This window comes from Bombina bombina, chromosome 2 (genome assembly GCF_027579735.1).
Source record: "Bombina bombina isolate aBomBom1 chromosome 2, aBomBom1.pri, whole genome shotgun sequence".
Lineage (NCBI taxonomy): Eukaryota > Metazoa > Chordata > Amphibia > Anura > Bombinatoridae > Bombina > Bombina bombina.
The window spans coordinates 477,623,168-477,830,306 of record NC_069500.1 but is presented as its reverse complement, the minus strand read 5'-3'; the positions used below and the strand labels follow the sequence as shown (position 1 = coordinate 477,830,306).

Below are 207,139 nucleotides of genomic sequence, written 5' to 3'. Positions count from 1 at the left end.
AATGTGTTCAGCTAGTACCCCAGTAGTGCATTGCTGCTCATTCAACAACATACAGAAAGTGAAACTCTCTACCAGGAACAAACAACAACTTTTATTTAAAGTAGAAAACCCAAGGTTTTCATACAGGCCCATTTTGTGCCACCAGTTTGCCCATAAGATGTATGCCAAATGCAATCATATTAAAAAAAAAAAAAAAATCATGAACATTTTCACAAACTTTGGTTTCTCATTTAAATTACAGGTGGCCCTCGTTTTACATCGGTTCAATTTACACCGTTTCAGAATAACAACCTTTTTTCCAGTCATGTGACTGCTATTGAAAAGCATTGAGAAGCAGTGCATTTATTAAAATAGCCAGTAGGTGGAGCTGTCCGCTTGTGTTGCAGCAAAGCCAAGCAAGCTGAAAATTAATCAGTTTACCAAACCTGAGCTATCAAGCAGATTTCAAAGGAACAAGATCTTCCTGTCTATAAATCAGTCCAGATTGGAATGCCATAGAAAGAACTGTTTGCGGAAAAATGCAAGTGAAGTCTGTGTTGTGTGATTATTTTATTAGGTTTATAATGCTGTTTATCAAATGTTTTTTTTTTCATTTAACTTAGTTTAATTATATATTCTGTGTTGTGTGATTATTTCATTAGGTTTATAATGTTTAGCATATTTAAAATCTTCATTTCAAAGCTTTAAAAATAATGTATTAGGTGTTACGTATGACAATTTTGAGAGGGGGCCTGGAACCTATCTCCCTCACTTCCCATTGACTTACATTATAAACTGGGATTTCAATTTACGATTTTGATTTATCAACCATTCCTTCTGGAACCTAACCACGGCGTAAACTATTAGAAAGCTGCTAAGTGCAGTTGCGCATCACAGTTCTGAAAGTGTTTTTTTTTTTTTTTTACATCATAAACTAATGTTGAAACACTTGAAAGTGATGCAGCATAGCTGTAAAAGGCTGACTATAAAATATCACCTGGACATCTCTATGTAAAAAATATATTTCTTTCTAATGACATGCTGTGTCCACGGATCATCATCCATTACGGTTGGGAATATCACTCCTGGCCAGCAGGAGGAGGCAAAGAGCACCACAGGAAACTGTTAAAAGGACAGTCTAGTCAAAATTAACCTTTCATGATTCAGACAGGGCATGTAATTTTAAACAACTTTCCAATTTACTTCTATTATCTAATTTGCTCAGTTCTTTAGATATCCTTTGTTGAAGAAATAGCAATGCACATGTGTGAGCCAATCACACAAGGCCTCTGTGCAGCAACCAATCAGCCGCTACTGAGCATATCTAGATATGCTTTTCAGCAAGTGATATCAAGAGAATGAAGCAAATTAGATAATAGAAGTAAATTAGAAAGTTGTTTAAAATGACATGCTCTTTCTAAATCACAAAAGAAAAATTTGGGGTTTCAATGTCCTTTTAAGTATCACTTCCCTTCCCCAAACCCCCAGTCATTCTTCTTGCCTCTAGTGCAAGGAGGAGATGAAGTAATTAGGTGTCTGATAAAGATTCTTCTATCAAGATTTTTTTTTTTTTTTTTTGAAGTCAGAGTAGGCCTTGCTCTGATCTTCCATCACAATCTGGGTCTAGCCGTACCCCACGTTAGTCTCTTCAGCAGGGCAGTGGTGGCTTTAAAGAAGTTCGGAACTTGTAAAGTGGGCTGTACTGCGTTTTTCTAACATGTTGCTGCCCTGGTATAGAAAGCCTGAGTAGGTTTACTCTCTTTCTTTTTCCACAGGTCTCTGTGAGGAGTGGCCTCCTCTCATACTTTGTGAGTCGTCTGACTGCCGGACGACTAGAATGCAGGTAAGTGCCCTTTTGTCTTCTGGGGAAACTAGAAGGCTGGCACTGAAGGGGTTAAGAAAAAACCCTCTGCTTTTTTATTTTGGACAAATCCTTTATGGGTGGTTGAGGCAGTGGGCAGGCACTTTAATGAATGAGACTTGGAGACTTAGGGGCAACCTTCTTCACAGAGAGGAAGGGGTTAACTTTCTATGGGGCTCAAATAAAAAGGTTCTGGAGAAGGGTTGGTCAGCAAGTATCCTGAAGTTTTGCTGCATTGTCTATTTTGCCACATAGCGTCTGGTGGTCATTCCAGTTGGGCAATCTTTTAATCAGGATCTGGTCAGTATCAGGCTTGTGTTTAAGTCGGTTACTCCTTCTTGGAGTCTTAACCTGGTTCTTAGTTTTGCAGCAGGCTCCGTTTGAACCAATGCATTCTATAGATTTCTTGGAAGGTTTGTTTCTTGTTGCTATCTCTTCTGCTCGGAGAGTATCAGAACTCTCAGCTCTGCAGTGTGATTCCCCTTATCTTTCATGATGATAAGGTGGGGTTTCGTACTAAGTAAGGTTTCCTTCCTAAAAGATGTTTCGGACAGGAATTTTAATCAGGAAATTGTTGTTCCTGCTCTAAGTCCTAATCCTTCTTCTCATAAGGATCGTTTGTTACACATCCTGGATGTTGTGCATGCTTTGAAATTCTTCTTACAGGCGACTAAGGTTTTTCACCGGTATTCTGCCTTGTTTGTTTGTTTCTCTGGGAAACACAAGGGTCAAAAAGCTACAGATTCTTCTCTTTTTCTCTGGTTGAGAAGTATAATTTGTTTGACTTATGAGACTGCTGGACAGCGGCTTCCTGAGAGAATTACAGCTCATTCTACGAGGGCTGTTTCCTCTTCCTGGGCTTTCACAAATGAAGCTTCTGTGGCACAGTTTTGCAGGCTGCAACTTGGTCCTTCTCTGCATACTTTTTCCAAATGTAATACTTTTGCCTCAGCTAAGGTTTCTTTGGGAGAAAGGTTCTGCAAGCAGTGGTGCCTTTTGTTTAGGTTACCTATCTGTGTCCTCTAGCTTGGGCATTGATTCCCAACAGTAATGGATGATGATCCGTGGACTCGCCGAGTCATTCGAAAGAAAACAAAATGTATGCTTACCTGACAAATGTATTTCTTTCTTGACACGGTGAGTCCACGGCCCTCCCTGTTTTTCAGACAGTTTGTTTATTTAAACCTCAGGCACCTCTGTACCTTGTGTTGTTTCCTTTCTCTCCTTTTCCTTCGGTGAAATGACTGGGAGTTGTGGGAAGGGGAAGTGATACTTAAAGGGACACTAAACCCAAATTTTTTCTTTCGTGATTCAGACAGGAGCATGCAATTTTAAGCAACTTTCTAATTTACTCCTATTATCAAATTTTCTTCCTTCTCTTGGTATCTTTATTTGAAATAAGTTTAGATGCCAGCCCATTTTTGGTGAATAACCTGGGTTATTCTTGCTGATTGTTGGATAAATTCATCCACCAATAAAAAAAGTGCTGTCCACGGGCCTGAACCAGAAACGAAGCTTAGATGCCTTCTTTTTCAAATAAAGATAGCAAGTGAACAAAGAAAAATTGATAATAGGAGTAAATTAGAAAGTTGCTTAAAATTGCATGCTTTATCAGAATCGCGAAAGAAAAAAATTGGGTTCAGTGTCCCTTTAACAGTTTCCAGTGGTGCTCTTTGCCGCTTACTGCTGGCCAGGAGTGATATTCCCAACAGTAATCGATGATGATCCGTGGACTCACCGTGTCAAGAAATAAATTTATCAGGTAAGCATAATTTTCTTTTTTTTTTTTACCCTCAAAATGTCCTAAGTATTCACACCCCATTGTAAAGGACTTTAAGCAGCAAATCAGTATGCCTGTCCCAGGACTTGCAAGGGGATTGTGCCTCATGCACACTCATGTTTATTTCCCTTTTCAGTTTAAGGGAAGTGTGAAATCTCATAACTGTATAACTGTTTACACAGCATTTACTCTGGTGAATGAGATAAAATATCTTCCCTTTTTACATAGAGATGTTCAGGTGATATTTTCCTGTCAGCTTTTTACAGTTATGCACTTTCAAGTGATTTAGCATATAAGTACTATGTCCCTTTAAGCGATGGTTCATGGCTTATTTGGAATGGCATAACTGCCTAAATTAACTATAGATATAAATTTTGAGGAACAAGCAAAATTACTCAAAAGTAGATTTTTAGAGAAACCGTATCAAAGTTAACTTATACAAGAGCGTTATTTAAGAGCGAAAAATAAGAACAGAACTTATTTTTTAATAATAACAAATTATCAGTTTTAGCAGATAAGTCAACAGGATTCAAATGACCAATTGAATAGGGATACAAAAAATAATGTAAGGTTCCATCACTCAATTTAACAATAACCATAATGAGATTAGAAAAATACTTATATATTGGTTTATACTACAGGGGGACCCTTTATTATAAGACACTATAGGTCAATCCCCTATGTATACCTTTTTGAAGAGCGCCAACGTTGAAAAAACAAATTAGCACCCAGCAAAGTTGTAATTAAATCATACAATTCAAAATCAAAAGGGTAACTATAAGAAAAGTCTGCCATTAGGGAAACCAGGTTTTTTATAAATGCAATAGACACAATTCTTGGCTTTGTGCGTATACTATAGGAAATAGGATTTTATCTCAAATTTCTCTTTAGCTGCAAATAATTAAAAACTTGTCCTATTTTACCTGCGATTCTTCCTTTGTAGTGTACATGCTTGAGTGCAAATGCAGGATTCAGTACATAGGAAGAACCTCAAGACCCCTCAAAAAGAGGTAGGGGAAACACAATAGAAATCTTAAGAATGCTATTACAAACCATAGTGTACCTAGGCATGGAATTTATTGTCATCCTGGCCAAACCGATATTTGTAGGATTTTTCCTTTAGAACTTATTACCCCTACTATTCTGGATCTGGAAACTGAAGTCCTTAAACCCATTTGGCTTAAATGAGCATATAGATATGGCGACTTTTAATTGACAATCTACATGCTGTCCTAGTTATCTAGGTCTTTATAGTATTTCATGTTGGATGTGGCAGTTATTTTTAGATAATGGGTTATGTTCTGATGTCCATGCAACAATATTGCAATTATTGGCATATAGAAACTAGGTATATATAATAATAGTAATAATAATATTATATATATTTTTCCCATTAAACAATCCATATTGTAGTTACTAGAGTGATCATAGTCAGTTTTAGAAATATAGCTTTAATAAACAGATATCTATATATCTATATGTATGATTGATGCGGATCTATGTATAATGGGGTTTTTTTATTATTATTTTAGTTTAGATATCACCTAGTACATTTATATGCAGTGCCTTTGATTTATTGTCAATATTTGCATTCTGTGCAATTTTTGTATACCCAACATCTCTCACTATATTACTGAAATTGAGAAGTATTGCATAATAAGGCACACTTGCATAGTCACTCAGTAAGGAATTTTGTATGAGTATCGCTTTATACCAATACCATCATCACCGTTTGCTATAGGAGCAGTTTTTATTTTACATGTGGTTGATGAACCAGTGTTATATTGTTTTTAGAGCATGTTTTTATATGTTTTTATGTTTGGTACAACTGACTGTTTAGTTATAAAATATATGGGCTAAGTTTGTTCGCCCTATATAAGTATTACTACAAGCATTTTCATATGATTGTGTGAGATATATTTTTAGAATGTTTTTATTAATGATAATTGTATGATTAGTATATATTGCCATAGGCGAAGGTTTCCGTTCTATTAGATTTGACAATCATAATGGTCCGTGACAGATATAGTAGAGAACATTACACGCGACCTGGTTAGATACGATCTGTGACGTTTACATTACTATCACATGATCACTTCAGTTTGGGAGGTAGGGTTGTTATACCCACAAGCCGATTGGAGCATTGGTGACCAATCAGATACGATCTGTGACGTTTACATTACTATCACATGATCACGTCAGTTTGGGAGGTAGGGTTGTTATACCCACAGTTGATTTGGACTTTGGAGAACCAATCTGATAGCAGCGCCTATTCAGGATTTTTTAAATTGTAATATGGCAAAACCTTCGCACATGCGCATTTCAATATTGAGAACGCTGAATAGGCTTTAAAAGTCGTGGAAATTGTATAGTGTTCATTTACACCTGAATAAACGGTCCAGTATGACCGAGAAACGTTGTGTACAATAATAACGTCTTTTCATATAGAATTAGACTTTGTTCCACGACTTTTTATTTTTCTAAATACCCCTTGTGGACAATATCCTTGCATTTCTCAGAAACCGTGTATGTGATCTTTTACAGTGGAAGTCTGTTTCCTGCAGCCCCGTCCTACTAGGATTGTACGGAAGGGTTCTTCAACATCAGGGGAAGTTGGGACGACTTTTAAAGAGTCCAGGAGGCCTTTGTAGCACTTCTCAAGTGCCATTCATTTTGTAAGTATTGCAGTATCTGTGCAGATGCGTGATTGAGCTACTGATCGTGCACTATGGTGGCGCCTTCTTTTTTTGATATCCTGTAGATACCTTATTTTATTGTGCTTTGCAGTTATTGCTCTTTTTACAAATTGAAGGTTTGTGCAACCCTGTGTCAAGCAAGGCTTGTTGGCACCATTTTCAACATAGAAACACATATACACATACCATCAGCAAAAAGATTATGACTCACTGAAGGCTCAGATGATAGTTAGCATTTTTTTTTAGCAATAAAGCTTTTTTTTTTTGCTTTTTTTTTTTTTTTACACTACAGTATAGTGTAAATATAACTTTTATGTGTACTGGGAAACAAAAAAAAAATAGTGTAACTCACTTTATTGCTATATTTGCACCCGAACCCGCAATATCTCTGAGGTACACCTGTATAATAGAAGCAGACGACACATGGTATTGAACTAGGCCCATACATTTGCTTTATTTCCACCAGCTAACCTTATGTATGCCAAATATGTTAAGAAAAATCAATAACTTTTTTCACAACCTTTAGGTAACCTCACTGAAATAATTTACATACAACCTGTGCAGTCATAGTACAAATGGTCATAAAAGTTTAACCTTCTTTATGATCCCCTGTGTTTAGGAATACCAGACATGTAGGCCCAGTTATTTGCTTTTCATGCCATCAACTTTGTATGCCAAATGTGATTTTTTTTTTTTTTTTTAATTTTTTTTTTTCTTCACAAACTTTGGTACTCTCACTGTGTTTATTTACAAACAGCATGTGCATTCACGGGGAATTTAAAAAATGTTTTTTTTTTTTTTAAATTGGATTTTGTAATTTAAAACTGTATGATATATTGTAAAACTGTCTACAATTCATAGACCAAGTTTTGATGGGTATATACCATGGTACCGCAAATCTTTTCTCACTCCCTTTTTTAGCAAACTCTGCAGTATTTCTGTGCACCTCACATTATTTGTAGGGGGAACACAGCTAGCACAATGCTTGTCAGACAATCTTACAATATTTTCTGACTCAAAGATGTGTTTTCAAATAATAGACTAGTTATTACCTCTTTTTTTATAGTTAGGTAGCACATATTGTTAGGTGCAGATTCTTTGTAAAGGATGTAATTGAAAACTGTATTTGCATAATAAAACCTGCAATTTACTGGGTCTTTCCACCTCTTGCCTAAACTGTTTTGGTGCCTTCACTGTCAATAGTTGTCAACATTAAGGCAGCTTTTTTGTCAGTAAATTTGACAGCTAGCAGTTCACTACTTAAAGTGAAGGTAAACTTAAGTGTGAGCAAAGATATATCTATCCGACAGCGCTAACTCACAAGACCTAAGCTCCTATAACAATGGGTCTCTAGTTACCCATAAAAATGTAACAAAACAGTGGAAAATGTACGGAGCGCCTAGGATAAAAGGCCAGGCAGAGGAGGATATAAGCTAAAAATATATAATATTTAATAATTAATAACACATATTAATAACATATATTATAAATGCAAAAAAGTACCTGGATCCATTATATCATTATATTATTATATCATTGTTACCGTATTATTGTTTTATTAGTACTATGGATCCAGGTACTTTTTTGCATTTATAATATATGTTATTAATATGTGTTATTAATTATTAAATATTATTATATATTTTTAAGCTTATATCCTCCTCGGCCTGGCCTTTTATCTTAGGTGCTCCTTACATTTTCCACTGTTTTTAAGGTAAACTTAACCCTACTGCCTCGCGGCATTTGATAGACTTTTAAAAAATGAGCCAGAGTTTAATTCATCAAATTTTTTATAATATTTTTTTTTTTCTAATTTTTTTAACCGCTGCGGCGACAAGTGCAGCTCTCCTGCCCACCATATTGTCTAATTGATTTTAAGATGACTATTCTTAAACAACTAATCCATGTTTCCCCCGAGCCGTGACGTTTATGCAAAGGGAATTAACACCCTGGGGGGGGGGGGGGGAACAAGGATTAGTTTTAAGAATCGTCATCTTTAAATCAATTAGACAATATGGCGGGCGGGGAGAGCTGCGCTTATCGTTGGAGCGGTAAAAAAGGTAAAAATTTGAGAAAATAAATAACTATAAAAAATTTGAATTAAAGCCTAGCTCTTTTTAAAAGTTTATCCAATGCCATGAGGCAGTAGGGTTAATGTTTACCTTCACTTTAAAGCTCATTCATTATTCCTTTTTTTTTTTTTTTTTTTTTTTTTTTTTTTTTTTTGCCACTAGCTGCAGTGTGAAACTTTTACATATCTTTCTATTGTTTCACAAGCCAGGGTGTCACAACCGTACAAAATTGTAATCTGTCTTTAAATAGCATCAGGGACTTGCCAACAGGAAATATTTTGAGATGGGGTATAAAGTTCTGTAAATAATGTTAAAATGTTCAGTTAGTGGTCTAATTTTATACAGAAGGTCAAAATCTGGATCATTCAAAGAGTAGGCCCTGTGTATTGTCATTAAAATGGAGAGAACTGTGTAATATTTCTTCATATTTTTTTGTCTGAGCATTACTGATGGGAAGAGAGGAGATGAAAATACAGGGTGGGTAGACCAATATGATTTGATTGTTGGCTTATGCAGAATGCCATAGGGCCTGATATTCAAAACCTTTGCCGCTCAGGTGAGATATTGTAAGATGTCTTGTTGGTACGGCGAAGCCCTTAAAAAGATTTAGAAAGGCAAATTTTAACTCGAGACTTGTTTATGTTGTGTTCTTTATGTGAAACAGAGACTACTGCATGTCGTTTTTTTAATTCTATACTATTTGTTAGGTACATATTTTGGTGATCTTTGGGACAAGCATTGCTATGCGTATAAATTAGTTTGAACAATTTGTTCAAGAAAAATACATTTGGAAAAATCTGGTTTAAAATTAGTGAATTCTTTATTGATAGCAGCAGACTTAGTGAAAATTTTGATTTCTGGACAATATGATTTAGGAGCATTATAAATTAAGCTGTTGTCTAACGTACTTGGGTCGGACTCAGTTCTTGGGGAGGTTGGTTCATTAATCATTTATTATATTTATTTTTTGTGTGTGTGGGAATATGGGGTTCTCCATTTGTGTCACTGCAAGTGTCCTTTCTGTCTGGGTAAGGCTGGTGTTCAGATCCATAGTCCTTAATTATGTCATATGCCTCCTGAACATTTAAAAAATAATCTTTGCCATTTTTAAATTAAAACCTTTAAGTTTATTCAGTAACATACTCTTCTGTGCTCGCTCTCTTTCCCACTATATAATAGTACATACAAATACATGTCTAAATATTTCTATGTATGTGTATATACAGTATACATGTATAATTTGTGTACATACTGTATGTGTGTGTGTATGTATATATATATAATATATATATATATATATATATATATATGTGTGAATATCTAAAAAAAACAAACAAGCGCATAGAGACACCTCTCATAGTGCAGATCAATTTGGTTTAATACAAACATATATGAAATACATAAATACTTTTTAGGGTAATCCCTACTCACAAGTGAAACCTCAATCAAATGAGGTAAGTTGAGGCAGTTGGATTTTCAAAGTGTCCCCACTTTTGACCGGTAAATCGCCAGGCTGTGGTCCCAGTCTCAAGTTTCCAGATCCGTTAGTTATCCTCGGTGAAGTAAGCAGACAGTCCTGTTCTGCTAGTCTGTGTAAAAATGTCACTTCTGAATTGACTAAATATCGTCAAGCCTCTGATGAAACGGTTATTTACCGTGAAACGCGTAAGGCCACAACCCACCTTACGTCAATCTCGACAAACACGCTGAAGAGAGATTCTGTGTACTTCACGGAGATCCACAGCGTTCTTTATAGCTCTAAAATGGAGCGATATTTAGTCAATTCAGAAGTGACATTTTTACACTGACTAGCAGAACAGGACTGTCTGCTTACTTCACCGGGGATAACTAAAGGATCTGGAAACTTGAGACTGGGACCACAGCCTGGCGATTTACCGGTCAAAAGTGGGGACACTTTGAAAATCCAACTGCCTCAACTTACCCTCATTTGATTGAGGTTTCACTTGTGAGTAACGATTACCCTAAAAAGTTTTTATGTATTTTATATATGTTTGTATTAAACCAAATTGATCTGCACTATGAGAGGTGTCTCTATGCGCTTGTTTTTTTTAGATATTCACAGCTGTACCTCATCACCCAATCAGAACCTGAAGTGCTTTTTGACGAGCAGTACTGAATTCATCTCTCTTGAAATTTGTTCCTGAAATATTAACTGAAGGATAAGACTTTTTTGAAATATTTTATTATTATATTTGAAGTTTACTATTGTGTTACACTCATTCTATATTCCAGGTACAGTAGCCTGGATAGTTCTAGTTTTAGTTATATTCAACTCTAGTGACTACATTGCAGTTTTCAGTTGAAAGTTTATTCATTATCAGGATATTATTTACAATTCAATTGTGATACTTGTGATTTATTTTATTTTTTTGTGATTATTTGCTGTATGTGTGCGCAACTCAGTTTGTATTAGTGTGATCCACTAATATATAAGTCTGAGGACGGGGTTAAAATCCTCGAAACGTTACTTTGTGAAATAAAAGCTTTGATTGCTTTATGATATTAAGCCCTGGTGAGTGCTCTTTATTTTCGGGACTCTGGATTAGCACTTTGTGGCATTGGATGCACCCCAGGCAGTTGTTTTATATGGAGTGAGTGCAGAGTTCATCTGGAATATAAATATATATATATATATATATATATATATATATATATGTATTTACAGACATATACACATATAAGTGCATTGGGAGCCCAGAGCAGTCAAGTAAATGAAAACCTGAAAATCATATTTATGCAATATTCATATTTAATAAAATGTTAGTGTGTATTTACTGTAAATATTTCACATTACAATGTTCTGCACATAGCAGAATATGTTCTATTTTTTTAGCAGTTGGAAACTCTAGACTTTATATTCCCTGACCCTGTAAGAAATATCCTGTGTGTTTTAACTTCTGCAATGACAGATTCTCAGGTGTTCATTGCAGGACATAAACAGAGTCTTTCTGAAGGAGCTGCATATTACCTGTTACATTTTATGGAATAAGGGATAATCTCTATTCCTATAGATTGTCACATTTAGCGGAACATGTTAAACCACCTTATCTTTTAAAATTAAAAAGACTTGCAGTACAGAACGCTCACAACTTGTCCAAGAAATTGCTTTTAGATACAGTTGTATGAGTAATTGTTTATACATTTTATTAAATGTGCTGACTCAAATTGGAAAAACTTGTAAATATCAGAATCAATTCCCAATGAAGGATAGGTTAAAGGGACAGTCTAGTCAAAATTAAACTTTCATTATTCCGATAGGACTTGTAATTTTAATCAACTTTCCAATTTTACTTTTATCATCAAATTTGTTTTTTTATCTTGGTATTCTTAGTTGAAGCTAAACCTAGGCAGACTCATATGCTAATTTCTAAGCCCTTGAAGGCTGCCTCTAATCACATGCTTTTAAAATTCCTTTTCAACAAAAAGATTAAAAGTACACGTGGACCATATAGATCAGTGTTTTTCAACCAGTGTGCCGTGGCACACTAGTGTGCCGTGAGAGATCCTCAGGTGTGCCACGGCAGACTGACAACAGTGTGACATATTTTTTAAACTTAGCTTGTTTTTTACTCCCAGTGCAGGGGTAGTTTGTAGGAGGCATGGCATAACAGCACAATACATACAGTATGTATGTGTGTGTATATGTGTGTATATCTATATATATATATATATTATATATATATATATATATATATATATATATATATATATATATATATATTATATATATGCTGTATTAGGCTACAATGTGTGATTTTCTTTAAATTTTGGGATGGTGGTGTGCCACAGGATTTTTTAATGTAAAAAAGTGTGCCACAGCAAAAAAAAGGTTAAAAATCACTGATATAGATAACACTGTGTTCAGGCACAGGGGGTTATTAAAGATTTAGCACATTACAATGCTAAATGCAAGACAATAGATAATAAACAGTCACAGTCATGTGATCAGGGGGCTGGAAGAAGGTTCTTAGATACAAGGTAATCACAGAGTTAAAAAGTGTTGGTTGTGCAAAACTGGAGAATGGGTAATAAAGGGATTATCTATCTTTTAAAACAATAACAATTCTATTGTAGACTGTCCCTTTAAATAGCTTAAAGCGTAAAGCACACTGAGCAAAGGTCTATCAGGTTGTAGTGCCAATTTCTGTTGTTAACAAAACAAAAAAGCTTCAATGAGCTGCACCAAAGAACTTTGTGTACAATAAAGACAATAATTAAAAAGCAACTAGTCTATAGGTCTATAGGGCTAGACAAGCTCAGACACAAGGGAGCCTTAAAATTAAGCCCTTGTGTCCTGCTTTAAAGTCTCCAAGACCCCCATGGGTGTTTCCCCCCCCCCCCCCCCACCACCACCATTTTTATTTACATGAAAATATTACTATTGTTTACTAGTCAGGGATCCCAGAGGCAGAATTTTTTTTTTTTTCTGTAATGACATTTTTTTAGTCAAAAAATGTCGGCAGCTCATTTTGAAATTAAATACAATGTTAATTTAAGTATTAATACTAAAGCACCAGCTCAACTGCAATACGCTGGTTAACTGGAGAATAAAGCATTTTTTATAGTTTAATATATTATATTGAGGCAGGTCATCAATCGATGCACTGCAGCTTTGCAGTGCTACCCCAATTTCTGACTGTTTTCTTCAAACAGTGCTTCACTGTGGCTGCACTGTGTTAAGGAAAATGTACACAATGCATCCAAAGCAAAGTGCTGTTTTAAGAGAACAGCCTGTTGTGGACTGGATCCCATCATTGGTTTAAATTTTAAACTTATTTGTTTACATCGGAACTTTGTTCTGCTGTAGACAAATAAGTACAGGCGGGATGGGGTTAAATAAGCCCACAGCTGTTATGTACTTTATAAGACTGGTATTATTTTCCTTCATTGTCAGAGAGACAAGAAACCACGTTGTAAACGTTTTATACACAACTATTTTTATATAGATTTTTGCCTTCGCAGGAGAAAAGTAAATTTGTGAGGTGCTGATATATCTCTATTGAAAGGCGTGCCCAAACTGTTGTCAGACCAGTTATCCCCCTCAGACGACTGAGAATAATGCAGATGGGTGTAGGGGAGTACTATAGGCAGTGAGAGTAATTAATTATCCTGAGGGAGCTTTTCACTAGGCTGCACAGGTTTCGATGGGACTATTCCTACAGTAAGATTGTGAGTTGGTTCTAGGTAACTAGAATGAGCTCATCTACTGGACCACAGGACATTTGTTGCTGGGTTAGCACAGTAAAATAAATTTATGCTTACCTGATAAATTTCTTTCCAGATAGAGTGAGTCCACGACGTCATCAATTACTAGTGGGAATATCACTCCTGGCCAGTAGAAGGAGGCAAAGAGCACCACAGCAAAGCTGTTAAGTATCACTCCCCTACCCATAATTCCCAGTCATTCGACCAAAGGGAAATGGAAAAAGGAATAACACAAAGGTGTAGAAGTGCCTGAGGTTTAGTCAAAAATAACTGTCTTACAAAAAAATGGGTGGGGTCGTGGACTGACCATATCCGGAAATAAATAAATTTATCAGGTAAGCATAATTTTTATTTTTAATTTTTATAAGAATTACTAGTGGGAACCAATACCCAAGATAGAAAACAACGATGACTAGGGAGGGAGAACAAGACAGGCAGACCTAAACAGAAGGCACCACCGCTTGTGAACCTTTCTCTCAAGAGACCTCAGCCGATGCAAAAGTATAAAATTTGGAAAAAGTGTGCAGAGAGGACCAAGTTGCAGCCTTGCAAATCTGTTCCACAGAAGCTTCATTTTAAAAGCCCAGGAAGAGGAGACAGCCCTCGTGGAATGAGCTGCAATTCTCTCAAGAGGCTGCTGACCAACATAAGCAAAACTAATTCTACTTCTTAACCAGAGAAAAAGAAAAGTAGTAGTCGCTTTCTGACCTGTACTCTATCCAGAGAAAACAAACGGGGCAGAAGACTGGCGAAAGGCCTTAGTCGTCTGTAGATAGAAATTTAGAGCATGGACAACATCCAGGTTGTGCAACAAACGTTCCTTATGAAAATAAGGATTAGGAGGACATAGGGAAGGAACAACAATTTCCTGATTAATATTTCTATCTGAAACCACTTTGGGAAGAAAACCCAACCTAGTACGAAGAACCGCCTTATTAGCATGAAAAATAAGGTAAGGTAAATCACACTGCAATGCAGAGAGTTCCGAAAACTCACAGAGCAGAAGAAACAAAAACCTTCCAAGATAAATTTAATATTAATGGAAGCAATAGCTGTGTATATATATATACACAAAGGATCGTTTGCTGGGGAACTATAACACACCCATTGATGAAGTTAATTTGTGTTTGTTGGATGGACTTTTAACACTGCATTAAAGGATTTGTTTGCTACAAGACCGGTGAGTGCAGCATCTGTTTTTTCTCTATTTTGAGGTAAACTGGATATCCTATTTATTTATATGCAGCACCACGGTAGTTTTATGGAGTGCACCTTATATATATTTAACCTCTGTGATTATCTTGTATCTAAGCCTCTGCAAACTGCCCCCTTATTACAGTTCTTTTGACAGACTTGCAGTCTAGCCAATCAGTGCCTGCTCCCAGATAACTTTACGTGCATGAGCACAGTGTTATCTATAGGAAATATGTGAACTAACACCCTCTAGTGGTGAAAAACTGTTAAAATGCATTCTGAAAAGAGGTGGCCTTCAAGGTCTAAGAAATTAGCATATGAACCTCCTAGTTTAAGCTTTCAACTAAGAATACCAAGAGAACAAAGCAAAATTGGTGATAAAAGTAAATTGGAAAATTGTTTAAAATTACATGCTCTATCTGAATCATGAAAGTTTATTTTGGCCTAGACTGTCCCTTTAATTTCTACATGCACTGGACGTTACGTTATCCATTCCTGACCTGCTGTTGAGCCTTTCAAACTAGCCATTAAAAAAATACCTCTTTCAAACTCTTGCCACCAGTTCTATTCCTGCTATTATCTCCCTGAAGCAGTTTAATTAAATGTAATCTGGCCATTTCACAACCTCCAGAAACCACAAACTTTAACTCCCTGCTAACTTTGTGATCCTAGCAGTGAATTCTTCCTACTACCTGCACCACCATTATCTTAATGATGAAGTTTGCTGCTTGTTTTTGTTTGCATTTTTTACCAATAACAGAGGCTACATTTTCTCCCAGATCAGAACCATATATTGCAAACTTGTTAGAAGCTCTGTCCCTTCTGGCATGTCACCTACTTAGGGCTAGATTTATTAAAGCTGAGGCGTACAGGGGTGCGTATTCCCAGATAGTGTCCAATACTGAGTACTGAAAGTTGCTTGACCAGAACTATACAGAGGCAAACAAGTCTGACCCCATCATCAGCACAAGTAAAAACAAAATTTATTGCTAGTAAGAAAATTAATACACACTGTAAAATTTCAAACTGCAAACACGTTTCTATTTGATAGCAATAACACACTTACTCTTACTTTCTGAGATACAGCTCTGTGAAGCGCTTTGCCAACACTGCTATAAAACTACAACTCCCTTAATGCACTTCTTTCAGCTCCCATTTCTTAGGAGTTTCTGTAGCTCAATCGAGGTAGCAGCGCCCCCGTAGGATGTGTGGTGGTGTTAAGTACTGCACCACACTGTGAAACAAAAAACGGAAAGTCATTTAAAGGGATAGTATAGTCAAAAATAAACTTTTGTGATTCAGATAGAGCATGCAATTTTAAGTAAATTTCTAATTTACTCCTATTATAAATTTTTCTTCATTCTCGTGGTATCTTCATTTAAAAAAGCAGGAATCTAAGCTTAGAAGCTGGCCAATTTTTCGTTCAGCACCTGGGTAGCACTTGCTGATTGGTTGCTAAATGTAGCTATCCAATCAGCAAGCGCTACCCTGGTGCGGAGCCAAAAATGGGCTGGCTCTTAAAATTACTTTCCAGCTTTTTTAAATAAAGGTACCAAGAGAACAAAGAAAAATTGTTAATAGGAGTAAATTAGAAATGTGCTTAAAATTGCCTGCTCTATCTGAATCATAAATGTTTATTTCTGACTAGATTATCCCTTTAAATGCTGTCCGGGTTTCTTCTATAAACTTTACCGGACAGAATTCTAGAATACCGGACTGTCTGGTCTAATACCGGACACCTGGGAACCCTAGGTGTAACTGTGCAGAAGTACTGTATTGAGATATGCTGAATATGAACTTATTTATGAACCTCAATAAAAAAAAAATAAAAAAATATATATATATATATATATATATATATATATATATATATATATATATATATATATATATATATATTGTTTAATTGTTCTAGACAATTATTCAGCTTCCAAGAATGGCTGTAAAGTCTGAATATCAGTTGACATAGTTAAAATTAGGGAATACTATCATACTATAAATATTTTATATCCACTTTGTAGGGAGATGAAATCATTTTGTGGCAATTACCTTACTGTTGTGTGTGTTTGTGTGTATGCATCTGTGTGTATGCGTCAGTGTGTGTGTTTGTGTGTATGAGTCTGTGTGGGTGTGTGTATGCATCAGTGTGTGTGTATGTATAAATATGTTTGTGTATAGAGTGTTTGTTTATTTCAAAATCTTAAGCTCCAGGCCCATTAAGCCCTTATGCTGGCACTGGAAAAAGTAATCCAATAATGGAGCAATTAACAACTGAGCCCACACGAGACATCTATGTAACACGTCTCCAATGTGTGCAAACCGCTGCACAGATCCTGAGTAACTCTTGGTGTACAAAGAGGCTCCACATAAGATACTAAGTACCATAACCAGTGTGCTCAGCTAGGTTGTCGAATTTGCATCAATAAAAACCTTTTAAGATAACAAAAATACCATTTAAAAAACATTTTACTCTTAACCACAGCAGTGTGACACTCCTGGGTGCCTGACGCAGTGCTTGAGAATTCCTTGACTAGAACACTGAACATGGGCAGGCAATAAAGGCTGCCTAACAAAAAGTTAAATAAGATGCAGTCAGACATCTGATCCTGAAGAGTAAGTATGCTTTGGATTTTTGGCACCACCCATATCCTCAGTCCATGCATTGTGTACATTAGGTCTCAATTCTCTTATCTATTTTGAAAACATGCTAAAGTGTTTGCTGAAAGCTGATTTAGCTTGTAGTTTCCCAACCTATGCTGAAAGTTGTGATACTGGATTCTCAGCTATTGAATAGCCTAAGTAAACACAGCCAGCAGAAGAAATTAAACTCACAGCGGGGTGCAGAATAGTTAAGTAATACTTAAGTATTGTTCTCTCTATGTATTGAGCTTTAGTTTTCCAGACAAATATAAGACAAGGAAGCAAGTGTGTGTACACAAAGTGATAACATAATGAGATAAGATACTACCTGAAGCTCAACCCATTGTAATAGGCTATGGTTTCAAAGCACAAACTCAACTATTTCATATACACAAATAAACCTGAAAATGCAATTTCTCATACATTTTATACTCGACAGCTGATATAACAAGTCATTGATAATACATTAATATACAAACAATTTTACAGTGTACTGTCCCTTTAAGCTCATCTAGTGTAACCAAGCATTTCAATGCATATAAATATCCTCACAAGGTTGTCTCTGTTAAAGGGACAGTCTACACCAAAATTTTTATTGTTTTAAAAGATAGATAATCCCTTTATTACCCATTTCCCAGTTTTGCATAACCAACACAGTTATAATAATATACTTTTAACCTCTGTGAATATCTTGTATCTAAGCCTCTGCAAACTGCCCCTTTTTTTAGTTCTTTTGACAGACTTGCAGTCTAGCCAATCAGTGCCTGCTCCCAGATTACTTCACGTGCACGAGCACAGTGTTATCTATATGAAATATGTGAACTAACACCCTCTAGTGGTGAAAAACTGTTAAAATGCAATCTGAAAGAGTCTAAGAAATTAGCATATGAACCTCCTAGGTTAAGCTTTCAACTAAGAATACCAAGAGAACAAAGCAAAATTGGTGATAAAAGTAAATTGAAAAATTGTTTAAAATTACATGCTCTATCTGAATCATGAAAGTTTATTTTGGCCTAGACTGTCCCTTTAAAGTAAGCTACCTACTTGCATTTGTTGATTGCATTAAAGTATTGTTAGGTCTGTCTCCGGGTTGGAGCGGTGTAATATTTTCTAATATATTATTTTCTTCTATAAGGTACGACGAGTCTACGGATTAATCCTTTACTTGTGGGATATTATCCTCCTGCTAACAGGAAGTGGCAAAGAGCACCACAGCAGAGCTGTCTATATAGCTCCTCCTTTAGCTCCACCCCCAGTCATTCTCTTTGCCTACTCTAAATACTAGGAAGGGTAAAGTGAAAGAGGATATAAAATATTAGTTTTTAATTTCTTCAAGCAAGAGTTTTTTTTTTAAATGGTACCGGTGTGTACTATTTACTCTCAGGCAGCAGATGGATGAAGAATTCTGCCTGGAGGATGATGATCTTAGCATTTGTAACTAAGATCCAGTGCAGTTCCCACAGAAGCTGAGGGTTACAAGAAACTTCAGTGTGAGGAACGTTTTCATGCTATATAGCAGTGAGGTATGTTCAGTCATTTTTTCTGGAGAGACTGTGTATTTCAGAAAGGCTGACAGTATCCCCATGAGGGTAAGGGTAAGCAGTAATCCTAAGAGCTATAGAAAGGCATTACTAAGCTTGCATAAGGGGCTAATTAAAAAATGGTTGACACAGAGTTTTTTGAATGTTTGTGGCAAACGTTTTGTGAACTGGGAGTGCTGTTAACGTTTTTTTTGGGCAATAACGTTTTTTTGGCAACTTTTTTGAGGGTACACTTGGCTTATTTTTTGGGTCTCAGAACTCATGGCTAGTTTAAAACCGTTCTGGTGCGGTTCTTTGAGGCTGTAGAGACATCGAGTGAGATGGGCGGGGGCCTATTTTCACGCCTCAGATGCGCAGTTGTTTTCACTCAGCAAGCTTCAACTCCTGAGGGCCCTTGTGGATGTTTTGGGCCAAATCGAAGCTTTAACCCCATATTTACAATCCCTGAGGGCAGGTAGGCGCCACAGCAGGGCTGTGGCAAGGTGCTGGGGGTGTTTTTTCTGGATTTAGGCCTTATTTCAATCCGGTTTGCACATTAAAGGGTTAAATGTTTTATTTTCTTTTGGGGCAAACTTAACTACATAGATTGAGTCTGCTATCAAAAATTTGGAAAGTTTGGTGTATTTTAAAGCAGTTTTGCAGAACATGTATGCTTTTTTTCTCTTAAAGGCGCAGTACCATTTTTTTTAAGATTGTTGTTTTTTTCACTAAATAAAGTGTTTTTCAAGCTTGTTTGTAGTCATTACTAGCCTGTTCAACATGTCTGACATTGAGGAAAGTCATTGTTCAATATGTTTAGAAGCCATTGTGGAACCCCCACTTAGAATGTGTCCCTCATGCACTGAAAGGTCAATAAATTGCAAAGAACATATTTTAGCTACTAAAAGTATGTCGCAGGATGATTCTCAGTCAGAACGGAATCAGGTTATGCCATCTAATTCTCCCCAAGTGTCACAACCATTAACGCCCCGCACAAGCGACGCCAAGTACTTCTAGTGCGTCTAATTCTTTCACCCTGCAAGATATGGCCGCAGTTATGAATACTACCCTCACAGAGGTTTTATCTAAGCTGCCTGGTTTGCAGGGGAAGCACAGTAGGTCTGGTGTGAGAGTAAATGCTGAGCCCTCTGACGCTTTATTAGCCATATCCGATGTACCCTCACAATGTTCTGAGTTGGGGGTGAGGGATTTGCTGTCTGAGGGAGAGGTTTCTGATTCAGGAAAGATGTTCCCTGAGACAGTCTCAGATATGACGGCTTTTAAATTTAAACTAGAACACCTCCGCTTGTTGCTCAAGGAGGTTTTAGCGACTCTGGATGATTGTGACTCTATTGTAGTTCCAGAGAAATTGTGTAAAATGGACAGAGGTTCCTGCCTACACTGATGTTTTTCCGGTCCCTAAGAGGATTTCGGACATTGTTACTAAGGAGTGGGATAGACCAAGTATTCTGTTCGCTCCCCCTTCTACTTTTAAGAAAATGTTTCCCATATCAGACACCATGTGGGACTCGTGGCAGACGGTCCCTAAGGTGGAGGGAGCTATTTCTACTCTGGCTAAGCGTACAACTATACCTATTGAGGACAGTTGTGCTTTCAAAGATCCTATGGATAAAAAATTAGAGGGTCTCCTAAAGAAAATATTTGTTCATCAGGGTTTTCTTCTCCAACCTATGCATTGTTCCTGTAACTACTGCAGCGCCTTTTGGTTCGAGGCTCTGGAGGAGGCTCTTCAGGTTGAGACCCCATTAGATGATATTCTGGATAGAATTAGGGCTCTCAAGCTAGCTAATTCTTTCATTACAGATGCCGCTTTTCAACTGGCTAAATTAGCGGCAAAGAATTCATGTTTTGCCATTTTAGCGAGTAGAGCTTTATGGCTTAAGTCCTGGTCTGCTGATGTGTCATCAAAAGCTTTTAGCCATTCCTTTCAAAGGTAAGACCGTATTCGGGCCTGAACTGAAAGAGATAATTTCAGACATCACTGGTTGGAAAGGCCATGCCCTTCCTCAGGATAAGACAAATAAGATGAGGACCAAACAAAATAATTTCAAAACTTCAAAGGTGGTCCCTCTACCTCTTCCCCTGCTGCTAAACAAGAGGGGAATTTTGCTCAATCCAAGTCAGTCTGGAGACCTAACCAGACTTGGAACAAAGGCAAACAGGCCAAGAAGTCCGCTGCTGCCACCAAGACAGCATGAAGGGGTAGCCCCAGATCCGGGATCGGATCTAGTAGGGGGCAGACTTTCTCTCTTTGCTCAGGCTTGGGCAAGAGAAGTTCAGGACTCCTGGGCTTTAGAAATCGTAACCCAGGGGTATTTTCTGGATTTCAAAGATTCTCCTCCAAGGGGGAGATTCCATCTTTCTCAATTGTCTGCAAACCAGACAAAAAGAGAGGCGTTCTTACGCTGTGTAGAAGACCTATATATCATGGGAGTGATCCGCCCAGTTCCGAAAGCAGAACTGGGGCAGGGGTTTTACTCCAATCTGTTTGTGGTTCCCAAAAAAGAGGGAACCTTCAGACCAATTTTAGATCTCAAGATCCTAAACAAATTCCTCAGAGTCCCATCCTTCAAGATGGAGACCATTCGGACTATTTTACCAATGATCCAGGAGGGTCAATATATGACCACCGTGGGCTTAAAGGATGCGTATCTACACATCCCTATCCACAAAGATCATCACCAGTTCCTCAGGTTCGCCTTTCTGGACAGGCATTACCAGTTTGTGGTTCTTCCCTTCGGGTTGGCCACAGCTCCCAGAATTTTCACAAAGGTGCTAGGGTCCCTTCTGGCGGTTCTAAGGCCGCGGGGCATAGCAGTGGCGCCTTATATGGACGATATCTTAATTCAGGCGTCGACTTACCAACTAGCCAAGTCTCACACGGACATCGTGTTGGCTTTTCTCAGATCTCACGGGTAGGTGAACGTAAAAAAGAGTTCACTTATCCCTCTCACAAGAGTTCCATTCCTGGGAACTCTGATAGATTCGGTGGACATGAAAAATTTTCTGACGGAGGTCAGGAGATCAAAGATTTTAACCACCTGCCGCGCTCTTCATTCCATTCCTCGGCCGTCAGTGGCTCAGTGTATGGAGGTAATCGGACTGATGGTAGCGGCAATGGACATAGTGCCGTTTGCTCGCTTGCATCTCAGACCACTGCAACTATGCATGCTCGAACAGTGGAATGGGGATTATGCAGATTTATCTCCTCAGATAAATCTGGATCAAGAGACCAGAGACTCTCTTCTTTGGTGGTTGTCACAGGATCATCTGTCCCAGGGAATGTGTTTCCGCAGGCCAGCGTGGGTCGCCAGCCTATTGGGGTGGGGTGCAGTCTGGAATTCCCTAAAAGCTCAGGGTTTGTGGACTCAGGAGGAGGCTCTCCTCCCGATAAATATTCTTGAACTGTGAGCGATATTCAACGCGCTTCAGGCGTGGCCTCAGCTGGCTTCGGCCAGATTCATAAGATTCCAGTTGGACAATATCACGACTGTAGCATATATCAATCATCAGGGGGGAACAAAGAGTTCTCTAGCGATGATAGAGGTTACCAAAATAATTCGATGGGCAAAGACTCACTCTTGCCTTCTATCAGCAATCTATATCCCAGGAGTGGAGAACTGGGAAGCGGATTTTCTAAGTCGTCAGACTTTTCATCCGGGGGAGTGGGAGGTGTTTGCACAATTGATTCAGCAATGGGGCACACCAGAATTGGATCTGATGGCGTCTCGTCAGAACCCCAAACTTCTTGTTACGGGTCCAGGTCAAGGCATCCTCAGGCAGTACTGATAGATGCTCTAGCAGTACCCTGGTCGTTCAACCTGGCTTATGTGTTTCCACCATTTCCTCTCCTTCCTCGTTTGATTGCTAGAATTTATCAGGAGAGAGCTTAAGTGATTTTGATAGCACCTGCGTGGCCACGCAGGACTTGGTATGCAGACCTGGTGGACATGTCATCTCTTCCCCCATGGACTCTGCCACTGAGACAGGACCTTCTGATTCAAGGTCCGTTCCAGCATCCAAATCTAGTTTCTCTGCGGCTGACTGCTTGGAGATTGAACGCTTGATTTTATCCAAGCGGGGTTTCTCTGAGTTGGTCATAGATACCTTGATTCAGGCTCGAAAGCCTGTCACTAGGAACATTTATCATATGATATGGCGTAAATATCTTTATTGGTGTGAATCCAAAGGCTACTCATGGAGTAAGATCAGGATTCCTAGGATTTTGTCCTTTCTCCAAGAAGGATTGGAGAAGGGGCTATCAGCTAGTTCCTTAAAGGGACAGATATCTGCTTTATCAATTCTACTGCACAAGCGTCTGGCAGATGTTCCAGACGTTCAGTCATTCTGTCAGGCTTTAGTTAGAATCAAGCCTGTGTTTAAACCTGTTGCTCCGCCATGGAGTTTGAATTTAGTTACAGAGTGGATGTTCCAGGGGGGGTAGACAAAATGAGAAGTGATATACAACAATTGGAGGATTGGACAAACGACTGGGATCTAAAGTTTAACACAGCAAAGTGTAAAATAATGCATTTAGGGAAGAAAAATCCAAATGTTAATTACAGACTCAATGACACTTTACTGACTATTACAGATGAGGAACAGGACTTGGGAATTATTATTTCAGATGATTTAAAACTTAGTAAACAATGTAGTAATGCAGCGAGTAAGGCTAGCAGAATGCTTGGATGTATTGGTAGAGGTATTTGCAGCAGAAATAGTAAGGTTCTTATGCCACTTTATAGATCATTAGTTAGGCCTCATCTTGAGTATTGTGTGCAGTTCTGGAGGCTATATCTTCAGAAGGATATTAACAAACTTGAATCTGTGCAAAGGAGGGCTACCAAAATGGTACATGGTCTAAAAAATAAAACTTACCAGGATAGGCTCAATGACCTAAATATTTATAGCTTAGAGGAGAGAAGGGAAAGAGGTGATATGATAGCAACTTTCAAGTACATTAAAGGGTTTAGTAAAACTGAGGCTGTGGGTATTTTACATAAAATGGAAAATTCAAGAACAAGGGGTCATGAGCTCAAGCTAAAGGGTAGTAGATTCAGGAGTAATTTGAGGAAGCACTTCTTTACAGAAAGAGTGATTGATTTATGGAATAAACTTCCTCAAGAGGTAGTGGCAACAAACACTGTGGGGGACTTTAAAAATACATGGGACAAGCAAAAGCCTATCCTACGACTAGATAAGTTTATACTGTTAGGTAAGGTCGGGCAGACTTGCTGGGCCTATGGCTCTTATTTGCCGTCAATATCTATGTTTCTATGTTTAGTTCTTAAAGTTCTTCAAGGTGTTCTGTTTGAACCTATGCATTCCATAGATATTAAGCTTCTATCTTGGAAAGTTCTGTTTTAGTCTCTATCTCTTCGGCTCGAAGAGTTTCTGAACTATCTGTATTGCAATGCGACTCGCCTTATCTTGTTTTCTATGCTGATAAGGTGGTTTTGCGTACCAAACCTGGATTCCTTCCTAGGGTTGATACTAATAGGAATATCAATCAGGAAATTGTTGTTCCTTCTCTGTGTCCTAATCCTTCCTCTAAGAAGGAGCATCTGTTGCACAACTTGGACGTGGTTCGTGCTTTGAAGTTTTAATTGCAAGCAACCAAAGATTTCCGTCAAACATCTTCTTTTGTTTGTTGTCTGTTCTGGAAAACGCTAGAGGTCAAAAAAGCTATGGCTACCTCTCTTTCTTTTTGGCTGAAAAGCATCATCCGCTGGACAGCAGCCTCCTGAAAGGATTATAGCTCACTCTACTAAAGCGGAGGCCCTACACATGGGCTTTAAAAATTATGCTTCTGTTGAACAGATTTGTAAGGCTGCGACTTGGTCTTCGCTTTATACCTTTTCCAAATTTTCCAAATTTGATACTTTTGCTTCTTCGGAGGCTATTTTTGGGAGAAAGGTTCTTCAAGCAGTGGTGCCTTCTGTTTACCCATCTGTCTTGTCCCTCCCGTTCATCCGTGTCCTGTAGCTTTGGTATTGTATCCCACAAGTAAAGGATGAATCCGTGGACTCGTCGTCGTACCTTATAGAAGAAAAGTAAATTTATGCTTACCTGATAAATGAATTTCTTCTATGGTACGACAAGTCCACGGCCCGCCCTATCATTTTAAGACAGATTATATTTTTTTATTTTAAACTTTAGTCACCTCTGCACCTTTTTAGTTTCTCATTTTTCTTCCTGTACCTTCGGTCGAATGACTGGGGGGTGGAGCTAAGGGAGGAGCTATATAGACAACTGCTGTGGTGCTCATTACCACTTCCTGTTAGAAGGAGGATAATATCCCACAAGTAAAGGATGAATCCATGGACTCGTCGTACCATAGAAGAAATTAATTTATCAGGTAAGCATAAATTTACTTTTCGGCTATCCAAAGCACAAATTAAAGGGACAGTCTACTTCAGACATTTTTTATTGTTTAAAAATATAGATAATCCCTTTATTACCCATTCCCCAGTTTTGCATAACCAGCACAGTTATATTAAATGGTCATTGAACCCAATTTTTTTCTTTCTTGATTCAGATAGAGCATGCAGTTTTAAGCAACTTTCTAATTTACTCCTATTATCAAATTTTCTTCATTCTCTTTGTATCTTTATTTGAAATGCAAGCATGTAAGTTTAGATGCCGGACCATTTTTGGTGAACAACCTGGGTTGTTCTTGCTGATTGGTGGATAAATTCATCCACCAATAAACAAGTGCTGTCCAGGGTCTGAACCAAAAAATAGCTTTGATGCCTTTTTCAAATAAAGATAGCAAGAGATCAAAATAAAAATTATAATAGAAGTAAATTAGAAAGTTGCTTAAAATTGTATGCTCTATCTGAATCACAAAATTAAAAATATGGGTTCAGTGTCCCTTTTAATATACTTTTAACCTCTGTGAAAGTTTAATTTTGACTAGATTGTCCCTTTAATTTCATAATTTAATATAAATGTATTTCATGATAATTTGTCCAATAAAAATGTTAAATTTTTTAAAATAAGCTAATTTGTGCTTTAATATTGGGTAAAATTGTATCCTTTGTTCAGGCTCTTGTTTGGATTAGCCTATTTGTTAAACCAACTTCTCCTCCTTGGAATCTCAATTTAGTTTTGAGAGCTCTGCAGGTTCATCCTTTCGAACTTATACATAATGGACATTCAGGTTTTGTTTCTTTTGGCTATTTCTTCAGCTAGAAGAGTTTTGGAACTTTCAGCATTGTCTTGTAAGGCTCCTTTTCTTGTTTTGCATCAGGACAAGGCAGTTCTAAGGACTCATAATTTCTTACCGGTGGTTTTTTTTTTTTTTTTTATCAGGATATTAAACAAGAGTGTGGTTCCCTCTTTGTGTCCTTCTCCCAAAAGTACTATAAAAAGACTTTTACATTACGTAGATATTGTCAGAGCCTTGAAGTTTTATCTTTATCTACTAAGATAATAAATAGGGAGTTCCTTGTTGACTCTCACCACCATGAAAGCAATGAATTTATCAGCATGCATTTTGTTTTCTTTCATTGGGTGGTGAGAGTCCACACGGCACTCCCTATTTATTTTTTTCTTAGTCGACTGTTCTAGCATGCACTTAATTTACTCTGTTTTGTTCTTCCTGCTTTTCTGTTTTCTATTTTATTCTTGGCAATGTAGTAGACTGAAGGAAATTTGGAAGTGGGAGGGATTATAGTTCTTGGTGTGTTGGGTATTTTTTTTCCTGCCTCCCTGATGGAGTGGAGTCTAATCCCATATGTCAAAGCTTGTGGACTCTCACCACCAAAAAATAAATTTATCAGGTAAGCATATTTTTCTTTCGTATAATGAGGAGAGTCCATGGGTGTCCATAACATGTGGGATATACTTCCTGCCAGCAGGTGGAGGTCAAGAACCCCTATAAGAGCTTTTAATCCTTCCCAACTCTACTCTCTCCAGTTAGTTCTTGGCCTCTGAGGTGAGAGGTTGAGTGAAGTGCTCTGCTATAAAGATTTTGATATGTTATGTTCTATTTGGAGCTCAGACTTGACCCTACCCCCTCTTTTTTTTTAGTTTCACTAGAAGATTGGAAATGGTTACTGAAACAAGGGTTGAGGATTACCTCTTTTATGGCAATGTCAGTACCCTCATGGGGAAATCTCTCAGCCATAACTGCCCTTTGGCATTGTGGGGACCCCATCCCTCCACCAAAGGGCTTACATGTATATCCAATCATATGCTCTGTAGTATTTATACTTGCCTTGGATGAGCTCTATATTGCATCAGCATTTTCTGTGAGGGAGAAAGGCCTCAGCAAGTTGGTAAGATCTGTGGAGGGGTTCTGCAGTCAAGGTAAGTGACTCAGACACCACATATAGCCCATTCACTATCACTGGTATCCTATTCTATAGATACCATATAGTCTGGGGGTTTTCAGCTCATACACTGGGTACTTTACCTATGTGTTTAACACAAAAACATATTTGAGCTCCAAATTTTCCAATATCACTCTCCACACTACCCTTAGCAGTTCTATTATATTTTTTTTTACCACAGAAATTGTATTTTTTAATTGTTTTTGGAAACAACAAAAATTTTCTCTGAGGCACCCTTTAGCCTTTTAACCCTTCCTTATCCAGAAGCTCGTGAGTACTCTCATAAGAGCTACTAAGTGGATGGGAATTGTTCACAAACTTTTGTGTGTTTAAAACATTTTTGGGCCTACTTTTCTACCTTTATAAAGGGTTAATTGGTGTATTTAAGGGCTGTTTCTTGTATTGTCATTGATACAATTGTTTGTTTTTTTTCTGTTTATGTACTGTACATTTAATCTATACTTTAGTATTCACAGTTTTACTTTTATATACCCCCAATAAATATGTCTGACCCATTAGAGGGGACCTCCAGGGAATTTACTACAGCTCGGGATACAAATGCTTTTAATTTTCCCTGTTTTGCAAAACTGTTCCTGTGAACCAGATTAATCAACTATGTTTTCACTGTGTCCTACTTTTCCAGTTTTCAAGCTGTAATTCTGTCAGTTTGCCTGGCAGACCTCTAGTGCCCATGCCTACCTAAATGATTTAAGAGAATAACACTGATTTTTCACCTAAGTTTAAAAATGCTTTACAAAAGACTATGACAGAGCTGTTAGCTGCAATTCCCAGACCAAAGAAGCACAAACGTAAATATGAGAATGTGTCTCATACTACCTGTCACTCTCAGGAAACTGAGCATTTAGCTCTGTTACCACCTACTTTACAGTCCTCTGACTCTGAAGACTCCTTTGCTGACTCCTCTGAGGTTGTAATCTCCTCAATTGACCCTGAACTGGTATTTCAACTCTATGAAAAAGTACAACTATTACCATGGAGGGTAGTTCCTCATTTAAGGATCCAATGGACTGAAAATCAGAGTCTTTACTAAGAAAATTATTTTCTCAATCAGACCAGCAATCACAGTCACTTATGTGGCTATGGCAGCATCCTTTTGGTGTGATTCTTTTTCTATCTCCGATGCTTCCTGAACAGTCATCTGAAGATGTCCGTAACTGCATTAAAGTACTTAAAGGGACACTCAGGTCAAATTTAAATTTTCATGATTCAGATTCCGCACTCCATATAGAAACTTTAATAAAAGCAACACACATAACCTCATTTCCATCCAATGCATCCCACACGCATACACTCCTTTCACCTGTGCACTATGGAACTCTCGCTCTGTCTGCAACAAACTTACAGCCATTCATGACCTGTTTATATCAAATGCTTTCACCCTTTTAGCAATTACAGAAACCTGGCTATCTCCTTCTGACACTGTTTCCATTGCTGCTCTCACACACGGTGGTCTTCACTTTAGCCATACCCCTAGGCCAGGTGAGAAACGTGGCGGCAGTGTTGGCATCCTGCTCTCCCCCTCCTGCACTCATCAATACCTACCTCCAATCCCATCTCTTTCCTTCTCCTCCTTTGAAGTCCACTGTATTCGCCTGTTCTCCCCCCTCTCCCTCAAAGTGGCAGTCATCTATCGCCCACCTGGACCAACCTCCCAATTCTTTGACAACTTCGCTGCCTGGCTTCCTCACTTTCTCTCTTCAAATATATCAACCCTAATTCTTGGGGACTTCAACATTCCCATTGACAACCCATCTGCCCCTGCTGCCTCTAAACTTCTTTCACTCACTTCCTCCTTCGGTCTCTCACAATCCACCCTATTCCCGACTCACCGTGATGGACACTCCATCGACCTGGTATTTTCCTACCTCTGCTCTATATCTGACACCACCTGTCGCCCTTTAACCAATTCAGACCATCACCTGGTAACCTATAATATTAATGCAACAGCTAAACCCACTTCTCCATCCCGCCCCCGCACCTGTAGAAATACACATGCTGTGGATCCGCTCCAATTTTCAAAAATCATTCAAAATGTCCTCCCTCACACCTCCACTATAACCTGCCCTGATCTCGCTACAGCCCACTATAACAAAACTCTCTCCTCTGCATTAGACACACTTGCCCCTCCCCAGCTGCGCAAAACACCACACCGTCAGTTACAGCCCTGGCATGCTCAGCAGACACACTATTTGCAAAAATGCTCCCGTACTGCTGAGCGTGTCTGGAGGAAAACTCACTCTGAACCCGATTTCATACACTATAAGTTTATTCTTCGTTCATACACTTCCGCCCTTCACTTAGCCAAGCAAACTTACTTCTCTTCTCTCATATCTAATCTTTCCTCAAACCCTAAACGGCTCTTCTCCACCTTTAACTCTCTCCTCTACCCACCTGCTCCACCACCCCCACCTGTCTTTAGTTCTCAAGACCTGGCAGACTACTTTTTAAACAAAACACGTACTATACAAAGCAACATCCCAACACCAACCTGCAATATTCCAACAACAGGCCCAATTACTCCCTCTGCCACCCTCTGTATCTTCCATCCAGCCACTGAGAATGAAGTTTCTTCCTTACTATCTTCCTCACGCCTCACTACCTGCCCACTCGACCCTATCCCTTCCCATCTAATACCCTCCCTATCTTCCACCCTCAGTCCTGCTCTTACCCACATCTTCAACCTATCTCTACCGGCTCATTCCCATCTTCTTTCAAACACGCAAAAGTCACTCCCATACTCAAAAAACCCTCCCTCGACCCTAATTCTCCTGAAAGCTACTGCCCCATATCAGTGCTTCCACTAACATCAAAACTCCTTGAAAAACTAGTTTACAATCGCCTAACCCACTTCCTGTCCGCCAACTCCTTGCTTGACCCACTGCAATCCGGATTCCGCCCAAAACACTCAACTGAGACTACCCTTACCAAGGTCACAAACTATCTTCTCTCTGCTAAAAATATTGGCCACTACTTTATACTCGTCTTACTTGACCTCTCAGCTGCCTTCGACACAGTTGACTACCCCCTCCTCCTACAGACCCTTAGCTCTTTTGGCCTCTGTAACACTGCTCTTTCCTGGATTCACTCCTATCTTTCTCACATGTCTTTTTCTGTCATTTGCTGGCGACTCCTCCTCTCCTATGCCTCTGTCTGTTGGAGTACCTCAAGGATCTGTTCTGGGTCCTCTACTCTTCTCCATCTATACTTCTTCGCTGGGTAAACTTATCAACAGTTATGGCTTCAAATATCACCTCTATGCTGATGACACCCAGATCTACCTCTCCAGCCCTGCTCTCTCTCCCTCTGTCCTCTCTCAGGTCAGCAACTGCTTATCTGGTATTTCTTCCTGGATGGCCTCTCACCACCTAAAGATTAACATGTCCAAGACTGAGCTCCTTCTTATCCCCCCCCTCAAGCTCTACGCCGACTTCTGACTTCTCTATCACTGTTGACGGCATCACCATTTCCCCATCGCCCCGAGTCCCTTGCCTCGGAGTCACACTTGACTCAAACCTATCCTTCTTCGTCCCCCATATCCAATCGCTTTCTACATCCTGCCGCAATCATCTACGCAATATTTCCAAAATTCGCCCTTTTCTGAGCGCTGACACCACAAAGCAAATAATCCACTCCCTTGTTATCTCACGACTTGACTACTGCAATAACCTACTCGCTGGCCTTCCTCTTTCCCGCCTCTCCCCCCCTTCAATCCATCCTAAATGCCTCTGCCAGGCTGATCCACCTTTCCCGTCAATCTGTATCTGCTTCACCTCTCTGTGAGTCCCTTCATTGGCTCCCCATTCACAGCAGAATCAAATTAAAAATTCTTACCCTTACATACAAAACTCTCACCAACGCCGTTCCCCTCTACCTATCCTCTCTAATACACAAGTATACTCCAGCCCGTCCACTAAGATCTAAAAATACCCTGCTCCTTGCATCCGCAACTATCACCTCCTCTCATGCTAGACTGCAGGACTTCTGTCGTGCAGCACCTACCCTCTGGAACACTCTCCCTCGTGCTATCAGACTTTGCCCTAATCTTTCTTCCTTTAAATGTTCCCTGAAGACTTTTCTATTCAGGGAAGCCTACCACCCAACTCAATAATAAAGTAATTTCACTTACCTAACATTTTCCTCATCTAACTCTGTATTAACATCTTTCTTAATCTTGCAGTCCTCACTTCCTGTTTCTCAACCTCCTACCCTTCTAGATTGTAAGTTCCCACGGGAATAGGGCCCCTCAATCCCCTCCTGTATGTGTTTGTAAATTTTGTCCTGTATCTTACAAGTCTTGTATTGTTTTATTTAAATGAATTGTATCCATGGACAGCGCTGCGGAATATGTTGGCGCTTAATAAATAAAGTATAATAATAATAATGTAATTTTAAACAGCTTTCCAATTTACTTCTATTAAAAAAAAATTGCACAGTCTTTTATATTTACACTTTTTGAGTCACCAGCTCCTACTGAGCATGTGCAGGAATTCACAGACTATACGTATATGCATTTGTAATTGGCTGATTGCTATCACATGGTACAGGGGGATTGGAAATATACTTAACTTTGGAATGTGTTAGAAAAAAATCTACTACTCATTTGAAATTCCGAGTAAATGCTATTGTATTGTCTTGTTATCTTGCATTTGTTGATTATGCAAATCTACTGTGTTTACTGGTCCTTTAAGATGTCTAATGATTTTATTTGCAATGCAGTTTTTGACATTATTCAAAATATGTCCATTGCTATCCCATTAAAGTGAAAGTAAATTTTGGAGTTCTCACAACATTATGGATTCTGATTCTTGCATAGACTCTAGTCGCTAAGTTTAGTTTTTTCAGCATATGTACCTAGATTTGTATATTTTATATTATATAGTGCTTCATTTTCCATCGCTTCCTCAGCCCCTGCTCGCTTCCTGCTTCGTTGGTCTTGGACGTGAGAGCAGTCCCACCCGCTCTGTGCGTCTCTATCCGTGCTCGCTCTCCAATGATGAACATTTTTTGTGCATCCGTAATGGTACAGTTCTCCCAATCTTCTTGAGATGCGCTGACGTCACTTTGAGCATATTCTTTTGAAGTTGATATGCGCATGCGGCTATTGTGAATGCACATCGGATCAGAGATGAAATTCACGGATAGCCGAATGCGCATAGCAACATGTGGGCGTAAAACTGACATTTTCGGATGCCCATTTGGGACCAATCGGAGTGATCCATTGCTTGTTTGTCACAAGGATGAGAGAAGGGTTTTTTGATGCGGGTGGAGGATTGGAGACTAATTTGGACGGCTTTCAGGTTGATAAACTGTGTGATCTGTGGGGTGACAGTAGAGCGCTGGTACAAAGGAGATACCACACACTTACAGAATGAGAAGATCCTTCGTTCTCCTCAGTAATTTTAAGTGAAAAAGGGGGGAGTGGGGTAAGTGCGCTAAAAAAGCTAAAGGTATCAGAACAAAGTATATTTTTCTTTAAGGGTCATTAGTATTACCTTAATTTTTTATATATGTGATCTCCGAAATATATATTAAAATAATAAATGGAAATTAATTAATAAAACTTCATTTTTTAATGAAATAAAACAAATGTTAATAAAAGTGTTTTTTAGGAGTGGATTTAAACTTTGTGTAAGTGATATAGAAAAGTAACTAAAATTGTTACTAACGAGGTGATGTGAAAAGTAACTAAAATTGTTGCTAATAAGATGATGTGAAAAATTGTGTCATTGACAGTGTTTGGAATTTATTATGTTTGGAAATATCCTATATATAGGATAATACAGTACTTGGAGACTAGGTAGTAGAAAGTGTAGTACCAATAGCAATATTTGAGAATATATATTTATTGGACCAGACTAAAAATTAGCAGGATCCAAGGGACCTAACAGATAGCCCTTATATAGTAAATGCACACAGATGTAAAGAATCTTACAGATTTATTTTCCATTAAAAATATTACAATATAACAATTAGATAGGGGACGTCTCCCCAATTGCACAGCCTAAAATTTCTCTAAAACCATAAAAATCTAAAAAAACTTCTATAAAACAATCTATATGATGAACAACGAATAGTCAAAAACTATATATCATATAAGCACAGTAGAATCTTGTGTGGTTAACTCTCGTAATAACTTTTGGTGTGATAGATTCGTTTATCCAGACTGAGTTATTTTTGTATCGCCATAAATTATATGTGGATAATGCAAAAGTCTCTATGCAAGTTCCGTAATAGATTGTGATAACACACAGAGGTATATTTTCTAGGGGTGATTGTACTCTCCCTTCAGATGTGGTTAAGACAAATTTAAAAGCTTACTTTCTTTAAGTCCTGGAAGAGCTTCTGGAGCCTGTGTCCGCCGGCTATCTCTCAGCCGAGTCAGTGCGCCGCATGGATCTTGGCGTCTGACGTCACCGGTAAATCTTCCGGTTGTCAAAAAGGAAGAAGAAATTCTCTGCTGGAGTGTATATTTTATCCAGATAGGATTTGGGAAATAAAATTTTTTTGTGAGTCAGTTGAAATTACACCCTGCACCTAGTGCCAATGCACGCAGGGATAATTTAGACTCCGGTATTGATGATTCAAGACGTAACAGAATAACCCGGGTTACCTCAGATATTTGTTAGAAGTTAATTTGAGATTCAGATGTCCTTATCTGTAGTAGGCACAGTCACTTAGATCCCTGGAAGAGCTTCTGGAGCCTGTGTCCGCCGGCTATCTCTCAGCCGAGTCAGTGCGCCGCATGGATCTTGGCGTCTGACGTCACCGGTAAATCTTCCGGTTGTCAAAAAGGAAGAAGAAATTCTCTGCTGGAGTGTATATTTTATCCAGATAGGATTTGGGAAATAAATTTTTTTGTGAGTCAGTTGAAATTACACCCTGCACCTAGTGCCAATGCACGCAGGGATAATTTAGACTCCGGTATTGATGATTCAAGACGTAACAGAATAACCCGGGTTACCTCAGATATTTGTTAGAAGTTAATTTGAGATTCAGATGTCCTTATCTGTAGTAGGCACATGCAAAGCCTGCAGTCATAGTAGTAAAGTGGAAAAAATCGAAATTAATAAGGATACAAAACCCCTCATTATTCAGGATATCATAAGATGTACCAATAAAAATATAATCTACATCTTAAAGTGCTCCTGCAACCTTTTCTCCAACATAGGTGTGTCCGGTCCACGGCGTCATCCTTACTTGTGGGATATTCTCTTCCCCAACAGGAAATGGCAAAGAGACCAGCAAAGCTGGTCACATGATCCCTCCTAGGCTCCGCCTACCCCAGTCATTCTCTTTGCCGTTGTACAGGCAACATCTCCACGGAGATGGCTTAGAGTTTTTTTAGTGTTTAACTGTAGTTTTTATTATTCAATCAAGAGTTTGTTATTTTGAAATAGTGCTGGTATGTACTATTTACTCAGAAACAGAAAAGAGATGAAGATTTCTGTTTGTATGAGGAAAATGATTTTAGCAACCGTCACTAAAATCCATGGCTGTTCCACACAGGACTGTTGAGAGCAATTAACTTCAGTTGGGGGAACAGTGAGCAGTCTCTTGCTGCTTGAGGTATGACACATTCTAACAAGACGATGTAATGCTGGAAGCTGTCATTTTCCCTATGGGATCCGGTAAGCCATGTTTATTACGATCTTAAATAAGGGCTTCACAAGGGCTTATTAAGACTGTAGACTTTTTCTGGGCTAAATCGATTCATTATTAACACATATTTAGCCTTGAGGAATCATTTATTCTGGGTATTTTGATATAATAATATCGGCAGGCACTGTTTTAGACACCTTATTCTTTAGGGGCTTTCCCAAATCATAGGCAGAGCCTCATTTTCGCGCCGGTGTTGCGCACTTGTTTTTGAGAGGCATGACATGCAGTCGCATGTGAGAGGAGCTCTGATACATAGAAAAGACTTTCTGAAGGCGTCATTTGGTATCGTATTCCCCTTTGGGCTTGGTTGGGTCTCAGCAAAGCAGATACCAGGGACTGTAAAGGGGTTAAAGTTAAAAAAACGGCTCCGGTTCCGTTATTTTAAGGGTTAAAGCTTCCAAATTTGGTGTGCAATACTTTTAAGGCTTTAAGACACTGTGGTGAAAATTTGGTGAATTTTGAACAATTCCTTCATGTTTTTTCGCAATTGCAGTAATAAAGTGTGTTCAGTTTAAAATTTAAAGCGACAGTAACGGTTTTATTTTAAAACGTTTTTTGTACTTTGTTATCAAGTTTATGCCTGTTTAACATGTCTGAACTACCAGATAGACTGTGTTCTGAATGTGGGGAAGCCAGAATTCCCATTCATTTAAATAAATGTGATTTATGTGACAATGACAATGATGCCCAAGATGATTCCTCAAGTGAGGGGGAGTAAGCATGGTACTGCATCATTCCCTCCTTCGTCTACACGAGTCTTGCCCACTCAGGAGGCCCCTAGTACATCTAGCGCGCCAATACTCCTTACTATGCAACAATTAACGGCTGTAATGGATAATTCTGTCAAAAACATTTTAGCCAAAATGAACACTTATCAGCGTAAGCGCGACTGCTCTGTTTTAGATACTGAAGAGCATGACGACGCTGATAATAATGGTTCTGAAGGGCCCCTAACCCAGTCTGATGGGGCCAGGGAGGTTTTGTCTGAGGGAGAAATTACTGATTCAGGGAACATTTCTCAACAAGCTGAACCTGATGTGATTACGTTTAAATTTAAGTTGGAACATCTCCGCATTCTGCTTAAGGAGGTATTATCCACTCTGGATGATTGTGACAAGTTGGTCATCCCAGAGAAACTATGTAAAATGGACAAGTTCCTAGAGGTCCCGGGGCTCCCAGAAGCTTTTCCTATACCCAAGCGGGTGGCGGACATTGTTAATAAAGAATGGGAAAGGCCCGGTATTCCTTTCGTCCCTCCCCCCCATATTTAAAAAATTGTTTCCTATGGTCGACCCCAGAAAGGACTTATGGCAGACAGTCCCCAAGGTCGAGGGAGCGGTTTCCACTTTAAACAAACGCACCACTATACCCATAGAGGATAGTTGTGCTTTCAAAGATCCTATGGATAAAAAATTAGAAGGTTTACTTAAAAAGATGTTTGTTCAGCAGGGTTACCTTCTACAACCAATTTCATGCATTGTCCCTGTAGCTACAGCCGCATGTTTCTGGTTCGATGAGCTGATAAAGGCGGTCGATAGTGATTCTCCTCCTTATGAGGAGATTATGGACAGAATCAATGCTCTCAAATTGGCTAATTCTTTCACCCTAGACGCCACTTTGCAATTGGCTAGGTTAGCGGCTAAGAATTCTGGGTTTGCTATTGTGGCGCGCAGAGCGCTTTGGTTGAAATCTTGGTCAGCTGATGCGTCTTCCAAGAACAAGCTACTTAACATTCCTTTCAAGGGGAAAACGCTGTTTGGCCCTGACTTGAAAGAGATTATCTCTGATATCACTGGGGGTAAGGGCCACGCCCTTCCTCAGGATCGGCCTTTCAAGGCAAAAAATAAACCTAATTTTCGTCCCTTTCGTAGAAATGGACCAGCCCAAAGTGCTACGTCCTCTAAGCAAGAGGGTAATACTTCTCAAGCCAAGCCAGCTTGGAGACCAATGCAAGGCTGGAACAAGGGAAAGCAGGCCAAGAAACCTGCCACTGCTACCAAGACAGCATGAAATGTTGGCCCCCGATCCGGGACCGGATCTGGTGGGGGGCAGACTCTCTCTCTTCGCTCAGGCTTGGGCAAGAGATGTTCTGGATCCTTGGGCGCTAGAAATAGTCTCCCAAGGTTATCTTCTGGAATTCAAGGGGCTTCCCCCAAGGGGGAGGTTCCACAGGTCTCAGTTGTCTTCAGACCACATAAAAAGACAGGCATTCTTACATTGTGTAGAAGACCTGTTAAAAATGGGAGTGATTCATCCTGTTCCATTAAGAGAACAAGGGATGGGGGTTCTACTCCAATCTGTTCATAGTTCCCAAAAAAGAGGGAACGTTCAGACCAATCTTAGATCTCAAGATCTTAAACAAATTTCTCAAGGTTCCATCGTTCAAGATGGAAACCATTCGAACTATTCTTCCTTCCATCCAGGAAGGTCAATTCATGACCACAGTGGATTTAAAGGATGCGTATCTACATATTCCTATCCACAAGGAACATCATCGGTTCCTAAGGTTCGCATTCCTGGACAAGCATTACCAGTTCGTGGCGCTTCCTTTCGGATTAGCCACTGCTCCAAGGATTTTCACAAAGGTACTAGGGTCCCTTCTAGCTGTGCTAAGATCAAGGGGCATTGCTGTAGTACCTTACTTGGACGACATTCTGATTCAAGCGTCGTCCCTTCCTCAAGCAAAGGCTCACACGGACATTGTCCTGGCCTTTCTCAGATCTCACGGATGGAAAGTGAACGTGGAAAAGAGTTCTCTATCTCCGTCAACAAGGGTTCCCTTCTTGGGAACAATAATAGACTCCTTAGAAATGAGGATTTTTCTGACAGAGGCCAGAAAAACAAAACTTCTAGACTCTTGTCGGATACTTCATTCAGTTCCTCTTCCTTCCATAGCGCAGTGCATGGAAGTGATCGGTTTGATGGTAGCGGCAATGGACATAGTTCCTTTTGCGCGCATTCATCTAAGACCATTACAACTGTGCATGCTCAGTCAGTGGAATGGGGACTATACAGACTTGTCTCCGAAGATACAAGTAAATCAGAGGACCAGAGACTCACTCCGTTGGTGGCTGTCCCTGGACAACCTGTCACAAGGGATGACATTCCGCAGACCGGAGTGGGTCATCGTCACGACCGACGCCAGTCTGATGGGCTGGGGCGCGGTCTGGGGATCCCTGAAAGCTCAGGGTCTTTGGTCTCGGGAAGAATCTCTTCTACCGATAAATATTCTGGAACTGAGAGCGATATTCAATGCTCTCAAGGCTTGGCCTCAGCTAGCGAGGGCCAAGTTCATACGGTTTCAATCAGACAACATGACAACTGTTGCGTACATCAACCATCAGGGGGGAACAAGGAGTTCCCTAGCGATGGAAGAAGTGACCAAAATCATTCTATGGGCGGAGTCTCACTCCTGCCACCTGTCTGCTATCCACATCCCAGGAGTGGAAAATTGGGAAGCGGATTTTCTGAGTCGTCAGACATTGCATCCGGGGGAGTGGGGACTCCATCCGGAAATCTTTGCCCAAGTCACTCAGCTGTGGGGCATTCCAGACATGGATCTGATGGCCTCTCGTCAGAACTTCAAAGTTCCTTGCTACGGGTCCAGATCCAGGGATCCCAAGGCGGCTCTAGTGGATGCACTAGTAGCACCTTGGACCTTCAAACTAGCTTATGTGTTCCCGCCGTTTCCTCTCATCCCCAGGCTGGTAGCCAGGATCAATCAGGAGAGGGCGTCGGTGATCTTGATAGCTCCTGACTTGGTATGCAGATCTGGTGAATATGTCATCGGCTCCACCTTGGAAGCTACCTTTGAGACGAGACCTTCTTGTTCAGGGTCCGTTCGAACATCCGAATCTGGTTTCACTCCAGCTGACTGCTTGGAGATTGAACGCTTGATCTTATCCAAGCGAGGGTTCTCAGATTCTGTTATCGATACTCTGGTTCAGGCCAGAAAGCCTGTAACTAGAAAGATTTACCACAAAATTTGGAAAAAATATATCTGTTGGTGTGAATCTAAAGGATTCCCTTGGGACAAGGTTAAGATTCCTAGGATTCTATCCTTCCTTCAAGAAGGATTGGAAAAAGGATTATCTGCTAGTTCCCTGAAGGGACAGATTTCTGCCTTGTCTGTGTTACTTCACAAAAAGCTGGCAGCTGTGCCAGATGTTCAAGCCTTTGTTCAGGCTCTGGTTAGAATTAAGCCTGTTTACAAACCTTTGACTCCTCCTTGGAGTCTCAACTTAGTTCTTTCAGTTCTTCAGGGGGTTCCGTTTGAACCCTTACATTCCGTTGATATTAAGTTATTATCTTGGAAAGTTTTGTTTTTAGTTGCAATTTCTTCTGCTAGAAGAGTTTCAGAATTATCTGCTCTGCAGTGTTCTCCTCCTTATCTGGTGTTCCATGCAGATAAGGTGGTTTTACGTACTAAACCTGGTTTTCTTCCAAAAGTTGTTTCTAACAAAAACATTAACCAGGAGATTATCGTACCTTCTCTGTGTCCGAAACCAGTTTCAAAGAAGGAACGTTTGTTGCACAATTTGGATGTTGTTCGCGCTCTAAAATTCTATTTAGATGCTACAAAGGATTTTAGACAAACATCTTCCTTGTTTGTTGTTTATTCCGGTAAAAGGAGAGGTCAAAAAGCAACTTCTACCTCTCTCTCTTTTTGGATTAAAAGCATCATCAGATTGGCTTACGAGACTGCCGGACGGCAGCCTCCCGAAAGAATCACGGCTCATTCCACTAGGGCTGTGGCTTCCACATGGGCCTTCAAGAACGAGGCTTCTGTTGATCAGATATGTAGGGCAGCGACTTGGTCTTCACTGCACACTTTTACCAAATTTTACAAGTTTGATACTTTTGCTTCTTCTGAGGCTATTTTTGGGAGAAAGGTTTTGCAAGCCGTGGTGCCTTCCATTTAGGTGACCTGATTTGCTCCCTCCCTTCATCCGTGTCCTAAAGCTTTGGTATTGGTTCCCACAAGTAAGGATGACGCCGTGGACCGGACACACCTATGTTGGAGAAAACAGAATTTATGTTTACCTGATAAATTACTTTCTCCAACGGTGTGTCCGGTCCACGGCCCGCCCTGGTTTTTTTAATCAGGTCTGATAATTTATTTTCTTTAACTACAGTCACCACGGTACCATATGGTTTCTCCTATGCAAATATTCCTCCTTAACGTCGGTCGAATGACTGGGGTAGGCGGAGCCTAGGAGGGATCATGTGACCAGCTTTGCTGGGCTCTTTGCCATTTCCTGTTGGGGAAGAGAATATCCCACAAGTAAGGATGACGCCGTGGACCGGACACACCGTTGGAGAAAGTAATTTATCAGGTAAACATAAATTCTGTTTTTTACTTCGGAGAAACTACAAGAATGGTAAGGGATCGCATAAGAGAACACATTGGTAATATTAAAAATGGTTAGGACGACACCCACCTATACAAACACTTTAAAACAGTTCACAAAGGAAATACTAAACACTTAAAATACTGGGCCATAAAGAAAGTACATAAACATTGGAGAGGTGGCAATTTAGAGAAGAAATTGTTGATAAAGGAAGCCGAAATGATCTATAAATACGATACTCTACACCCTAAAGGCCTGAACTCTTAACTAGATCTCTCACCTTTTCTTTTTGAATTATAATAGTATTAACATAAAATGTGTCAAAATAACTCCAATCCAGTACACAAACCTTAACTTATAACAATAGCAATCTGAGAATATGTAACTATACCTTTTGCAAAGCAGATGTAAATATTACAAGCAAAACATGTTTATAAACAGCTGTTACGTCCTTATAGGAGGGACAATATTAATTACAATGGATTAAAATCTGATTTTGTAATGTATAGTGTAAGTAAATATATGATATAGAACATGTAGTAAGAATGATAACCAATATTTGCTGGCTTGCAAAATATCATTTGATATTTAAAATAATAGGAAACTAAATAAGAAAAATGACTCAAACATCAGAAAAAGAACTACAGAGTTAAAAAAGTTAAAAAGTCTTCTTTGGAGTTTAAATACTTCCACCTTAAGCCTTTGAACATGTACAAGGAATACGATACCCGTATGAAGAAAAAAACCTGTAATTCCACCTTTACAAAAAAGTATCTGTAAGGGACCAATCAGAATTATCCACAGCCTACTTAAGAACACCTTTTGCCAGTCACCTGCATCTTGATAAAGCTCCCTGGTGAGTGAAACGCGTCGATCTAAGTGACTGTGCCTACTACAGATAAGGACATCTGAATCTCAAATTAACTTCTAACAAATATCTGAGGTAACCCGGGTTATTCTGTTACGTCTTGAATCATCAATACCGGAGTCTAAATTATCCCTGCGTGCATTGGCACTAGGTGCAGGGTGTAATTTCAACTGACTCACAAAAAAATTTATTTCCCAAATCCTATCTGGATAAAATATACACTCCAGCAGAGAATTTCTTCTTCCTTTTTGACAACCGGAAGATTTACCGGTGACGTCAGACGCCAAGATCCATGCGGCGCACTGACTCGGCTGAGAGATAGCCGGCGGACACAGGCTCCAGAAGCTCTTCCAGGACTTAAAGAAAGTAAGCTTTTAAATTTGTCTTAACCACATCTGAAGGGAGAGTACAATCACCCCTAGAAAATATACCTCTGTGTGTTATCACAATCTATTACGGAACTTGCATAGAGACTTTTGCATTATCCACATATAATTTATGGCGATACAAAAATAACTCAGTCTGGATAAACGAATCTATCACACCAAAAGTTATTACGAGAGTTAACCACACAAGATTCTACTGTGCTTATATGATATATAGTTTTTGACTATTCGTTGTTCATCATATAGATTGTTTTATAGAAGTTTTTTTTTAGATTTTTATGGTTTTAGAGAAATTTTAGGCTGTGCAATTGGGGAGACGTCCCCTATCTAATTGTTATATTGTAATATTTTTAATCGAAAATAAATCTGTAAGATTCTTTACATCTGTGTGCATTTACTATATAAGGGCTATCTGTTAGGTCCCTTGGATCCTGCTAATTTTTAGTCTGGTCCAATAAATATATATTCTCAAATATTGCTATTGGTACTACACTTTCTACTACCTAGTCTCCAAGTACTGTATTATCCTATATATAGGATATTTCCAAACATAATAAATTCCAAACACTGTCAATGACACAATTTTTCACATCATCTTATTAGCAACAATTTTAGTTACTTTTCACATCACCTCGTTAGTAACAATTTTAGTTACTTTTCTATATCACTTACACAAAGTTTAAATCCACTCCTAAAGAACACTTTTATTAACATTTGTTTTATTTCATTAAAAAATGAAGTTTTATTAATTAATTTCCATTTATTATTTTAATATATATTTCGGAGATCACATATATAAAAAATTAAGGTAATACTAATGACCCTTAAAGAAAAATATACTTTGTTCTGATACCTTTAGCTTTTTTAGCGCACTTACCCCACTCCCCCCTTTTTCAGGTTGATAAACTGGTCAAATATTTTATTTATAGAGGAAATTATGAATAAACATTATATTAATAATAGATATATTTAAATATACAGTTGTGCTCATAAGTTTACATTCCCTGGCAGAATTAATGATTTCTTGGCCATTTTTCAGAGAATACGAATAACACAAAAACTTCATTCACTCATGGTTGGCATTTGGCTGAAGCCATTTATTATCAATCAACTGTGTTTACTCTTTTTAAATCATAATGACAACAGAAACTACCCAAATAACCCTGATCAAAAGTTTACATACCCCAGTTCTTAATAACCTGTATTGCCCCCTTTAACATCAATGACAGCTTTAAATATTTTGTGGTATTTGTGTATGAGGCTCTTTATCTTCTCAGATGGTAAAGCTGTCCATTCTTCCAGGCAAAAAGCCCCCAACTCCTATAAATTCTTGGGCTGTCTTGCATGAACTGCAGGTTTGAGATCCCCCTAGAGTGGCTCAATTATATTGAGGTCAGTAGACTGAGATGGCCACTCCAGAACCTTCACTTTATTCTGCTGTAGCCAATGACAGGTCGACTTGGCCTTGTGTTTAGGATCATTGTCATGTTGGAATATCCAAGTACGTCCCATGCACAGCTTCCGGGCTGATGAATGCAAATTTTCCTCCAGTATTTTTTGATAACATACTGCATTCATCTTGCCATCAATTTTGACCAAATTTCCTGTGCCTTTGTAGCTCACACATCCACAAAACATCAGCGATCCACCTCCCGTGTTTCACAGTAGGAATGGTGTACCTTTCATCATAGGCCTTGTTGACTCCTCTCCAAATGTAGCGTTTATGGTTGTGGCCAAAAAGCTCAATTTTGATCTCATCACTCCAAATGGCTTTGTGCCAAAAGGTTTGAGGCTTGTTCTGTTTGAGGCTTGTTTGGCGTATTGTAAGTGGGATACTTTGTGGCATTTGCGTAGTATTGGCTTTCTTCTGGCATCTCAACCATGCAGCCCATCTTTCTTCAAGTGCCTCCTTATTGTGCATCTTGAAACAGCCACACGACATGTTTTCAGAGAGTCTTGTATTTCACCTGAAGTTATTTGTGGGTTTTTCTTTGCATCCTTAACAATTTTCCTGGCAGTTGTGGCTGAAATCTTAGTTGGTCTACCTGACCGTGGTTTGGATTCAACAGAACCCTTCATTTTCCTAAGAAATCCAGTAAGCTTAACAAATATTTTGAGGTTCCCCTTTTTCTCCATCTCCTATATTTAAAAAGATGTTCCCCATAGCCGACTCTGTCAAGGAGGCTTGGCAAACAGTGTCCAAGGTGGAAGGAGCGGTTTCTACTCTGGCTAAGAGAGCTACTATACCCATAGAGGATAGTTGTGCTTTTAAAGATCCTATAGACAAAAAGCTAGAGGGGTTACTAAAAAAGATGTATGTACACCAGGGTTTACAGTGGCAACCAGCTGTGTGCATTGCTAACGTCACCAGTGCGGCAGCATATTGGTTTGATGCGTTGTCTGATGCTATTAGGACAGAAACTCCCCTGGATGAGATCCAGGATAGGATAAAAGCTCTTAAATTAGCTAATTCCTTTATTACGGATGCTTCCCTTCAAGTTATCAAACTGGGAGCAAAGATTTCAGGTTTCTCTGTTCTAGCTCGCAGAGCCTTATGGTTATAACCTTGGTCTGCAGATGTATCCTCTAAGTCTAAGTTTTTAGCGATTCCTTACAAGGGGAAGACCTTGTTTGGACCGGGCTTGACGGAGATAATTTCTGATATTACGGGAGGTAAGGGTCATCTTCTCCCGCAGGATAAGAGAAGCAACCAAAAAGGGACGTCAGAGTAATTTTCGTTCTTTTTGAAATTTCAAGGGAAATTCTTCCGCTTCCAAGCAGGAACAGTCTAAGCCTGTATGGAGAACCAATCAGTCTTGGAATAAGAAACAATCCAGGAAGCCTGCTATTGAATCAAAGACAGCATGAAGGGCATGCCCCCGATCCGGGACCGGATCTTGTAGGGGGCAGACTTTCCTTCTACGCTCAGGCTTGGGCTCGAGATGTTCCGGATCCCTGGGCAGTAGACATAGTGTCCCAGGGATACAAACTAGAGTTCAGAAGTTTTCCTCCCAGAGGCAGGTTTCTGCTTTCAAGATTATCTGTAGACCAGACAAAAAGAGAGGCGTTCTTACGCTGTGTAAGAGACCTCTCTGACCTGGGAGTGATGGTTCCTGTTCTGATACAGGAACAGGGTCTGGGATTATATTCCAATCTGTTTGTGGTTCCCAAAAAAAGAGGGAACCTTCAGACCAATTTTAGATCTCAAGAGTTTAAACAAATTCCTCAGAGTACCGTCCTTCAAGATGGAAACGATTTGTTCCATTCTCCCTTTGGTCCAAGAGGGTCAATTTATGACAACTGTGGATTTAAAGGACGCATACCTGCATGTTCCCATTCACAAGGATCATCACAAGTTTCTGAGGTTTGCTTTTCTAGACAAACACTTCCAATTTGTGTCTCTTCCCTTCGGTCTTGCCACAGCTCCCAGAATTTTTCAAAGGTTCTGGGTTCGCTATTGGTGGTGATTCATTTACGGGGCATTGCAGTGGCGCCCTATCTGGACGACATCCTGGTCCAGGCGCCATCACTACAACAAGCAATATCACACTCGGAAATTTTGTTGTCCTTCCTGCGATCTCACAGTTGGAAGGTAAATTTGGGAAAGAGCTCCTTAGTTCCAAACACAAGGGTATCTTTCTTAGGAACAATAATAGATTCCATATCAATGAAGATTTTTCTGACAGAAGCCAGGAAATCAAAGATTTTCGATACTTGTCTAGCTCTTCAGTCCACTCCTCAGCCATCAGTGGCTCAGTGCATGGAGGTAATCAGGCTGATGATGGCGGCGGCAATGGACATCATCCCGTTTGCTCAGTTCCACCTCAGACCTCTGCCGTTAAACATGCTCAGGCAGTGGAACGGAGATTAAGCAGATTTGTCTCCTCCAATACTACTGGAGCAAGGGATTCTCTTCAATGGTGGTTGTCTCTGGATCATCTTTCCCAGGGGACCTGCTTTTGCAGACCATCTTAGGTGATCGGTCCAGTTTATGAGGTTCAAGTAGGACAACATAACTTCAGTGGCTTACATCAATCATCAGGGAGGAACAAGGAGTTCCTTAGCAATGACAGAAGTAACCAAAATAATTCAGTGGGTGGTGGCCCATTCTTGCTGTCTGTCAGCGATCCACATCCCAGGGGTGGACAACTGGGAGGCGGACTTCCTGAGCAGGCAGACCTTTCATCCGGGGGAGTGGGGACCTTTCATCCGGAAGTGTTCTCCAGCCTGATTCTCAAGTGGGGTCAGCCGGAATTAGATCTCATGGCATCTCGACAGAATGCCAAGCTCCCGAGGTACGGGTCGAGGTCCAGGGACCCCCAGGCAGAACTGATAGATGCCCTGGTGGTTCCTTGGACCTTCAGTCTAGCATACATATTTCCTCCGTTTGCTCTTCTTCCTCGGGTCATTGCTGAAGTCAAACGGGAGAGAGCCTTGGTGATCCTCATTGCACCGGCTTGGCCTCGCAGGATTTGGTATGCAGATCTGGTGGACATGTCGTCTCTGCCACCTTGGAGATTTCCGTTGAGGAAGGACCTTCTAATTCAAGGACCCTTCCTTCACCCAAATCTAGTTTCTCTGAAGCTAACTGCTTGGAGATTGAACGTTTTATTTTATCCAAGCGGGACTTTTCTGACTCGGTCATAGAGACCATGATTCAGGCTCGTAAACCTGTAACTAGAAAGATTTACCATAAGATATGGCTTAAATATCTATATTGGTGCGAATCCAAGGGCTACTCCTGGAGTAGTCAGAATTCCTAGAATATTGTCTTTTCTCCAAGAGGGTTTGGAGAGAGGATTATCGACAAGATCCCTAAAGCGTCAAATTTCTGCCTTATCTATTTTATTGCACAAGCGTCTGGCAGATGTTCCAGATGTGCAATCCTTTTGTCAGGCCTTGGTCTGGATCAGGCCTGTGTTCAAGCCAGTTACTCCTCCATGGAGTCTTAATTTGGTCCTAAGAGTTCTTCAAGGGGCTCCGTTTGAGCCTATGCATTCCTTAGATATTAAGTTGTTATCTTGGAAAGTTTTATTTCTTGTTGCTATTTCTTCTGCTCGCAGAGTATCAGAGCTTTCAGCATTGCAGTACGAATCCCCTTACCTTATATTTCATTCAGATAAGGTAGTTTTGCGTACTAAATTAGGATTTCTTCCTAAAGTTGTTTCTGATCGGAACATTAATCAGGAGATTGTTGTTCCTTTTTTGTGTCCTAATCCTACTTCTCAGAAGGAACGGCTTCTGCACAATTTGGACGTGGTCCGTGCCTTAAAATTTTACCTGCAGGCGACTAAGGATTTTCGTCAGTCTTCTGCTTTGCTCGGGAAAACATAAGGGACAGAAAGCTATGGCTACTTCTTTCTTTTTGGCTGAAGAGTATCATACGTTTTGCATATGAGACTGCTGGACTGCAGCCTCCAGAGAGAGTTACGGCTCATTCCACAAAGGCTGTTGCTTCCTCATGGGCATAAAAGAATGAGGCTTCTGTGGAACAAAAGAATTTTCAAAATTTTACACTTTTGCCTCGGCTGAGGCCGCTTTTGGGAGAAAGGTTCTTCAAGCATTGGTGCCTTCCGTTTAGGTTCCCTGTCTTGTACCTCCTGTATTATCTGTGTACTCTAGCTTGAGTATTGATTCCCAATAGTAATTAAGATGATCCGTGGACTCGTGTCATTAAAAAGAAAAGAAAATTTATGCTTACCTGATAAATTTATTTCTTTTTTGACACAACGAGTCTACGGCCCGCCATGGTTTTGATAGACAGGTTGTGGGTTATTATAAACTTCAGACACCTCTGCACCTTGTTACTTCCTTTCTCTCCTTTACTTCGGTTGAATGACTGGGTTGGAAGGGAAGGGAGGTGATATTTAACAGCTTTGCTGTGGTGCTCTTTGCCGCCTCCTGCAGGGCAGGAGTGGTATTCCCAATAGTAATTAAGATGATCCGTGGACTCAACGTGTCAAAAAAGAAATACATTTGTCAGGTAAGCATACATTTTCTTTTCTTTTTTCACGTTCCAAAGGAGCCTCAAAAGGCTTCTGCCTTTTGATCAGGATTTGGAGAATTTGGGAGTTAACAACCAGTCCCAGTCCTCAACAAGGGACAGGTTTTTATTACAACCTTTTTATTGTTCCAAAGATGGAGAACTTGTACCGCCCCATACTGGCTCTAGTCCCTGTAATTGATTTGTCAAAGTTCCTTCTTTCAAGATGGAGGCAATCCAAACCATTTTGGCCAGGTACAAAAAGGTAATTTTATGACAAGTATAGATTTGACAGATGCTTATTAACACATCACAATTTACAAAGACCATTAACAGTTTCTAATAAGCCACTGTCCCTTGCATCCTTTCATACCAATAAGGTAATTTCCTTAGTTCAGGAGCATGGATGGAACATCAATATTCCTAAGAGTTCTTTATTCCCAACTAGAAAAGTAGTCTTTCAGGGATTGATAATAAATTCTGTTCAAATGCGTTTTGTTTCGACTCATTCGCCATCTGTAGCTTAGTGTATGAAAGTAGTGGGTCTTATGGTAGTGGCTTTAGATGCAGTACCTTTTTGCTCTTTCTTCTTTATCCCCTTCAGCTATCCATGCTTCATCAGTGGTCAAATGATTACGTTCATCTAGAGCAGAAAATAGAGCTCAGTTCCTCTAGCAAACAGTCACTCTCATGGAGGAGGGACCGTCCTTTTTTACCTCTGGAGTCTCCTTTCTTCTGCCTACTTGGAATGTGGTCGCTACAGATGCAAATCTAACAGGTTGGGGCGCTGTTTTGGAGTCCCGGAGGGTGCAGGGAGTGTGGTCTCCTCAGGAGGCGAGGTTACCCATCAATGTTGTAGAACTTTGTGTGATCCATCAGGCTCTTCACTATTGGTCCCTTCTCAGTCAGAAAAAATTAATTTGTCTTCAGTCAGACAACATCAGGGCTGTAGTTTACATCAATCACCAAGGAGGGACTCTGAGTCCCTTTGCCATTGAAGAAGTCTCTCACATTCTTGGGCTGAGAAAAAACACTACATGCCGTCTGCTGTTCACATTCCAGGAGTGAACAACTGGGAAGCAGATTACTTAAAGGGACAGCCAGTCCAAAAAAAACTTTCATGATTCAAATAGTGAATGTAATTTTTTTTTTTATAATCTCTTTTTTTTATTGGTTTTTGCACAAAGTTTTACAAAAAAAAGAAAAGAAAAGAAAACATGACTAGACACGTATGCTGTCACAACATTTTACAAAAAATTACAATCATTCCTCATATTTGTCAAGAAAAACCAATTGTGTTATTTTGGGAGGATTTTCCACCCATTACCCTCCTTTCCCCCCTCTTACCCCTAATGTTATAACAATACAATAGTCATAGACAGTAATTATCCTTTTGTCCTAAAAAAAAAAAAAAAGGGGGGGGGGAACAACAAACAAGCCTTCTTTCTCCAACATAGGTGTGTCCGGTCCACGGCGTCATCCTTACTTGTGGGATATTCTCTTCCCCAACAGGAAATGGCAAAGAGCCCAGCAAAGCTGGTCACATGATCCCTCCTAGGCTCCGCCTACCCCAGTCATTCTCTTTGCCGTTGTACAGGCAACATCTCCACGGAGATGGCTTAGAGTTTTTTAGTGTTTAACTGTAGTTTTTATTATTCAATCAAGAGTTTGTTATTTTAAAATAGTGCTGGTATGTACTATTTACTCAGAAACAGAAAAGAGATGAAGATTTCTGTTTGTATGAGGAAAATGATTTTAGCAACCGTTACTAAAATCCATGGCTGTTCCACACAGGACTGTTGAGAGGAATTAACTTCAGTTGGGGGAACAGTGAGCAGTCTCTTGCTGCTTGAGGTATGACACATTCTAACAAGACGATGTAATGCTGGAAGCTGTCATTTTCCCTATGGGATCCGGTAAGCCATGTTTATTAAGATAGTAAATAAGGGCTTCCCAAGGGCTTATTAAGACTGTAGACTTTTTCTGGGCTAAATCGATTCATTATTAACACATATTTAGCCTTGAGGAATCATTTAATATGGGTATTTTGATAAGATTATATCGGCAGGCACTGTTTTAGACACCTTATTCTTTAGGGGCTTTCCCAAATCATAGGCAGAGCCTCATTTTCGCGCCGGTGTTGCGCACTTGTTTTTGAGAGGCATGACATGCAGTCGCATGTGTGAGGAGCTCTGATACATAGAAAAGACTTTCTGAAGGCGTCATTTGGTATCGTATTCCCCTTTGGGCTTGGTTGGGTCTCAGCAAAGCAGATACCAGGGACTGTAAAGGGGTTAAAGTTAAAAACGGCTCCGGTTCCGTTATTTTAAGGGTTAAAGCTTCCAAATTTGGTGTGCAATACTTTTAAGGCTTTAAGACACTGTGGTGAAATTTTGGTGAATTTTGAACAATTCCTTCATATTTTTTCGCAATTGCAGTAATAAAGTGTGTTCAGTTTAAAATTTAAAGTGACAGTAACGGTTTTATTTTAAAACGTTTTTTGTACTTTGTTATCAAGTTTATGCCTGTTTAACATGTCTGAACTACCAGATAGACTGTGTTCTGAATGTGGGGAAGCCAGAGTTCCTTCTCATTTAATTAAATGTGATTTATGTGACAATGATGCCCAAGATGATTCCTCAAGTGAGGGGAGTAAGCATGGTACTGCATCATTCCCTCCTTCGTCTACACGAGTCTTGCCCACTCAGGAGGCCCCTAGTACATCTAGCGCGCCAATACTCCTTACTATGCAACAATTAACGGCTGTAATGGATAATTCTGTCAAAAACATTTTAGCCAAAATGCACACTTATCAGCGTAAGCGCGACTGCTCTGTTTTAGATACTGAAGAGCATGACGACGCTGATAATAATGGTTCTGAAGGGCCCCTAAACCAGTCTGATGGGGCCAGGGAGGTTTTGTCTGAGGGAGAAATTACTGATTCAGGGAACATTTCTCAACAAGCTGAACCTGATGTGATTACGTTTAAATTTAAGTTGGAACATCTCCGCATTCTGCTTAAGGAGGTATTATCCACTCTGGATGATTGTGACAAGTTGGTCATCCCAGAGAAACTATGTAAAATGGACAAGTTCCTAGAGGTCCCGGGGCTCCCAGAAGCTTTTCCTATACCCAAGCGGGTGGCGGACATTGTAAATAAAGAATGGGAAAGGCCCGGTATTCCTTTCGTCCCTCCCCCCATATTTAAAAAATTGTTTCCCATGGTCGACCCCAGAAAGGACTTATGGCAGACAGTCCCCAAGGTCGAGGGAGCGGTTTCCACTTTAAACAAACGCACCACTATACCCATAGAAGATAGTTGTGCTTTCAAAGATCCTATGGATAAAAAATTAGAAGGTTTACTTAAAAAGATGTTTGTTCAGCAGGGTTACCTTCTACAACCAATTTCATGCATTGTCCCTGTCGCTACAGCCGCGTGTTTCTGGTTCGATGAGCTGGTAAAGGCGGTCGATAGTGATTCTCCTCCTTATGAGGAGATTATGGACAGAATCAATGCTCTCAAATTGGCTAATTCTTTCACCCTAGACGCCACTTTGCAATTGGCTAGGTTAGCGGCTAAGAATTCTGGGTTTGCTATTGTGGCGCGCAGAGCGCTTTGGTTGAAATCTTGGTCAGCTGATGCGTCTTCCAAGAACAAGCTACTTAACATTCCTTTCAAGGGGTAAACGCTGTTTGGCCCTGACTTGAAAGAGATTATCTCTGATATCACTGGGGGTAAGGGCCACGCCCTTCCTCAGGATCGGCCTTTCAAGGCCAAAAATAAACCTAATTTTCGTCCCTTTCGTAGAAACGGACCAGCCCAAAGTGCTACGTCCTCTAAGCAAGAGGGTAATACTTCTCAAGCCAAGCCAGCTTGGAGACCAATGCAAGGCTGGAACAAGGGAAAGCAGGCCAAAAAACCTGCCACTGCTACCAAGACAGCATGAAATGTTGGCCCCCGATCCGGGACCGGATCTGGTGGGGGGCAGACTCTCTCTCTTCGCTCAGGCTTGGGCAAGAGATGTTCTGGATCCTTGGGCGCTAGAAATAGTCTCCCAAGGTTATCTTCTGGAATTCAAGGGGCTTTCCCCAAGGGGGAGGTTCCACAGGTCTCAGTTGTCTTCAGACCACATAAAAAGACAGGCATTCTTACGTTGTGTAGAAGACCTGTTAAAAATGGGAGTGATTCATCCTGTTCCATTAGGAGAACAAGGGATGGGGTTCTACTCCAATCTGTTCATAGTTCCCAAAAAAGAGGGAACGTTCAGACCAATCTTAGATCTCAAGATCTTAAACAAGTTTCTCAAGGTTCCATCGTTCAAAATGGAAACCATTCGAACAATTCTTCCTTCCATCCAGGAAGGTCAATTCATGACCACGGTGGATTTAAAGGATGCGTATCTACATATTCCTATTCACAAGGAACATCATCGGTTCCTAAGGTTCGCATTCCTGGACAAGCATTACCAGTTCGTGGCGCTTCCTTTCGGATTAGCCACTGCTCCAAGGATTTTCACAAAGGTACTAGGGTCCCTTCTAGCTGTGCTAAGACCAAGGGGCATTGCTGTAGTACCTTACTTGGACGACATTCTGATTCAAGCGTCGTCCCTTCCTCAAGCAAAGGCTCACACGGACATCGTCCTGGCCTTTCTCAGATCTCACGGATGGAAAGTGAACGTGGAAAAGAGTTCTCTATCTCCGTCAACAAGGGTTCCCTTCTTGGGAACAATAATAGACTCTTTAGAAATGAGGATTTTTCTGACAGAGGCCAGAAAAACAAAACTTCTAGACTCTTGTCGGATACTTCATTCCGTTCCTCTTCCTTCCATAGCGCAGTGCATGGAAGTGATAGGCTTGATGGTAGCGGCAATGGACATAGTTCCTTTTGCGCGCATTCATCTAAGACCATTACAACTGTGCATGCTCAGTCAGTGGAATGGGGACTATACGAACTTGTCTCCGAGGATACAAGTAAATCAGAGGACCAGAGACTCACTCCGTTGGTGGCTGTCCCTGGACAACCTGTCACAAGGGATGACCTTCCGCAGACCAGAGTGGGTCATTGTCACGACCGACGCCAGTCTGATGGGCTGGGGCGCGGTCTGGGGATCCCTGAAAGCTCAGGGTCTTTGGTCTCGGGAAGAATCTCTTCTACCGATAAATATTCTGGAACTGAGAGCGATATTCAATGCTCTCAAGGCTTGGCCTCAGCTAGCGAGGGCCAAGTTCATACGGTTTCAATCAGACAACATGACAACTGTTGCGTACATCAACCATCAGGGGGGAACAAGGAGTTCCCTGGCGATGGAAGAAGTGACCAAAATCATTCTATGGGCGGAGTCTCACTCCTGCCACCTGTCTGCTATCCACATCCCAGGAGTGGAAAATTGGGAAGCGGATTTTCTGAGTCGTCAGACATTGCATCCGGGGGAGTGGGAACTCCATCCGGAAATCTTTGCCCAAGTCACTCAACTGTGGGGCATTCCAGACATGGATCTGATGGCCTCTCGTCAGAACTTCAAAGTTCCTTGCTACGGGTCCAGATCCAGGGATCCCAAGGCGGCTCTAGTGGATGCACTAGTAGCACCTTGGACCTTCAAACTAGCTTATGTATTCCCGCCGTTTCCTCTCATCCCCAGGCTGGTAGCCAGGATCAATCAGGAAAGGGCGTCGGTGATCTTGATAGCTCCTGCGTGGCCACGCAGGACTTGGTATGCAGATCTGGTGAATATGTCATCGGCTCCACCATGGAAGCTACCTTTGAGACGAGACCTTCTTGTTCAAGGTCCGTTCGAACATCCGAACCTGGTCTCACTCCAGCTGACTGCCTGGAGATTGAACGCTTGATCTTATCGAAGCGAGGGTTCTCAGATTCTGTTATCGATACTCTTGTTCAGGCCAGAAAGCCTGTAACTAGAAAGATTTACCACAAAATTTGGAAAAAATATATCTGTTGGTGTGAATCTAAAGGATTCCCTTGGGACAAGGTTAAGATTCCTAAGATTCTATCCTTCCTTCAAGAAGGATTGGAAAAAGGATTATCTGCTAGTTCCCTGAAGGGACAGATTTCTGCCTTGTCTGTGTTACTTCACAAAAAGCTGGCAGCTGTGCCAGATGTTCAAGCCTTTGTTCATGCTCTGGTTAGAATCAAGCCTGTTTACAAACCTTTCCCTCCTCCTTGGAGTCTCAACTTAGTTCTTTCAGTTCTTCAGGGGGTTCCGTTTGAACCCTTACATTCCGTTGATATTAAGTTATTATCTTGGAAAGTTTTGTTTTTGGTTGCAATTTCTTCTGCTAGAAGAGTTTCAGAATTATCTGCTCTGCAGTGTTCTCCTCCTTATCTGGTGTTCCATGCAGATAAGGTGGTTTTACGTACTAAACCTGGTTTTCTTCCAAAAGTTGTTTCTAACAAAAACATTAACCAGGAGATTATCGTACCTTCTCTGTGTCCGAAACCAGTTTCGAAGAAGGAACGTTTGTTGCACAATTTGGATGTTGTTCGCGCTCTAAAATTCTATTTAGATGCTACAAAGGATTTTAGACAAACATCTTCCTTGTTTGTTGTTTATTCCGGTAAAAGGAGAGGTCAAAAAGCAACTTCTACCTCTCTCTCTTTTTGGATTAAAAGCATCATCAGATTGGCTTACGAGACTGCCGGACGGCAGCCTCCCGAAAGAATCACAGCTCATTCCACTAGGGCTGTGGCTTCCACATGGGCCTTCAAGAACGAGGCTTCTGTTGATCAGATATGTAGGGCAGCGACTTGGTCTTCACTGCACACTTTTACCAAATTTTACAAGTTTGATACTTTTGCTTCTTCTGAGGCTATTTTTGGGAGAAAGGTTTTGCAAGCCGTGGTGCCTTCCATCTAGGTGACCTGATTTGCTCCCTCCCATCATCCGTGTCCTAAAGCTTTGGTATTGGTTCCCACAAGTAAGGATGACGCCGTGGACCGGACACACCTATGTTGGAGAAAACAGAATTTATGTTTACCTGATAAATTACTTTCTCCAACGGTGTGTCCGGTCCACGGCCCGCCCTGGTTTTTTAATCAGGTCTGATAATTTATTTTCTTTAACTACAGTCACCACGGTATCATATGGTTTCTCCTATGCAAATATTCCTCCTTAACGTCGGTCGAATGACTGGGGTAGGCGGAGCCTAGGAGGGATCATGTGACCAGCTTTGCTGGGCTCTTTGCCATTTCCTGTTGGGGAAGAGAATATCCCACAAGTAAGGATGACGCCGTGGACCGGACACACCGTTGGAGAAAGTAATTTATCAGGTAAACATAAATTCTGTTTTTCCACAACTCCCATCTCCCTCTCTCCCCCAATCCCCATGCCCCCCCCCATTCTCTACCAGATATTGAGCAAAACCATTTCCGTATTTCTAAATGGAAAGATTAAATAATCAATTTCTCTAGTTGAAAAAATTCTAATAAATTTAGACCATTTTTGAAAAAATTTGCATATTTCCTTTTCTGAGTTCAGGTCTGTGGTCATTTGCTCCATTATTAGTTGTTTTTTTAAGTAGTTCTTAACTTCTGTTATTGTTGGGGAGAATTTATTCTTCCAGTTCTTAAATATTTGATATCTAACGGCCAAAATAATTAGATTTATTATTTTAATTTCGTTTAGAGGAAGTTTTTGACTTATTAAGAATATTATATCTTTTGGAGTAAATCTGTGCACGGATATTTTAAGAACATTAAGTATCCAGAATTCTATTCTGTTCCAGATTTGTCTAATTTTGGGGCATGTCCAAATCATGTGGATCAGATTTGCAGCCGGAAAACTACATTTTGGGCATTTATTAAAAATTGTATTCTTCCATTTGGCTCCTTTCTCAGGTGCATAATAAGTTTGATAGATTAATTTTATATGAGACTCTCTCCAGGTCTCTGATGTTGTGGCTTGAAAAAGCAATTGTATTGATCTTATTACATGTCGCTTTGAGTCAATATTATCAAGTATGAGCTCTGACCATTTAAGGGCTATAGCTTCAAGGTTATCTCTTTCAAACTGTGATGTTAAATATAGATAGCAAGTGGAAATAGAACGATGCCCTGCTTTGGCCAAGATAGGCCAATTTTCGATTTTTCCCCATGACCATTTCCCAGGAAATGTGTTTAGAAGCTGTTGTACATAGTGTCTAGCTTGTAAGAATGCGAAAAAATCCCTATTGGAGAGATCAAATTCATGTTTCAGATACTCAAAGGATCGAATAACTCCTGTTATTGGGTCGATAAACTGGGCTACATAGTAGAGACCTTTCCTTTGCCAGATTTTTAATATCATTGATTGTGACCCCTCTTGGTATTCTGGATTTCCTATAAATGTCTGGAGCTTTGGGATCTTTGTATTTACACCTATTTGTACTCCAATCTTATTCCAGGCCTGTAATACTACGTATATTGACTTAAAAGCTTTTAATTGAGTCGGAATTGCTTTGAGATCTATATGTATTAAGCTTATGGGAGAGAATGGATATATTATATTAGCCTCTAGTGTACTATCCGTAAAATAATCTGATTCTGTTATCCAATCAATTACAATTCGTCCAAGAAAAGCTAAGTTATATATACGCAGGTCTGGGAGGGCTAAGCCAAGAGCTTGTTTTGGGAATGATAGTTTACGAAGTGCTATTCTTGGTTTCTTTGTTTGCCAGATAAATTGGCGAGTTGCTGTATTTAATTTCTTTAAGTCATAAGATCTCAGCAAAATAGGAAGATTTTGCAAGACGTATAAAATTTTGGGCAAAAGGACCATTTTAAACAATGCTATTCTTCCAGACAGTGATAGTGGAAGACTTTGCCAGTTTTTCATGTAGTTTGCGATTTGTGCTAGGATAGGAGGGACGTTCAAAGGGTACCATTTTTGAGGATCCGCCGAGATCATAATCCCCAGATATTTAAAAGCCTCTGTGACTACCTTGAAAGGGACATTTACCAAAGAGCTCTTTGTTTTTTTCAGCCACATCAGCTCAGATTTTGAAAAATTAACTTTATAGCCAGAAAATTGACCAAATAGATTAATTATATACATTAACTTAGGTATATTTAGATGAGTGTTAGCCATATATATTAATATGTCATCGGCATATAGTGCCAATTTCATCTCTTTTTTGTGAATCTTTATACCTTCAATGTGTTTTCTGACTTTAATAGCAAAGGGCTCAATTGCCAAGTCAAAAAGTAGCGGCGAAAGAGGACAGCCTTGTCGCGTCCCTCTCTCTATTTTAATTGTTTTCAGCACTGTTCCATTAATTATTAAACTGGTATAGGATTGAGCACATAGTTTTTTAATGAAATTTGGAAAATTATTATTGAATCCAAATCGATAGAGCGTATTCATAATATGATCATGGTTCACTCTATCAAACGCTTTTTCTGCGTCTATGGCTATAACTACTGCATCAAGTTGGTCATCCTTCTGTTGAATGTCACAATTTTTAAAATAATCAATAGTGAGTAGTAATTGTCTTATTTTGGCTGAAGAGTTACGATTATAATAGTGCATGTAATTTTAAACAACTTTCCAATTTACTTTTATCACCAATTTTGCTTTGTTCTTTTGGTATTTTTAGTTGAAAGCTAAACTTAGGAGGTTCATATGCTAATTTCTTAGACTTTGAAGGCCGCCTCTAATCTTAATGCATTTTGATAGTTTTTCACCACTAGAGGGCATTAGTTCATGTGTTTCATATAGATAACATTGAGCTCATGCAAGTGAATTTACCATGGAGTCAGCACTGACTGACTAAAATACAAGTCTGTCAAAAGAACTGAAATAAGGGGGCAGTCTGCTGAGGCTTAGATACAAGGTAATTACAGAGGTAAAACATGTATTATTATAACTGTGTTTGGTTATGCAAAACTGGGGAATTGGTAATTAAGGGATTATCTATCTTTTAAAACAACAAAAATGCTGGTGTTGACTGTCCCTTTAAGCCGTCAGTCTGTACATCCAGGAGAATGGTCTCTTCATAAGGACGTGTTCAATCAGCTAGTCCAAAGATTAGGTCTTCAAAATATAGACCTAATGGCATCCAAGCTGAACCACAAACTTCTGGTTTATTGCTCAAGGTCAAGAGATCCAAGAGCTCAAATAATCAATGCTCTAGTTTGTCCTTGAAACTTTCATATGGCCTATCTATTTCCCCCATTTATTCCTCTGACAGTCATTGTAAGAATCAAACAGGAACTAGCGTCTGTAATCCTCATGGCTCTGGCATGACCACGCAGAACTTGATATGCGGATCTCATCCAGATATCATCCTCCCATCCTTGGACTCTTTCTCTCAGGAAAGACCTGCTTTCCCAGGTCCCTTTTATCATCAGGACCTCCAATCTCTCTATTTGACAGCATGGAGGTTGAACGCCTAATCCTCAAGAGTAGAGGCTTCTCAGATTCTGTAATCTCTACTCTTCTGCAAGACAGAAAACGGATTACTCAGATTTACCATAAAATTTGGAAATCTTATTTTCTTTGGGGATTGTCTTAATGATTTCCAAGAGAAACCTTTCAAATTCCAAGAATTCTTCATTTTCTCCACAATAGTCTGAAGAAAGGTTTATCGGCTAGCTCTTTAAAAGGTCAAATTTCAGCCTTGTCTGTTTTGTTTCATAAAAAGTTGGCTAAGTTGCCCTTATGTTCAAACTTTTTTATTTAGGCCTTTGTGAGAATTCGCCCGTTTTTAGGCTTTTTCTCCATCTTGGAAACTTAATTGGGTTTTATCTGTTTTGCTGGGTCCTCCTATTGAACCTATGCATAATTGTTATCTTTGAAGGTTCAGGAGCATGGATGGAACATCAATATTCCTAGGAAACAAAATTGTATAGCAGAATCAAAGGTAAAGTATTCCTCCTGATGAAAGCTAAAGTGCAGGATTGTACAAGGCAGGAAACAAACTTGTAAACTGTGTAGTAAATTCAAAGATGAAGTCTTCCTCCAAATTGTTTCCGTTTTGTCACAAACCAGAGCCTGTTCCTATAATTCAGTACCTATGTGAAGACAATATGCAGCCTAACAGCCAGCCTTAAATAGGGAGGTTTTGCACAGGATTGGCTTGGAGTATATTAAAAATTAAGAGCACCTGTGTTTTTCACAGGTGAAAATACAATTATACAAATACACATTTGACTGATCTTTTAAGTTGCATGCTTATTGCATTTGAAATTCACAACTGCTAGAACTGGCTGTGACTCAACACACAAGCAAACAGTGTAGTAAGCACAGAGCCACAGGTTCAAATCCCCACACAGCCCCTTCGAGCAGAATGCCTCACAGACCTTTTTCTTTTTAGTCTGGAGGCTTGGTTTGTGACAAGAAACCTGGCATTATGGTCTTGAACAACGGAGCCACCCCAGCAGAAGCGCTGGCAATAGGCCAGAGAGTCACTGACTTCTGCCCTACAACTGTGACATCTCTGGAGTCCCAGGGAGAGGAGGTAGTCATCCTCTCTCCCCAGACCCAGGACCCAGAGATTGTGGATAAAATTGACTTTTCCTCTAAGGAGGGACAGATGGGGGAGCTTTTCAGCCGAAGAGATGGCAAAAGGGCAGAGCACCGCTGGCCTCGGCTCAGCACCCGCAGCAGCCCAGAGAATCAAGGGAGAGGAGGGGCTCTTCCCCCTCTACACACAGCTACAGAAGAAGAGCTCCTATGGTGTAGGCAGCAAATACTGGAATATCTCTGCAAACCTGGTTCTGCACAGGTCGAGATGGGATGGAGGGATGCATCTACCCGGCAGCTGGTCGAGGATTCAAGGGATGGAGAAAACGTCTCATCCCCCAAGGGGCAGAGCCAGTTCCAGGTAGCAGAGACAGCCAGTCTCTCTCCCCAGCAGCAGATCCATCACCAGGGAGCAGAGGTCCCTCCCCAGCAATAGAACGCCTTCCCAGGAGAGGAGACAGCCGGTCTCTCTCCCCAGCGGCAGAGCCATCCCCAGGGAGCTGAAGTAACCGACCTTCCTCCCCAGCGACAGAACCCCTTCCAGGGAGAGGAGACAGTTGGTCTCTCTCCCCAGTGGCAGAGCCAGTTCCTGGGAGAGGAGACAGCCGGTCTCTCTCCCCAGCGGCAGAGCCAGTTTCCAGGAGAGGAGACAACCGGTTTCTCTCGCCAGCGGCAGAGCCATCCCCAAGGAGCAGAGCTAGCCGACCCCCTCCCCAGTGACAGAACCCCTTCCAGGGAGAGGAGACAGCTGGTCTCTCTCCCCAGCGGCAGAGCCATTCCCAGGGAGCGGAGGTAGCCAACCTCCCTCCTCAGCAACAGAACCCCTCCCTGGGAGAGGAGACAGCCGGTCTCCCTCCCCAGCAGCAGATCAGCTTCCAGGGAGAGGAGACAGCAGGTTTATTTCCCCAGCGGAAGAGCCATCCCCAGGAAGGGGAGGTAGCCGACTCCCCCTCCCCAGCGGCAGATCAGTTTCCATGGAGAGGAGGTAGCTGACCTCTCCCCAGCGACAGAACCCCTTCCTGGGAGAGGAGACAGCCGGTCTTTCTCCCCAGCGGCTTGGCGTGATCCAGGAAAAAAGGGTCAGCATCCTCACCCCCCGGCGGCAGTGGCCAACAACCAAAGTGGAAGGGAGTTTGGGGCTGGGCCATCCGGCTAACTCAAAGCCATACCAGTGAGGGAGATGTTACAGAAGCCTCTTATTTTCGGAGAGGAACACAAGCCAGCCTCCTCCCCACCGACTATGGACCCTGGAACTTGAAAGGATTCTGTCTTTTGGGAGGGGGGTGCCCTGGGAATGTGTGGAGGGCTTTTGCCCTGGAGGCTGAGTTGCCCCATTTCCCAGAGTTCCCAGAGACTCCGGGAGGTAGAGGACCCTGGGGCAGAATTAGGGTTCCGGTGGCTGGGGAGTTGACCAAGGATGCCCCTGACATCCCCACAGCAGAAGGGCCAGAGCTGAGCTCTGAGAAAGAGATTGATCACTGCCCTCCACCACCACCACTGGATTATCCTGGAGGAGCGGTGGATACTGCAGGGCCAGAGTTTGTCCCTGTGGTCCTGGAAGAGGCTGAGGTCCCTGTGTTCACCCAGCAGTGGAGCTGGCGACTGGGCAGGTGAGTGCTAATCACTGCACTCTTCTCGTCCAGGAGGATTTTCCAGTGGGGGGAGTGAGACCACAGCCCCCACCTGTGAACCCCAGTAATGCAGGGCTGTCTAGTCTGGTCCCCAACCTTGGGCTGTAGCAGCCCCAGCTACCCTGCCTTCTCTCCAGCAGCCGATGCCTTTCATGGGAAAGTCAAGAGTCCACTCTGTTAGTGATGCTTGTGGGTGGACAACTGTTCTGGGGCACAAGCTGGAACCCTGTTTTGCAGAACTGAGTGACGAGACTAGGGTGCAGGGGATGAATACCAGCAGGGATGCCACGAACCCAGGGAGGCGGTAAAGTACTGTATGTCTATGTGTTGTGGTGTTTTCTGGTGGGAGATATTGTAAGGGGTGGGATGACCTCTCCCGGCAATCTACAATTGGAGGGCCACCACCAGATAGCCCCAAGCCGACCCCTTGGGGTCTAGCTGGGTCTGCCGGACTAGAAGGGGGGTGCACTGTCACGGATACCAGATTGCCACGGCTACTACCCAGCTCACTCCCTTTTATAACAGATTTGGCCTTCTCAGGGCTTACGGGATATCCTAGACTCCAAATATTGCTACTTTATTGTTTGTACTTCCTCACAAAAGAGCTGATCCCTGACCGGGAAAACCCTTCTCGGCTGGCCGGGCTCCTGGAACTTGCTGGTAGACCGTATCACGACGGACACCCGCTAACTTTATCCCAGGTCTCCCCAGCGGCCCTTTGCCCCAGAGCTCCGCTATTTTGGGTATTAGTAGCCCCTAGGGATGACCAGAGTTGGGGTAATTGCCGGAAGGGAGCTTCCTTGGGAACAGGAGGTTTTTGGACACCCCTACCTCCATATCTTTACCAGGCTGTAACTCTGGTCCCCAGTAACGGATCATGCCACTTTTTGGGCTGTGGCGTCTGGGGACTGAGGGCTTTCCGGTGGCCCCCTAGGGGTGCCGCCGCTTCCCTGGGATCACCCCAAAGCCGCGACCTGAGTGCTGTGGGGACTCTATGGGACTGTGGCTCCTATGGGGGCGCCGGAATGTCTGGGGTGGAAGGGAATCTGGGAGTCAGATGAGACCCTTTCTGTGTGTATATAAGCAGAGTGTGTTTCCCAATGGAGTCAGTTCTTGTTTCACTTGAATACTGGTCTTGTCTGGTTATTTGGGTGGGCTCTGGCTATAATCACTTTCCAGCTATTTCCCTGTGGTACACTTTTAGCCCTGTTTATCAAGGGGTCGGATTTCCGTTGGCTGCAGGATCACATAAGCGAGCTAGTACCCGAGATTTAAGAAGCAGTGGTCATCAGGCCGCTGCTTCTTAAACCACTTCTCCACCTGTTATGTGGCATACGTCAATCCGACGGGGGAGATTGATGGCCCTTGCTCGGGCGGCATTGCACACTAACCAAAGGCCTCTAGTTATCAAGCTCCGTAAGGAGCTTGATGGCCTCTGTTTCTGGCGAGTCTTCAGACTCGCCAGAAACAGCAGTTATGAAGCAGCGGTCACAAAGACCGCTGCTCCATAACCTGTCCGCCTGCTCTGAGCAGGCGGACAGTCATCGCCGGAAATCAACCAGATCGAATACGATCGGGTTGATTGACACCCCCCTGCTGGCGGCCTATTGGCCGCGAGTCTGCAGGGGGCGGCGTTGCACCAGCAGCTCTTGTGAGCTGCTGGTGCAATGCTAAATATGGCGAGCGTATTGCTCACCGTATTCAGCGAGGTCTGGCGGACTTGATCCGCAGTGTCGGATCAGGTCCGCCAGACCTTAATAACTAGAGGCCATAGTGTTCATTGGTAAATGCGGGCAGCATATTGCTGCCCACTAGATGCAAACCCGGCGGACTGAGGTGAAGATCTGGTCAACTCCATTCCTCAAATGTCACTAACTGGGCACATTGTAAGGATTTCCCTGTCTGAGCACAGGTCAGTCAGTCACAGTGATTGAACAACTAACCAGCCAAGGCAGGAAAATACAGTCTGGCCTGTTAGGGGTGCTTCAAGAAAGAACTGAGATACATTGTGATACATCGAATGTTTATCTTCGCCGCATCAATGCAAAAAATAATAAAAGGGCAAGTGTTGGAGTACCCTTGCCAATAATTCAGGTACCTCAAAGGGTACATGTACCACAGGGTGAGAAACAAGGATCTACAAAACAACATACAACTTGAAGTAATATAACTCTATGGGGTCGATTTATCAAGCTGCAGCGGACAGGGGCGCACATACGTGCCCCTGTTCGCTGCAGCTCGCCTCTGGCACGCTGAATTCAGCTGCCGGAATTCAACATTGCACACGAGCACTATTTTGTGCTTGCTTGCAATCCCGCCCCCTGCCTGTGCACAGCCAATCACGCACGGCAGGAGCTGTCAATTTCCCTGGTCGTACAAGACTGGGGAGATTGAAATTCGCCACCTAAAAGGTGATGACTGCTGCTTGTTAAATATGGACTGCAGTAAGGGGTGTGAAGCCTGCCGAAGGCTTTGGTAAATAAACCCCTTTGTGTCCCCACTATAATGTGACATTTTGAAATGGACAGAAAGATGCGCAGGCAAGATGCTGCAAACAAGTCTTATCTATTGTCGGCTGTGTGGGGGTTGCTAATCAAAAGCTTGTGGTTATCTTGAGAGTTATCTGTGAAAGAGAGCATTTTTCTGGTATTTCCATTGAGCTTATTGAACATGTTTGTTGTTTAAAACTGAATATTTACCTGCCATTGTTACCTTATGTAGATGCTGCAAGCCTAATGATGCAGAGGTTTAGTTTCATTTGAAAAATGTCTTTCAGTAATTTGGCCGTAGGCATAAGGGGTTGTTATTGTGGTTCTCTGAGCTGGCGCAAAATATAAAAAGATTGTTCGCTAAAACACTGGTTTGGCTAGAAGTATTTTTGCTTACACGTGAATTGTAAAAATGCTTGTAATAAATACCGAAATGCATTAGAGTGCTTTAAGTTGATTAGTTTGTCCCTTTTAAAGGGAGATTCTTAGGAAGTAATAACATGCTTTAATTAATTCATGAATTTAATTGTTACATGAATTCTGGTTAGTAAATATACTATAAATCCCACAAAGGGGGTAAACAAATGGTTACACTTGCGCCCATACACACTCCCATGCCAGTCCTGAGCTGGTGATTGGTAAATTGTATGTATGCTAGTCCTGATTGGCTCACCAGCAGTGTCATTCTCAGGAGTAGTAGTGCACCTTGGCTCCTGAGCATCACTTACTACATGTTTAACCTTTTTTCAAGGGTTGAATGCAGATTTGTGCAATTTTAAAATGTTCATTTCAGAACCAAATTCTCTTGAGGACTTAGGAACTTCTATATTATATTAAAAAAAAACGACATAATAAACCTTTCCTATAGAAAGTAAAACATTCAATGTAACAAAATAAGTAAACAGTGTGATTTTAATAAAAAATACAAACATTATTTTATGCCCCAAATAAACTAAAAGTATATTGCAATCAACAGATTTAGCTTACACAGCCTGAGGAGGGTGGGCTCTGGCTATAATCACTTTCCAGCTATTTCCCTGTGGTACACTTTTAGCACATGGGGGCCTAGTTATCAAGCCGTCAACCTCAAATACGCTGGAATTCCGCATCGTATTTGTGGCGAGGCTGATACGCCTTAGTTATTAAAGGCTCGAGACCGGCAAAAGTAGAATTTTGTGACGTAAGCATCGATCCGCCGGACTCAGTCCGACACAGATCGATTCTTACGTCACTCCAGATGTTCCGCACACAAGTGCGGCACATTCTCACTACTTTTGCTAGTTATCAAAAAACTAGCAGGTACGCTCGGCACTTTTACGGCCCAGCGTACCTGGTTTTCAATCCGCCACCCCTGGAGGCGGCGGATCCCATAGGAATCAATGGGAGTCTGACCATAGCAAAAGTACAAGTTCGCTGCTGACAGACATCCCATTGATTTCTATGGGAGCTGTCTACACCTAACACCCTAACATGTACCCCGAGTCTAAACACCACTAATCTGTCCCCCCTACACCGCCGCAACTAAATAAAGTTATTACCCCCTAAACCGCCGCTCCCGGAGCCCACCGCAAGTTACTCTATACATATTAACCCCTAAACCGCCGCTCCCGGAGCCCACCGCAACTATAATAAATGTATTAACCCCTAAACTGCCGCTCCCTGAACCCGCCGCAACCTATATTAAATGTATTAACCCCTATCCTGCCCCCCCTACACCGTCGCCACCTATAATAAATTTATTAACCCCTAATCTGCCCCCCCTACACCGTCGCCACCTATAATAAATGTATTAACCCCTATCCTGCCCCCCACTACGCCGCCGCCACTGTAATAAAATTATTAACCCCTAAACCTAAGTCTAACCCTAACGCCCCCCTAACTTAAATATTAATTAAATAAATCTAAATAAATTAACTCTTATTAACTAAATGAATCCTATTTAAAACTAAATACTTACCTTTAAAATAAACCCTAATATAGCTACAATATAAATAATAATTATATTCTAGCTATCTTAGGATTTATATTTATTTTACAGGTAACTTTGTATTTATTTTAGCTAGTTAGAATAGTTATTAAATAGTTACTAACTATTTAATAACTACCTAGCTAAAAGAAATACAAAATTACCTGTAAAATAAATCCTAACTTAAGTTACAATTAAACCTAATACTACACTATCATTAAATTAATTAAATAAACTGGAATCAGCCAATCAGATTGAGCTTGCATTCTATTGGCTGTTCCGATCAACCAATAGAATGCAAGCTCAATCTGATTGGATCAGCCAATCGGATTGAACTTGAATCTGATTGGCTGATTCCATCAGCCAATCAGAATTTTCCTACCTTAATTCCGATTGGCTGATAGAATCCTATCAGCCAATCGGAATTGAGGGGACGCCATCTTGGATGACGTCCCTTAAAGGAGCCGTCATTCGGCGTAGTCAGTCGGTGAAGAAGGTGGTTCCGCGTCGGCGGAAGGAAGATTCAAGACCCGGCTTGGAAGATGACTTCGTCCGGATAGAAGACCTCTTCAGCGCCTCTTTGAAGATGACATCGGCCGGATCGAAGACTTTTCTTCAGCGCCGCCTGGATGATGAATTCATCGGATGGAAGATTTCTTCAGCGCCGCTTGGAGGATTAACTTCTTCCGCTCCGGATGCCCTCTTCAGTTCCATCGGTGGCTCGGCTGAGTGAAGACAACTAAAGGTAGGATGATCTTCAGGGGATTAGTGTTAGGTTTTTGTAAGGGGGGTTTGGGTTAGATTAGGGGTATGTGGGTGGTGGGTTTTAATGTTGGGGGGGGGGTTGTATTTTTCTTTTACAGGCAAAAGAGCTGTTTTCTTTGGGGCATGCCCCCACAAATGGCCCTTTTAAGGGCTGGTAAGGTAAAAGAGCTTTGAAATTTATTTAATTTAGAATAGGGTAGGGCATTTTTTTATTTTGGGGGGGTTTGTTATTTTATTAGGGGGCTTAGATTAGGTGTAAGTAGCTTAAAATTGTTGTAATATTTTTAACATGTTTGTAACTTATTTTTTTATTTTTTGTAACTTAGCTTTTTTAATTTTTTGTACTTTAGTTAGTTTATGTAATTGTATTTAATTGTAGTTATTTGTAGGTAGTTTATTTAATTAATTTAATGATAGTGTAGTATTAGGTTTAATTGTAACTTAAGTTAGGATTTATTTTACAGGTAATTTTGTATTTCTTTTAGCTAGGTAGTTATTAAATAGTTAATAACTATTTAATAACTATTCTAACTAGCTAAAATAAATACAAAGTTACCTGTAAAATAAATATAAATCCTAAGATAGCTACAATATAATTATTATTTATATTGTAGCTATATTAGGGTTTATTTTAAAGGTAAGTATTTAGTTTTAAATAGGATTCATTTAGTTAATAAGAGTTAATTTATTTAGATTTATTTAATATTTAAGTTAGGGGGGCGTTAGGGTTAGACTTAGGTTTAGGGGTTAATAATTTTATTACAGTGGCGGCGGTGTAGTGGGGGGCAGATTAGGGGTTAATAAATTTATTATAGGTGGCGACGGTGTAGGGGGGGCAGGATAGGGGTTAATAGGTTTAATATAGGTTGCGGCGGGTTCAGGGAGCGGCGGTTTAGGGGTTAAACTATTTAGTTGCGGAGAGGTGCGGGATCAGCAGGATAGGGGTTAATAATTTTATAATAGAGGGCGACGGTGTAGGGGGGGCAGGATAGGGGTTACTAGGTATACTGTAGGTGGCAGCTGTGTCCGGGAGCGGCGGTTTAGGGGTTAATACATTTATAAGAGTTGCAGCAGGGTCTAGGAGCGGCGGTTTAGGGGTTAATACATTTATAAGAGTTGCGGCAGGGTCTAGGAGCGGCGGTTTAGGGGTTAGTAACTTTATTGAGTTGCGGGAGGCTCCGGGGGCACCGGTATAGGGGGTAGAACAGTGTAGTTTAGTGTGAGTGCTTAGTGACAGGCTAGCAATAAAGCTGGGAAAAAGCCGAAGGGCAGCGAGATCGGATGAGTGATAACTGTCACAGTCCGCTGCTCATCGCCCCGCGGCTTTTTGACAGCTTTATTTGATAACTTAGGCGTATTTTTTCAGGTCCGCGGCGGCGATGTGAGGCGAGCTTAGGCGGGCGTATTGGGCCGGCAAAGCCAGAAAAGTAGACGGCTTGATAACTACCCCCCATGGTGACTGTAGGAAGTGTGACAGCCAAACTCTCAATATATCTGAGAACGCTCCTGTGTCACTCTAAATGAAAACCAGAGAATGATTGAAGTATGTGCAAGATTAGACTAAGTATTTAATTATCAGGGTTTAAACAAACAGTGACAGAAGATAATTTATTAAAACTATGAAACAGAGCTGTACATTTTGGAAACTACTATTTTAAAGTCACTAACAGTCTATCAAGACAAATCATTAAGGTACTTTAATAGATAACAATTTGATTTCTGTACTTTGTTACTTTTGTTTCTCTTTGTGAGATATATTTAATATGTTTTGAAGTATATTTTGTTTCCCATCTAGTTTTTTTGTTTTGGCTGTCTATAAAGAAATTGATTTGTTAAATTGTTTTGAACTCACAAATATTTCACTTCAAATAACTACTTTTGTTTCAAAAGAGTACATTTACTCAGTTGCATATTGCAGGTCCATCGTCTCTCTATTTGTAGCTTTCACAAAGGACATCTGGTACCATGTGAGTCTCCACTTTAGTTTAATCCAACCCCCATTGATTTAGAATTTACCCTGCTGAGTGAATAAATGAAGTTTGGAGTGTTTGCAGACTCCAGCTGTGCTCTGTTTTTTTGTTTTCTAGTATGCCAGAATTGACATACATTATACAGTATATACCAAGGGAACAGCTCAGGTTTCAGGTACTTGTAATCAATTTTGCAGAAATTTTACATATTTGACTTGTGTTTTAATTGCAAAGAAATTACTGTTTAGATGTAATATATGCTGTTGAGACTGCAACAAGTACAACCTGTTTAGACCTTCTTAGATCCAAGCTTTGCTTTAATTGTCCCAGAGATAAGCAACTCAATTCCAGTTCATTGTAAACTAAGGGTGGTGAAACAGATTCCTAACTCCAGGGGATGTGCATTTAAGTGGTCTGCCGTCGTGTATAAGGAAGATGTTGGTGGGTTGATAAACTTTCATTATAGTCACATCTCATGGAGAAGAAGACCTGAAATTGTGCAACTCCTCTCTCCTGAGTTCAGATGAATGAAACCATACTGCGTCATATTTTGTTGTAGCTCATTACGTAAAGTGATGTAACTGTCATCTCATACCTATCTCTGATGGATTCAGCAGTTTGTGCAGTAAGAAAGGTAGGAATTGCATGAATTACTCTTATGATATAACTGCATAAGAATTTAGGAGTTCCAGTGAGAGCACAGACTACAGTGGTTCTCAAACAAGAAGACACATTTGGATTTTTTTCAACTTTTTTTTTTTTTATTAAAGATAAATCTATATTTGTATATAAACAAAAAATAAATTTGGTGCTACAGCAAGATACATGACATTGCTTATAATTTTACAAGTGGTGTTAAATATGGACTTTGTTTGTTCCAGATGAGGAGATTTGTTAGCATAGCACAAAGTCAAATGCAGCGATATATCTGACATAAGCATCTATGAGTGAAAGAGAAACACCTGTATGGTACAGATGTTTGGTTAAATGGGGAGCATCATTATGGGTCACAGGGCCTATGTTTGAACATCACTAATATAAAATATATATTGGAATAGGAGTAACAGACGTAATAGCCGACAAAATTACACATTTTCCCTTAATTAAAGGGACAGTCTACTCCAGATTTTTTTATTTTTTTTTTAAAGATAATCCCTTTATTACCCATTCTTCAGTTATGCATAACCAACATTGTTATATTAATATACTTTTTACCGCTGTTATCTTTTATCTAAGCCTCTGCAGACTGACCCTTATTTCAGTTCTTTTGTCAGACTTGCATTTTAGCCAATCGGTACCGACTCATAAGTTATTTACATAAAACACATGAACTAAAAACCTGTCAAATGCATTCATATGAGGCGGCCTTCAAGGGCTTAGAAATTGGCATATGAGCCTACCTAGGTTTAGTTTTTAACTAGGAATACCAAGAGAACAAAGCACATTTGATGATAAAAGTAAATTGGAAAGTTGTTTAAAATTACATGCCCTATCTGAATCATGAAAGTTTAATTTTGACTAGACTGTCCCTTTTTAAAAAACATTTTGATTTTTAGAGACGTGAAATAGAGTTCTTGGCAAAATGGTACACCAGAATGCTCATCCTGAGAGGACGGAGCTGCAGATTCAGATAATATTGGTGCAATAGTGTTTGTTGTACATATTTCTGTGTATAAATGGATAAGACACTGGCAGCTACTAACAGCCTGGTATCTCTTCTTCTGAGACCATTATAAATTAGCTACTGCAATTACAATATCAATGTGTTTTAATATCGCTTTAAAAGAACCCAGGAGCACTTTTGAAAACTTTAAGGCATCATGTTCAGGCTAGAATTAAACACAAGGAAAGAGGCGCCGTATGTGTGAATCTGTAGCAGCCAGTATCAAAAATAGAACAAGTGCAGGGTACTCACAATGTGGAAAGGCACACAATTGTGCCTGTAGATGCAGGCTGGTATTCACAGCAAGCCAGCTAGCTGTACAAGGCACTCCAGGATATCCCCAAGTAAGACTCTGTAACTATTTCAGCCGAATGTAGGAAATCAGTCCAGCAATGTGGGGGTCTGGAGCTAAGTGCAAAGAAAAGTGCACAAACTGTGTGAATCTGTAAGCACCCAATAATTAGTTTAAAACCAGTACAGGGTACTCACATTCTGTAGCGGCACTCAGACGTGCCAAAAGAGGCAGGCTGGTTATCACAGCAAACCAGCTGGCTGTACAGGGTAAGCAGCAGGATACTCCACAGCAAATAGGGTTGACAGGTAGCTCAGATCAATATAATCAGCAGCAATGAGGATATATGGTTAAAAATAAGTTTAATAAAAATAAAAACAATTTTAAAATACATATATCACTCATGCAATATGAGTGAACAGCATGCAACGCATTTCTCGGTAAAGACAGTTTCATCAGATGAAAGCCTTTTAACCTTTAACTCAACGTCAGTCCCGCACTCGTAAAAATGACGTTTTTTCATAGCGCAGCCATTACGAGTTTTGCGGTGAGGCTAAAAAGCTTGTGTTCTAGCCTATACCGACAAGATCCGTTTCACAATCTAAAAGCAGTAGTTATTAACTAAATTGTTACAAAGTACACTAAACACCCATAAACTACCTATTAACCCCTAAACCGAGGCCCTCCCACATAGCAAACACTATAATAAAGTTATTAACCCCTAATCTGCTGCTCCCGACATCGCTGCCACTAATAAAATGTATTAACCCCCATTCCGCCGCTCTCCCCGACATCGCCGCCACTATACTAAAGTTATTAACCCCTAAACCACCGCCCTCCCGCATTGCAAACACTATTTTAAATAAAGGACCAGTCAACACAGTAGATTTGCATAATCAACAAATGCATGATAACAAGACAATGAAATAGCACTTAGTCTGAACTTCAAATGAGTAGTAGATTTTTTTTTCTGACGATTTTAAAAGTTATGTCTTTTTCCACTCCCTCTTTACCATGTGACAACCATTAGCCAATCACAAATGCATACACGTACCATGTGACAGCCGTCAGCCAATCACAAATGCAAATACGTATATGCTGTGAATTCTTGCAGTAGGAGCTGGTGACTCGAAAAGTTTAAATATAAAAAGACTGCGCATTTTGTTAATGGAAGTAAATTGGAAAGTTGTTTAAAATTACATGCTCTATCTAAATAATTAAAGTTTAATTTTGACTTGAGTGTCCCTTTAATGTATTTTATCGTTTTGGGGTGGGTTTTTATTGTTAGATTAGGACTTGGGCATTTCGTAAACAAGCTAAATGCCCTTTTAAGCACAATGCCCATACAAATACACTTTTCAGGGCAATGGATAGATTAGGTTTACTTTATTTTTATTTTGGGGGGTGGGGGCTTGTATACTGTTAGGGGGTGTTTGTTTTGTTTTGTAGCAAAAGAGCTGTTAACTTTGGGGCAATGCCCTGCAACTAGTCTACCTAGTTAAAATAAATACAAACTTACCTGTGACGTAAAAATAAAACCTAAGCTAGCTATAATATAACTATTAGTTATATTGTAGCTAGCTTAGGTTTTATTTCACAGGTATGTATTTAGTTTTAAAAAAAGGTATTATTTAGTTAATAATTGTAACATTAATTTAGCTCTATTTTAATTATGTTAAAGTTAGGGGGTGTTAGGGTTAGGTTTAGGGGTTAATAGTTTAATTTAGGTTGTTGCGATATGGGGGGTGGCGGTTTAGGGGTTAATAGGTTTATTTAGTTGGAGTGATGTGGGAGGCTAGAGGTTTAGGGATTAATAACTTTATTATAGTGGCGGCGATGTCGGGGAGCGGCGGAATAGGGGTTAATAGATTTATTATAGTGTGGGCGATGTTGGGGTGCAGGGGAATAGGGGTTAATAACTTTAGTATAGTGGCGGTGATATCGGGAGCAGCAGATTAGGGGTTAATAACATTAAAGGGCCACTGTAAGTAAATATTTTCTATGCCTGTTACTAACTAACTACCCCAAATACGCTTTTTATCAATAGCATTTCATTAACATATCTCTACCGTATATCCGAAATCTTGTCTGCAAATTTAATTGTTTTCCAAACCCACTCCGTGGGTATCCTTTGCTCTGTACCAATCCGTTTACAATACCTAGGTTTCAAAATGGCGCTTTAAACACTTACGGCTAGATTTAGAGTTTGGCTACCTATGTACCCCTAAACCGAGGCCCCCCCACATCGCCGGCACTCTAATTAAAAATTTTAACCCATAATTGGCCGACCGCACACCGCCGCAACCTACGTTATCCCTATGAACCCCTAATCTGTTGCCCCTAACACCGCCGACCCCTATATTATATTTATTAACCCCTAATCTGCCGCCACCAACGTCGCTGCTACCTTACCTACAATTATTAACCCCTAATCTGCCGACCGGACCTCACCGCTACTATAATAAAGTTATTAACCCCTAATCCGCCTCACTCCCGCCTCAATAACCCTATAATAAATAGTATTAACCCCTAATCTGCCCTCCCTAACATCCCCGACACCTAACTTCAAGTATTAACCCCTAATCTGCCGACCGGACCTCACCGCTACTCTAATAAATGTATTAACTCCTAAAGCTAAGTCTAACCCTAACCCCAACACCCCCCTAAGTTAAATATAATTATTATCTAATGAAATAAATTAACTCTTTATAAATAAATTATTCCTATTTAAAGCTAAATACTTACCTGTAAAATAAACCCTAATATAGCTACAATATAAATTATAATTATATTGTAGCTATTTTAGGATTTATATTTATTTTACAGGCAACTTTGTATTTATTTTAACCAGGTACAATAGCTATTAAATAGTTAAGAACTATTTAATAGCTACCTAGTTAAAATAATTACAAAATTACCTGTAAAATAAATCCTAACCTAAGTTACAATTAAACCTAACACTACACTATCATTAAATTAATTAAATAAAATACCTACAATTAAATACAATTAAATAAACTAACTAAAGTACAAAAAATAAAAAAGCTGTTACAAAAAATAAAAAAAATTAACTACAAACATAATAAAAATATTACAACAATTTTAAGCTAATTACACCTACTCTAAGCCCCCTAATAAAATAACAAAGCCCCCCAAAATAAAAAAATGCCCTACCCTATTCTAAAATTAAAATAGAAAAGCTCTTATACCTTACCAGCCCTTAAAAGGGCCTTTTGCGGGGCATGCCGCAAAGAATTCAGCTCTTTTGCCTGTAAAGATAAACACAATACCCACCACCCACATACCCCTAATCTAACCCAAACCCCCCTTAAATAAACCTAACACTAAACCCCTGAAGATCTTCCTACCTTATCTTCACCACGCCAGGTATCACCGATCCGTCCAGAGGAGGCTCCGAAATCTTCATCCAAGCCCAAGCGGGGGCTGGAGGTCCATCATTTGGCTGAAGTCTTCTATCAAGCGGCAAGAAGAAGTCCAGAAGAGGCTCCAAAGTATTCATCCTATCCGGGCAGAAGAGGAGATCCGGACCGGCAACCATCTTCATCCAAGCGGCATCTTCTATCTTCATCTGATAACAAGCGGCTCCATCTTGAAGACCTCCAGCGCGGATCCATCCTCTTCTTCCGACGTCCTAAGTCCGAATGAAGGTTCCTTTAAATGACGTCATCCAAGATGGCGTCCCTCGAATTCCGATTGGCTGATAGGATTCTATCAGCCAATCGGAATTAAGGTAGGGAAAATCTGATTGGCTGATTGAATCAGCCAATCAGATTGAGCTCACATTCTATTGGCTGTTCCGATCAGCCAATAGAATGTGAGCTCAATCTGATTGGATCAGCCAATCTGAATCTGATTGGCTGATTCCATCAGCCACTCAGATTTTTCCTACCTTAATTCCGATTGGCTGATAGAATCCTATCAGCCAATTGGAATTCGAGGGACGCCATCTTGGATGACGTCCCTTAAAGGAACCGTCATTAGTCGGGAAGTCGTCGGAAGAAAAAGATGGGTCCGCGGTGGAGGTCTTCAAGATGGAGCCGGTCGTCATCGGATAAAGATAGAAGATGCCGCTTGGATCAAGATGGTTGCCGGTCTGGATCGCCTCTTCTGCCCGGATAGGATGAAGACTTTGGAGCCTCTTCTGGACTTCTTGCCGCTTGATAGAAGACTTCAGCCGGATAATGGATCTCCAGCCCCCGCTTGGGCTTGGATGAAGACTTCGGAGCCTGGACCGATCGGTGATACCCGGTGTGGTGAAGATAAGGTAGGAAGATCTTCAGGGGCTTAGTGTTAGGTTTATTTAAGGGGGGTTTGGGTTAGATTAGGGGTATGTGGGTGGTGGGTTGTAATGTTGGGTGGGGTATTGTATGTTTTTTTTTACAGGCAAAAGAGCTGAATTCTTTGGGGCATGCCCCGCAAAAGGCCCTTTTAAGGGCTGGTAAGGTAAAAGAGCTTTTCTATTTTAATTTTAGAATAGGGTAGGGCATTTTTTTATTTTGGGGGGCTTTGTTATTTTATTAGGGGGCTTAGAGTAGGTGTAATTAGCTTAAAATTTTTGTAATATTTTTATTATGTTTGTAATTAATTTTTTTATTTTTGTAACTTAGCTTTTTTATTTTTTGTACTTTAGTTAGTTTATTTATTTGTAGGTATTTTATTTAATTAATTTATTGATAGTGTAGTGTTAGATTTAAGTGTAACTTAGGTTAGGATTTATTTTACAGGTAATTTTGTAATTATTTTAACTAGGTAACTATTAAATAGTTATTAACTATTTAATAGCTATTGTACCTGGTTAAAATAATTACAAAGTTGCCTGTAAAATAAATATTATTCCTAAAATAGCTACAATATAATTTATATTGTAGCTATATTAGGATTTATTTTACAGGTAAGTATTTAGCTTTAAATAGGAATAATTTATTTAATAAGAGTTAATTTATTTCGTTAGATTTAAATTATATTTCATTTAGGGGTTAATACATTTATTATAGTAGCGGTGAAGTCCGGTCAGCAGATTAGGGGTCAATACTTGAAGTTAGGTGTCAGCGATGTTAGGGAGGGCAGATTAGGGGTTAATACTATTTATTATAGGGTTAGTGAGGCGGATTAGGGGTTAATACATTTATTATAGTAGCAGTGAGGTCCGGTCGGCAGATTAGGGGTTAATAATTGTAGGTAGGTGGCGGTGACGTTGGGGGCGGCAGATTAGGGGTTAATAAATATAATATAGGGGTCGGCGGTGTTAGGGGCAGCAGATTAGGGGTACATAGGTATTATGTAGGTTGCGGCGGTGTACGGAGCGGCAGATTAGGGGTTAAAAATAATATGCAGGGGTCAGCGATAGCGGGGTCGGCAGATTAGGGGTTAATAAGTATAAGGCTAGGGGTGTTTAGACTCGGGGTACATGTTAGGGTGTTAGGTGCAGACTTAGAAACTGTTTCCTCAAAAACTGCTTTTTTGCAGGTGTTAGGGTTTTTTTTCAGCTCAAACTGCCCCATTGTTTTCTATGGGGGAATCGTGCACGAGCACGTTTTTGAAGCTGGCCGCGTCCGTAAGCACCGCTGGTATTGAGAGTTGCAGTGGCGGTAAATATGCTCTACGCTCCTTTTTTGGAGCCTAACGCAGCCCTTCTGTGAACTCTAAATACCAGCGGTATTTTAAAGGTGCGGGGGAAAAAAAGCCAGCGTTAGCTACGCGGGTCGTTACCGACAAAACTCTAAATCTAGCCATTAGTTACATGCAGTGCTGAAAATAGTGGGCAGGATAACGTGACATCATTGGCGAATAAAAGATATAACTTTTAGAACGTTATGAAACTTCGTTTTGGAGAAAATATAGGTCAGTAGGTTTTAATTAATGTTTATTAACTTTAATATGTTAGTTGTTTAGCTTAAAAATTCTAACAGAAAGTAATCCTTTAAGTAGGTGTCGGCAATGTCGGGTGCAGCAGATTAGGGGTGTTTAGACGTGGGGTTTATGTTAGGTTGTTAGATTCATCAGATTGAAGCAGCTGGTGCTGTGCAATTAACCAACTAATCGCTGACCACCTAAGTGATAATGAGATTTTTTGACAACTATTTTTTATGATCAATCTTACCGATTAGTTGATGCAGCCCTAGTTTAAACGTTTGTTGTTTTTTTTTTTTTTTTCCCCATAGACATCAATGGGGCTGCATTATGGAGCTTTTCTTTCTGCGATCGCAGGTGTTAGGTTTTTTTCTGACCCGCTCTCCCTATTGATGTCTATGGGGAAAGCGTGCACGAGCACGTCGAAACAACGCACAAGCCGGCTGTTTGAAAACTTGTAATGGCTGCGCTATAGAGGGTTAAATAAATCAAATTTTGTTGCATTCGTTAATTTCCCTATAGCGTGCATAATTTGTAATCTAGCTGATTGTTCATTTTTCTGATGAAGGTGTTGTAACTTACCCTGAAACGTCAATTAAAGTTTGACTTGTATTGAATGGAAAAATCCTGAGAATGCATTTCTTATTGCTGTGTGTGTGTGTGTGTGTGTGTGTATGTATGTGTATATATATATATATATATATATATATATATGTGTGTGTGTGTGTATGTATATGTGTGTGTGTGTATATATACAGTATATATATATATATATATGTGTCACATTCAATCCGATCATCGCCGTTTACTGCGGCTCACGGATCTCTTCTGTGTCGTCACGTTGCCTAGCAACATGACGCGGTTGTTCTGCACACTCCTCCTGACGTTGACGTCTATCTCTCATTCAAAAGTCCGGCGGGAAATCTTCTCGGGGCCCGTTTGTCTTTCTTAACCAGAGTGCATCCTGTCATCTGTGTGTTCTTCTGCGCGGCGTGTGACGTCACAACATGCCTGCAGTTAGTCTCTCTCAGCTTCTCCCATCTGCCTGATTCATTGGATCTTCTCCGGAGTGTTTGAGCTTCTCTCTCTCAGTAAGGATATAACCAGTTCTCATCAGGACATCTAGATTACGGTACCGTACATCCTCCTTAATGTCTGTTCAATGAGTCTGTGTTACACCTGCTAGAAGGATTACCTCTGTTTGTTTGCTAACCTGCTTAAAGGGACATTTGCTTTATCAAAGGAATTACCTCTGTTTGTTTGCTAACCTGCTTAAAGGGACATTTGCTTTATCCAATTCTACAAAAGGAATACCTATCTGTTTGCTTTTTAACCTGCTTAAAGGGACATTTACTTTTATCATTCCTGTGTGGGTCACGTCCTGGATATTTCTCAGTGTGCTAGCGTGTGTTTCACTTTTCATGCTAGCAGTTGGGTTGAATCCTGGGCTGATCCTTTTCGGCTGATAGTACAAACGGGCCAAAGATGGACCCCACTGAATTATCCATGGCCGTGACCCACCAGGGACAGTTATTGGGATCTCATGCTACCCACTTGCAATCCTTGGACGCAAAGTTGGATCAGATAACTACTTTACTTCAGAATATGGCTGCTCCTATACCTCCTAATCCTATTCCTTTGGATCCCTCTCCTCCTACGAATCCTACCAACCAGTCACAAGTTCAACTCAGTCCGAGGATACCCCTTCCCGACAAATATGATGGGAATCCTGAGGATTGTAGAGGTTTTCTGAATCAGTGTCGCCTTCATTTTCGGAATAGCCCTCTTCTCTTTGCAACCCCCTCTTCTAGAATCACTTTCCTTATATCCTTAATGAAAGGTAGAGCCTTAGCCTGGGTATCACCTTTGCTAGAAAAGAATGATCCAATACTCCAGGATGTGGATACATTTCTCTCTGTCTTTTCAAATGTCTTCGATAAACCGGGGAGGTCCGCTGCTGCTGAAGCTTCCCTCCTAGACTTACGACAAGGGGGTCAATCTGCATCTCAATATGCCATTGAATTTCGCACCCTAGCTTCTGAGACTACTTGGAATTAGGGAGCTCTTAGAGCAGCTTTTCGTAAAGGACTCTCTGAACGTCTCAAAGATGAGTTGGTCTATCGTGAACTTCCAGAGTCTCTAGAAGCTTTGATAAATCTTTGTATTTGCCTTGATTCCAGATACCGCGAACGCCAACAAGAAAGAGAAAGAAGTCAGAGATCTTCTCATCAACCTTTTCGTCTGATTCCTCGCCTCTCTAACCCTGTATCTCCCGCTTCTCCACCTTCCGACCAGGCTGAACCAATGGAAATAGGCACCATTAAATTAACCGAAACTGAACGTCTGAGGAGACGCTCTCTTGGACTGTGTTTGTACTGTGGCCTTAAAGGACATTTATTAAAGGATTGTCCTACCATACCGCTAAAAGCCAGGGCTTAACTTCTGTCCAGGGAGCTGAGTTAAGCCAAATAGGATTTCATTCCCTCAATAATAAACTTTTTGTTCCGGTTTCTCTTCAAATTGGAGGAGACAAGATTCATGCTCAAGCCCTTATTGACTCGGGTGCTGGAGGAGTCTTCATCGATTCCACATTTGCAACTTCTCACTCTATTCCCTTAAGTAGAAAGGAGTATTCTATTCCTGTCTCCACTGTTAGTGGAGATCCTTTGGGTTCCGGACTCATCCAGTTTGCTACTAGACCCATTCTCTTTTCTGTAGGAATACTTCATTCGGAGACTATATGTTTTGATGTTATCTCGACTCCTCAATTTCCTATAATATTGGGTCTTCCCTGGCTCCAGTTACATAATCCTGTCTTCTCTTGGACTTAGGGCGAACTCACTTCCTGGGGTTCTACATGTCAAAATAGTTGTCTTCAAAGACCCACTAAAGTGCCTCTCACTATTGCTCTCACTACTGACTCTTCTGGGTCGTTACCCACACCTTACCAAGATTTTGTTGATGTTTTTTTCTAAGAAAGAAGCAGAACGTCTTTCCCCCTCATCGTCCTTTTGATTGTCCCATTGATCTTCTTCCTGGTGCCACCTACCCTCGTGGCAAGACGTATCCGCTCTCAAGACCTGAGAATGAAGCCTTAGAGGAATATATCCAAGATAGTTTGGCTAGAGGTTTTATTCGACCTTCCTCTTCTCCTCTAGGGGCAGGTTTCTTTTTTTGTGGGAAAAAAGGATGGAGGTTTGCTACCTTGTATTGATTACCGGGGTTTGAATCAAATCACAGTCAAGAATAGTTACCCCTTACCCCTTATTCCTGAACTGTTCACCTATCTTCAAGGAGCTACAATATTTACTAAACTGGATCTTCGTGGTGCATACAATCTTATCCGTATGCGCAAGGGGGATGAATGGAAAACTGCCTTTAACACTCGTTTTGGGCATTATGAGTATCTGGTCATGCCTTTTGGGCTATGTAATGCCCCTGCTGTGTTTCAACACTTTGTGAACGAGATCTTTCTGGATTTTTTGAACACTTTTGTCATCATATATCTTGACGATATTCTAATTTTTTCTCAAAATTATCAAGATCATGTGCACCACGTCAAGAAGGTTTTGCAACGGCTAAGAGACAATCACTTGTTTGCCAAATTGGAGAAATGTTCTTTTCATCAACGATCCATACCCTTCTTGGGTTATGTAATATCTGAATCTGGATTTGAAATGGATCCAACTAAACTCTCTTCTATTTTGGATTGGCCTAGACCTGATTCTCTTAAGTCTCTACAACGTTTCCTTGGCTTCGCCAGTTATTACAGGAAATTTATCAAAGGGTTTGCAACTATTACTACTCCTCTTACTTCACTCACTAAAAAGGGGCAAAACTGTAAAGATTGGCCTCCAGAGGCTATTAAGGCTTTTGAAACTCTCAAAGAAGCCTTTTCTTCTGCGCCCATACTCCGCCACCCAAATCCGGATTTTCAATTTATCTTAGAAGTGGATGCTTCTTCTGTTGCTGCTGGAGCTGTTCTCTCTCAACGAATACCGGACACAGGAAAGATTCATCCTGTAGGTTTCTTTTCCAGGAAATTTACCTCTTCCGAATTAAACTACAACGTAGGCAATAAAGAGTTACTTGCCATCAAGATGGCTCTGGATGAATGGAGACATTGGCTGGAGGGTACTACTTTATCGTTCTCCATACTCACAGATCATAAAAATCTTCTTTATCTCCAAACTGCCAAACGATTGAATTCCAGGCAGGCTCGTTGGTCTCTATTCTTCTCACGTTTTCACTACAATCTTTCTTATATACCTGGTTCTAAGAATATAAAAGCAGATGCTATTTCCAGACAATTTCAATCTATCTCTACTCCTGAATCTGGTACCATCCTTCAACCACATAAAGTCATAGCTCAATTATCAACTTCTTGCTTACTGGATTTACAGACTGCTCAAAAGGACCTTCCTTCCTCTTGCAAACCTCCTGATGGTTTACTGTTTGTCCCTGAACATCTTCGATCCAAAATCCTACATTGGGCCCATGATAGTCCTCTCTCCGGACATCCTGGCATCAGTAACACTGCTCGGAACCTCAAACAGTATGTCTGGTGGCCTACTCTCACTCAAGATGTTAAAGATTATGTATCTGTTTGCACACAATGTGCTACCAATAAGACTCCCCGTCAACTCCCTTCTGGTCTACTTCAGCCTTTGCTCATTCCTCACCAACCTTGGACCCATTTATCTATGGACTTTATTACTGATCTTCCTCTTTCTGCTGGAAACAACACTATTTGGGTGGTTGTCGACAGGTTCACTAAGACAGCTCATTTCATTCCTTTGCGTGGCCTACCCTCTGCCAAAAGACTCTCAGAGCTTTTTCTTTTGCATATTGTGAAATTACATGGGTTTCCTCTGGATATCGTCTCCGATAGAGGAGTACAATTTGTTTCTCGGTTCTGGAAATGGCTCTGTAAACATTTTGGTACTACTGTCTCTTTGTCTACCTCACATCATCCGCAGTCTAATGGCCAGACTGAAAGAGTTAACCAGTGTCTGGAGACTTATCTTAGACATTATGTGGATCATCATCACTCTAATTGGACTCGTTATCTTCCTTTGGCAGAGTTGGCTCATAATGCCCGATACAATTCGTCTCTTCAATCTTCTCCTTTTTATGCAGCTTACGGATTTCAACCCAGAACATTTCCTCTGCATACTACTTCCACTGAAAATCCTGCTTCTGATCAAACTGCTCAGAGATTAACTCGCCATTGGCGGATGATACGTCGTCTTATATCCAAAGCCTCTAGTCGATATAAGCTCTTTGCGGATCGCCGACGGAAGAAAGCTCCTAAGTATCGTCCTGGGGACAAGGTTTGGATTTCTACGCGTTTTCTTCATCTCAAGCAACCTTCTACTAAATTGGGTCCACGATATGTGGGTCCTTTCCGAATACTGGGTCAAGTTTGTTCTACTGCATACCGAGTTGCTCTTCCCAAAACTCTCAAAGCTCACCCTGTCTTCCATGTTTCTCTTTTGAAACCTGTGTTATCTAATAGATATTCTAAGACTCTGCCTAAGCCTCAACCTCTCTTGGTACAGGGACAGCCTGAGTTTGAGGTTGCTCACATTCTGGATTCTAAACTTCGTGGCAAGAAATTATACTATCTCATCCATTGGAAGGGCTATCCAGTCACGGAGCGGACTTGGGACCAGCCCAACAAGTGCACGCCCCTGCATTAATTAAGGCATTCCACAAACTTTATCCTGCTAGGCCTGGTCCTGTCCCCCGGAGGGGTCCTTGAGGGGGGGGTGCTGTCACATTCAATCCGATCATCGCCGTTTCCTGCGGCTCACGGATCTCTTCTGTGTCATCACGTTGCCTAGCAACATGACGCGGCTGTTCTGCACACTCCTCCTGACGTTGACGTCTATCTCTCATTCAAAAGTCCAGCGGGAAATCTTCTCGGGGCCCGTTTGTCTTTCTGAACCAGAGCGCATCCTGTCATCTGTGTGTTCTTCTGCTCGGCGTGTGACGTCACAACATGCCTGCAGTTAGTCTCTCTCAGCTTCTCCCATCTGCCTGATTCATTGGATCTTCTCCGGAGTGTTTCAGCTTCTCTCTCTCAGTAAGGATATAACCAGTTCTCATCAGGACATCTAGATTACGGTACCGTACATCCTCCTTAATGTCTGTTCAATGAGTCTGTGTTACACCTGCTAGAAGGATTACCTCTGTTTGTTTGCTAACCTGCTTAAAGGGACATTTGCTTTTTCAAACCTGCTAAAAGGAATACCTCTCTGTTTGCTAACCTGCTTAAAGGGACATTTGCTTTATCAAAGGAATTACCTCTGTTTGTTTGCTAACCTGCTTAAAGGGACATTTGCTTTATCAAACCTGCTAAAAGGAATATCTCTCTGCTTGTTTGCTAACCTGCTTAAAGGGACATTTGCTTTATCCAATTCTACAAAAGGAATACCTATCTGTTTGCTTTCTAACCTGCTTAAAGGGACATTTACTTTTATCATTCCTGTGTGGGTCACGTCCTGGATATTTCTCAGTGTGCTAGCGTGTGTTTTACTTTTCATGCTAGCAGTTGGGTTGAATCCTGGGCTGATCCTTTTCGGCTGATAATATATATATATATATATATATATATTACATACACACAGTATCTCACAAAAGTGAGTACACTCCTCACATTTTTGTAAATATTTCTCTTGTAAGGTGTATCCAGTCCACAGGTTCATCCATTACTTGTGGGATATTCTCCTTCCCAACAGGAAGTTGCAAGAGAACACCCACAGCAGAGCTGTCTATATAGCTCCTCCCCTAACCCCCAGTCATTCTCTTGCAACTCTCGACAAGATAGGAAACATCAAGAGATATGTGGTGACTTAGTGTAGTTTTACCTTCAATCAAGAGTTTGTTATTTTTAAACGGTACCGGCGTTGTACTGTTTTACTCTCAGGCAGAAATTAGATGAAGACTTCTGCCTGGAGGTTGATGATCTTAGCGGTTTGTAACTAAGGTCCATTGCTGTTCTCACACATAACTGAAAAGTATGGGAAAGACTTCAGTTGGAGGAACGGTCTGCAGATTACCTGCTTTGAGGTATGTTCAGTATATTTGTTTCTAGAGAGATGAAATAAGTTCTAGAAAATGCTGACAGAGCCTTGTGTATTGGAGGTAAGCCTGATGCAGTGATTTAACAGCGACTGGGATCATGCTTACAAAACAGGGTAATACTTATGTTCATACTCATATTACAAAATGTTTGCATGTATACATAAATAGGACGTTTTTTCTCTGAGGGAGATAAGTCTTTATTTGGGGCCTAGTTTCCACATGGCTAGTCAGATACTCCTAGGAGTATTTTCTTAAGGCCCCTCTGACATCCAGTACATGGTGGGAGGGGCCTATTTTTGCGCTCTAGATGCGCAGTTTTAATTCAGACTGAGACATCCAGCTTCCCTAGAGGAGTCCTCTGGCTCTGAGGACCATTATAGAGGGTTTATTTCTCCCCTAAATCGTATTTGAGGGCAGGTAGGAGCCTCAGCAGAGCTGTGGCAAGGTGTTGAACTGTTTTTTACCGGTGGTTAACATTTTTTAAATCCGGTTTGGGGGCTAAGGGGTTAATCATCCATTTGCAAGTGGGTGCAATGTTGCAGTTTAAGTGCTAGTTTTTTCTCTTAAAGGCACAGTAACGTTTTGTTTAATTGCTGTTTTACATTTATTAAAGTGTTTTCCAAGCTTGCTTGTCTCATTACTAGTCTGTTAAACATGTCTGACATTGAGGAAAATCCTTGTTCAATATGTTTAGAAGCCATTGTAGAACCCCCTCTTAGAATGTGTACCAAATGTACTGAAATTTCTATAAACTATAAAGACCATATTATGGCACTTAAAGATTTATCTCCAGAGGAGTCTCTGACTGAAAAGGGGGAGATTATGCCATCTAGCTCTCCCCATGTGTCAGAACCCATAACTCCCGCTCAAGTGACGCCAAGTACATCTAGCGCGTCTAATTCTTTTACCTTATAGGACATGGCGACAGTTATGACTAATACCCTCACAGAGGTATTGTCCAAACTGCCAGGGTTACAAGGAAAGCGAGACAGCTCTGGGGCTAGAACAAATACAGAGCTTTCTGACGCTTTAATACCTGTGTCCGATATACCCTCACAATATTCAGAAGCCGAAGCAGGAGAGCTTCTATCTGTGGGTGACATTTCAGATTCAGGGAAGGCGTTACTTCAGTCTGACTCTGAAATGACAGTGTTTAAATTTAAGCTTGAACACCTCCGCCTGTTGCTCAGGGAGGTTTTAGCGACTCTGGATGACTGTGACCCCATTGTAGTCCCAGAGAAATTGTGTAAAATGGACAAATACTTTGCAGTGCCTGTTTACACTGATGTTTTTCCAGTCCCTAAGAGGTTTTCGGAAATTATTACTAAGGAATGGGATAGACCAGGTGTGCCGTTCTCTCCCCCTCCTGCTTTTAAAAAGATGTTTCCCATAGATGCCGCAATACGGGACTCGGCAGACGGTCCCTAAGGTGGAGGGAGCAGTTTCTACCCTAGCTAAGCGTACAACTATCCCCGTCGAGGACAGTTGTGCTTTCCTAGATCCTATGGATAAAAAATTGGAGGGTCTCTTTAAGAAAATCTTTATGCAGCAAAGTTTTATTCTCCAGCCTCTTGCATGCATTTCCCCAGTCACTGCTGCAGCGGCTTTCTGGTTCGAGTCTCTTGAGAAGGCTCTACAGGTGGAGACCCCGTTGGATGATATTGTAGACAGGATTAAAGCTCTTAAGTTAGCTAATTCCTTTATTTCTGACGCCATTTTCCATTTAACCAAGCTAACGGCTAAGAATTCAGGTTTTGCCATTCTGGCGCGTAGGGTGCTATGGCTTAAGTCCTGGTCAGCAGACGTTACTTCAAAGTCTAAGCTTCTCAACATCCCCTTCAAAGGGCAGACCCTATTCAGGCCTGGACTGAAGGAGATCATTTCTGATATTACTGGAGGAAAAGGTCACGCCCTTCCTCAGGATAGGTCCAATAAATTAAGGACCAAACAGAATAATTTTCGTTCCTTTCGACAGCATGAAGGAGTAGCCCCCGATCCGGGACCGGATCTAGTAGGGGGCAGACTTTCTCTCTTCGCTCAGGCTTGGGCAAGAGACGTCCAGGATCCCTGGGCATTAGAGATTGTTTCCCAGGGATATCTTCTTGAATTCAAAGGTTCATCTCCAAAGGGGAGATTTCATCTCTCACAACTATCTGCAAACCAGATAAAAAGAGAGGCATTCTTACGTTGCGTTCAAGACTTACTGGTTATGGGAGTGATCCACCCAGTTCCAAGGGAGGAACAGGGGCAGGGTTTCTATTCAAACCTGTTTATAGTTGCCAAAAAAGAGGGAACGTTTTATTATTATTATCGGTTATTTGTAGAGCGCCAACAGATTCCGCAGCGCTAGCAGCTGTAGCCAAGACCCATGTTGGTTACCACAGATCTGAAGGTAATACAGGAGACATCTTCAGTGTGGAGACCGTTGCATGCTGTCTGCAGCATTTGAGGTATGTACAGCCTTTTTTATTTTGAAGAGACTTGGTATGTCAGAAGATGGCTGAATATGTATTCCCTTTTAGGGATGGGGTAAGCAGTAGACCTATTTTCATGGGGGGTGTTATTGATACCTGTTTATTTTTATTTCTGCTGACATTATTGGGCAAGTGCCTTGGTCGTTCAGCCTAGCTTATGTGTTTCCACCATTTCCTCTCCTTCCAAGCGTGATTGCTCGAATCAAACCAGAGAGAGCTTCAGTAATCCTGATAGCGCCTGAGTGGCCACTTAGGACTTGGTATGCGGATCTAGTGGACATGTCCTCTCTGCCACCGTGGAAACTTCCTTTGAGACAGGACCTTCTCATTCAAGGTCCTTTCCAACATCCAAATCTAATTTATCTGCAGCTGACTGGGTGGAGATTGAACGCTTGATTTTATCGAAGCGAGGATTCTCTGATTCGGTCATCAATACTTTGATACAGGCTAGAAAGCCTGTCACTAGAAAAATCTATCATAAGATATGGCGTAAATATCTTTATTGGTGTGAATCCAAGGGTTACTCATGGAGTAAAGTTAGGATTCCTAGGATTCTGTCTTTTCTCCAAGAAGGATTGGAGAAAGGGTTATCAGCAAGTTCCTTAAAGGGACAGATTTCTGCTTTGTCAATTCTGTTTCACAAATGTTTGGCAGATGTGCCAGATGTTCAATCTTTCTGTCAGGCTCTATCTAGAATTAAGCCTGTATTTAGACCTATTACTCCTCCCTGGAGTTTGAATTTAGTTCTTTGTGTTCTTCAAGGGGTTCCGTTTGAACCCATGCATTCCACAGATATTAAATTATTATCTTGGAAAGTTCTGTTTTTGGTTGCTATTTCTTCTGCTCGAAGAGTTTCTGAGCTTTCAGCGTTAGTGTGATTCACCTTATCTCATTTTTCATTCTGATAAGGTGGTGTTAAGTACCAAACCTGGATTTCTTCCTAAGGTTGTTTCAAATAAGAATATTAATCAGGAAATTGTTGTTCCTTCCTTATGTCCTAACCCTTCTTATAAGAAGGAGCGTATGTTGCATAATTTGGATGTGGTCCGTGCCTTAAAGTTTTACTTACAGGCAACTAAGGATTTCTGTCAATCATCTTCATTATTCATTGTTTACTCTGGAAAGTGTAGGGGTCAGAAAGCTACGGCTCCCTCTCTTTCTTTTTGGCTGAGAAGTATCATCCGCCTGGCATATGAGACTGCTGGACAGCAGCCTCCTGAAAGAATTACGGCTCATTCTACTAGGGCTGTGGCTTCCACATGGGCCTTTAAAAATGATGCATCTGTTGAACAGATTTGTAAGGCTGCTACTTGGTCATCCCTTCACACTTTTTCCAAATTTTCCAAATTTAATACTTTTGCTTCTTCTGAGGCTGTTTTTGGGAGGAAAGTTCTTCAAGCAGTGGTGCCTTCCGTTTAGGTCTCTGTCTTGTCCCTCCCTTTCATCCGTGTCCTGTTGCTTTGGTATTGTATCCCACAAGTAAGGATGAAATCCGTGGACTCGTTGTATCTTGTAGAAGAAAAGGAAATTTATGCTTACCTGATAAATTGATTTCTTCTACGATACGACGAGTCCACGGCCCTCCCTGTCAATTTAAGACAGATTATATTTTTTATTATTTACAACTTCAGTCACCTCTGCACCTTTTAGTTTTTCCTTTCTCTTCCTATAACCTTCGGTCGAATGACTGGAGGGGAAGGGAGGAGCTATATATACAGCTCTGCTGTGGGGCTCTTTGCCACTTCCACAAGTAAGGATGAAATCCGTGGACTCGTCGTATCGTAGAAGAAATCAATTTATCAGGTAAGCATAGATTTCCTTTTTTTGTTTGTACATCACTTGACACATTTGTCCCACTGCTTTACAGCTTCCTTCTTCATATCACGTTGTTCTCATGTATGTGATAAAAATATTGTGTGTGCATTTTCTTACATTGTACATTTATGACTACGCCTCATATTTTACTGTTACATTTATTTTTTACAAATTGTTTACAGATATACATTAAACCCTTTCTTATAGACTTAAGAATATAAAGTGACACTGTTTAATGTGTATGTTAAAAAAACAAACAAAAAAAAAAACCATTACTGCAAGAAATATTTAAGGTTTCAGGTCTCTAAGTTGCCCAATTTATATGTTTAATAAACCACACTGTTTCCTTGGTTAATAAAAATGTAAAAATAAAGCTCAGATTACTATTTGGAATTATGAAATGTGAACACCGCTAAAAATTGTGTGGGTTAAAGAAACATGAATCACAAATGTTTTCTTTCATGATTGCGATGCAATTTTAAACCGCTTTACAAGACTCGTGGGGGCTTCATCCTCTCCTCCAACACAGTTGTGAGTGCTAGGTCCAATTTTGCTCAATCAGCTTTTTATTACAGGGACAAGAAACCCCTAACGTTTGTTTCATGGTTTGGATAGAACATACAATTTTAAACAACTTTCCAATTTACTAATTTCATCAAATTTGCTTTATTATCTTGTTATTCTTTGTTGAAGGAACAGCATTGCACTACTGGCAGCCAACTAAAGATATCTAATTAGCCAATCACAAGAGACAAATGTGTGAAGGCACCAATCAGCAACTAGCTCCAATTAGTGTAGAATATGTGCGTATTCTTTTTCAACAAGGGATACCAAGTGAACAAAACACATTTGAAAATAGAAGTGAATTTAAAAGGGTCTTAAAACGAAATGCTCTATCTGAATCATGCAAGTTTAATTTTAACTTTACTATCCCTTTTAAATATTTTGCATACAAAAATATAAATTTCTCTTGTAAGGTGTATCCGGTCCACGGATTCATCCTTTACTTGTGGGATATTCTCCTTCCTAACAGGAAGTGGCAAAGAGAGCACACAGCAGAGCTGTCCATATAGCTCCCCCTCTAGCTCCACCCCCCAGTCATTCTCTTTGCCGGCTCTAAGCAATAGGGTCCCTCTCGGGAGGGTAAAGAGATGTGGTGTTAGATTTGTAGTTTTTTTGTTCTACAAGCAAAAGTTTGTTATTTTAAATGGTACCGGTGTGTACTATTTACTCTCCGGCAGAAAAGAGATGAAGATTTCTGCAGAGAGGAAGATGATTTTAGCATGTTGTAACTAAAATCCACTGCTGTTCCCACACAGGACTGAGGAGTACAAGAAAACTTCAGTTGGGGGGAACAGTTTGCAGGTTAGGCTGCAATAAGGTATGTTCAGTCATTTGTTTCTAGACAAGCCTGTGGTAATGCTAGAAAAGGACTAATAAGATCCCCATGAGGGAAGGGTAAGCTTTATTCTGAGACTAAGTATGGAATTACAAGCTTACATAACAGGGCTAATTTATGCTGGTTGACACTTTTTTATGGCAAACGGTTTTTACTTATAAACATTGTTTCTTTCATGTAATTAGCAAGAGTCCATGAGCTAGTGACGTATGGGATATACATTCCTACCAGGAGGGGCAAAGTTTCCCAAACCCCTCACCACGCCCACAATTCAGTTTTACAAACTTTGCCTCCCGTGGAGGTGGTGAAGTAAGTTTGTGCTAGATTCTTCGTTGATATGCGCTTCGCAGCAGGCTGGAACCCGGTTTTCCTCTCAGAGTGCAGTGAATGTCAGAGGGATGTGAAGAGAGTATTGCCCATTTGAATACCATGGTCTCCTTCTACGGGATCTATTTCATAGGTTCTCTGTTATCGGTCGTAGAGATTTCTTCTCCTACCTCCCTTTTCAGATCGACGATATACTCTAATATACCATTACCTCTACTGATTCTCGTTTCAGTACTGGTTTGGCTATCTACTATATGTAGATGAGTGTCTTGGGGTAAGTAATTCTTATTTCTATTTATGACACTCAAAGCTATGGTTGGGCACTTTATATGTAAAGTTCTAAATATATGTCTATAAACTTATATTTGCCTTGATTCAGGATAATCAGTATTCCTTTAAAATTCAGACTGTCAGTTTCATTATTTGGGATAATGCATTTCAAATTATTTTTTCTTTACCTTAAAAATTTTCAATTGACCATTTTTTCCTGCGTGCTGTTAGGCTCGCGGGGGCAGAAAATGTTTCTTTTTATTTTGTAATTTTTGGCGCTGATTTTTTTGGCGCAAAAATTTGTCATTTCCGGCGCCGTAGTTGACGCCGGAAGTTGTATTCTGTTAACGTCATTTTTTTGACGCATGCGTATTCAGACATTTTGTGCGCCAAAAAATGTGGGCGTCGGTTTCGGCGTCAGAGGATGTGGCGTCATATTTGGCGCCAAATATATGGGCGTTGTATTTGGCGCCAATAATGTGGGCGTCGTATTTGCCGCCAAAAAATGTGGGCATCTTTTTTGTTCCACTTTTTTTCTTCACACATTATTTAAACCTCACTTTTTTTATTGCTTCTGGTTTCTAGAAGCTTATTATTTTGCATTCTTTCCCATTCCTGAAACTGTCATTTAAGGAATTTGACAATTTTGCTTTAAATTTTGTTTTTTTTTCTATTACATATTGCAAGATTTCACTGTTCCTGTTTCAAAACATACTAAGGGATTCCGTTGACTGAGTTCAGTCCTACCAAAGCTAAGTTCATTTATTTTCAATGTTATGAATGTTTATATTTAGCTATGGTTTCTTATAAGTTTCATGTTAAACTTTTATATGCAGAATCCATTTGTATTTATGCTTTATATATTGCTATTCTTTTTATATCTTATGTACAAGAAATACTTAGAAGATTTATAACAATATATTTCTGATTCTATTTTAAAGGTTTTGTCTGACTTCGTGCCTTCTAATAAAATTTTTAGGTCTTTTTCAAACTTCTTTTTTAATTATTGAAGTTTCAAATGTCCAACAACATACTAATTTATCCTTCTCTGATGTTTTTTTCTCATTCAGAATTTTCTTCATCAGATATTGACACTAACAAATCTAATTTTTTATTAAAGTACATTTGTTCGTTGTTGAAAAGGTGTTTTTTGCTTTGGATATTAAGGTAACTAGTTCTTTTTCAAGACTAGCTAACATTTTATTTCTGCTTATTTATTCTTCTGTGTTTTCAGAGGTTTTTTTCCAGTTCCTGATAGTAGGGAATGGAATAGGCTGAGAATTTTCTTTTATTCCTTTTTCAAAGGTTTTAAACTATATTCTTTGCCGGCAGTTAAATTCAATTTTGAGGGTTCTCCAATTTATTGGGGCTATCTATACTCCTACTAATTATGCTATTGTTTCTATAGCAAAATAGTATTTATTTTCCTTTAGATGGTTGTATCTTATTTATGGAAAATTATTTCGTTTCAGGACCTGTGATTTTTTTGGATGATGTTGCAATTTCTTCATTTTTTCTGTTTACTTTAAGATCAAGTATCAGATTATGATTTATTTTAGCATTGTTAAAGGGATAAAATTTACTAGACTAGGTGCTGTTGCATTTGTCTTGTTGTTTTGCATTTATTGATTATGCAAGTCCAGTATATTGACTGGTCCTTTAACTGGACTATCATGCTAATAATTTCATTTGTGTCTTCATTTTATTGAATATTTTCGCAAATGAGGTTTTATCTATGTCTTTAGCTGTTTTAGCTAGAAAAATTTTGTGATTTCTAAAAATCCATATTTCTTTTGTTCTAAGATAATCAATTATTTGTTTTATAATTGAATTCAATTCTTAACTGTTACTCTGGGCTTCAAGATTGAGTTCTATGACTAAAATATTAAGCTTATATTAGTTTGGTTGTTCTTATTAAGGAACGAATTCCTGAATTCTTTCCCAAGTAACATGTTTTTAATTGGAAATTTTTCAGTTCAAAATCAGCTCCCTAAAATTGCGATGTACGTGCCGTATTCCAGCTCGGCTGGTAAGGGGCAGGTTAAGCCTTTTTGAAATTTATTTGGTTCTATTCGGTCCAAATTTCTTTGATTTTGGGAACAGAATAAGTTCAGAATAAACCGTCTGTGAGAAGTCTTTTTTCTCTATTATATTCCAGCTATTCCAGTAAGGCTAACACTTTATTTAAGTGTGTTTCGGTCCTATATATATTTTGGGTACTGTTGAAGCATGGCTGATCACCCGTGGGGTTCAAGCGCTGCTCAGACCTGGAATCTTCTGGGGTATTTCTTCCAGTTCCATTTTTAGGAACTGGGTTTTGGAGTTTTATTCAAACTATTCTTTTTTTTTGGTCAGTGATAGCATTATTTGTTTTCATTAGATTCAATAAATGCATATTTTCATTTTTCTGTTTTCATTCAGATTATTTTCTGAGGATGCGGAATCTCATGATTTACTTTGTTCTTCCAAGACATAGTTAGAGGATGTTTTTTTCAAAAGCTCTTGATTCCTCACACAAGGGTCACCTTTTTTAGGTTTCCAGATAGTTTGTGTCACTGTCTTTGTCTCTATCAGACAAGGGACAATTTTATTGGGTTCCGTCTGTCGGTACCTTTTAGTCTCTATTATTTCCTTCAGTTGCTATATCTGCATAGAAGTTTTAGGTCTTATGACCACAGCATTGGATTCAATTCCCTTTGCTCATTTTCAATAGAACCTTTCCAGTTTTTTATGCTGAATTATGGTGCAGGGTTTCTAGGATTTCACATTTTAAATCTTCGAATCCTGATATTTATCTATCTTGATTTGGTGGTTAAGATCACCATCATTTAGTTCTACAGGTCTCTTCGTTTCTTTCAACCTGGACCATGATCTCTACAGATGTGAGTCTTTTTGGTTGGGAGGCTGTCTGAGGATCCTCTGTCAGCACAAGGGGTTTGGAAATCTCAGGAGGCCAGATTACCATTTGATATTTTAGAACTCCGTGCATTCTCAGAGTTTTTCAGTTAGTTTCTTTTTGAAGAAGAGACGTTTATTGTCTTTTCAGACAATATCACAACTATGGTGTATGTCAATCTTCAGGGTGGGACTATCAGTCCTTAGGCTGTGACAGAAGTGTCTCGGATATTAGCTTGGGCTAAATCCAGCTCCTATCTAAATTCTGTGGGTTTTTTCCCAGGTATAGATATTTGGGAAGCGGATTATCTCTGTTAATCAAGCTTTACATCTGGGAGAATGGTCTCTCATACCCAGATATGTTTTTCAATTTTTCAGATGTGAGCATTTCTAGAAATAGATCTGTTGGCATCTCATCTGAATAAAGAACTTCCCAAGGGCCTATTCAGGTCCGGGGATCCTCAGGCGGAAGTAGTGTATGCATTGACATTTCTTTGGAATTATCTTTTTGCCTATTTCTTTCCGCCTCTAGTTCTTCTTCCAAAATGATTTCCAAAATTCTTATGGAGTATTTGTTCTGCTGGTGGCTCCAGCATGGCCTCTCAGGTTTTGGTATGCGGATCTCATTCGGATGGCCAGTTGCCAACCTTGGACACTTCCGTTTAAACCAGACCTTCTTTCTCAAGGCCCATTTCTCTTGTTAAGTGTATCCAGTCCACGGATCATCCATTACTTGTGGGATATTCTCCTTCCCAACAGGAAGTTGCAAGAGGATCACCCACAGCAGAGCTGCTATATAGCTCCTCCCCTCACTGCCATATGCAGTCATTCTCTTGCAACTCTCAACAAAGAAGGAGGTCGTAAGAGGAGAGTGGTGTTTTATACTTAGTTTATTTCTTCAATCAAAAGTTTATTTTTAAATGGTACTGGAGTGTACTGTTTCATCTCAGGCAGCATTAGAAGAATAATCTGCCTGCGTTTTCTATGATCTTAGCAGAAGTAACTAAGATCCACTGCCGTTCTCACATATTCTGAGGAGTGAGGTAACTTCAGAGGGGGAATGGCGTGCAGGTTTTCCTACAATAAGGTATGTGCAGTTAACATTGTTCTAGGGATGGAATTTGCTAGAAAAATGCTGCTGATACCGGATTAATGTAAGTTAAGCCTTAAATGCAGTGATAGCGACTGGTATCAGGCTTATTAACAGAGATACATACTCTTATAAAAGTGTAATTTAAAACGTTTGCTGGCATGTTTAATCATTTTTTATATATGTTTGGTGACAAAACTTATTGGGGCCTAGTTTTTTCCACATGGCTGGCTTGATTTTTGCCTAGAAACAGTTTCCTGAGGCTTTCCACTGTTGTAATATGAGTGGGAGGGGCCTATTTTAGCGCTTTTTTGCGCAGAAAAAATTACAGACACAGACATCCAGCTTCTTCCTGCATGTTCCAGGACATCTCTGGAGGGCTCAAAGGGCTTCAAAGTCGTTTTTGAGGGAGGTAAAAAGCCACAGTAGAGCTGTGGCAGTTGTTGAAACGTTTTTGTCATTTATTATTCTGTTTTTGGTATTAAGGGGTTTATCATCCATTTGCAAGTGGGAGCAATGCTCTAACTTATTACATACACTGTAAAAATTTCGTTAGTGTAACTGCCTTTTTTCACTGTTATTTCAAATTTTGACACAGTAACATTTTTTTATATTGCTTGTAAACTTGTTTTAAAGTGTTTTCCAAGCTTGCTAGTCTCATTGCTAGTCTGTATAAACATGTCTGACACAGAGGAAACTTGTTCATTATGTTTGAAAGCCATGGTGGAGCCCCATAGGAGAATGTGTACTAAATGTATTGATTTCACCTTAAACAGTAAAGATCAGTCTTTATCTATAAAAGAATTGTCACCAGAGGGTTCTATCGAGGGGGAAGTTATGCCGACTAACTCTCCCCACGTGTCAGACCCTTCGCCTCCTGCTCAGGGGACGCACGCTAGTATGGCGCCAATTACATCAGGGACGCCCATAGCGATTACCTTGCAGGACATGGCTGCAATCATGAATAATACCCTGTCAGAGGTATTATCCAGATTGGCTGAATTAAGAGGCAAGCGCAATAGCTCTGGGGTTAGAAGAGATACAGAGCGCGCAGATGCTGTAAGAGCCATGTCTGATACTGCGTTACAATATGCAGAACATGAGGACGGAGAGCTTCAGTCTGTGGGTGACATCTCTGACTCGGGGAAACCTGATTCAGAGATTTCTAATTTTAAATTTAAGCTTGAGAACCTCCGTGTATTGCTTGGGGAGGTATTAGCTGCTCTGAATGACTGTAACACAGTTGCAGTACCAGAGAAATTGTGTAGGCTGGATAAATACTATGCGGTGCCGGTGTGTACTGATGTTTTTCCTATACCTAAAAGGCTTACAGAAATTATTAGCAAGGAGTGGGATAGACCGGGTGTGCCTTTTTCCCCACCTCCTATTTTTAGAAAAATGTTTCCAATAGACGCCACTACACGGGACTTATGGCAGACGGTCCCTAAGGTGGAGGGAGCAGTTTCTACTTTAGCAAAGCGTACCACTATCCCGGTTGAGGATAGTTGTGCTTTTTCAGATCCAATGGATAAAAAATTGGAGGGTTACCTTAAGAAAATGTTTATTCAACAAGGTTTTATTTTACAGCCCCTTGCATGCATTGCGCCTGTCACTGCTGCGGCGGCATTCTGGTTTGAGGCCCTGGAAGAGGCCATCCATACAGCTCCATTGACTGAAATTATTGACAAGCTTAGAACGCTTAAGCTAGGTAACTCATTTGTTTCTGATGCCATTGTTCATTTGACTAAACTAACGGCTAAGAATTCCGGATTCGCCATCTAGGCGCGTAGGGCGTTATGGCTTAAATCCTGGTCAGCTGACGTGACTTCAATGTCTAAATTACTCAACATTCCTTTCAAGGGGCAGACATTATTCGGGCCTGGCTTGAAGGAAATTATTGCTGACATTACTGGAGGTAAGAGTTATACCCTTCCTCAGGACAGGGCCAAATCAAAGGCCAAACAGTCTAATTTTCGTGCCTTTAGAAATTTCAAGGCAGGAGCAGCATCAACTTCCTCCGCTTCAAAACAAGAGGGAACTGTTGCTCATTCCAGACAGGCCTGGAAATCTAACCAGTCCTGGAACAAGGGCAAGGAGGCCAGAAAGCCTGCTGTTGCCCCCAAGACAGCATGAAGGAACGGCCCCCTATCCGGAAACGGATCTAGTGGGGGGCAGACTTTCTCTCTTCGCCCAGGCGTGGGCAAGAGATGTTCAGGATCCCTGGGCGTTGGAGATCATATCTCAGGGATATCTTCTGGACTTCAAAGCTTCTCCTCCACAAGGGAGATTTCATCTTTCAAGGTTATCAGCAAACCAGATAAAGAAAGAGGCATTCCTAAGCTGTGTGCAAGACCTCCTAGTAATGGGAGTGATCCATCCAGTTCCGCGGACGGAACAAGGACAGGGCTTTTATTCAAATCTGTTTGTGGTTCCCAAGAAAGAGGGAACCTTCAGACCAATTTTGGATCTAAAGATCTTAAACAAATTCCTCAGAGTTCCGTCATTCAAAATGGAAACTATTCGGACCATCCTACCCATGATCCAAGAGGGTCAGTACATGACCACAGTGGACTTAAAGGATGCCTACCTTCACATACCGATTCACAAAGATCATCATCGGTTCCTAAGGTTTGCCTTTCTAGACAGGCATTACCAATTTGTAGCTCTTCCCTTCGGGTTGGCTACAGCCCCGAGAATTTTTACAAAGGTTCTGAGCTCACTTCTGGCGGTTCTAAGACCGCGGGGCATAGCGGTGGCTCCTTATCTAGATGACATCCTGATACAGGCATCAAGCTTTCAAATTGCCAAATCTCATACAGAGATAGTTCTGGCATTCCTGAGGTCGCATGGGTGGAAAGTGAACGAAGAAAAGAGTTCTCTATCTCCTCTCACGAGGGTTTCCTTCCTAGGGACTCTAATAGATTCTGTAGAAATGAAAATTTACCTGACGGAGTCCAGGTTATCAAAACTTCTAAATGCTTGCCGTGTCCTTCATTCCATTCCACGCCCGTCAGTGGCTCAGTGCATGGAAGTAATCGGCTTAATGGTAGCGGCAATGGACATAGTGCCATTTGCGCGCCTGCATCTCAGACCGCTGCAATTATGCATGCTAAGTCAGTGGAATGGGGATTACTCAGATTTGTCCCCTCTACTAAATCTGGATCAAGAGATTCTCTTCTCTGGTGGCTATCTCGGGTCCATTTGTCCAAGGGTATGTCTTTTCGCAGGCCAGATTGGACGATTGTAACAACAGATGCCAGCCTTCTAGGTTGGGGTGCAGTCTGGAACTCCCTGAAGGCTCAGGGATCGTGGACTCAGGAGGAGAAACTCCTCCCAATAAATATTCTGGAGTTGAGAGCAATATTCAATGCTCTTCTAGCTTGGCCTCAGTTAGCAACCCTGAGGTTCATCAGATTTCAGTCGGACAACATCACGACTGTGGTTTACATCAACCATCAAGGGGGAACCAGGAGTTCCCTAGCGATGTTAGTCTCAAAGATAATTCGCTGGGCAGAGTCTCACTCTTGCCACCTGTCAGCGATCCACATCCCAGGAGTAGAGAACTGGGAGGCGGATTTTCTAAGTCGTCAGACTTTTCATCCGGGGGAGTGGGAACTCTATCCGGAGGTGTTTACTCAACTGGTCCATCGTTGGGGCAAACGAGAATTGGATCTCATGGCATCTCGCCAGAACGCCAAGCTTCCTTGTTACGGATCCAGGTCCAGGGACCCAGAAGCGACGCTGATAGATGCTCTAACAGCGCCTTGGTTCTTCAACCTGGCTTATGTGTTTCCACCGTTTCCTCTGCTCCCTCGACTGATTGCCAAAATCAAACAGGAGAGAGCATCAGTGATTCTGATAGCGCCTGCGTGGCCACGCAGGACCTGGTATGCAGACCTAGTGGACATGTCATCCTTTCCACCATGGACTCTGCCTCTGAGACAGGACCTTCTAATACAAGGTCCTTTCAATCATCCAAATCTAATTTCTCTGAGACTGACTGCATGGAGATTGAACGCTTGATTCTATCAAAGCGTGGCTTCTCCGAGTCAGTCATTTGATACCTTAATACAGGCACGAAAGCCTGTCACCAGGAAAATCTACCACAAGATATGGCGTAAATATCTTTATTGGTGTAAATCCAAGAATTACTCATGGAGTAAGGTTAGGATTCCTAGGATATTGTCCTTTCTCCAAGAGGGTTTGGACAAAGGATTATCAGCTAGTTCCTTAAAAGGACAGATTTCTGCTCTGTCTATTCTTTTGCACAAGCGTCTGGCAGAGGTTCCAGACGTCCAGGCATTTTGTCAGGCTTTGGTTAGAATTAAGCCTGTGTTTAAACCTGTTGCTCCCCCGTGGAGCTTAAACTTGGTTCTTAAAGTTCTTCAAGGAGTTCCGTTTGAACCCCTTCTTTCCATTGATATTAAACTTTTATCATGGAAAGTTCTGTTTTTGATGGCTATTTCCTCGGCTCGGAGAGTTTTTGAGCTATCTGCCTTACAATGTGATTCTCCTTATCCGATTTTTCATGCAGATAAGGTAGTTCTGCGTACCAAACCTGGGTTTTTACCTAAGGTGGTTTCTAACAAGAATATCAATCAAGAGATTGTTGTTCCATCATTGTGTCCTAATCCTTCTTCAAAGAAGGAACGTTTTACTTACAAGCTACTAAAGATTTTCGTCAAACATCTTCCCTGTTTATCGTTTACTCTGGACAGATGAGAGGTCAAAAAGCTTCGGCAACCTCTCTTTCCTTTTGGCTTCGGAGAATAATATGCCTAGCCTATGAGACTGCTGGACAGCATCCCCCTGAAAGGATTACAGCTCATTCTACTAGAGCTGTGGCTTCCACCTGGGCCTTTAAAAATGAGGCTGCGACTTGGTCTTCGCTTCACACCTTTTCAAAATTTTACAAATTTGATACTTTTGCTTCTTTGGAGGCTGTTTTTGGGAGAAAGGTTCTTCAGGCAGTGGTTCCTTCCATTTAAGCCTGCCTTGTCCCTCCCATCATCCGTGTACTTTAGCTTTGGTATTGGTATCCCACAAGTAATGGATGATCCGTGGACTGGATACACTTAACAAGAGAAAACATAATTTATGCTTACCTGATGAATTTATTTCTCTTGTAGTGTATCCAGTCCACGGCCCGCCCTGTCCTTTTTAGGCAGGTCTAAATTTTATTAAAACTACAGTCACCACTGCACCCTATGGTTTTCTCCTTTCTCGGCTTGTTTCGGTCGAATGACTGGATATGGCAGTGAGGGGAGGAGCTATATAGCAGCTCTGCTGTGGGTGATCCTCTTGCAACTTCCTGTTGGGAAGGAGAATATCCCACAAGTAATGGATGATTCGTGGACTGGATACACTACAAGAGAAATAAATTTATCAGGTAAGCATAAATTATGTTTTTTTCCATCAGGATCTCAAATCATTAAATTTGAAGGGATGAAGATTGAACGCTTGATTTTTAGTCATAGAGGTTTCTCTGACTCATTGATTATTACTATGTTTCAGGCTCGTAAATCTGTCTCTAGAAAGATTTATTATCGAGTCTGGAAGACCTACTTTTCTTGGCATTCTTTTAAAATTCATAGAATTTTATAATTTTTTCAGGTTGGTTTGGATAAGGTTTTGTCTTCAGTTCTTTGATAGGACAAATCTCTACTCTTTCTGTTCTTTTTTCACAGAAAGATTGCTAATCATCATGATATTCATTGTTTTGTACAGGCTTTGGTCCGTATCAAGCCTGTCATTAATTCAATCTCTCCTCTTTGGAGTCTCAATTTGGTGCTGAGGGCTTTACGGGCTCCTCCGTTTGAGCCTATGCATTCTCTGAACATTAAATTACTTTCTTGGAAAAGTATTGTTCCTTTTGGTTTTTTCTTCTGCTAGAAGAGTTTTTGAGTTATCTGCTCTTTTTTGTGAATATCCTTTTCTGATTTTTCATCAGGATAAGGCAGTGTTACTTCCTGATATTCATCATTTTTGTTCAGGTTTTGATTCGTATCAAACCTGTCATTAAGCCAATTTCTCCTCCTTGGAGTCTTAATTTGGTTCTGAAGGCTTTTCAGGCTCTCTATTTGAGCATATGCTTGCTCTGGACATTAATTACTTTCATGGAAAGTATTGTTCTTTTTGGACATCTCTTCAGCTAGAACAGTTTTTGAATTATCTGTTCTTTCTTGTGAATCTCTTTTCTCTTGTTAAGTGTATCCAGTCCACGGATCATCCATTACTTGTGGGATATTCTCCTTCCCAACAGGAAGTTGCAAGAGGATCACCCAAAGCAGAGCTGCTATATAGCTCCTTCCCTCACTGCCATATCCAGTCATTCTCTTGCAACTCTCAACAAAGATGGACGTAGTAAGAGGAGAGTGGTGTATTATAGTTCGTTTTTTAACTTCAATCAAAAGTTTGTTATTTTTGAATGGTACCGGAGTGTACTGTTTCATCTCAGGCAGCATTAGAAGAAGAATCTGCCTGTGATTTCTACGATCTTAGCAGAAGTAACTAAGATCCATTGCTGTTCTCACATATTCTGAGGAGTGAGGTAACTTCAGAGAGGGAATGGCGTGCAGGTTTTCCTGCAATAAGGTATGTGCAGTTAATATTTTTCTAGGGATGGAATTTGCTAGAAAATGCTGCTGATACCGGATTAATGTAAGTAAAGCCTTACATGCAGTGATAGCGACTGGTATCAGGCTTATTAATAGAGATACATACTCTTATAAAAGTTTAATATAAAACGTTTGCTGGCATGTTTAATCGTTTTTATATATGTTTGGTGACAAAACTTATTGGGGCCTAGTTTTTTTCCACATGGCTTGTTTGATTTTTGCCTAGAAACATTTCCTGAGGCTTTCCACTGTTGCAATATGAGTGGAAAGGGCCTATTTTAGTGCTTTTCTGTGCAGATAAATATACTGACAGAGACATTCAGCTTCTTCCTGCATGATCCAGGACATCTCTGAAGGGCTCAAAAGGCTTCAAAGTCGTGTTTGAGGAGGGTAACAATCACAGTAGACTGTGGCAGTTGTTGTGACTGTGTTTAAAAAACGTTTTTGTCATTTATTATTCTGTTTTTGTTATTAAGGGGTTAATCATCCATTTGCAAGTGGGTGCAATGCTCTGCTGACTTGTTACATACACTGTAAAAATTTTGTTAGTGTAACTGCCTTTTTTCACAGTTATTTCAAATTTTGTCAAAATTTGTTTCTCTTAAAGGCATAGTAACGTTTTTTATATTGCTTGTTAACTTGCTTTAAAGTGTTTTCCAAGCTTGCTAGTCTCATTGCTAGTCTGTACAAACCTGTCTGAAACAGAGGATACTTGTTCATTATGTTTAAAAGCCATGGTGGAGCCCCATAGGAGAATGTGTACTAAATGTATTGATTTCACCTTAAACAGTAAAGATCAGTCTTTATCTATAAAAGAATTGTCACCAGAGGGGTCTGTCGAGGGGGAAGCTATGCCGACTAACTCTCCCCACGTGTCGGACCCTTCGCCTCCCGCTCAAGGGACGCACGCTAATATGGCGCCAAGTACATCAGGGACGCCCATAGCGATTACATTGCAGGACATGGCTGCAATCATGAATAATACCCTGTCAGAGGTATTATCCAGATTGCCTGAATTGAGAGGCAAGCGCGATAGCTCTGGGGTTAGACGAGATACAGAGCGCGTAGATGCTGTAAGAGCCATGTCTGATACTGCGTCACAATATGCAGAACCTGAGGACGGAGAGCTTCAGTCTGTGGGTGACGTCTCTGAATCGGGGAGACCTGATTCAGAGATTTCTAATTTAAAATTTAAGCTTGAGAACCTCCGTGTGTTGCTTGGGGAGGTATTAGCTGCTCTGAATGACTGTGACACAATTGCAGTGCCAGAGAAATTGTGTAGGCTGGATAAATACTATGCAGTGCCGGTGAGTACTGATGTTTTTCCAATACCTAAAAGGCTTACAGAAATTATTAGTAAGGAGTGGGATAGGCCCGGTGTGCCCTTTTCCCCACCTCCTATATTTAGAAAAATGTTTCCAATAGATGACACTACACAGGACTTATGGCAGACTGTCCCTAAGGTGGAGGGAGCAGTTTCTACTTTAGCAAAGCGTACCACTATCCCGGTTGAGGACAGTTGTCCTTTTTCAGATCCAATGGATAAAAAAATTAGAGGGTTACCTTAAGAAAATGTTTATTCAACAAGGTTTTATTTTACAGCCCCTTGCATGCATTGCGCGTGTCACTGCTGCGGCGGCATTCTGGTTTGAGGCCCTGGAAGAGGCCATCCATACAGCTCCATTGACTGAAATTGTTGACAAGCTTAGAACTCTTAAGCTAGCTAACTCATTTGTTTCTGATGCCATTGTTCATTTGACTAAACTAACGGCTAAGAATTCCGGATTCGCCATCCAGGCGCGTAGGGCGCTATGGCTCAAATCCTGGTCAGCTAATGTGACTTCAAAGTCTAAATTACTCAACATTCCTTTCAAGGGGCAGACCTTATTCGGGCCTGGTTTGAAAGAAATTATTGCTGACATTACTGGAGGTAAGGGTCATACCCTTCCTCAGGACAGGGCCAAATCAAAGGCCAAACAGACTAATTTTCTTGCCTTTCAAAATTTCAAGGCAGGTGCAGCATCAACTTCCTCTGCTTCAAAACAAGAGGGAACTTTTGCTCAATCCAAGCAGGCCTGGAAACCTAACCAGTCCTGGAACAAGGGCAAGCAGGCCAGAAAGCCTGCTGCTGCCTCTAAGACAGCATGAAGGAGCGGCCCCCTATCCGACAACGGATCTAGTAGGGGGCAGACTCTCTCTCTTCGCCCAGGCGTGGGCAAGAGATGTTCAGGATCCCTGGGCGTTGGAGATCATATCTTAGGGATATCTTCTGGACTTCAAAGCTCCTCCTCCACAAGGGAGATTTCACCTTTCAAGATTATCTGCAAACCAGATAAAGAAAGAGGCATTCCTAAGCTGCGTACAAGATCTCCTTGTAATGGGAGTGATCCATCCAGTTCCGCGGACGGAACAAGGACAGGGGTTTTATTCAAATCTGTTTGTGGTTCCCAAAAAAGAGGGAACCTTCAGACCAATTTTGGATTTAAAGATCCTAAACAAATTCCTCAGAGTTCCGTCATTCAAGATGGAAACTATTCAAACCATTTTACCCATGATCCAAGAGGGTCAGTACATGACCACAGTGGACTTAAAGGATGCCTACCTTCAAATTCCGATTCACAAGAATCATCATCAGTTCCTGAGGTTTGCCTTTCTAGACAGGCATTACCAATTTGTAGCTCTTCCATTCGGGTTGGCTACAGCCCCAAGAATTTTTACAAAGGTTCTGAGCTCACTTCTGGCGGTCCTAAGACCGCAAGGCATAGTGGTGGCTCCTTACCCGGACGATATCCTGATACAGGCGTCAAGCTTTCAAATTGCCAAATCTCATACAGAGATAGTTCTGGCATTCCTGAGGTCGCATGGGTGGAAAGTGAACGAAGAAAAGTGTTCTCTATCTCCTCTCACGAGGGTTTCCTTCCTAGGGACTCTAATAGATTCTGTAGAAATTAAAATTTACCTGACGGAGTCCAGGTTATCAAAACTTCTAAATGCTTGCCGTGTTCTTCACTCCATTCCGCGCCCCACGGTGGCTCAGTGCATGGAAGTAATCGGCTTAATGGTAGCGGCGATGGACATAGTGCCATTTGCGCGCCTGCATCTCAGACCGCTGCAATTATGCATGCTCAGTCAGTGGAATGGGGATTACACAGATTTGTCCCCTCTACTAAATCTGGATCCGGAAACCAGAGATTCTCTTCTCTGGTGGTTATCTCGGGCCCATCTGTCCAAGGGTATGACCTTTCGCAGACCAGATTGGACAATTGTAACAACAGATGCCAGCCTTCTAGGTTGGGGTGCAGTCTGGAACTCCCTGAAGGCTCAGGGTTCATGGACTCAGGAGGAGAAACTCCTCCCAATAAATATTCTGGAGTTAAGAGCATTATTCAATGCTCTTCAGGCTTGGCCTCAGCTAGCAACACTGAGGTTCATCAGATTTCAGTCGGACAACATCACAACTGTGGCTTACATCAACCATCAAGGGGGAACCAGGAGTTCCCTAGCGATGTCAGAAGTCTCCAAGATAATTCGCTGGGCAGAGACTCACTCTTGCCACCTGTCAGTGATCCATATCCCAGGTGTAGAGAACTGGGAAGCGGATTTTCTAAGTCGTCAGACTTTTCATCCGGGGGAATGGGAACTCCATCCGGAGGTGTTTGCTAAATTGGTTCTCCGTTGGGGCAAACCAGAATTGGATCTCATGGCGTCTCGCCAGAACGCCAAGCTTCCTTGTTACGGATCCAGGTCCAGGGACCCAGAAGCGGCACTGATAGATGCTCTAGCAGCGCCTTGGTTCTTCAACCTGGCTTATGTGTTTCCACCGTTTCCTCTGCTCCCTCGTCTGATTGCCAAAATCAAACAGGAAAGAGCATCAGTGATATTGATAGCGCCTGCGTGGCCACGCAGGACCTGGTATGCAGACCTAGTGGACATGTCATCCTTTCCACCATGGACTCTGCCTCTGAGACAAGACCTTCTAATACAAGGTCCTTTCAATCATCCGAATCTACTTTCTCTGAGACTGACTGCATGGAGATTGAACGCTTGATCCTATCAAAGCGTGGCTTCTCCGAGTCAGTAATTGATACCTTAATACAGGCACGAAAGCCTGTCACCAGAAAAATTTACCACAAGATATGGCGTAAATATCTTCATTGGTGTGAATCCAAGAATTACTCATAGAGTAGGGTTAGGATTCCTAGGATATTGTCCTTCCTCCAAGAGGGTTTGGACAAAGGATTATCAGCTAGTTCTTTAAAGGGACAGATTTCTGCTCTGTCTATTCTTTTACACAAGCGTCTGGCAGAAGTTCCAGACGTTCAGGCATTTTGTCAGGCTTTAGTTAGAATTAAGCCTGTGTTTAAACCTGTTGCTCCTCCATGGAGCTTAAACTTGGTTCTTAAAGTTCTTCAAGGGGTTCCGTTTGAACCCCTTCATTCTATTGATATTAAACTTCTTTCATGGAAAGTTCTTTTTCTGATGGCTATTTCCTCGGCTCGAAGAGTCTCGGAGTTATCTGCCTTACATTGTGATTCTCCTTATCTGATCTTTCATTCAGATAAAGTTGTTCTGCGTACAAAACCTGGGTTTTTACCTAAGGTGGTTTCTAACAAGAATATCAATAAAGAGATTGTTGTTCCATCATTATGTCCTAATCCTTATTCAAAGAAGGAACGTCTTTTGCATAATCTAGACGTAGTCCGTGCCTTGAAGTTTTACTTACAGGCTACTAAAGATTTTCGCCAAACATCTAACCTGTTTGTTGTTTACTCTGGACAGAGGAGAGGTCAGAAGGCCTCGGCAACCTCTCTTTCTTTTTGGCTTCGGAGTATAATCCGTTTAGCCTATGAGACTGCTGGACAGGATTACAGCTCATTCTACTAGAGCTGTGGCTTCCACCTGGGCCTTTAAAAATGAGGCCTCTGTTGAACAGATTTGCAAGGCTGCAACTTGGTCTTCTTGGTCTTCCCTTTATACTTTTTCCAAATTTTACAAATTTGATACTTTTGCTTCTTCGGAGGCTGTTTTTGGGAGAAAGGTTCTACAGGCAGTGGTTCCTTCCGTTTAAGTTCCTGCCTTGTCCCTCCCATCATCCGTGTACTTTAGCTTTGGTATTGGTATCCCACAAGTAATGGATGATCCGTGGACTGGATACACTTAACAAGAGAAAACATAATTTATGCTTACCTGATAAATTTATTTCTCTTGTAGTGTATCCAGTCCACGGCCCGCCCTGTCCTTTTCAGGCAAGTCTAAATTTTAATTAAACTACAGTCACCACTGCACCCTATGGTTTCTCCTTTCTCGGCTTGTTTCGGTCGAATGACTGGATATGGCAGTGAGGGGTGGAGCTATATAGCAGCTCTGCTGTGGGTGATCCTCTTGCAACTTCCTGTTGGGAAGGAGAATATCCCACAAGTAATGGATGATCCGTGGACTGGATACACTACAAGAGAAATACATTTATCAGGTAAGCATAAATTATGTTTTTTCTGATTTTTTCATCAGGATAAGGTGGTTTTTGCTGTCCTCATTTAAATTCTTACCTAAAGTTGTACATTCTAACAACATTAGGGAGGAATTATTGTTTTCCTAAAACTTCTTTGGTGAGATTCTTACTTTCTTTGGATATGGTAAGAGTTTTTTGAAATTCTATGTTGTAGCTATTCAGATTTCAGATAGACTTCTAGTCTATTTGTTATCTTTTCTGGTTTTAGGAAGGTCAAAAGGCTTCTGCCATTTATTTGGCATCTTGCTTAAACTTTTGTTTCATCATGCTTATTTGGAGTCGGGTGGATTCCTGCCTCGGAGGATTACGGCTCATTCTACTAGGTAAGTTTCTACTTCCTGGGCTTTTTAAGAATGAAGCTTCTGTTGATCAGATTTGCAAAGCAATGACTTGGTCTTCTTTGCATACTTTTACTATGTTCTACCATTTTGATGTTTTCTCTTATTTAGAAGCAGTTTTGGTAGAATGGTACTTCAGGCAGTTGTTTCAGTTTGATTCTTCTGCTTATAATTTCAGTTTTTTTCATTATAAAAATTGAAACTTTTTTGATTTGGGTAGTGGATTAATTTTTCAGCGGAATTGGCTGTCTTTATTTTATCCCTCCCTCTCTAGTGACTCTTGCGTGGAAGTTCCACATCTTGGGTATTTGCTATCCCATACGTCACTAGCTCATGGACTCTTGCTAATTACATGAAAGAAAACATAATTTATGTAAGAACTTACCTGATAAATTCATTTCTTTCATATTAGCAAGAGTCCATGAGGCCCACCCTTTTTTGTGGTGGTTATGATTTTTTGTATAAAGCACAATTATTCCAATTCCTTATTTTTTTTATGCTTTCGCTCGTTTCTTATCACCCCACTTCTTGGCTATTCGTTAAACTGAATTGTGGGTGTGGTGAGGGGTGTATTTATAGGCATTTTAAGGTTTGGGAAACTTTGCCCCTCCTGGTAGGAATGTATATCCCATACGTCACTAGCTCATGGACTCTTTCTAATATGAAAGAAATGAATTTATCAGGTAAGTTCTTACATAAATTATGTTTTTTGAGTCACTTTGAAGGTCCCTTTCGGGTTTCTTTCAGGGGTTATTACCCACATGGCTAATTTTATAACTCTTAGGAGGGTTTCTTTAAGCCTCATAGCACCGGAGTAAGGTGGGAGGGGCCTAATTTCGCACCTCAGATGCGCAGTTAGATGGACTAGATCTTCAGGCTGTGTTCACATGGAGGCTCCTGCTACAGTTGAGGACCCATAAAAAGCTTTTTCCCCAAAAATCTGACTTCTAAGGGAAGGTAGGGCCACAGCAGAGCTGTGGCAAGGTGCTAAAGTTGTTTTAACCAGTCTGTTAGCTTACTATTGATCCGGTTTGGGCATTAAGGGGTTAATCGACTTTTTTGCTAGTTGTGCAATCTTACCAATGATTTAGATACATACTGTGAAAATTTCAGAAAGTTTGGTGCATTTTTCACTGTTTTGGAAAATTGTGTGCCTTTTTTATTTCTTAAAGGCACAGTAACGTTTTTTTGCAAAGTGTGTTTTTGCTTGATTAAAGTGTTTTCTAAGCCTGTTTGTCTTACTACTAGTCTGTTAAACATGTCTGACACCAGGGAAAATCCTTGTTCAATGTGTTTAGAAGCCATGGTGGAACCCCCTCTCAAAATGTGTCCCACTTGTACTGATATGTCTATACACTTTAAAGACCATATTGTTGCACTTAAAAATGTGGCCCAAAATGATTCTCAGACAGAAGGTAATGAGGTTAGCCTGTTGACCTCTCCCCAAGTGTACCAACCAGTTACGCCCGCTCAAGCGACGCCTAGCACCTCTAGCGCGTCTAACTCTTTTACCTTACAAGATTTGGCGGCAGTTATGGATAATACCCTCTCAGCATTTCTAAGCTGCCCGTGTTACCTGCAAAGCGTGATAGCTCTGTTTTAAGAACAGATTATGAGCATTCTGACGCTTTAGTAGCCGTATCAGATATACACTCACAACGCTCTGAAATGGGGGCGAGGGATGTGCTGTCTGAGGGAGAAATTTCCGATTCAGGAAAGGTTGCTCCTCAGACAGACTCAGATATGTTGGCTTTTAAATTTAAACTAGAACACCTCCGCTTATTACTCAGGGAGGTATTAGTTACTCTGGATGACTGTGACCATTTGGTGGTTCCAGAGAAATTGTGTAAAATGGACAAGTAGCTAGAAGTTCCTGTTTACACTGTGTTCCCGGTCCCTAAGAGGATTGCGGATATAGTAACTAGGGAGTGGGATAGACCAGGTATTCCGTTTGTTCCCCCTCCTGTTTTTAAGAAGATGTTCCCCATATCTGACACCACCTCGTGGCAGACGGTCCCTAAGGTGGAGGGGGCTGTTTCTTCACTTGCTAAACGCACAACCATACCAATTGAGGACAGTTGTTCTTTTAAAGACCCTATGGATATAAAATTAGAGGGTTTACTTAAGAAAATTTTTGTTCATCAAGGTTTTCTTCTCCAACCTATAGCATGCATTGTTCCTGTAACTATTGCAGCTGTTTTCTGGTTCGAGGCGCTGGAAGATGCGCTCCAGACGGAGACCTCATATGAGGACATTATGGACAGAATTAAGGCTCTTAAGCTGGCTAATTCTTTTATCACAGATGCCGCTTTCCAACTGGCTAAGTTAGCGGCAAAGAATTCAGGTTTCGCCATTTTGGCGCGCAGGGCACTGTGGCTAAAGTCCTGGTCGGCCGATGTGTCGTCAAAATCCAAACTATTGAACATCCCTTTCAAAGGAAAGACCCTTTTCGGGCCTGAATTGAAAGAAATTATCTCAGAAATCACTGGGGGAAAAGGCCATGCTCTCCCTCAGGACAAGTCCTTTAAGATAAAGAACAAACAAAATAATTTTCGTTCCTTTCGGAATTTCAGGAGCGGTCTCGCTTCGTCCTCCCCTGCTACAAAGCAAGAGGGTAACACTTCACAACCCAAAACAACCTGGAAACCTTACCAGGGCTGGAAAAAGGGTAAACAGGCCAAGAAGCCTGCAGCTGCTTCCAAGACAGCATGAAGGGGTAGCCCCCGATCCGGGACCGGATCTAGTAGGGGGCAGACTCTCTCTCTTCGCTTAGGCCTGGGCAAGAGACGTACACGATCCTTGGGCCTTAGAGATTGTATCCCAGAGATATCTTCTAGAATTCAAGGACTCCCCTCCAAGGGGAAGGTTCCACATTTCTCGTCTGTCTTCAGACCAGACAAAGAAAGAGGCGTTCTTACGCTGTGTAGAAGACCTACATACAATGGGAGTGATCCACCCAGTTCCAATCGTGGAACAAGGGCTGGGTTTTTACTCAAACCTGTTTGTGGTTCCCAAAAAAGAAGGAACTTTCAGACCAATCCTGGATCTCAAAATTCTAAACAAATTCCTCAGAGTCCCATCATTCAAGATGGAGACCATTCAGACAATCTTACCAATGATCCAGGAGGGTCAATATATGACTACCGTGGATCTAAAGGATGCGTATCTGCACATTCCTATCCACAAAGATCATCACCAGTTTCTCAGGTTCGCCTTTCTGGACAAGCATTATCAGTTTGTGGCTCTTCCTTTCGGGTTGGCCACTGCTCCCAGAATTTTCACATAGGTGCTAGGGTCCCTCCTGGCGGTTCTAAGACCTCGGGGCATAGCAGTGGCGCCTTATCTAGACGACATCTTAATTCAGGCGTCGACTTTCCAAAGGGCCAAGTCTCACACGGAAATTGTAGTGGCCTTTCTGAGGTCTCACGGGTGGAAGGTGAACATCAAAAAGAGTTCTCTCTCCCCCCTCACAAGAGTTCCCTTTCTAGGAACACTAATAGACTCGGTAGAAATGAAAATATTTCTGACGGAGGTCAGAAAGTTAAAACTCTTAACTACTTGCCGAGCTCTTCATTCCATTCCTCAGCCTTCTGTAGCTCAGTGCATGGAGACAATCGGACTAATGGTAGCGGCAATGGACATAGTCCCTTTTGCACGGATACACCTCAGACCACTGCAACTATGCATGCTCAAACAGTGGAATGTGGATTATGCAGATTTGTCTCCTCATATACAGTTGGACCAGGGGACCAGAGATTCTCTTCTCTGGTGGTTGTCTCTGGATCACCTGTCTCAGGGAATGTGTTTCCGCAGACCAGAGTGGATCATCGTAATGACCGACGCCAGTCTGTTGGGCTGGGGTGCAGTCTGGGACTCCCTGAAAGCTCAGGGATTATGGTCTTGGGAAGAAGCTCTTCTCCCGATAAACATTCTGCAACTGAGGGCGATATTCAACGCGCTTCAGGCATGGCCTCAGCTAGCTGCGGCCAAATTCATCAATGACATCACGACTGTAGCTTATGTCAATCATCAAGGGGGAACAAGGAGTTCCTTAGCAATGATGGAAGTAACCAAAATAATCAGGTGGGCGGAGGATCACTCTTGCCACCTCTCAGCAATTCACATCCCAGGAGTAGACAACTGGGAGGCGGATTTTCTAAGTCGTCAGACTTTTCACCCGGGGGAGTGGGAACTCCACCCGAAGGTATTTGCCCAGCTGACTCAGCTATGGGGCACTCCGGAATTGGATCTGATGGCGTCCCGTCAGAACTCCAAGCTTCCTCTTTACGGGTCCAGGTCCCGGGATCCCCAGGCGGTGCTGATAGATGCTCTAGCAGCACCTTGGTCCTTCAATCTGGCCTATGTTTTTCCACCGTTTCCTCTCCTCCCTCGTCTGGTTGCCAGAATCAAGCAGGAGAGGGCTTTGGTGATTCTAATAGTGCCTGCGTGGCCACGCAGGACTTGGTATGCAGACCTAGTGGACATGTCATCTGTACCACCATGGACACTGCCAATGAGGCAGGACCTTCTAATACAGGGTCCTTTCAAACATCCAAATCTAATTTCTCTGCGTCTGACTGCTTGGAGATTGAACGCCTAATCCTATCAAAGCGTGGTTTCTCTGATTCAGGCTAGAAAACCTGTCACCAGGAAAATCTACCATAAGATTTGGCGAAAATATATTTTTTGGTGAGAATCCAAGGGTTACTCATGGAGTAAGGTTAGGATTCCCAGGATTTTGTCATTTCTCCAAGACGGATTGGAGAAAGGATTATCAGCTAGTTCCTTAAAAGGACAGATATCTGCTTTGTCTATTCTTTTACACAAACGTCTGGCAGAGGTACCAGACGTTCAAGCGTTTAGTCAGGCTTTAGTCAGAATCAAGCCTGTTTATAGACCTGTGGCTCCGCCATGGAGTCTGAATTTAGTTCTTTCAGTTCTGCGAGGGGTTCCGTTTGAACCTTTACATTCCATAGATATTAAACTGTTATCTTGGAAAGTTTTGTTTTTGGTAGCTATCTCTTCTGCTCGAAGAGTTTCAGAGTTATCTGCTTTACAGTGTGATTCACCTTACCTGGTGTTCCATGCAGATAAGGTAGTTTTGCGTACCAAACCAGGTTTTCTTCCTAAGGTTGTGTCTAATAAGAATATTAACCAGGAAATTGTTGTACCTTCTCTGTGTCCTAATCCTTCGTCGAAGAAGGAACGTCTGTTAAACAATCTTGATGTGGTTCGTGCTTTAAAGTTTTATTTACAAGCAACTAAGGATTTCAGACAAACAACTTCTTTGTTTGTTATCTATTCTGGTAAGAGGAGAGGTCAGAAGGCGACCGCTACCTCTTTCCTTTTGGCTGAAAAGCATCATCCGTTTGGCCTATGAGACTGCTGGCCAGCAGCCTCCTGAAACAATTACTGCTCATTCTACCAGAGCAGTGGCTTCCACATGGGCTTTTAAAAATGAGGCTTCTGTTGAACAGATTTGTAAGGCGGCTACTTGGTCTTCGCTACATACTTTTTCCAAATTTTACAAATTCGATACTTTTGCTTCTTCGGAGGCTATTTTTGTGAGAAAGGTTTTACAAGCAGTGGTGCCTTCCGTTTAAGGTACCTGTCTTGTTCCCTCCCTTCATCCGTGTCCTAAAGCTTTGGTATTGGTATCTCACAAGTAAAGGATGAATCCGTGGACTGGATACACATTACAAGAGAAAACAGAATTTATGCTTACCTGATAAATTACTTTCTCTTGTGGTGTATCCAGTCCATGGCCCGTCCTGGCTGTCAGTCAGGTAAATTTTTGATTTAAACTACAGTCACCACTGCACCCTGTGGTTTCTCCTAACCTCCGGTCGAATGACTGGGGGGTGGAGCTAGAGGGGGAGCTATATGGACAGCTCTGCGGTGTGCTCTCTTTGCCACTTCCTGTTAGGAAGGAGAATATCCCACAAGTAAAGGATGAATCCGTGGACTGGATACACCACAAGAGAAAGTAATTTATCAGGTAAGCATAAATTCTGTTTTTTCTGACTTACATTTTTCCATTAAACTTTGCACTTCTCTGAAAGCTTGCACTATGCAGATGTAAAATATTTATTATATACTGGTAAATAAACAACTTGATGATGTGATACATAGGTGTGTATGATTTGTATAAGATTTTTGTTAAAGGGACAGTCGACACCAAAATTGTTATTGTTTAAAAATATATACTACCCATTCTCCAGCTTTGCACAACCAACATTTTTATATTAATATACTTTAGAACATTTAAACCTCGAAATTTCTGCCTGTTTCTAAGGTCATATAGCCAGCCTCTTATCACATGCTTTTTTATTAACTAGTTCATGTGGGCCATATATATATATATATATATATATATATATATATATATATATATATATATATATATATATATATATATATATATATATATATATATATATATATATATTACATTGTGCTCTTTCCGGTGGAGTTCTGCATGACACTGCACTAACTGGCTACAATGCAAGTCAATATATAATTATAGTCTTGTGATAAGGGGGCAGTCTACAGAGACTTAGATACAAGGTTATTACAGAGGTTAAAAGTATATTAATATAACCATGTTGGCTGTACAAAACTGGGGAATGGGTAATAAAGGGATTATGTAGAATTTTAAAAGATAACATTTTTGGAGTAGACTGTCTCTTTAACTTTACTTTTTAATGAACTGTAACAAGGATTAAAGGGCCGTTATTGTGATAAAATGAAATGCTCTAATTTGTTAGAGCATGTAATTTTATTACTAGTGATGCAGCAACGCTAGTTAAAGGGGGAGCAGCACTACTCGTGTTGCTGGGTTTTGTGACTAGTGCTGCTGATTGGATTAGCAGCGGTTTCTGCTTGGGTCCAGCAGTGCTTTGCAGATCCCAAGCAGTAATTTTTAAGTGACAGTAAACTTTCCCCTTTGTACAAACAGATCTGGAATGTTAGTGATATTTTAGTGGAGTTTTAATTCATTAGTTGTAATGAAGATGTAGCAATGAAATTCAAATACCCCATGCTTCGCTGCCCACTTCAAAAGTAATTTTTGGTTTTGTGAGCTAATGGTTTGAATTGTTCTCCAATCAGAGCTCTAGCCATACGGCACTCACACAATTTTTTTTATTTTTTTTTTATATAGCTAGAGTGCCAATTGGAGAACAATTACTTTTGAAGTGGGCGGCCAGAGCACGAGTTATTTGAACTTCATCGCTACATTAAAATGTAAGTTAAAGCGTATTTTTATTACAACTGATGAATTAAACTCCATCTAAAATTTCACTAAAATTCCAGATCTGTTTATACAAAGGGTTTACCATCACTTTAACTGTGTTTAACCCCTTTGTGGGGGTTAAATACATAGCTTTACAACATCACAAGTGATACAATTACATGCTTTTAATGAAAAAGAGCATTTTATTTTATCAATATTAATAGCCCTTTAATAACTGAAAATGAGACTGGATGATATTTAAAATGTTTTAATACAACGTTAAATTATATTCTATTTTATTTGTACTTCTAAATACATGGTTTGCATTGCAAAGGCCATAAAAGTGAAATCCAACCACACATATAAAACAGTCTTTTATTGTTTCATAAGTTCCTCCACAGCCCTTAATCATGTCTAAAAGGCATGGACATAAAAGTGCAAAAGAAAAATGCTGCCTACAAATGAGTTAAACACATAGTTAAAGTCGACTCAAGAGCAGCAATGCACTGCTGGGACCTAGCTGCACACATTTGTGAGCCAATTAGATGAGGTATATTTGCATAGCCACCAATCACTAGCTAGCTCCTAGTGGTGCATTACTGTTTCTGAGCCTAACTATGTATGCTTTTCAACAAAGGATACCAAGAAAACAGAGCAGCAATTAGCAGCTGACTGCTAGTAGCAACATTATTAACTCATTAGCTATTACTATAATAATTCAATTTTCTACCCTAAAAATACTGTAATAAGGAAACTTTTCACAAAATATTGAGAAGAATTGCATATCTACGCCCTGTAAACTATAAACCTGTGACTTGTAGTGTCTAGCGTGTGACACTGTAGCTGGGTGTGACAATGTGCACGTGTTTTCCTGACTTGCACAGCATTTACTTCCTCCTTTTTTGTTACAGAATAATTCTCTGCACCAGGGGAGATAACTACACATTAACAACTTGACTACAAAACTAGAGAGCAGGATGCTAAAGAGGAGAAAAAACTAAGAGCCATGGGCAAGGGAAGGAGTGAATGAGAGAGAAAAAGATGAATGGGAAGAAGACGTGGTTCTAAGATTTGATTGGTGTAAAGGAAGCAGTAGATTACCAGGATGCTTCTGAACATAACACAGTGGCTTGTGGCTGCCACATCTCCAAGCCGAGGCACTGATGATTCCAATCTGTTTGTGGCAACACTAATCTCAGAGAGATATGGGAAGCAAACCAGTAGAGAAGCTCATGTGAGTATACATAGGAATGGGAGGATTAGGATGCAGTATGTCTTTTGTTATTTGTAAAGCATCACTGTATTTTCTAACTCAGAGTACATGAAGGGGGTTTACATGTACACAGTGTTACAATCCTGAATAAACTGATAATGTAGGGGATAGAGATTCCTGCTGTGTTCAGTGGTTTAGGGGTGAATAAGACAAAGGTGTAGAGGATACAGTTATTACTCAACAGCTTTCTATAATAAATATGAAAGAGCAGCTGTTAATTGTATTAAAATATTTTTGTGTGTGAAAAAAGTAAAAGCAGTTTAAGGTGAAACTAATAGAAGTGTAGGATTATGTACATTTGAGTCCTGAGACTCATTGGCTGATAAGGACTGACCCCCACATAAAAAAATAACTTTTTATACAGTACAGAAACATTTTAAAACAGTCTCTTGTAGATGCAACAGAAAATAGTTTGAACACCATGCCCCTTTAAAGAGACAATATTATTTGTTTTATTTATGCACCAGAAAAAAATCTGCAGAAATCTGAAATAAGGGTTTTATAAGCCTTTACCGTTTTCATTGGTTTGCAGTCCAGGGATGCACCCTCTTATAATTCTCTTGATTGTTGTTGTTTAACTTAGCTCTTTTATGGTGGCCATTTAGGGACATATACATTTTTTTAGTTCTTGCACATATCAACCAATCACTGCATTCCATTAAATCCACCCCAGATCTTATGGAGTTGTGGAAAAACTAAAATTTTTATGGTTAAATTGCAAGAAAAACTGGCAAAAGATATAGTATATAATAGTTTAACTTTGAGTTTAATATCCCTTTAAATCCCAAATTAATGTTCATAAACCCCTAAACCGAGGCCTTCCCGCATTGCAAACACTATAATAAATTCATTAACCCCTAATCTGCCACTCCCGACATTGCGGCCACTAATAAAATGTATTGACCCCTATTCCGCGGCTTCCCGACATTGTCGCCACTATAATAAACCTATTAACCCCTAAACCGCCGACCTCCCACATCACAAACACTAACACACTTTAAATATTATTAAACCCTAATCTGCCGTCCGCCCACACCGCCGCTATATTAAACCTATTAACCCCTAAACCGCAAGCCTCCCACAACGAAATAAACTAAAATAAACTATTAACCCCTAAACCGAAAGCCCCCACAACGGACTATACTAAAATAAACTATTAATGCCTAAACCTAAGGACCCCCTAACTTTATATTAAAATGACAATTTCCCTATCTTAACCCCTTAATGACCACAGCACTTCCATTTTCTGTCCATTTGGTACCAAGACTATTTTTACATTTTTGCTGTGTTTGTGTTTAGCTGTAATTTTCCTCTTACTTACTGTACCCACACATATTATATACCGTTTTTCTCACCATTATATGGACTTTCTAAATATAGCATTATTTTCATCATATCTTATCATTTACTATAAAAGAAAATTATAAAATATGAGGAAAAAATGGAAAAAAAACACACTTTTTCTAACTTTGACCCCTAAAATCTGTTACACATCTACAACCACCAAAAAGCACCCATGCTAAATAGTTTCTAAATTTTGTCCTGAGTTTAGAAATACCCAATGTTTACATGTTCTTTGCTTTTTTTGAAAATTATAGGGCAATAAATACAAGCAGCACTTTGCTATTTCCAAACCAATTTTTTTTTCAAAATTAGCGCTAGTTAGTTACATTGGGACACTGATATCTTTCAGGAATCCCTGAATATCCCTTGACATGTGTGTATATATATTGTTTTTAGAAGACATCCCAAAGTATTGATCTAGGCCCATTTTGGTATATTTCATACCACCATATTACCGCCAAATGCGATCAAATAATAAAAATTGTTCACTTTTTCACAAATTTTTCACAAACTTTAGGTTTCTCACTGAAATTATTTACAAACAACTTGTGCAATTATGGCACAAATGGTTGTAAATGCTTCTCTGTGATCGCCTTTGTTAAAGAAATAGCCGACATATATGGCTTTGGCGTTGCTTTTTGGTAATTAAAAGGCCGCTAAATGCCACTGCGCACCACACATGTATTATGCCCAGCAGTGAAGGGGTTAATTAGGAAGCATGTAGGGAGCTTGTAGGGCTACTTTTAGCTTTAGTGTAGTGTAGTAGACGACCCAAAGTATTGATCTAGGCCCATTTTGGTATATTTCATACCACCATATTACCGCCAAATGCGATCAAATTAAAAAAAACTTTTCATTTTTCACAATTTTAGGTTTCTCACTGAAATTCTTTACAAACATCTTGTGCAATTATTGCACAAATGGTTATAAATGCTTCTCTGGGATCCCCTTTGTTCAGAAATAGCAGACATATATGGCTTTGGCGTTGCTTTTTGGTAATTTGAAGGCCGCTAAATGCCGCTGCGCATCACACGTTTATTATGTCTAGCAGTGAAGGGGTTATTGGGTAGCTTGTAGGGAGCTTGTAGGGTTAATTTTAGCTTTAGTTTAGAGATAAGACTCCCACCTGACACATCACACACCCTGATCCCCCCCAAACAGCTCTCTAACCCTCCCCCTCTAACTTATTTGGAGCCATCTTGGGTACTGGCAGCTGTCTGCCAGTACCCAGTTAACGAAAAAAAGATTAGGTAAAACGCAAAAGGAATTTTAAAGAAACAGTAAGTAAGGTTTCTGATCCTGAGGTGGCTAATCAAAGTCTTTCCTCTCAGAAGTCTGATTCTTGTGCATCTGAGGGTGAAATTTCAGATTCAGGCAGTATAATTCCTTCTACTGATGCTGAAGTTGTGTCCTTCAGATTTAAGCTGGAACACCTCCGCTTGTTACTTAAGGAGGTTTTGGCTACCTTGGATACTACTATCGTTGTTAACCCTAAGAAGTCTAGTAAGCTGAACAAGTATGTTCCCTCTGCGGTGGAGGTTTTTCCTGTTCCAGACCGTGCTTCTGAGATTATTGTACGGGAGTGGGAGAGACCTAGTATTCCTTTTTCTCCATGTCCTATTTTTAAGAAAATGTTTTCTATAGCTGACTCTATTATGGATTTGTGGCAAATTGTTCCTAGGGTGGAAGGAGCTATTTCCACTTTTGCTAAGAGGACCACTATTCCAATAGAGGATAGTTGGATAAGAAATTGAGTGTGTATTGCTACTGTTACCAGCGCTGCAGCTTACTGGTTTGATGCTTTTGTCTGATTATATTCAGACGGATACTCCTCTTGAGGAGATCCAGGACAGTATTAAGGCTCTTAAGGTTAGCCAATTCCTTTATTTCAGATGCTTCCTTACAGGTCATTAAACTGGGAGCAAAAATGTCTGTTTCTGCGGTTGTAGCTCGCAGAGCCCTTTGGTTAAAATCCTGGTCTGCGGATGTTTCTTCTAAATCTAAGTTTTTAGCTATTCCCTACAAGAGTAAGACCTTGTTTGGGCCTGGTTTGGATGAAATTATTTCAGATATCACAGGAGGAAAGGGATCTTTTCTTCCTCAGGATAAGAAGAATAAACAGAAAGGGTGTTAGAGTAATTTTTGTTCTTTTCGTAACTTTAGAGGTAAACCCTCTGCTTCCTCTTCCAAGCAGGAAACTATCAAAGTCTTCCTGGAAGTCTGGTCAGTCTTAGAACAAGGGGAAACAGTCTAAGAAGTCTGTGGCTGACTCCAAGTCAGCATGAAGAGTCGGCCCCCGATCCAGGAACGGATCTAGTAGGGGGCAGGCTTTCTCAATTTGCTCAGGCTTGGATACGAGATGTCCCAGACCTGCGGGCCGTGGAAATTGGTACTTGATAGAATTCAAGACTTTTCCTCCCAGAGGTAGGTTTCTTCTCTCAAGATTATCTATAGACCAGATAAAGAGAGAGGCGTTCTTAAATTGTATCAAGGATCCTTTTGCCCTGGGAGTTATAGTTCCAGTTCCTCCACAGGAACAGGGTCTGGGATTTTATTCAAATCTGTTTGTGGTTTCCAAGAAAGAGGAGACTTTCAGACCTATTTTAGTGTTTAAACAAGTTCCTCAGTGTACCGTCCTTCAAGATGGAGACTATACGTTCCATTCTTCCTTTTGATTCAAGAGGGTCAGTTTATGACAACCATAGACTTAAAGGATGCGTACCTTCATGCTTCCATTCACCGGGATCATCACAAGTTTCTAAAGTTTGCTTTCTTAGACAATAATTTCCAGTTTGTGGCTCTTCCTTTCGGCCTTGTTCGCTCCCAGAATTTTCTCAAAGGTCCTGGGGGCTTTTTTGACAGTGATCCGGTCTCGGGGCATTGCTGTTGCGCCTTATCTGGACGACATTCTGGTTCAGGCGACGTCTTTTCAATAAGCAAACTCTCATACAGAGATCTTGTTGTCTTTTCTTCGCTCCCACGGTTGGAAGGTAAATCTGGGAAAGAGTTCTCTGATTCCAGCCACAAGAGTAGTGCTTTTAGGGACCATAATAGACTCCCTAGTAATGAAGATATTTCTGACAGAGGTCAGAAAAACAATGATCTTCGACTCTTGTCTTGTCCTTCAGTCCTCTCCTCGGCCGTCAGTGGCTCTATGTATGAATGTAATTGGTCTGATGGTAGCTTCCATAAACATCATTCCGTTTGCTCGGTTTCATCTCAAACCTCTGCAGTTAGCATGTTAAGGCAATGGAACAGGGACTATGCGGATCTGTCTCCGCAAATAGTTCTGGATCAGGCGACAAGAGACTCTTTTCTGTGGTGGTTGTCTCAGGATCACCTCTCCCAGGGAACTTGCTTTCACAGTACTTCCTGAGTGATCATGACCAGGGATGCCAGCCTTCTAGGTTGGGGAGCAATTTGGGGGTCATTGAAGACTCAGGGTCTTTGGACCCGGGAGGAGTCAGTTCTCCCTATAAACATTCTAGAACTGAGAGAGATTTTCAATGCTCTACTGGCCTGGCCTCAGCTAGCTTTAGCCAGGTTTATCAGGTTCCAGTCGGACAACTTAACTTCAGTGGCGTACATCAACCACCAGGGAGGAACTCTGAGTTCCTTGGCCATGTCAGAGGTGGCCCGGTTAATCCGAGGTCAAGGGATCCACAGGCTTTCTTGATAGATGCTCTGGCGGTTCCTTGGAACTTCAGTCTAGCATATATATTTCCCCCGTTCGCTCTCCTGCCAAGAGTCATTGCTCGGATCAAGCAGGAGAGGGTGTCAATGATTCTCATAGCGCCAGCGTGGCCTCGCAGGATCTGGTATGCAGATCTAGTGGAAATGTCATCTCCTGTGGAGACTCCCTCTGAGGAAGGACCACCTACTTCAGGGTCCTTTTCTTCATCCAAATCTCGTTTCTCTGAAGCTGACTGCTTGGAGATTGAACGCTTGATTTTATCTAAGCGTGGGTTTTCAGAGTCAGTCATTGAGACCATAATTCAGGCTTGTAAGCCTGTGTCAAAAAAGATTTACTATAAGATATGGTGTAAATATCTGTATTGGTGTGAATCCAGAGGCTACTCTTGGAGTAAAGTCAGGATTCCTAGGATTTTGTCTTTTTTCTCCTGGAGGGTCTGGAGAAGAGTTTGTCAGCTAGTACTCTGAAAGGTCAGATTTCTGCCTTGTCTATTTTGTTGCATAAGCGTTTGGCGGATGCACCAGACGTGCAATCTTTTTTTGTCAGGCATTGGTTAGGATTAGGCCTGTGTTTAAGCCTGTTACTCCTCCCTGGAGTCTTAACCTTGTTCTTAGAGTTTTACAGCGGGCTCTGTTTGAACCTATGCATTCCTTAAATATCAAGATGTTATCTTGGAAGGTTTTCTTTCTTGTTGCTGTTTCTTTTGCTCGGAGAGTTTCGGAACTCTCGGCTCTGCAGTTTGATTCTCCTTATCTTATTTTTCATTCTGATAAGGGGGTTCTCCGTACTAACTGAGTTTTGCTATTGGCTTGATTTTAAAGCCTGCGGATAAAGGCAGGATTCTGGTTATAATGCATGAGAGCTTGTATGTAAATGAAATAAAACGTCAATTATCTGACAAAAATCAGTATGAAAGACTAGACTCAAATCCCTTAGGCCAGATTCAAGTGTCTCTATTCAAACTTTTGAATGAGGCTAAGTGTATGGGAGTTATTACACAGAAGGAATTTCAATTCTTGTATCCAGAACATCCAATAATGCCCGTATTCAATGTGCTTCCAAAGTTACATAAAAACATGAAGTGTCCCCCGGGCCGACCGATCGTCTCGGGGATTGGAAGCATATCTGAGAATATTGGCAATTATGTGGCTCAGTATCTTCGTCCATTTCTGTTAACGTTACTGTCCTATGTGAAGGACACAGCTGATCTTTTAAGGAAAATCGATGGAATATCCGTAAAAGAGACCACATTGCTAGCATCGCTCGATGTGGAAAGTTTATATTCTTCAATTCCACACGAAGTAGACCTGTTAGCAATTTAGAAAGTTCTTGGAAACAAGGGGTCCCTCATATAAGGAACATACAGACTTTGTAATTTCCTTATTAGAATTCATTTTAAAAAACAATGTATTCTCGTTTGATGGGAAAATTTATCGTCAGATAAGGGGAACAGCGATGGGGGCGGTTTGCTCCCCCACGTATGCGTGTCTCCATTTGGGGGCTTGGGAAATGTTTAACATATTTGAGACCCTTAGTGGCACCTTTGATGAAAGGGTGTCATTGTGGGTTAGATATGTGGACGATGTACTTGTCTTATGGGATGGCACTAAATGTGAGTTTGAAAAGTTTTTAGCTATCCTAAATAATAATGATAAGAACATCTTTCTCATCTCAGAGTTAAGTGAGAGAGAGCTAACATTTTTGGATTTAACCCTCAAAAAAGAAGGTAATGTGATTGTGACAGAAAATTTTAGAAAGACAATGCTACAAACAATATTTTGCATGCTAGGAGTAGTCGTCCGGAAAACTTAAAGAGGGGAATTCCATATGGTCAATTCCTCCGTTTGAGGAGGAATTGTTCTTCATTATTAAAATTTGATTATCACGCTTCTCTTATGAAAGAAAGGTTCAAGAGAAGAGGAGCTATTCTAATAAATGCATAAAGAGAGCATTATGAAATGTACCAAGAGATAGTCTTCTGTATGATCAGAAGAGAAAGAGTGAGAATAATCAAATTAGATTTATCACAAAATACAATGACCAATGGGAAGAGATAAAAAATATAATGAAAAAGAACTGGCAGATTCTTTGTTTGGATGACAGAATTAAAAGGTTGGTAGGAGAGTATCCACAAATGGTTGCTAGGAAGGCTCCGAACCTGAAGGATAGACTAGTCAGAAGTCAATTTGTGAGGGGACCCTCTAATTCAGATTGGCTAAGGAAAGATAGAGGGTTAAAAGGAAGTTTCCCTTGTGGACACTGTGTGTACTGTGTCTACATAGACAGTACTAAGCAGTTTTCAGTCTCGTCCCAAAAAGTTTTTGACATACAATATTTTTTCAATTGCAAATCAGAAGGGGTTGTATATCTTCTACGGTGTTCGTGTCCAGTCTTTTATGTAGGTAAAACGAAGAGGGCAATAAAGGACCAGGTACAGGAACACAGAGATGATATTTTGTATGCTAGAGACACTAATGTATCCAAACATTTTAATTCTGTACACAATGGCGAGGTAGAGTCCCTCAAATTTATTGTCATTGATAAGGGGATCACAAATGGACGTGGAGGTGACAATGATAAAACTCTTCTCCAAAAAGAGACTAAATGGATATACAGATTAGGGACTAGAATCCCAGTAGGTTTAAATGATAAACTAGAATTTGCAAGCTTTTTGTGAGATTTGGGTTTATCATTTGCTTTCTCTAACATACAGATATTCCCCTATCCTTTGTTGAAGGTCATTGCGTAGGGTCTAAAAGAAATTTCTGACAAAAATTGTTTCTCTTAAAGGCACAGTACCGTTTTTATTTTTTGCTTGTTTACATTTATCAAAGTGTTTTCCAAGCTTGCTGGTCTCATTGCTAGTCTGTTTAAACATGTCTGACATAGAGGAAACTCCTTGTTCATTATGTTTAGAAGCCATTGTGGAACCCCCTCTTAGAATGTGTACCAAATGTACTGATTTTACTTTAAGTTATAAAGATCATATTCTGTCTTTAAAAGATTTATCACCAGAGGAAATTGACAAGGGGGAAGTTATGCCAGAGAAATTGTATAGATTGGATAAATACTATGCAGTGCCTGTTTACACTGATGTTTTTCCAATACCTAAAAGAGGATAGACCAGGTGTACCGTTCTCTCCCCCTCCTATTTTTAAGAAAATGTTTCCAATAGATGCCGCTACACGGGACTTATGGCAAACGGTCCCTAAGGTGGAGGGAGCAGTTTCTACCCTAGCTAAGCGTACAACTATTCCCGTCGAGGACCGTTGTGCTTTCCTAGATCCAATGGATAAAAGTTAGAGGGTTACCTTAAGAAAATGTTTATTCAACAAGGTTTTATTCTCCAGCCTCTTGCATGCATTGCCCCGGTCACTGCTGCTGCGGCCTTCTGGTTTGAGTCTCTGGAAGAGGCCTTACAGGTAGAAACTCCATTGGATGATATACTTGACAAGCTTAAAGCGCTTAAGCTAGCCAATTCATTTGTTTCTGACGCCGTTGTTCATTTAACCAAACTAACGGCTAAGAACTCAGGTTTTGCTATACAGGCGCGTAGGGCGCTATGGCTTAAATCCTGGTCAGCTGACGTTACTTTAAAGTCTAAGCTTCTCAACATTCCCTTCAAGGGGCAGACCCTATTCGGGCCTGGACTGAAGGAGATCATTTCTGATATTACTGGAGGAAAAGGTCATGCCCTTCCTCAGGATAGGTATAATAAATTAAGGACCAAACAAACAAATTTTCGTGCCTTTCGAAACTTTAAGACGAGTGTGGCATCAACTCCCTCTAATGCAAAACAAGAGGGAAATTTTGCCCAGTCCAAGCCGATCTGGAGACCTAACCAGGCCAAGAAGCCTGCAGCTGCCTCTAAGACAGCATGAAAGATCAGCCCCCGATCCGGTAACGGATCTAGTAGGGGGCAGACATTTCTCTCTTCACCCAGGCTTGGGCAAGAGATGTCCAGGATCCCTGGGGGTTGGAAATTGTGTCCCAGGGATATCTTATGGACTTCAAAGCTTGTTCCCCAAAAGGAAGATTTCACCTCTCACAATTATCTGCAGACCAGATAAACAGAGAGGCATTCTTACATTGTGTTCAAGACCTCCTAGTTATGGGAGTGATCCACCCAGTTCCAAAGGAGGAACAGGGGCAAGGCTTCTATTCAAATCTCTTTGTGGTTCCCAAGAAAGAGGGAACCTTCAGACCAATCTTAGATCTCAAGATCCTAAACAAATTTCTCAGGGTCCCATCTTTCAAGATGGAGACTATTCGAACCATCCTACCTATGATCCAGGAGGGTCAATACATGACTACCGTGGACTTAAAGGATGCTTATCTTCACATTCCGATACACAAAGGTCATCATCGGTTTCTCAGGTTCGCCTTCCTAGACAGGCATTACCAGTTTGTGGCTCTTCCCTTTGGGTTAGCTACGGCATCAAGAATCTTTACGAAGGTTCTGGGGTCACTTCTGGCGGTCCTAAGGCCGCAGGGCATAGCAGTAGCCCCTTACTTAGACGACATTCTGATACATGTGTCGAATTTCCAAATTGCCAAGTCCCATACGGACATTGTTCTGGCATTCCTGAGGTCTCATGGGTGGAAAGTGAACGAAAAGAAGAGTTCTCTATCCCCTCTCACAAGAGTTTCCTTCCTGGGAACTCTGATAGATTCCGTAGAAATGAGGATTTACCCGACAGAGGACAGGTTGTCAAAACTTCTAAATTCCTGCCGTGTTCTTTATTATACTTCTCGCCCTTCGGTGGCTCAGTGTATGGAAGTAATCGGCTTAATGGTAGTGGCAATGGACATAGTTCCCTTTTGCCCGCCTACATCTCAGACCGCTGCAACTCTGCATGCTCAGTCAGTGGAATGGGGATTACACAGATTTGTCCCCTCTACTAAATCTGGATCAAGAGACCAGGGATTCTCTTCTCTGGTGGCTATCTCGGGTCCATCTGTCCAAAGGTATGACCTTCCGCAGGCCAGATTGGACAATAGTAACAACAGATGCCAGCCTTCTGGGCTGGGGTGCAGTCTGGAACTCTCTGAAGGCTCAGGGGTCGTGGACTCAGGAGGAGGCACTCCTTCCAATAAACATTCTGGAACTAAGAGCGATATTCAATGCTCTTCAAGCTTGGCCTCAGCTAGCGGCAGTGAGGTTCATCAGATTTCAGTTGGACAACATCACGACTGTAGCTTACATCAACCATCAAGGGGGAACAAGGAGTTCCCTAGCGATGTTGGAGGTTTCAAAGATAATTCAATGGGCAGAGATTCACTCTTGCCATCTATCAGCTATCCATATCCCAGGAGTAGAGAACTGGGAGGCAGATTTTCTAAGTCGTCAGACTTTTCATCCGGGGGAGTGGGATCTCCATCCTGAGGTGTTTGCACAGTTGATTCTACGTTGGGGCATACCAGAACTGGATCTCATGGCCTCTCGCCAGAACGCCAAGCTTCCTTGTTGCGGATCCAGGTCCAGGGATCCCAAGGCAGCGCTGATAGATGCTCTAGCAGCGCCTTGGTCCTTCAACCTGGCTTATGTGTTTCCACCGTTTCCTCTGCTCCCTCGTCTGATTGCCAAGATCAAACAGGAGAGAGCATCGGTAATTTTGATAGCACCTGCGTGGCCACGCAGGACTTGGTATGCAGATCTGGTGGACATGTCATCCTTTCCACCATGGACTCTTCCTCTGAGGCAGGACCTTCTACTTCAGGGTCCTTTCAACCATCCAAATCTAATTTCTCTACGGCTGACTGCTTGGAGATTGAACGCTTGATTTTATCAAAGCGTGGTTTCTCTGAGTCGGTCATTGATACCTTAATACAGGCGCGAAAGCCTGTCACCAGGAAAATCTATCATAAGATATGGTGTAAATATCTTCATTGGTGTGAATCCAAGGGTTACTCATGGAGTAAGGTCAGGATTCCTAGGATATTATCTTTTCTCCAAGAAGGATTGGAGAAGGGTTTGTCAGCTAGTTCCTTAAAAGGACAGATTTCTGCTCTGTCTATTTTTTTGCACAAACGTCTGGCTGAGGTTCCAGACGTGCAGGCGTTTTGTCAGGCTTTAGTCAGAATCAAGCCTGTGTTTAAACCTGTTGCTCCGCCTTGGAGTTTAAATTTAGTTCTTAAGGTTCTTCAAGGGTACCAAACCTGTTTTTTTACCTAAGGTGGTATCTAATAAAAATACCAATCAGGAGATTGTTGTACCGTCACTGTGTCCTAATCCTTCTTCAAAGAAGGAACGTCTTTTACACAATCTTGACGTGGTTCGTGCTTTAAAGTTTTATTTACAAGCTACTAAAGATTTTCATCAAACATCTGCATTGTTTGTTGTCTACTCTGGACAGAGGAGAGGCCAAAAGGCTTCGGCAACCTCTCTTTCTTTTTGGCTAAGGAGTTTAATACGCTTAGCTTATGAGACTGCTGGCCAGCAGCCTCCTGAAAGAATTACAGCTCATTCTACTAGAGTGGTAGCTTCCACATGGGCTTTTAAAAATGAGGCTTCTGTTGAACAGATTTGTAAGGCGACGACTTGGTCTTCGCTTCATACTTTTTCAAAGTTCTATAAATTTGATACTTTTGCTTCTTCGGAGGCTATTTTTGGGAGAAAGGTCTTGCAGGCAGTGGTGCCTTCCGTTTAAGCGCCTGCCTTGTCCCTCCCTTCATCCGTGTCCTATAGCTTTGGTATTGGTATCCCACAAGTAATGGATGATCCGTGGACTGGATACACCTTACAAGAGAAAACATAATTTATGCTTACCTGATAAATTTATTTCCCTTGTGGTGTATCCAGTCCACAGCCCGCCCTGTCATTTTAAGGCAGGTGTTTTTTATTTTTAAACTACAGTCACCACTGCACCCTATAGTTTCTCCTTTCTCTTGCTTGTCTTCGGTCGAATGACTGGTAGTGGCATTTAGGGGAGGAGCTATATAGACAGCTCTGCTGTGGGTGATCCTCTTGCAGCTTCCTGTTGGGAAGGAGAATATCCCACAAGTAATGGATGATCCGTGGACTGGATACACCACAAGAGAAATAAATTTATCAGGTAAGCATAAATTATGTTTTTGTTTTAGACTAGATTGTTGAGTGGTCACATAAGAAAGGTTATATGAGTATTTGATGTGAGAGGAGGATATTTCTTTTTTGCTATGTATACAGTTGTTCATTTGAAGCGAGGTATGTGCGGCTGTTATTTTGGATAAGACTGCCAATATCTCCTTGCTTGTATATTTGTTATATGTAACTGGTATAGAGTATGCATATCAGATATTCATGCAGCTTCGTGGTTTTTCTCCAATTTTGCATGTATATATGATAAATTAAGAGCTCTAACTGTTTTGGATTTTTTAGTAATCTGATTCTATTGCAATTTGTGTGACTAGATGATACAGGCCTGTGTCATATTGATATGAGATTAAGTTCTGGTTTTTAATATGTATATAGTTGTGTGGTGCATTTTCCTGCTTTATTTTGGGACGGCGGGACATGGATGGGCTTACTTCTTTTGTAAATCCAATAAATTGTTGAACTTACCTCACATGTGTGCCATTGTTATTCCCTTTCTTTTTTAGAGGATTATTGTGTTCTCTAATACTGTTTCTTTCTTTTTGATAAATATATAATTTCTCTAGAGGGAGGCACCGTGAGGCTAATAAGTGGTATATACTACTCTCTCACTTTTTCTTTAAATTATTTCTACATACTAAATTAGGTTTCCTACGTAAGGTTGTTTCAAACAAGAATATTAATCAGGAGATTGTGGTTCCTTCTTTGTGTCCTAATCCTCCTTCCTAAGGAGCGTTTATTGCACAACCTAGATGTTGTGCGTGCATTAAAGTTCTATCTTCAGGCGACTAAGGACTTTCGTCAGTCTTCTGCTTTGTTTTTCTGGGAAGCACAAGGGTCAGAAAGCTACGGCTACTTTTTTCTCTTTGGCTAAGGAGTATTATTCGTTTGGCCTATGAGACTGCTGGACAGCAACCTCCTGAGAGAATCATTGCTCATTCTACAAGGGCTGTTTCTTCTTCTGGGCATTTAAAAATTAAGCTTCTGTGGAACAGTTTTGCAAGGCTGCAACTTGGTCCTCTTTGCATACTTTTCAAAGTTTTTTAAATTTGATACTTTTGCCTCAGCTGAGGCTTCTTTTGGCAGAAGGGTTCTTCAAGCGGTGGTGCCTTCTGTTTAGGTCTACCTGTCTTGTCCCTCCCTTATCATCTGTGTCCTCTAGCTTGGGTATTGATACCCACTAGTAATTTGATGATTCCGTGGACTCACCATATCTTAGAAAAGAAAACATAATTTATGCTTACCTGATAAATGTATTTCTTTCCGGATATGGTGAGTCCACGGCCCACCCTTTTATTTAAGACGGCTATTTTTTTCTAAAACATCAGGCACCTCTACACTTTTGTGTTATCTTCTTTTTCCATTTTTCCTTCAGCCGAATGACTGGAGTTTATGGGTAAGGGAAGTGAATAGTTAGAATAGGAATAATCTTTATTTTTTTGGATAATTTAGTGTGTTTTTTTGTAATGGTAGGTTTTTTATTTTTTGTAATGTTAGGTTTTATTTCACAGGTAAGTTTGTATTTATTTTAGCTAGGTAGTTAGTAAATAGTTAATAACTATTTGCTAACTAGTCTACCTAGTTAAAATAAATACAAACTTACATGTGAAATAAAAATAAAACCTAAGGTAGCTACAATGTAACTATTAGTTATATTGTAACTAGCTTAGGTTTTATTTCACAGGTAAGTATGCATTTAGTTTTAAATAGGTATTATTTAGTTAATTGTAAATTCAATTTAGATATTTCTCCAACATAGGTGTGTCCGGTCCACGGCGTCATCCTTACTTGTGGGATATTCTCTTCCCCAACAGGAAATGGCAAAGAGCCCAGCAAAGCTGGTCACATGATCCCTCCTAGGCTCCGCCTACCCCAGTCATTCTCTTTGCCGTTGTACAGGCAACATCTCCACGGAGATGGCTTAGAGTTTTTTAGTGTTTAACTGTAGTTTTTATTATTCAATCAAGAGTTTGTTATTTTGAAATAGTGCTGGTATGTACTATTTACTCAGAAACAGAAAAGAGATGAAGATTTCTGTTTGTATGAGGAAAATGATTTTAACAACCGTCACTAAAATCCATGGCTGTTCCACACAGGACTGTTGAGAGCAATTAACTTCAGTTGGGGGAACAGTGAGCAGTCTCTTGCTGCTTGAGGTATGACACATTCTAACAAGACGATGTAATGCTGGAAGCTGTCATTTTCCCTCTGGGATCCGGTAAGCCATGTTTATTACGATTGTAAATAAGGGCTTCAAAAAGGGCTTATTAAGACTGTAGACTTTTTTTGGGCTAAATCGATTGATTATTAACACATATTTAGCCTTGAGGAATCATTTTATCTGGGTATTTTGATATAATAATATCGGCAGGCACTGTTTTAGACACCTTATTCTTTAGGGGCTTTCCCAAAGCATAGGCAGAGCCTCATTTTCGCGCCGGTGTTGCGCACTTGTTTTTGAGAGGCATGGCATGCAGTCGCATGTGAGAGGAGCTCTGATACTTAGAAAAGACTTTCTGAAGGCGTCATTTGGTATCGTATTCCCCTTGGGGCTTGGTTGGGTCTCAGCAAAGCAGATACCAGGGACTGTAAGGGGTTAAAGTTCAAAACGGCTCCGGTTCCGTTATTTTAAGGGTTAAAGCTTCCAAATTTGGTGTGCAATACTTTTAAGGCTTTAAGACACTGTGGTGAAAATTTGGTGAATTTTGAACAATTCCTTCATGTTTTTTCGCATTTGCAGTAATAAAGTGTGTTCAGTTTAAAATTTAAAGTGACAGTAACGGTTTTATTTTAAAACGTTTTTTGTACTTGTTATCAAGTTTATGCCTGTTTAACATGTCTGAACTACCAGATAGACTGTGTTCTGAATGTGGGGAAGCCAGAATTCCTATTCATTTAAATAAATGTGATTTATGTGACAATGACAATGATGCCCAAGATGATTCCTCAAGTGAGGGGAGTAAGCATGGTACTGCATCATTCCCTCCTTCGTCTACACGAGTCTTGCCCACTCAGGAGGCCCCTAGTACTTCTAGCGCGCCAATACTCCTTACTATGCAACAATTAACGGCTGTAATGGATAATTCTGTCTAAAACATTTTAGCCAAAATGAACACTTATCAGCGTAAGCGCGACTGCTCTGTTTTAGATACTGAAGAGCATGACGACGCTGATATTAATATTTCTGAAGGGCCCCTAACTCAGTCTGATGGGGCCAGGGAGGTTTTGTCTGAGGGAGAAATTACTGATTCAGGGAACATTTCTCAACAAGCTGAACCTGATGTGATTCCATTTAAATTTAAGTTGGAACATCTCCGCATTCTGCTTAAGGAGGTATTATCCACTCTGGATGATTGTGACAAGTTGGTCATCCCAGAGAAACTATGTAAAATGGACAAGTTCCTAGAGGTGCCGGGGCTCCCAGAAGCTTTTCCTATACCCAAGCGGGTGGCGGACATTGTTAATAAAGAATGGGAAAGGCCCGGTATTCCTTTCGTCCCTCCCCCCATATTTAAAAAATTGTTTCCTATGGTCGACCCCAGAATGGACTTATGGCAGACAGTCCCCAAGGTCGAGGGAGCGGTTTCCACTTTAAACAAACGCACCACTATACCCATAGAGGATAGTTGTGCTTTCAAAGATCCTATGGATAAAAAATTAGAAGGTTTGCTTAAAAAGATGTTTGTTCAGCAGGGTTACCTTCTACAACCAATTTCATGCATTGTCCCTGTCGCTACAGCCGCATGTTTCTGGTTCGATGAGCTGATAAAGGCGGTCGACAGTGATTCTCCTCCTTATGAGGAGATTATGGACAGAATCAATGCTCTCAAATTGGCTAATTCTTTCACCCTAGACGCCACTTTGCAATTGGCTAGGTTAGCGGCTAAGAATTCTGGGTTTGCTATTGTGGCGCGCAGAGCGCTTTGGTTGAAATCTTGGTCGGCTGATGCGTCTTCCAAGAACAAGTTACTTAACATTCCTTTCAAGGGGAAAACGCTGTTTGGCCCTGACTTGAAAGAGATTATCTCGGATATCACTGGGGGTAAGGGCCACGCCCTTCCTCAGGATCGGCCTTTCAAGGCAAAAAATAAACCTAATTTTCGTCCCTTTCGTAGAAAAGGACCAGCCCAAAGTGCTACGTCCTCTAAGCAAGAGGGTAATACTTCTCAAGCCAAGCCAGCTTGGAGACCAATGCAAGGCTGGAACAAGGGAAAGCAGGCCAAGAAACCTGCCACTGCTACCAAGTCAGCATGAAATGTTGGCCCCCGATCCGGGACCGGATCTGGTGGGGGGCAGACTCTCTCTCTTCGCTCAGGCTTGGGCAAGAGATGTTCTGGATCCTTGGGCGCTAGAAATAGTCTCCCAAGGTTATCTTCTGGAATTCAAGGGACTTCCCCCAAGGGGGAGGTTCCACAGGTCTCAGTTGTCTTCAGACCACATAAAAAGACAGGCATTCTTACATTGTGTAGAAGACCTGTTAAAAATGGGAGTGATTCATCCAGTTCCATTAAGAGAACAAGGGATGGGGTTCTACTCCAATCTGTTTATAGTTCCCAAAAAAGAGGGAACGTTCAGACCAATCTTAGATCTCAAGATCTTAAACAAGTTTCTCAAGGTTCCATCGTTCAAGATGGAAACCATTCGAACTATTCTTCCTTCCATCCAGGAAGGTCAATTCATGACCACGGTGGATTTAAAGGATGCGTATCTACATATTCCTATCCACAAGGAACATCATCGGTTCCTGAGGTTCGCATTCCTGGACAAACATTACCAGTTCGTGGCGCTTCCTTTCGGATTAGCCACTGCTCCAAGGATTTTCACAAAGGTACTAGGGTCCCTTCTAGCTGTGCTAAGACCAAGGGGCATTGCTGTAGTACCTTACTTGGACGACATTCTGATTCAAGCGTCGTCCCTTCCTCAAGCAAAGGCTCACACGGACATTGTCCTGGCCTTTCTCAGATCTCACGGATGGAAAGTGAACGTGGAAAAGAGTTCTCTATCTCCGTCAACAAGGGTTCCCTTCTTGGGAACAATAATAGACTCCTTAGAAATGAGGATTTTTCTGACAGAGGCCAGAAAAACAAAACTTCTAGACTCTTGTCGGATACTTCATTCCGTTCCTCTTCCTTCCATAGCTCAGTGCATGGAAGTGATCGGGTTGATGGTAGCGGCAATGGATATAGTTCCTTTTGCACGCATTCATCTAAGACCATTACAACTGTGCATGCTCAGTCAGTGGAATGGGGACTATACAGACTTGTCTCCGAAGATACAAGTAAATCAGAGGACCAGAGACTCACTCCGTTGGTGGCTGTCCCTGGACAACCTGTCACGAGGGATGACATTCCGCAGACCAGAGTGGGTCATTGTCACGACCGACGCCAGTCTGATGGGCTGGGGCGCGGTCTGGGGATCCCTGAAAGCTCAGGGTCTTTGGTCTCGGGAAGAATCTCTTCTACCGATAAATATTCTGGAACTGAGAGCGATATTCAATGCTCTCAAGGCTTGGCCTCAGCTAGCGAGGGCCAAGTTCATACGGTTTCAATCAGACAACATGACAACTGTTGCGTACATCAACCATCAGGGGGGAACAAGGAGTTCCCTGGCGATGGAAGAAGTGACCAAAATCATTCTATGGGCGGAGTCTCACTCCTGCCACCTGTCTGCTATCCACATCCCAGGAGTGGAAAATTGGGAAGCGGATTTTCTGAGTCGTCAGACATTGCATCCGGGGGAGTGGGAACTCCATCCGGAAATCTTTGCCCAAGTCACTCAGCTGTGGGGCATTCCAGACATGGATCTGATGGCCTCTCGTCAGAACTTCAAAGTTCCTTGCTACGGGTCCAGATCCAGGGATCCCAAGGCGGCTCTAGTGGATGCACTAGTAGCACCTTGGACCTTCAAACTAGCTTATGTGTTCCCGCCGTTTCCTCTCATCCCCAGGCTGGTAGCCAGGATCAATCAGGAGAGGGCGTCGGTGATCTTGATAGCTCCTGCGTGGCCACGCAGGACTTGGTACGCAGATCTGGTGAATATGTCATCGGCTCCTCCTTGGAAGCTACCTTTGAGACGAGACCTTCTTGTTCAGGGTCCGTTCGAACATCCGAATCTGGTTTCACTCCAGCTGACTGCTTGGAGATTGAACGCTTGATCTTATCGAAGCGAGGATTCTCAGATTCTGTTATCGATACTCTTGTTCAGGCCAGAAAGCCTGTAACTAGAAAGATTTACCACAAAATTTGGAAAAAATATATCTGTTGGTGTGAATCTAAAGGATTCCCTTGGGACAAGGTTAAGATTCCTAGGATTCTATCCTTCCTTCAACAAGGATTGGAAAAAGGATTATCTGCAAGTTCCCTGAAGGGACAGATTTCTGCCTTGTCTGTGTTACTTCACAAAAAGCTGGCCGCTGTGCCAGATGTTCAAGCCTTTGTTCAGGCTCTGGTTAGAATTAAGCCTGTTTACAAACCTTTGACTCCTCCTTGGAGTCTCAATTTAGTTCTTTCAGTTCTTCAGGGGGTTCCGTTTGAACCCTTGCATTCCGTTGATATTAAGTTATTATCTTGGAAAGTTTTGTTTTTAGTTGCAATTTCTTCTGCTAGAAGAGTTTCAGAATTATCTGCTCTGCAGTGTTCTCCTCCTTATCTGGTGTTCCATGCAGATAAGGTGGTCTTACGTACTAAACCTGGTTTTCTTCCAAAAGTTGTTTCTAACAAAAACATTAACCAGGAGATTATCGTACCTTCTCTGTGTCCGAAACCAGTTTCAAAGAAGGAACGTTTGTTGCACAATTTGGATGTTGTTCGCGCTCTAAAATTCTATTTAGATGCTACAAAGGATTTTAGACAAACATCTTCCTTGTTTGTTGTTTATTCCGGTAAAAGGAGAGGTCAAAAAGCAACTTCTACCTCTCTCTCTTTTTGGATTAAAAGCATCATCAGATTGGCTTACGAGACTGCCGGACGGCAGCCTCCCGAAAGAATCACAGCTCATTCCACTAGGGCTGTGGCTTCCACATGGGCCTTCAAGAACGAGGCTTCTGTTGATCAGATATGTAGGGCAGCGACTTGGTCTTCACTGCACACTTTTACCAAATTTTACAAGTTTGATACTTTTGCTTCTTCTGAGGCTATTTTTGGGAGAAAGGTTTTGCAAGCCGTGGTGCCTTCCATTTAGGTGACCTGATTTGCTCCCTCCCTTCATCCGTGTCCTAAAGCTTTGGTATTGGTTCCCACAAGTAAGGATGACGCCGTGGACCGGACACACCTATGTTGGAGAAAACAGAATTTATGTTTACCTGATAAATTACTTTCTCCAACGGTGTGTCCGGTCCACGGCCCGCCCTGGTTTTTTTAATCAGGTCTGATAATTTATTTTCTTTAACTACAGTCACCACGGTACCATATGGTTTCTCCTATGCAAATATTCCTCCTTAACGTCGGTCGAATGACTGGGGTAGGCGGAGCCTAGGAGGGATCATGTGACCAGCTTTGCTGGGCTCTTTGCCATTTCCTGTTGGGGAAGAGAATATCCCACAAGTAAGGATGACGCCGTGGACCGGACACACCGTTGGAGAAAGTAATTTATCAGGTAAACATAAATTCTGTTTTTTTTTAATTATTTCAAAGTTAGGGGGTGTTAGGGTTATGTTTAGGGTTAGGGTTAATAATTTAATTTAGGTTGTTGCGATGTGGGGGGTTGGTGCTTTAGGGGTTAATAGGTTTATTTAATTAATAATTGTAAGTTTGATTTAGATCTATTTTAATTATGTTAAAGTTAGGGGGGGTTAGGGTTACATTAGGGTTAGGGGTTAATAGTTTAATTTAGGTTGTTGCGATATGGGGGGCTGGCGGTTTAGGGGTTAATAGGTTTATTTAGTGGTAGTGATGTGAGAGGCCAGAGGTTTAGGGGTTAATAGCTTTATTTAGGTGTTGGCGATGTTGGGGTGCGGCGAAATAGGGGCTAATAACTTAAGTATGGTGGCAGTGATATCAGGAGCGGCACATTAGGGGTTAATAATTTTATTTAGGTGGTGGGGCTATCGGGAGCGGCAGATTAGGGGTTAATAACTCGGCAGGTGTCAGCGATGTCGGGGGCAGCAGATTAGGAGGGTTTTATGTTAGGGTGTTAGGTTTAAACTGTAGTTTCTTTTTCCCTATAGACATCAATGGGGCTGCGTTACGGAGCATTTGTTTCCGCGATCACAGGTGTTAGACTTTTTTTTTTTTTTGTCGCCTCCATTGATGTCTATGGGGAAAGCGTGCACTAGCACGTCAAAACACTGCTGCTTTTGTGTGCGGTATGGAGCACAAAGCAGCCATATCGCCCGCACAAGCCGGGTTTTTTAAACTTGTAATGGCAGCGCTATAGGGAATTAACGCAACTTTTGTGGCGTTCTTTACTTTCCCTATAGCGCTCAAAACTCGTAATCTATGTGATTGTTATCATTTATGCATCACTTGAAAATCCTTCATAGAGTACTTACCTCAGGTGTGGCCAGTTAGGGCTAGATGTAAATTATTTGTTTGCGCTGCTCTAAGAAATCACTTTGTAGTATGTACATGCTTAGGTTACAAATGTACAGAGCATTGAACAAGAACAATTTTCAAGTATTTTAATGCAAAAGTAATCAAAATAAGCAATAAATGTATCACCATGTGAATTTCTAAAAAGGCAGACTTTGTTATGCTCCTTCAAGGGGCATTCCCTCCATTTCTGTATGTGAAAAGAGAAACAAGCCAAGTTCAATAGAGCACTACATGACATGAGAGTTCTGCTGTATTTACACTTTATATTACTTTAGACTTCAGATTACGTTTTATTACATTTTAAATTTTGCACACTCTATTTTGTATTTTATTTTGTAAAATGTAGTGTATTTGGGATTGTGATTTTAGAAATTCTAAATATGCCTTCACAGTTTCTGTGTAACTTTAACAAATTAGGCTTATTCTATTTAAAATAAAACTGAAAAACTGATATCTTACGTCTTCCTTGAGAGACTCTTTGTTTTCTATGGGCCTGATAAGCAAAGATTCTCTAGTTTGGAAAGACATTATAGTGCAGAGTTCACAGGTGCTGAACACAATGAATGTTGAAAGAACAAGAGTGGAACCCTCCAGCACTACGAGGTCTCTCACAAGATTCTAGACAGGCAAATGTTGCTATGTTTGTCTAAGGGGTATTCTCTGCATTTCTGTATGTAAAGGGGAGACAAGCCCAGTGCAACATAGCACTGCATGTTATGAATGTTTTTTCTTCTTAAACGGGGAGAGTCCACAGCTGCATTCATTAATTTTGGGAATTCGGAACCTGGCCACTGGGAGGAGGCAAAGACACCCCAGCCAAAGGCTTGAATACTTCCCTCATCCCCTAGTCATTCTTTGCCTTTCTTCACAGGAGGTTGGCAGTGAAGTGTCGGAAGATTAAGGATAGTCTCTTATGGAGGGTAGTTCTCTTCGGAATGGGACTGGAGATTTAAGTAGTCCTGTCAGCCTCTAAGTGAGAGCATGGGTGAAAGTTAGAGTCCGGAGATGCAGGGATTAGTCTTTCTGTGAAACCATCCCGACTAATATTAACAGCTCCTTAGCAATCAGTGTTGACGAGTTTCGCTGCCTGCGTTGTTCGCTCAAGTCGATGTCAGAAGCGAGGCTACTATCTGTCACACTTGAAGGGCCGTGTTCCTGTTCCACACAGGGTCGGCTCCAGAACGAATGAAATGGGGGGGCATTTTTTTTTTTTTACGAGGGGGCACACATTTACAAAGCATGTATGAGAGTCAAAATAAGAGCAGACCTACATATTCTGCAGGAAAGTGTAGCTTCAGGCTGGCTTATCCCCCACTATTAACATTTAGAGAATATGCGCTAAATCACTATGTAAAATAATGAAGTCTAAATCCTATGCAGTGCACTAAAACAGAACCATTAAACTTGAGACCCCAGTGCAATAGCTCCTTAAAAACAATTCACCCCTTAATCACCATGATCCAAAACCCTTAAACTCTTTCTCAAATCTCAATCATGTCCCCTAAACAGCCATGCACCCCAAACCCCCCAGTGCAATTAACTCCTTTGTTTGCAATAGCAGTGAGGATACTAGGTTTTCAGGTACTGGAAATTTTGTAGATTAGATTTAGCTATACCTTTTTCATAATAACTAACGGATATCAGGCTACTTAATACAACCTATGTACTGTGAACCTATAAGAATATGATTGTATCATATAAATAAAAGTCTATAAATGGCTACCGGCTTCTATCGGTGCCTCAAAAGTGCACTGTACCGGGCCTAAGATCACAGTGCACTTTTAAGGCGTTGATAGAAGCGGTAGCTATTTATAGACATATTTATATCATACAATCATATTCTTATCATGGTCTATTGTTTAAAAAAATTAGTAACTCACAATGTTTAGATAAAATTAATAGGGTTAAGACAAGTCCAAAAAGTCTCTAACTTCCAATTCCAAATAAGAGGTTAAGACACGGAGCTCCTTGCAGATGCAACTTCACAGTTCGGCAGCTAACTCTACCCCCAGCATGCAGCATTACATAACAATTCATTATTTTATGTATTATTTTTAAAGTGTGTGTATATATATATATATGTATGTATATATATATATATATATATATATATATATATATATATATATATATATATATATATATATATATATATATATATATATATATATATATATATATGTATGTATGTATGTATATATATATATATATATATATATATGTATGTATGTGTATATATATATATATATATATATATATATGTATGTATGTATATATATATATATATATATATATATATATATATATATATATATATATATACACATACACACATACAAACAGTACACAGATACACACATGTACACACAGATACAGACACACACAGTACACAGATACACACGTACACACATATAGACACACACAGTACACAGATATAGACACACACAGATACAGACACACACAGTACAAAGATACAGACACACACAGTACAAAGATACAGACACACACAGTACAAAGATACAGACACACACAGTACAAAGATACAGACACACACAGTACAAAGATACAGACACACACAGTACAAAGATACAGACACACACAGTACAAAGATACAGACACACACAGTACAAAGATACAGACACACACAGTGCACAGATACATATACACACAGTACACAGATATACATACACACACAGTACACAGATGTATACACATAAAGTACACAGATATACACACACAGTATACAGATACACACAGATACAGACACACACAGTACACAGATACAGACACACACAGTACACAGATACAGACACACACAGTACACAGATACAGACACACACAGTACACAGATACAGACACACACAGTACACAGATACAGACACACACAGTACACAGATACAGACACACACAGTACACAGATACAGACACACACAGTACACAGATACAGACACACACAGTACACAGATACACGCACACACACAGTGCACAGATACACGCACACACACAGTGCACAGATACATGCGCACACACACAGTGCACAGATACATGCGCACACACACAGTGCACAGATACACGCACACACACAGTGCACAGATACACGCACACACACAGTGCACAGATACACGCACACACACAGTGCACAGATACATGCGCACACACACAGTGCACAGATACATGCGCACACACACAGTGCACAGATACATGCGCACACACACAGTGCACAGATACATGCGCACACACACAGTGCACAGATACATGCGCACACACACAGTGCACAGATACATGCGCACACACACAGTGCACAGATACATGCGCACACACACAGTGCACAGATACATGCGCACACACACAGTGCGCACAGATACATGCGCACACACACAGTGCGCACAGATACATGCGCACACACACAGTGCACACAGATACAGACACACAAAGTAAGCAGATCTTGTGCCAGAGTGCTGTCAGATGTAGCTCACTAGTGTTTATTTATAGGGCAGTGTATGTTCACTTAAAGTAAAATTTTTATTTTAAGCTTTAATGGTGATAGTTTTCTTCTAAATTAAAAAACAAAAATAATGAAATAAAGGGGAATGAGGAAAGAAAAGGAGAGAGATGATAAAAAGTGAAGGGGCAATGGCATAGAGAGACAGGAGGTGAGATAAGAATGGAGAGAGTGAGATAGTGAAAGAGAGATGAGGAGGGAAGAAGAAAAAAGAGGGAGAGTGGAGAAAAAGAATATAAATATTTTCCCCTGTTATTCAGCACATTTATACAGTGCCCTGAACAGAGACAAACACTAAGCAGCCCTTCTGCTCTAGGAGGGGTTAAAAGGCTGTGCCCTGCTGCAGCACTCACACAAAAAATGTATTTATTGCTGACATCTGCCCCTCTCTTACCTCTCATTGCTTTCATGTGGCTGATCACTGTTAGCTGCCTCTAAGCAAAAGACCCGCGCTTGTGTAGGAAGAAGGGGGAGAGAAGGGAGGGGACAGACAGGAAGAGCTGCTATAATTCAGGGAAATAGCTATAGAACTGCACACTGAATGTGCTGCTTATTACAACTTCCCCCAGTCTGTCCAGGGTGCTCTTCCAGTTCCTCAGAGGCTCCCACAATCGCACTGCAGAACAGCACAGCAAATCGGCACAGGCAGTCTGCAGTTAGAGTCTAATAAAAAACAAACTCTTTGAACTGCAGCAGCCCTGATTCTTGTAGTTATTAAGTGTCACCCTGATCTCCTGAAGATGTCTGTCCCCTGGTGCGGTCCACACACCCCCAGTGATGTCACTGGCTGCTCCACCCCCTCAGAAGCCCGTGCGCACTGAACAGTTGCAGCCTGTGCGCACGGGAAACATTTTCAGAATTTTAATGTATTTTTAAAAATGTAAGCTTAGCTACATATGTAACAGTCAGTGTATTATCACTACTTTAAGTAAAAAAAAAAATAATTTAAAAAAATCCTGTGTTTTGAGGGGGCACAGCTTTCCATTTGGGTGGGCATTGCCCCCCAATGCCCCCCCCTTGGAGCCGACCCTGGTTCCACAGTGTAGATTCCGGTAAGATCGTTTCATTTTACTTGCATGTGTGAAATGTAAATAAACTAAGAAGTCAGCGTCTCAGTGGGACTCATTTATCTTATGAAATTGAGGGTTCATATCTCATGAGGGGGGTTATTGAACAGGGGGGACTTTAATCATGTTTGTTATGTGATTCTGTCTGCTAATGTGTAGTAATATTTAGGCCCGCGGTTATATTGGAACATAACAGCCTTTTCTTCTGTTAAGTGTGATCAGTCCACGGGTCATCATTACTTCTGGGATATTACTCCTCCCCAACAGGAAGTGCAAGAGGATTCACCCAGCAGAGCTGCATATAGCTCCTCCCCTCTACGTCACTCCCAGTCATTCTCTTGCACCCAACGACTAGATAGGATGTGTGAGAGGACTATGGTGATTATACTTAGTTTTATATCTTCAATCAAAAGTTTGTTATTTTAAAATAGCACCGGAGTGTGTTATTACCTCTCTGGCAGAGTTTGAAGAAGAATCTACCAGAGTTTTGCTATGATTTTAGCCGGAGTAGTTAAGATCATATTGCTGTTCTCGGCCATCTGAGGAGTGAGGTAAACTTCAGATCAGGGGACAGCGGGCAGATGAATCTGCATAGAGGTATGTAGCAGTTTTTATTTTCTGACAATGGAATTGATGAGAAAATCCTGCCATACCGATATAATGTCATGTATGTATACTTTACACTTCAGTATTCTGGGGAATGGTACTTCACTAGAATTACACTGTAAGAAATACATAAAGCTGTTTAATAACTAGAGATTATGTTTAACGTTTTTGCTGGAATGTAAAATCGTTTTCATTTGCTGAGGTACTGTGTGAATAAATGTTTGGGCACTATTTTTCCACTTGGCAGTTGCTTAATCTGTTTTTCTGACAGTTTCTGTTCTCCCTCACTGCTGTGTGTGAGGGGGAGGGGCCGTTTTTTGGCGCTTTTTCTATGCATCAAATATTTCAGTCAGCAACTCATTGTATTCCCTGCATGATCCGGTTCATCTCTACAGAGCTCAGGGGTCTTCAAAACTTATTTTGAGGGAGGTAATTTCTCTCAGCAGAGCTGTGAGAATTATAGTTTGACTGAGATAAAAAACGTTTATTCTGTAATTTGTTTCCTGCTTTCAGAATTTGTTATCTTTGCTAATGGGATTAAACCTTTGCTAAAGTTGTGTTGTTTACAAGGATTGAGGCTATAACTGTTTCAATTTATTAATTTTCAACTGTCATAGATCTTCTGTGCTTCTTAAAGGCACAGTACATTTTAATATTATTCTAATTGAATTGTATTTCCAAGTTGCAAGTTTATTTGCTAGTGTGTTAAACATGTCTGATTCAGAGGATGATACCTGTGTCATTTGTTGCAATGCCAAAGTGGAGCCCAATAGAAATTTATGTACTAACTGTATTGATGCTACTTTAAATAAAAGTCAATCTGTACAAATTGAACAAATTTCACCAAACAACGAGGGGAGAGTTATGCCGACTAACTCGCCTCACGTGTCAGTACCTACATCTCCCGCTCAGAGGGAGGTGCGCGATATTGTAGCGCCGAGTACATCTGGGCGGCCATTACAAATCACATTACAGGATATGGCTACTGTTATGACTGAGGTTTTGGCTAAATTACCAGAACTAAGAGGTAAGCGTGATCACTCTGGGGTGAGAACAGAGTGCGCTGATAATATTAGGGCCATGTCAGACACTGCGTCACAGGTGGCAGAACATGAGGACGGAGAACTTCATTCTGTGGGTGACGGTTCTGATCCAAACAGACTGGATTCAGATATTTCAAATTTTAAATTTAAACTGGAAAACCTCCGTGTATTACTAGGGGAGGTGTTAGCGGCTCTGAATGATTGTAACACAGTTGCAATACCAGAGAAAATGTGTAGGTTGGATAAATATTTTGCGGTACCGACGAGTACTGAGGTTTTTCCTATACCTAAGAGACTTACTGAAATTGTTACTAAGGAGTGGGATAGACCCGGTGTGCCGTTCTCACCCCCTCCGATATTTAGAAAAATGTTTCCAATAGACGCCACCACAAGGGACTTATGGCAAACGGTCCCTAAGGTGGAGGGAGCAGTTTCTACCTTAGCTATGCGTACCACTATCCCGGTGGAGGATAGCTGTGCTTTTTCAGATCCAATGGATAAAAAGTTAGAGGGTTACCTTAAGAAAATGTTTGTTCAACAAGGTTTTATATTGCAACCCCTTGCATGCATTGCGCCGATCACGACTGCAGCGGCATTCTGGATTGAGTCTCTGGAAGAGAACATTGGTTCAGCTACTCTGGACGACATTACGGACAGGCTTAGAGTCCTTAAACTAGCTAATTCATTCATTTCGGAGGCCGTAGTACATCTTACTAAACTTACGGCGAAGAATTCAGGATTCGCCATTCAGGCACGCAGGGCGCTGTGGCTAAAATCCTGGTCAGCTGATGTTACTTCTAAGTCTAAATTGCTTAATATACCTTTCAAAGGGCAGACCTTATTCAGGCCCGGGTTGAAAGAGATTATCGCTGACATTACAGGAGGTAAAGGCCATGCCCTGCCTCAGGACAAAGCCAAGACTAGACAGTCTAATTTTCGTTCCTTTCGTAATTTCAAAGCAGGAGCAGCATCAACTTCCTCTGCACCAAAACAGGAAGGAGCTGTTGCTCGCTACAGGCAAGGCTGGAAACCTAACCAGTCCTGGAACAAGGGCAAGCAGACTAGGAAACCTGCTGCTGCCCCTAAAACAGCATGAATTGAGGGGCCCCGATCCGGGATTGGATCTAGTGGGGGGCAGACTTTCTCTCTTCGCCCAGGCTTGGGCAAGAGATGTTCAGGATCCCTGGGCGCTAAAGATAATATCTCAGGGATACCTTCTGGACTTCAAATACTCTCCTCCAAGAGAGAGATTTCATCTGTCAAGATTGTCAACAATCCAGACAAAGAAAGAGGCGTTTCTACGCTGCGTACAAGAGCTCTTGTTAATGGGAGTAATCCATCCAGTTCCACGATCGGAACAGGGACAGGGGTTTTACTCAAATCTGTTTGTGGTTCCCAAAAAAGAGGGAACTTTCAGACCAATCCTGGACTTAAAGATCCTAAACAAATTCCTAAGAGTTCCATCGTTCAAGATGGAGACTATTCGGACAATTTTACCTATGATCCAAGAGGGTCAATACATGACCACTGTAGATTTAAAAGATGCTTACCTTCACATACCGATTCACAAAGATCATTATCGGTACCTAAGGTTTGCCTTCCTAGACAGGCATTACCAGTTTGTGGCTCTTCCATTCGGATTGGCTACAGCTCCAAGAATCTTCACAAAGGTTCTGGGTGCTCTTCTGGCGGTACTAAGACCGCGGTGAATCTCGGTAGCTCCATACCTAGACGACATTCTGATACAAGCTTCAAGCTTTCAAACTGCCAAGTCTCATACAGAGTTAGTGCTGGCATTTCTAAGGTCACATGGATGGAAGGTGAACGAAAAGAAAAGTTCACTCGTTCCACTCACAAGAGTTCCCTTCCTGGGGACTCTTATAGATTCTGTAGAAATGAAGATTTACCTGACAGAGGACAGGCTAACAAGACTTCAAAGTGCTTGCCGCACCCTTCATTCCATTCAACACCCGTCAGTGGCTCAATGCATGGAGGTAATCGGCTTAATGGTAGCGGCAATGGACATAGTACCCTTTGCACGCTTACACCTCAGACCACTGCAACTGTGCATGCTAAGTCAGTGGAATGGGGATTACTCAGACTTATCCCCTTCTCTGAATCTGGATCAAGAGACCAGAAATTCTCTTCTATGGTGGCTTTCTCGGCCACATCTGTCCAGGGGGATGTCATTCAGCAGACCAGACTGGACAATTGTAACAACAGACGCCAGCCTTCTAGGTTGGGGTGCCGTCTGGAATTCTCTGAAGGCTCAGGAACAATGGAGTCAGGAGGAGAGTCTCCTGCCAATAAACATTCTGGAATTGAGAGCAGTTCTCAATGCCCTCCTGGCTTGGCCCCAGTTGACAACTCGGGGGTTCATCAGGTTTCAGTCGGACAACATCACGACTGTAGCTTACATCAACCATCAGGGAGGGACAAGAAGCTCCCTAGCTATGATGGAAGTATCAAAGATAATTTGCTGGGCAGAGTCTCACTCTTGCCACCTGTCAGCAATCCACATCCCGGGAGTGGAGAACTGGGAGGCGGATTTCTTAAGTCGTCAGACTTTTCATCCGGGGGAGTGGGAACTTCATCCGGAGGTCTTTGCCCAAATACTTCGACGTTGGGGCAAACCAGAGATAGATCTCATGGCGTCTCGACAGAACGCCAAGCTTCCTCGTTACGGGTCCAGATCCAGGGATCCAGGAGCAGTCCTGATAGATGCTCTGACAGCACCTTGGGACTTCAGGATGGCTTACGTGTTTCCACCCTTCCCGTTGCTTCCTCGATTGATTGCCAGAATCAAACAAGAGAGAGCATCAGTGATTCTAATAGCACCTGCGTGGCCACGCAGGACTTGGTATGCAGACCTGGTGGACATGTCATCCTGTCCACCTTGGTCTCTACCTCTGAAACAGGACCTTCTGATACAGGGTCCCTTCAAACATCAAAATCTAACTTCTCTGAAGCTGACTGCTTGGAAATTGAACGCTTGATTTTATCAAGACGTGGATTTTCTGAGTCAGTTATTGATACCTTAATACAGGCTAGGAAACCTGTTACCAGAAAGATTTACCATAAGATATGGCGTAAATACCTATATTGGTGTGAATCCAAAGGTTACTCTTGGAGTAAGGTTAGGATTCCTAGGATATTGTCTTTTCTACAAGAAGGTTTAGAAAAGGGTTTATCTGCTAGTTCATTAAAGGGACAGATCTCAGCTCTGTCCATTCTGTTACACAAACGTCTGTCAGAAGTTCCTGACGTCCAGGCTTTTTGTCAGGCTTTGGCCAGAATTAAGCCTGTGTTTAAAACTGTTGCTCCACCATGGAGTTTAAACTTTGTTCTTAATGTTTTACAGGGCGTTCCGTTTGAACCCCTTCATTCCATTGATATAAAGTTGTTATCTTGGAAAGTTCTATTTTTAATGGCTATTTCCTCGGCTCGAAGAGTCTCTGAATTATCAGCCTTACATTGTGATTCTCCTTATTTGATTTTTCATTCGGATAAGGTAGTCCTGCGTACTAAACCTGGGTTCTTACCTAAGGTAGTTACTAACAGGAATATCAATCAAGAGATTGTTGTTCCTTCTTTATGCCCAAATCCTTCTTCAAAGAAGGAACGTCTACTGCACAACCTGGATGTAGTCCGTGCTCTAAAATTTTACTTACAGGCAACTAAGGAATTTCGACAAACGTCTTCTCTGTTTGTCATTTACTCTGGGCAGAGGAGAGGTCAAAAAGCTTCCGCTACCTCTCTTTCTTTTTGGCTTCGTAGCATAATTCGTTTAGCTTATGAGACTGCTGGACAGCAGCCTCCTGAAAGAATTACAGCTCATTCTACTAGAGCTGTGGCTTCCACTTGGGCCTTCAAGAATGAGGCCTCTGTTGAACAGATTTGCAAGGCTGCAACTTGGTCTTCGCTTCATACTTTTTCCAAATTTTACAAATTTGACACTTTTGCTTCATCGGAGGCTATTTTTGGGAGAAAGGTTCTTCAGGCAGTGGTTCCTTCTGTATAAAGAGCCTGCCTATCCCTCCCGTCATCCGTGTACTTTTGCTTTGGTATTGGTATCCCAGAAGTAATGATGACCCGTGGACTGATCACACTTAACAGAAGAAAACATAATTTATGCTTACCTGATAAATTCCTTTCTTCTGTAGTGTGATCAGTCCACGGCCCGCCCTGTTTTTAAGGCAGGTAAATATTTTTTAATTTATACTCCAGTCACCACTTCACCCTTGGCTTTTCCTTTCTCGTTGGTCCTTGGTCGAATGACTGGGAGTGACGTAGAGGGGAGGAGCTATATGCAGCTCTGCTGGGTGAATCCTCTTGCACTTCCTGTTGGGGAGGAGTAATATCCCAGAAGTAATGATGACCCGTGGACTGATCACACTACAGAAGAAAGGAATTTATCAGGTAAGCATAAATTATGTTTTTCAGTCAGGCTGCGCAGGCTTTGTAGCTTGGCGCGCTTTTCTTGGGCCTGCACGGTGCACTTTGTGACCAGGCGTGGTCACGTTTTTAGTCTCCATTTCCGTATTCTGGACCGTGTGGTGACGGAGAGAGTCTGTTTCGCTTGTTGTCTGGGTCATAGGAGGTGGTGAGTGCCCCAGCCATTGGAGGTGTAAGGTGCCGTTTTTAAAAAAAATGTATTTTTCTATCCATACTTTCTTCCCTAGTTATGGAGGATTCTGACTTTTTGGAGACAGATGTCTCCAATTCAGATTCTACTTCTTGCGAAGAGTATGAAATGGCCCGGGTAATCCATGCCTATCAGTTATGTTCCACATGCTGCATTAGAGTGATCTTTTCTCCCGACATAGCGAACTTAGAGTCCATCGAGCCATCCGCCCCTGGGGTCCCCATACGCCATGAGGCGAGTGCCTTAGATCCTTTTTTGTCACTATTGCCGTTACCCTTTCTACAGAAGGTGGCTTGTTTCCTCCAGAGGTTACGGCACAGTTCCGCATGGCCATATCTATGGCATTGGCGCATTTACAGCTTCCAGGAAGGGAGATGCTGATGAGATACTGTCTGTGTTCCGTCGGATCAGCCTTCTGGGGAAACGTTTTCCTCTGAGGTTTCAGGGGTTCAATCCTCGGGGTCGGGGGCGTCAGTTCCCCCGGCGGAGGTAAGTCTTGCTTTTCGTTATACACTGGCGCATCTTCGTGTCCTGCTGCGGCATGTGTTGGCAGTGCTGGAGGATCCCAGCCCGGACGGGTTGAGGGGTCCTCGGTCTTCCGTTCCGGACATCAAGTTAGGTTAGACGTGGGGAATGAAGTTAATCTCCTTATTGTCTCCAATTACCTTTTTCTTTGGGGTATCTTATTCCAGTTCTGAGCTTCGGGTGAATGGGCTTTCTGATTGGTTACTGGTGTAACCATTTTTCTTAGGTGTTCACCTGTGAGTGCTGCCCTCTTTTTCGTTGATCTGGTTAGGATGTATTTGTTTTGTTTTTTGGAAACTCATGTTTGTTATTTTCTCTCTGTCGAGAAACATTTCTTCTCTGGAAATCGATACTAGTGATTTTGTGGTCGCTTGGACACTTCTGCTTAAATTGTATGTTAAGAGGTTATTTACATAATCTAGGTTCTTATCGATCCTGTCATATGGTTTTGATTTTTCTGTGACCTGGTTCAGTTCTGGAGTGCCCTCTGTAGCAGGCTGGTCCTGGTCGGGCATTGGTTTCTGTTCCTTAGAGGTCTATACCATCCATGTGGCGCTGGGATATCTGGTTGACCTGGTTGGGTAGTGAGTTTTCAACCAGACGAGAGGTTCATTATGCTTTTGGTTTCTCCAGTATGATTATCTTCCCTGTGAATAGGGTTTGCCAAAGTGAGGAACTCCATGGAAGTTTAATTTATTTCTTTTAAGACTCTGCCCTTGACGGGGCTAAGAGAGGAGGTCTTTTGTCTGACGTCAGACTGGTTCTCGTTCCTTCTTGTTGGGTGGGACGTCAAGGGGTTTGTACAGTCCTCCCGGTCCTGTTCCTGTTCCTATTTGTTGGGTCTGGAAGCGGATCCTGCTAAGAAGCGCTCCGAAGGTTCTTTGACCTCGGAACTAGTTCTCTCCATTTCCATTTGGACTGGAGGTTTAGATGACTCATTAAACTTTTGGAGTATCAGGTTGGGGCGGGTTTTGATCCCTCCTATGGTAGCCTTTTCGACCTACTCTTTTTGAGATTCTTGACCTCGGTACCTGTTCCTAAGGAGCGAGGTGACTTAGACTTTCTTTTTTCCTTTTCTGGGGATAGTTGGTGGGTCATAGGTTCTGGAAGTTCGGCGCTTTCGTTCATCTTTCTTCCTCTTTCTGCTTCTTGTCGGCTCCCAGGTTTGGGGGCTCTAGAGAATGCGTTGGTCTCTTTTGTTCTCCTGAAGCTGCCTTGTCTTATGTCATATCAGTTGATATGTCGTTTCTTGGGATATTGATGTTCGTCATATTTTTGTCCCTTGGTCCAAGGGGGTTACCGAGAGGTGGACCCAGATGGATCGTTTGGAATTTTGCAGACTCTGTTGCAGAGGTGCGCTATTTCTTGGCAGCTTCTTAGCTGTTGGTTTTGAGGGTATTGTCTTGAAGAGTTACATTCTCTGTCTCTGGGATGCTTAGTGAACGTCCAGTGTCCTAGGACCTTTGGATGTGCTGCACTTGCATCTCCTAGGGTTCTCCGTATGAGGTATTCCTATGGTTCCTCAGGGGTTCCTAGTCTGTGGCCGGCTCCGGGTTCCAGGTGCCTGGTTTTTCTTTTTTGGACATGATCTAGGATATCTGTCCGGACCTCCTAGTAGGATCCTGAGTGATTCAGTCCTTAAATTTTAATTTTGAGTTATCCGCTTGCTCCTTCAGTTGTTGTCTTCTATTACTGGAGACGTGAGAAGGGCTTGATGGCTTTTTAGCTGCCTAGCAAGCGGAGACTGATCTCTTATTAAAGCCTTTCCACTTTATAGGTGGGCTCGCTGGCTGTCTGTTTCGCTTCTGGGCCGGCTGTTGTAGCCGGATGGTGCCCTTTCAGTCTGTTCTGTATTTGCCGTCTGTTTGACGTATGCTCCGTACCTGTGGGTGGGTAAGCGGGTGTCTTTTTCTTTTCCCTCCCCTTAAGGGAATAGGGATATACCATAGTATCCGCCTAATGCATGGAGAGGGGTCCCTCGACCTTGTGGTACAGTGTCATGCTGGGGCGGATTCTGGTATTGTGTTCACACTGTTGTTTCAGTGTGGTCTCCCTGTGTCTGGGAGTTTACCTTCTCGTAGGGAAGGGATCTGGGTCTGGGTCTGGAACCCGAGATCGTACTACGTTCTGTTCTGGCTTGGTGGTTTAGTATGCCAAGCTTGTTACATAGGGTCAGGGTTTGCCTACCCTTTTATACTGTTTAGTCCTCTTTTTAGTTCTGGGTGGTATGGGGATCTATTTATTTCCCTACCTTCGGACATGCCAGGTGTTTTGGTGCTGGGCCTTTGTCTCGATCTAGTAGCCCATGTATTCTAATGGTGGGTTTTGGGGCTTTGCAACTTTAGGGTTATTGGTTCGAATCCAGCTGTTGTGGCTGGTTATACCTTTAACAGCCAAAGGCCTATGGATCGGTTGAGCTTGACCGTGTTCTTCTCCAGATCTTGTGATCTCTCCATAGGTGCAGATTAGAGGAGTTTTTTACTCAGCATGGAGCTGTGCTCTGCTGGTCTTTGGATGTTTTTCCTGCTTCCCTCTTTTTGCTTGGGAGGGAGTGGGTTCTTGCACTTCTGGAGGGTTCCCTCTGTGGGGGTTTCCTGATGCAGTTCCTATCTTGATAGGCTAGTGTTCGTGACTGGTGTCTACTCGTCTTGTGTTGTAGAGTGGGAGCCACGAGCTCCATCTGGAGCATAAGTGCTTATGGTGCTAATTATTGGCAGTTCTGGGGAATATCTGTTTATTCCTAGATCACTCTTTCATGTGTGCAGACTGCACTCTGTGTGCGTTCTGCCCCATCTCTCCGGGTTGTCTTTGGGACGATTCTTGGTCCATTGGACTTTCTTCCAGATAGGGGTAGGGTTTTTTTCCTTACCTTATTTCTGGTAGGTTGCTGGAGTTTATCTCTATTAATTTTTTCTTTGTCTTGCTGCAACCTGCGGTTGCGCTCAATTTTGCTGGGGTTCCTTTTTACCCTATTTGCTGAGATTTTAGCTCTCTTGTTGAATATTTCACTTTCCCTTTCCCTTCTGGGAATATGTGGAATATGTATGGGCTGGAGCCTGCGGGACTTGTCTCTTCAGGGGCTTTGTGCTTGTGGAATCTAGCGATTTTGAGCGGTCTCTATCTGGGCCTTGCTGGATTTAACTGTTGGGCTGTTACTTAGTCCTTTCAGCCTTTATTGTTCTGCTCTGTACAGCAGTTTTTTGTTTGGTTTGGGTATTTCAGGTTGTGGTACCTTTCGAATGGGCCACCTTGTCTACCCGCCCTAATTTTGCATTCAGTGTCCTCTATAGCTTGGGTATTGTTTTCCCAAAAGTAATGAATGCAGCTGTGGACTCTCCCCATTTAAGAAGAAAAACTTAAATTATGCTTACCTGAAATTTTCTTTCCTTCTGACGGGGAGAGTCCACAGCTCCCCGCACACGTTTTTTATGGGGGGTGGCCGTATTTAGTTATTCTTCTGGCACCTTTTTTTCACCTATTTCTCCTACTCTTCCTTGTTTCCTCGGCAGAATGACTGGGGGATGAGGGAAGTGGGGGGGAGGTATTTAAGCCTTTGGCTGGGGTGTCTTTGCCTCCTCCTGGTGGCCAGGTTCTGTATTTCCCAAAAGTAATGAATGCAGCTCTCCCCGTCAGAATAAAAGAAAATTATCAGGTAAGCATAATTTGTTTGTTTTTTTTAATTATTATACTTACACTTTGTGCTTTTGTATTTTATATATATAGAATCTTTTTAATATCTGGCCCACAGACAAAAAAAAAGCTGTGATGGAGCCTGGCCTTCTAGGTGGGCTGCCCAGTTTTTTTTAGCTACATATAATTAACAGAACACTAAAGTCAAAATTAAACTTTCATGATTCAGAGAGAGAGCACAATTTTAAACAGCTTTCCAATTTACTTCCATTTTCTAAATGTGCACAATCTTTTTTTATTTGCACACTTTCTGAGGCACCAGCCCCTACTAAGCATGTGCAAGAGTCAACAGAACTTTTACTAGAGCAGGACTCAACAAATTTTTTTAAAATCTAGGAACCAGAAACCTCCATCCAGGGGTAGAAAAATATCACTATAGGGGGGCGTGTCCGGGCAGCTGTCATGGCCGACAGCAAAATTGATGGCTGCGCTTCATAATCTGACCATCTGCCATGCATCAGTCCCATATCTTACCATTTACCATTTACCTGTAGATCCTGACTAAGGACACTCTCCTGTACGATATATATAAAGATTTTTCATCTTTGCCAGCTCTATCAATATGGACCATTGAAGACCTTGGCGGCTACAATTTGAAGGCCTTCAACCCCCCCCCCCCCCCACACACACACACACAGTAACCGGAGTAAGCAGCTCTAAAGTATGAAAGCTGCTTCTTTACTATTTTCCTAGACCATGCTCCCCAGTGCCTAACAAAGCAACTGAAAAGGAATAGAATTAAATCAAGGTTGCTCAATAAGAGAACTTAAGGATCTGAAGATTTTCAGCAGCAGTTCAAGATTGCTATAAGGGAAGCATCCTCTTCGTGGGCATCACCTCTGAAACCTACAATAACTACTTTCTCAGCAAGAACTCCTTCACCCAACTTACCACCAGCTAGCTCTCCTCGTCCGTTCTTGCCTTTTCTAACTGAGCTGTGCAATGGGGATACTATGGATCCATCATCTAAGGAGAGGGCATTGTTTCAATGTTACTCCCCGGATGGTGGGTCCACTATTACATTTATAAAGGTGACTCTACCAACCTCAATACCTACAGCCTCCGCAGACATGAATTCAACTACAGACATAATAGCGCACTCGATTAGCAAGCAAGCTACTGAGCTTGAATTGTTCTTTACACCAGGAAGTCAACCTACTGAACCCAATTTTTTTTCTTTCATGATTCAGATAGAGCATGCAATTTTAAGCAATTTTCTAATTTACTTATATTCTCATTTTTTCTTTGTTCTATTTGTATCTTTATTTGAAAAAGCAGGAATCTTATCTTACGAGCCGGCCCATCTTTGGTTCAGCGCCTGTGTAGTGCTTGCTGATTGGTGGCTAAATGTAGCCACCAATCAGCAAGCGCTATCCAGGGTGCTGAACCAAAAATGGTCCGGCTCGTAAGCTTACATTCCTGCTTCTTCAAATAAAGATACAAAGAGAACCAAGAAAAATTGATAATAGGAGTAAATTAGAAAGTTGCTTATAATTACATGCTCTATCTGAATCATGAAAGAAGAAAAAAATTGGGTTCAGTATTTTTTAAGGTCATTATCCCTCTTACACTGGCAGTAACAGGAGCAATCCCCTGTTCCTCTAGATTTTCATTCCCCTAACTTGGAGTGAACACTTTAAACTTCAGTTATGCATGACCGTCTTTTTTTTTTACTTGCGTCACAATTTCGTCACAGGCAAACTGGTATAGGCTGACATGCCAATATAATAGCAAGGTACTTGTGAAGCTGCTTATCTTGTAATACTTTAGCTCTGTATTCAACCGTAACTCATACTTAACCCTATAACATTTGTATTGTTGTCCTTTATGAAGGCTAAACGGCCTGAAACTTATAGTTGAATTATGATCTGGATACTATAATTTTATTAGATTATCCTATATATTAGTTAATTCTGTTCTGTTTAGTGTATCTGATCATTCTATATGTGATCGCTGTTAAACCTAATTCATTCCTGTTACAATAGTGACTTAAAGGGACGGTCAACTCCAAAAATGTCATTGTTAAAAAAAAAAAAAAAAGATAATCCTTTTATTACCCATTCCCCAGTTTTGCACGGCCAACATGGTTATATTAATACCCTTATAACCTCTGTGATACCTTGTATCTAAGCGTAGATGGTTTCTGAATATTTTCTTTTTGTTGTTTAAAACTGAGGTACATATATGTGCAAAGTCTTTGCCAAATTAAACAGGCCGTGCTTTCAGACTCCCTAAGATCTTTTTTTTAAATCGGCTATTATTTAGCGAGGTGTTTTTTCTTCCAAATGTATTCTATGCCCCTGTAACAACATTGATCTGTATATTTTACTTTGCTTTTCGTTGTGACTTTTGTTTTTATTACTTTTAATAAAAATATATAGATTTTGACCCTACGGGAGTCCAAGTGTTAACACAGTTCACACTGTACATCTCCGCATATTTTATTCACTGTTTCAACATTCACATGTCAACATAATAATAATGACACTGATCAGAATGGTATTTCGCCACAGCATGTAAGGAAACCCCAAAAAGTCTAGATGCAGACACAGGAATGCAGCTGATGCAGTCTAAACAGTCTTCTACATACTACAGTGAGATCAAGTGATTAACAATGTATTTGCTATCCTAATTTATTTGGTTTGTTCATATATCTATCATTTATTGTCATTTTTACACCATCAGAGATTTCATGGCACCTAGGTAATGGTGTTATAAACAAATAACTAATGTTTACAGTCACTAAATCTGCTATATATTGCACATCGGCTAGCTCAATGCAAGAGAATCCTCCAACATTTTTGCTATTATGAATACAGAAGATGGTAATTGCAAATAACCATAGTCGTGTAGTGCAGAATGGATTTTTTGTATGTCTGTCTATCTCGCTCACTCTGTTGTTTTTCACATTATAGTGCTGGGAGGTTGGAAAGTTAAATGCCTCACTGCGTTGTGACTTTATCAGAAATACCTCAGACTGCCACAATACAGATGGATATGTAAATTACCTGGAGGGGGCATTCTGTACCTTCCCTACCTCTCTGTTTCCTCTTGCTGTTTTCCTGTATGTAAGTATGCCAAGAGCCCATGGTCGATTCAGTAGGGTATGAATTGTAATATCTAGAGCACTGGTTTTCAAACCTGTCCTCAGGCCACATTTTCTTCTTAAATGAAAAGAATCCACAGCTGCATTCATTACTTTTGGGAAATAAGAACCTGGCCACCAGGAGGAGGCAGACACCCCAGCCAGACCTAAATACTCCTCCCACTCCCCTTATCCCCCAGTCATTCTTTGCCTTTCGTCCCAGGAGGTTGGCAGAGAAGTGTCAGAAATTATTTTGTCTCTTATGGAGGGTAGTACTCTTCGGCATGGGACAGGAGTTTTAAGTAGTCCTGTCAGTCTCTCAGTGAGGGCTTGGATGAAAGTTAGAGTCCGGAGATGCAGGGATAGTCTTTCTGCGAAGCCATGCTGACTCATGTTAACAGCTCCTCAAGCAATCAGCGTTGTCGAACTTCGCTCCACTGCCTGCTTTCTTCTCTCAAGTCCATAGCGGAGGCGATGCTATTATCTGTCACACTTGAAGGGCCGTGTTCCTGTTCCACAGAGTAGATTCCGGTAAGATAGTTTCATTTTACTTATTCATGAATGTACTGTAATGCAAATGTTTTCCCGGGGGTCTAAATATAAACATAAGGGTCTCAGTGAGTCTCCTTTAGTATCTTGGAATCAAGGATTAATATCTCCTGAGGGGGGTTATTGAACAGGGGGGTTTATAATCATGTTTATGTGATTCAACCTGCTTATGTGTGATGGTTATGGTCTCATGGTTGGAACATTAAGGCCTTTGGAAGTGACGTGACCTTATGGTTGGACGCGCTTTTTTGGACTGTACGGTTTACCTTGTGGTCGGGCGTGGTTTCGTTCCGTTCTCCATTTCCGCATTGTCGACCGTGTGGCGAAGGAGAAATTCTAGTCCGCAGGGGTCTGGTCAAAGGGAGGTGGTGAGTGCCCCAGCCATTGTGGGTGTCAGGTGCCATTTTTGTTTTACTTCTTAGTCCATATTTGCATATCCTCTATCCAGTTATGGAGGATTCTGATGGTGAGACTTTTCAAGTTTCAGATTTAGTTATGGAGAATTCTGATACTGAGACTATTTTAATTTCAGATTCTGTGTCTGGTGAAGAATCCAGATTGGCCTCGTTGACACAACCACTTCTGTTCTGCATGCCATATGAGAGCGCCTTGATCCTTGGACTCTGGGAATCAAGGATCAGCTGAGCCATCCGCCTCTGGGGGTCCCGTCCTCCGAGAGGCGAGTTTCCTACCGCTCCATACTTCTACACATGTGGGTAACCCAGTTTATGATTATTCCTCCATGCAGGGCGGGGTGTTCCCTCCCGGAGGTTGCAGCACGTTTTCTCTTCCACATACTTTTGGCGATTATTCGTCTGCAGAGTCCAGACGTTTATGAGCGATTGTGCTAGTGCCCTATTGTCCCGGGTCTACCGCCTTGGGGAGGGCCTGGGCAGTTCCCTGCGGTTGTAACTGTCCCGGAGTGTTGTGCCTTTCGTTATAGAGTCGCACGTCTTCGCGTTTACTCAGACATGTTTTTCAGTTATTCAATGACCCTATCCTCGGATACTGGAATTTTCCGTCTGCTTCAAATGGTACTCCTCATTAGACATGTGGGGATGATGTAATCTCCTGACTGTTCTTTCTTGAGATCCTTCCCAGTTTTTTTGTTGGAAGCTTTTGGCTCCGTGTTGGCTGGTCCTGCGGTAGGCCTGCTTCTTATTGGGCGTTAACCTACGGGTTGCCTTTTAATTTCCTTTTACCCGATTTGGATGTCTTTTATTTTGTTTATTGATTTCCTTCGGGAATCTTAAACTGCGATCGATATTTTCTGTTACTTTTGCGGAAGTGTTTTTGGGGACATGTTAGTCCTATGTTTGTCTGTTTTCTATTCTTCCCCTCTGCGGGAGGATTCATGCAGTTTGGACCCGGGTTGCAGGCTAGTCCTGTTGGGTTTCAGGCTCTGTCTTGTGGCTGAAACCAAAGTAGAAAAAATGGAAGCACCTGGTAGTGGCCGTTTCAAAGTGTTTAATGAACAGAGTAGCAATGTGGCAAAAAAAAATATAACACAGTATACACAGGGAAAAATCCCTTTTAAAATGCAAACCCAATACAGAGAAGGTGGAAAGGCTAAAATAGAGTGCTAGTGACAGAAACGATGGCTAACACGTTTTGGCGTGAGCCTTACTCATAGCCTAATAAAAAACAAACAGTCAGAAAGGTTTAAAAACCTAGCTCAAAACATGATTGGGATACGGGATTCACACCCTAAGCATAATTAACCAATCCGTGTTAACTAATCAAGGTTGTACACACACCCCCCCCTGTCTTGTGGCTGTTCAGACACGTGGCGCCGTTCTGATTGGCTGGTCCGGTCAAGGCGTGGAGTGCTCATGTTTACATTCAACTAAGCATCCTAGAGGAACTGTAGGTCCGTGGGGCAGGAGGGGTTGTCTCAGCCCTTATAGCCTTCAATTGGATGACTGGGTCAGTGGAGTTTCCGCTGCGTCACTCTCTCCTTACGTCTGGTAATGTAGGACCATAGAGTTCCTCCCCCACGTGGTGAAGAGTTGGAGGGCTTAGCGCCTTCTTACTGCCGGGTGAGCGGTTTGGCCTTTTTCCTTTGAGGCTCTGGGATTGTCCTTCTTGGACTGGGTCCTCAGCAGCTAGTAGTTTGAAGGGTAGTTCAGCTGCCTTGCGGCGGATGGTTTGCAGAATGTAACCAGCTGCTACTTTTGCACATTGTCTGTGTTTTTTTTTTTTTTTTTTTTAATATTTTATTTCCAACAAAAAAGAGAATACAAAAAACAAATAATACAGGTGTATTACCTTTTGCGCCACGCAGGGCCCCATTACCTATAATTAACTTAAATATAAACAATACAGTCTTTGCTTGTAGATACTAGCTCATAAATGTTGGAGTTTTTCCCATTTATTTTCTAAAACACCAAATCAGATGAACACACACAAAACAAAATAAACAAACAAACAAACAAACAAAAAAAAAAAAAAAAAAAAGGGGAAAAAGAGAAAAGAAGGGAAACTCGCTCTCAATCTCCCTTGCCCCATCCTCCATCTCATCTTAGTATTGAAGTGTCAGCTTCCTAACTGAATCAAGTCTATCCCACCTCCACACTGTCCTCCAACCAAATACTTGGGAGATGGCCTGCTAGGACTTGAGATTGAATATAAGTGGAGTTTTTCAATGGCCTGACCAACGTCTTTTGAGTCTCCACTGGAAAAGAAGTAATAAACAATTTCCAGTGTTTAATAAAGATAGCAATCTGAGTATCTGTTGGGTTCTGTAAATTGTATTGTTCAAATATAAGTTGAGAGGTCAACTCACTCTTCAAAGATTTTATGTTTGGGGCAGACTTGGCCTTCCATGTTTTTAGGATTAAATTACGTCCGACCAGTATAATCTGATTAATCATTTTATAATTTCTGGGCGTATAGTGAGATACTTACTTACAGGGAATTGACCAATATGTTTGGATTATCGAATAAGGAGTTTTATGCTTACCTACAGTTAAGACATTTTATTCAGGAACTAAAGCTAAGTTATTACGGGATAGATTGGTCACTAGGTGAGGCACAAAGTAGTATTAATAATTTCCAAAGAGGGGATTATTCTATTGCCCCATTTTATTCCCTTCTCATGTTTGAGCCTTCCTCAATTCAAATAGAGTACATAGTATCTCTATGGGATAAATCTCTCCCACAAATTGACGCTGAGACGGTAAAGAACGCCTTTAGGGTAATTCAGAAAAGCTGGGTGTTGACCACTTGGCGAGAAACACAGATTAAAGTAGCCTTAAAAGTGTATTTAACGCCGGCAAAGCTATCTAAATGGCATAATTCAACGATCATCTGTTCCAGATGTAGTGCAACTAAGGCGGGCATGTTGCACTGTTTCTGGTCATGCCCCAAGATAACGCAGTTTTGGGCTAGGATAACATATTGGATGAAAGCTACGCTTAAAATACAATATGAGATTTCACCATTAGAAATATTTTTTTTGGTGAAATCTCACATTGTCTGTGTTTTGACTAGCTGTTTCTCTAAGGCCTTTTCGGTCTCTCTCTGTGGTCTCCATGTTAGGTCTCCTTTTCAGGGCCTGGAGATGTTGGTACTCTGTTAGGAAAACTGGGCGTGGTCTCCTTGGGCTTGCTTGGGGTTTCTCCTGGAGGAAGAAAGCGCCCCTTTCTCCCTGTGATCATCCGCTTGTACGGAGGTAATGTGGAGACCAGCCTTTTCTCGAGTGGCTTTTACCCTCGAGGTATCTCCTTGCCTTTTTGTCCTGAGGCTGTTGGAGAGTCTAGGGGCTCTAGTGTCATATGGCTTTTACCGCCTTAGCTCCTTTGGAGAGTGGGATTTTGGCAAGAGGTGGTCTCTTCCTTAGGTCGGGACTTGCGAGTTTTTCTAGTTTATCCGGGTTGATCTGGATATTACATTATTATCCCCTGTGGTCTGGGTTGTTATATCAGACGGGGTGGTAAGTTTTCAGGTATTGTTTGTTTAAACAATTAGGAGCTTGGATCGGTCCCTGAGGTTTCCGGTTGCTGAGTCTCACTCAGCATTTTACCTTGTGGATCCCGTTGGGTTATTACCGGGTTTGTCGGCTCCAGGGCTGATTCGGGGTTCCCCTGTTTACTGGGAACTTGGGCTATGTCCTCTTACACGATTCCATAACCTGGTCTTGACCAGGTTTTCCGAGTACTGTTGCTCATTAGGCTTGTCTTGTCAGGTTTTCTGAGTACCGTTGCTCTTTGAGCTTGTTTTGCACCTTAGGTGGTTCCCTTGGTCAGCCTGCTGTAGTGTCCATTATATTCACTGCTTTGCAGGTGAATGGACTTGCAGTGTCTCCACTGCTACTATTGCACAATGATTGCGCGTTAGCAGGCTAGTTTTTTGGGAACCCCTTCCAACTAGGGGTGTGCATCTTCACTGGTCTCACAATTCGATTACGATTATCAGGTCAACGATTCGATTCCACGATGCAGCACGATTACTGCCCATGATTTTCATGAACTTGTTCTAATCCATATTTTATATATATATATATATATATATACACACACACACACAATATTACTCCATACGGTAAATGTTCATACTTATCAATATAAACATCAATACATTTACATATATATGTTCCATAAGTCTATTAGCAAGAAGCTGAGTAAGAAGTTATACATTCTTTATATAACTTTTATACTAAAAAGATTAAACTAGAGTGATATTGACTAGGTGTATGTATATATTAACAATACATATATATATATATATGCTCTCCAAGAACACAGGCACTCACTAGTCTTTATAAAAGGTAATCCTTTATTCAATCCATTAAAACAATAATAATACCATGACGTTTCGGCACAACATTGTGCCTTTATCAAATGTATCAAAATATTAAAAGCTATATATATAATATATATAATGTGTGTGGGTATATATATATGTGTGTGTGTGTGAAAGTATATAGGTGTGTGTGTGTGTTTGTTTGAGAGAGTATATGTGTGTGTGTATATATGTGTGTGTGTATATGTGTGTACAAATGTGTATAATGCTTTCAAAAAATATAAGAATTGCATAGCAAAACAAGTAAAGGTTAGAGCTGAAAATTCTAGTTTAGCCAACTATGTTGAAAAAAAGATTGTGCCAAGAGGTCTACGATTATTCTTAGACCCAGGCTTTAATGCAAGAGAGGAAGAAGGAGGCTTGGAGTTTCTGGATGAATGGAATGAGAAATTATCAACATGTGCCTTAAGTATGATTGAAATGCTTATAAAAAGGAATGACAAAAGATTGGAAAAATTGAAAGATGATGTTGAGAAAGCTTTGGAGGTGGTAAATAAATTTGACAATGATCCCAACTTTGGCAAATTGAATGAGGAAATGAAAACACATATCTCAAAATTGCAAGCAGATATTAAGTTGAGGAAATGTAGAAAATTGCACAGAGATCAAGAGGATTATGTTAATAAAAAGGTTTATGTTTATAAGTTTGATAGAGGATCATATGACTCAGGTACAGATATGTCAGATATTGAAACTGACTCAGAAAGGGCGTCAAAAAACGATGGAACACCAGGGTCTCAGAGTTCAGATCCAAGAGGAGAAGAAGGAGGGGGGGTAGGAGAAAGAGGTGGAGGGAACAGAAATTTGAACCTTGTAGAGCGGAGATATCCCCAACGACAGCAGAGAGGGAGAGGAGAAAATTTGAGACAAGGGTACAGGAGCAGAGGGAGACCACGCAGACGACCCTATCAGGGTTACTAGTTCCAAATATAACTACAGATGAATTGCAGATAATTAATCTTTCTTCGTTTAGTTTGAATTTGACTCACATTGAAATATTAAAGAAAGGTTTATCCTTTTGTCCCACAAACAAATTAAACAAATTTGATCTAATTAAAGACCTTCACTTGTTTGCCAGAAAAATAGTGCTACATTATACAATGTTTCAGCGCACTGAGCAACAAAAAGATGAAGAGACTTTAAAAATTCTAACATCTTTTTTGACAGAAAATGAAGAGAGTGAATCCACTACCAGATTGAATTCTGTTTTTAGAACCAATTTGAAACTGAAATCGACTTTCATGCCCTCTATAGCACAGGTTCCAGCTGTGTCACTGTTTGTAAAAGCTGTAGAAAAACAAATTCATAAATTACCAGAAGACTGGATATGGGCAGATAATCTAACAGCTAAACAGAGACAAGCTTTAAAAGAGCTGAATTCTGCAAAAGGGGTAATTTTTAAGCCAGCCGACAAGGGCGGAAATTTGGTTCTTTTAGACGAGTCTTTCTATCTAAACGAAGTTAAGACAGTTATCGGACAAATTGCAATATGAGAAACTCCCTAGAAATCCTATTAACCAAATCAAATCAAAATTAAGTAGAATTTTACAAGAAGCCAAAATGGAAGGTCTCATCTCTCCAGATGAGTTCAAATTTATGAATCCAGTGTGTCCAGTTATGCCAACATTTTATATTATCCCTAAAATTCATAAAAATATGACACACCCCCCAGGGCGACCCATTGTGTCTGGGATTGGTGGCATCAGTGAACACATTGGACAATATGTTGATTTCTTTCTGAGACCCTTCCTTCTGTCTCTTCCCTCATATGTGAAAGACACTCCAGACCTTTTGAGGAAGTTAGACGACCTCACTGTTTCCCCTGACACTATCCTAGTCTCTTTAGACGTAGAAAGTCTTTATTCATCTATACCACATGAGAAAGGAATTAGTGCCTGTAGACTTTTTCTAGAAAGTAGGGGTTCAGACAGTAACATGCATACAGCCTTTGTCATTAAACTTCTTCATTTCATTCTTGAAAACAATGTTTTTCAGTTTGATGGCTCAGTATATAGGCAGGTCAGGGGGACAGCTATGGGCGCAGTATGCGCGCCAACTTATGCGTGTCTCCATTTGGGAGCATGGGAGTTAGATGTCTTTGATCAATATAGTGAGACGTTTGACTCCCATGTGTCCCTATGGATTAGATTTGTGGATGACATCTTTATCCTTTGGGATGGCCCCCTGACCTGCCTACATGATTTTGTTTCTGAGTTAAATAAAAATGATCGTAACATTTTTTTAACTTATTCCTATAGCAATAAGGAATTACCCTTCTTAGACATCTGTATTAAAAAAGAAGGAAGTCGTATCTCAACTGAAAATTATCGTAAAGACACGGCAACAAACAATCTGTTGGAAGCCTCAAGTGGGCATCCAGAGCCCTTGAAAAAAGGCATCCCATATGGCCAACTCTTGAGATTAAAAAGAAACTGTTCTTCTAATACTAAATTTAATTATCATGCAGAAAAAATGTGTAAACGTTTCATTGAAAGAGGTTATTCTCACAACCTAGTGAAAAAAACCTTAAATAAAGTAAGTAAATTGAACCGCCAAGATCTCCTATATAACCAAAAAGAGACAAAAACTGAGAATAACATCAGATTTATTACTACGTTTAATTGCCAATGGCAAAGTATAAGAAATATTTTATCTCAAAATTGGCATTTTTTAACCTTAGATGACAAGATAGCTGATAAGGTAGGAAGTAGACCCCTATTGACCGCAAGAAAATCTCCTAATCTTAAAGATAAATTAGTCAGAAGCAGGTTTACTCGGTCTGAACCAGATACAAACTGGTTAACTAAAAAACAAGTGAAAGGAAGCTTTCCTTGTGGGCATTGTGTCTATTGTCCCTATTTGCCAAAAAGTAAAACATTTTCCGCCAATACAGGTAAAAATTATACCATTAGATGTTTTTCAAACTGTAACTCAGTGGGGGTTGTTTATCTCTTGGGGTGCTCCTGTCCCCTGTTCTATGTAGGTAAAACAAAACGTTTGTTCAAGGACAGGGTACAGGAGCACAGGGATGACATCCTCTACGGGAGAGATACAAGTGTGGCTCGTCACTTTAAGGAAGTTCATAATAGTAGTACTGTTTCTTTAAAATTTATAGGTATCGATAGAGGAATAACAAATGGAAGAGGTGGAGATGAGGATAACTGTTTGTTAAAAAAGGAAGCAAGATGGACCTTTATGCTGAATACGGTGTCACCGTCAGGCCTAAATGAAAGGATAGAATATGCATCTTTTCTAAAATAGAGATTTGTAGTTAGAATTTAAAAATTCTCTCTTTTCCAGCTGCAATGTGAGAAATAATCAAATAAATGATAAGTTGAATAACTTCTAAATAGATCTTTATAAATAGATCATTAACTACGATATTCATTTCTTTCATTCAGCTTGCTTTTAAGTTGTGGATCGTTTATGTCATAACTTACCTTCATAGAATTATTTTTAGCTATTTAGTAAGTCATTCCAAAATTTATAGAATTTTAGTTAATATAGGATTTATGTAAAGCTCATTCATCTAGACATAGTAAGTAAGGAAATAATGTTTAATTGGGCTGCAACGTGCATAGGGTTTTCTCACATGCGAAATTGTTGTTTGTTGTATAGGAGTTGCTAAGCATAGAGAGTATTCCATCTTTTCAATGCAAGCCTTTTTGTATTAATTTAAAATACAGATAATCATTGAACCTACAAACAGGAATGTTTAGCTTTAAAATGAAAGAGGGTATGTGCAAATAGCGAATTTGATTGGCTGAACTGCTACCTCCCAGTTCATTGGAACTGCAATAAAGGCTGTAATTAGGAAGAGATGGACAGTCCTGACGAGGCCCCTGTTTCGCTCAGCATTATGGGGCGAAACGCGCGTCGACTTTCTCAATAACAGCTATTACTGCACCTGTGAATGAAGCAGCTGGCTTAAGCCTGCCCGGGAATTTCAAAAAACCAAACCAAAGAAGCAAGCCTGGATCTTGCGGTAATTGAGTGGTTCAAATAAACCGCCTGGATACGGTTTACACACAGAAGCAAAACATACACTGGTTAATCTGTGTCCCCAGTGAGCAGGGAGACGCGGTTGTGAAAGGTGAGACAAGGATGTCAGAGGCTCATGTCCCGGTCCGTTCGTCAATGATACTGTGACTTTGTTTTCCCGGATGTTTGCTGCAGTTCTTTAACACAGGTCTGCTATATTGTTTCTGCTTTTCATCAATATAAGATGTTCTATCTGCTATCAAGTTATAATATTGCCAAGTTCTAGTTAACAATAGAGGACGTTTTCACCTCGGTTAACCCTAATTAACGAACATTTGTTTGTCAAAAGGTTTATTTCAGCTGGATTACAAAGTGATACAAATTGCTACTAAAGTATAACATCAGATTTCCTCCATCAAAGGACTTATATGGTCTTTATTAAGGACTTTGTTCTTTTACTATCATAGAGGAGTTGATACAAGATTTGTTGTTGCATGCCAATAGTAAAATATCTGCAGATCACATGTTCTAAACCAGTCTATTTTGCAGCATTTAGTTCAAATATATGTGTGATAATATATCATGTTGCTTGGTATGTGTTTTATAAAATCCACTGCAGTGGTGCATTTTGAGATGAAAAGCATTTTAGCTGTTTATTTTCTGTGCTGGCAGCTTCTTGCAATAAACTAGTTGCATGTGTTTGAATCTGTGCATGTGTAGTTCATTTTTTGGGCTCTGTGCTACCCTACAGCCGTACATTTCTAAGGAATTGGATTAAATGGGTTTTATATATCTTTGAGTGCTGAAATCCCCTACTTTATCTAATGGTATCTCATATAGCTCTACCATCATTCTTTATCTATATAATACTGGATTAAATATATATATATATATATATATATATATATATATATATATATATATATATATATATATATATATATATATATATAAATATCTTTGATATTGGGTTACTTTAGAAATATATTTTCTCTCTATAGTTTGATCTATCTATCTTTCTATTCACAATGTCCAGAACAATTTCCAGCTGTAAATACTAATACTAAATAGGTTAAAATATTGTAAATGTTTATAGTTCAGCTCCCCATTTCCCACAGTAATTATTCCCTCTTATTCCTCTTATGGACCCAGGATTAATAGAGATTTAATGCTGACAATAAAGTTACTCTCTCTGGCTGCAGGAACTAGGTCTGATGCAAGTAAAGTTAAGTGCAGCACTGAATCCTCCTGTCACTGTACTGTAAATATAATTTAACCCACTGTCTGCCAGATGGGCTTATTACTGTCACTCATTTGAGAGATGTCACAATAATGACACAATGTAATCGGATGTAACTTTAGGATAACTCTACAATACACATATTATGGACTTACCTTTGCTGTTTGCCCATCTGCTTCTTCCGTTTCTGTGGTCCTTTTGCCCCACAAGAAGAGGATGAGGGCGGCTATCCACAGCAGCCCAGTGAGAGCCAGTGCCAGTTTGCGAGCCATTCTTCTCATGGTCCGGGGCATCAGTGGGGCATGGCGCCAGCCCAGCAGTGGTCAGAAGGTGCAGCGTCAGCTTGTTCTGTGCTGCTGCTCATGGGGACCTGAGGGCAAATGAGCCACCTCTGTCACCTAACAGCCTGTGACCCCAGCGAAGGCACCGAACCTGTCCAGCACTATTAGCATCCAGCTGCAAAGCAAATGCTCAGTGTAGGAAGGTTTAGCGCCCCCTGTTGTCTGCTGGAGCCCAGTGCACAGAACAGTCCAGGCTCAATCTATAGTGCACACGGGGCACAGATGAGGACAACAGGAGCAGCTCTGAATACAGCTGGGCTGGGTTGTCCGGGGTCCTGTGTGATCAGCGCTGAGCTTGCAGGATACACACATAGCCAGGGTGATCCACAGTATGTTGCGCGATGACGTCACTGACCCCTGAATCGATTCAGGTCTACACTGCATCGATGCAACGTCGTTAACGGCTGCATCGCGATGCATCACTGAATCGATTATTTTCAACAGCCCTACTTCCAACAGGGCTTCTGCGTTGGGGGTTGATCTCTCCTTTAGCCTGTAGCTTCGTGCCTTGTGGAAGGTGCTGCGTTTTAGTCTTTCCCCTTCTTGGGTGTGAGCTTATTCTCCTTTTTATGGAGATGTGGTCCTTTCTTAGGGATTCTCCTAGATTAGAAGTTGGGAACTGTGAGTTTCCCTAGCAGAGAGGGATATGCTCTCTGAGGTGTTACGTTCCATATGGAGTCTTGCTGGCTCAGTGTCGAGACTGGTTGAACCTTTTTGCTAGATCCTTTTGGGTCTACGGTCCTGTCGCCTGTCTGAGGAGTCGGGTTGTATCCGTGCTCTGTTGCCTCGGCTGTGGCCATTCTACCGCCCGTCTTTGGGCTGGTTTTGGGTTTCTTCTGTTCCCCTGTTCAGGCCTGACGTTGCTGGGAGTGGGTTCTGAGAGACGTGGTCTTCTCCAGAATCTAAGTGGGCATAGTTCCATAGGCTTACAGGCTGTTGATCTAGGATTGCTCCACCTCGGGTTCTGGGTATCACCTCTCTCTCTTGGGGGGCCTTGTGGAGATTATGTGCTTCCCCCTTTTCTTTGAAAGACCTGTAGGTAGGTCTGGCAGCCTGGATTGCCTAAAGTGTGCCCTCTGTCTGGGAGCTGTCTCTTGCAATCTGTTCTTTTGCTGGCAGCAAGTATTCTCTGTGTCATCTTGATGATGGTGGCGTGTTCTTGACTCCGGTTTTTCGTCTGGGATCGTTACACATTTTTCTCCAACATAGGTGTGTCCGGTCCACGGCGTCATCCTTACTTGTGGGATATTCTCTTCCCCAACAGGAAATGGCAAAGAGCCCAGCAAAGCTGGTCACATGATCCCTCCTAGGCTCCGCCTACCCCAGTCATTCTCTTTGCCGTTGTACAGGCAACATCTCCACGGAGATGGCTTAGAGTTTTTTAGTGTTTAACTGTAGTTTTTATTATTCAATCAAGAGTTTGTTATTTTAAAATAGTGCTGGTATGTACTATTTACTCAGAAACAGAAAAGAGATGAAGATTTCTGTTTGTATGAGGAAAATGATTTTAGCACCGTAACTAAAATCCATGGCTGTTCCACACAGGACTGTTGAGAGCAATTAACTTCAGTTGGGGGAACAGTGTGCAGTCTCTTACTGCTTGAGGTATGACACATTCTAACAAGACGATGTAATGCTGGAAGCTGTCATTTTCCCTATGGGATCCGGTAAGCCATTTTTATTAAGATAGTAAATAAGGGCTTCACAAGGGCTTATTAAGACTGTAGACTTTTTCTGGGCTAAATCGATTCATTATTAACACATATTTAGCCTTGAGGAATCATTTATTCTGGGTATTTTGATATGATTATATCGGCAGGCACTGTTTTTGACACCTTATTCTTTAGGGGCTTTCCCTAATCATAGTCAGAGCCTCATTTTCGCGCCGGTATGGCGCACTTGTTTTTGAGGACAGCATGGCATGCAGCTGCATGTGTGTGGAGCTCTGATACATAGAAAAGTCTTTCTGAAGGCATCATTTGGTATCGTATTCCCCTTTGGGCTTGGTTGGGTCTCAGCAAAGCAGATTCCAGGGACTGTAAAGGGGTTAAATATAAAAACGGCTCCGGTTCCGTTATTTTAAGGGTTAAAGCTTCCAAATTTGGTGTGCAATACTTTTAAGGCTTTAAGACACTGTGGTGAAATTTTGGTGAATTTTGAACAATTCCTTCATACTTTTTCGCAATTGCAGTAATAAAGTGTGTTTAGTTTAAAATTTAAAGTGACAGTAACGGTTTTATTTTAAAACGTTTTTTGTGCTTTGTTATCAAGTTTATGCCTGTTTAACATGTCTGAACTACCAGATAGATTGTGTTCTGACTGTGGGGAAACCAAGGTTCCTTCTCATTTAACTATATGTATTTTATGTCATAAAAAAATTTAGTAAAAATGATGCCCAAGATGATTCCTCAAGTGAGGGGAGTAAGCATGGTACTGCATCATCCCCTCCTTCGTCTACACCAGTCTTGCCCATACAGGAGGCCCCTAGTACATCTAGTGCGCCAATACTCCTTACTATGCAACATTTAACGGCTGTAATGGATAATTCTATCAAAAACATTTTAGCCAATATGCCCACTTATCAGCGAAAGCGCGACTGCTCTGTTTTAGAAAATTCTGTAGAGCATGAGAACGCTGATGATATGGTTTCTGAAGGGCCCCTACACCAGTCTGAGGGGGCCAGGGAGGTTTTGTCTGAGGGAGAAATTTCAGATTCAGGAAACATTTCTCAACAAGCTGAACCTGATGTGATTACTTTTAAATTTAAGTTGGAACATCTCCGCGCTCTGCTTAAGGAGGTGTTATCCAATTTGGATGATTGTGATTATCTGGTCATTCCAGAACCACTATGTAAAATGGAAAAGTTCTTAGAGGCCCCGGGGCCCCCCGAAGCTTTTCCTATATCCAAGCGGGTGGCGTACATTGTTAGTAAAGAATGGGACAGGCCCGGTATACCTTTAGTACCTCCCCCCATATTTATAAAATTGTTTTCCTATAGTCGACCCCAGAAAGGACTGATGGCAGACAGTCCCCAAGGTCGAGGGGGCGGTTTCTACTCTACACAAGCGCGCCACTATACCCATAGAAGATAGTTGTGCTTTCCAAGATCCTATGGATAAAAAATTAGAAGGTCTGCTAAAGATGTTTGTTCAGCAAGGTTCCCTTCTACAACCAATTGCATGCATTGTCCCTGTCACTGCAGCCGCGTGTTTCTAGTTTGATGAGCTAGGAAAGGCGATTATTAGTAATTCTTCTTCTTATGAGGAGATTATGGACAGAATTCGTGCTCTTAAATTGGCTAATTCTTTCACCCTAGACGCCACCTTGCAATTGGCTAGGTTAGCGGCGAAAAAATTCTGGGTTTGCTATTGTGGCGCAGAGCGCTTTGGTTAAAATCTTGGGCAGCGGATGCGTCTTCCAAGAACAAATTGCTTGACATTCCTTTCAAGGGGAAAACACTCTTTGGCCCTGACTTGAAAGAGATTATCTCTGATATCACTGGGGGCAAGGGCCACGCCCTTCCTCAGGATAGGTCTTTTCAAGACCAAAAATAAACCTAAGTTTCGTCCCTTTCGCAGAAACGGATCAGCCCCAAGGGCTACGTCCTCTAAGCAGGAAGGTAATACTTCTCAAGCCAATCCAGCCTGGAGACCTATGCAAGGCTGGAACAAGGAAAGCAGGCCAGGAAACCTGCCACTGCTACCAAGACAGCATGAAATGCGGGCCCCCGATCCGGGACCGGATCTGGTGGGGGGCAGACTCTCTCTCTTCGCTCAGGCTGGGGCAAGAGATGTTCTGGATCCTTGGGCGCTAGAAATAGTCTCCCAAGGTTATTCTCTGGAGTTCAAGGGGCTTCCTCCAAGGGGGAGGTTCCACAGGTCTCAGTTGTCTTCAGACCACATAGAAGACCTGCTAAAAATGGGAGTGATTCATCCTGTTCCATTAGGAGAACAAGGGATGGGGTTCGACTACAATCTGTTCATAGTTCCCAAAAAAGAGGGAACGTTCAGACCAATCTTAGATCTCAAGATCTTGAACAAGTTTCTCAAGGTTCCATCGTTCAAGATGGAAACCATTCGAACACTTCTTCCTTCCATCCAGGAAGGTCAATTCATGACCAAGGTGGATTTCAAGGATGCGTATCTACATATTCCTATCCACAAGGAACATCATCGGTTCCTAAGGTTTGCATTCCTGGACAAGCATTTCCAGTTCGTGGCGTTTTCTTTCGGATTAGCCACTGCTCCTAGGATTTTCTCATAGGTACTAGGGTCTCTTCTGGCGGTGCTAAGACCAAGGGGCATTGCTGTAGTACCTTACTTGGACGACATTCTGATTCGAGCGTCGTCCCTTCCTCAAGTAAAGGCTCACACGGACATTGTCCTGGCCTTTCTCAGATCTCACGGATGGAAAGTGAACGTGGAAAAGAGTTCTCTATCTCCGTCAACGAGGGTTCCCTTCTTGGGAACTATAATAGACTCCTTAGAAATGAGGATTTTTCTGACAGAAGCCAGAAAAACAAAACTTCTAGACTCTTGTCGGATACTTCATTCCGTTCCTCTTCCTTCCATAGCGCAGTGCATGGAAGTGATAGGTTTGATGGTAGCGGCAATGGACATAGTTCCTTTTGTGCGCATTCATCTAAGACCATTACAACTGTTCATGCTCAGTCAGTGGAATGGGGACTATTCAGACTTGTCTCCGAAGATACAAGTAAATCAGAGGACCAGAGACTCATTCCGTTGGTGGCTGTCCCTGGACAACCTGTCACAAGGGATGACCTTCCGCAGACCAGAGTGGGTCATTGTCACGACCGACGCCAGTCTGATGGGCTGGGGCGCGGTCTGGGGATCCCTGAAAGCTCAGGGTCTTTGGTCTCGGGTAGAATCTCTTCTACCGATAAATATTCTGGAACTGAGAGCGATATTCAATGCTCTCAAAGCTTGGCCTCAGCTAGCGAGGGCCAAGTTCATACATCAACCATCAGGGGGGAACAAGGAGTTCCCTAGCGATGGAAGAAGTGACCAAAATCATTCTATGGGCGGAGTCTCACTCCTGCCACCTGTCTGCTATCCACATCCCAGGAGTGGAAAATTGGGAAGCGGATTTTCTGAGTCGTCAGACATTGCATCCGGGGGAGTGGGAACTCCATCCGGAAATCTTTGCCCAAGTCACTCAACCGTGGGGCATTCCAGACATGGATCTGATGGCCTCTCGTCAGAACTTCAGAGTTCCTTACTACGGGTACAGATCCAGGGATCCCAAGGCGGCTCTAGTGGATGCACTAGTAGCACCTTGGACCTTCAAACTAGCTTATGTGTTCCCGCCGTTTCCTCTCATCCCCAGGCTGGTAGCCAGGATCAATCAGGAGAGGGCGTCGGTGATTTTGATAGCTCCTGCGTGGCCACGCAGGACTTGGTATGCAGATCTGGTGAATATGTCATCGGCTCCACCATGGAAGCTACCTTTGAGACGAGACCTTCTTGTTCTAGGTCCGTTCGACCCACTCCAGCTGACTGCTTGGAGATTGAACGCTTGATCTTATCAAAGCGAGGGTTCTCAGATTCTGTTATTAATACTCTTGTTCAGGCCTGAAAGCCTGTAACCAGAAAAATTACCACATAATTTGGTATATCTGTTGGTGTGAATCTGCAGGATTCCCTTGGGACAAGGTTAAGATTCCTAAGAGTCTATCCTTCCTTCGAGAAGGATTGGAAAAAGGATTATCTGCAAGTTCCTTGATGGGACAGATTTCTGCCTTGTCTGTGTTACTTCACAAAAAGCTGGCAGCTGTGCCAGATGTTCTAGCCTTTGTTCAGGCTCTGGTTAGAATCAAGCCTGTTTACAAAATTTTGACTCCTCCTTGGAGTCTCAACCTAGTTCTTTCAGTTCTTCAGGGGGTTCCGTTTGAACCCTTACATTCCGTTGATATTAAGTTATTATCTTGGAAAGTTTTGTTTTTGGTTGCAATTTCTTCTGCTAGAAGAGTTTCAGAATTATCTGCTCTGCAGTGTTCTTCTCCTTATCTGGTGTTCCATGCAGATAAGGTGGTTTTGCGTACTAAACCTGGTTTTCTTCCAAAAGTTGTTTCTAACAAAAACATTAACCAGGAGATAGTTGTGCCTTCTTTGTGTCCTAATCCAGTTTCAAAGAAGGAACGTTTGTTGCACAACTTGGATGTAGTTCGTGCTCTCAAATTTTACTTAGCAGCTACTAAGGATTTCAGACAAACTTTGTCTTTGTTTGTTGTTTATTCTGGTAAACGGAGAGGTCAAAAAGCAACTTCTACCTCTCTCTCCTTCTGGATTAAAAGCATTATCCGATTGGCTTATGAGACTGCCGGACGGCAGCCTCCTGAAAGAATCACAGCTCACTCCACTAGGGCTGTGGCTTCCACATGGGCCTTCAAGAACGAGGCTTCTGTTGATCAGATATGTAAGGCAGCGACTTGGTCTTCACTGCACACTTTTTCTAAATTTTACAAATTTGATACTTTTGCTTCTTCTGAGGCTATTTTTGGGAGAAAGGTTTTGCAAGCCGTGGTGCCTTCCATTTAGGTGACCTGATTTGCTCCCTCCCTTCATCCGTGTCCTAAAGCTTTGGTATTGGTTCCCACAAGTAAGGATGACGCCGTGGACCGGACACACCTATGTTGGAGAAAACAGAATTTATGTTTACCTGATAAATTACTTTCTCCAACGGTGTGTCCGGTCCACGGCCCGCCCTGGTTTTTTTAATCAGGTCTGATAATTTATTTTCTTTAACTACAGTCACCACGGTAACATATGGTTTCTCCTATGCAAATATTCCTCCTTAACGTCGGTCGAATGACTGGGGTAGGCGGAGCCTAGGAGGGATCATGTGACCAGCTTTGCTGGGCTCTTTGCCATTTCCTGTTGGGGAAGAGAATATCCCACAAGTAAGGATGACGCCGTGGACCGGACACACCGTTGGAGAAAGTAATTTATCAGGTAAACATAAATTCTGTTTTTTGTAGCGGAATACTTCAGTATTCTTAGCTCGGACGATCTGAGGACTACGTCTTCTGTTTTTTGGTGCTCTTGCACGATGTTCGAGAGAGAGGTTCTCTGTTACTACGCCCGGTCCTATACCTCCAGTTTCGCTGGTCTATGCATAGTCCCCCCCCTTGTCTGTCGGGACCCATTTGGGCCCTTGTGAGCTGGGCTCGCTCTGGGGGGGGGGTTCCTTTTATGGATTTTGTGACCTTTCGGTTTTTTCTTTCGGTTCTTCCTGGCCCTATCCCTTTGGGAATTTAGGCTGGTGTTCCCTTCTTTAGTGAGGGGTGAGGGACCGACTGTTGGGAGACGGTGTCTCCTGAAGGCCTGCTGGCTCAGTTGAGTCAGATTGGTGGTCTCTAGCTAGGCTCTGGACTACCTGCAGGTCAGTGTCCTCTGGGCTTTTTCTTTCAAAGTTTTCTCTGCTTCGGACGAAGCTGGGGTTTTTATGGGCAGTGGTTTCAGGCTTGGTGCCCTCAAAATGGGCAGCCTATTGTACCCTCCCGTCTTGTCATTCAGTGTCTTCTATAGCTTGGGTATTGTTTTCTCAAAAGTAATGAATCCACCTGTGCTTTTTCTGTGGGGCGTCCTTATTTTATTCGAATATCTAAAGTGAATTCAAAGATACTACACTCAGTCTCTTATTGCTGGTCCCAATTTAGGTGATATAACCTTTAAAAATCACTTTAGGTATGCAAATTGAAATGGAAAAGGTTGGGATAGCGCTACAAGCTAAGAGAATGTGGGGTATATTGTGTACTTATATAAGTGTTCGATGTTACTTTATATTCCTGAATATTTATGTGATTAGACCTTGTATATAATAATACCACTAGACAATCTGTTAATAATCCTAAAGGATCTGAGACATATGATGTGTGAAATATATTAATATGTTGCTCAGTGTGATGAAATTCGGTGCTAGAGGGTACTCTAGAGGTAAAAGGATTAATCAACCGTTGAGGTTACTAGATGTTGATCTGCAGGGCCCTATGACCAGGTGCAATAATCGTTATGTCTAACGAATAACAAATTCTATTGTAGAAAAAACATGAATTTTAATATGGCACAAAACAAAATATTTACAGCTCATACAATCAATTTTAACATATAAAAATGGTCTAAAAATGGTTAAAATACATTTAAAATAAGAATCTACTCCTATTGGATGCCGGCATCTGAGATAATATGTATATATATAATTTTCATAAGGTACATAGATCAAAAATTTACATTGACAAATCTTACAAATTTAGTGTGGTACATCTGTATTTGTTTAGAAGTTTTAGTGGTAATTATCAGTCCCAGTGTATTTTTAGGGTTCCACAATATATCTCTTATATGTGTTTAGTTTGACTAATGCCAAAAATGTATTTCTCCTTAATTGTACAACCTTATCTCCTTTATTGTACAACCTTATTGCCGTGTCCACTTGCAAGATCCGTTCCCCGGCTTTGAACAATTCAGTCTGTGGTTTGGAAAACAGCCGCTGTTTCAAAGTATCTGTCCTGCTTAATTTGTGGTTCCAGTTTCCAACTGTCAGCAGTGATCCGTTTGCGTAGCACAGGGGTATTACGATAACAAACCGTTTTTCAGCCTTTCAGCCTTTGGTTTTACCGTACCAGACTGGATTAAGATTATTCAGAGTGAGTGATTGCGGATCATGGGACAGGAATTACACATATGGAGTCTATTCCTATTTTTTGGATATAGCTCGATGTACCTGCCCTACCGTTAGAAAGAATACCATCTGGAGGTAATTCAAGAGTGAGTGTCCAGAGCAAGCTAATCTCTACGCGTTTCAGCCGCCAGGGGCCTTTATCAAGGTCCTTATTTTATTTTTCTGGCACCTTTCACCCTGATGTTCTTTCTACTGTTTCTTGTTCCTCAGCAGAATGACTGGGGGATGAGGGGAGTGGGAGGAGTATTTAAGCCTTTTGCTGAGGTGTATTTGCCTCCTCCTGGTGGCCAGGTTCTTAATTCCCAAAAGTAATGAATGCAGCTGTGGACTCTTTCCATCAGAAGAAAAGGAAATTATCAGGTAAGCATAATTTATGTTTTTGTGGATATCTGAACAAGAGCACAGGTGAAATAATCAGCTCATTAGTAAACATGGTAATTTTTCCTGCTCTCATCCAAGGTAATCCAGAAAACCTGGCCTGTTGGGGAGGCCTGAGGACAGGTTTGAAAACCAGTAATCTAGAGTAGTAATATTTTAGGCAAGATGTTAATCTACAACACGTATTCAAAAGTACAAAGTAATCAAACTGGCGGTTAGGCTGAACATTCCTGTGGACAACTGTTAAAGGGACAGTTCACTGTAAAATTATTTCTCCTGTTAAGTGTGGTCAGTCCACGGGTCATCATTACTTCTGGGATATTATCTCCTCCCCTACAGGAAGTGCAAGAGGATTCACCCAGCAGAGCTGCTATATAGCTCCTCCCCTCTACGTCACCTCCAGTCATTCTCTTGCACCCAACGAATAGATAGGATGTGTGAGAGGACTGTGGTGATTTTAATTAGTTTATTACCTTCAATCAAAAGTTTGTTATTTTATTATAGCACCGGAGTGTGTTATTTATTCTCTGGTAGAATTTGAAGAAGAATCTACCTGAGTTTTTTTCTATGATTTTAGCCGGAGTAGTTAAGATCATATTGCTGTTTCTCGGCCATCTGAGGAGAGGTAAACTTCAGATCAGGGGACAGCGGGCAGATTAATCTGCAAAGAGGTATGTAGCAGTTTATTATTTTCTGACATGGAATTGATGAGAAAATCCTGCCATACCGTTATAATGTAAACTCAGCCTTAAATGCAGTAGATGTAGCTGGTATCAGGCTGTCATGTATGTATATTTTACACTTCAGTATTCTGGGGGATGGTACTTCACTGGATTTATACTGTATGCATAGACTTAACCTAATTTGCAGGGACTTGCAATAGGTTTTAAATAACAATTAATTTATTGAGGTTAAAGGTTTTTTTGCTGGCATGTAAAAACGTTTATTTCTCTGAGGTACTGGGTGAAAAAATGTTTTGGGCACTATTTTTTCCACTTGGCAATAGTTTTGTTTAATTTAAAGCAGTTCACTGATCTCTCTCACTGTTATGTGTGAGGGGGAGGGGCCATTTTTGGCGCTTTTACTACGCATAAAAAAACTCAGTCAGAGGTTCATTTTCTTCCTGCATGATCCGGTTCATCTCTACCGAACTCAGGGATCTCCAAAGCCTTTTTTGAGGGAGGTAATCATCACAGCAGAGCTGTGAAGAGTGTAGTTGACTGTGATAAAAAACGTTTGTTTGTGTATTTTTTCTGCTGCCAGGGTTAGTTATCCTTGCTAATGGGAACAATCCTTTGCTAAAATTGTTTATTTCTTACAAAGATTTGATGCTATAACTTAATTATTTTCAACTGTCATAATTTTTTCTGTGCTTCTTATAGGCACAGTTCGTTTTCATATTATTGTAAATTACTTAAAAAAGCATTTCCAAGTTGCTAGTTAGTTGCTAGTGTGTTAAACATGTCTGATTCAGAGGAAGATACATGTGCTATATGTGCTAATGCCAAAGTGGAGCCCAATAGAAATTTATGTACTAACTGTATTGATGCTACTTTAAATAAAAGTCAATCTGTACAAATTGAACATATTTCACCAGACAACGAGGGGAGAGTTATGCCGACTAACTCGCCTCACGTGTCAGTACCTACATCTCCCGCTCGGGAGGTGCGTGATATTGTAGCGCCGAGTACATCTGGGCGGCCATTTCAAATCACATTACAGGATATGGCTACTGTTATGACTGAAGTTTTGGCTAAATTACCAGAACTTAGAGGCAAGCGTGATCACTCTGGGGTGAGAACAGAGTGCGCTGATAATATTAGGGCCATGTCAGACACTGCGTCACAGGCGGCAGAACATGAGGACGGAGAACTTCATTCTGTGGGTGACGGTTCTGATCCAAATAGATTGGATTCAGATATTTCAAATTTTAAATTTAAGCTGGAAAACCTCCGTGTATTACTAGGGGAGGTGTTAGCGGCTCTGAATGATTGTAACACAGTTGCAATACCAGAGAAAATGTGTAGGTTGGATAAATATTTTGCGGTACCGGCGAGTACTGATGTTTTTCCTATACCTAAGAGACTTACTGAAATTGTTACTAAGGAGTGGGATAGGCCCGGTGTACCGTTCTCACCCCCTCCGATATTTAGAAAAATGTTTCCAATAGACGCCACCACACGGGACTTATGGCAAACGGTCCCTAAGGTGGAGGGAGCAGTTTCTACTTTAGCTAAGCGTACCACTATCCCGGTGGAGGATAGCTGTGCCTTTTCAGATCCAATGGATAAAAAATTAGAGGGTTACCTTAAGAAAATGTTTGTTCAACAAGGTTTTATATTACAACCTCTTGCATGTATTGCGCCTGTCACGGCTGCAGCAGCATTTTGGTTTGAGTCTCTGGAAGAGACACTTCAATCATCTACACTAGATGAGATTACAGACAAACTTAAAGCCCTTAAGTTAGCTAACTCATTTATTTCAGGTGCCGTAGTACATTTAACTAAACTTACGGCTAAGAATTCCGGATTTGCCATTCAGGCACGCAGAGCACTGTGGCTAAAATCCTGGTCAGCTGATGTTACTTCTAAATCTAAATTGCTTAATATACCTTTCAAAGGGCAAACCTTGTTCGGGCCCGGGTTGAAGGAGATTATCGCTGACATTACAGGAGGTAAAGGCCATGCCCTGCCTCAGGACAAAGCCAAACCTAGGGCTAGACAGTCTAATTTTCGTTCCTTTCGTAATTTCAAAGCAGGAACAGCATCAACCTCCTCTGCACCAAAACAGGAAGGAGCTGTTGCTCGCTACAGACAAGGCTGGAAACCTAACCAGTCCTGGAACAAGGGCAAGCAGGCCAGGAAACCTGCTGCTGCCCCTAAGACAGCATGAATCGAGGGCCCCCGATCCGGGACCGGATCTAGTAGGGGGCAGACTTTCTCTCTTCGCCCAGGCTTGGGCAAGAGATGTTCAGGATCCCTGGGCGTTAGAGATCATATCTCAGGGATACCTTCTGGACTTCAAATCCTCTCCCCCAAGAGGGAGATTTCATCTGTCAAGGTTATCAACAAACCAAATAAAGAAAGCAGCGTTCCTACGCTGCGTACAAGATCTTTTATTAATGGGAGTGATCCATCCAGTTCCGCGGTCGGAACAAGGACAAGGGTTTTACTCAAATCTGTTTGTAGTTCCCAAAAAAGAGGGAACTTTCAGGCCAATCTTGGATTTAAAGATCCTAAACAAATTCCTAAGAGTTCCATCGTTCAAGATGGAAACGATTCGAACAATTTTGCCCATGATCCAAGAGGGTCAGTACATGACCACAGTGGATTTAAAGGATGCTTACCTTCACATACCGATTCACAGAAATCATTACCGGTATCTAAGGTTTGCCTTTCTAGACAGGCATTACCAGTTTGTAGCTCTTCCATTCGGACTGGCTACGGCTCCAAGAATCTTCACAAAGGTTCTGGGTACTCTTCTGGCGGTACTAAGACCGCGAGGAATTTCGGTAGCTCCGTACCTAGACGACATTCTGATACAAGCTTCAAGCTTTCAAACTGCCAAGTCTCATACAGAGTTAGTACTGGCATTTCTAAGGTCGCATGGATGGAAGGTGAACGAAAAGAAGAGTTCTCTCTTTCTCCAACATAGGTGTGTCCGGTCCACGGCGTCATCCTTACTTGTGGGATATTCTCTTCCCCAACAGGAAATGGCAAAGAGCCCAGCAAAGCTGGTCACATGATCCCTCCTAGGCTCCGCCTACCCCAGTCATTCTCTTTGCCGTTGTACAGGCAACATCTCCACGGAGATGGCTTAGAGTTTTTTAGTGTTTAACTGTAGTTTTTATTATTCAATCAAGAGTTTGTTATTTTAAAATAGTGCTGGTATGTACTATTTACTCTGAAACAGAAAAGAGATGAAGATTTCTGTTTGTATGAGGAAAATGATTTTAGCAACCGTTACTAAAATCCATGGCTGTTCCACACAGGACTGTTGAGAGGAATTAACTTCAGTTGGGGGAACAGTGAGCAGTCTTTTGCTGCTTGAAGTATGACACATTCTAACAAGACGATGTAATGCTGGAAGCTGTCATTTTCCCTATGGGATCCGGTAAGCCATTTTTATTCAGACAGTAAATAAGGGCTTCACATGGGCTTATTAAGACTGTAGACATTTTCTGGGCTAAATCGATTCATATATTACACATATTTAGCCTTGAGGAATCATTTAATCTGGGTATTTTTGTTAAATAATATCGGCAGGCACTGTTTTAGACACCTTATTCTCTAGGGGCTTTCCCTAATCATAGGCAGAGCCTCATTTTCGCGCCAGTATTGCGCACTTGTTTTTGAGCAGCATGACATGCAGTCGCATGTGTGAGGAGCTCTGATACATAGAAAAGACTTTCTGAAGGCGTCATTTGGTATCGTATTCCCCTTTGGGCTTGGTTGGGTCTCAGCAAAGCAGATACCAGGGACTGTAAAGGGGTTAAAGTTAAAAACGGCTCCGGTTCCGTTATTTTAAGGGTTAAAGCTTCCAAATTTGGTGTGCAATACTTTTAAGGCTTTAAGACACTGTGGTGAAATTTTGGTGAATTTTGAACAATTCCTTCATACTTTTTCGCAATTGCAGTAATAAAGTGTGTTCAGTTTAAAATTTAAAGTGACAGTAACGGTTTTATTTTAAAACGTTTTTTGTACTTTGTTATCAAGTTTATGCCTGTTTAACATGTCTGAACTACCAGATAGACTGTGTTCTGAATGTGGGGAAGCCAAGGTTCCTTCTCATTTAAATAAATGTGATTTATGTGACACTGAAAATGATGCCCAAGATGATTCCTCAAGTGAGGGGAGTAAGCATGGTACTGCATCATTCCCTCCTTCGTCTACACGAGTCTTGCCCACTCAGGAGGCCCCTAGTACATCTAGCGCGCCAATACTCCTTACTATGCAACAATTAACGACTGTAATGGATAATTCTATCAAAAACATTTTAGCCAAAATGCCCACTTATCAGCGTAAGCGCGACTGCTCTGTTTTAGATACTGAAGAGCATGAGGACGCTGATGATAATGGTTCTGAAATGCCCCTACACCAGTCTGAGGGGGCCAGGGAGGTTTTGTCTGAGGGAGAAATTTCAGATTCAGGGAAAATTTCTCAACAAGCTGAACCCGATGTGATTACATTTAAATTTAAGTTGGAACATCTCCGCGCTCTGCTTAAGGAGGTATTATCCACTCTGGATGATTGTGAGAATTTGATCATCCCAGAGAAACTATGTAAAATGGACAAGTTCCTAGAGGTCCCGGGGCTCCCAGAAGCTTTTCCTATACCCAAGCGGGTGGCGGACATTGTAAATAAAGAATGGGAAAGGCCCGGTATACCTTTCGTCCCTCCCCCCATATTTAAAAAATTGTTTCCTATGGTCGACCCTAGAAAGGACTTATGGCAGACTGTCCCCAAGGTCGAGGGAGCGGTTTCTACTTTAAACAAACGCACCACTATACCCATAGAAGATAGTTGTGCTTTCAAAGATCCTATGGATAAAAAATTAGAAGGTTTGCTTAAAAAGATGTTTGTTCAGCAAGGTTACCTTCTACAACCAATTTCATGCATTGTCCCTGTCACTACAGCCGCGTGTTTCTGGTTCGATGAGCTAGTAAAGGCGATCGATAGTGATTCTCCTCCTTATGAGGAGATTATGGACAGAATCCGTGCTCTCAAATTGGCTAATTCTTTCACCCTAGACGCCACTTTGCAATTGGCTAGGTTAGCGGCGAAGAATTCTGGGTTTGCTATTGTGGCGCGTAGAGCGCTTTGGTTGAAATCTTGGTCAGCGGATGCGTCTTCCAAGAACAAACTCCTTAACATTCCTTTCAAGGGGAAAACGCTGTTTGGCCCTGACTTGAAAGAGATTATCTCTGATATCACTGGGGGTAAGGGCCACGCCCTTCCTCAGGATAGGTCTTTCAAGGCCAAAAATAAACCTAATTTTCGTCCCTTTCGTAGAAACGGACCAGCCCCAAGTGCTACGTCCTCTAAGCAAGAGGGTAATACTTCTCAAGCCAAGCCAGCCTGGAGACCAATGCAAGGCTGGAACAAGGGAAAGCAGGCCAAGAAACCTGCCACTGCTACCAAGACAGCATGAAATGTTGGCCCCCGATCCGGGACCGGATCTGGTGGGGGGCAGACTCTCTCTCTTCGCTCAGGCTTGGGCAAGAGATGTTCTGGATCCTTGGGCACTAGAAATAGTCTCCCAAGGTTATCTTCTGGAATTCAAGGGGCTTCCCCCAAGGGGGAGGTTCCACAGGTCTCAATTGTCTTCAGACCACATAAAGAGACAGGCATTCTTACATTGCGTAGAAGACCTGTTAAAAATGGGAGTGATTCATCCTGTTCCATTAGGAGAACAAGGGATGGGGTTCTACTCCAATCTGTTCATAGTTCCCAAAAAAGAGGGAACGTTCAGACCAATCTTAGATCTCAAGATCTTAAACAAGTTTCTCAAGGTTCCATCGTTCAAAATGGAAACCATTCGAACAATTCTTCCTTCCATCCAGGAAGGTCAATTCATGACCACGGTGGATTTAAAGGATGCGTATCTACATATTCCTATCCACAAGGAACTTCATCGGTTCCTAAGGTTCGCATTCCTGGACAAGCATTACCAGTTTGTGGCGCTTCCTTTCGGATTAGCCACTGCTCCAAGGATTTTCACAAAGGTACTAGGGTCCCTTCTAGCGGTGCTAAGACCAAGGGGCATTGCAGTAGTACCTTACTTGGACGACATTCTGATTCAAGCGTCGTCCCTTCCTCAAGCAAAGGCTCACACGGACATAGTCCTGGCCTTTCTCAGATCTCACGGATGGAAAGTGAACGTGGAAAAGAGTTCTCTATCTCCGTCGACAAGGGTTCCCTTCTTGGGAACAATAATAGACTCCTTAGAAATGAGGATTTTTCTGACAGAGGCCAGAAAAACAAAACTTCTAAACTCTTGTCAAACACTTCATTCCGTTCCTCTTCCTTCCATAGCGCAGTGCATGGAAGTAATAGGTTTGATGGTAGCGGCAATGGACATAGTTCCTTTTGCGCGCATTCATCTAAGACCATTACAACTGTGCATGCTCAGTCAGTGGAATGGGGACTATACAGACTTGTCTCCGAAGATACAAGTAAATCAGAGGACCAGAGACTCACTCCGTTGGTGGCTGTCCCTGGACAACCTGTCACAAGGGATGACCTTCCGCAGACCAGAGTGGGTCATTGTCACGACCGACGCCAGTCTGATGGGCTGGGGCGCGGTCTGGGGATCCCTGAAAGCTCAGGGTCTTTGGTCTCGGGAAGAATCTCTTCTACCGATAAATATTCTGGAACTGAGAGCGATATTCAATGCTCTCAAGGCTTGGCCTCAGCTAGCAAAGGCCAAGTTCATACGGTTTCAATCAGACAACATGACGACTGTTGCGTACATCAACCATCAGGGGGGAACAAGGAGTTCCCTGGCGATGGAAGAAGTGACCAAAATCATTCAATGGGCGGAGACTCACTCCTGCCACCTGTCTGCAATCCACATCCCAGGAGTGGAAAATTGGGAAGCGGATTTTCTGAGTCGTCAGACATTACATCCGGGGGAGTGGGAACTCCATCCGGAAATCTTTGCCCAAATTACTCAACGGTGGGGCATTCCAGACATGGATCTGATGGCCTCTCGGCAGAACTTCAAGGTTCCTTGCTACGGGTCCAGATCCAGGGATCCCAAGGCGACTCTAGTAGATGCACTAGTAGCACCTTGGACCTTCAAACTAGCTTATGTATTCCCGCCGTTTCCTCTCATCCCCAGGCTGGTAGCCAGGATCAATCAGGAGAGGGCGTCGGTGATCTTGATAGCTCCTGCGTGGCCACGCAGGACTTGGTATGCAGATCTGGTGAATATGTCATCGGCTCCACCATGGAAGCTACCTTTGAGACGAGACCTTCTTGTTCAAGGTCCGTTCGAACATCCGAATCTGGTCTCACTCCAGCTGACTGCTTGGAGATTGAACGCTTGATCTTATCAAAACGAGGGTTCTCAGATTCTGTTATTGATACTCTTGTTCAGGCCAGAAAGCCTGTAACTAGAAAAATTTACCACAAAATATGGAAAAAATATATCTGTTGGTGTGAATCTAAAGGATTCCCTTGGGACAAGGTAAAGATTCCTAAGATTCTATCCTTTCTTCAAGAAGGATTGGAGAAAGGATTATCTGCAAGTTCCTTGAAGGGACAGATTTCTGCCTTGTCTGTGTTACTTCACAAAAAACTGGCAGCTGTGCCAGATGTTCAAGCCTTTGTTCAGGCTCTGGTTAGAATCAAGCCTGTTTACAAACCTTTGACTCCTCCTTGGAGTCTCAACTTAGTTCTTTCAGTTCTTCAGGGGGTTCCGTTTGAACCCTTACATTCCGTTGATATTAAGTTATTATCTTGGAAAGTTTTGTTTTTGGTTGCAATTTCTTCTGCTAGAAGAGTTTCAGAATTATCTGCTCTGCAGTGTTCTCCTCCTTATCTGGTGTTCCATGCAGATAAGGTGGTTTTACGTACTAAACCTGGTTTTCTTGCAAAAGTTGTTTCTAACAAAAACATTAACCAGGAGATAGTCGTGCCTTCTTTGTGTCCGAAACCAGTTTCGAAGAAGGAACGTTTGTTGCACAATTTGGATGTTGTTCGCGCTCTAAAATTCTATTTAGATGCTACAAAGGATTTTAGACAAACATCTTCCTTGTTTGTTGTTTATTCTGGTAAAAGGAGAGGTCAAAAAGCAACTTCTACCTCTCTCTCTTTTTGGATTAAAAGCATCATCAGATTGGCTTACGAGACTGCCGGACGGCAGCCTCCTGAAAGAATCACAGCTCATTCCACTAGGGCTGTGGCTTCCACATGGGCCTTCAAGAACGAGGCTTCTGTTGATCAGATATGTAGGGCAGCGACTTGGTCTTCACTGCACACTTTTACCAAATTTTACAAGTTTGATACTTTTGCTTCTTCTGAGGCTATTTTTGGGAGAAAGGTTTTGCAAGCCGTGGTGCCTTCCATTTAGGTGACCTGATTTGCTCCCTCCCTTCATCCGTGTCCTAAAGCTTTGGTATTGGTTCCCACAAGTAAGGATGACGCCGTGGACCGGACACACCTATGTTGGAGAAAACAGAATTTATGTTTACCTGATAAATTACTTTCTCCAACGGTGTGTCCGGTCCACGGCCCGCCCTGGTTTTTTTAATCAGGTCTGATAATTTATTTTCTTTAACTACAGTCACCACGGTATCATATGGTTTCTCCTATGCAAATATTCCTCCTTAACGTCGGTCGAATGACTGGGGTAGGCGGAGCCTAGGAGGGATCATGTGACCAGCTTTGCTGGGCTCTTTGCCATTTCCTGTTGGGGAAGAGAATATCCCACAAGTAAGGATGACGCCGTGGACCGGACACACCGTTGGAGAAAGTAATTTATCAGGTAAACATAAATTCTGTTTTCCACTCACAAGAGTTCCCTTCTTGGGGACTCTGATAGATTCTGTAGAAATGAAGATTTACCTGACAGAAGACAGGTTAACAAAGCTTCAAAATGCATGCCGTGTCCTTCATTCCATTCAACACCCGTCAGTAGCTCAATGCATGGAGGTGATCGGCTTAATGGTAGCGGCAATGGACGTAGTACCTTTTGCACGCCTACATCTCAGACCGCTGCAATTGTGCATGCTAAGTCAGTGGAATGGGGATTACTCAGATTTGTCCCCCACTCTGATTCTGAATCAAGAGACCAGAAACTCTCTTCTATGGTGGCTTTATCGGCCACACCTGTCCAGGGGGATGCCATTCAGCAGGCCAGACTGGACAATTGTAACAACAGACGCCAGCCTACTAGGTTGGGGCGCTGTCTGGAATTCTCTGAAGGCTCAGGGACTATGGAATCAGGAGGAGAGTCTCCTTCCAATAAACATTCTGGAATTGAGAGCAGTTCTCAATGCCCTTCTGGCTTGGCCCCAGTTAACAACTCGGGGGTTCATCAGGTTTCAGTCGGACAACATCACGACTGTAGCTTACATCAACCATCAGGGAGGGACAAGAAGCTCCCTAGCAATGATGGAAGTATCAAAGATAATTCGCTGGGCAGAGTCTCACTCTTGCCACCTGTCTGCAATCCACATCCCGGGAGTGGAGAACTGGGAGGCGGATTTCTTAAGTCGTCAGACTTTTCATCCGGGGGAGTGGGAACTTCATCCGGAGGTCTTTGCCCAGATACTTCGACGTTGGGGCAAACCAGAGATAGATCTCATGGCGTCTCGTCAGAACGCCAAGCTTCCTCGCTACGGGTCCAGATCCAGGGATCCGGGAGCGGTTCTGATAGATGCTTTGACAGCACCTTGGACCTTCGAGATGGCTTATGTGTTTCCACCCTTCCCGATGCTTCCTCGATTGATTGCCAGAATCAAACAGGAGAGAGCATCAGTGATTCTAATAGCACCTGCATGGCCACGCAGGACTTGGTATGCAGATCTAGTGGACATGTCATCCTGTCCGCCTTGGTCTCTACCTCTGAAACAGGACTTTCTGATCCAGGGTCCATTCAAACATCAAAATCTAACTTCTCTGAAGCTGACTGCTTGGAAATTGAACGCTTGATTTTATCAAAACGTGGGTTTTCTGAGCCAGTTATTGATACCTTAATACAGGCTAGGAAGCCTGTTACCAGAAGGATTTACCATAAAATATGGCGTAAATACTTATATTGGTGCGAATCCAAGAGTTACTCATGGAGTAAGGTTAGGATTCCAAGGATATTGTCTTTTCTACAAGAAGGTTTAGAAAAGGGGTTATCCGCTAGTTCTTTAAAGGAACAGATTTCAGCTCTGCCCATTCTTTTACACAAACGTCTGTCAGAAGTTCCGGACGTTCAAGCTTTTTGTCAGGCTTTAGCTAGGATCAAGCCTGTGTTTAAAACTGTTGCTCCACCATGGAGTTTGAACTTAGTTCTTAATGTTTTACAGGGTGTTCCGTTTGAACCCCTTCATTCCATTGATATCAAGTTGTTATCTTGGAAAGTTCTGTTTTTAATGGCTATTTCCTCGGCTCGAAGAGTCTCTGAGTTATCTGCCTTGCATTGTGATTCTCCTTATCTGATTTTTCATTCAGACAAGGTAGTTCTGCGTACTAAACCTGGGTTCCTACCTAAGGTGGTCACTAACAGGAATATCAATCAAGAGATTGTTGTTCCATCCTTGTGTCCTAATCCTTCCTCGAAGAAGGAACGTCTGCTACACAATCTAGATGTAGTCCGTGCCCTGAAATTTTATCTACAGGCAACTAAGGAGTTTCGTCAAACGTCTTCCCTGTTTGTCGTTTATTCTGGCCAGAGGAGAGGTCAAAAAGCTTCGGCTACCTCTCTCTCGTTTTGGCTTCGTAGCATAATACGATTAGCCTATGAGACTGCTGGACAGCAGCCTCCTGAAAGAATTACAGCTCATTCTACTAGAGCTGTGGCTTCCACTTGGGCCTTTAAGAATGAGGCTTCTGTTGAACAGATTTGCAAGGCTGCAACTTGGTCTTCTCTTCATACTTTTTCCAAATTTTACAAATTTGACACTTTTGCTTCTTCGGAGGCTGTTTTTGGGAGAAAGGTTCTTCAGGCAGTGGTTCCCTCCGTATAAAGAGCCTGCCTGTCCCTCCCGTCATCCGTGTATTTTTGCTTTGGTATTGGTATCCCAGAAGTAATGATGACCCGTGGACTGACCACACTTAACAGGAGAAAACAAAATTTATGCTTACCTGATAAATTCCTTTCTCCTGTAGTGTGGTCAGTCCACGGCCCGCCCTGTTTTTTATGGCAGGCTAAAAAATTTTTTGGATTATACTCCAGTCACCACTACACCCTTGGGCTTTTCCTTTCTAGTTGGTCCTTTGGTCGAATGACTGGAGGTGACGTAGAAGGGAGGAGCTATATAGCAGCTCTGCTGGGTGAATCCTCTTGCACTTCCTGTAGGGGAGGAGATAATATCCCAGAAGTAATGATGACCCGTGGACTGACCACACTACAGGAGAAAGGAATTTATCAGGTAAGCATAAATTTTGTTTTTTATATTAATGTATTTTTAATAACTTGTTATACCAGCTGCAGAGTATAAAATTTATGAGAAATTGCATTTTTCGGTTTATTTGTGTATATGAAGTAGCTGGTTTTGTGCTTTTAAACCACAGCCTATTACAATGGGTTGAGCTTCAGGTAATATCAGATCTCGTTATGTTATCACTTTTATGTACACAGACTTGTTTCCTTATCTTATATTTGTCTAGAAAACTAAAGCTCAATACTTAGAGAGAACAATGGAAAACTATCATTTTATTACATAACTATCATGCCCCCCACTGAGAGTGTAATCTCTTCTGCTGGCTGTGTTTACTTAGGCTATTCAATAACTGAGACTCCAGTATAGAAACTTTCAGTATAGGTTGGGATACCACAGGCTAAATCTGCTATTTCAAATGCCAAAATAGGGGTAAAGGAGCTACTTGTAAACAATTAAAAACACTCCAGCAGGTAAAATGAATCATTGGGAACAATTTAAAGGGGAGAAATTTTTTGGGTGAACTGTCCCTTTAACTTCATTACTTTATTCTACACAGGTTCTGTGGCTCATCTACCTCTTCATTATTCTCGCAGTGACTGCAGAGAAATTGTAAGTACAACCTGCCAATTATTTATTAGATTACATCTATGTGACAGCACAGGGTAAAATGTGTATAATCTCGAAGGCAGAAAAGACATGAAGTTTCACCTCAATCGCTATTCATTTTATTCAACCCAGCTGCAAAACATGTAAAAAGATTGAACCAATCATTAAACAGCACAGTGTATATAAGACCCAAACACCATAAACTCCTCCTCAAAGTGGTTGTGTAAACCAAAACAAATAAAAGAGTGGGATGCAAAATAAAAAAGTACATCCTGCCTTTTATTTGCGTTACATAACCCTTCTTCAGCACAGTGTGCCTGCCTCAGCATTTTCTGTTATAAAGAAGACAAATAAGCACATGCTAAGCAATGCTTTAGTCTCCCGTGGTAATGAACATCTGGGAGAACACACTTATTGCGGATTATGTCCGCTTCACTTCGATAAATGCCGACGGTATACACTCTCTGCATTTATCATTGCACCAGCTGGTGCAATACCGCCCCCTGCAGATTTCGCGGCCAATCGGACGCTAGCAGGCGGTGTCAATCAACCCGATCGTATTCGATCGGGTTGATTTCTTGCAATTTCTGTCCACCGCCTCAGAGCAAAGGCTCGCCAGAAACATGAGGCACCAAGCTTCGTACGGAGCTTGATAAATATGCCCCAGTGACTTGAGAAGTTTAGTTGATACAGATTATTTTTGGCTGTATCACTTCTGCCTTCTTTGGGGGGGGAGGGTTAGGATAGAGGGCAGCGTAATGCACTAAATTATGTAGAAATAAAATCAAATGTAAAAATACAGCATGTTTTTTATATATATATATATATATATATATATATATATATATATATATATATATATATAGTGAAACAAATAGCGTCAGCACTTATTGATAAAAAATATCCATTCTTTATTGAGGTAACAAACAAAGTTAAAAACAGCGACGTTTCGAGTCAACACAGACCCTTAGTCTGTATATGTATATATATATATATATATATTCTTAAATGGAAAGAGTCCACAGATGCATTCATTAAAATAAGAACCTGGCTACCAGGAGGAGGCAAAGACAACCCAGCCAAAGGCTTAAATACTCCTCCCACTCCCCTCATCCCCCATTCATTCTTTGCCTTTCGTCCCAGGAGGATGGCAGAGAAGTGTCAGAATTTTTATTTTTTGTCTCTTATGGAGGGTAGTACTCTTCGGCATGGGACAGGAGTTTTAAGTAGTCCTGTCAGTCTCTCAGTAAGGGCTTGGATGAAAGTTAGAGTCTAGAGATGCAGGGAGTTTCTTTCTGCGAAACCATCCCGACTCATATTAACAGTTCCTCAAGCAATCAGCGTTGTCGAACTTAGCTTCGTTGCCTGCTTTCTTCTCTCAAGTCCATGGCGGAGGCGATGCTACTATCCATCACACTTGAAGGCCCGTGTTCCTGTTCCACGGCGTAGATTCCGGTAAGATCGTTTCAGTTTACTTTATTTGCAATGTATTGTAATGTGAATATTTCCCGAGAGGCTACTACCCTGCAAGTCTAACTTTACATAAGGGTCTCAGTGAGTCTATTTTAGTATCTTGGAATCGAGGGTTGATATCTCCTGAGGGGGGTTATTGAACAGGGAGGGGTTTATAATCATGTTTGTTATGTGAATCAACCTGCTTATGTGCGATGTTTACTGGGCTCATGGTTGGAACATTGAGGCCTTTGGAAGTGATGCAGCCTTTTGGTTGGGCGCGCTTGTTTGGACTGTATGGTTCACCTTGTGTTCGGGCGTGGCTACGTTCTGTTGTTCCATTTCTGCATTCCCGACTGTGTGGCGAAGAAAATTTTCTAGTCCGCAGAGGTCTGGTCATAGGAGGTGGTGTGTGCCCCAGCCATTGGGGGGTGTCAGGTGCCGTTTTAGTTTTCACTACTTTAGTCCATATTTAAATATAATCTATCTAGTTATGGAGGATTCTGATGCTGAGACTGTGTTAATTTCAGATTCAGTTACAGAGGATTCTAATACTGAGACTATTTTGATTTCAGATTCTGTGTCCGGTGATGAATCCGGAGGGGCCTCGTTGACGCCTGTCAACCAGTTTTTTGTTCCGTATGCCATTTCAGAGCGCCTGGTTCCTGGGGCTCAGGGAATTAAGGGACTGCTGAGCCATCCGCCTCTGGGGGTCCTGTCCTCCGAGAGGAGAATTCCCTACCAAATTATACTTCTGCACATGTGGGTAACCCAGTTTATGGTTCCTCCATGTGGGGTGACGTGTTTCCCCCGGAGGTTGCAGCACGTTTTCTCTTCCACATATTGTTGGAGATTGTTCATCTGCAGAGTCCAGACGTTTCTTTGAGAATGTGCTCGTGCCCTATTGTTCCGGGCCTTCCGCCTTGGGGAGGGCCTCTACAGTTCCCCGCGTTGGTATCTGTCCCTGAGTGTTGTGCCTTCCGTTACAGGATTGCGCGCTTTCGCGTGTTGCTCAGACATGTTTTTCAGTTATTGAATGACCCTATCGTTACCAGATACGGGGAATTTCAGTCTGATAATTCAAATGGTGCACCTCATTAGACATGTGGGTATGAAGTAATCTCCTGATTGTCATTTGTTTGAGATCTTTCCCAGTTTTGTGTGATTGGGCTCCATTTGGCTGGTCCTGCGGGTAGACCCGTGTCTTTTTGGGCGTTAACCTCCGGGTTGCCTTATATTTTATTTATATCCGATGGGATGTCTTTTATTTGTTTTTGTTTCCTTCGGGAACCTTCTGGGATTGATACTCTTTATTACTTCTTCGGAAGTTGTTGGACATGTTAGTCCTCTGTTCAAAATGTCTGTTTCTCCAACATAGGTGTGTCCGGTCCACGGCGTCATCCTTACTTGTGGGATATTCTCTTCCCCAACAGGAAATGGCAAAGAGCCCAGCAAAGCTGGTCACATGATCCCTCCTAGGCTCCGCCTTCCCCAGTCATTCTCTTTGCCGTTGCACAGGCAACATCTCCACGGAGATGGCTCAGAGTTTTTTGGTGTTTAAATGTAGTTTTTATTCTTCTATCAAGAGTTTGTTATTTTAAAATAGTGCTGGTATGTACTATTTACTCTGAAACAGAAAAGAGATGAAGATTTCTGTTTGTAAGAGGAAAATGATTTTAGCAACCGTTACTAAAATCGATGGCTGTTTCCACACAGGACTGTTGAGAGGAATTAACTTCAGTTGGGGGAAACAGTGAGCAGACTTTGGCTGCTTGAGGTATGACACATTTCTAACAAGACTTGGTAATGCTGGAAGCTGTCATTTTCCCTATGGGATCCGGTAAGCCATTTTCTTAATTTTCAATATAAGAATAAAAGGGCTTCACAAGGGCTTCAAAGACTGGTAGACATTTTTCTGGGCCAAAACGATTACTTTATAAGCATATTTAATGGTTTATAACTTTGGAGAGTTATTTTAATCTTGGGAATTTTATTAAAAAAACGGCAGGCACTGTATTGGACACCTTTTTCACTGGGGGCCTTTCTAGTCATAGGTAGAGCCTCATTTTCGCGCCACTAATGCGCAGTTATTTTTGAGAAGCAAGGCATGCAGATGCATGTGTGAGGAGCTCGGATCCACTGAAAAAGCTTATTGAAGGCGTCATTTGGTATCGTATTCCCCTCTGGGCTTGGTTGGGTCTCAGCAAAGCAGATACCAGGGACTGTATAGGGGTTAAATGTAAAAACGGCTCCGGTTAAGAGTTAAAGCTTTCAAATTTGGTGTGCAATACTTTTAAGGCTTTATGACACTGTGGTGAAATTTTGGTGAATTTTGAACATTTCCTTCATACTTTTGCGTATATTCAGTAAAAAAGTGTGTTCAGTTTAAAATTTAAAGAGACAGTAACGCTTTTATTTTAAAACGTTTTTTGTGCTTTGTTATCAAGTTTATGCCTATTAACATGTCTGAACTATCAGATAGACGATGTTCTGTATGTTCGGAAGCCAAGGTTCCTCTCCATTTAAATATATGTGATGAATGTGACAAACAAAGTAGGGACAATGATGCCACTGATAATAATGTTGCCCAAAATGATTCCTTAAGTGAGGGGAGTAAGCATAGTACTGCATCATCTCCTTCTATGTCTACACCAGTCTTGCCCACTCAGGAGGTCCCTAGTGAATCTAGTGCGCTAATCCTCCTTACTATGCAACAATTAACGGCTGTAATGGATAATTCTATTAAAAACATTTTAGCCAAAATGCCCACTTATCAGCGAAAGCGCGACTGCTCTGTTTTAGATACTGAAGAGCATGAGGACGCTGATGATAATGGTTCTGACATGCCCTTACACCAGTCTGAAGGGGCTAGGGAGGTTTTGTCTGAGGGAGAAATTTCAGATTCAGGAAAAATTTCTCAACAAGCTGAACCTGACGTTATTACATTTAAATTTAAATTGGAACATCTCCGCGCTCTGCTTAAGGAGGTGTTATCTACTCTGGATGATTGTGACAATTTGGTCATTCCAGAGAAATTATGTAAGATGGACAGGTTCCTAGAGGTCCCGGTGCCCCCCGAAGCTTTTCCTATACCCAAGCGGGTGGCGGACATTGTAAATAAAGAATGGGAAAGGCCCGGCATACCTTTTGTCCCTCCCCCTATATTTAAGAAATTATTTCCTATGGTCGACCCCAGGAAGGACTTATGGCAGACAGTCCCCAAGGTCGAGGGGGCGGTTTCTACTCTAAACAAACGCACCACTATCCCTATAGAAGATAGTTGTGCTTTCAAAGATCCTATGGATAAAAAATTAGAGGGTTTGCTTAAAAAGATGTTTGTTCAGCAAGGTTACCTTCTACAACCAATTTCATGCATTGTTCCTGTCACTACAGCAGCGTGTTTCTGGTTCGAGGAACTAGAAAAGTCGCTCAATCAAGCATCCTCTTATGAGGAGGTTATGGACAGAGTTCAAGCACTTAAGTTGGCTAACTCTTTTACCTTAGACGCCACTTTGCAATTAGCTAGATTAGCGGCGAAAAATTCAGGTTTTGCTATTGTGGCGCGCAGAGCGCTTTGGCTGAAGTCTTGGTCAGCGGATGTGTCCTCCAAGAACAGATTGCTTAACATCCCTTTCAAGGGGAAAACGCTGTTTGGCCCTGACTTGAAAGAGATTATTTCAGACATCACTGGGGGAAAGGGCCACGCCCTTCCTCAGGATAGGTCTTTTAAGGCTAAAAATAAAACAAATTTTCGTCCCTTTCGCAGAAACGGACCAGCCTCAAATTCTACATCCTCTAAGCAAGAGGGTAATTCTTCTCAAACCAAGCCAGCCTGGAGACCGATGCAAGGCTGGAACAAAGGTAAGCAGGCCAAGAAGCCCGCTACCAAGACAGCATGAGATGCTGGCCCCCGATCCGGGACCGGATCTGGTGGGGGGCAGACTCTCTCTCTTCGCTCAGGCTTGGGCAAGAGATGTTCAGGATCCTTGGGCGCTTGAAATAGTTTCTCAAGGTTATCTCCTGGAATTCAAGGAACTACCCCCAAGGGGAAGGTTCCACAGGTCTCAATTGTCTTCAGACCAAATAAAAAGACAGGCATTCTTACATTGTGTAGAAGACCTGTTAAAAATGGGAGTGATTCATCCTGTTCCATTAGGAGAACAAGGGATGGGGTTTTACTCCAACCTGTTCATAGTTCCCAAAAAAGAGGGAACATTCAGGCCAATTTTGGATCTCAAGATCCTAAACAAATTTCTCAAGGTCCCATCGTTCAAGATGGAAACCATTCGGACAATTCTTCCTACCATCCAGGAAGGTCAATTCATGACCACGGTGGACTTAAAGGATGCGTATCTACATATTCCTATCCACAAGGAACATCATCGGTTCCTAAGATTCGCCTTTCTGGACAAGCATTACCAGTTTGTGGCACTTCCATTCGGACTAGCCACTGCTCCAAGAATTTTCACAAAGGTACTAGGGTCCCTTCTAGCGGTGCTAAGGCCAAGGGGCATTGCAGTAGTACCCTACTTGGACGACATACTGATTCAAGCGTCGTCTCTACCACAAGCAAAGGCTCATACGGACATTGTCCTAGCCTTTCTCAGATCTCACGGGTGGAAAGTGAACGTAGAAAAAAGTTCTCTATTCCCGTCAACAAGAGTTCCCTTCTTGGGAACAATAATAGACTCCTTGGAAATGAAGATTTTTCTGACAGAAGCCAGAAAATCAAAACTTCTAAGCTCTTGTCAAGTACTTCATTCTGTTCTTCTTCCTTCCATAGCGCAGTGCATGGAAGTAATAGGTTTGATGGTTGTGGCAATGGACATAGTTCCTTTTGCGCGAATTCATCTAAGACCATTACAACTGTGCATGCTCAGACAGTGGAATGGGGATTATACAGATTTGTCCCCGACGATCCAAGTAGATCAGAGGACCAGAGATTCACTCCGTTGGTGGCTGACCCTGGACAACCTGTCCCAAGGGATGAGCTTCAGAAGACCAGAGTGGGTCATTGTAACGACTCACGCCAGCCTGGTGGGCTGGGGCGCGGTCTGGAAACACCTGAAGGCTCAGGGTCTATGGTCTCGGGAAGAATCTCTTCTCCCGATAAACATTCTGGAACTGAGAGCGATATTCAATGCTCTCAAGGCTTGGCCTCAACTAGCAAAGGCCAAATTCATAAGGTTTCAATCAGACAACATGACGACTGTTGCATATATCAACCATCAGGGGGGAACAGGAGTTCCCTGGCGATGGAAGAAGTGACCAAAGTAATTCAATGGGCGGAGCTTCACTCCTGCCACTTGTCTGCAATCCACATCCCAGGAGTGGAAAATTGGGAAGCGGATTTTCTGAGTCGTCAGACATTTCATCCGGGGGAGTGGGAACTCCATCCGGAAATCTTTGCCCAAATAACTCAATTATGGGGCATTCCAGACATGGATCTGATGGCGTCTCGTCAGAACTTCAAGGTTCCTTGCTACGGGTCCAGATCCAGGGATCCCAAGGCGACTCTAGTAGATGCACTAGTAGCGCCCTGGACCTTCAACCTAGCTTATGTGTTCCCACCGTTTCCTCTCATTCCCAGGCTGGTAGCCAGGATCAATCAAGAGAGGGCTTCAGTGATCTTGATAGCTCCTGCGTGGCCACGCAGAACTTGGTATGCAGACCTGGTGAATATGTCATCGGCTCCACCATGGAAGCTACCTTTGAGACGGGACCTTCTTGTTCAAGGTCCGTTCGAACATCCGAATCTGGCATCACTCCAACTGACTGCTTGGAGATTGAATGCTTGATTTTATCAAAGCGTGGGTTCTCAGATTCTGTCATTGATACTCTTATTCAGGCTAGAAAGCCTGTAACTAGAAAAATTTACCATAAAGTATGGAAGAAATATATATGTTGGTGCGAATCGAAAGGATTCCCATGGAACAGGGTAAAAATTCCTAAGATTCTATCCTTTCTACAAGAGGGTTTGGAGAAAGGATTATCTGCAAGTTCTTTGAAGGGACAGATTTCTGCTTTATCTGTTTTACTTCACAAGAAGCTGGCGGCTGTGCCAGATGTTCAGGCTTTTGTTCAGGCTCTGGTTAGAATCAAGCCTGTTTACAAACCTTTGACTCCTCCTTGGAGTCTCAATTTAGTTCTTTCAGTTCTTCAAGGGGTTCCGTTTGAACCCTTACATTCCGTAGATATTAAGTTATTATCTTGGAAAGTTTTGTTTTTGGTTGCAATTTCTTCTGCTAGAAGAGTTTCAGAGTTATCTGCTCTGCAGTGTTCTCCTCCTTATCTGGTGTTCCATGCAGATAAGGTGGTTTTGCGTACTAAACCTGGTTTTCTTCCGAAAGTTGTTTCTAACAAAAATATTAACCAGGAGAAAGTTGTGCCTTCTTTGTGTCCGAATCCAGTTTCAAAGAAGGAACGTTTGTTGCACAATTTGGATGTAGTTCGGGCTCTAAAATTCTATTTAGAGGCTACAAAGGATTTCAGACAAACATCTTCCTTGTTTGTTGTTTATTCTGGTAAAAGGAGAGGTCAAAAAGCAACTGCTACCTCTCTCTCTTTTTGGCTTAAAAGCATCATCAGATTGGCTTATGAGACTGCCGGACGGCAGCCTCCTGAAAGAATCACAGCTCATTCCACTAGGGCTGTGGCTTCCACATGGGCCTTCAAGAACGAGGCTTCTGTTGATCAGATATGTAAGGCAGCGACTTGGTCTTCACTGCACACTTTTACCAAATTTTACAAATTTGATACTTTTGCTTCTTCTGAGGCTATTTTTGGGAGAAAGGTTTTGCAAACCGTGGTGCCTTCCATCTAGGTGACCTGATTTGCTCCCTCCCATCATCCGTGTCCTAAAGCTTTGGTATTGGTTCCCACAAGTAAGGATGACGCCGTGGACCGGACACACCTATGTTGGAGAAAACAGAATTTATGTTTACCTGATAAATTACTTTCTCCAACGGTGTGTCCGGTCCACGGCCCGCCCTGGTTTTTTAATCAGGTCTGATGATTTAATTTCTCTAACTACAGTCACCACGGTATCATATGATTTCTCCTATGCAAATATTCCTCCTTTACGTCGGTCGAATGACTGGGGAAGGCGGAGCCTAGGAGGGATCATGTGACCAGCTTTGCTGGGCTCTTTGCCATTTCCTGTTGGGGAAGAGAATATCCCACAAGTAAGGATGACGCCGTGGACCGGACACACCGTTGGAGAAAGTAATTTATCAGGTAAACATAAATTCTGTTTTTCTGTTTTTTCCCCTACGAGGGAAAATTTACGCAGTTTGCCGATTGGGACCCTAGGTGCAGGCTGGTCCTGTCTGTATCGTTCGGTCTTGCGGCTGTTCAGACACGTGGCGCTGTTCTGCTCGGCTGGTTCGGTAGAAGCGCCAAGTGCTCAATTTATCATTGTTTTTTCTTGTTCAACTAAGTTTTCGAGAGGATCTGTGGGTCCATGAGGTGGGAAGGATTGTTTCATTCCTCCATAGATGACCGGGCAGGGTTTTTTTTCTGCTGTGTCACTATCTGACATCTGATTTCATCAGAACGTAGTTTCCTCCCTCATGTGGTGGAGGGTGGGAGGGCTTAATGCCCCTTACCGCTTTTGAGCAGTTTGGCCGCCTTCATTTTTTAGGCCTCTGGATTTGTCCTTTTGGGCTTGATCCAACAGCTTGTACAGGATAGCTGTCTAGCATGCGGAAGGTTTGCCGTTTGAAACCTGTTGCAGCTCTTGACACCTTGTAGGTGTATGCGTAAGCTGTTTCTAGTATATCTATCTTGACTGAGTTATAAGAGGCCTTTGGGTCTTCTTCCATTCCCTCCGGGTGAGTGGATCCCCTTTTAGTGATCTGTGTTTCCGGGTGATGGTTGTTCCCTGCAGGAGCTTTTGTTTAGCTCAGGGTTTTCTGGAGTTGGGTAGGCTTATTGTCTTCTCTTCCTTGTGTCCTGCTTGTGCGGAGGTGTTAGGGAGACTAGTCCTGTTAGTAGGATTTTTTTGACCTCGAGGTATCCCTTGCTTGTCTTGAGGCTCTGAGAAGTATCTTCATACGACTTCTAGCCTTGCTCCTTGGAGCGTTGGACTTTAGCTAGGGGTGGTTCCTTCCTTTGGTCGGGGCTTTCGAGTTCTCTCGCTATCTGGATTTTCTGGATTTGCATCCATACCTGTGTGTCTGGCTTTTTAGCCAGTTGGGGTGTTTAGTTCTAGGGTAAGGTTTGCCTGAACTATTGGGTACCCGGACCTGTTTTTCTCCCTGAGCCTTCCGGTTGCTGAAGCTTCGCTTGGTCTTTTTACTGACCCAGTCTGGGTGGTTTTGGCATCTTAGCTCTCAGGGCTGGTCGGGGTGTTCCACGGTAGTGGGAACTTGGACTGTCTCCTTGCTCCATCTACCTAACCTGATCATGGTTGGCCAGGTTTTTGGAGTTTTTTTTCTCTCTTTGTCACAGAGTAGCCCATGTCATCTGGTGGTTAGCTGTGTGGCTTGAGCCTCAAGGGTGGTTGGTTCATACCCAGCTGCTGGCATTGGATGTCCAATTTTCTGGTGCACCTTAGGGTTGCATTCCCCTGGTCAGCTGGCCAGTGTTCCCGTGGATTCCCTGCTCTGCAGGTGAATGGGTTGGCTGTGCCTCTGCTCGGCAAGCTATTTGTAAGGGGGTCCTTTTCTAGGACATCTGTGTTGGGAATTTCTCTTCCCTTTAGCCGGTGCCTTCGGGCCTTGAGGACAGTTGTTGCCCTTCCGGCATCATCCCTTTTCTTTAGGGGATATTCTCCTCCCTATGAAGATAGAGTCCTTGCTTGGGGCTTCTCCTGGATGGGAGGTGAAAGGGGGGGATTGGTTCCCCCTGGGGTCTTGCTGGCTCCAAGCAGACTTGTTGGGCCTTTATTTGATAGATCCTTAGGTCTATGGCCTTGTTGTCTGTTTCAGAGTAGGTTTGTACTTGTGCTCTGTGGGGATGGCTGTGCTATCCTTACGCTCGTTCCTGTACCTGTTTCGGGATTCTTTTGTGTCCCTGTCTTGGATCCCGGAGGCTGGGTTGGTCCAGCTGAGTGTGGGTCTGCAGGTCAGGATGGCCGAGCGGTCTAAGAAACTGCGTATGCACAGTCTCTGGATGTGTGAGCTTTGTTGAGTCTATCCTGTTAGCTTAGTCTGCTAGGGTATAGATTTTCTTTTCAACTTGCTCCATTGATTAGAAGAGGGTTTACTCTTCCTTCTAGTTTTGAGGGTATACTCTTCTTCTCGGGGGGCCTCGATTGAGGTTTTGTGTTCCTCTTTTCAGGGATCTGTGTGTAGGTCCGGCGACTTAGGTTGCCTGGAACGTGCCCTCTGTCTGGGGGTTGCCTTTGCGGTCTGTTTCTTGCTTGACTGCTTCTTCTTCCTCGCAAGTACCCTCTGTGTCGTCCTGTTGTGGACTCTGTGTTCTCAAACTTGGGGTTTTTCACCTGGGTGTATTACACACTTTTCATGGTCGAATACTTTGGTATTCTATGGCCAGACACTAGGAGGACTTTGCCTCTTCAGTTGCATTCCGTGCTTGCAGGATATTGGAGAGACGTATGTTCTGTGTCTGTGCCCGGTCTTATCCCGGGTTTCGCTTGGTATAGGTGTGGCCTCCTTTCCTTGTTTGGGTCCATTTGGGTCTCTGTGAGCCGGGCTCACTCGCGGAGGTGTTCTTTTGGTATTAGTGGACCTTTCGGTTTCCTTGGTTCTCCTTTGCCTTGTTCCCTTGGGGGTTTCGGCTGGTGTCTCCTTCATTTGTGGAGATGAGCGGTGGGGGACCGTTTGTTTGGCGTCGGTGTCTCCTGGAGGACTGTTGGCTCAATCGAGTACGTTTGCGGTCTCTAGTTTGGCTTCTGGACTAACTGTGAGTCCTCTTAAAATTTTCTCAGCTTCGGACGAAGCAGGTTTTTTTTTGGGGGGGTAGAGGTTCAGGCCTGGTGCCCTCAGTATGGGCCGCCTATTGTACCCTCCCGTCTTGGCATTCAGTGTCCTCTATAGCTTGGGTATTGTTTTCCCAAAAGTAATGAATGCAGCTGTGGACTCTTTCCATTTAAGAAGAAAACATAAATTATGCTTACCTGATAATTTCCTTTTCATCTGATGGAAAGAGTCCACAGCTCCCCACCCGTAATTTTCTGTGGGGCGTCCTTATATTCTTCTGGGACCTTTCATCCTGTTTTTTTTTTTTCTACTGTTCCTCGGAAGAATGACTGGGGGATGAGGGGAGTGGGAGGAGTATTTAAGCCTTTGGCTGGGTGTCTTTGCCTCCTCCTGGTGGCCAGGTTCTTATTTCCCAAAAGTAATGAATGCAGCTGTAAACTCTTTCCATCTGAAGAAAAGGAAATTATCAGGTAAGCATAATTTATGTTGTTTTTTCTTCATAATTATGATTATATATATATATATATATATATATATATATATATATATATATATATATATATATAACCTTGGTCAGTCTAGTAACACTAAACAATAGTTATCTTAAAGCTTCTTCCTGCTACATACAATTCTTGATTTACCTTCACATTCTGTGCATAGTCTGTCCTTCGGTCCATCACAATAGAGCCCAGGTGTGTAGCCAACATTAATATCAATTAAAGGGACAGTGTACAGTTATAAACACAAATTTTACCTTAGGTGATGGTTATCTCACTATGCAGGGTTCTGTATGTAAAGGATATATATATATATATATATATATATATATAAACCAAACTCCACCCATTATGTTCCTCATTTGCAGGAGCCAATGCAGGCACAAGTCTGCAGACAACAATGCTAACCAGTGTCGTTGTGTTAGTATACAGTGCATTGTTTTGCAGCTGCTATCTGATAAAGCCAGTTAGCGAAAAGCATGTAGCAGGGTTATCCATTGTAAATCAGCAGCATGCATTTCCATTTTCGAGAATTAGAAAATCCACACTCTTCAGAGCTAAATTACATGAAAAGGGGGTTAAATTTCAGTGTTTTCTGTCCCTTTAAAGCTTATTTATTTGCTCCTGTTCTTTATGCAGTAATGCATTTATGTTCAAAGTCTTATTACATATGGCTCATTAAAGTGCCATAAAACATGTTGAGATCTGTGCATATCCTTAAAGAGCTAATTAAGTAAAACATAGTTTGCATAAAAAAATGTTTAAAAATTGCTGGCAAGTATTTTAAAATAATTTTCAAAAATAAGCAAACTTATAGCCATGCTGTCTGGAGTAGTTTGATCCACCCCCCTTATCAGTGTTTAGTACAGGCATTGTATTTCAACCAAGTTCACAGCAGCTTATTTGCTTCGAGGCATGCTCCAGCAGATGAGTGTTAAAATCTTGTATTCTACTAAAGCAAAGGTGGAGATAGATACAGCCATATAAGGAATTGTGTGGGGGGAGTTAGAGTTGTACAATTCAGAAACTTAAAAGAAAGGGTTAATGGCAAGTCACTGCAGTATACATCTGCAGGTAAAGTAATTAAAGTACATATTATTATATTTTGTCTCTACCCCAACTAGTTGTTTGTACCTTTAAGGAGGCTGATCAATTCTAGCACATATGTAAACCATTTGTTTAACCTGCCTCAGCTTCCACATATTATCATCCAGTTTCATAACCTTATTCCATATTTAAAAGCTATTGCTGCTTTGAAATAATGTAATTTCTTTATTCTCCTACTGTATTTCAGATACAGACCGCATAGGGAAATCTGAATCTGTACAACTTGCTTATGTCATTTTTTTGTTATTCTATGTTTAGGATGTTTTAAAGGGACCTATACATGTTCTAGCATGTATATGAAAGAGCAGCACATACAAGTTTTACATTTAAAATACAACTGGCCAGGGGAGGGTTTTCCAGGAAAAAATAGGGGGCTCAGGGAGCACCGGGGGGAAGGTTTGGTGTGGCCTGAACATGGAGTATAGGGTGTGAGGGGAGCTGCAAGGGAAGTACACATATTAATGCATGCAGCACCCTCAGGGTAATGCACCCACCAATGCTAAATTAATACAGAGTACCTGCAACCCTAAATAATAATGTAGCAATCCCAACAGCCCAAAGTAATGCACAATATGCCACACTGCACCCTCAGGGTAATGCACCCAAGAGCCTGAAAGTAATGCACTGATTACCCACTGAATAATGTGCCAAGCAAACCCTAAATAATGTATGTAGCAATCTCACAGTAATGCACCCAACATCCCCAAAGTAATGCACAGAGCACCCACTGAATAATGTACCCAGCAACCCTATATAATGCACGCAGCACCCTCAGGGTAATGCACCCACCAATGCTAAATGAATAAAGAGTACCTGCGGAGTAATGTGCCCAGCAACCCTAAATAATAATGTAGCAATCTCGGTAATGCACCCAACAGCTCTAAAGTAATGCACAGAGTACCTGCTGAATAATGTGTCCAGCAACCCTATATAATGCACGCAGCACCCTCAGAGTCACGCACTTTCCATTGATAAAGTAATGCACAGAGTACCTGCTGAATAATGTGCACAGAGTAGAAAAAGCATCCTTAGAATATTGCATGCAGCACTATCATAGTAATACACTGATCATCCTAGTGTAATACCCTTAGCAACCTCAAACAGAGCATGCACTGATCACCCTAACAAAATGTAAACAGCAAGAACAAAAAATGAAAGTGAAACTAAAAGGAGTCCCTGCTAATTGGCAGTTAGGGACAACACTACCAGAATAAAACGTTGGTTTATTCAGCACAGGACCAACTATTTTTTAAAAAAATTGAAGCAATGTAATGCATTTTGAAGCATTCTCTTTTATATGAAAAAAGATAAATGTTTTGAGTATCATATCCCTTTATTGAACCTGTCGTGTTTCAGGGTGTGCTATAGCATTCCTTGTTGGCTATGGCCTGTTTTGTTTATGCCTCAGATTGTTGCTCAGTGGATCTAGAGAAAAGACCTATCTCCAAACGGTCTCAGATTTTGTTGAACTCAATAATTGTGTTGTATTTTCTTTTCCAGCTGCAGCTACATGTAGACCTTATGAGGCTTTATACTAGTCATAGTGGCAGATAACACCACCAAGATGGAGAATGAGCTAATATTTGGGGAATAGACTTCTAAGATACTGAGAGCTGTACCACTTTTATTCATGAAATATCCATTTTGGCAACACATTGGTTAGAATATACTATGAAATACAACAACAAATTTTTACTAATAGAACGTAATTGTGCAGATTAATTGGGAACTGAGGCAAGATACAGAAATTGTGATAACTATAGCTTAGTTTCAGGTGGGGAGAGTTTAGAAAAAGTATCTTTTGTTTTTCTAAAAAAATTTCTTTTTTTTTCTTTGTCCATTATAGCTTTTGTCCTAATTTGTCAGCAATCTCCCACAGCTTAAGACTGTCCCACAACGTGGCTGTATCCTTTCCCAATACTCAAATGATTGGATGAGAATGGGTTACTTAGATCTGTATTGTGTATATATAGGGTGAGGGTGCATGAGTGTGAGAGGGAAAGACTATTTTTTATATATAATTTGCAAATTAGAGTATTAATCTTAGTTACATGGTTGATCTGTCACAAAATTCCACTCGTATATTATTTTCATTGACTTTTGACCCACATGGTGTTACTTTCTTGGCATTTGGGAATGGTGCACCTGATGTGTTCAGTGCAGTGGCAGCATTCTCTGACTCCAGGACGGCAGGCTTGGCTATCGGGGCACTGTTTGGTATGACCCTTTATAATATTATGCATATGTAATCATTAGTATAAGAAATGTGACTCTTAATTTGGCTTGTGAAATAGAACTTGTGTAACTACAATAAAAACATCCATAATAACTTTACTATAAGACACAACTCCTGACTATAACCATTTTGTTAAAGGTATCTAATGTGCATACCTCCCCATTGTACCACAATTTCCAGCAAAATCCTTAAAGGGACATAAAACCCCAAAAATGTCTTTAATCATTTAGGTAGAACATACAATTTCCTTCTTAATATAAGGAGAGTCCACGGCATCATTCCTTACTGTTGGGAAATACTGAACCTGGCCTCCAGGAGGAGGCAAAGACACCGCAGCTTAAATACTCCCGCTACTTCCCTCATATCCCAGTCATTCTTTGCCTTTCGTCACAGGAGGTTGGCAGAGAAGTGTCAGAAGATTCAGAGTAGTTCCTTTAGAAGGGTATCTACCCTTCGAAATGCGACTGGAGTTTTAAATAGTCTTGTCAACCTCTCAGTGAGAGCATTGACAAATGTTAGAGTCTGGAAATGCAGGGAGACTGTCAAACTTGAGAGGCTTTGTTTCTGTTTCACGGCATAGATTCCGGTAAGATTGTTTCATTTTTTTTATACACATACGATAACGCAAGAAGACAGGGTCACAGTGTGGCTCCTTTTATCTGTATGGAATCAAGGGTTAATATCTCCTACGGGGGATTATTGAACATGGGGGATTTATCACATAATTTTATTTGATTATGCTGCGACATGTGCGAGATGAGGCTCAGGCAGATGTTGGAACGTACAGGTTTTTACTTTCGTTTTTGGAAGCTGGGCAGCCTGATTCCTATTATAGCAGGAAAAAAAATGCATTGCGCATTATGTGACAGGGTGTGATCACCCTTATTTCCTCTTTCCTGACCGTGCGGTTTACGGAAAAGAAGCGGTTTCTCTGTTTGGCCTGGGTTATAGGAGGTGGTGAGTGCCCCAGCCATTGGAAGTATAAAGGTGCCGTTTTGTCTTATAAATCAATAGTCTGCTTTAAGCGCAAGCTATGGAGGATTCGGATGCATTAGATGGTACTCCCTCTTTACCCAAATCCAATGCCTGTCTATATTGTAAAGTGGCCACGGTATACCCGCCTGCTCAATTGATAAAGTAATCATGTCAAAGAAGGTTAATATGTTTGATACCACTGAGCCGTCCACCTCTGAGGAGTCTCCGTCCCTACAGTGCTTCCCGTAGCACTCCTAATACTCCATCTGGAGGGGCGCTTTTACTGCCAGACTTTACTGAGCAGTTACAAACGGCAGTGTCTGCGGCCTTTAGTGCTTTACCTCGCCCTGCTAAGCGCAAGCGAAAGGTCAAATATTGCTATCCTTCCCAGGGGTCATCTACTAGCTTATTGGATTTATCTGATACAAGATTATCCGAGGATGAAGACGCCTCTGATACTTCAGAGGGTGCTCTTTCTGGGTCGGAATCTGCTGCCTCTAAGCCTCCAGCTGCGGAGGAACCAGACTTTAGATTTAGGATTGAGCATTTACGCTTTCTGCTAAAGGAATTTTTGGGTACGTTAGAGGTTCCAGAGCCCAAGTTGCCTGAGGAACCTTTGATTTCTAAATTACATAAGTTCTACGAGGACAGGGTTGTACCACAAATTTTCCCGGTTCCCGTAAAGATGGAGAACATTATTAAGAATGAAAAGAATTGGTTCTTCATTTTCCCCTTTTTCTTCCTTTAAGAAATTGTTCCTGGTTCCGGGCTCTCAATTGGATTTGTGTGGTTCCATCCCCAAGGTGGATGGCGCTATCTCCACGCTTGTTAAATGCACTACTATCCCGCTTGAGGATAGTTCGTCGTTTAAGGAGCCCATGGATAAGAAAATCGAAACTCTGTTATGAAAGATGTTTCAACATACAGGATATTTGTTTTATTGAATTGATCGAGATGGAGGGTCCCCTCGATGTGATCCAGGAAAGAATCAAGGCCTTAAGGGTAGCTAATTCTTTTATTTGTGATGCAAATATGCAAATTATTCGCCTGAATGCCAAGGCTTCAGGTTTTTTTGTTCACGCCCGTAGGGCACTCTGGCTGAAGTCGTGGTCTGCGGACATGACTTCAAAGTCGAGACTTCTTTCTCTCCCATTTAAGGGAAAGATTCTATTTGGTCCAGGCCTGGACTCAATTATCTTCATGGTTACTGGAGGCAAAGGTGCCTTTTTACCGCAGGAGAAGAACAAACCTAAGGGACAAGGTCCTACTTTTTGTTTCTTTCGTTCAGATAAATCCCAACGTCAGCAGCCCTCCGTTAAGCCCGAGCAATCCAAGGGGACTTGGAAGCCGACTCAGTCCTGGAATAAATCCAAGCAGAACAAGAAGCCCGCCGAGACAACGTCAGCATGAAGGGGCGGCCCCTGATCCGGCTCTGGATCTTGTAGGGGGCATACTGTCACTCTTTTCGAACGCTTGGTTTGGGGACGTGCAAGACCCGTGGGTCCTCGAGGTCATCGCTCAGGAATACAGGATAGGTTTCAAGTCTCATCCACCCAGGGGCAGATTCCTCTTGTCAAACCTGTCTTCAAGGCCAGAAAAGAGAGAAGCCTTTCTGGGGTGCGTGAGGGATCTCTCCTCCCTGAGAGTCATTGTCCTGGGTACCTTTTGCAGAAAGAGGTCTGGGATACTACTCAAACCTTTTTGTGGTCCCAAAGAAGGAGGGAACTTTCTGCCCGATTCTGGACCTAAAGTCCTGAAACAAATTCCTATCTGCCTGTCAGGGTGCCAGGAATCAGACTGAGACGAGAAGTGCAAAAATAATCACACCTTTATTAATAGCAAAAAATAATAAAAAGTCCACAAGTCAAATAACAAGCCAGGAATCAAAACCAGAGCTGGTAGTCAGACAAGCCGAGTTAGGACCCAAAGCGAGTAGTCAGACAAGCCGGAATCAGGAACAAGGAGAACAGCAGAGTCAGGAACAAGCCAGGGATCAGGAACCAGGAAGGACGTCAGACAGCCAGGTAATACACAGGAGCTCTCACAAACAGGTCTGAGACAACGCAAGGACAAAGCATACTGAACAGAGGCCCTTTAAATAATAAGTGATGACATCACAATTCTGAGACTGCATCCTGTCTCACAAGGATGATGTAAACCAGTCTGGCCATAAAAGGAAGTGCAGGAAGTGAGCAGCATCCCCCACAATGCACCAAGTCAGGAAGAGAGGTGAGTAAAATGGCTGCCAGCAGCACATGGCAAACAAGTCAGGAAAAAACCCTGACAGTACCCTCCCCTCAACGACCCCTCCCCCGCGGGAGGACAAAAGGCTTATTGGGGAAACGGGCATGGAAGGCACGGAGGAGGGCGGGAGCATGAACATCAGAGGAAGGAACCCATGAACGCTCCTCTGGACCGTAGCCCCTCCAATGAACCAAATACTGTACGCGGCCCCTGGACATACGAGAGTCAATAATGCTGCTGACCTCATACTCCTCATGGTTGTCAACAAAGATAGGACGGGGACGAGGCAACACAGTGGTAAACCAATTACAAACCAATGGTTTCAAGAGGGAGACATGAAAAACATTGGAGATGCGCATTGCAGGAGGAAGGTCAAGAGCGTAGGCCACAGGATTGACCCGTCGGAGTATTCGAAAAGGACCAACATAACGGGGAGCCAGTTTATTGGAAGGCACACGAAGGTTCAAGTTGCGGGAGGACAGCCAAACTCTCTCACCAACCTGGAAGGAAGGTGCAGGTAGACGCCTACGATCAGCCTGGAACTTTTGGCGCTGCATAGAACGATGAAGGCAATCCTGAATCTGCACCCACGTGGAACGGAGTTGCCGGAGATGCTCCTCCAAATCCGGAATACCCTGAGACATGAATAAATCGGGCAACAAGGATGGTTGAAACCCATAATTCGCCATGAACGGGGATAACTTGGAGGAAGCATTAATAGCACTATTACGAGCAAACTCTGCCCAAGGTAACAGTTCAGACCAATTATTGTGGTGATCTTAGACATAGCAACGGAGGAACTGTTCCAGAGCTTGATTAGACCGTTCCGCAGCCCCATTGGATTGAGGGTGATATGCAGAGGAGAAGGAGAGCTGGATCCCCATTTGAGCACAAAAGGAACGCCAAAATCTGGAGACAAACTGGCTACCCCAGTCCGACACTATCTCCTTGGGTAACCCATGTAAACGGAAGACCTCACGGGCAAAAATTGAAGCAAGCTCCTGAGCGGTAGGCAACTTCTTCAAGGGAATGCAATGTGACATTTTAGAAAAACGGTCAACCACCATAAGGATAACAGTATTGCCATTGGAAACAGGGAGCTCGACAATTAAGTCCATGGAAAGATGTGTCCAAGGACGCTCACCATTAGCAATAGGTTGAAGAAGACCCACAGGAAGACGTTGGTGTCTTTTTCTGTGCACAAACTGAGCAGGAGGCAACATACGCAGCAACATCAGAACGAAGACCTGGCCACCAGAATTGTCGAGTGACAGACCAAATCATTTGGTTCTTGCCTGGGTGACCTGCGGCTTTAGGATAGTGGTAAGTGTGCAAAAGTTTAGTTCGAAGATTCTCAAGAACAAAACTAGGGATGCACCGAAATTTCGGCCGCAGAAAGTTTCGGTCGAAAATAGCATTTTTTGTTATTTCGGTTTTCGGTTTTTTTGCCTTTTATTTTCGGCAAAATAATTGTGTAGCATATTTTAAATTTGATGCCAGCCTAGAGCTGCTTTTACTTGACATACTGTTTTGCATATAATAATAGTTTTCTAGGACTATACTTTATTTTGATAATTGGTAACAAAACAAAAACGGTTAAATCTGATTCTGTTACACAGAACTAAATAAAGAATAATACTAGCGATGCACCAAAATTTGGGCCGCCGAAAATGTGCAATTCCAATTTCGGCCAAAAGAGGACCAAAATGGCTAAAAATGTACAGCCCTCCCCTGTTCTATTGAGTTACATGTCTATCCTTAGCATAAGGTGAGCAGCACAGCAATGGTATGGTACACAGAGCACACACATAAGTACCATTACATGATGATATTTGAAACCAGCAGAGAAGGAAACCAAAGTTCTGAATAGTGAATACAAATATCAAAGGAGGATAAGTAACATGTTTATAAACACTTGATATTATCAGACACAGCCCTAAGCCCACACAGTGAATATCTTTAAGCCTTATATACAGTGCTCATACATCAGCCTCTTGTGCGTAGACATTCTATTCGCCTGAGGCAAATATGCCTGCACACTTTATAAGCATAAGCCCCAAGCTCGCACACAGTTGGTACAAATTAGCACCCACCAGACAGTGTAAACAAAAAAGCACAGTAACTTTCTATAACCACCTTGCACGTAAGGTTGTAGCTAAGTCCAGTGGTCCTGCTGATAGGTGACAGGCAGACTCCATTTGGGGCTCCGGACATATAATCTGACGGGTCAGTGTGAGACCCGAACAAGGAACTAGGCAGAGATACGATGAGAGACGATCAGGTGCAGCCACGCTCATCGCACGGATAACTACACCCAAAAACAAAACACATGTCCACCTCGTATTGTTGTCTGGCTATAACCACGCTCTCCCTTATAGAGCTCCAGTTTCACTGCAGATCACGCCCTACTGTACAAGTGACCATGTCCATTTATTGGACCTTTCCCGCCTACAAGCTCTCTCAGCTACACACACACACTGTAGTTAAAAAAGAAAAAAACAATTTCGGTTTCGTTTCGGTTTTCGGCCAGGATCATCCTGAATTTTCGGTATCGGTTTCGGTCCAGAATTTTCATTTCGGTGCATCCCTAAACAAAACACTTACCACTAGGTTTCTCAGGAGGTGCATTGGTTTGTGCAGCCAGGATCTCCTCCCCCAAGGGAGAAGTCAAATTAGTACGTATGGTAGCCAAAATATGGTCAGGAGGTATAACTGGAGTAGGTACAGACTCCTCCTTGGACAGAGGTGAAAATTGTCGAGAGAGGGCATCAGCCCTAACATTCTTACTACCAGGCAGGTAGGAGACCACATAATTAAATTGCAACAAAAATAGTGCCCATCTGGCCTGTCGGGGCGACAAACGTTTTGCTTCAGATAGATAAGTTAAATTCTTGTGGTCAGTAAGAATGAGCACTGGCACACTAGTACCCTCGAGAAGATACCTCTATTCCTTGAGTGCCAAAAAATTAGTAATTCCCTGTCGCCAATTTCATAATTGCACTCCGCTGAAAACAATTTCTTAGAGAAGAAACCACACAGATGCAAGGAACCATCAGGCGTAGGACGTTGAGACAAGAGGGCACCTACTCCAGTCTCAGACGCCTCGACCTCAAGAACGAAAGGCAGGACAGGGTTAGGATGAGCCAGAACTGGAGTGGCAGCAAAGGCAGTCTTAAGACTATCAAAGGCAGTCTTAAGACTATCAAAGGCCTCAAT

General features: G+C 41.6%; 1 protein-coding gene across 1 annotated transcript; it reads left to right on the top strand.

Moving 5' to 3' along the window:
- The first annotated feature begins 6,244 nt into the window (after positions 1 to 6,244).
- On the top strand, positions 6,245 to 200,717 carry SLC8B1 (solute carrier family 8 member B1). The gene is made up of 7 exons (XM_053699835.1): positions 6,245 to 6,295; positions 112,682 to 112,764; positions 113,665 to 113,987; positions 152,664 to 152,816; positions 185,479 to 185,531; positions 200,315 to 200,370; positions 200,578 to 200,717. Exons 3-7 carry the CDS (start codon positions 113,859 to 113,861, stop codon positions 200,715 to 200,717), a joined length of 531 nt encoding a protein of 176 aa, XP_053555810.1. The 5' UTR covers positions 6,245 to 6,295; positions 112,682 to 112,764; positions 113,665 to 113,858.
- The last annotated feature ends 6,422 nt before the right edge of the window (positions 200,718 to 207,139 follow it).

Bases quoted from the DNA above. Each gene is read 5' to 3' on its own strand.
- SLC8B1 (XM_053699835.1), top strand. From the start codon at position 113,859: ATGCTTCTGAACATAACACAGTGGCTTGTGGCTGCCACATCTCCAAGC. The intron at 113,988-152,663 runs GTGAGTATACAT...TTCACATTATAG, and splicing joins AAACCAGTAGAGAAGCTCAT to TGCTGGGAGGTTGGAAAGTT. The intron at 152,817-185,478 runs GTAAGTATGCCA...TATTCTACACAG, and splicing joins CTCTTGCTGTTTTCCTGTAT to GTTCTGTGGCTCATCTACCT.